The 251551-nt window shown below is 36.7% G+C and overlaps 8 protein-coding genes and 10 long non-coding RNA genes across 28 annotated transcripts; 11 read left to right on the top strand and 7 right to left on the bottom strand.

The window, feature by feature from the left end:
• Positions 1-11996: 11996 nt before the first annotated feature.
• Positions 11997-31867, top strand: Ret (protein kinase receptor Ret oncogene). Of its 4 annotated transcripts, XM_089847288.1 has the most exons (24): positions 15490-15949; positions 24508-24646; positions 24748-24835; positions 25013-25339; positions 26119-26373; positions 26588-26820; positions 26930-27092; positions 27157-27263; positions 27336-27440; positions 27505-27727; positions 27796-27828; positions 27899-28114; positions 28177-28425; positions 28490-28740; positions 29424-29571; positions 29650-29757; positions 29829-30043; positions 30107-30229; positions 30334-30404; positions 30468-30508; positions 30575-30671; positions 30739-30838; positions 31129-31234; positions 31336-31867. In XM_089847288.1, the coding sequence occupies exons 3-24, from the start codon at positions 24823-24825 to the stop codon at positions 31404-31406; spliced, it is 3255 nt and encodes a 1084-aa protein (XP_089703414.1). In that variant the 5' UTR covers positions 15490-15949; positions 24508-24646; positions 24748-24822; the 3' UTR covers positions 31407-31867. The 4 variants fall into 4 exon arrangements, with proteins under 4 accessions (XP_089703413.1, XP_089703414.1, XP_089703412.1 ...); XM_089847289.1 differs by having other exon boundaries at positions 15932-15949; positions 24566-24835; XM_089847287.1 differs by lacking the exons at positions 15490-15949; positions 24508-24646; positions 24748-24835 and adding an exon at positions 11997-12199.
• Positions 31868-34308: 2441 nt separating this feature from the next.
• On the top strand, positions 34309-36280 carry LOC149650694 (uncharacterized). The gene is made up of 2 exons (XR_016370935.1): positions 34309-34763; positions 35854-36280. It is a non-coding gene; the product is annotated as an uncharacterized LOC149650694 (long non-coding RNA).
• A 181-nt stretch (positions 36281-36461) lies between these two features.
• On the bottom strand, positions 36462-40166 carry LOC149650693 (uncharacterized). Its single transcript, XR_016370936.1, has 4 exons — positions 39542-40166; positions 39320-39458; positions 36989-37855; positions 36462-36924 (listed from the first exon to the last, which is right to left on the bottom strand). It is a non-coding gene; the product is annotated as an uncharacterized LOC149650693 (long non-coding RNA).
• Positions 40167-40563: 397 nt separating this feature from the next.
• Positions 40564-46305, bottom strand: LOC149650692 (uncharacterized). The gene is made up of 18 exons (XM_089847284.1): positions 46153-46305; positions 45870-46080; positions 45736-45812; positions 45534-45675; positions 45287-45466; positions 45139-45222; positions 44709-45064; positions 44184-44267; positions 43723-43795; positions 42828-43400; positions 42486-42686; positions 42348-42409; positions 42161-42252; positions 42020-42084; positions 41479-41580; positions 41297-41398; positions 41148-41234; positions 40564-41049 (listed from the first exon to the last, which is right to left on the bottom strand). Exons 2-18 carry the CDS (start codon positions 45951-45953, stop codon positions 41026-41028), a joined length of 2388 nt encoding a protein of 795 aa, XP_089703410.1. The 5' UTR covers positions 45954-46080; positions 46153-46305; the 3' UTR covers positions 40564-41025.
• A 9492-nt stretch (positions 46306-55797) lies between these two features.
• Positions 55798-219268, bottom strand: LOC149650684 (uncharacterized). Of its 3 annotated transcripts, none has more exons than XM_089847281.1 (10): positions 219149-219268; positions 170533-171144; positions 87828-87875; positions 65721-65891; positions 65382-65633; positions 63146-63169; positions 60634-60770; positions 60182-60419; positions 59045-59170; positions 55798-58979 (listed from the first exon to the last, which is right to left on the bottom strand). In XM_089847281.1, exons 2-10 carry the CDS (start codon positions 170561-170563, stop codon positions 58144-58146), a joined length of 1863 nt encoding a protein of 620 aa, XP_089703407.1. In that variant the 5' UTR covers positions 170564-171144; positions 219149-219268; the 3' UTR covers positions 55798-58143. The 3 variants fall into 3 exon arrangements, with proteins under 3 accessions (XP_089703407.1, XP_089703408.1, XP_089703409.1); XM_089847282.1 differs by lacking the exon at positions 219149-219268 and adding an exon at positions 172082-172235; XM_089847283.1 differs by lacking the exons at positions 170533-171144; positions 219149-219268 and adding an exon at positions 99915-99994.
• Positions 69556-70640, bottom strand: LOC149650691 (uncharacterized). Its single transcript, XR_016370853.1, has 4 exons — positions 70408-70640; positions 70235-70304; positions 70118-70179; positions 69556-70047 (listed from the first exon to the last, which is right to left on the bottom strand). It is a non-coding gene; the product is annotated as an uncharacterized LOC149650691 (long non-coding RNA).
• LOC149650690 (uncharacterized) lies at positions 71255-75129 on the top strand. 2 transcript variants are annotated; one of them, XR_016370852.1, is made up of 3 exons: positions 71255-72597; positions 72661-72748; positions 72816-75129. It is a non-coding gene; the product is annotated as an uncharacterized LOC149650690 (long non-coding RNA). The 2 variants fall into 2 exon arrangements; XR_016370851.1 differs by having other exon boundaries at positions 71255-72732; positions 72816-72890; positions 72971-75129.
• LOC149650689 (uncharacterized) lies at positions 109241-113213 on the top strand. 4 transcript variants are annotated; one of them, XR_016370850.1, is made up of 4 exons: positions 109241-109562; positions 109859-109995; positions 110067-113031; positions 113106-113213. It is a non-coding gene; the product is annotated as an uncharacterized LOC149650689 (long non-coding RNA). The 4 variants fall into 4 exon arrangements; XR_016370849.1 differs by having other exon boundaries at positions 110067-110384; positions 110470-113169; XR_016370848.1 differs by having other exon boundaries at positions 110067-110668; positions 110776-113169.
• On the top strand, positions 153320-157402 carry LOC149650688 (uncharacterized). Its single transcript, XR_016370846.1, has 2 exons — positions 153320-154370; positions 156849-157402. It is a non-coding gene; the product is annotated as an uncharacterized LOC149650688 (long non-coding RNA).
• On the top strand, positions 161956-187158 carry LOC149650687 (uncharacterized). Of its 2 annotated transcripts, XR_016370934.1 has the most exons (4): positions 161956-162354; positions 162441-162579; positions 162681-163172; positions 187128-187158. It is a non-coding gene; the product is annotated as an uncharacterized LOC149650687 (long non-coding RNA). The 2 variants fall into 2 exon arrangements; XR_016370933.1 differs by lacking the exon at positions 187128-187158 and having other exon boundaries at positions 162681-163590.
• On the top strand, positions 193415-194291 carry LOC149650686 (uncharacterized). Its single transcript, XR_016370845.1, has 3 exons — positions 193415-193691; positions 193759-194024; positions 194094-194291. It is a non-coding gene; the product is annotated as an uncharacterized LOC149650686 (long non-coding RNA).
• On the top strand, positions 208308-215213 carry LOC149650685 (uncharacterized). The gene is made up of 3 exons (XR_016370844.1): positions 208308-208494; positions 213251-213454; positions 213529-215213. It is a non-coding gene; the product is annotated as an uncharacterized LOC149650685 (long non-coding RNA).
• Positions 219269-220706: 1438 nt separating the features above from the next.
• Positions 220707-222393, bottom strand: Cyt-c1 (Cytochrome c1). Its single transcript, XM_089847277.1, has 5 exons — positions 222244-222393; positions 221908-221952; positions 221695-221846; positions 221090-221636; positions 220707-221021 (listed from the first exon to the last, which is right to left on the bottom strand). Exons 1-5 carry the CDS (start codon positions 222313-222315, stop codon positions 220914-220916), a joined length of 924 nt encoding a protein of 307 aa, XP_089703403.1. The 5' UTR covers positions 222316-222393; the 3' UTR covers positions 220707-220913.
• A 183-nt stretch (positions 222394-222576) lies between these two features.
• On the top strand, positions 222577-224703 carry LOC149650682 (gamma-soluble NSF attachment protein-like). The gene is made up of 8 exons (XM_089847276.1): positions 222577-222692; positions 222953-223020; positions 223091-223175; positions 223252-223410; positions 223470-223536; positions 223601-223830; positions 223897-224017; positions 224078-224703. Exons 1-8 carry the CDS (start codon positions 222634-222636, stop codon positions 224201-224203), a joined length of 915 nt encoding a protein of 304 aa, XP_089703402.1. The 5' UTR covers positions 222577-222633; the 3' UTR covers positions 224204-224703.
• l(1)G0320 (signal sequence receptor subunit 1 l(1)G0320) lies at positions 224452-227558 on the bottom strand. Its single transcript, XM_089847278.1, has 7 exons — positions 227351-227558; positions 226724-226924; positions 226475-226602; positions 226287-226418; positions 226066-226233; positions 225881-225983; positions 224452-225810 (listed from the first exon to the last, which is right to left on the bottom strand). Exons 1-7 carry the CDS (start codon positions 227412-227414, stop codon positions 225731-225733), a joined length of 876 nt encoding a protein of 291 aa, XP_089703404.1. The 5' UTR covers positions 227415-227558; the 3' UTR covers positions 224452-225730.
• Positions 227559-228367: 809 nt separating this feature from the next.
• On the bottom strand, positions 228368-230357 carry LOC149650680 (uncharacterized). The gene is made up of 7 exons (XM_089847280.1): positions 230218-230357; positions 229310-229431; positions 228932-229240; positions 228818-228862; positions 228704-228748; positions 228590-228634; positions 228368-228518 (listed from the first exon to the last, which is right to left on the bottom strand). Exons 1-7 carry the CDS (start codon positions 230229-230231, stop codon positions 228427-228429), a joined length of 672 nt encoding a protein of 223 aa, XP_089703406.1. The 5' UTR covers positions 230232-230357; the 3' UTR covers positions 228368-228426.
• A 199-nt stretch (positions 230358-230556) lies between these two features.
• LOC149650679 (uncharacterized) lies at positions 230557-231142 on the top strand. Its single transcript, XR_016370932.1, has 2 exons — positions 230557-230696; positions 230805-231142. It is a non-coding gene; the product is annotated as an uncharacterized LOC149650679 (long non-coding RNA).
• An 11010-nt stretch (positions 231143-242152) lies between these two features.
• Positions 242153-244087, top strand: LOC149650678 (uncharacterized). Its single transcript, XM_089847170.1, has 3 exons — positions 242153-243378; positions 243653-244023; positions 244068-244087. Exons 1-3 carry the CDS (start codon positions 243065-243067, stop codon positions 244085-244087), a joined length of 705 nt encoding a protein of 234 aa, XP_089703296.1. The 5' UTR covers positions 242153-243064.
• The last annotated feature ends 7464 nt before the right edge of the window (positions 244088-251551 follow it).

Here is a 251551-nt window from a genome sequence, read left to right as displayed (position 1 = left end):
TAGTAAACTTGTAAAACAAAGTCTTTTTGTTTCGTCTCCAGGTAAAACCTTGGGGATCTGTTCTCTTTGTAGGTTTTAGATCATTCAAGCTTTCCTATTTCCATCATCTTTAATCCCTAAAAAGATAACACTAGGGAATGCTTCAAGAATATTAGCATAATCTTACTCGTATCTAAAATTTATATCGTCATGCATGCACTCTTTTATAATTCACCCATTTTCAGAGTATTTTTTTTGTAACCTTTATTTGACTATGGTTTATGGTAATGAGAATCTTTCGAGGGGCTAATCACTCTCAGATTATCCGTACGTCTTACTAAGGGTTAAGTTTACTTATAATGATTAGTCTAGCTCTTAACATAAATCCGTCTAGAAAATACTTTGCGTGTACATCGATTACTTTTAGTGAGTAGCCCCTCGAGGCCTCGATAGCAACACTGGCGCGCTTGCAACGTTTCCATTTATTAATTAAAAATGATATCGCGTAGAAAATTCTATTATTTGCTAGAATCCTGACATAAGTAAATAACTCGTAAGTCTGCGTAACATAACAAACAAATTCCTCCTTGTCGCAAACTCTTTCCGCTTACGCCCGCAAACAGATTCAATTGCCAGCGGCAAATGGCAAAAATGGTGGCTCACAACTAAATCACTATTAGAAAAACGTTGATGACCCGATTAAAAGTGTTTTCCTTCCAAGTCCCGTCATTACCGGTCTATAAATGGCAATATACTTTTGATTTTAGGCAGACGGCAATTTTAGGGGTGTTTTTGGATGAAAAACTGGCAAGAGGAAGTTAAAACAAACGCGTAACTGATATATATGGGTTTAAGCCATAAAAAGTGCTTCTGCATGGCCTATACGCGTTTCCTTTGAAACTTTTCGCGATAACCCCATCGATTGGCCAAAAAAAAAAAAAAATACATACACAGAAAAATGAAAGTGGACTCGAAGGGGAGAAGAACGAAAGAAAAAAAAAATATCACGGAAATGGTTTATGGAATGCGCTAAACTTTTTCCCAAGTTTATACGGAAGGAAATAAGAATATATATACACATACTGCAGTCATCATCTCTTTTGATGTTGTATCTTTACTTTTTAATAGACAAAAATAGACCATATGGACTCTTCGTTCAATGATTTCAATCCACCTTATTCTCGATGCGCGTGCCAAGGCTTAACGCGTGATGATTAACTGAGAAATCTCGAGCAAAATGATGCTTCACAGTAGAAACATTTCAAACTTTCAATAATTTCGACTCAAAAGCAGACTACGCATATTTTTGACCCAGATTTTTCAGTTAAAAATGGCCCACTATGCCTTGGCACACAACGTAAAATGTTGGTCCTTGTGAGACGATTTAGGTATAATTCGTGTACGAGCTAAGCCTTATTTGAAAATGAAGAATTGAAAAGCACGTGCGATGTTTTTCGCGCCATTCACATTTGCATGTTAAAGCTGATGTCTAGAGCGCGAGACATTTTCGCGCAATTCCTGAGTTTTCCCCTTTTCAGTTGTAGATATTGTGTCCGTATGAAATGTTCTTTGTCTAAGTCTTCCGAGTGAGAGTTGGCCAACGGTGAGCGTATCCTTTATAAGCAATAAAGAATCGCCGTATGGGGTTAATGACAAAATAACTTATTGTGCTTTACACGAGCGGAAAAGTTCTAGCGGAAGTAGTTAAATTTTTTATCGTTTGATTCGTATATTGTTTGGAGTTTACCACTACTACTACGATCTTGTTCAATACAACTATATAGTCGTGGGAATGGTAGATTTTATGAAATAGAAATCTTTAATAACTTTTAATTTTATATCGACTACTGCATCGATGTGAAACTCGCAATTAGGGGAAAGGTTCTAATGTTATTTTCCATAGCGCCTGTAGAAATGTTTTTCTTGCAATGAATGAATGAATGAATCTTTATTTGCCATCTATATAGATCCCTTTTGAAGCAGGGAGGAGCCACTATTGGCTCGCAAGCAATTGGTACATACCTTTTTTTTTAGCATTAGAAAGGTAAGATTTACAAGATTAAATAAAATTAAATATACAATATGAATATATACAATGAAACAATACATTTTGTATTTTGTTTTACTTCCAACGGAGTGAGAGGGGGCGCAGCACACTAGCAGAATGGGGGAGGAAACTGTTATTGTTTTTAGGTAATGTTTTTGAACGGCGTTGATTCCAGAGGGTAAGAATCCTTTTGGTAATACAGTAATGTCCAGGGTGAAGCGAACATTTGAATATTTTTACAAGATAGTTTGCCTATATCAATTAAATACAAAATCTTTATTCGAAAGCCAATAATATTAATTTATTTAAAATTTAAAAATGTTTAAAATAATCAGAAATTCCTAGATTTAATTGAAATAATTGAAGATTAATCGATTCAGAAATTCAGTAAATTTAATTTGTTTTTTAAAGATCGGTATGATTATAATTATAATTCACGGGATATTATTCGAATTTAAATGTATTTAAATTATAATCTACCTAAGTTTGTTTAAATTAAGTGGTTTTATATAGCAATAAAAAAGGCTCCAGCTTTTAGAAAGTTGCTTAGTTATAGCTATCTGAGAGTATACATGAAACTATAGAAAAATATTGACCTGTTTCACCATTCATAAACTACTCTTTGAACGTCACCTACCAATTATCAAAATCAATCTTAAGTCACAAGTAGTTTAATTAAACTTTCTACAATTAAATTGCTATTAAATTAAACGAAAAATTTAAAATAAATATAACTATAATTATAAATTTATTTTGGAATATTCTACAACAAATACTAGAGGGCTCGACTTAACCTCGCTAACAAAATCATTAAGTATCGATCCTAACCTAACCTTATATACCGAAAAATGTGCTGTATGAACCCTATCTAGTCCTCCAAGAAGCGGAAATGAAAACATCTTTGTTATTATCTCCTGTAACGAACTTCGTCCCCGTACCATAGTTTCCAAAGATAGAGTTTCACTCGTTATGATGATACTTTGCCAACAAGTAGCCTATTACATTTAAATTTTAAATCTTAGACCAGCAAGATATAAAAATGCTCTAGACCTAAGGAGACCTAGTTATCGCAAGTCTATATGCACTTGAGGTTTTCATGGGAGATTGTACAGAATTCTCGATAATTTAAGAGATGTTTTCCAAAAAAATATTATTTATTTAATTCGTCTATTCATCGCCTGATAAAAAGGTTTCACTTTATAGGGTTATTGCATTAATTAACTTTCTCAAAAAGGACAGTTTTTTATGTTTTTTAATTAGCTCCTGTTTATTTAACTCCAAAATCTTAAGTGAAAACCATCAAGAAAAATTTTCTTTCAAATGTAATTACAAAATTAATTAAAATTCTTTCTGTTTTTAACCTTAATTGACGAATAAATATAACACACTTAATTTGAAATTAAAATCGCAATAGTCATTAACAGGAATGCATACAGCCAATAAGAATAAAAAAATTATTCTTTGGAGTCGATCCATGGGTCGCAAAAAATTGTGTGAGTAGCGTTCCATTCTCTCGACCCTGAAATGTAGCTATAGTTGAATTGGACTCATTTCTAAGGGAGCCATCTAATTAAGGAACGCTCTGGCGAACACAATTCCATAGAAAGATTTATGGAGGCTGACCTAGAATACAGATTAATCCACTTGATAGAAACTGAACTAGGGTGGTGCTCTGAGCCCTGTATCGAGACTACACTTTCGGTACAAAATCAATAAGAAACTAAGCCAATAGTGTCTGGTTAAGACCAGGGCTTATTGTTTTGTCCAATATTTTAAATAACAACGTCAAAGGATTACTCTGTAACTGACACTTCATAGTGGTATGTGGAGAATTAACACTATCGTTTGAGATTTGCTTGCTAAATGTTTTAGCCTTAGTTTTTGGTACGTATCATTGGCAAGATAAAGAATATAGCTATCCCAAAGACAAAGAATTTCCTTGAAAACCCTTGATTTCGTAGGAATTTTGGCTTCCTGATATTTTATAATCCTGTCTTGGAGACTAAACTGCATGAGTAGAATGAGTAAAATTGATTATCCAATTAAGATCTTCAAAAGTAATTGGTGGCTTTATTAGGCAATGGGTGTCTACCATATTGGGGTTCGAATTTCTAATTATAAGAAGGCGCTTCTGTATAAAGAGTCTACGTTTAATTGGCTTAGTTTTGAATTACAAAATACGTCAGATTAATATCGTTAAGCGTGGGCTCATATTGTAAAATTTTCTTTTAGCAGTAAATTTGAATTGAATGGAATAAACAACGTGAGAAGATTAGTTTTTAATTTCTTAGAAAACACGTTTTAATTACAAGATTTTGAGCTTGTGTTGAGGGAGGAATCACTTGGCTTGGCGAATACTGTTGATCCGTACAAATGTAAGCCTAATTTCTCGTTTAAAAACATCTTTGGGAATCAAAAATATCCCGTGCCAGTTTGTCTGTCGTTCGAAAACCACTCAGAAATCCCTACGGGAGGTACTCTCTTAAACAAAACTTCAAACCACTCACTAGTAAGAAAAGACTGTCCATCAACTGATCATAAAATCGATTCAAAAAGGGTTTAGTGAATAAAATATCCATAAAAATGAAACTTCCTACTCGTAAATATAACCTACACTGTTCGACAATAATTTATTTGAGCTTTCCATGACAATTGCGTTTGCGTTGGCCCTTTAAGCGCAGTAGGAAGATAAGTCAATGGGTAGAATTTTTTCTTTCTTTTGTTTAATTCTAGTGGAATAATAAAATAAATTCATATCTTATAATTTAATAACGTGAACAATTCTTCGAACCTTCAAAAACAAATTGCATTGGTCTGAAACTGAAAGGATTACTTAAGTCGTTGCTGGGGTTTTGTAGTAGCAATGTATTTATTAGACATCGGGAAACTTTAAGAGAAGATCTGATAGATGTTTTGATATTTTTTTTTGTATGGGTTAAGGGTTGAAAGTTCCTGACCACTCGGGGAAAGAAACCCTCTGATAGACTTATTATGGAAATGGATGTCGTTGACGTTATTAATGTTAATAAAACTTGAGTTGAAGGGCTTCTATGAATGAAATTGAATAGACTTTCACTTACCGTTAGTATATATACACAATTTGACCCCGCTTAATAACTTTACAAATTTCATTGCTTCCGACTAACTGTCGGCCAAAAATGTTGACTTTCATTCAGTCTCGTCTAAAGCATGGATATTACATACACTAAACGGGATTAGAAAACTTGGCACACAATCATTTTCTCCTGAAGAGTGTTTTTAACCGTATTTGGTAAATGATGTTCGCAAAACATTACTTCTTTACTGGTCCTGTTTACATTTACAGTCCTTGATGCCTACAGGCCGGTATTTCCTCTCGTTTAGCCAATGTTATGAAGCCCAATTTTCGTAAGAGGCAACAAGCTTTTCAAATAAACTTCGCGCAGATAAGGTTCATCAACAGTTTTCGAGGAGGTTTCATTTAATCGATTTGGGAGTCAAATAGGCCATACACTTTAATAAATCCTGGCGTCATATGGCGCCCGTATTGTCATACGCAATCTTCCAAAATTGCCCATTACCCAAGTTAAGCTCGTGGAATCAAAATTGCCTGCAATTGCTCAAACCCATTCTCCGCCTCACACCTCTAGCCCTAGGTGATTGCATACCTATTTCGGCCAGGCTTTTAGATGCAAATTCTATATAAATATTATGGCTAAAAACCCTAAGGATGATACTTTTCCAAATTTTCATTTGGATTTTGTCCAGAAAACGAAATTGCAACCAAAATTTCATTTAAAGGGAGGGTGAAGTGGAAAATCATGTGTTTTTCTTATCAATTCTACTAATTAAAGACCAATCTGCATATCTTTCCGAATGATTTTAAAATTCAAATTAGGTCGAGATTTCATACATAATTTGAAATTTGTTACACAGAAGACAGGTCGTTATTGTGATTTCAAATTATTATAAAATCTTAAAACTAATTTGATATTTAAAATAGTATTTCGTCTATGTTTTACAATAGAGATAGGTCTTATAATTAATAGAAGAATCGATAAAAAATCAGTTTGTTTTCGTTTTCACACTCCCTTTAAAGGGAGGGCAAAGATAATTTGTTTTACAAAATTCTTTTTTCTGTGGAAAAAATCTTCATCTATTTAAAAAAGGGTTTCGGGTGAAAATCGCAATTTAAGTGAAGCCGTTAGACCAATCAATTTGAGAGCTTATGTGGCAAAATTCTTCTAACTTTTCAACCCTCCTCCCCCACCCTTCCAGGAAATAAAAAACGTTTCTTATACGCGTGATTAAACTAATGATTAACCATCAGGTAGGATGGGAATATTTTTGGATCTTAAATTAGGTTCAAATTACCTCGAAAACGTTATTTTTTTGTATTTTTTCAAATAATATTTTTGAGAGTCTAAAGGGCACATTCTAGTGAACTTACGTTACCCGTAAAATTAACGCTCTATGAAACCCTTACAATCAAAGCCCATAAATTCCACAGAGATTTGAAGTACTACACGACTTGCGCAAAGGTATTTGCGTACATTTACAAATCCCGAACTCATTCAGCCTCGAAATTCCTTGATATCCAATGCTTGCATTGTCTTCTAAAATTTTCATATTGATTTTTCCAACTTTATATCTAGGGTGGTTCTGATAAGTCTGCCATAAATTAAACGGTGCGTTCTTGGGGTCAAACTGCGTGGAAAGGGTCAAAGAACATGGGGGGGGGTGTACAACATTTAGTTGCGGGGACATGGGCTCCCAAACAATGATTGACCCCTGATACAAGAAATTTTTAGTAAGATATATCTCAATTTATGGCAGACTTATCATAAACATCCTGTATTTGCATTTTGAATGCAATTGCCAAATCATTGTTGAACAGAATCGCGGCTTATTTGCATACTAAGCCCATAATTTAAGTTAAAGGGCTAAGTCGATCCCCAAAAGGTAACTCCTTATACCACGAAATAGGTTTCAATAAGGGTTAGGAATAAACTGACGATATAACCTGAGCCAATAACTTATTATTCTAGCGAGCGCCACCTTTAATGGTTTCTGCTTCAAAGAGATATGAAAGAATATCGATATACTAAAAATGGAAGTAAATTTTTATTTTGAAATGTAAATCAAATCGAACTTCCAGAACTGAACTGTTTTTCCTGTTCGTTCTATTGAAAGGGCTTAGTTGTTATGCTAGTCATAGGTTTTTGATCCTTTGTGTTATTCTGTATGTATTTCTTTGAAGTCAAAATTTAATCTGTGTATGACATCCATTACTTGATGTAACTATTTGAACTACGAATGACCTTCGACCTTTTAGCTGGGCAAAGGCTTAGGAAACTGGACTGCAAAACCGAATGTAGTTAATTCTCGTGTCGAAATAGCTCTCAATAAGTCTCTACGTTACACTTATGGAACGTATCTTATAAACTTATGCTAAGACCTTTAAATAAAGATTTGTTTGTTGGGGTATATTTTGTTTAGAGATTTTGTTGATATCCTTGGCTTATGTTTGTCTGTATTTTTCCATTCATCAAGTTTGTTAGTGTAATATACTATTTCTGATCAAAATGAGAGTTCAATGTACTGAGAACTGAACTGATTCATATATTCTATAGAACATAATTTTAAGTTCATCTCTTATCGAGTAGGATTATTCTTTAGCAAATTATTTATTTGCGATTTGCGTTTAGTTTAAATAAGTAAAGAAATACTATAATTATTTCCTTTAATCCCAGAACAATATATACTAATACCATACGTTTAGGACAAAGGCTTAAGTTTTACCAGCTCAGTTTAATGAGAGTATAGATGTAAATTTATATTAGTATGCAACTATGGGATTTAACCGTCTTGATATTCCCATAGGAAAAGTGTAAGGAGTTTTAAGATCTAGACTAAAGGCAAATATTTGAGTAGTAAGACAACCCATCGTTACGAACTGTTCCGTGCGAACTTAATTTCCGAGTGGGGGTTTTATTGAATACTGGAGAATTTATAGTAAGTTCGGAAGGATTCTTCAAGCTCAGTCATTACGGAAACCTAAAACTCTTAGTTATAATAAAAAAAAGTAGGCATATCTCGTTAGTATTAAATATGTAAAATAGTCTACTTGCATGAATTCAAAATTGATAATTTTAGAAACCAGAAACTTTTCTAATAATGTTGAAATTCCACTTTCGTGACAGCTCAGGTATCGAGAATTTACTTTGGGTTAAGTATATTGCTCTTGTTTATGAAGTGGGATGACATTTTGCATATTTTATAAAGGAGAGAAACTAACTCGGTGTTTGGTTGTCTTTGAACATCAAAAGGTCAAAGATACATTCAATATTACGTGGGAAACTAAAATAATTAAAGATTAAAGCGAGTATCGCAGCTGAGATTTTAAGTAATATTTAATAAATAAATAAATAAATAAACATAAAGTGAAGGTTTTAGAATGGGGTTTTAGGCAATACATTGATCGGTATTCATGACCCTAATATTCAATGACGTCACAGTACTGAAATATAGTCAATCCATCGTCACACATCGACACTATCGTTGGGACTGGGACCTTCATTGAATAAAGATACTTGATATTGACTGATGATTTTTGTCACGGATTTATCGATCCCTAAGGATGTTTTGTAGTTTAGCTTAACCAGATGAACTGAAGAAAAGATGGGGACTAAGGCTAAAAATATTTTGTGTTACCAAAATTATAGTTTGAGCTTCTACTCCTCTTACAATCTTCTCTCTGCTTCTTATTGGTAGTAATATAAAAAATCAATAAAACAATTCTTTCTCCAAGGTATAATTCCCCTTCAGTTAGTTTATCTACATGGTTTAACCCCAATTTCTTTAAAAAAATCTTAAGTTAGTTCTTATTTTTTTAGTGCTGGACGAATACTGTAATGGAGAAAAACTAAGTTTTTCCTCTGTGAACTTGAAGATATTTACTAATATATCCCGATAAATTGGACTGAAGAAGCTACTTAAGTATGTAGACCTGAAATGGGATATGTAAATTGATCTTTCAGTTTCAAATGACAGCGTGTAGGACCTTACGGCGAGGGGATACATTATAATTTGTCTCATAGATAAAAAGTAGTCTTGGTAATCTTGATATAACGTAAACAGACCTCGAAGTGCTTTTTCCAGAGACGAGATTCCCTTTTAAAATTTAAGAGCCAAATGGGTTTTCGATTGCGTGATGGAATTTTACTAATTTACTATGGGTAAATAGATTTATAGCGACAGAGAGCCAGAACTAACTGAATTAAATATGGAGTAATGTTATGAATGAAAAAGGGATTTCTCTAAGCCTTTGAGATATTTTTACAGTACAGGAAATTCGCATTAGGCTTAACACTTAGTCTTAGAAAATTTATATTAGGCATAACAGGTGGTCTTAGAAAATTCAAAATAGGCTTAACACGTACAAGTATTTGAAAATTTTAATCTTAGAGATTATAATAAATAAATAAATAATGATTAGATAGGACAATGTTGGTAATTAAATTTAAGCTTAATGCAAAGTTTAGTGCCCTCCTAATTGAATATATATTTTTTCTAGGTGGTCGTTTAACAAGAAAATCTTGTACCTCAATTAAACCTTAGTACAAGACACAAGTTCCCGGAAATTTGACGTTAAAGGGTGTGGGTAATATAAACTTAATAGAAATAAATTTCCGACGCATGACCGTTAATTTAAGCATTACGCATCTAGACAGTACGTCCTAATTAAAGGTTTAATAATAAATTTTAGTAGCTATTAATTAGAGTACGCTCTTCTCTTTATTCCTTGCCACCAACAAATGACTGTTTTAATGGAGTTCTGGTTTATATTCGGTCGGATTATGAGTGAATTTAATTTTATCTTGGAATCTCACTTTTCAATGTTAATTATATACTATTACTAGCCGTTACCCGCGGCGTCGCTCGCGTGTAATAAGAACTTCCATCTAAAATGATATAAAGAATGTGTAGATTTTACTGATGACTAATATTTTTGTGGCACCCTAGAAGCGAAGGCACTCGGCACAGTCCGTCAGCCCGTCGGGATATTTTTTATTACTTTTCAGGCGGACATTAAGGGTTTTTAAGTTTTTGGCCGCCATTTAAAAAGATGGCAACAAATCGAACCCAAAATACCATCCAGCCCGTCTATAGGTTAAAGGAAACCATTGTACTAAATATTTGTGAAATCGGTTGGAACGCGCGGACTTTATTGCATAGAGAATATTTTTTACATTTCTGGGCGCCATTTTAAAAGATGGCGAAAAATCGAACCCGAAAGACCATTCAGCCCGTCTTAAGGTTAAAGCAAACCAGTGTACTAAATATTTGTGAAATCGGTTGAAACGCGCGTACTTAATTGCATAGAGAAGATTTTTTACATTTCTGGGCGCCATTTTTTAAGATGGCGGCGGATTGGAAAAATCTTTCTTAGTACGCGCCTACTACTTATGAGTAACGTTCCTGCAAATTTTCAGCCTTCTAGGGCAAGCGGTTTGGGCTGGGCGTTGATTATCTGTCAGTCTGTCAGTCAGTCAGTCAGTCAGTCAGTCAGTCAGGACTTTGATTTATATAGATATAGATAACGTAAATATATTCATTGTAAAATGAAGTAAATTCATTGGTTTGTATGCTACCTTAATAACTATATTGATTTTTCGATGTTGACCGCGAATTTTGTGTATTTTTGGCCAGAAGTTTCGTTATTTTAAATGGGAAAACTTCATTAGTGTTAGAGTTGAACGTGAGAGGTCGACTCGAGCAAATGACAGAACATATACGAGTCTCCATTCCCTAATGGCACTGTTGAGGATTATAGAGCGGAGTGATACGCAGTGTTTAAATTCGTAGATAACTGAAAACTAACCCATTATAATACACTCATACACTCCTTGTCAACAGTATGCAGGCCATACTATTAATTACAAGCGGGAGGCTAGCCAGCTCGCACTGCCTCTAGCGGTGCTTCTTTTCGCTAAGGAAATAACCTAAGAAGGCGGTAAAGAGTGCTGTATATTGAACTCATTTCAAGTTAAATCATGCCCTTAGTTTTATATTTCCCGAAAATAAGTCTGTTTCAGCGTTTTATCTATATCATAATATATTCTATATTCTAAACAGGCGGTCTATAAGCTATTACAGATCTAGCTGTTTTCCAACTAAATTCATTGATTAATACATAAATAGGGATTAATAATAAGCCTATTTTCCAAGGACTGATTTACTATTCGAGATTTCCTATAACTTCGGAGTAGTCTTAGCGTTGATTATTATTTTCTTGGAATAGGCCTACATTTGTTTACTTTAGAAATTACTTGGTAATTGCGATGATAATCTTAACATTAAAGTAGCCTAAAACTATTGCTAACTTATACACATCATTGGATGGAGATCCACTGAACGCAAAATTGCTTCTTGAATATTTTATAACTGTAACCTAAAAGGTCAAAATTCAAATCCCACTTTCTCAGAGCATCTTCGGCCTACTAGTTTTTATTTCTTTTCTTGTTTCAATGGGGGCAATAAAAAGCTGACTTGTCGTACGTTTTTCGAATGGTCGTTTCTTGACCAGGAACTCTTCTTTCTAACTGTAAGTGTCGGGTCTTTCCTTCGAAATGACCCGAAAGGTTGGGCATTTGCCAAATTATAAGCGTTCGTTACATCAAACCGAAATTATTCCCACATCGTTATTTGCGTGTGCCTTCTTCTAATTACGATAACCAAGAAGTATCTATTAGTGGGGAGAGAGAGAGAGAGGCAACTCAACTTTAGGTTATTTCTCTCGCGCCAAGAAACAACACCAGACGGAGCGGAGGGCTAGTCGACGTGTACTGCATCTAGCGGTCCTTCTTGGCGAATAACACAAGAAGGTGGTAACGCGAGAAGTTTCCAATCCCTCGGTTTCATCGCTGCGGGGAGACGAAGCTATCGAGTTTGGCGCTAAGAGAGTTTCTTCACCCATCACTTCCAAGAGTCGCGATAATTCTTTGAAAACACTGAAGTTCTCCGGGCATTTCTTCACTTATGACTTAGCAAATTTATCCGGAATGACACGGCGCAACCGCTTTCCGTAAATATATAAAAGACATCGCGACTCTCAAAGGTATAGTCTCGACTTTAATTATCGCCTTGTCACCGAGTCACCCTGTGTTATGCAAATAAGGAGCGGAATTAAAGGCAAGTTATTAATATTAAAATTCTCTTCATTAATTTTCTATTTACAACCTTGTTAATGAAAAGCATTTATGAGTACCGAAGAAAAGAGAAATTACGTGACAGTATTAGATTCCGGTGAATCAATTTAAGTTAACCCAAAATTCAAGTGGAATTGATCTTAAATTTCGCCAGTATTTGACTGAGGGTGTTTACGGAAACCTTATTCATATTTTTCACTAAAGATATTTATGATGTTCATCCAGTGTTACCCTAGAGTAAAGAGGTGAGATGGAGTAGTATAAATCAGTTCTAAACTAACTTGGTTAACTCACAGAGGACCTGTCAACTTCATTAAAGTTAAAGCTGATAGTAGAGGAATTTTATATATTATTTCCATCGCCATTTCAAATTTGTTTATGTTAATTTTATTTACTCTAAACCTTAATGGAATTTACGAAATCGGTTGAAATCTAACTAATTGATTTAAACAATTGTATATTTTAACTAATCAAATTAATCAGTATATCCAATGCACAGGTCTTTCCTAAACACCTTACTTACTATTCTAATCTGTATTAATACTGTCCGTTTCTCTTGGATATTTGTAGTGAATCTTATCCCCGAGGACCGGTGCTATCTGTCAACTGTTGGTCTTTGCCTGCATAATGTCTCATATCCTATGAAACCATTATTCCAAAGTCCTCTTAGCGGCGCATTGAAGCAACACTATTTTCTTAGACAGGACACTGATATACGGTCGACAACGCATGCCCCTATCATATAAATTACGCCTAAATTCATCTAGAAAAAAAAGATGGTACAAAGACGTCATACAATCTTTTCTCTAGACATTCTTACTTGATTTATAGTTTTATATCTCATGACACAAAGGAGTAAATATTTTTTTTGTTGACGAGATTTTTGGCTCCTCGAGCTAGAGCGATCTAGTAACAATTGCGCAAGGAGCTTAACCCCTTAAAGCGCGTTATTAAAAAGCCGTTAATGTGATTTACAGCGCCTCCATCTTTCTGAATAAAGTTAGGGAAAAAATTGTGTTAAGAAAAACAATTTGACACACAACATTGAGTTTGTGTGAATAGCGGCCATTTAACACCTCGTTTAACCCATGCATATTTGTTTTGGAAGCAGGCCTAAAATATTAACAGGAACACAACAAATCGGAGGGCAGTGAATTATTTGTATTATTATAATTTAACGCCCCGAATGCCTTCAAAAGTTCAAAGCAGAATTCCCTATTTTCGTATTAAATATAAAACGTGGTACCAATTAATATATTCATTATTTTATACACTGTATCTATTGAAAAGGAGAAAAGTCTAGCCCGGAGTAACCCGTTAACTGATTGGTTGACTAAATTTAGAGACTCCGCCTCGTAAATATCATTCCGGACACTGCCTCTCCAATTCCTGCACACTCTCTGTTCATTCTATTTGTCTGTGATCATGATAGTAGACATACACACGTCTTCTGTAATATTTTGTTCCAGTTTTAGTCTTTATATGTAGGAGAGAGAGAGCGTGATATTCATTCAACACAAACTTTTGTACATTGCGAACGTGTTCAGGCATATGCAATTTTAGCAAGTCCGCTCTCGATTTATGGGTTTTGTCGGGTTATACTGCATGGTCCATCCCCAAAATGATTTTTGTACTTTTATTTTTATCTTTGTTTCTCTTTTTCTCCTTTGCTAAGTTTTATCCCGTTAGCTAACCATTTCTCTGTAGGGGGTGACGAAATATTGAACCCTTTAGGAACAGCTCGTGCAATCCCTTGAATGACCCTTTTAGTTTGCTAGATTGAAACGCTGATGCCTTTGTAGAGCTGGTGGTGGTTCGGTAATGATAATTTCGACACTTTACCGATAATAACGATTTATTTTTGGGCGACTCTTATAAACCTATATTAAGAATTTATTTAATTCCTTGATGAATAGAAGTTACATTTACGACTCAAAATTGATTTTTCCATAGAATCCACTCTGCACATCGGTCGCATAATTACCATTACAGCTTACAAATTCTTTAAGACTCTCTCGCGAAACATTACTGATGGTAAGGTTGTTTCTTTAATTCTTAATGCATTAGGATTGCTGTCATAAACATGTAAGTTTTTTTCTTTCATTTTCTGCTGCAAAAAAGGAGTCTGTATCTAAGATCAAGAGTATGCCTATATATTCTTTCTCAAATTGCATTTGTTTTTATTTTATATCTTTCGTAGAGATGAGGGAATTGGAGATGATACCACGCTTTCAGTATTTGTAATAAGAATTCGTAAGATTGTATGCTATTCTTTTCCAAATGAAAAGAAAAGAAAATTATCACCACTAAGAGGCTTGAAGAAACAGGTTTAGTGTGAATATACCTTCGTTAAGCTTACTTTATTATTATTATTATTTATAAGGTTTTAATATAAAGAAATGATATATTTGTTTGATAAAAAATATATGCGAAACTAGTCCTTGAAAACATTTTTATTTTCTTTTCTCTCTGTCATCTCGGGAAAATATTTCGAAAGAGTAAATTCGCAACATTCTTGACAGCGTTTAAGATTAAATTAAATGTAAGATTAAATCATAACTCAAAGAACTTCTAGAATGGCTCGAAAAAGGGCTTTGGGAATTCGTGGGTATTTTGACCTTCCATGAAGTACATTTTAGAAGTATGTTGACCAGTGGCGACGCCAGGGGTAGGCCTACGTCACTACGCGCAAAACGTCAGTCTTTTAGGGATGATAAAATATTAAATTATTTTCGTAAGTTTAATTGAGTTTGGTTAGTGAAAGAGTAGGCTAACGTTGGTAAAACCTCTTTCTAAAAAATAGACTTTCTATGATTTCCCAAGTGTTGTTAGGCCTAATAGCATTCGTTTTACTTTCACTTTGTTACTGTGACTTTTAAAATATCGCTTTCCCACGCTTCCGTCTTGGAATTTGGTGCTTGTTACTAAGGGGGTCATCTATAAAAATCACCTTGGTGGTTTTTATTCCATTTATTTTAAATTTTATTAATATTTTTAAGAACTATAGTAGATAGACGCTCTTCATGTACGTGTTAATACAAAGGTCAATAGTTTGTAAACACGCCATGCCATCAAAAACAACAGAAAATAATTAAAAACTGTATTTTCCCCGTAGCCACATGCGCTTATAAATTAAAACTCTCGTTCAAAACAATGGATTGTTTTTTATATTGGGTAGGTATTGCGTCTTCCGAAACACAAAGCTCTTATTAAATCTGGTTGCGCTGTTATAACATTTACATTTAGGCTTAGTACAACTTTATCAAGTCGTATTTTGCAGCTGCAGTGTGTTCTGTTGTAGGCGGCCGAAAAGTGTATGTGTTTTTCCACTCTCTAGCTGTTTGGATGTTCCCCTAGAGCTAGCTGGAAAAAAGGTGACGTACTTTAGTTCGCTACGAGTCGCGACTCTCGGTGCTGCTCTGCCAGTCCTCTCTTAACAAAATTCACCAAACGAAGAGTCGCTCTTCGCGAGCCAAGATGCTGCGGGGAAGTTCGCGAATATTGTCAAAGGAGTAAAGCGTGTTTTGGCCTTTAACGTGTGATAATATCGCCAAGTCCCCGGCATTATTATCAAATGATCTACAAAGTGGAAACTTCTACCCATGAGTTCGGCGTGGCTGTTTAATTTTTTAGGCTATCATGAAATCGGTGGACGGAACTACCGATCCGTTTATTATCACCGTATTCGTTTTCCTCTCGCTCCTAATTCAATTCAACATCCCGACTACGACAGGTTAGTTTATCATTTTATATAGCAACGAACTATAACTATACACCTGATTAACCTAACGAATATAACGTGGCGTGTGCCGCTACAACTACATTGGTTCGGACTAAATTCATGTCGAACTACTTTATAGTCTTTACGCGGCTTAGTTTGCCGTATTCATTAATTTATTAAATTAGTTTAATAAATTAAATACTATACTACGTTTTTCATCGTTTCTACTTGTAAGTTGTTAAAAATGGGATATTAGATAAAAACCGATAAGTTTGATTTGGGTTCACGAAATCTCGAAATGGTATATTGTGAATTTAAAATGGCCGTCTGTGAAAGACTTTTCCATGATTTTATTTAAATCAGTAATAACGCGATAATATTTAATATTTCCCATATAGTGGTGACATTTCCATTCATGTATTTTAGGATGCAGGGTTTTTAAAGGTGTATTTTATGTAATTGACCTCAAACTGACCCTTTTCAACGTCAGGGCACGACAACAACAAGGTTACTGTGTGGCATCAGATTGCGGAAAGACTGTAGCAACGGTGCTTTGTTAAAGTATACTTAGGCTTACGGAAACGCGAAACAAAGGGTGTTAGTTCGGTTAACGTTGGCCTAATGGCTTCATTGTACTTTTGTGGAAATCGGTTCAGGTTACTCTGATAAACATGCTTAGCCTTCCCGGAATATCGTTGACAAGTTAGAATAGGGTAAACAATAACAAAACTAGTCAATGGTCAGCCATAGACGCCATAAATGGTCAACTATATGTGCCAAACCTGGCCAAATCTACACACTAATACTGGCCAAGCCTATTCACCAAACCTGGCCAAGACTAGTATTCCTTTGTCCTCGGGCAACGTGGCAGGACGGTTGACAAAATTTCCTGCGACGTTACTGGGCTGTCAGTGCGAGCGAAATTTGAAAGTTTTTGGTGAATTATGGGATCCTTTTATCTGCTTCAAGGAATGATACTTCTTTAAAAGAATTTTTCTATCGATTGAGTCTAATATTTTTTAGGACATTAAATTATAGCTTTTCAGAAAACCATTTACTATTTCTTGACACCTCGTTCTTTCTATTTAAACAAATTGAGATGAATTGAGTTCAGCTAGCTAGAACTGTATGATTATATCATCGTTTTCGGGTTGTGAACTTGTGATTGTGTCTTAAGACCCTAATGACTTATTAAACTAATTAGCCTTATTAGTCTCCGAACAACAACAATGGAAAGGTTCCCCATTGAGTTACGAGTATCAACTTCAAGATCTCTAAATTTTCCTGTCTATGAATACTCTGAATTGTTAAGAATGTGATGTAAAAAAACTTTCAGGGCTGGTACTGAATGCAACCGTAAGGTCAGGGAAATTAGTAGCAGGTCAAAAAGTTACGAAAGTGTGATTTAAAAGATGTAACAACTTTGATTTCTCAAAACAGGAAAAGCTTACGATTTTAGGAGAGAACCCATTTGCTAGAAGAAACTTTGACTTAATTGAAAAGTTAAAAGATGAAAGATTAAGAGCGGTTACCGATTTGATAAATCAACCCACAGCTGCTATGTCTCGCGGCTTTTTACCAGTTCTTCCCCAACACAAAATCAATAATTTTATCCCAGTTAGAAGTCTCAACACCTTAAATTATCAAATTTTTAACCACAATTTTTGAAAATAAGGTTTGTAAACTAATAATTCAAATGTCATAAGTTCTTTGGCGAATTTCGAGTCGAAAATGTTTTATGATATCTTGGCTTGAAAACAGTGTCCATTGGTCAACATTTTGTACTCAAAATCGCCCAAAGAACATCCCACTTAATTTATGGCAGACTTATCAGTAACACCTATACCTTTGTAGTGTTAGAACGATCTTTACCGAGTCAAGAATTAACGTTTTGAGCCCTTTCTCTTTGAAACCTCTCCGCCGAACTGTGAAAATTCAACCAAGGTCTAATACAGAATAAACAAAAATTAAAGTTTAAACTAGTGATGGGTATAAACCGATATGGTACTTAACCGATTAAAAGGTTCGAGGTAAATTAAGCGATTTTTCGGTTAGTATTCGGTAAAGAAACCGGTTGGTTTCGGTATCGGTTCCAGTAAAACTTGGATATATCGGCCATCACTAGAACTTAAAACCGTTCTTTTTCTCAAATAAATGACTCACTTAACGCCAAAGTACCGAAAATAGCCCGAAGTCAATCAGATATCCAATTAGTCTAAGCTCCTTACAGACTTAAAGAGTGTCTTCGAAACTTTTAATTGGTACCAAAAATCTTTCCCGAAAACATTTCAGTTCAAAGTAATAGCGGTTTCCTCGTTTAATCCTATAATTATAGACCATTTTCTCATTCTTATGGACCTCTTATATATAAGATAATAACAGCTATATCCGCTTTCACCGTCACTCAAAACCACTATCAAAGGCTTGGAAAATATCTCGCTTCGGTCTACGTATAAGTCTCAAGTGACGTTGAATGTATACTATCAGAAGTATATAATACTTCTTAGGTTACTAAACCGAATCACATACGCGATAAATAGTTCCCTCATCATTAGTCTATTAGCGCTTAACTATTTTCCAAGGCGCGTGCGCTTGTGAGTTTTTGCCCCACGTCAAGACAATCAATGTTTGTAGGTTGATTGCTGAGGATTTAGTACCAAACAGTTATAGAATTCACCCTATCACGGTGCGAAGCCCATCTGAGGTTTGATGAGCAGGAAAATAAACAAATAGGGTTAACCTGAGAAAAATTCAATCATGTTACAAGGCTAAAGAATATTAAGAGGATTCAGAGTGTCATCCTTCTTCTATTATCCCCTTCTGATACTATTTAGTTTCTTTATTGTTTGGACTACTACTATTTGGACCTATATTACGTCAACAATTTTTCGCCAACGTATAAATTGACATAGTTATAATTAATATGTCAGCAGCTGAATTTAGGTGCGTAGTGTATTCGTGTGTGGTATATTTCCGCTTCAATGGCCGTTTGCTTCAATATGGTAGAAACTCAACGTGGAATATTTAAAAAATTTAACAAAGAACTAATTTCAATATAATTATAATTAAATTTAGAGTGTCATTTGGGTACAACCCTTTCTGTTTTTTTTGACAAAATTCAGAACCACATGAAACCATTCATCTCGCGAACGTAACTTATCACGGTACCTAGCTGCAGAACCTATTAACGGATTCCATTTCGCTTCCATATAAAATCCATTAGTTTACCTTTACTTGACGAACTGATTTTTGTTGTAGCTATTGGTATTTAGGTCTACGTCTTACCCAGTAAATCTTCATTCGCAGTTCATCAACTCTAAGTAGTCGCTCTTCGCGGTCAATATTGTGTTATCATAAGTTTATGAGATATGTTCCATAAGTTTGTCACTGGTTACTAAGAGCGTGTCATGAAACGTCATAGATTCTCGTGAGGGGCTGTCAAAGGCTTAGTGCGGAATTAGTAGGAAGATGCATTGCAAAACCACATGTAGTCAATTCTCGAACTAGCTCGAGCTGTAAGTTTCTAGCACTACGAAATATAGGCATTGTCATACTTATGGAACATATCTTATAAACTTATGGTGTTACTTAGAGTCTAGATTCTATCACTTTTTGTTCGCTGAATTCAGGGTTCATATAAACCTGGAAATTTCAGGGTTGGTAACTGATAATTCTGAAGAGTTTCCAGTCTATGTTGACACAAAACACTAAATAGTATGCCTATATGGTTTCATTAGAAAGCATTTTTGTACAACAATTTTTCTACAGAGTGGATCGACCCTCGAACTATAGTTAATAAACATAAGATCAACTTAGCCCAATCTTGATGTCATGATAGGTGAACGAACCAGGCCGAAGCTTTCTACCTCTATGGGCTGGCAGGTGTCCCTTTAGATAGAGGGCCCTTACTCGAAAACTCAATTATTGCGGTGGACCCATTATAATATCGTTTTGCCACTTGAAAGTCATTCATGCGTTGAAAACATAGACGGAAAGCCCTAGACCTATAAAAGCCGGCAAAGGAACACTTGTACAAAGTGCTAAAGCGTATCCCCGTGATAAATTCGAGGGGCCAGTCACTCACCCTAATCATTAACGCCCTTGCTACCCTTGAAAATTATTACTCGTAACCTCTGACAGTGAGTAACCCCTTGGATATAGTACTTCCACGCATTTTTTATCATACAAACGTGGATTGAACCACTAGGCCTAATTAATTTAAAAAGTTCAATATACTAACAACGACGAGTTATTCTTGGTAGTATTGTATTTACTCATCGAATTACACTGCGTTCCGAACACATCCGATAGTTTTGGTGATATGAAGTAATTGCGAGAGACGGTACTCGCAAAGGCGTAAAATTGAAGGCTACTTTGAGTTGAAATGAAAGAGAACTTTTCGAGAGTTACCGAAATTTCGAAAAATACCACGGACTTCAATAAAAATAAGATCAAACTCAAAGAAGTTTGTCTTCGTTTTATCTTTCTCGGATGTGGTAGCACTAAATTCCTCAGTGTATTGTGTCCGCTAGCTAACTTAAATTCAAACGTTTTTCAAATTTGCTTTTTATTTCGTAATTCTCAAAAGGGAATTATTTTCTGTTACATTACTAGGTACTCGTTAAAAATCAATTGCACAAATGCTCCGTGAACCATAAAACGATTCCATTTTGTTTTCTTTCATTTATACTATATATACTAGGCCCTATAATGCTATAGAAAGTACCGTTTCTTATAACATTTCAATTTAAGTTCTAATTATCCGCCAGTGAAGTCGCGGTTAACAGTATCATATAAATGAAATGTATTAGTTACTATATTAAATACCAGTGTTCTCGATTAAAAATAAATTTGATATAACTATATTACATCCTTTTAGAAATATTATATAGATTCCATACATAGATAATTGAATCCATCAAAATCCGATACATAAAGCCTCTAAAAATCCTTCGGGATGTAGCAAGCGCTTGCACGTTTTCGCTAAATTTATTGATTGATTTTGGGCTATTTGGAAAAGAACCGTCTACCAATGACGCGTCAAATATCGGTGATAAATATGAGTATGGCTTATTTAAACAAAGGAACGTTCAACCCTTTGGATATTTATGACCGCTTTACACAATAAAGTATCTTTGTTACACGTTCCCTTAGGCTATTTGTATAAGAGTAGGTCAACTGCGATATGTTTGCTTCAATAAACCTTACATTCACATTGGCTCTATACGCTGTGTAAACATCAATTAAGTTTACACGTGAATTGCACTTTTTTCTAACATTATTGGTTCTAAAGTGGTATACAAAAGCTCGGTTTTTTCATACGGGATGCAGTCTATAGTATCCCTACGCTGTAGCTTTCCGCTTACTGATATTTCAAAATGATGTTTATTTACTGTAACAGAATATTTTGAATGAAAATGTTTCCAGATTTAGAAACGTGTTTTTTTTGCGTCTGTCGAAGTGACCTTATTTTGAATATTTCAAGCGTGTTTTTATGTAGGGTTTCTCTTAACAAAAAGCAGAGAAAATAAGAAATAGTTTGAATGGTTTTTAATTAAAGAAATTAATGTCATATTTTCCATCCGACAGTAAAACCTTAAAAGGTTTAATATGAAAAATATCTCTTGTATAGCCTATATAATGTAAGATATCGGAGGTCTTGTGTGGAGGTCACAGTTCATTCTGTTATCTTCTTACTTAAATCCGATTAGGCTTAACTCCTAAGACCCATTTCCTCGAAACATATTTTATTTTCGTTGTTTCTTTTAATAGAAGATTATTTATGGTTTAAAGAACCAGAAATACATAGCGCTATAATAAGAATCATTATGCTACATCCATTTTCAAACGTCTCTACTCGGATTTTGTGGGAAGTACCATAGACTAATCATTATGTATGATGAATTTTACCTGGCTGCGTGTTGAACCTAGCGCGAGCACCTGACCTGGCCTTGCAACCAATCACTGAAATCGCAGTCAGAATTATGCCCTACCCACTAAACCCGCATAGAAATTAACATGGGATACATGGAGGCGCAATGATTCCTATTGGATGTATGTATTCCTGTAAAGATATAAAAGAGAGAGAGATTATAATATGGATTCGGACAATTAACAATAGCGGCTTAATTAATAAAATAAAATGGGTCAATTGCATTTTATTTTATTTTAAATTGCACATATTTTCTCAAAACCTAGACTACTATATACTAACCTTTGGAAAATTGAAAATAACCCGACACATTTCGAAATGTGTGGGATTATCAATAAAAGCGATCCGATTTCTCGAGATTTTAAAAGGGTCTTTACTCAAGTTGGAAATAGTTTTAATAAAGACAACTGTTATTCCTAAATTTTTATTTTCAATTTTTATATAAAGAACGGACACTAGTTTAAAAGCGTGCCTTTATTGATAACAAACCTCTTACGGGTTGAGTGTTTCTTTAAATTTAAGCTGGTTGAAAGAATAAACCTTTCCTTTACATACTTCCTACTTTTTTCATTTGTTCATTTAGTCTCGGCTAATTGAGCTGAAGTCGTCGTTAAATTTTTAAATCTCCGGTAAACAACTTAGCTATTTGTGTATTTTATTTATTTTTCGTAAAAAGAGCCCTTTAATTAGGCCCAATTATCTTGCAACAGAAGTATTAAATTTTTCTTCCATCGAAGTTATGATACAAAACCTTTTCATGATACCTTAAGGTGATTATATATGATTTTCTAATAGGGTAAAGTTTAATCTATTTCTCCGAAAGTCGTAATATTTGTCATAACGTACACTTTGACGTCACTAAGTGTGCACCTATCTTAACTTCTCGAGTGCCATCTGTTATTAAGTAAAACCAGGCATTATTTATGTACCTTATGCAAAAATAAAATAACCATTCTCGCCTCACCAAAATTTTAGTTCTTGATAAAAGTCGTCCAGGTGAACTTTCAGATAAGAGCGGCAGAAATTTCACCACCACGTTATTTTAATAATTGCACTTCAAAACAAAGGTCCTTCTGAAAGATAAGTTTATATTTAGTGAACACTTACTTTAATTTAGGCTAAATATACAGGATGTTTCAGAACGCTATGACCAAACAGAGACTATGGGTCTTTAGCCAAACTGCAACTATGCATTCTTTGTTTGATTTTCTTAGAGGAGTTGGTGTTATCATGTCCTTTGACATTAATGAAATTCAAGGTCATGATGACACAAACCAATCATTGCACATGGCGTACAGTACTCGCAGTTTGCAGTAAAAATAAAATTAGATTATTCGCGGAAGTAGTTCTCATTAAAATTCAGGTGGTTCTAGGGTACTCCTTTATGCAATATATTTTACGCAAGTCTTGAGAAACATGGCACTCCTGCGTCTTTAATTATGCATAATATGTTTGCGACCTTTTTGAGATGCATTTCCATAATTAAACCTGTTAGGAACGTGGGTTGTTTAAGCGCGTATTCTACTTCATTGTTTTTTTTATGAACTTTAACAAGTTTTTTGAAACTCAGGAAAGCTCCGGTGACCTTTTCGTGAACTTAATCCCTAATTACGCTATTCAAATCTCCTGAATATGAGTAGTTATAGGCAAGTTAGGCGATAATATCTACTTTGATTATCTGACTTTGGATTTCCCCTACGTGACTTGGAATACGGAAAAACATCGTATAAATTTGGCATTGAAAATGTGTGATCGTCAATTTCATCTATACTGATAGAGATAAGAAACATCTGTTTCATTGTTTCACTACTTTTAACTATTACAATATATACACCTGGAAGTATACCGGATATCCTTGGAAACCTGGAAATACCAATATTGATTTTTGTATATCTTGTAAAAGTTCGTCTCTTAATCATAAGTTTATAAGATACGTTCCATAAGTGTAACACTTCCTATACTTTTTAATGCTAGAGTAGTCCATCTTCCTATTTAGTCTGTAATTTGACAGACTCTATGACTTTTCACCTACGTCACTTTATGACAAGCTCTCAGTAACCAGTGAAGAACTTATGGTACATATCTTATGAACTTATGCTATAATCAAGTTGAAGTTCGTGCAGGACAAATTCTTAAAAACAATATGAACATCTGGTCCAAACTTTCCTGGTTTCAATTTCAAATAATGTCTACACACCGAAAATAATTTGATCGAAACAATACCGTATCTTTAAATGGTGCACTTTTTCTGAAGTGTTTTCTTAACAAACTTTTCCTTGAGAAAAGGATAAGATGTACCTTTTAGACGTTTTAGGTATAAGAATCTTGGTTTGTTTAGGATTTGGCTTCGTTTATATCTAACCGTAAGGATAGTTACATTCTACCCTTACATTTATGGAACCCAATATTGTTAAGTTTTAACATAACCAAAGTGTATTTATTTTGGCAAACAAATCTCTGTTTTCTCATATGAAAAAAGCAGTCAGGAACTAAATTCATAAACGCGGCATATACGCCTCTCATGAACCGTACATGTCTTTACCTTTACTCGTACAGAACAACACATACATTCTGTATTTTAGGCTTAGCTATAGATGTTTCCCCAAATATACTGAAACTGTTAATTCAACTTCACCAGTCTTGTTTTTTAAATTGCGCCTACGCAAAGACTATTGGAAGAATCAATTTCTCTCCAGGCTGCCATTGTTCCCCGAGGCACTGAGCCAAGTACTTATATTGTTGGGAAAAGGAGCTTGAAAGAAAAAAAGGAATATTAGGTACCATTGTTATCTTCATGCTATGAAGAAAAAATTGATACAGAAGTCCAGACTGCTAAGTAACGCAATAATGAAAACCTCAACCCTTTTTTTCTGTTTAGCGGAGAAAGTAACTAGTCAATGAGAACGTATTATGGCAATATAAGCTAACAACATAAGCCTAACAAGCACTTACTATGAATTTACTCAGTTAGTCTATGAATTGTAACTAACAACGGTTGTAGAAAAGTCAAAAATAATCGGGTTGACATAAAACACTTGTTAAGTATTGACCAGTTCGATGTTAAACGACAAGTCCTCGAGTAGTTTAATTTGTCTATTTTTTCTTTATTTATTAACGATATTCTTTATCTCTCTTTATTCCAGCCGTTACTATTTTCATTCCTAAATGCCATTCGGAGATTCGTATACCACTGGGGTTTCCTCCATTCTCGCCCGTTTTTCAACTGGACACGGTCAATTTAACGGAGCACCTTGGCGGTAGCAATGTCTATTATGGCGGTGATATTCGACTCGGAAGCCCGAGGGTCAAGAAACGGATCTTTGATGATTCATCGAATGGTCAAAGTAGGCCTAACACTAACTGGACAGCTCTTTCCACCAACGCCGCCAGAAGAATTCGGGATCTCTTTACCTTTAACGAGTCAAATGGGACTTTACTGATTAAGGGAATTCCCGTCAGAATGCTTGACCGTAAGTACCTTGTTCTCCCCCCCCGGGCCCGGTTATACCCCCAAAATCCATTAAGGTACACCCGGTATACCGCGCGACTATCAAAGGCAAATAGACGTAGCAGATAATGAGAATGTAGGAGAGCGTAGGCGACGCGTGATTTAAGTTGCTTCTACTATGAGAAAAATCGTACCGAATACTATAGTGCGAGTACACTGGCAAACAGAATTACATTTACCACCAGGCTTGCACTACGAAATTTACGATAACTTCGCGTCGAAAACATCATAATGGACACTACGAAAGACTTCCATCCACCCATGTACATAAATCGCTTTCTGTTATTTCTAAGTGATTTCTATTGAGTAGTAATATGTTCCTACATGAATATGTTCTATGCATTAGGTTTAAAACTTAGTTAAAAATACCTATGTTCATGCACAGTTAAGCTATCTATATGTACAAAGTGTGATATCTAATTTTTTGCTAAACTTCACACTTTGATGGCTGTTTCACAAGACTTTCTGTACCAATGCAAAGCAAAAAAAATAAGTAGTCTAGTTAATAATATAAACAAAACTATGGTATTAAAAAATCGGTATTACGTCGTTGTATATCGATTACACTCAAAATTAATGAGATAGGTTTGAGTACTTCTTACATCTACCAGGTAATTAATTAATTGGGATTAGTATTACTTGGAGAAGCTCTCTTATTATCTTCTTCAAACGTTGGACAAAAAGGACAGAAGATAAGACTAAAGTTTCATCGAGTACTCTTTTTATTTTTCGTCAACGCAGATCTTAGCACAAAGGATTTTTCTTTTCCGCTTCAAATGAAAAATGCTGAAGGATGCGAAATCCAAGTTCGATTCGAAAAGAATATTGACGAGTATTGTGACGTGAAAAATCATCCTTGCTTTTCCGGATCTAATATCACCTACTATATTCCCGAATCTGTACCTCCCGGAACCACATTCGATTACCTATTTCCCGTTGTCGCTCAAACCTTGTGCCAAAATCGAACAAATTATCTCAGCTATTCGGTTACAGTTGGTAAGTACTTGTCCTGGTTAAAGGGTTCTACAAATCGCTTGCCATTGTGTTGACTTGTGGAGTTTAAATACAAAAACCACTTAAGTTAAGTTCTGAAATCTGAATGTGAAGGATAATAAACGTTTTACAATGAGATAGTGACACAATTGTGGTTTTTGAGGTGGTAAATATTAGCCAAATTTAAATGATTTTTCGTAATTGTTATTATATAAAGGAAACGACTTTGTTTCGGTTGACAAAACTTCCGGTGCCTTAACCCTCGTGTCTTCCTTGGATGCGGAGAAAAATTATTCTCACAATTTCGTCGTTACTTGTCGCGTTTCCAACTCAAAAAATGAAACCCGACAAATGTTTATGAATGGCACTATCGTGATAGTCGACGTAAATGACAACGCTCCCCAGTTGCAACTCGGCGACGCTTCCAACGTTATCTACAATGTCACGAATGTACGTATATACATATAAATATATAAATAGCGTAGCCTCTTAATTTGTTGTATACTGTACCTCTAACAAAAAAGCTGTTTTGTTATATCCCCTGGTAAAAACGGTATAGACGAGCGAATTCGAAATCAGATTAAGCGTGGTAGATTTGGACTCGAAATCCGCGAACAACATTGCCTTTTATAAAAGGGGGGACTATCTTGATCTGATAAAAATTGAACATGTTCCGGAAGAAGATGTTTTTCAACATATGAAAGCCACTGTCTTTTTCGTTCGTAAGTAATTTTCAATTTCTTATATAAATTTTTCTTTTATAATGTTTTCAGTTTTCTCGTACAGTTTTAAAACCAAAGAGTTCAAAGTTACCGGAGTTTCCCGGTCCAATTTACAGCTTTGAGGTTGTATTTGAAGATCGAGGGCTAATATCGAATGAAACTCATAGTCAAGTAATTATTTTATTATATAAATTATAAAGAAACACTGAAACGCGTATGTATTTGCTTATTTATTTATATTAGGTTGTGTTTAAAATACAACTCCATAACGTCACGGCGGAAGTTAAGGAACTTAACGTAACTCAAGATGAGTTTGAAGTTCTTAAGTTCGCTGGACGATACTACACGGTAATTAAGTTAAATTACTTTAAGAGAAACGTGTATTATTTTACTAATTGTTTTATATTAATAGGTGGCTCAACCATTCTCAGTAATTAAGGAGTCGGGATTTCAATTTTCTATTTCGTATTCTGATGTTATCGGTGCTTTTAACATTACACCCTTTACTGGTATCATTTATGTCGACAACCAACACAGTCTACAACATTCCAAAATTTCACAAGTCCTTCTTAACGTTACGTGGTTATTTCGTAATGAATATTCCTTTCACGTTTTTAGGATTAATATAAAATCAGGTAATTATCTTTAAATATGACTTATGAAGAAATATTATAAGTTTCATTTTATTAAACTTAAATTTCAGAAACTTCAATTTCTTCGTCGCCTTGCAATACAAGTAATGTTATTTGGTGAAATATTTATTTATTTAAGGTAATGCGGTTATAAGTAATCGAGATTTAATTTAGATAGTATGTGTGCCAAAGAAAGATCAGAATCGGATTGCGCTTCAAATTGCGGTTTTGGTTCGGCTTATGGTTTTTGTCAATGGCGAAGTTTCGACTTTAGCAGCAAACCGACTTCGAAATACGCTACTTGTTCGCCTAATTTCAAAACGTGTCCGGATATGATTTGCGACGAATTAGAAGAAATGTTTCCGTCAGTCTGTCCGCAAGATTGCGCCAGTAAGTATTTAAACTGCCTCCGTACCAAAAGGACATTAATGTTATGTCGTTATATCGTTCAGAAACTGTTGTGGGAGAGATGGTTGAAGCGACGAATAACAGAGGTATTGGAATGGCTATGGGGACTTGTTTCTGCTACTCCCGCAACTCCTGCACTTGTTACTCTTCCGACCAATTCGGGAATCGCACTTCCCGTTACGGGAGCAGAATGTCCAGTTATTCAAGTTCCAAGACAGATTTGCAAATTGCGAGTTCAACAGCCAGTCAAGATTTAGAGTCTTACAATAACTCCTTACAAAACAGTCCGGCGGGTAATTAAAACACGATCACCGTCGTATTTTATCGAAACTTATAATAAAGTCGTTCTACGCGCAGAAATTTCAACTCAGCCGCTTTGCGGTCAGAGCTGCGTCATTATCGTAGTTTTCGTTCCTTGCGGCGTTCTAATCGCTTGTTCCATCATGTTCCTGTACTTTAAAAACCAACGACAGAAGAAACAAATTAAAAACAGTAAACACGTCGACGTGACTCTGTCCGAAGCGCCAACGGGATACGTTGATGACCGTTCCTTGTCCCTCGTTGACACGCAGACTCTAAGCGAGACGTATTGCTCCACGAAATACGATGTAAGTCAGTCATCCAAATATATTTATACATCCCTTAAAGGCTCGGAAGTACTTATCGAATGTACGATCTAGTTATCGAAAATCATTCAAATATAAAAATATTAACGTTTTTAAGGGAATTTTTAATTTCCCAAAGGGTTTTTGCGCTTTCGCCTGAACTTTTAAATCCGATAACTCTGTTCCTGATTTTCTTCCAAGAAAATTCGGAAAAGGGCATAAGTTAACCGGCATAGTCTGAGTTTAGTCCTATATAATCTCTCCAAAAAATTCAAAGGCAATATTCTAAAAGCGGACAAAGGAAAGAGACTAAGCTGAAATTTTTGGGTCGTGTATCCGCAGCTTATAACAGGATATTTGAAAACAGAATTTTGTGTCAGGGAATTATATATTTTTTTGGCATAAACCTTATCTCTCACAAAATTATGCCGGACCTTGATGTTCGTGCACTGTAGTCGAGTTTATCGAATTTCTTCGCGCCAAAATCAATATTCCGCTTCGGGGTTTAAAAATGTAACGCGGAAGAAAAAGATAAATTTTGAAGATGAAAGAAACCTATAGGACTTTAAATTTTCATAGCATTTTCGTAAATCAGAATAAAAAAAAATTCGTAACGACATTTTTCATAAAGGGTTATCGTAACTAAGTATTTTTATATTAACCCTTTTCTTTTATTATATTTTTAGTATGAAACCAAATGGGAGATTCAAAGAGAGACTATAATATTTGAACAAACCTTAGGCGAAGGTGAATTCGGCAAAGTTGTAAAGGCTCAAGCCTGGGGGATAAACGGACTTCAAAGTTACACAACTGTCGCTGTTAAAATGCTGAAAAGTAAGTTTCTATTTTCATTCGGTTAATTAAGTCTGGTGACACTAAGCTAATTCAATCGATTTTGTCGGGTACACCCAGGCAACGGATCCTCGTCTGAGCTAATGGATCTCTTGTCCGAATTTAACTTGCTTAAAGAAGTCCAACATCCGAATGTCATTCGTCTTCTTGGCGCTTGCACTCAAAAGGGTATAATTCCTTCACAAGCAATGATCGTTTGTTGTCCCTTTCCACAAATTGATTCTTCTTTTCTTTTCTAGATGGTCCCTTATACGTCATTGTGGAATACGCGGAACTCGGTTCATTAAAGAACTACTTAAGGTTGTGTCGACACGCGGATTTTGACATGACCTCGCAACTGCGGACGATTGACAATCCGTCGTATCTTATGAACAGTGCCGTATTAACGCAACAAGATTTGTTATCTTTCGCTTGGCAAATTGCCAGGGGTATGGCATATCTTAGTGATATGAAGGTGAGATAAGTTTTCTAAAACGCGAGTGTAAATTGTAAATAATCTTTGATATTTAATTAACAGTTGGTTCATCGGGATTTGGCTGCGAGAAATGTTCTAATTGCAGCTGGAAAAATAGTGAAAATATCTGATTTTGGACTCAGTAGGGACGTTTACGAAGGAGATACTTATTTCAAAAGAAGTAAAGTAAGTTAGGTTTCATCCTTTGACACCCGTTACTGAAAGCTTGTCCTTGATAGGTGAGAAACTTAAGAAACTTTTTTATTTTTCACTTTCATTTTTAAACTTAGGGTCGAGTGCCAGTCAAATGGATGGCCCTTGAATCTCTCAAGGACCATATTTACACTTCAAAAAGTGACGTGTGAGTTTTAGAATAAAATTCCCAAAATTAGATGATTTTGTCTAAATAATTTATGGCTTTCAGATGGTCTTTTGGCATCGTACTCTGGGAGATTGTGACTTTAGGTATAATTACTTTTAAAGTTAAACTAATGGTAATCGTAAATAATATTTTGTTGGTTAATAATATAGGAGCTTCACCATACCCTGGAATATGTCCCGAGCGACTGTACCAGCTGCTTAACGGCGGATATCGCATGGAAAAGCCGGAAAATTGCGGCGACGCTCTGTTAGTTTTGCGTTTTTAAACGTATTTTTCGAATAATCATTATAGTATTAATTATTTTATATTTTAGTTATCGTATAATGAGACAGTGTTGGAGCGCCAATTCGTTCGAACGACCATCTTTTAAAGATTTAACTCAAAGGTTCGACGCCATGCTACAGGACACTACGGTAAGTAAAATTACTTTGTTTTTTAATATTTTCAGTGCCTTCGCAGTAAAATTGGAAAAAAATAACTAAGCTTTTAAATTCTCTTTGAGAAAGATATTGATTTTCCTTAACTAACGATTAAAACCATAAAAAGAACCCAATAGTTTTTTTAATAAGGATATGATTAATGAGTATCGAATGACTTATATTTCAATTAAACTGTAATTAGCGTTAATTTTTACGAATGTTACGCGTTAATCCTGACAATTTTACCAAGATTCTTATTTTGGAAAAAAAAAATAATTATTTAGGTTTATTTGGATTTGGGTACTGTTCCTGGAAGAACACGTGGGGAATGCGATTTGTCCTCAAGTTCCTCTGACACGGACGAACCCACAACTCCACTTAGAAATAGTTGTAAGTAAATCTCACGGAATACTAGATGAATTTAGAAATTACTCGCATTTTTTTTTAAAGTTAAAATTTAACTTGGGTATAATTTTTTGTTTAAAATTTAGTTAATACGGAAGAACCGGTTAATTACGGAGAAATTAGTTTCGCATCATCTAATTCTTCAATAAATTCTTAAAGCATGTAAGAAAACTTTTTTTTTTACTTATTCTGTCTCCACGAACACTTAATTCAAAGTGTATGAGAAACGCGGTGTAAAATGCTTTGGCAAATTTTAAAACATTTTTAAAATAAAAATTTAAACTTTAATATTAACATCGGTAAAAACAGATTAAATTAAACTGATATGAAAAATAATAATAAAAACAAACAAACAAACAAACCAACCAACCAGAGCCGTACAACTTCTGTAAATAAGACTTATTCTTACAATGCCAAATAATATCTTAATTAATTCAAATATATACTGTCTTTATATAATGTTATAAAGTGAAAAAAATCTGAAAATACATTCTAGTCTAAGCCGTCCAAGTAAGACTGTTTACGCTTTTTTTTTCTAGTCTTTGTAAATATCTGTCGGATTTGTACAGTATTATTTTAAGTACCGGTTTGTCAATTAAACTATTATAATTTGAAAAACGATGTCATTATTTGAAATTTAATAATAAACGTTCCATTAAAATCAAACTGCTGTTTGATGTATATATTTTTCTTGATATTTAGGAATCGAAATTCATCATGCCTTGAAGCCTGAAGTGCCGAAGAAAAATAATATTAAAAAGTTTATTTCGAAATTAAATATAAATGTCTTCTCTCGAAAAAAAGAGTTATGGAAGTCTGATCCAAGACACGTCAAAGAGAAAACAACCAAGACCCTTCTGATTGATATCTTTCATTGCGATAACCGAAAAAAGCCCACCAATTTTGGTGGATATCAGGTAAATGATATTTGAACTGTCTGATCTAAGATCTCAAGTTTCGGTGTCCTTTCTTCCTTGACAAAAAATTGCAGCAACTCCGCTTTTGAATGATTAGTGATTTTAAAAGGGAATTTGTTTAAGGGTTACTTAGGGGTAGCGTGTAATGATTTTAGAAACGTTGAATGTAGCGCGTCGAGGGGCTACTCACTGAAAACTCAGTACCGATTTTGAAAGGGATTGGGAATAAGGGTTGTTTAGTGGTTCCAGGTAATCATTTTAGCACTGTTAAAAGCAGCGCGTCGAGGGGCAATTCACTAATGATTATTTTCTTTCATTGGTGACTTTTATTGATGCTTTTAAAGTAACAGGCGGCTCCATTATCACCCCTAGCATGCTGGCTAATCTTCTGGACACGAATTTTACCTTGCCAAAGGCAGGAACCAATCAGACCTAATGCACTAGGTCCCATTGGTTCCTGCCTTTGGTTTACCTAGCCTTTGTCAAGCTTAGCCAACGTTTAGCAGAAAAGACATCTTTCAGGGGCATCAACGGAGCCGCCCTTTGCTTTGAAAGTGATAGGGATCTCTAATTTGGCCGGGACCATCTTGTTACTTTTGTTATTTTTGTATTCAAGGTTGGGCGGGTTTTATTATTATTGTTCACTTGCGCTAATATATTTTTCTTCTATATGCTTAATCTATATATGGTTAATAATATTTATATAATTTTAATTTTAACAATTAACTTATTTCGTAAAAACGCGTAAATTACTTTCCTAACTTCTCAACACTCGGCGACTTGACGCGCTTTCTATCTGGACGCAAAAGCATAATGCTACCATGAATCTGTATAACTATGAATATACAGCTAGTTATATAGATTCATGATGCTACGTTTTGCCCCCCAAATACGCTGGTTTTTCATCCTAACAACCTCGTTTTCAATCGTAATGCTCAGTAGGATATTAGCGTGGAAACAGAGTGGAAATTCTAAGCCGATTAAAAGTTGTTGATAATAAAAATTTTCTTATTATTTTCAGTACCTGGACTCAACACTCGGAAGTTACACGTTAATAAAAATTTTCTTATTATTTTCAGTACCTGGACTCAACACTCGGAAGTTACACGTTAATAAAAATTTTCTTATTATTTTCAGTACCTGGACTCAACACTCGGAAGTTACACGTTAATAAAAATATTTCTATTATTTTCATTGTTAATCTGTTTAATAAAATCTAATGTATCAATAGAATGTATTTCAAAATAAAAACGTGCATTAATACTTTTATAGTTATGACTATGTTATAGAAACTTGATTGGTACCCTCTGAATATAAGCACAAGTATATGTACTTTTTTTTCGAGAAAAGTGTACCACAAAGCGGGGTCATTGTTACATGATTCGAATAATAAACAGAATAAATGACTTTAAACAAAGTTATAATGAATGATTACACATTTTTGAAAATTGTTTTAATTATTAATTTTTATTAAATCTGATTGTATCAATTGGAACATATTTCGAAATAAAATATTGCATTAGTATTTATAAGTCTGCCTGATAAATTTATTTTTACTTGTAAGCTTACTAATTATAGTTAGTGATTAAGGTATAGAAATTTGATTCGTACCCTCTGAATTAGAGTATGATTAAAGTGCTTGCTCAACATGGTAGAGCCGTGAGTCGAATATGATGACGTGAGACCAATGACACACTCTTAATGAACAGTCAGAATAAATGGCTTTATTCAATGAATATTTTGAATACAGTATCAAAGTTATAATGAATGATTTTATGACGTCAGATCACGTGACTATGACGTCAGATCACGGGACATATCACGTTAGATCACGTGACTATGACGTCAGATCACGGGACATATCACGTTAGATCACGTGACTATGACGTCAGATCACGGGACATATCACGTTAGATCACGTGACTATGACGTCAGATCCCGTGACCATGACGTACGATCACGCGACATATCACGTTAGATCACGTGACTATGACGTCAGATCACGCGACTATGACGTCATATCACGTGACCTATGTCGTCAGATCACGTGACCTATGACGTCAGATCACGTGACCTATGACGTCAGATCACGTGACCTATGACGTCAGATCACGTGACCTATGACGTCGCCGAGGTAATTGACTTGTGACGTCACGACAGATGTTAATGGTTAATAGGTAATGACTGTCCATTCAGTTAGGCCTAGCGTTCATTCATTTAGGCCTAGCTTTCATTCATATAGGCCTAGCAGTGTTCAGCTATTTGGATTTCGCGCCTGGGATACAGCGCACCCGAGTCCGCGAATAGGCGCTTTTAGCGCCCCCCGACGTTGGAAATGTATTCGGTTGCAGGCAAAGGTCAGACGGCTCATTCGTTCCTGGAAGCCGCCGAGGTCAGACGGCTCATTCGTTGCCTGGAAAACGTCGAGGAGGGTCGCTTGGAAAAACCTTTCTCACTCAGCTGATCGTGATCCCGGCCTTTGAGGTCGATTCCTGATAGCTCCGCCATTTCACTGATCGTTTTTGCCGAGGACGCAAGCTGAATTGGAAGTTCTTCAACGGCGGCCATTGCTTCGCCTCGTGGTGCTTTAACAGTCCGTAAGCCTAACTTTACAATAATCCAAACTCATCTAGCTCCCCTTAAATTATTTATTTTATTTCAAGTATTTAAATTAATTAGCTAGTGTTAAATGTTAGTGAATTTTATTTATTTATTAAAAATCAAGTACCACAAATAAAATTTTACAACGAGATCTTGGACAAAAGAGAATCCCTTAATAAATGGTTTAGGTGCTATTATTTAAAGATATTAAACGGGTACGTTATTAATTTAGAGTGATCGCGACAGATTTTCGGAAATCAAGTCCCGCCGAACACGAGGACCGTTACCCTAAGCCTAATTAAGCCTTGTCACATTTAAACTCTAGTTATTTACGGATACTGTCTGTGGGAATAGTTTTAAAATAGATAAATAGCGGGTTTAACTAAAATTAGTTTAAGGGCTATCATTAATAAATTTAGAGACAGATTTTCGGAAATGAAGTCCCGCCGAACACGAGGACGGTTGACCTTAGCCTAATTAAGCCTTGTCCCATTTAAACTCTAGTTATTTTACGGATACTGTCTGTGGGAATAGTTTAAAAATAAATAAATGGAAGCTTTTCCTAAAGGTAGTTTATGGGCTATTATTAATTAATTTAGAGATAAAGCGACAGATTTTCGAAAATCAAGTCCCGCAGACATAATTTTAAGACACGTGGACGTTTGCCCTAAGCCCAAGTTCAGCCTTGTCCAATTTCAACTCAAGTTTTTTGGGTTCTCCCTGTGGGAAGTTTAAAACAAATGGCAGATTTTCTAAAATTAGTTTAGGGAATGTTTTCAATTATTTTCATTATTACATAATTTAATTTTAAACAAAGGGTCGATTTTCTTAAAACTATTTTCTATAGAATTTTGGGAAATAATTAGCTAGCGAGAGTATTTATTTAATTCGGGGTGGAAATCATGGTAGTCAAGTCTTCCTTTGATTTAGGGTGGCAAGTAGTAGGTGTAGTTCGTCTCGGTTTATAAATTTGGTAGCCGGTTTTTTAATTAAGGACACCGTCTTCTTAAATTATTTAAATCTACGAGGCTAGTTTGTTAGTAGGCAATAGTTTAATATGTGTTATTAATATGTTTTCATTTATAGATGCTGCAGATATTCTTGGATTTTTCTGTCGCTGGTCATTCCGAGACGTATCCTTCCAGATGACATCCTTTGCTCCGATTGACGCAAGACGAAGCTGTTCTGGACTTGCTATGTATCATTCCTGATGACACGCTTCGTTGGATTCACGTTACATGATGTCTTCTGGACTTGCTCTTTCTCTCAGCGCTGACTTAAAGATTTGGAGGAAATCATCGAACGCTAGAAGACACATCTTTTTTACTTGAAAATTTTTCATGTAACCACTTAACTTAATTTTTTTCGTGGAAATTTTATATGTAACTACTTATTATTTTTTTTCGCGTTCAAACTTTAACTTACAAACCTCTTTAATCTTTTTTTTGTTCGAAATTTTTGTAAACACTTTGGTTTTTTTGTTTTTTATTGAATAAATTTTGCCTTAAACCTCGTTCTTTCTTTTCTTGAATTTTTAAAATACTAGACTTGGTTTCAATTTTCTAGGGTCTGGACTTAGGGGGATATTTTTAGGTTCCTTTTTAAGCTTTTTACTTGATAAAAAAGAAAATATTAACATAAAAACAATTTATTTTTATAAAAAAAAAATTTTTTATGAAATATTTATTAAAAAACAATAAAAAAGCATAAAAAAAGGTCAAAAAAACTACCCTAAGTGTTTTTCTTATGTTTTTGTACCTTCCATAGTAACGAAACTTTAATTTTAAACTTAAGCTACCACCCCCAAAGTAAGCCTTGCGAGCCCAATTTAAATTTAACAAGCCCCTGTTCAACTCGGGAATCATTAAATTTAAACTAAGGCCCGCTGTGAAGCCCCCAAAACCAGGAAACTTCGTCCTTAGCATGGGATTTCCAATGAAAGTCCACTCGATGATAGAAGTTCTCCACTCGATGTTAGATGTCCTCCACTCGATGTTAGATGTCCTCCACTCGATGTTAGATGTCCTCCACTCGATGTTAGATGTCCTCCACTCGATGTTAGATGTCCTCCACTCGATGTTAGATGTCCTCCACTCGATGTTAGATGTTAGATGTCCTCCACTCGATGTTAGATGTCCTCCACTCGAGAGAATGTTCCTGCACAAGAAAAATTCAAATTATTACTTGGAAAAAGGCACATAAATAACTTCAAATTAATTACCTTAATATGAAAATCCACTCGAGTATTTTCGCTAGATGTTCAGGAGTAAAACAAATTACTACCATTTGACAAAAGACACACTCGTAACATTAAACTAAATACCTTAGTATGGGGAAGTAAAATAAAACCATAAAAAGCTAAGCCTTGCCTTAAACCCGCTTAAAATCGTGTTTACTTTTAAAGGACAAAGCGTATAAGCAACCTTCTACCTTAAACATAAATCAGAATTTTATTTAGATCCTACAAAACTCCCTCAAAGAGTTGCCAAACGCTTTTCCCCTAAAAATATTTATAATTAAAACCAGATACCTTAATACCGCAAAGGGAATCTCACCCTTAAAATCCTGATTACGTTCATTATTCTTAAAAGGGAGGGCTAGGACCAGAGAGCACCTATTCCATAATCAAGTATTTTATTTATGTCCTGGCGAAAAGAAAAATCCCTAAAAAGAACAGGACACGTAGCGCTTTCCTTCTAAGAATAAATAGAATAATAAATAATAAACTAAATAGCCTAATAATTGCCTACAATGTTTGACAGGCTGTCGAAATAGTCTTTTTGCTAATGAGATTCCCTTTAAACGGATAAAATCAAAGTGTAGACCTGAATTGAGAATGGAATTGTCCCGTTAATATCGCTTAAATTACTATTAATAAGATTTAATTACTTCACTGAGAGCCTAAAATGTCTAAATTGTTTTCCTAGTGAGATTCAGTTTCAACGGATAAAATCAAAGTGTAGACCTGAATTGAGAATGCAATTTTAAAGGGTTCATTGACCTGATTAATATAGGGTGCAATTTGTCAAATGATAAATAATTCATTCTAGAATCCAACATAAATTTCTCCTTTGGAAACAGATGATAGCTAAAAAATACAATCTGTTCAATTCAAACAATCTAATACGAAATTAAAATTAGTATCAGCTTAATTGGCACAAGCATTTTGAATAACATTAATTGCACTTTCAAATAAATCATTTAAAATAACGAGAAAGATAATTATTAATACGGTTTAGGGTCAATCTTGAAATATTTGTCAAATAAACAATCACTTTGAATTACTTTTAAACCGAGTAAAAGATTGAATAGTAAAACCAGGAATGAATGCAACGCGCAATTAATTAGAAGAATTTAATAAGATTAATTTCAAAAAATTTGAATAAGTACGACATAAATGTGTATCATGAATACTGTGTGCCAAAATAAACTTCTAAATTCTTTCCAAGAAACCATTTCGATACGACTAACTTGTAACTACACAAATGTTACGGTGTAAACAAATGGGCTTGACACCCACAGGACCGGAAATAAGAAAACTTTCATATAGAACATGTGTCCCCTCCTTTGACTAGAAAACTTATAAGACCTTGTCCACTAGTGTGTGCAAAAATCCGCGTATCTCTAGTAGAACCAGAGTTATGAACCTCCAAAGATGGGTGTAATTATGGTGGGATGGGGGGGGGGAAATAGGACTATAACATAGTCAAAGGACACCCCCATATCTCTAGTAGAACCAGAGTTATGAGCCTTCAAAGTTGAGTGTAATTATGGTGGGATTGGGGGGGGGGCAAATAGGACTATAACATAGTCAAAGGACACCCCCGTATCTCTAGTAGAACCAGAGTTATGAGCCTTCAAAGTTGGGTGTAATTAGGGTGGGATTTGGGGGGGGGGCAGAAAGGACTATAACATAGTCAAAGGACACCCCCATATCTCTAGTAGAACCAGAGTTAGGTGTAATGCTATTCCTACGGAGGGGGGTATGTATGCTAACTCTTTTGACTAGAAAATTTATAGGAAATGGTCCACTAGAGTGTGAAAAATAGTATCGCTTGTTCATGGTTAAGCTATCAAAACTTTGGGAAAATTTATTGGTCAAACTGGACAGTGACCCGCTTAGTTTTTAAAAATATTATGGGACATTTTAAAATGTTATGGGACAATGTGTCCTGTGCTTATTTCCGGCCGTGGACACCCATATTAACACCAATAGATTTGTTAATTGAAAATGTTTTAGAGAACTACAGTTCTGCCGTTAATGGTTTTCTACTCGCTTCAGTTAAGGGCAATATACAGCCAATAACCAAAGCAACTAAAGTGCATTAGTTATTTAGAACTATGGAGTTCCAAATAACTACCATTATGTTTGGTAACCAATATATAAAATCAACTAAGGCTATGTTTTCTTCAAACAGACAATGGTCCTAATTAACAAACCTATTTTGCACGTTCGACGATACATTTTTCACCTGTAACGCTTCATTTCCATTCGGTTGCGATAAAATTTTGGAATTTAATCTAAATTAACCCTTATAAATAAAATATTTACCTGGAAAGATCTCTGTATCCACTGAAAGAGGCTATGGCTTCCACAAACGCAGCACCGCCCCAAAGACAAAGGCTTAAGCCTTGGTCGTAATTAACAAACGTATTTGGCACGGTAAACCATAAATTTTCCACTTGCAACGCTTAATTTCCGATTGGTAGCGATAAAACTTTGGTATTTAATCCAAATTAACCCTTAAAATGTACATAAAATCAAAATATTTACCAGCAAAAATCGGACAGAAAATCGCAGCGGCTAGTTCTCACGGAAATCGACCCCAAAATTGACCTTGACTGAAAAGGATTATGGGCTGCAAACACGGACCGCTAGATGGCGCTGCTGAAGTTAGGCTGCGGCAGACTTCAAAATATGGCGGGAGCGTGCGTTTCAATTTTATTGTTTCAGTTTTCTAATATAATTAATAATTTAGTTAATTATAATTTAGTAATGTCTTCTAAACATTCTAAAACACTTTTCTCTACTTTAAAAAGGGGGAACCGGAGTTTATGGGATTCCTACAGCTGGAAAAACAACCATGTTTGTCTAATAAGTTGAAACCTGAAATCATAATAATGAACTAACTCCTATGAAACTTAATTAATTTTACAGGGGACCCAGTTTTACGTGGAGTACATTAGACCCAAGGTGATTTTTATTTTTATTTATTAATGTTAAGGAGATGATGAAGATGAGAAGCCTATTTCGTGGCAAGTTAGAGCCTGGCCAGCTCGAATTATACAGCGTGAAATAGACTATTTAAACGGCCAATAGGGAGCTAACAACTGGGTAGGGGGAAGAGATAGTCTGACGTCACGCAGCCCCCTCTCTGGTTGGAATTTTAGCGCGTAGAATACTGTTTCCAACCATAGGGGGGAATGACGTTTCAGAGTCAGAACTGTTAGCTCCCTATATTACACGGCTTCGTGCATGAATCCTAAATCGTTAGTCTATGAATATTGGTACTCTGAAAAGGTCCGGTCCCACAGATGGTTTTTCCCGTTTTTTTAGAATAAAAACTGTAAAGTATAAGCTTTAATGTAATGAAAAAAGTTTCTTTGAGAAGGACAAGCGAGAATTGCAGACTACACTCGGTTTTGCAGTCCATCTAGCTCCTATTTAGTCTGTGCTAAGCCTTTGACAGGGCCTCACTAGGCGTATGTCGCTTTACCTACCTCATTGACTTCGTGGCAAGTACCAGTGACAAACTTATGGAACATATCTTATGAACTTTTAAAAGAAATAAACTATTCTATTCACCATTTAACCTTTATTTTAAAAAAACGGATCAAATGTTCCGATGATCCAAACAATGAGGGTGAATATACAATTATTAAAAGGAGATATATATTTTTATATATATATATAGCGATGAAGTTTGTTTGTTTTTTAACAGTGTGAAAATGCAAATGAATTGTCGTTTGATACATGATTTTTTTTGTTTGTTGTTGACTTTAAATCTAAAAGATGTATGAATGGCCGTAACAAGTTTTTTTTTCACAAGAACGTGGCGAAAATGTTTGTTTTTGTAAACTACCAAGTGTTTTTTTATATTTAAAAGTCACGCTACTAATAATAATAACTAAATGGGTACTACGGGCGGCGAAGATTACTTCTATTATATGAAACAATATTTACAAAGAAAAAAATGAATTCAATATTTTAATTTCATTTCATTTCTTTTTCATTCTTTTGCGTCAATCGTTACAATGTCACACGGAGTTTCCTACGTTATTCTAGAGAAAAAGTTACCAAATAATAAGTTATTGCCATCTAAATTTTTATTTCAGATTATAGATGGCGCTGGTAACTTAAAATATATATATATACTTACGCTGCTGGATTCACTTTTCGTCTTTTTTTCTATAGAATTTTCAGAGCCATTCATCGCTGTTTTAACTTTTTCCTCCTTTTTCTTCTCCTAAAAATAGATAAAATCATGTTAGATAGGCTTAAAAATTAAATAAAATGGTACCGTTTTACCACAGTGGCGCCATCTTCACCGGATAAAAACATCGCTTTAAATTTGTTATATAAATAATCGGATTTCTGTCGAACTTGATCGCTTCCATTAAATTTCCGACACTAAAAATTTATTTAAATAAAATTATATTATATTATATTATATATTTATCCTAAAAAGCATTTAGGTTTAATTAACTTACCCGTTTTAATGTGACAATGATTGTAGAGTCTGATTTGAGAAGAGGTTGGGTTACGGGAAATTTGTCAAGTTTTTCTAGAGCTTCTAGTCCCTTGTTTATATCCTGTTATTAAAAACGTGTTCGTTTCAAAAAAAAAAAAAATAAATAAATAAATAAAATTAAAAAAAAATAAATAAAATAAAAAAAAAAATAAATAAAGTAAAAAAAATAAATAAAAAAAAATAAATAAAATAAAAAAAAATAAACAAATAAAATAAAAAAAAATAAATAAATAAAATAAAAAAAATAAATAAAATAAAAAAAAATAAATAAAATAAAATAAATAAGTAAAAAAAAAATAAGTAAAAAAAAAATAAATAAAAAAAATAAATAAAATAAAAAAAATAAATTAAATAAAAAAAAATAAAAAAAAATAAATAAAATAAAAAAAAAATAAATAAAATAAAAAAAATAAATAAAAAAAAATAAATAAAATAAAAAAAAAATAAATAAAATAAAAAAAAAATACATAACTAAAAAAAAAAGATCTAAAAGATCTTACCCTTTTAGTCACACTAAGGCTAGTTTGAATTTCCTCATTAATATCTGCTAATTGCGCAATGGCAGCTAAGAAAAAAATAATTCTTTTAACGTTATTAAATTATCTTAACCTAAATGATTAAATATAAATAATTCAGCTTACATTTTTGTTCTTTATTCTGTTCCAAACGTTCCTTTTTCTTCTTCTCAAACTTTTCTTTCTTCATTCTTTCTTTAAGCTCTTCTTTATCTGATCTAAATACCGAGTTTAAGTTCATTAAAGCGCGAAATTAAAACAAATATAATAATAATAATAATAATAATAATAGGTTATAGGCCTATTTCCTTACATTTTCTTTTGCAATTTTTCGAGACCATCTTTGTCAGCACTCTTCCTTGAATCTTTCGTTTCCTTTAAAGAATTAAAACAAAAAAAAAAAACACGATCAACTTATAAAAGTTAATTAATTAATTTAAATAATTATTACTTCTTCGGAGGAACTATCAGAATGTTTGGATGGTTTATCTTTGTGGCTTTTTTTCTTGGACTTTGGTCTATCCTTAGAAGGTGACTTGTCTCGCCTTGAACTCTTTTTGTTTGACCGGCTTGTCCTTTCACTTTCCTTGCTAGATCGAGTACTCGATTTTTCACTTTCCTTACTACTCTTTTTTGATTTTGAGCTTGAAGACTAAAAAAAATAAAAATAAAAAATCCAAAATTAAAAGTTCAAAACAAGACCTCAAAGTTAAGCTTAGGAAAAGTTCAGGTAACATAATGTTACCTTACCTGGACTTTAATTACAAGTAAGAAAAAAAAATGAAGCACTTACTTTATGAGAGCTTTTCTTATCCTTATGTTTGGCTTGTTCATCTTCGGAGCTTGAAGCGACGGATTCATCCTTCTTCTTATTTAATTTATGGTCCTCATCATCATCTTCCGAATCGGAAATGGCTTTAATCCTCCTCTTTGAACCACCACCACCACCACCACCACCTTCTTTCTTCTTTTCAATTTCCTTTTCTTTCGATTTTGATTCTTCTTTATCTTTATCTCTTTTAGATTTAACATTCTTCTTATCTTTATCTTTAGTTTTAGTGACGTCATTTGGTGATAATTCTTTATCCAATTCCGCCTGAATTTTCTCTGCTTTATTTGTAAGATCTTCGGAAGTAGTTAGTAGTTCCGTTTTTGCCTCAATTGATTTAGCAGCGTTGTTAGTTTTAACATTTTCCTTAACGGATTCGGATGTTTCTTTCATTTCTTCACTGTTTTTTTTTGTACTTTCCTTCTCAACTTTTGTCGTCGGTGGTTCCTTAAAGTTAATTTCCTTTCTCGAGCTTTCATTGGCTGATTTGCCCGAGTCCTTTGATCTTAACTCTTTTTCCTCTAGTTTCTCAATTTCCTGTCAGGTAAAAACGATTTTTACGCGCTAGTTATTAATTTAATTTAATTAGCCTTATTCCTGATCAGCGCCACCTACCCATAGCGGCGACTTTGAGAACTACTGTAAGCGGCAAGCCAATCAGATGTCGCTAAAATCTGGTGACGTCAGTGACGGCACTCTCGGGGTCTTACCAAAAATGACGTCACCAGATTTTAGCGACATCTGATTGGCTTGCCGCTTACAGTAGTTCTCAAAGTCACCGCTATGGGTAGGTGGCGCTGATCAGGAATAAGGCTAATTAATAATTAATTAAATAAATTAAATCTATTAAGATATTTACAACTGAAAGTTTAGCTCGGGTTTTTTTCGCGGGCGGAGGTTGAACAAGTTCTTCCGATTCTTTATTTGATTTTCTATAATTATAAGTGAGAGGTTTCAATAAAAAATGTACGGGTATTTGATGTTAGACTAGAGTGACGCTAAAATAAACAGTAAACACTCGTGTATAAAACTATAAACAATACACGATGGTAATAAGTTAATAACAAGATATAAATTGGAATAATATTTTCATTATCCTTGAAAATACAAAATAAACAAAAGAGGTGGTGAGATGATTGATGCGACTAACAAGACAAGAGTTACTGACCGGTAAAATTAAAAATATTACGCACAGTTTTGATAGTAAAAATAATAAGGATCGATATTATTAACAAGTAAACTATGATTTAAAGGAGATGTTCAAATGATGGATGGTAAATGAAGCGTCACACACTCTAATACAATACGCAAAATGAATACTTTATATCATCTTTCTTTTCCTTCTGCCTGCTTGTCTTTTCCTCAACATCGCCACTACTTTTTCCCTCAGACTCTTCTTCCTCTCTAAGGAAAATATGTTTTTTTAACGTTAACCATGCACCCCCAAATTTCCACTATAGCAATCATTTGTAAAAGAAAACAGGGAAAAAAATAGCTGCCATTTGTTATATGCAGAGTGGGAAATAAGGAACTGGACATTGGGCCAGCGACCCCCCCCCCCCCTGGTCTGGAATAAATAAACTGGTCCATGACCATTGACCAGGGCGCGTCGTCTCCTAACTATAGAAGTGGATAATTATAAAATAGCTGAGATAATGTCTGGATTGGATTCTGGCTACCCTTGAATTTTATTAGTGGTCAAGTGGGCTGGGCCACTGACCCCCCTCCCCCCCCCGCTCCGATTTAATTTTTAAACTGGTCCAGGCAATTTTAAAACTGGTCATTTGCCCTGTGCCACCATCTTATTTCCCACGCTGGTTATAAGAATAAAACAAATAAAATTACTCTTTTTGAGACTTTGTTTCATCTTCGGAAATATTATCCGTTCCCTTCTCATCAGAATCATTCTGATCCCCATCCGCATCCGGTTCCGAAACTTCCTTAATTGGTGATACATCAATAATCCCTCGTTTTAAAGCTCGACTGGCTCTTTCACTTTTCTTTCTATCTTTCTTGTCATCTTCACTTTCGTTTGCGGTTTCTGGCTCAACTTGATTTTCATCTTCCGCTGATTCTTCCTCGGAGCTAAATTTCTTTCTCTTAATCATTCTGCCACTTCGACTTCTTTGAGGGGATGGTTCCGTTGGCGCGGCTTTCTTTACCGCCGCCTCTTTTTCTTTCTTTTTAGTAGAAGCTTTCGCCTACAAATGTAGATAGATTTAAAATGTTGTCGTAAAAATAAAATAAATTCCATTGTTGAATATATCGGTGGTACCTTCTTTGGAACGTAAGTATCGTCTCCTTCGGTACTATTTTCCCTGGATCTATCCTTAATAAGTCCTCTTTTTCTTGATGACCTCTAAGATTTACGGAACGCATTACGTAATGCGAAACAACTTGACAAAAAATAATATACTGGCTACCTTTTCATCTTTCTTGTTAGGTTTTTCATCAATCACTAATCTCGATTCCTCCTCTTCAGCATCTTCCTCAGCATCAGAAACGGGTTTATCTTCTTCTTCTTCTTCAGTTCCCTTTTCCTCTTCGTCTTCCTCATCTTCTTGTTCAGCATCCTTGTCATCAGTCTCTGATTCCGTTGATTCCTAAAACAATTTTTAAGCGTTAAATATGTAATGTACATTTATGGAATACAATAATGATTAATTTTACCAGTTTACTGCTGGGAGGAATAACTTTAGGGTTATTTTCAATTTCCCACAGACCATCGTTAAAAAACTTCCTCTTTTGAGGTTTGCCCAGTTTCTTTTTGTTACTATGGTACGCGTATAGATCCTTGTAGTTTAAAACGGCTCTGAAATGCAAATTAACGATTGTTTCAGCGCCTCTAAAACTAGTAACATTGTTTCTTTACGTTTCGTAGGTTCCAAAGAACAAGACGGGGTATTTATTTGCGGGAACTTTGCCACCATTAGGCCGAGCTTCTTCAATCTACAATGGTGACCCTTGATTAACATTTTTCATTAGGTTTTAAGGGTCAAATCATACCCTGGCAGGCCATGGTGGGTATCCTCTAACTTTAGCAAATACCAGATCTCCTGGTTTATACACGGGGATTTTCCTAGCACTCATTTATTTATAGAACTGAATATTGATAAATTATTGTAAACAGAAATGGTAAACTATCTGAAATGTGCCAAGGCTTAGCGGGTATCAGATTGAATATTTCAGTCAGTAATCAAAGTTTTTAACCGACTATCTGTTAAATTTTATACAAATTATTAAGATATAATAGAGTATAAATAAATAAACCAAAAAATGCGTTACTCACTAGTAACATCCGTAGATTCTTACAATTAAAATTATTTAGATTAGCATTTAAATCATTTAACAACATTAGCAACAACACCACAAACGAACGAAAACACTACGTATATAAGCTCATAGCCCACTCGATCACGCACTCGACAACGCAACGCAAGCTGCTAGCTCTATAGAAGCCCATTCAATCGGCCAAAAAGTGCGACTTTTGGTTTATCGGCGGGAAGTTCAAAGAAACCCAAAATTAACATTAAGTTCTACGGGAGGAGGTAGCTTTTTTTTGGACAGATCCTTTGTCCTATTCATCCAAAAGACCTGAAATTTTAATGAGACGTGTGTTTTGACGTGTTCTATTATTCAAAAAAGTTTCAAGCTTTTAGAGTATAGATTTTTTAATAAAAATTAATTTACGTTGTCAAAAATGTAAATTCAGTACTTCCAAGATAAAAAACCCCACCCCATCCTCCTCGTCCAAAACATTCCTTTTAGAAAGTATTAGATTATACAAGATTGTACCAGATTGTCTAGACCATCCTTTACGTACTCTCCCTATCCCTACTACAATAAATATACTTCTAGCAGAAGGGGATAATAGAAGAAGGATGACACTCTGTATCCTCTTAATACTTCAGTTATGTAACGTCATTCTTCCCTGGCTCACCCTTTTTGTTTGCTTTCCCGCTCATCAAACTTCAGATGGGCATCGCACCGTAAGATGAATTCTGTAATTGTTTGGCACTAAATCCCCAGCAATCAACCCACAAACCTCGTCTTGGGGTGGGTCAAAAATCCGCAAACGCGTTTTGCCAAATAGATAAGCGCTAATAGAGAAATGATGAGGGAACTATTTATCGGGTATGTGATTCGGTTTAGTAACCTTGCTCCAAATGTTCCGATGTTGGGAAGAATGACGTTACACTTACACCTCTTTGTGGTACACTTCTCTCGAAGAGAAGTATTATATACTTCTGGTATTATTGACTGGAGGGAAGAATCGCATGTCTTGCGATTGAACCATTTTAGGTGGAATATTTCTGAGGTGTATTGCAACAGGACACCCTATTTATGGGGCGGCTAAACCTATAGCATCTTCTTTCTTCATTAAAATTTTTCTTTTACTAATTATTTAATTATGAACAGGAATAATTAGGCGAAAAACAAACAAAGATTTTGGAATATCTTACACTTTCCATTTCAGAACTTTTATTTGATCTAGATCAACTGTTCCATAAGTGTGTCACTCGTTAATGAGAGCTTGTCATGAAGTGACGTAGGTGAAACGTCATAGATTCTCGTAAAGCGACGCCTGGTGAGGCGCTGTCAAAGGCTTAGTACAGACTAAATAGGAGGATGGACTGCAAAACAGAGTGTAGTCAATTCTCGCGTCGTTCTTGAACTAGCTCTCATTAAGCCTCTAGCATTACGAAGTATAGGTAGTGACATACTTATGGAACATATCTTATAAACTTATCTTATAAACTTATGGTTTCATAGGAGTTAGTTCATTATTATGATTTCAGGTTTCAACCTATTAGACAAACATGTTCATAGGGGTTTTTTTCCTGTTGTAGGAATCCTTAAACTCCGGTACTACTTTTTAAAAGTAGAGAAAAGTGTTTTAAAATGTTTAGAAGACATTACTAAATTATAATTAACCAAATTATTAATTATATTAGAAAACTGAAACAATAAAATTGAAACGCACGCTCCCGCCATATTTTGAATTGTGCCGCAGCCTAACTTCAGCAGCGCCATCTAGCGGTCCGTGTTTGCAGCCCATAATCCTTTTCATTAAAGGTCAATTTTGGGGTCGATTTCCGTGAGAACTAGCCGCTGCGATTTTCTGTCCGATCTTTGCTGGTAAATATTTTGATTTTATGTACATTTTAAGGGTTAATTTGGATTAAATACCAAAGTTTTATCGCTACCAATCGGAAATTAAGCGTTGCAAGTGGAAAATTTATGGTTTACCGTGCCAAATACGTTTGTTAATTACGACCAAGGCTTAAGCCTTTGTCTTTGGGGGTGTTGCCGCGTTTGCCGGAAACCATAGCCTCTTTCAGTGTTGCTAAAGTGATCTTTCCAGGTAAATATTTTATTTATAAGGGTTAATTTAGATTAAATACCAAAGTTTTATTGCAATCAAATGGAAATTAAGCGTTGCAAGTGGAAAATTTATCCTTAACGGTGCAAAATAGGTTTGTTAATTGAAGAAAACATAGCCTTAGCCCTTAGTTGATTTGATGTATTGGTTACCAAACTATGGTAGTTACTTGGAATTCCATTCACCTCATTTCAGTGAGCGCGAAATGAGCGAGGCTCTTCAAAATAATTGATAAGCTCCCGAGCCGAGCCTGGAAATTTATTTCAACATCTACACTGCTTGGAAGAAATATTCCCCGTTAATATGAGACCAAGCTCGAGCTTGAGCTGACTAAACTGAATGAGCTCGAGGTGAGCCTTAAATTCTATCGATTTTGAGCCCGTGGTGAGCCGGCAAAAGATATTAGAGAGAGAGCTTGAGTTCTAGCTTAGCCCATCAAAATTACGCGAATGAACCCGAGCCCGAGGTGAGCTCATTTATAAAAACTAACTGAGCTTGAGCTCACATTGAGCTCTAAGGAAACATTGTTTCTATTTTGAGCTTGAGGTGAGCTCGTTGTGAATTTCTATAAAGTAACGTGAGCTGAGCTGAGCCCAAGCGATGGTGGACAGCTATGCGTAGTTCTAAATAACTAATGCACTTGTGTTGCCTAACTTAATGGCAACTGAAGCGAGTAAAAAACCTTTAACGGCAGCTGTATAATTATTAACGCAGAAATGGGGTTTTTAAGTAGCTGTAGTTCTCTAAAATGTTTTCAATTAACAAACCTATTATTGGTGGCCCATTTGTTTTCACCGTAACGGAACTATTTGTGTAGTTACTAGTTAGCTGAATGGAAATGGCTTCTTAGAAAGAATTTAGAAGTTTATTTTGGCACACAGTATTCATGATACACATTTATGTCGTACTTATTCAAAATATTTGAAATTAATCTTATTAAATTCTTCTAATTAATTGCGCGTTGCATTTATTCCTGGTTTTACTATTCAATCTTTTACTCGCTTTAAAAGTAATTCAAAGTGATTGTTTATTTGACAAATATTTCAAGATTGACCCTAAACCGTATTAATAATTATCTTTCTAGTTATGTTAAATGATTTATTTGAAAGTGGAATTAATGTTATTCAAAATGCTTGTGCCAATTAAGCTGATAATTTTAATTATGTATGAGATTGTTTGAATTGAACAGATTGTATTTTTTAGCTATCATCTGTTTCCAAAGGAGAAATTTATGTTGGATTCTAGAATGAATTATTTATCATTTGACAAATTGCACACTATATTAATCAGGTCAATGAACCCATTACAATTCCATTCTCAATTCAGGTCTACACTTTGATTTTATCCGTTGAAACTGAATCTCACTAGGAAAACAATTTAGACATTTTAGGCTCTCAGTGAAGTAATTAAATCTTATTAATAGTAACGTTAGCGATATTAACGGGACAATTCCATTCTCAATTCAGGTCTACACACTGATTTTATCCGTTTAAAGGGAATCTCATTAGCAAAAAAGACTATTTCGACAGCCTGTCAAACATTGTAGGCAATTATTGGGCTATTTAGTTTATTATTTATTATTCTATTTATTCTTAGAAGGAAAGCGCTACGTGTCCGGTTGTTTTTAGGGATTTTTCTTTTCGCCAGGACATAAATAAAATACTTGATTATGGAATAGGTGAACACTGGCTCTAGCCCTCCCTTTTAAGAATAATGAACGTAATCAGGATTTTAAGGGTGAGATTCCCTTTGCGGTATTAAGGTATCTGGTTTTAATTATAAATATTTTTAGGGGAAAAGCGTTTGGCAACTCTTTGAGGGAGTTTTGTAGGATCGAAATAAAATTCTGATTTATGTTTAAGGTAGAAGGTTGCTTATACGCTTTGTCCTTTAAAAGTAAACACGATTTTAAGCGGGTTTCCTATAAACAAAACCTTTATTATTATTATTATTATTATTATTATTATTATTATTATTATTATTATTATTATTATTAAATCAAGGCTTAGGTTTTTATGGTATTATTTTACTTCCCCATTCTAAGGTATTTAGTTGAATGTTACGCGTGTGCAATTTGTCAAATCATAATAATTTGTCTTCTGCCCGAACATTTTACGTTACATCATGCAAGAATATTCAAGTGGATTTTCATATTAAGGTAATTAATAAGTTATGCATGTGCTATTTTCTTTGAATAATAATAAGAATTTCTCTTGCGCAGGAACATTCTCTCGAGTGGAGGACATCTAATCGAGTGGAGGACATCTAACATCGAGTGGAGGACATCTAACATCGAGTGGAGGACATCTAACATCGAGTGGAGGACATCTAACATCGAGTGGAGGACATTTAACATCGAGTGGAGGACATCTAACATCGAGTGGAGGACATCTAACATCGAGTGGAGGACATCTAACATCGAGTGGAGGACATCTAACATCTAGTGGAGGACATCTAACATCTAGTGGAGGACTTCTATCATCGAGTGGAGGACTTCTATCATCTAGTGGAGGACTTCTATCATCTAGTGGAGGACTTCTAACATCGAGTGGAGGACTTCTAACATCGAGTGGAGGACTTCTAACATCGAGTGGAGGACTTCTAACATCGAGTGGAGGACTTCTAACATCGAGTGGAGGACTTCTAACATCGAGTGGACTTTCATTGGAAATCCCATGCTAAGGACGAAGTTTCCTGGTTTTTGGGGGCTCCACAGCGGGCCTTAGTTTAAATTTAATGATTCCCGAGTTGAACAGGGGCTTGTTAAATTTAAATTGGGCTCGCAAGGCTTACTTTGGGGGTGGTAGCTTAAGTTTAAATTTAAAGTTTCGTTACTATGGAAGGTACAAAAACATAAGAAAAACACTTAGGGTAGTTTTTTTGACCTTTTTTATGCTTTTTTTGTATTTTTATTAATTTTTTTTATAAAGTTTATATTTTATTTAAAAAAAAAAATATTTTTATATAAAAAATTTTTTTTTATAATGTTTTGCCTTTTTTATTTAGTAAAAAGCTTAAAAAGGGGCCTAAAAATATCCCCCTAAGTCCAGAGGCAAAAAAATCGAAACCAAGTCTAGTATATTAAAAATTCAAGAAAAGAAAGAACGAGGTTTAAGGCAAAATTTATTCAATAAAAAACAAAAAAACCAAAGTGTTTACAAAAATTTCGAACAAAAAAAAGATTAAAGAGGTTTGTAAGTTAAAGTTTGAACGCGAAAAAAAATAATAAGTAGTTACAAATAAAATTTCCACGAAAAAATTAAGTTAAGTGGTTACATGAAATATTTTCAAGTAAAAAAGATGTATTTCGTCTCTTCTAGCTTCGATGATTTCCTCCAAATCTTTAAGTCAGCGCTGAGAGAAAGAGCAAGTCCAGAAGACATCATGAAACGTGAATCCAACGAAGCGTGTCATCAGGAATGATACATAGCAAGTCCAGAACAGCTTCGTCTTGCGTCAATCGGAACAAAGGATGTCATCTGGAAGGATACGTCTCGGAATGACCAGCGACAGAAAAATCCAAGAATATCTGCAGCATCTATAAATGAAAACATATTAATAACACATATTAAACTATTGCCTACTAACAAAGTAATCTCGTAGATTTAAATCATTTAAGAAGAGGGTGTCCTTGATTAAAAAACTGGCTACCCGAGACGAACTACACCAACTAATTGCTACCCTAAATTAAAGAAAGACTTGACTACCGCGATTTCCACCCTGAATTAAATACTCTCGCTAGCTAATTATTTCCCAAAATTGTATAGAAAATAGTTTTAAGTGAACCAGCCCTTAATTTTAAGTTAAATTATATAACTTAATAATGAAAATAATTTAAAACATCCCTAAACTAATTTCAGAAAAATCTTCTATTTATTTATTTTAAATTACGCAGTTTAATAATGAAATTAATTTAAAATATCCCTTAAATTAATTTTAGGAACACCTGACATTTATTTAAACTAAATTGCTTGCCCCTTTTAATAGCATAATAATTTAAAATATCTTCTTAGCTAATTTTATTAAAACCTGATCTTTATTTAAAACTATTCCCACAGGTAGAACCCACAAATAAAATCTCTAGTCGAAATTGGACAAGGGTTAACTTAGGCTTAGGGCAAACGTCCACGTGTCTTAAAACTATCTCTGCGGGACTTGATTTTCGAAAAACTGTCGCTTTATCTCTAAATTAATAATAGCCCCTAAACTACTTTTAGGAAAACCTTCGATTTATCTTAAAACTATTCCCACAGACAGTATCCGTAAAATATCTAGAGTTTAATAAGACACAGTTTAATTTAGGCTTAGGGTCCTCGTGTTTTAAAATTCTCTCGGCGGGACCCGATTTCCGAAAAATCTGTCGCGTTATCTCAAAATTAATTACGTACCCCCTTTAATAGATTATAATAATAGCCCCTAAAAACTAATTTTAGGAAAACCTTCCATTTATTTATTTTAAAACTATTCCCACAGACAGTATCCGTAAATAACTAGAATTTAAATGTGACAAGGCTTAATTAGGCTTAGGGTAACGGTCCTCGTGTTCGGTGGGACTTGATTTCCGAAAATCTGTCGCGATCTCTCTAAATTAATAACGTACCCCGTTTAATATCTTTAAATAATAGCACCTAAACCATTTATTAAGGGATTCTCTCTTGTCCAAGATCTCGTTGTAAAATTTTATTTTTGGTACTTGATTTTTAATAAATAAATAAAATTCACTAACATTTAACACTGCCTAATTAATTTAAATACTTGAAATAAAATAAATAATTTAAGGGGAGCTAGATGAGTTTGGATTATTGTAAAGTTAGGCTTACGGACTGTTAAAGCACCACGAGGCTAAGCAATGGCCGCCGTTGAAGAACTTCCAATTCAGCTTGCGTCCTCAGCAAAAACGATCAGTGAAATGGCGGGGCTATCAAGAATCTTCCTCAAAAGCTGGGATCACGATCAGCTGAACTGGAAAGGTTTTTCCAAGCGACCCTCCTCGACGTTTTCCAGGCAACGAATGAGCCGTCTGACCTAGACGTTTACCAGGCAACGAATGAGCGGTCTGACCTCGGCGGCTTCCAGGAACGAATGAGCCGTCTGAACTTTGCCTGTAACCAAATACATTTCCAACGTCGGGGGGCGCTAAAAGCACCTATGCGCGGACTCGGGTGCGCCATACCCCGGGCACGAAATCCAAATAGCTGAACACTGCTAGGCCTATATGAATGAACGCTAGGCCTAAATGAATGAACGCTAGGCCTAACTGAATGGACAATCATTACCTATTACCATTAACATCTGTCGTGACGTCACAAGTCAATTACCTCGGTGACGTCATAGGTCACGTGATCTGACGTCATAGGTCACGTGATCTGACGTCATAGGCCACCTGATCCGACGTCATAGGTCACGTGATCTGACGTCATAGGCCACGTGATCTGACTTCATAGGCCACGTGATCTGACGTCATAGGTCACGTGATCTGACGTCATAGGCCACCTGATCCGACGTCATAGGTCACGTGATCTGACGTCATAGGCCACGTGATCTGACATCATAGGCCACGTGATCTGACGTCATAGGTCACGTGATCTGACGTCATAGGTCACGTGATTTGACGTCATAGGCTACCTGATCCGACGTCAGAGGCCACGTGATCTGACGTCATAGGCCACGTGATCTGACGTCATAGGTCACGTGATCTGACGTCATAGGCCAAGTGATCTGACGTCATAGGTCACGTGATCTGCCATCATAGGCCACGTGATCTGACGTCATATGTCACGTGATCTGCCATCATAGGCCACGTGATCTGACGTCATAGGTCACGTGATCTGCCATCATAGGCCACGTGATCTGACGTCATAGGTCACGTGACCGGGTATGATTAATCCGTTCACTACCACACACATAAACAAACACACTGTTATGTAACCAGCACTAGTTAAAGCATTAGTTTGTGCCGTTTTGCGTGGCTGCTACGTCACGCTTCAGTCCAATGCACTTCGAATAAGATCATTCATTATAACTTTGATACTGTATTCAAAATATTCATTGGATAAAGCCAGTTATTCTGACTGTTCATTAAGAGTGTGTCATTGGTCTCACGTCATCATACTCGACTCACGGCTCTACCATGTTGAGCAAGCACTTTAATCATACTCTAATTCAGAGGGTATGAATCAAGTTTCTATACCTTAGCCACTAACTATAATTAGTAAGCTTACAAGTAAAAATAAATTTCGATCAGGCAGACTTATAAATATTAATGCAATATTTTATTTCGAAATATGTTCCATTTGATACAATCGGATTTAATAAAAATTAATAATTAAAATACTTTTCAAAAATGTGTAATCATTCATTATAACTTTGTTTTAAGTCATTTATTCTGTTTATTATTCGACTCGCCTCTTCTGTTATATTGGGAAAGCACTTTAAAATAGTTGAACTAGCTGCACACCCGGTGTTTCCGTCGGTGTTTGCTCTCCTACTCAATCGTACTTCAGATGGGCATGGCACCGTGGGGTGAACTCTATAACCCACATACCTCGTCTTGACGTTGGACAAAAATCCACAAGCGCTCCTTGGCAAATAGTTAATTGATAAAAGAGTAATGATGATGGAATTGCGTATGTGATTCGGTTTAGTAACCTTTTTCCAAATGTCCTGATGTTGGGAAGAATCATGTAACAGTGACCCCGCTTTGTGGTACACTTTTCTCGAAAAAAAGTATACATACTTGTGCTTATATTCAGAGGATACCAATCAAGATTCTATAACTATAATTAGTAAGCTTAAAAATTTTAATGATTTTATAAAATATTATTTTATAAATATTAATGCACGTTTGTATTTTGAAAAACATTCCATTGATACATTAGATTTAATTAAACGGATTAATAATGAATGTGTTTTAGGCTTTAGGGATTAAGATTTGGTTTAATTATAGGATATTTATTTTCAAATGTAAGGAATATGTTTAAATTTGGAAAGGGGGTGAAAGTACTAAATTTATGATTTTGACATAGCTAATTAATTTGAAAGTTTTTAATTATTTTTAGATATAATAGATTGTAGCACACCTCTCATTAGTTTCTTTACATTTGGACCATTAGATCTAAAGATATTGTGGATTGAATACTGAATTGACAGCACGCGCAAAGCTAGGTCTCTATATGTAACCTGGGTTTGCGCGTGCTGACAACAGTTGTTGTAACACTGGCGTACATACCGTCGTTCAAGATAGGGAGTTGCCTATCCTATAGCGTGAGAACAATCAAAGGGGGTAAAACTTTGCCTCCCATCTCGCTTTTCGGCGCCTGCGCTCTGAGCGTTTTGTGTCCAGAGAGTGCGCAGAGACGGCTTTTTGTCAACCGTCTTGTATGTCCCGTCACTGAGGGTTGAGGCTAATTGAACCCACGACAGATAAATTACTTTCTTACCTGTAAAGCACCTTTCCGGCAACCTGAAAATAAAACAATTTTTAATTTCAATTTAGCAAATTTCTTATCCAACGCGAAAAAGCCCACAAAGCGCAAAAAACACAACAATTCGGCTTCTACAAAAATGAATTCTAGTTCATTTTGTTTTATTCCAAAAAAGTTTCCAGGCCTTTATGGAACATTAAAAACAATTTGTCATTTTTCAACTTGATTTTCTTTTTTTAGTTTTGCACTGAATCACCTTGAATGTATGTATATATATATATATAATTTGTTACGTCAGATTGACGCGTACTAACAATGTTCTTTTTGTTTTTATTACCCTAATTTTATTTATTTTTTTAATATAATAATAATAATGAACAAAATTAAACTGGTTTTAAAGAAATCTATATGACTGAAGCCGATTTTAGTCACTAATTAATAAATTATATAGAAGTGAACGTAAAATACTAATTAAAAAAGAAAGAAAGAGGAAAATAATTAAATTGTAACATGATGGTTCGGATGGTGAGCTCTAAAATGATCTCATCGTGTCCCGATGAGTATATTACATAAGGTTTTCGTTTTATCTTTTAAATGAGGAGTGAGGTTAGGGGTTCTTGTTTTAATTTTTCATATTTCGCGTTGGAGTTATGGGTAAAACTAGTTGGATGTTTAAAGATGTCGGGCCCAACTGTGATATGTTAAGGCCATATAAATTTAGCCCCGAATCCGTGCAACTAGACCTAATTTTTATTTGGTAAAGGCCACCGTTAAATAAAATATTTAAATGAAAATAAAAACACTCAAAAAAGGTTACCCCGCTTTGAAAGCTGTGGACCTGTTTTTTTTATTATTTTTTTGTTTGTTTTTTAAATATATATTTAACATTATTATTGTCCGTATTTTGTAAACATTTTTTTTTTAAGATTTTTCGTTAACGCTGAAGTGGCATTAATAATTTTGTATTAATTTATTTTTTTGGAAGTTCATTCGTAAGATGGTGTCAGCACCTTTTCATTTTTGGTTTATTTATCTATACGAATTTACTCATAGAATCGCGAACTTAAAATGATAATATTGATCAACTAGGTTCCATTCTAGTTCGATTTGATTTATTTTTATTTGTTATTTATTTATTTATTTATTTATTGGAGGGAAACTAGGTCTATCTCATGTTTTTCGTCTTAAGAAATATTAGAAAAGAAATTATACGTAAAAAAGAATATTTATATAGAACCAAAATCAAAATTAATTATTAAAAGCCGTATCGCGCTTATTTTTTTATTAATTTTTAATTTAATTTATAATTTTTTTACCCTATGTCTACGAAGAAACAAGTTTATTTATATATATATTTTCTTTTTAATTCTGAACCCTATTTTTTTTTTAAATATTTTTGGACTTTTTTTTCGTTTAAGAAAGAAAGTAACGTTTGTTTGTTTGTTTGTTAAACAGTTGGTGGCGCACCAGTGAATAAACACCATTCAAAATTTGTAGCATCGCTAGTGTATGTATGTTTTTGTCCCAACAATGAATTTATTTCTTATTCGATTTTCTTTTTAAAAATTCTTTGCCTTTTTTTTTAATTTTTTTATATTTTTTTTGAGCAAATATTTTTTTTTGACATGAAAAATAAACTAAAAAAATTTAATCGTTCGATTATATATTAAACTTAATGAACTCGAAAAGCTGCGCGGTGTAGAAATTTGATCGCCCGACTTATATTTAGGTAATGGTGAAGGTAAGAATGTAATTTTTATAGCGAAGGATTGTAGTTTTCGTGTTTTGACGCGGATAACTTGGAAGAATTATTTTATACGTGAAAAAGAGACAACTTGATTGTAAAATCTAAACGGTAGAAACAACCAGTCTTATTATTTATTTAAATCCGTTCAATGGCGGATTTAATTTGTTTCGGTTTATTTATTTATTGGTTCGCGTCGACCATCTCGTTAAAATAGTATCCGCGCCTTTTATTGATGTTGATGAAGAATAATTGAATAGAAAAGAAGAAAAAGTCGAGAAATGGCGCTGATGTACTACGATCGAAGAAGTAGCCAATGACGAGTGACGTCGTACCGACCGAGGGAGCGGAATTACGTATGGAATATCGCGGAAGGACTGACAAGGTCCGCTAAAGAATCTTGAATGATATGCCACGCGTACGGGTTTCGAGAGACATAAAAACGAGGAAACGAAAGTTAAATCGAAAGAAATGATAAAATTTTACATAAATAAAGAACCTGACGCTAGAATCTTCCGGGGCGCGAGAGCCTCGTCGGAAAGAAACCGGATATAACTTTTTCATTAACCGTGACATTTTTTATTTTGTTATATAGAAGACTTGATTTCAAATTCGAGTTTCTGTTTTGTTATATATATTTATTTATATATGTATATATATATAGAGATTCTTTGTTAAATTTATTTACGACGTTTATATTTGTTAACCGTTCTATAATATCGGATACTTTCAACGATGCACTATAACGTCGGGCGCGGAGCGCGTCGATTCGAAACTGCGAGCGCGAGAACCCGGATTACCGCTACCCTGAGAGGCTAGTCCCGTATTCGAAGGATTCATTTCGATGACCGCTTCGGCCCTAAACCTCTGAGGCAACGAAGGCACTGCGTCTTCTTCTTCCTCCTCTTCCTCTTCCGGTAAAGAGTCCGGCGGGTGAGGAATCAGGGGGTTACCGTGGGGACACAACGTTACCCCTTCCTCCTCCTTGGCCCGGTTCCTCAGGTGTTGCGGCGGAGGGGGCGGAGGCGGTGGGAGGGGTGGGGATTGGCTACCGCTATCCTGGCTATCCCTACGATCGTAGAAGTAATGATACGAGGGGGTCGTCGAAGACTTGGCGTCCGAAATAGTATTCACCATCGGCTGCATGCGGTTCATCGAAGGGGGCCCGCCGTTCGGGTGTTTGCGGAAGACGGCCATGTCCATGTCCGGAACGTAGCACCCGCCGTCTTCGTCATCCTCGTCGGATAAGAAGTGTCCGTGACGCGTCGACGACCCCGCGCTACCGGGTGGAGGAATTTTGCGACGGGCGCAGATTTCCGCCGCCTGGGCCGCTAACGCGGCTTCCAGACCGCGATCCAGACTGGTGACGCTGCGGTCGAGACCGATGTCGACCGACGCTTCTTTCGAACGACGGTTCTTCATCTCCCGTTCGCGGTCGCGCCGTTCCTTGATCTTCGAGTAACAGGATATGGTGATGGAGGCACACATTCCGAACACCAAGGCGAAGAAGACGATGAGAATGATAATCATGTGCTCCGACGTCAAAACGACGCCCGCTTTCGAAGCTGAAACCACCAAAAACATCGTCAAAACTCCGTATCATCAACCCGCGGCACCGCGCTTAACTTACTTGAGGTACATATGGCAGCGTCTTCGTCGTACCTGTACTTGCAGTTGAATTGCTCGTTGCACCTTAAACTCTTTTCGATACACGAACCGTCTTCGCAATTGAACTCGGTAGCGGGATTGCACTCGGCTGCGAAAGATAAATTCCACGTGAACCATCTCACCACCCGTGAACGATTTTTTAAAAGTTAATAGTAGGGGCGGACATTAACGCGGCTAGAGCTAAGCCATCATTACCTAAATTAGTACCTAGAGAGGAACAACGTGGAACGCGTCACACTATGTAATTAAAGGCTACGAAAGGTTAGAACAAGTTCCGGGTGAAGAGCGTTGCCAACTCAAAAAGCCTCCTCCTTCCTAATTAAGAAAAGTGTCGCTAGAATTACTCTTCTTCCGAGCCGCCTTCTCTTTCCATCTTTAGCAAATTAAATCCTTAACGCGTATACGGCAGGCTTAAGGCGCGCGAATTCGCGATATCCCTTCTGGCTTTCGGATATTTAAGGTGTCAAAACGTTCGCGTTGCGTTAATGTACAGTCCGCGAAACTCGCCTATTACCCTACACCGACGAAAAGGAAGTTATACGTCACGAGTGGAAGATGGAATTAGAGACTTATTATTATTATGACTCGAAATTTCTACTGTAAAATACAAGCGAGATCGTTTTCTAGAAAAGGAACTCTTCTTAGTAAATCCCCTTTTTAAACCAGAGAGAGAGCGAGAGAGAGTCAAGAAAGCCTCGGTGAAGTTGAAAACCGGGGATAGAATTAGTAACCTGTCATCTCTTCTTGGTGAACGCAATATGCGACGCCGGCCCGTTTTCCGAATTAGATACGCGGACAAGATTTTAATTAAACGCTCGCCCGGAAAAGGGAACGGGATGAAGACTTCAAGAAGTAAAAGCCGTTCCACGAAAAGAACAAAAAGAGTTACTGGACCATTAATAACTTCATCAGGACAGACGCTCAATGTGACTCGAGTCCGGGCCAAGAATTATACTATACGTAATTTTAAGGTTATATATAAAAAAGCTTTTATATTATTTATAAAACATTTTCTTGGGCCGTATTTTGGAGTTAATAAGGTATCTGGGCTGGCGTTATGTCCTTGCGGTACTCTTAATGGTCTTTGATAGTAACTTACGAGATTCTCTTAAGGCCGTGTACACGAGTTCGAAGCGACTTTTAAGCGGGTCTTCGTCGGGCATGACGAAGAAGTGAATGTGTAGAATGTTCCCCGTAGACTTTTGAGGCTCAGTCCCCGTACCGCAGAATTTGGCTAGTTGGTTTTCTAACATTAAAGCGCCTTCGTAGATGTCAATATAGTTGACTTCGCAGTTGTTCGGAACTCCTAGCTTGTATTCCGGAAAATGCAAGTATATCTGCGAGAGAGACAACAACAAAAATGTATCAACTCTAATTAGAAATCAAGCCGGTTCCCTTTTCATATTAAAACTCGTTTCCTTCAAAGCCTTTTCGCCAAGGCCGTCGGTGACATCTGGCATCTGACATAACAAACTCTCTGGGAACTTTTAGAAGGTTGAATAACGCGTAAATCATTAACTACACGCGACACGAAAGTCAAAATATCCTTACTTTATAACCCTCTTCAACTTGTACAACCCAAGTACAGTCGATGGCCGTTTTCCACTTTGTGGAGTAATTGGTCACTCTAGTATCAATATCGGTATTACTTATGACGCCCGCGTAACCACCGCGGTGAAATTTACATTCTACAAATGATTAAAAAAATAAAGAGAAAAATTTTAGGTTATTTTTTAGGCTTAATTCCGCGAAGGAGAGCTTTGTGACATAACTCGTCACTTTAGCAGTTGCGCCACAAAATACCCAATGGGAACCAGGCCGACTTTATTCGCTAATACCACTTTCCAGTCTTTATTCTAGGCCTAACTCCTCCGTCGCACCCCCCCACCCCCCATTTCTCTATAACCTTATCGTTTTCCTTGCCCCGAGGACGTAAGGAGTCAAGCCTAGCGTATTCTAATGCCAGGAAAAAAAGGTTATATAAGCTTTTTTTTTCTCTGAAAGAATGGGGCCAATTTTCGATTATGGCCGCCGTCTATAAAAATAAAAAGGAGAACCGATCTCATTCGGATCGAATTTCACACACCTGCTGAACCCCATTTCAATCCTGCACCACCCTTAACCACCCTCTCCCCCCTTCTAACAATTTAGTAAGGGCAAAAAGGAATCGTAACCATGGACCTCTCGTGACAACAGGGACTAGAAAAGAGAAGTTGTTCAAGTTAAAAATGAAAGTTTCACGAATGTGTCCTTAACATTATGACGATTCTAGTCCCTTAATATCCTACGTATTGGAATGGTTGGACTTAAACGCGTAGAGAGAACGCGCCAGGGTTAGGTTTAGCAGTCTTCCTCCTTACCATAGCGTAAAGGTTCTTTACGGACACAGGGAGGTGTGAGGAAACTCTGTTTTATGGCTATGGGTTTTCCTTAAAAGGGTAGGTCTACACGTTGGTTTTCAAAAATCAATTTCTATCGAGTTTGGTTCCCCCGCAATACTCTCTCTACTTTAGTTTTTCTTTATATTCTATAATCTTATTCCGAGTCGAAAGTCGAAGATCGAAGTAAGAAATTTTCGATATGGGTTGACTTCATTTTCAATTCTAGCGAAAGGATGGCGTTTTTCTCACTTGTTTTATTTGCGAGTCTTTTATAATGGACGTTGGACGTGCACGACATTCTTAAAGGGAGAGTCTAGACAAAAATTAATTAGTTTAATTTAAAGGGAATGCGCGGATCAGATTGATGGAGTCACAATTCGTTTTCAGTCGTAAATTTCCCATTATTTACTTTATAGGAAAGGAGCGTGTTAAATATCAAAGCACTTTGAACACTATGTTTTAGCTAAAACTATCTCCGTCAACATGAAACTTAACTTAGAAGTCTGCCTTATAGGTTAAACTGTTGAGAATTCAAATGCCTAAAACCCTGATCCTTAACTCTCATAGCCTATTGAAGGATTAAACTCTCCAAACTACTCTGACGTTTTCGAGTATCATTCAAATCTTCCTCTGTTGAAAGGGGAAATCGTCTGAGCTTCAAAAGCCCAAACGCTCCTAAATTCAAGATGTTGTAGAGTTAAGCTCTACGCTACTAGTTCTATGAAATAAGCAATTAATTCCATCAGTATTCATCCGAGACCCTTCATCCCATTAAAAGATTATGTAAAGACAGCTGACTTCGTGAATAATGAATAATAAATATAATTTTCTCAAAAAAACTATATAGGTAATAAACGGAAACCCACTTTTTCTGTACAATGGCGTTACCCAAAAGGGTTGAAACGTTTCTGGACGCCATTTTCCAAGATGGCGACTGATTATAAAAACGCTCTTACTGAGTAGAGAAATTTCCCAGATAAACTTATAGTTTCAGCTGAGTTTGTGTATACCGGTTTAGTCTCCGCTTTGACCATAGTCAGTCAGGACTTAAACTTTAGAAAAGTATCGAACAGTTTGTGAGCAATGTTTATTCCAGGAAAACAACACGCGCCTTTGAGTAAAGTAAGTCAAAGAAGAGCTTTAAGTAAACCAAGTGGACAACCCGCTGACAAAACACGGGGTCTCTTACGGTGGTGCAGCAAAATCGACGCGGTGATAAGTGTAGTAGAAAGGAAGGCAAGTACCAGGGTGTCTTTAACCCAGAAAACGATTGAGAAATAAATGATTATCGAACCGGGGCGCCTTGGAAACCCGAGGAAAATTTGTCCAGGGTGCGCGAATAGCGAGCGAAAAAGGGTGGCGATGGAAGTTTGGCGTCGAACGATTAGATTGTCGAAGAACGATGAACGCGGCAGCGGAGGTGACGGTGAGAAGGAAGAAAGATGGGACAAAACTGAAATCGGGGTAAGAGTTAATGGCGCATGACCGAGCTCTACTCTCAAAAACAAGTCCCAGAGTAAAAATTACAGCGTGGCTTATACGGATAGTGTCTCTGTGACGCTGTCTGAACACGCGAGGATTCAAATTTAACTTGAACGCGAATTTATCACAAATTTACTCTACGTGAAACCCCAAAGAATGAATTTGCATTTTAATAGCGCGGAAGAAATGTTTGAGCTTACCTTCGGATGGAGGTCGAGATGTATCTGAAAGATAAAAGAACATAAAAATTAAAATTTGGTAAATATTGAATTTGGTTTAAAAAATATAAGTATGAAAGAAATGGTTCAACTGTATATCAGATATAAATAAAAATGTCTAATTCTGTTGCCATTATCATCTCTGGTTAGTCATAATAATAGTCTAAACCGATTTATGTTTAAAAATCTGAAGCATATAGACAAAAATTTAATAAATGCCTCCTAAAATCACAATTTGGTTTGGTTAGAATATCAAGGCTACCCGAAACCGAATCGATAAATATTATCACGAGTTCATTACTCGAAGTAAAACCATTTTAACAGAGCTATGAATTCACAGCACCCAGAAATTACTCCGAGTGTTTTACTTCGACTAATGTACTTCTGATAACACTTCATACACTATAAGTATATACAAAAATTATCCCCAATAAAGGTCCGATCATTATTCCACAGTATCGCGGAAGAGATAGCTATAGCCAAAGAGCCGGCTCGTAAAAATGACTCTCATTTGAAAACCAAAAAGACGTATCTCTCCTTTATTGAGAACTATATAGCTACGTAGTTTTAGAAGTAAATTTAAAACTATTTCCCCGCGCCTATAGTCAATTATCAGGACACTGCGCCGGCCAAAGTGGGATGGAAAGTTTTGGAAAAATAAATTTTTAGTAACTCGTTAAAAGGGCCGGGAAAGAAGGATATGGCCAAGCTTAGTTAGTTCCCTTTGCCATTAAAGTCTCGTTCGTTTCGGACTTAATTAAAGGGGAGAAGTTTCAACTAATTTGTACTGCAAACATTCGATTCATCGATGGTGCGATGGTGAAATTAAGGGAACGCTTTCGCCAATCAACTTCGTTTTCAACTATAAGTTAATTCAAAGAAGAAATAAAACGATTGATTTGAAGCGGTACAAATTCCAATTTAATAAGCTTAATCTTATACTGTCGTTTGTTGTTATATATCCCACGGTTTGTCATTAAATAAGGATTAAAATATAATTGGGCATCTTTCGAGAGTGGATATTTACTATGTTAATGTCGAATGAAATTTAGCGCTGTATTTGATAAAAATTGAGCACGTGATAAAGAGTGTGTCACCGCGTAACGCGATTGGTCGGAGGTGGAAATATCAAACTATTTGAATTTTAAAATCAAGTTTTTTCCTGGATGTTTCACTATTCTTATAATCAGAAGTCCATTAAATTAGCCTAGGAAGTAACCAAAAGCGGGGTTTGGGACTCCCCTCTCTTGTGTAGCAATACTGAAGAAGGGCGACACATTCGCCACCTCGCGATAATGTTTCTCAGATCTCCGGTTTAGGTGCGACTCGTGCGCCAAAATTTGCCCTATCGAGAGAGAAAAAACTATTGGCCGAAAACGCCCCCTTCCACTGTAAAACGAGCCCGCTTAAAAATAGGAGAAGAGATGGGGGTGTGAATTTTGGAACAGTCAAGGTCATTCAGTTTTTTATGACTCTTCATAAACCTTTTGAAAAAAACTATTTAAAGGGAGGGTGAAGTAGAAAATCAAGTGTTTTTTTTTGATCGATTCCCCTACTATTTACAAGACCAGTCTGCATAGTCAAACATTCAGGAAATACTAGCTCCGAATGATTTTAAAATTCAAATTAGGTTCTGATTTACAAGATAATTTTAAATAACTACGTCCGACCAATCGCGTAACCCCCTGCCTTTTTATAATTAGTAGAAGAATCGATTAAAAAACCACTCGATTTTCTACTTCACCCTCCCTTTAACAACCGTGGCCGTTCCTTTATTTAATTTTTTATAAAGCAAACAATCTACCCTTTAGGGATGCAGCGTTCATAGGCTGAAGAAGTCACGCCCCGCTCACGTCAAGAAAGGCTTTCTAGAGAGGAGCTCGAGATTTCTAACTGTGATAGGAAAGGGGGGAAAATTTAACCCCCTATCCATGGAAGTAGAAGGAGTTTTTATCCCAGCAGAGACGTACGCTATACCAGCCCTTGTAATTGTTCACTTCCTAGGCTAATTTAATGGACTTCTGTTATAATTAGTAGAAAAATCGATCCTACACCCTCCCTTTGCAAGTGTTCCTGGTATTACAATAAGTTTAGAAGATATGTTTCATAAGTATGACGCTTCATATACTTCGAAATGTTAGAGACTTATTGAGAGCTAGTTCGAGAACGACGGAAGCGAGAATTGAACTGGAAGATACGAACTTATGGTAATACTTACCGAGTTTCAGGTACGAATAGACTCCCCTGAAGCCTGTATACTCAATACTGTCGTCTGAGGAGAATTTGAGCCAGAGGTGCCTGTCCGTTGAGGTAACCTCGTTCGGGAACTTATCCCCGCAAAATTTGAAAAGCAGCTCCGAGTAGCCGTGTTGACCGTTGCGAATCTCCAGCCTGTCGTATTCGCAAGTCGGCGAGTCTTCCAAGTGAAATTTGTCCAGAAAATCAACGCGAACCACGTGATTTGCTGGGGCTGCGAATGATCAAAATTTATATATTTAGTTTTTGAGAAACCAATAGTTTTGCCAGTGCATGTGCGAAATTGAAAACTTAAATTTACCAGTAATGGTCAGAATGCACTCTGTGTTATTGGGATAAATTCCCGGATAGTTTGGCGAATAAAATTCTTTCTTTGTAGGATTGCCGACGCTAAAATTGTGGCAGGTTCTGGTAATATCTACGTCCCCGTTGTCTCCATTAATTCCGTGGTTTTTCGTAACGGGATATCCAACTGAAAAGAAAGAAAATTTAAATTAATCGTAAACTTCTTCAGCAATAAATAGCTCAACTATCTAATATCCTAAGGGTTAGAAGAACTTATATATACTCTAGCGCGAATTCTTTCTCAATAAAACACGAACCGAGTAATCTAATTTATTTCTGGAGTATACGAAGCAACTTTTAGTTCTAGTACACTTTGTTTACCATAAATTCTTTGAATATTGAGAAAAGTTAAACGACACTTTATTCTATCCAATGTTGTTCGGGGGAATCTCTCGAATATTTTTCCCCGAGTACGTAACTAAAACAAGGCTTAAGGAGAAAGAGGTTTTGCCAGGGCCGAAACAGAAGGAGAACAAAAAAAATCTAATAAACCGTTGCGGAAGCCGGAATGAAGGTATATTAAAGCTATTCCCTTGTCGAGACTTTCGTGGCAGAAACGACTGGTAAAACAACGGTCCACGAAGAGAGAAACGTCGTTGGTTAGAGTAACATTCACCGCGGCTTATCTGAAATTTACATTTAGACGAACGTGCTCGGATTCTTCAGGCTTCCGCGACAATTTCGACAAACGAACGCTGTATATACCAGCAGTCTCTGATTTGTCGCCTAAATTGAACAGCTAGGAAAGAACGCCCGCAATGATTATAATGCACCGCCAAAGTTGATGTGGATTTATGCATAATGCTAAACATCATACGCGAGAAAGTATAGAGTTACGAATAGCGGAGATACCATTACCCTGTATGCTTGCTTCATAATACCCTTATAACCTTACTGAATGTGGTAAAAATATAGAGAGACAAGCAACGCCATAAAAAACAAGATTTTAACAGTCAAATTTTCAAATTTCAGAGTGGTCAATAAATTGGCTCTTCAGATTACGTATTTCCCCATAATTGGTTACACTACCTTTTATATTTTCATCAAAATATTCACCCATCAGAAAGTTATGTCTAATACATTTCTAATCAATTGCTAACTACGCTCCAGACAATTGAAGCTTTCAACTATTTCAACAACAGATCTGCCTCGGAGCAATCGCAATCTTGAAGTATCTCTAAGAAACACTTAGTTCGTCTGTTGACGCAGTTCCTTTGTGCATCCTTTCCGCCCGCCTCTAAACATAGAAACCACTTGATTTCGGTTCACGAAACCCAGCCATCTTCCGTACAGATCACGAGACAGTACCGGAAAACCGCGCTCGCCGGTCTCTGGTGTACACTTAAGAGAATAATACCTCTTGACAGTATCAACAACGTATAGCCCACCATGGGTACGAACTTGGAGAGTGTAGGAATTGGTCGTATTTCAATATCTGTTGATCTACAGGGTATATAGTAATGATTGCAATCGAGGTCCCCATATATTTGAATAAAGCATTGAGCCTTACTCAATTCTAGTTGCCACGACCACCCTTATTCCAGACGGAGTTTGGTAATTGCGAATCACTGAGGTTGGTGATGACCCTCCCGAATATAAATTGGGATTATAGCTTTCGATATATTTTTTCTCGCCCGCGGCAAGATACCTGTCTTAATTCCAATTTCAATAAGAAAAACAATGCGTGGGAAGGCTTTTAGAAAAGTTCAGAAAAATTATTTGGTTCGAGTTTAAGAGTCCCTAAAAAACTCGGTTCTTTCAGCGTTGAGACAATACTAAAGGTTCCAGACCAATGACAGTACCATGGTGGGGAAACTCAAGAATTGTACGTTTCTTTGGATGAATTCAGTGGTCCATTACTTTCCCCACTCCGTATAAACAATCAACCATATTCCGCTCAAAGGGACAAGGGTTAACGCGTGAAAGACATTTGACCATCAACAATTCTCACCCCCATGCCTCAACAGAAAGGGATAAAAATGGAGTACATATCCGGGCGCAGTCGGCCCTTTTTACTATTTCACCCCATTACAATTCTTTTCAGAGAAATTTCTAGCGCGTTTTTCGGTTTTGCCCCCAAAACTGAAATGCGTAGGCCTATACGAGACAGTCCGGAACAAGAGGTCCGTCATTTGCCCGGAATTGAGTACGAAATTTTGAAGTTGGTCGAATTGCCTTATGAGTAATCGGACCGCGTCGTAAAGTGGTGGACTGGTATGTACCACGCGCTCTCCGTTGTCTCGCGTTGCAATGATATGTAAGACGAATTGCAATGAGTATCAGACCCCTCTTATCAGTTCTGAATCGTGGAACATGGGTGAAGGGTGCCTGCCGCTGAGGATAAATGGCGGTATCGAGTGGCGGAGGTTGTAAGGCGCCATCTTTTGGTAGCCTGAGTGAAGGAGTAAAGTCGAATCAGTATTATGCAAAGGCGGTGGACCGTATTTTATTGTTATGTCCCTTGGGTTTTTTTGGGAGCTCCGAGAGCTACAGTAACAATACGCGATTTGGTTGTCGGGACGATCGAGAGTACTCACTTTAACTCTCGGATTCCCATTCCCCTCTCTCTCTCTTTCTACTCGCATTTTATTATTATTATTTTTCGTTCCTCATCCTTCCTTTTTTTAAAAAATTGGATTTTTCTTCCCCTTTTTCTCAGCCCCGCTTTCAGAGAAACCAGATTGCCCAAGTAGTTACGCATTATTTTCGCTCGGGTTCTCCTCTGGTTCAGCTCCGCACAATTCCCGAGTTCTCTATCACTAGATAGGGTGCAATATGTTTCTCAATATCACTCTACAAAGCCTTGTTTCCCCCATTATGGTAAAATAATAGGTTTTTGGTATTACGCATTGGTAGACGTTTTAAGGAAAAATACTGTCTAGTAATTTTGGCTTTGGGGAAATACCCTTTTATCGATTCGTTAAATGGTAATTTACGTTCACTCCATTTTCTATCTATTCTTGATATAATTGCGCCTCAATGTTCATTAATTAACACAATTGCGTTTGTAATTTCATAGTCTAGACAATATTTAAGTTTGAAAGCAATTTGATATCAAAAATTTCGGTAAAACGAAATTCAAGTCACACAATGTTACGTTACCTAACCTTATCCTTTAAATAAAAACTAAATTAAACTTCTTTAAGTAATGGACTTCTATCGATGTATGTACAAACGTATCTAGTCTCGATCAAGAGCAGTTTGCGATCTAAACAAAGCTAAGGAGGATTAATGTTTAACCTTATAGAAATAAATAAAGCCCTCGCAAAGAAAGTAAAGACAAAAATTTAGTCTCAGAATTTTTTAATTTAAATTTTTACTGAAGATAATGGTATGGATATTGTTTAATGATTTTGTATCGCATTAGCCTTTGCGTTCAGTAAGCTTTCACGGTAAAATTTTCCACGTAATTATAATGGGATAAGCCTGCGTATGACGCGTGATATAGCTCAATCAATTTTACAAGAGATTCGTTCGAAAATTTCCCGTAAGCTTACAATTACTTTAATGGGTCCGTCTAGTTGATGGGGCGACGTTAAAAAAGGTGTTGCGTGTATGATGTTAAAATAGCGGAAAAAGGATTAATAAATTTATTTTTAGCTAACGATTAATTATGGCAATTGATTAAAAATGTATTTTAAAATGTCTGCTAATTTATTTAAGCGAATATTGTTACACACTATTTTTACAACGGCAATTTAAGAGCCTTAATATTTAATGGAATATGTACGCAATACTCTATAGATGCTCAAAAACACCCTGAATTTGAAAGTGAATAGCCCCCTCCCGAATTGAATCTGCATTTAAGTTTTATTTACCTTATTTTGATTCTCACTTCACTTTTGAAGTTTAAAATTGATTCCGTGATTTACCATATCTCTTGTCGGCGCTAAACAACTAAACAATGGTACTCGATAAATATTGTAAAATGTAAACAGTTTGGAGATTGCTTGTAAATATAAAATGAAACCCTTTGATTTCCCGCCTAGTTTGGTTCAAAGGAATGAATACCAGGCATCTTACAACAAAAGACTCTGAGTTTCCATGGTAACGCGGATAATACCAAGTTTGGGATGCTCGTTGGCTTGGATACATCGCGTGGACAAATCAAACGCATTTATCCATCGAGAGGAAATCGCAAAAGGTTAGTAAAGGCAGAAGGGGATAAGAGAAGAAGGGTGACACTCTGTATCCTCTTAATACTTGAGTTATGTAACATGATTCTTCCCAAGCTCGTGCACCTTTTTGTTTGCTCTCCCGCTCATCAAACTTCCGATGGGTAACTATCGCACCGTAGGGTGAATTCTATAACCGTTTGGTATTTACTAAATCCTCAGCAATCAACCCACAAACCTTGATTGTCTTAACGTGGGACAAAAATCCATTTTTCTGTAGCACATTGAACGCGGTAGAGGCTTGAATATTTACAAAACATTAACTGTTGGTAATTTATAGTAAGTTTAAATATACCTCCTAAATCATAAAACAACTGAAAATAATTCCAAGACTTTCCGCAGCGTCTTTCACAATGGAACAAACTCTTCAAATAGGAGCAGTATCTAATTAATGATAGGCCTATTTCATCCTTCAAAACGGAGGCGAAATATTACGTTAGTTTGTGGAAAACTTTCGCTATTACTTACTAAAAGTTCTACTGTTATTCCGAATTCAGTGATAAATTTTTGGAACGAATCTTTTCTAGAAACACGTAATGTTCGTTGTAATAAAGCGAGCTTATTAGGGAGTGCTCTCCGAAAAGCTATCATAACTAGGACCGTATATCATACTTAAATAAATTAGAGAGACGCGACGGCAGAAGTTCTTGAAACAAACCTCGGAGAAGATATCGTTAACCTCTAAGATTCTTGCCTTGTCTTCGTTTATCCTTCGTAATGTTTGCTATGGTCAGAAAAAAACTACTTCCACGGAAAAGCTTTTGGAGAGAGATTAACGTCCACATTCCAAGGAAAAGAACTTAAAACCGAGCTAGATAAAAAAATTCTTCCCTTTCCCCAAATACGGGCAAAGTTATCTTTGCTACATAATTCGTGTCAAAAAAGCTCACTCCGTAGAAGTACGAAGAAGGATTGTTAAAGCGAGGGAGTAGTTACTCTTCTAGTAAAGTTATAGATACTATAATTCATAATTCGTAGATAAAATTTCAAGTATCTAACCTCTCGAGGGATAAGATACGGAACTGGAAGCAAAATTCCTTAATTAGTCTTCGTCTTGAAGAGTGGAATTTATTCCGAGGGAAAAAGCTCCGTCTCTAAAAAAAAGAGTGTTCCTGTTGGAACAACGAAGGATTTTCTCGCTTCACTTATCCTTCCACGTGCGTATCTACACGCGCCTTTTTCTATACTCGACATTAAATGGTGAGGCGCGTGATAGTTCGTTAAGCCTTTGAACGCGGTGTCGAGAGAATGTTGAAGATACATTCTTTTGAAGAGCTATTTTTCACTCGGAACGCGTTAAGAAAGGTTTCCTCCCCTTCGAGAAGAGAAGGGATAAAACGACGCCAGCGACACTGAGTGTTGATTAATGGTCCTATTCATTTGTTTTTTGGTACATCACCACCGAGACTGCAGCGATCTTTCCCACTTTTTTCTCTTATTTTTCTATACAGTATAAACCCTTCATCTCAGTTTCGTAGCTGAGTCGACGTTCTTCGCAATTATAACCCGGAATCCTTTTTAGAAGTTAGGGAAAATGATTAGATTATTCTCGCAATTTGGCTATTTCGGGGGGTGGGTTGGGGGGAGGAGACTCTTAACTTATCTCTTAATTTGCCTAAGTGATGGCGATGAATTATTTCATCGAAAAGCCCTAAAGCCAAATTTCTTTTACCATTATTTCCAATTTAATTAAACATAAGTCCGCGTGCCGCCGTAAATAAAACTTTTTCGACGCTTAAAGGACTTTGTTCGTCGCCTGTGGCTCTTCGTGCCAACGTGTCGTAAGTTGAAATTTCGCCAGAATTAACTTTGTTTACAGTTAAGCCTAATTTGAAAATGACAATTGTAAAACGCCTACGAACGATTTTCTCGAGCCTAAAATTGACAGATCATAGATCTAGAGCGAGAGGTTTTTCGTACATGTTTTTTGGTCAGTAGTAGGACGTTGATATAAATTAATCCTAACCTAAAACAACAAGAAGAGTTTTATACTATTTGATAAGACGAACACTGTTGGCTATGAGGAAACCGAAATGGAGTAAGTAAGTACACTTAGCCGACATATATAACCAGAATGACTATACAAGAAGCTTGGTAACGCGGATGGGGGCTTAGCGGGAAAGGATCCACGGGCTTTCTGGATTAAAACCAATAGCTCTTTTCCTCTCTGGTTGGCGGTTCCGTGAAAGTCGGGTTGACAAAGTAATAAGGCTTCTTGGCTCTTGTTTGCCGACACGGTGAGAGAGAGAAAATATCTCATCAGCCTCTGGCAACCCGCTAAATTTCGATTAGAGTTAAGGCAAAACCTAGGCTTAACGAGAGGAAGGGGCTCCGAGCCATAACTGCTGCACGGTGGAGAGAAACGGAGGTCGAATTTGGAGTGCCCTCTCCCCCGCGTTAAGTCCCTCTTCTCGAACACGCCGATTTGACGAGCCGCACTCATTAGAAGACATCTATTGGTAACAAATTCAAAGGAAAAGGGAAAACCAACGGACCCAGGGATATTTAACTTAGACAAAAGGATTCCCAAACTAATATTAAAGGCTTATCGCCCAGAAATTAGCCGCCAGCTTCTTAAATATTAAAATATCCCTCTTTTTCTGACAATTTTCTCCTAAACTCGCTGAATTCTTATCCGTATAAAGTTTAATATCAAAGGTTAGTAACTTTGTTTAAACCACTTAGAATCTAAAGTTTATTAAATTAAAGATGGTTCACCAGAGAGTGCAATGAGTTAATAAGATATGTTCCAAAAGTTTGTCACTGGTTACTGAGAGGTTCTCATGAAATGACGTAGGTATAGATTATCGTAAGTTACGAATCATTGCAAGTATGACCATACTTATTTAACTTATCTTATAAACTTATGGTTATAGTGTTAACAAAAATTCGAGGAATTGAATTGCATTGCGAAACAAATATTTTCTTTTCAAGAAATTCAATTCGAATATGTATGTAGAATTATCTTGATATTCCATAAAGAAAATTAGCAATTTAAATTTACATAAATTTCCATGCGCAACTAACACAGAAAAAAATGAATTAATAAAAAATGGTTCATTAAATCTGGAAATTCCATATAAGAAAGTCAAATAATGCGCTGAGAAAATAGTACACATTTTTTAACGCCTGTAATTGTAAAAAAGATCCCATCTTTCCATGAAAAAATAATACACATTTTTTTAACGCCTGTAATTGTAAAAAAGATCCCATCTTTCCATGAAAAAATAATACACATTTTCTAACGCCTGTAATTGTAAAAAAGATCCCATCTTTCCATGAAAAAATAATACACATTTTCTAACGCCTGTAATTGTAAAAAAGATCCCATCTTTCCATGAAAAAATAATACACATTTTCTAACGCCTGTAATTGTAAAAAAGATCCCATCTTTCCATGAAAAAATAAATTTTTAATTTATCATTCATAATATATGAAAATATTATAGATATGGTTAGATTAAACAACCAAGAATCATCCCAGGACGCGCGTGCTAGTGTTCTACTCTATCTAGTCTCTAGAAATTTCTCTGGGTAGATATTCAAAATCGTTTCGAAATACTCTAAGAGTACTCTCCAGAGAATCTTCGCCGTTGAAAATCAATATAACGGAGGTAAACTACCAAAGTTACCGCAAGAACTCGATTCCACGGCTACCTACCCACTAAAAAAACACCAAAAAAAAACCTTTTTTTACGCTTTATCATGAAGAAAAGAAAAAAGGGAAAAGGGAAAACTAGCGGGATAATTTTTTTATTTTAGAATTACACAAGGGGAAAAGAGAATGGTAAAGACAAAGAATAGAAGTAGGGAAAACCATTGCGTGGGGGCGTATGGGAATAACTCACGCTGATAGCTTCGATCCCACTACCGAAAGAAAAAAAAAAGAATTTTCCAACCAGAAGAGGAACGCTTCTCTGCTAAAATAAAGGCTCTTTCACATAAAAGTAAATTTTTCATTAGAAACTTCACTCATAAAATGCTAGTGTCCGATCACTGTAGCTTATAGGTACGGAATAAACTTTTGAAACTAAGCTTAAACACACTGAATGATTAACTTCTTGAGGCGAATGTCAAATGTCAAGTGTGCCCTTATCGTAAGATGTTCGTTTTTGAAATGTCATCTCGTGCATAATTTAATCGGGCATTAATGAACAATGCATTGACAATTTTGACTGCTATATAAAGCTAGACTCATATACTTCTAAAGATAAAGTAACTAACTTCTAATTTAACTCCCGTATCATGGTTTTTCAACTGTCAAAGTCTCAACCAATGAATGTGATATTTACTTTGAATTAAGTAACATTTAATATCGCGTTTTTATTAAATTAAACTTAATTTTATAATAAATGATCTATGAAGTACATTCTTCAGTTTTGATATTAGTAGCGAATTAGGCCGAGTTACGAATTGTGAAGAGGCCTTATAGTAAGAAACAAAGAAAAAGAAAGGAGTTTGGAACGTAGAAAAATCTTCCGGTGAAAGAAAATCATTGAGACTAGCCAGTCAGTGATGCACCGAGCTAGCTCTATCTAGCCAATACAGGAAGCCCTGCCTGTTACAGGCTTAACTTGACTAAGAATCGGTCAGTTGGCATCGCGTGCCCCCGTCCCTCCCCCCAAAAAAAGCTCGCTATAACGAAAAAGAAAGTTCGATATAATTCTTTTCTTCTTTATAGGCTAAAGTGAAATCTGAAAAGGGCTTCTTGACGAATACGACGGACAAGGGGAAATAAATATTTCGGACGCCTTGCACTCCCCCCTTTCCGCCTAACCGGACCCCGCATGGGTCGGAATTTGATTGAGATGTTTCCAAATTGTACAAGTTGGACGTATATATTATTCTACTTTTTATTTCGGTTAAAAGATAGCGTAAACGCTTAAGAAATGTTTAAATATTTGAAATTAAAAATAATATGATAAAAAATGTAGAGTTAAACCAACCTTCGTTATCGAATTTTAAAATTTTCAATATACACCGGTGTGCTGCAGGTAAAGAGTTTTACAGGGGCTCGTAGGAAATACATTAGATTTGTAACCCCTATATGTCGGCTTCCTATAAATTTCATATTTATTTTAAATATTGTGGCTCAAAACCCTAAAGATGATACTTTTCCAAATTTTATTTGGTTTTTGGAAAGAAAACGAAATTTCTACCGAAAATTTACTTAAAGGGAGGGTGAAATGGAAAATCAATTGACTTTTTTATCTATTCTTCTACTAAGACTAATCTGAATAGTGAAACATAAAAGAAATGCCTCCGAATGATTTGAAAATTCAAATTAGTTGAAATTTTATAGATAATTTGAAATTAGCACCGATCAATCTTGTATCACCATACCTTCTTCAAATTATCTATGAAATCTGAAACTAATTTGAATTTTAAAAATCATTCCGTGGTTTTTCCTGGATGTTTCACTATGTAGATTGGTCTTATAATTTGATGAAGAATCGATAAAAAATAATTTGATTTTCCTTTTCATCTTCCCTTTAAGAAAAAAACATGCAATATCCTAGACGTTTTGAATTTTAATAAAGTTTAAATTTCACTTTAAGTTATTTGAAGATGCAAATTTAAAAGCACATGTGAGTTTTCTCTCGCAATACTGAAACATATATACCTCTAGACATTTTTGTACAGATTTTACGCTCAATGTCTTAAACTCTGTAGGTTAATATCAATTTTAAAATTAAGATAGTACACCTAAACTCGTATTTAAAAATCTAAAATATCATTTTAAGGAAAGATAAGGAGAGTTTCGAGTACCAGAGTAGTTCACCCACTATTACCACAACCTCCAAAAGAAGTAGAGTAGTCGTTCCTCAACGCCCGTTTTTCGGTTTGGGGGGGGGGGGAAGGACGGTGGTACAATTGGAGAAAAAAAAAGAGAAATATAAGAAAAAGACGTTGCTCATGGTTTTATCTCTCATCCCCTTATGTAATATCGTTTGCTCTTAAAAAGAACGAGCCTCTTCGGGGTATAGAGAAGGCTCTTTGATATTAGCAGAAGTGGTATGATACTAGAAGTATTGAGCTAACCAAATTCTTCACTCGGCATTAGTGAAAAGACTTGATAAAACACAAACGGTTGGCCCTCTAGTGGCGGTTTCAGAATTTTTCCCTCCAAAACGTGAGACGCTCGCGGTGGTAGACGGCCGAACTAGATTCAAGGAGCCGGGTCCGTTGTTCTGCGGCTTTAGGTTGAGGGGAAGGGGGTAGGAAATGTTTTTGGAACTCGACCAATTTTTCTCTCTCTAGTTTTAGCGCGTGGGAAGCGGCATAAAATCCTCAAATTTGTTCACTAGTGCCAGGATCTATTACCAATGCTAGAGCCCTTCACTTCTAGTCTCATACCACTTCTGATATTAGCGAAGATGGGGTTACCAAGGAAACAGCCAAAACGCCAAAGGCCTCCTCCGAAACCCCTACGCTACGCGGCATACTGAAGAAATACCGCTCGGCCACACTGTATAGCCATAGCCATAGACAAATAATATTTCATAGGATCACACCTTTGACCAATGGAATCCAAGATTATGTTAGAGGATGACTTTGAACACCATACTTCACCAGCGAAATCTGAGACTAATATTTAGCAAATTCCATTGGACTGCTTGGGGCGCTCTCGGAGTTGTCTGAAAAGATTTTTTTGTGTTCCATTGTTAAATTAAAATCACCTCTCCATCCAGACGGATTCTCGTCTTCCATTGGTCAAGCGCTCGGCCAGAGTTCCGCTCGGAACCGATCTGTATTGCTAATTAAATCAGCTCGTAGATATTTTGGAGGAAAAAAACTAAAGTTAAAACCTCTCCAGGAGGAAATAGAGGAAATCGCGAACAATTTCAGAGCAGTCCAATGGAATTCACTGTTAATTGTTCTCTCCCCAACTTCAAAACTTAATACGACTGTTACTCCGTTGAGTTATGAAAAAATAGACTAGAGATGTCCCTATGAAATGGTATTTCTTCTTAAATATAGGCGTGTCCAAAACAACGCGAAGAAAACACGGACTACTATCCTCGCTTAGTTACACGATGGTCTGAGCAATTCAAGCGATCTATAGGCTACCATATACCAAAAGTTTCGGGAAAGAGGATCGTTGCTCGGCGTTAAGAGGTATATAAGTTCGAAAAGACGCTCTAGGAAGAAAAGTAGAGCCATTATATCTTATAGCTGTAGGCTTTTGTTTCTCAGATAGATACCAGAAAGCAACTAGGGCGGGTACCCTAGCTGGAATATTAATAGGCGTAAAACAGCCCTTAACTTTATAGACTTCGTTTATACGAATGGAGATTGAACGGCTCCTTAGTAGAAAAATGAGGGAATTCTAGTGGAAAACATTATACGTAGTTCCTCCGATGGACCATCCATAAGTGTTTCCAGATAGGTTATTATTGTTCGAGATAATAGAAGCGAACGTGCATGGTCAATCTGCTTTCCTTCTTCTTTCCTTGGCATTTAACCAAAATATATTCGCAAAAGGAAACTTCGAACTAACTTCTACGAAAGTTTCAGTGTAAACATTGTGAACTGTAATTTGTGTAGTACACTCTATTGTATTGTTTGCTTTTGTTGTTGTAGTGAAGCTCATTATCATGAATTAATGAACTAGGAGTAAAGCATTGCAAAAGGTCGCACCACTTCCAGAATCATCTTAGTTCTGTTTTCAATTTTTGAAATTTTTCAAGTCATTTTCTCTTCAGGTTATATCGAAGATAAAGTAGTTTTCAGCCTGATAGATTAACATGGGATTCTAAGGAAGTTGTAGTTTATGAGAGACACAACATTTCTCGAGTCCCACGTCAACCTAACCAGGCATTGTCATTGAAGACAATAGAAGAGTGATTACCGGTTCAAAGTTGAGAGTTCACCAGTAAAAAGAGAAAATGGTGTCGACTTTCAGGAATGGATTATTAATTTTGAAACACGATGCTTAGAGTAAGATAAGACTGTTTCTAGTAAACCCGAAAGGTTTTCCCGCCCATCCCATCAACACCTTAACGGAGAAGCGATGTTTGCGGATCACAAAATCAATAGAAAGTTTAATGAATTAAACATGAGATCATTTCAAAGAGGATCGTAGCGCTATATTATAGTCCCGCTCCATAATCTCAACTTTCAACTCGTAAAAGTGGAAAATCTACACTAGAACGAAAAATAGAGATTAATTTTTCTGATTCCTTCAAGATAACTCGAGATGCGTCGTAAAAAGATTTTGGTGTCAATCGGTGCAATTTTGGATGTAAAAAACTTTAAATTGAAGAGCGCAAGATCCTTCAAGTTTGGATGGTGCGAGAAAAATGATCACGAGCTCTTTTATAATTAGGCTTAGCTGAGATTTCATTTCAATTAGGCTTAATTAGGCCTACAAGCTTTTTTGATTGTGAAATTTAAACGTAACGAAATTGAAGTGCAAAACATCTGGGTTGCACGCGACTTAACCGCTTTCTAAATAGGTTTAATTGCAATTTTCCACGTTATTTGATTGGACACGCAATTAAAACGTTAATTTAAAAATTTGCGTATAAAGTAAATTTAAAACTAAGCGATAATTAACTGAAAAAAAATACCTGAAAACAAATTATCTTAGGACTAAAATTGCCAAGTACATCTCTACATATCTGACGGCCGGTGGTATAGAAACATGGCTGTAGCTAAGTTTATAATAAGAGTCAGTGGGAGTTCATTTTACGGACGGCTTAACTAATTTAAATTGGCTCCCAAGAATACCCATTTTTTGCGTCGTTTAAATCTTTCCATCCTTTAATAGTCTTCTAAATTAACAGCGGACGCGGAGTGGAGAACCGTTGCCGCCGCCTCTCGAGTATCCCGGTATTAATATTACTAGGACACTAATTATTGTATAGTCTGCTTAATATCGTCGCGTCGAAAATTAGGCTCGATTCGCCGTTAAACTAATCTAATTAGATCACTTACTGGTCGGCTAGTTAAACAGGCAGCTAGCCGCCTTGCCTTCTGCGCGAGACAATATCCAATTTTCGTAGAATTTCATTTTGGACTATACAGTAGATATGCAAATTTTGATGGAAGTCGTACGCGTGATTTTCCATCGACATTTGAAGCGCTACTTAATTACAAATCTAGACAGAAAAACGGGGAAATTATTATTTTTAGATGCGCTTTTGAATATCGCATTTAGAAATCTTCAGAAGGTCACTAATTAATGTGAAATAGTTAGGGGATTTCAGTATATTCTGCACGGTTGTTAAAAGCATATTGGTTCAGTAAGCTGCAGGTATCGCTTTAGAAGAATTTGTGAATTTTTAACTAGTCCTTGGGTCCAACCCCTAGCTAGTGTTCAAAATTATAAACTGGTCCTTGAACTTGATTCACCGTTAGTTTAAATATAGATTTACCATTAATAAACTGGTCCCCGCTTCTTGAATTTAAAAGCTGGTCCAAGCATTTAATAAACTGGTTTTGGACCAGAGGACGTTTACCAGACTGTTTGTGACATATATATCTACGTTATTTACTGTGTAACGATGACGGATTACTTGTAATCATTTTATCATTCAATGTCAAGGACATTTTAAGGATTTCATTTATTTACAATACAAAATTCGCCCGGTCAACATCACTTAACTTCTAACGAATCACAGGCTCGCCTTAAAGTGCAAAATAAGGGGAAAACGAAATCGGTCGCGAGAGAACTTCTCAAGGATAACGATGAAGCCTCGGCCTCAATTATTTGTTTCATTTATTGAACAAGTATATATATATATATATATATATATATATATATATATATATATATATATATATATATATATATATAATTATTAATCTTTGCAATAGGACCTTGGACGTACGATATATTTACAAGGATATATGGAACGCTGTTTCCTAAAGATATAAGCCTACTTCTGGCTTTGGGAATATTATTATTACAATCAGTGTTAAAGAGATTACAAATGAAACGAACGAAACCCTAATTTCCACCGAAGAGATGTATGTATGTACAAGTCCGCGCAACTTCCCTCCCACCAATATAATGATTGCGGATGCGGAAACTTTATGAAAAGGGACGAACTGGTGGTTGTGACTTTATGAAATCAAGTATCATTAACAAAATCTGCTGTTCACTAGACTATGTACAATTAGGGATCCCTTCAAAGTGATACGGAAAATTAGTGTTATTCCTACAAGGAATGACACAAACATATTCATCTGAATGTTTGATGGAAAAACTCCCAAAGTTTCGATAATTCCTGGGTTATTTGATCTACTCACGTGACATACTCTAGAAATTGTTAGAGCGCGCGCAATTTCAAAATGAAGACAAGGCTTAACAACTTATTATTATAAATTGAATTCACGTGATTTTTAGCGCGCTTAAACTGAAAGACTACCTTTCCACGTGCTGACGTTTGAACTTGGCATTCTAATGTTTACGGTTTAGTACGATCTCTGAAGGATTCTTTCGCCCATTTGAACCAAATCGATTCCTCAAAGAAAAGAAAAAAAAATATATTTTCAAACCGATTTACGATACGTACTGGTAATAATCTAGGAAAGGTTTTAAGGTTTTTCTCGCCACCTTAAGCGTATATATCCAAATCGTTCTAAACTTCCTGTACATAAGAGCTCCTCTCTCTCAGATGAAGAAGTCCTTTAAGATAAAAAAGAGAGTGGGAAAATACCAAAGCGAACAAACTACCGAAGCGTTCTTTATTATTATTATTTCTTCGGTGGAAATGTCCCCGACGAAAATCGAGTTTCAAATGGCGCTAGTAGTCACGATCAGGGGGAAAATCGACAGGAAGAAAACAAATATCTTTGGTCCACTTTTAAATAAACTCTTAATATTATTATTATATTTTTTGGTGTTTCTAGGTCATAGGGGTCTGCTAACCTGTAGTGTTAAGACTGAGGCCAATCCCTATCGCAATTGAGTCTCTTAAGAACGTTCTATTCTCGCCCTATAACCCTTTAGATTTATAAATAACCCCTAATTAACCATTGGCTTATTAAAATTGAAAAATGTTAAAAAAATTGGTTTCTAAAAAACGAGTGGGTCCAAGAACTATCTAGTGCTGAGTGTCTACATAGACAGGAACCAATAAGCAACGCCGAATATGGCTTACCAATATATATTTAAAGTTTCAAAAGTTGAATGAAATTTTGAAACGGAAGGTCAATATAAGTCCGTAAAAGTACGCTGTATAGAAAGAGAATAGGAAGGTGGTGGTATACTACTTTCATTTTAAATTCAAGTGGTGCACTCTAAGATGGTGAAACCACTTTGAAAAGCTAACAAAACACGGCACGATTCTCGGCTTCTCCCGAGTGTCGAGTTTTTTTTCTTTCTTCTATTTTATGTTCTGCGGTCTTTTTCTCGAAACGAAATCGTTCATGGGCCCCCATCCCAGTTTTTTTTAAAGTTACGGAAAGAGAATAATATCGATGGGAAGAAGACACTGCCTCTATAGAAGAAACCCTCTTTTTCGCTCCTCTCCCCCCGATGGATTTTCGTTTTTCAAGAAAAGAAAGAAATACCAAAAAAAGTTCACCCTCTCCTTTGAAAATATTTTCAGTTATTCTTGATACGTGTCCTTTTTTTCTAGAAAAGCCGTATGAATTTAAAACAACGGTTTTTCATAGGAGAATATCGAAAAGCGTGCAACGAAAACGACCTGCATACACATACTGAAGGTACATGGCATGGCAGAGTGTTGCAAATACATTTATCACACCCCGTTCCTAGGTTTGTTTTAAAAAAGGGACACCTTCTAATAAATATAAAAAGTCCATTATATTTCACCATCGACCTACATCTACATTACTCGCTAATCACGTGGTATATACTCAAAAACTTGTTAAAAAGTGCAATATTCTAATTTAAAATTAGAAACCAAGGCTTAGCGAATATTAATTCAATTATAAAGCACGTGATTTTACGAATTGTAAAAGCGTGTGCGAAATTTAAATTTTTTTAAAAAACAGAGCCTGAATGACTTCAATGATTTTTTGCTCTATAATTCATTGTTTTAACCTCGAGTGAACTCAATCGGTTAGACGAAGGTTAAATAAAAAGAAAACTACAGGTTATATTAGGCTCAAAAAAGAAAAACTGCAGTATTAGATTGGATAATACGATTGTGAAAGCTTAAGGGAGAATGGAAACGCCTCGGGGAATGTTACCTGACCTGCCTTAATTGCTACTTTAGCTCTCCAACGTCGCTGCAAAAGCTACTGGGAGTTACGTATATAAAGTCCTATTGGAACAGACCGTCTCGGTCCTAATTGACTTAACTCCAGCCAACACTGGCAAGACTGACTGTCTAATCCAACTGTATCTAACATTGAGCCTTCCGTCTCAACGGTTGTCCAAGGCTCTTCCGATTTCTATTAACATTGCTAAAACAAACCTTAATCTCACGCGAACTATACTACAATATCAAGATATCAAAGTAGGAATACGGTAGAATATTCTCCATAGAATAAAATCAACTCGAACAATTTCAAAACAATAACTAAATAACTAAGAATAAACTTCGTAAGTTCTTCAAACTTTTATTTCTTTTCAAGAACAAGAAGGAATAAATTTTTATTTTTACCTGATAATTTTCGTCGTTATAAAAGTAAGATTTATCAATTAAGCCTTGGCACCACGCGAAAACAATATAATGGAGTAAAAGAAGTAAGGGGGTCATTAAATAATAAGGAAAGGACTCTTATTCAATTGTCTTAATAAAGATTCAAGATAATTCAGGGCCTTGGTCGAGCATCACCCATTCAGAAGCCAGCATATACAGCTTCTTTGGAAGTCCCGCAGCGAAAGAGACAATCAATTAAGCTAGTCATCGCCATTCCGCTCCCGATCTATGACCATCTACAACCAAAAGGATTCGCAACATAATCGAAATTTTTTTCGGCATCATGAGCCCAGTAAGATAGACCTTGAGTTGCTCACTTTACTCAGTTGACTAGACTTCCAGATTCCACAAACCGACTTGTCAGGTCAGCCTTGAGTCAGTTCAAGCGTACACAACAACCTGACTTGTTAGATTGACTGTATCAGCTGACTAAAGTTGGATAGTGTAGACGCTCCAAAAGTTTGCGAAATTTTGGTGAGTCCCTTTTGGGTGTAAATGGTCTATGGCTAGACCAAAGTTCCTCTTCCCGCTAATGGTGTAAAGGCCAATTGGTTCTTCCACGCCATGCAGAGACGGAAGCCTTACAAAACAGTAGTACTAGAAAAGACCCACGCTTCAGAAAAGAGACTCTCTAAAAGTCGCTATTTGCAAACACCAATCGAATCTCATGAATATTCAACGAACTAACTTTTAAAAAGGGTTTGGAGAAGGAGGGTTGGAGGTTTTTATCGGGTCTCGCTCCTAAACTAGCCGCGAATAGATTTCTAAAGACCGGAGAGACACTGCCTTCACGGTAAATGTCTATACAAAAAGGGTTTTCCAAGCTCCGACTCGAAATAAACTTTGCTTCGTATATGTACGTATATATATCTCTAACGGAATTAAATTTGAATACTGCCAGTAAATACGAAGGTTAAATTGAAACCAAATGAGCCGAGGGATATAAAGAGATCTCCTTTTTCTGAATACCTCTATTCAAAAGACGCGTTAATTTTCAACGCAACTCCAGAGTCCCAGGTATAATAAAGAGAGTTGTTTAAGAATTCCACGAAATTATCTCGAGAGTTTTTTAAGTTTGATGGATAAAGTATGCTAATAACGTTTTTGGTAAATTAGCGCTATTGTATCTTAGTAAGTTAAGATTACCTTATACAGGGTGTTTCTAAAAAGTCTGTAAGTGTTTTACTTCAGATTGAAAGGATATAACGGACTTCTGACAAAGCTGTAGGATTAAATAAATAATCCTGTTCCTAGAAAGAACATTTTTTTTTCACATGATCTCCGCGTAGCGATAACAGAATTATTTCCTTTCCATATCTTCTACCAAATATTTTATATTCGGGAAACTAAGCATACATATCAGGCTAGGGATCAGAGCCAGGGCTTTATTTTTTATAGTACTTTGAGAAAGCTAGAGCTGGCTCCGTCCGTAGCCTAACGGGGTCCATATATCTTTAGCGCGATATAGAATTTCATCGTGATTTAAACCGCTTGGCGAATCCGGAACATTTTATGGCGAATGCGCTTAACGTTTCTTTCGTAGCTAGGTCGGGCCGGGTATTTTGAAAGGCTTTAGCTATTCAAAATGTTTAAAAACTTTGATACCCGTGTCGATGCGGAGCTAGCGCGTGCGATGGAAGAAAAAAATCCCCACAAAGTGAAAGGATGAATTTTTTCCAGCATCCCATCATCCCTCTCTCTCTCTCTCTCTCTCTCTCTCTCTTCTTCACTCTCTAGCATCCCTTTTGGAGAGCGTCTCTTGGGCTCTCTTCGGGTCTCGGCTTTTATTCATCAACTGAATGGCCGGGGACAATCGAAATGCGCCTCTCTCACTCCCTAGTGGTGGTCGCGAGGCAAAAACGTCGAAGAAGCTCGAGAGCGAGAGACCAGGGATGCTGGTAGAGATGGAGCTGAGGATGAAGGAGGAAAAGAACGAAACGCTGTAAACGATAAGCAAGAATAGCGATGGAGAGAGAGAGTCGTTCACAAAGCGGCGGGATTCTTCGCGCCTTTTTGAACTTCGAAATACATCCCAAATAGCTAAGGCTATACGGGAATCGTTCGCACTCATCTACAAAGAGAGTACGATCGACGTACACTTCGTAAAGTTATAAGACAATCTTTCCTGAGGAGTCAGTCTAAGTACCATCTTTCAGTAAATTCTCAATATCACCGATTTTGGGACAACATTTGAATATATTTTTAATGGAAAAGAGAAGATAAAGTAGAAGGTATTACTGTTTTCACACCAAATTATTCCCATAACTGCTCTAAAATACAATATTCTATAGCAAGAACTATTTTTTCGATGAATTCAATGTACATTTCACCTGACACCATAGCAAAATGTCAAACTACAGCGTACCTGTAAAACGTATATCTAAGACGTTGGTTCGGATCTATCTAGGCGGGTCTCTTTTTAAATTTCCGGAATGAAATCAAAAACCCCAGGTCTGTACCTAACCGAATACGAAAAACCCTTCTGCCGAAATTCAGATTACTTCGTAGAAAGGAGGCCCACGATAGGAAAGAACAGGCCCCTGACAACTGGTAAATGTGAAACGTAACATCTTTGACACGTTGCCTAGCCTAGATGCCTATTTTGGGGATTTTCTTTTACTGACGTTGCCTTTTTTACTTTACGAACCCCAAGGCTGCATGGTACAAGAAACGATTGTCAAAATCTTTTCCATGGAGTCTACAACGTCTACAACATAAGGTGACGTTCTCCCCACCGTCTTATTTACCTCCCAAAAACCAATATCAATAGCTTCAGTTTCGAATTCAAGGTTCTTGGATTTAAAAAAAAATCTAAAACTTCGGAATAAATTCAATATAATTTTCAAATTAAAAATAATAATAATAATCATCAGGAACTAATGATTTTTGATAAGGAATAGATAAAAATTTAGTGCCCAGTGGTCTTAATATAAGTAGACAACCAACCAATGAAATCGCAGTTATAAAGACGTCAGAATTATGACGCGTGACGGAGGGCACTCGAGCCACGCCTACAAAACCCGCATAGAAATAAACTATTAATGATTATGGAATCCCGTTTCTATTTATATACTCTTTTTATGTTTGACTAGATGTAAACTGAGTTAAACCCTTTCCTTATTCTTAATAATGTCCAATATAAAGTCTTTATATAACGAAGTCTTTCTTCTCAAATAACCCCACAAAAGCGAGCGAGGAAGTCTCAACAAAGAAAGCATTACACTGGTAGTACATCGGGAGCAACAAAAAAAAACCCCTACTAAATCGACCGTAAACTTTTAAAAAACTAAAGAGTAACTAATAACAGCAAAGTCGAAATTGAAAAGGTCTTAAACTTTGAAGCGAAAAAAAAAGAAAATTCAAGAGAAAAGTAATTTTCTAATACGAATAAGCCTTCCGCTATGGCCCCGTACCCTTAAGGGAGAAAAAAACCCTCTCATGCACTAAAGGGACTGACTATATTCAGTCCGAAGTAGATACGCATGATATTTATCCATTCATATCGTAATCTTCTTTATATGAATTATACAGGGTGATAGAACCGAAGTACAGTGGGCTCTATGGGTGATTTAGCGTCGAAAATGTAACTTAACTATAGTCCGCCATTTTCAAATTATAATTACAGTGTTTTAGGGATGACATTTTTCGACTCCTTCTACCCAAAATGCTGTTAGGCCTAGTTATTATTTAATTTCGTAAATACTTTAAGAAATGTACTTCTATTTTCAAGACCAGAGAATGTGAAAGAAGGGTTGCAGCTAGGGTTGAAGCAAGAAAAAAAATTTTGGGATAAGTCAAAGTAAAAAATGGGAGCTTAGCAGAGTGCCAGCCAGCGCATGCAAGAAAAGAAAGAAAATCTTTTTGGATGCACTGGAGAGTTGACCTGGTGGAAATTTATGAATACAAAGATGAGTCCAATCTTTTCATGTTCCTTCATCAATTCTAAACCCCCCAAAAAATAACCTCTCCCCTCTCTATTCTATACCCCCCTCCCAAACCCCAACCCCCATTGGTTCCTAGCGAAAAGAAATAGTCTTATTTTTGGGGCCCTAAGATTTTATTTTTAGAAAAAAAAGGAAAAATAAAATTTGAGGGAAATTTTTTTTTTCGTTATGTAGCGAACACTTTTTGTTCCATTTTCAAAATTCATTTCTTTTAAGGGAAAAAATATGGGCGGGTATTGCGGCTTCGGCTCTAATTATTTTTGACCATAGAGCAATAGTGTAATAAGTTTGGAGAGGTGTTTTTTATACAGAATGTTCCAAAAATGGTGGTGAAGTTTGTTCTATAAGCGATTTGAAGTCGTATATGACAAGGCCAGGGTCAAGTTGGTTTTAAGTAAAATTCCCCTTTAAGTAGGCTGACCAAAAAGTCAACGTGCATGGCGGAACTGATAAATATTGGTTAATTAAAATTATGTATTGATTAATTATTAGTGACCATAATTAAAAACGGTGGTAACGTTTTTAATTAAAGACGACTTGACCACCTCTAAAATATAAATAATTTAAATCCTGAATTAAACTTGAAATTAAATAATTCAATTATAGTATAAAAAAATTAATTATTTTTCTTAATAATTTGAATAATTTTTTCTTTAACTTACAACGTTCTCGCTGTATGTCTGGAAAAGGGGTATAACTAGTAGCCTGTGCAAAGATGGGAGGAAATACTTCTTTCATTCAAAATTAATAGCTTTTCTAAACACATGGAGTAGATACGGGTAATGGATTTTGGGGGAGATTTTTTTAAGGAATTTTTTTTGTTCATAACCTTCTTTCTCGTTTTCTCCTTTTTCTTATTACCCAAAGAGGTTTCACGCTTAATTGCATTTTGGTAAAATAACCGATTTTAACATAATATCTTGTATCATACGGGTTCGATTTTCAATTTTCATAATAACAGTAAAAGCGTATAAAAGATTAGAGTTATCTTTTGAAATTGTTAGACCATCCATGAAGCATTACAGATAAATTTCTTTACTAAGTGTATCTTTGCATATCCCTAAACTGAGGCTAGACATGTTCTGTCTGAGTTCTACAAATGTAGATATGACCATGGATCTTACAAACAATATTGGATAAGGAATAGTATATCTAATTCATTCTCATTTCACTGTTTAAATCTCGGTGAGGTCAGGCAAAACATAATTTCTTAATTTGCTAGTACTTTTTAGGATTACAAAGTAAACTTTAATAACGGTTTCTTAATTTCTCATCAAATTAGATTTTAATGGATAAAAAATAGGTAAATAAACGTAGCTTACCTTTAGCCATCAGACAAATCCGTAGTACAAGTATTGCTAGGGTCAACGCTAGAAAGAAAGAAAAATAAACATTTGTTAGATTTTGTAAAATATAACCATTTAAAACGAAAATTTCAAGTTAAATTCAATTAATATTAGCAGCTTTTTTAACAGTTTGTAATAGTCCGTGCATGAATTCCCCCATCCCTAGGTTTCTTTTGGAAGAGGTTTGACCTTTGACCAATAACTGTGAAAGATTCTCGGCACCTTAGAATTACTTTCGGAAACTGTTATGAATTTCAACTTGACTTTGACTTTGAAGCTTTTGATCAAATTAAAATTGGACCGCGAGCAATTTTAAATTATTAGTGAATGTGTTTTTACAAATGCGTAAATATTTATCTTCAGTTACATTCGATTATGACCTATGAACTGCTTCGCTGTCAAAACTTCTGCAGTGAGCAGACGTTTTCAATCAATTTCAATGTCGTGTTTCTCTATTTTGTAAAACAAACACGTAGCGTGGAATCGCTTAAGAAACTTTAAAGCAAATATCGCTATTTACCCAGGAGCGATTCCTTCGCTTTAGCTTCCGCTTTGAGTAACATTAAAAGGTCCGGAAATAAAAGTAGATTAATACGGAAGTTATCAAATTAACCACCCATTTTAAGATAAATTGGGAACTGCTTTTTTGTAATTGTTGGAGTGTTTACGTAAGGGCAGAAGGAGATAATAAAAGAAGGATGACACTCTGTATCCTCTTAATATTTTTCGTTATGTAACAATTACCCTGCCTTGTGGAAGAGAAGTATTATATACTTCTGATAGAGTTAATATGGTATATAAATTATTTTTGAGTGTTTTTGTTCAATATACTTCGCGACTTAATGGGGTATCTTCCGCGAGGAAACCCCAGGGAATCAGACGTACCAAGTTCAGTGGTCCATGACATTTTCCACCAAATAAATTAAAAATTCAAATAATATTTACGTCGCAATATTTCTAACAAATTAGTACAAGTATTATTGCATATTTTATGCAATAATATACGCATTAATTTTATGTATATGCAGTTTAGTACATTAAGAAACAGAACCTATAATAGTCGCATGAATTTTGGGGCTCAGAATAATTTTCACCATAAGTTTATAAGACATGTTCCAAAAGCATAACACTTCGTAATGCTAGAGACTTAGTGGAGCTCTCAGTAACCAGTGACAAACTTATGAAACATACGTTATCACTAATACTAAACATCTAGCTAAAATTATATTAGTTATCTGGAGCGTAAGTTGCGATTTTTATTATACTTCTTTCATTGTTTCTTGAAAACGGTATAAATATATTTTTTATCTCAAAAAAGAAGAAAAATAAAAAAATAACATTATCTTTGGAGCAGGCCCCCATTTGAATGCGATGAAAGGAAGTAGGGTACATTTTCTCCGCTCACTTAGTGCTCAAAGAGTGTATGACGTAAAAGCGCTAGCCCCGCCTACTTCCTTTTCCCCGGCTTCCGGACCCTCCTATTTGATCCCGGAAACGCGCTCTGGTGCCAAAGCGGAAGTGGGATGGGACTATTTCCGGAAAACTTTCATTCCGTCTTAATGGAATAGGCACGTATTATTGATAAATGCCGAAGGGAAAAAAATAATATTATCTTTCCTCCCCCCCCCCACCACCGAAAAAAGGAGAAGATCCCCCGAAAAGAAACTTGGAAAAATGTCTTTCTGAATAAATCGAGATATAATTTTGGGGGCTCCTTAGTAAAAGGACCCTCATTCATCTTTTCACTAATAAGCTCCCAACTCTATAAGATCTTCTTTACAAATAGACAAATATAACGTATTAATAATAGATGTAAATATAAATAATAAGGTTATATGGAAATTGGATTTATTATATTATGATCTGATATAAAGCTAAGCCTATTCTTCCATATATTCTTCAATCACATGACATTACTCTCGCGATACAAAATGACTACGGAGCAACTTTCAACCATCAGCTTATGATTAAGGGCATGCGTGTTTTGATTTGATTAAAAATGTTGTCCAACGATGAAATAAAATATTTTGGACTAGAATCCCATGGGTATGACACTATTTTCGAGCCGTCTAAAACCTAACGCGACTTACAAGAAGATGGTAATTTGAAAAACGAAACTGTCTTTCAAGCGCACACACGACGAGACTTTTGACATTACGTCCAGTAAACTAGAAACAGAAGCTATAAAAAAGACTTCTCCAGTTACATAAGTACAAAAAAATGTTTCTTTTCCCTTGAGAATAATCTTCAAGAATATTCTTGAATAATTCCAGCCAAGAAGACAGTACAGACTACGCTATGGTGGAAAGACAGTCTGGTATATTTTAAATAAATTATTGTAAATAAAACTCCTTGAGAAATAAGGTGTCATATATTCCCCATAGATTACAAAAACTAGACACCTCTCATTAATTTTTACTAAAAAAAAAATCATAGTCATACCAGGGGTAAATAACGAAAGGAGTTAGAGACGCTAGCTTCCGTAGTGTAGAATACAGTGGTACTTTCAAACGTAGACACAGAAAAGAGAAAACGCCTCGGTCGCGCCGTCTATAATTCAAAATAAGTATGATATTTTCCAACCAATAGCGTGGCAGCAATTTTCGAAAGTCATGCTGGGATATCGATTTTCTCCTGTCTGCTAATTTTTGTCTGCTAGTTTTCGTCTGCTAGTGTTCGTCTGCTTACGACTCAGTGACAATTAGGCTTAGAGTAAAGTTTATTCATTAAGGTGCACTTGAATTAGAAACATGCAATCTTAAAGTTGGTAAATTCCTTTTTCGATAATGAAATGGAATTAAATGTCCTTTTTGCATCCTTCAATACAGTTTTAGTTATTTTAATTTCTTTAGTCACAGATACAGTCGATGATCCTGATCCCACAGTTCCACTGGCACTGACTCGGAAAAATCACTAAGCCTTGGCTCACTGGGCCGACTCTGTAACCGCGCACTTACGGCAAAACAAGTTTGAACACATTTTGAGGATTTCCCGGCTTCAAATTGCAAATTGTTGACTTATCTTTCTTCTTTAAATCGCTGTTTACTCGCGATTGAATATAATAATTATATTGGGTTGATTTATGAGATGACTTCTCAACATCGACACCCGCCATTTTACTTTACCCAGAATACCTTGCGGCGCGAGATTTTAAGGCAAAACTTTTAAGGTTCTGGTCTTATTTACAATACAGTTCCAAAGATGGCACTACGTTAGTTACAAATTCCATGACGTTTCAAGGTCCCACTGTATTCTACACTACGGAAGCTAGCGTCTCTAACTCCTTTCGTTATTTACCCCTGGTCATACTCGTGAATACCTGAACTACTTTATATCCGCGACGCTTTACATTACGTATACCTTCGCGGAATCATTATCTCTAGTGCATTTTACTCCTGGAATTGAATACATAAAGGCTCTTAGGCCGAAGATAATCAATTTAAAAAATGTGCTAGATTGGAGAAGAGGTAACTAATAGATAATTAGAAATTTAATACCGAATTTATAATTAGTTCCCCTTTGATCTAAATTGCATCTTCAGGGTTTTAAAAGTACGTCCGGGTCATTCATTATATATAATGTATAAATAAATGGGCGATAGAATTTCGGAAATTTTCCTTAAATTTAATTTGAGCGGTTTAGTTTTCAACCGAAATTAAATTACCTTAGAAGCTTTTACATAATTAAACGGAGATCATTTTCAAAACGACAGACTTGAATGAGCTAAGCTTATCTTGATTTTTTTATTATACTCAAAGGACTTCCTTGTATCTCTTTTAGAATGCGTGTTATAACAAAGCAAATTAAGTATAGGCGCATAAGGGACTCTAATGAATTAACGCGATATTTAGCTAATTTGTTTAATTACTCTTCTCGATAATGAGAAGCATTAGGTATCATTGGAAAGAGGTGAAATGTGACTAGAACATACTCAAAGGATTTCCTTGTATATCTTATAGAACCAGAGTTATAACACTGCAAAGTGTAGAAGATTCTGGGATGAGACACCCATCTATGATAATATTGGAACGTATTTGTTTTTTGAAGTCCCAGACTTTATTAACTCTTATCTTCGCAAACTTACTTGCAAAATTTTTGAGCTTTCGCTTAATTTCTTAAACGGAAAAAAAAGGAAAATAAAACTTTCTTAAAATAAAAAAGAACGTTGTTTCGAAGGAAAAAACCCGCGGCAGATCCTAAATTGCCGTTGAGCGGAATTTTTAATCGCGGAGAGCATTAACAGCGAGTTGTTTTTATTTAAAAGACTACGATGGAAAAAGGTAAGTTTCTAACGCGCGCAAAGCGTTGAATTTTCCTCCAAAAACCCCTCGAGGGGTTAAAGAGACGCTGAAATGTACTAAATATAATTCATACGGATGTTTTGATAAAAATATAATGACTTTAGACTGAGAAGTTAAACTGGATACTTTAAGCGTCCCTTTAAATGGCGAGAAAAAATGTCGGTGATGAAAAAAAGAGAGAGAAGATGGGAAAAGCTTAAAATTCATTATAAAACTTTTCTTGGCACGCTCTTAGAGAACTCTTTGTTTAACAACGTAATCAAGAACGTCAGGGCGCGCAAAAACTAACCAATGACAATTTAAGAACCGACGAAAGTTCTTGAAATTCTTAAACAGAGCGAACCCTAGCGCCAGCAAATGTCCTCGTTTTACGATTACGAGCGCTGAAATTAAAACGCAAGACGAAAGAAAGTATACGGTCGATGGCGAAATCACGATACCAAAAAATAAATTGATGAACAAAACTGTACATCATAGACTAAGATAAGTTGAATAGACGATTTAAGAAATTCCGCGTAACTGTGGTAGTATCAGGCTTTGTTATAAAGTTTCAACATTAATTGGCTCATGTTCTAATTGATTTTCAGATAAGATAATTCTTTAAATTCCACGCATCTTTTCACAATGAAATTATTTTACCATCACAAAAAATATTTTTAGATTCTGTTTATAGGTGATATCAGAAGGAGATAATAGAAGAAGGATGACACTCTGTATCCTTTTAATACTGTAGTTACGTAACATGATTCTTCCCAAGCTCTCCTTAAGAATAATGTTATAATTACCTGGCTTTGTGGTACACTTCTCTCGAAAAGAAGTATTACATTCTTCTGGTGATATCGATTCTCCCAATGAAATTAACTGATTTCACTGTTTATTATATTAGAAACTATAAATCTATTTGGTATTATTTTTCTTTCGTAAATGTTACACTAAGTTCCTGCATCAAACAATACGTTGGTGAACTTTCATTGTTACTATATCTTGTCATCGGGATAAAAGGGAAACACGAATGATATCAGCTTAGTAAAGCATTGCATCAATAATCTGATAGACAGCTCTAAACTATATCATCAGCTTTATCTGAGAATCCTCAAGGAAAAAAAGGGGTAAATTTCAGACGAGAGACTATGGCATGCAGGGCGAACGGAGCTATTCAGAAAAAAGAGGGAAAGGTTGTGATGAGGTTTTTTTTATTACTCTTGATGGTGATGGGGGTTTGGTAATGATACTCAGAGTTAATTCTAAACCATGGTGGCTTATACACCGCCTAGTGCATCACTCTTCACTCCTCTACCCTACAAACAGGGACCTTTTTCTCATCACAAGGACTGGGTATCCCGAGAAACTTCCAAGCAGATTTCTTCTTTAAAACTCGTAAGCACCATATACGAAACTTAATTTCATGTATCTTCTTCAATATTGCAGATGGAACCATGGTTCCAACTGATACATTCGATTATTATACTCCGGAGTATCTCTTTAAAAGAATCCCTTCATATGCTCTACCTCGGTCTCCAATTCATTACTAACCTATTGAACCGCACAATTCCAATCCCACTGTATGGAAAGTCCATGAACTCTCTTTTTTTAATTCAACTTATTTTTTTCCTCTCTACTTTCAAGTTCCTTGGCGCGATACTTAGAGGATGCTATCTGGCATCGCATCGCCATCGTTAGAGCAAGTGAAGGGATGCGGAGAGACACACAGAGAGAAGCTTTGGTAAAAGAGAGAGAGTAAAAAGTCCTAAATACTATAGAAGGCCAACGCAACAATGTTGATCGACCCGTTGTTTTTCTTTTGTTTGAGGTGGGCGGAATGGAACCCCCTGACTCTTTTTAGGGAATGAAATTTTTTCAACCGAAAAAAATGAACTGGAAAAAAACATCCCTTTTCCAAAGGATGCTTTTAAATCTTTTTCCCTATTTTAGCTATTTAATTTTTTTTTTGAATTTTTTGGTAGAAGATCCGGAAATTAGTATATATGAAGATAAAAATGCCTGAAATATTTGACGTTAGATAATTTTTTTCGGGAAAGAATCGAAAGAGATAATTTACGGATAGATAATACGGAAATATTTCATATCTGCTTCATTATTTGTTTTAGATTTGTACGGATTTGTTTTTACGATGTTTCTTACCTAATTACTGTATTTATTAGGGACCAATAAACGTGTACGCCAACACTTAACTTCGGAATCTGTTGTATAAATTCGCTTTTAAAAATATCCAATAAAAGAATCACTTATATATTAAATCCCCATTTTTAACAATGGAATTTGCAAAATTCTTTTCAATTAAATTCCCCTTTCTCTAACTCAAAAGGGGAACAAAATAAAGAAAAAAATGCAAAGCTTTCTCATTAAAAACCCTAAAGCTCCGATTACCATTATAGCAACTGACCCATTTCGCTAACAGTATATTGAAAAACCAATTCCAAAAAAATTTCATTAAGTTAAAAACACGTGGAAAATTTGCAATATGTTAAACTCGCGTACGTACATTTACTTGAAGCATAAATCAGGACTGATACGTCCTTCACTTTTATTTAAAAAAAAAAACATTTTCTAAACTCCTATTCAAGCGCAGTTTACAAAGAATACTAAACATTGTCAGAAGTCGATTTCTTGACGTTTTTTACACTTCTTGCGCAGTGATTGAACCAGGTATTTTACGGATGACCCCTTAAATTTAATTATGAAACTGATTAAGACAATTATTTCTAATTTAAAAAAGGGGTCATCCCTAAAACACTAAAAACATAACTCGAAGTTACATTTTTGACTCGAAATCGCCCAAAGAACATACCGATTCATTTCTAATAGACCTTTCAGATACACCCTGTATAATAATTGTTTTACTTCAGGTATTGTACATTTAAAATTTTGTACAACCTTTATTAAACAAGCTCTTGTTGTATTATCCGCTATATATCTCCAGAAAAAAACGTTAGATTCTTTTGGGGCGATAACGGCTTGTGAATTATTAGGAAAAAACCAGGCCTAGCCTCTAAAACAAAAATTTTCCTAATCTTAAGCCTTGGCAAAAAAAAAGGATAAAAAAAATAATATGGGAAAAGGTACCGCCACCAAGAATTTTCGAAAGCGAGCTTTTCCAATATATGACGGAGGCTGCGGCGAGCATAGACTATTTCAATGAAAAATTTGAGCTATTTCACTCCTTACTATGGCTAGGTTAAAATTTATAACTCGGAGAAGAATAACGGAAGGCGTATGACGAAAAGGGTCTATACTTAAAGGGGGCCCCGTACCGTAGGCCTAGTCTTATCTGGCAAACATTCCAGACCAGGTCATATTCAACCTCGTGGATTGAGTTTTGCCGCATGGCCCAACTCCAGGAATTTTCGAATTAAATTTTCTGACTTTACTAAAACTCTTGTTTCGCCGATATTACGCCGAGCATAGATATTTCGCCTAAAAGAGGGGAATGCCACTTGCCCCGGAAAAGTTAAATTCTAACCTATACATTCCCAATATTCCCAATTTCACAAAACTGTATCATAACTCAAATATTAATTTTTGTTTTTGTTTATCCAAATTTAATTTCGAAATATTTCTAATAAATATCCTGCACCTCACCACTAACTCTCGTATGAAATTCGTTGACGCCGCTTAGCAAGTTATATGGTTCAGACTAAAAAAGAAAACAGAAGCAAAAGGGAAAAGGCTTAAGTCTGTTTTAGAATTTTCCCCGGTCCTACCCAATTTAAACGATGTTTGTCCGTAAGGCAGCCGTTGACCTCTCGTTTCCTATTATTCGTTTTAATCTCGAACTGACCCTTTAGATACTAAAGTTTACGCCCGCTAGAGATTAATTGAGAGCGCTACACTCTTCCCCGAGAGAATTTTTGAAATTTATACTTGAAAAGATCCTTTTTTTCTTTCATTACACTACACCCGAGTAGTACTTTGCTAATTTTCTCTTGTTAGAAAATGGGAATTTATTAACTTGTATTATGGCACGTACTGTTATTATAAACAAGTTTTAATTATACATATATTTAATTTATAAAAGCAAATTGCACGTATGGGATTAAAAGGACCAATTACACGACATTAAGTATATTCAAACCAAACTCGAAGCCACCAGGAATTAAACACACGAGCCACATACACGTGACCATGTGTTTCTTTTCAAAAGGGTTTACGCATGAGAACCAGACAGAAAGTTTGTATAACCTCAAAGAGATCACGAAAGGATTGTACAGGTGGCACCGGAAATTCATAACAATATTGGATAATAGAGAAATTTCGTGGTTATTTTTCTATAATACAATAATTGCCACGGTTTTGTCAGACTTTAATTTATGGCAGACTTATCAGAAACACCCTGCAAAATCTAAATTCCTATTTAATATTAATAACTTTCAATCAAAATTATGGCCCTATCATAAATCGGCCGTTTACCTTCGAAGTGCTTTGTTTTTTTGGGGTTTTTTGGGTTTTTTTTTTTTTTTGAAAGCCATAACACTTTGGGTATATTAAAAAGCATAAACAAGATTCGAAAGTCAGTGAACTCGAGAAGAACATCAGGTTGGCCTATAAAAAGGAAAATGGAGAGATGGAGAAGCGAATCATTTTTTGTTTTCTATAGAGAATAAATTTTAGTGGCGCATTGCAGTCTTCGAGATGTAAACTCAGTGATGGGAGCTAGAGAAGCCAGGGCCGCTTTAGTACGATGGAAGACGAGCGTAGAGGATTCGAGGAACGATAGAGAAACTCTATAAACTTTAGGCCACCAGTAAACTGCCCAACGGAATATAAAGAAAGACTTTTCCAACCGTAAAATATTACCGTTTATAGATCGCCTAGCTAAAACACACTCGCGGCGGCTGTCGTACCATACACTAAACCATCCCTCGGTGGTAACAAGGGACCCCATACTCAATTACAGGCAAGATAAACTACCATCCTAAAGGGAGTATATGTAAATGCGTTAAGAATTAGTGTGACGTCCTTTTTTCATAAGATGAAACGTAGTACATAAAACAAATTTGGTAAAGGAAAAATTACGAATTTAAGCAACAACTAAATTCGGGTCGGTTTTTTGAGATACCTACGTGTATTTAACAATACCTTAGGCGCTCTATTTTTTACCGAGTGTCTGTCCTCTCGCAGGCAAATATCTCGAAGTTACGCAGTCGAAACGGGTCAAATATTTTCGAAAGAACGCATTCCAACGTCAGAAAGGCTAAAATCCCGAGCCTGTCTGCTCCGTTGTTCTAGCTAACGTTTCTCTGTCGAGTATGACTTCCAATAGTTATCTCTAGCTAGCTCGGTTGGCGATGAAAAGCAAACCAGGCTAAAAGTTTGAAACTTTTGACTTTGAGTCGAGGCGCGCGGTCTTACAAAATGCTTTTGAAAATATTTCTTCCTAAATTCCATAGAGTTTGGAATTCATTTTGACCAAATAAACGTGTTCTATCAACCGCAAATACAATTGCAAGTAAAACAAAGAGCATACTTGCAACTGAACACATTTCGATGTATACCCATCTTTCAAATGCTTCTTATATTTGATCTCCAATATTTAAACAGATATCAATCACTTGAAATAAGTTACGATAGTTTCTGCACTGACATCGGCGCATCGAGTGAAAACAGTAAACATGAAGTCCTCGGCTTCCTTCCCAAAATGCAGCGCGTTTTTCTCAACGTCTCATGCATGGCCTGACGCAGGATCTATTTAGCTGACTCAAGAGGGTGAGGCCTCTATGCCGAAGCAGCGTAGCAAACAGTTTAAGCCTTATTTATATAAACTTATGTATAGTGAGAAAAATCTAAAATATTCACAAAAGAAAATATAACGTAAACCGTACGAAATTGAAATTTTCCCTTCAATGTATGGGAGTATACACAAAACGTAGCAAGTTTTTTTTAACAGGACGAAATGAGAGGAGACAATTTTTTGGCAAAGTAATACCCCGAAATCTTTCCTCTCTTGCCCTGTACAAGTATTATTTTTTTTCGTTAGGGTTGGTTCCCTTTGAAGGTTTGCAGAAGGCAAACTAAGAATGGTACGACGAAGAAACTTACGAGATAGTATAGTATATATTTTCGGGCAAAAAAGAAAAGGCAAAGAAAACGGGGGTGGAAAACGTATCCATTTCGTGTGGCGTGGATGAAAAAAAACCCAGAAAAACACACACAGTGTAGAAAAAGCAAAAAAATACATGGGTCGGATCAATTTTATCGGTTTCCAAGGCGACCAGTTTGGATATAACAACGTTTTTGCTTTTATTTATCACTATATATGGGGTGCGAACGTGTCAAATCATATTAGATGAAAAAAAGGTCTAGGTAGCAATACATACAGTCCAGTTTATTATAAAGACGCGTTCGCATTCGAACGCACGTCCCATAAAATAATAATAGCTTTATGTGCATGGTCAGCTTATTTTCTTTTATTCTCCCAGATTTGTAACTTATTGGGTCTCGAGATTATTTATGAATAAAGACTTATATAATCGAAACCCGTTCTTCCAATACCTGTACGATTCGAATCCGAAATAACTTCGATAGAAGAAGTACGTTAGAATGAAGTTATTAATTATGTCATTCTCTATACGATAAGTCTGCATTCATAAATTAAGGGGCATGTTCTTTGGGTGCACGATTTTGAGTCGAAAATGTAACTTCTATCTCCATTTTGTTTGAACTAAGAGACACCGTTTTCGAGTTATGATTTGACCCTTTAACTAAATTAGCACCGTCTTTCAGTTTCTTAACTAAATTTAAGGGGTCGTCCGTAAAACACTGGAATCTTTGGCCCGGACTGCAACCCTAGACAGAACAATAAAATACAACGAAAAACGACTCTTAAATGGTTTCGAACAACATAACAATCGTCTCTCACTAAATTCAGTCGTCTGTCTATATTGGGAATTAACCTTATGTTTAAGCTTTGTACTTATAGCTGCCATTAACATTTAAAAATACACTCGGATAGTATATTTTTCTTTGGTTTTATTTCTGGAAGAGGGTAAACTAAGGAAGGAATGGCACAATGTTAAGGGAGCTACATCACGTGAATGAAAGGGCGGGTACGCAGAAAAAAGGAGATTCTATTTTGGTAGCTGGCATGGCGGCAATACACGTGATTTTTTTCTATAAGCTGTAGAAAAAGACAGCCAAGACTTTTCAACAACTTGCCTTGAAGGATAGCTGTGGGTAGGTTTACGGGATTAAGCAACTGTTGTTATTAAAAACCTCAAGAATTTCTTCTTGGAAAAAAAGGAATAATCCATTCACTTAAACGATTCTATCGCAAACAGGAAGTCGCAGAATTGCGTAAAACGTTTACAAAAAAATTAAATTTACCTGTGTATTTTTTTAATCTTAAGAGTTGCACACCCTTGGGTGTTCAAAGTGAAAACAGTATTATAGAAATTAAACTCTGTCAAAAAATGTCCATTAGCTAATCGGATTTAAAATGTTTGGGTTTAAAAATATTTCTTTCTTCAACTGATTCTTGTAATCCATACCAGTCTTACCAATAACTGAAAGCTATTTGAAGTTTCTAACGTAAGAGGATCGAGCTATATGCATTAAAGATTTGTTTAACCTCATGCACTCACTATATCGTTAAAGCCAATTTCTTTAAAATCAAATACTCTGACATTGAATTTAAAGAATTCGGTTCCAAGATGGTTTAGCAATCAAATGCAATTCAATTCAGCATCTTCTATAATTTAGTATTAAACTTCAAACCCAGTTCTCTTATTCCATTGAAGCAACTTACCTCAAATAACTAACCCATACTGTATTGTTTTCATTCTATCAATGTTTATACGAACTCAATATGGGTTCATCCCCAGCGTCTTCACCGCACTTTACCGTAAAAAGCTTTTCTTTTTAAATGGCAGATTAAACATTGGTAAAATCAATACACATTAAAAACTGTTCCAGAATCTATGAAGTGGGGATAAAAAAATATATCTTTTTCCAAAAGCAAACAAACGTAGAGGGTGTATAGGCCAAAACTAAAGATGGGGAAGAGAGTGAGAGAGAGAGGGAAAAGAACGAGGCTTAAAATGACCAAAAAGGATTTGAAACAGCCCGCAAAGACGACAACTCGACGAAATGGAGATAAAAAATATAAAAAAATTCCCCTTTAAGGCACCCTATACATCCCATTTCCTCTTATAGTCCAGAATCCGCCTTTTTTCTCCCCAAACAGGAATGTCCCTCAACCACCCACACGAGATTTCCAAGTCACCCAAAACCCATCCGACCCTACTTGCGCCGAGTCCCGCGTTTCCCGCGCGACGAAGACAAGTTTAACATTGGAACGTGCATGGCTCTCTCCAATATGTGGAAAAAGATTCTAGACCCCAAATATCCATGGTTCTTACTGACGATGGTTTATGACATCATACAGGACGAACATGATCTATCTCCCGCTGAACATACAGTCGTCGCTACTTCTGATTTCTCTCGATAGCGGCGCTATTAATTACCCAAATTTATAAAGTATATACGTTTTCCTTAGCGATTGGAAACAAGTTTAATAACCATGATTTGAACTCGGGTTTTTTTATCAAACAAAGTACGTCGGTATTGGGGAGACGTTGGTTTTTCTCGGAGAGTTCGTTGTTTTCCGAAGGATCAAACCGTGTGACAAGAAATGTTCGAAGTGGGAAGACGTCACTACTTAAGACCGAACTTCTGTTTTGGGATACGGGTACTATAAGGACGAGCTATTCTCGTCCTCGCTTCGATTTAAACTTGAAACGCGATGTATTCGCCACAGTATCTTCTCGTATATATAGAGAGAGGGCAGGGCCGTCAACTTTTGGGGTCGTCTTCTATTTCCTTAACAGCGCGTCTTTCTCTCGCAGTTGCCGAAGACTTGGCGATGGATGGCGTAAGAGGACGCGTCTCTAGCACGCCAAGAGGGGTGGAGAACAAAATACATTTTACTCTCTTTATATATATATACATATCGATGATTCACCACATGGGTCTCTGTGTGTATGTATTGAGGGTTAGCGTAAACCTAAGCTGCCAATTTTTCGACTTCACCCTTTGCAGCTTGGGTTCCCCTCTATTTTTTTTATGGTGAAACAGATATATCAACGATTCTTCAAGACAATTTCGCTAAGGATTAAAGGGAACTTATTCTGAATCATCATTTTCAAATTTAATTGGATCTAAATCGAGTTCACTTTTTCGAGTAATTAGTTTTAAGTTGCAGACTGGTTGAAAACTTTGGCTACATGAGGCACATATATGGACCATTTCAATGTAACTAAGAGGGAAAGACACGAGAGTAAAACTCCGCCTTCAATCTCGCAATTTATTAACTATAAAAGAAAACTAGTCTATTAAACTTCCATATAACATATGAACATAAGACTCCGTGGAAATGCAAAAGCTATCGCGATGGAAGAATGCATTTTTGATAAGTTATTTTTGTACGATAATTGTATGCAAATTAATACGCGAGCAAATATTAAAATTGAAAGTATGAAATAGCAATCAATATTAATCTTGATTTATATATTCAAAGCAACAAATAAAATTTTAATTGACATATCCATTAGTTGAAATGTTGATAAATATATTGGGTTTCTCTATAAGACGTTTAAACAAACGTCGGCTCTCGCATGCCCATCTATCAAGGCAATTATAAACTTGGCCGCAATATACCTTAGCTAAAATTTCGCAACCGCAATTCTTAAATACGAAGGAAAACTTTAATCCTAAAGTCTCGAAAAATCCCATCAAATATATTTGGGGCGGAAAAAGGTTCTTGGCAAAATTGTTCCTCCGTTGACTCTCTAGCGGAATCGTATTTCCGATTTTCAAGCTGACGACAGCGTCTTCTACTTTTAATCCTATCCGGGGGAGAAAGTTCTCTTTCCAATCATATTGCAACCGTGCCCTGCTTGGCCCAAGCTCCCACCCCCGCCCCCACAGAAAGCGCCCTTTACGAAGGCTTATTAACCCAAGGCCCAACTCTCAAATGGGGATGTTGAAAATCTCTCTACGTTCTAATACGCGAACGATTTAAAATCCTTTCTAGATGACATCATCTGGATGCTGGGGAAAGAAGGAATATCCCAAACGAAACTAATTAATCAAAAGAAATCAATGGAAACTACAACTCGTCATCCACCTAAGCGTTGACCTTCGACTGTACACGATCTTTCATATCAAATACGAATTTGGGACTCTGATAACTTCAAATTTATCTCTAGAGCTACCGGTAACGCCGTTAGGATAGAGTGATTCCTAGCGCAAAGGCTTAGTGGATGAAATTTGAAGTCCATCTACCAAGATGCAATGAATGAATCTTTGGGGGCAAGAGTAGATACTGGTCTTAACATCTTAGGGACACCACTCGCGCTCTTAGGCCTCGGCTTGTGTTCCAGGACTGAAGGTGAATTACTTAAGTCACGGACAGCGCATCGTCCATCTTGAAAATATTAATAAAGAAGGGGAGAATTCAAAAGAGGGTGGAAGAATGAGAGCGAAGGTCTTAAAATGAATGATACTCGCCCCAAAGGCTTAATGAGCGACGAAAGAGTTTCAGGGGAGAAAATGGGACTGCTTTCCCTCCCCCCCCCGCTCACTGATACAACGCTTTATATTTCAGGGCTCGTCATCTTTCGCGTAATAGTAAAAATTGCCTCTAATGGGCCAGGCCCCCAACTCTCTGATTAATTTGAAATCAAGAAGGCCCATGGTGGTGTTGAGTAACGCTTAGCTAAAGGGTGACGCGACCCCGTCTTTCGCGTATGTAAATAAGAGGGGATGAAACTGAAGGGATAGAGACATCACGCATTGTCGTTGAAGGACAAATGACGTTTACCTCAATTGCAAAATTAAAAATATTTTATTTCGCGTGTAAAATTATCGGAGTGGATTTTGTATTAATTTCTTTCGCTTGTTTTAAACGTTAGGTTCCGAAAATACGTGTCTCCAAACCTTTAAACGGATGACGAAGACCAAATTGGCGCCTACTTGCTTGGCCCCGAAAAGGAACCAACCTTATTAACTCTTGTTTGTTGTTTTGAGAATATAAAGTTCGTTGGTGCAATTTGGAAGACGAGATGATTTAATTGCTCGCAACCGAAGAAGACATACGCTTATATAAACGTGCCCCCTTCTTTAAAAGAGATGCGTGGTAAGTGTCCGTATATCAGGACCGTCCCTATTCCTTGTAAGATTATTATGTTATTGCAGCTCTATGAGTATTTGCAGTTGTGATTAGAGAGTACTTGTTTAGATATGTGAACGAATTCTGTCCATAGACGGATGAAAAGGTTAAAGGCTGGAGAGTGTTTCAGTCAGCTACAAAGTCAATATTTACTTGGAAATGTCTCAATGGTAATGCCATTACGGATCCATGGGTTGTAGACTATAGAAGTCTATTTGATGACCACTCTTACTCGCGAAAGAAACACTAAGTTCTCCTTTTATGTACAGATGCTACTTTTAATGTATTAGAACACAGACTTAAGTAAATACAAGATATTAAAAAAAAATTCTAGATAAGTGAAAATTTATGTCGTACCAATAAAAATTTCCCATGCATTCTTTGGTTAGGGATGCTAAATCATCCACTTTAAGTACTTAAGTTTGAATCGAAGTTTCTCTATAGAAAATGGCACTTTCAGCAATAGACAAGTCTGGAAAGACTATTTAAGTAAATCTTTCTTCTTACTAAAACTTGGGAAGGTTTACCGATGTAGTTTAAGCAACGTTTAAAAGAAGAAAAATTTTAATATATTACTAGTATGTAAAGTGGTCTGAGGGAATATAAAAAATATATTAAATTCAAATCAATCAATTTGCCGTTGCTCGGCCCTTTAACGAGTCTAGTCGACTTCCTCGACAGTTTAAGTGATTTTTCTTGTTTGTTTCCAGCGTGCCAAACAAAACCGCCCGAGAAAGAGAACTGGCGGCCACTGACTGGCCTAAGGGAGTAGAGCGACGTTAGCAAGCCAAATATTTAACTTGAAGATATAGGTCCTTATATTGAGAGAGAGCTCGAATAAGCTAGCAACTTCAAAGATAGCAATTTTATACACCAAAGTAAAGCGCCGCGAAAAAATCTATATATGGAGTTTTCTAATATCCTTACTTCGACCAGGTGAAGTTTACATTTTGTCGCTGCCACTTACTTACTTTGAAGGCAAGCGAGATTTCAAAATATACTAGCTCTTATAGGCCTACCTATGTCGTGGTTTTCTTTTTTTTTTTTTTAGTGTAACCCAAAAACATATTGGGTATTTCGATATATATATATCGTGGTTTTGGATCTGTAAACCAGGATTGAATTTATACGGTGCACTAGTTCAATGACAAGTGTCAGAGTCAGAGATAAACGATTTAGATCAGTTCACTTTTATATAGAAATTGAACTACACGATCCAATGAAAGTCTGAACACTTCAAAACAAAGATTTTTGTTAAAACATCAGTGTAGCTCAATATTTTCTAATAAGTTCCATATTCTATTGAAAATTAATTAAAAGTGTCGCCATTGAATAGCTTTTATTCATCTTGGGTAACGTACCATTATCGAACCTTGGAAGTAGTATAGCTTAAAAATGGTTTGCAACATCCTCAACCCAATTTTCTTACGCAAACAAATTCTTCTCCTTTCACTGGAGCTCATTTAATTTAGCACCGCATAATAGTAGGTTTACTTCACCGCGTCCCAATTATAGCGACGACGACCCAGACTTAGCCAAACATTCTAATGCAGTAACCAAACAAAACCAGAGTTGCTCAAAAGCCTCGACTTTTTTCCCCTCCCCCCATCTTCCTCTGTCTCAAGCTCCGTTCTGTTAATTAACAATTTTCTCCCCCTCTAATTCATTCTTCACTTTCTGCACTCTAAACTAAAGCACAGCCATTGACATTTTCTCTAGAACTAATATCCCCAGTTGGCTCAGGTATATGTCAAAATTGAAAACTGTTTTGGGGTATGCGTAGATGGGGATGCTTCTAGGACTATTAAGACATGGTTGGATGGAGTAAAAGCAGTAAGAAGTATTTTTAGGGCACCGAAATGAACACTGATTAAAGTTTCCATCCTGTAGTGCAGAGTTCATTGTTAGTTCATATTTCTATCAATATTGGAGCTTTAAAAGCTTCAAGTTCTGGCTCACCAGTTCAAATTGCTTACTTTACAAAATGGCAAGTATTTTCTCGATTGCAGGAACAGGGTTTCAGAGGTGCAAAATCGCAATCCAGTCCCAGATTTGATAATCCTAGGACTGGCAAAAGAGGCTTGGCTACGATCGATAAATGCGGTGGTTCGAGAACCGCTCGCCTAATCCGAGCTACCCGCGTTCAACGTTTAATTGCAGGCAATATGTCACCTATATATTCCCTTTCCCTAGAAGACGTTTGCTTATATCTAGCTCCTACCAAATCACCAACAAGAATTTTATCCCGACTTTCTTCGACGTACACTCCCTTTGGCTTTCAGGAATTTTCCTCGAGATATCTTGCATGTGCAGTGATATTAATATTCGAACCTAAGGTATTGAACAAGTGGACAAAACACGGGAAAGTCCAAAGTCGTTGAAAAAAAAATACTAAATATAAATAACCAGAGCTAATCGAATACAAGTTAAAATTACCAATTCTTCTTTGACAAATTTGGATTTGTCTCCAAGTTTAACCCTATCGTATCTTTATTCTAAACCATACGTTAGAACATGGGGAACTATAACAAACATAAGGCGTGATAGTCATCTAATGAATTTCCTGACAAATAGTCTAACCGTTCTACTTTCTTATTTCCTTTTTGGGTTACCTCCAATCTGGTACAAGAGTAAAAAAAAGGAGTAAGAAATGGCCTGGAACTATTAGGCCGTCGATATTGGACTCGTCACTTAGAAACTGTTCGTAATTGTGCTAGGGACGTTTGGATTTGATCCCATTAACTAATAAAAAAACGGATAGAAGTCGGTTCGGGATTGTGACCGAGCGAAGGCTGGTTAGATTCGCTTTGTCCCAGTTAACTAAACAATCGCCAGTGACGATCGGAAGTCTTCGGGACCTTTCCGCTCATTATCGCCTGATTGCCCGCTCGTTATGTAGAGAGAGCGCGCGTGTTAGGCTTAACGTATATCGCCCTATGTACCTACCATTTCTTCTCGTTAGTCTCGACAAGGACACTGCGCGGACTTTTTTTAGCTACACATTTCTTTCTTGACCTACTGGGTTTTAACCCGGTGTTCAGAAACTTGGTGGCAGTCAGCGATGATTGCGACAGAGCTTAGATTGAAAAAACCCTGTAACAGTTTTACAGCTGGAAATGAAATTTACGACCTTGTTAATCTCTTCCGTAGACATTGTACGCGTACGCGTACGCAATAAATTATATTGATTTGTTTGTCTAGAGTGTAAATGTATGCTTAAAAATCTAGCGAAATTTATCCAAGTCAGAGGATAGTTCAGATAGGATATAGGTTCGTTACTGACGCAACAATAGGAGGACATTGGATGGATATTTACGAGTTGGCTCTCAAACTAGATAGATCTCCGGTACCATTTGGGCTTTGTGGAAATTGTACGCGGCGTTTGAGCTCTTATACCCCAATTCCCCCAACAAGTCGACAGCGTTTCCCGCTTTCGGTGGTGCTTGGCTCATCATCCTCACCATCTCCCAACAGAAGACGGTGGCTGATTTATGTATATTAGCCCTTTCAGAGCTGGTCTAGAATTAATTTGGTACTTTGTGTTTGCTCGTACTTGCCCAAGCTAAATCGTCCGTGGCCTTCGGTACACGCCCTACAAATTCAACCGTTCCTAACACGATTGAGCTTGCCGCCCAACGCCACATTCAAATTCGCTTCTACCCGCGAGCTAAAAAAATACTACGTAATCACGCGCTTTAACAATTCTTCCGTGAATATTAAATTGTAACGCGGAGAAAAGGAAATCTTCGATTTAAGAAAAATGTTTCTGATAAGTCTGACATAAATTAAAGGATGTGTTTTTTTGGGTCAAACTGAGTGGAAATTATCAAAAAACATGGGGTCTACAGCAGTTAATTAAGGAAATATGGGTTCCAAAACAATAAAATAGTCACATGTGTGGATCTGCCTTCAATTCATTATTGAATCTTTATCTAAATGGGTAGAAGTTTGCTTACGTCGATAAAAAAGATAAATACTACACTTGTTTTAGGGGTCAACTAATGTTTGGGAGCCCATATTTTCGTAACTGAATATTGTAGACCCAATTGAGCCAAATAACACATTATTTAACTTATGGCAGACTTATCAGAAACATCCTGCTACCAGCGCTATCAAAGCCCTATTCATTATTAAAGAAAGAATTGAAAAAATTCATAACATAACTGTACTTAAGGGATATCCCCGCCTTTGTTTCTCAAAAATTTAAATTTTCAATAGATTTCGTTTCAGGTCAGGTTTGATTTTTCTTGGTTTTAATTTTAGGATATTGAGTTTTCCGCTTGAAGCGACGATGACAGGTCAGATAATTCGTTTCCATCGAGCTTCGCTTGCCTCGAATCGATTTTAGATTCTTTGTTATTTTTTTCTTTAACTAAATCCCCCAGCCCGTTTTTCTTTCCATCAACGTTCCATTTTGAATTAATTTAATTCTTCTTTATTTTTATTTGAGGATGGGATCTAGTTTTCTTTTGCCCTGGTTAATAAATCAGTTTTCTCTATTTTCAAATTTTGGAAAAAAAATATGGTTTTGTGGCATGATTAAAAAGGAGGAGAGATTTAAGCGGTTCTCCTTTTTTAAAATCTCTAGTGGAATTAAACGATGATTAATTTTTGGGGTTTTGAAATGTGCTGGAATAAATATTCATGATGCTACTTGATAAAACCTTCTTACTAAACCAAATTAATCAGGGGAAAATGTGACCAATTGCCTTCTATTATAAATTTTCTACTGGAGACATTTTTCTCCGCAACATTTCATCTACATGTTTTATCTCCGTTCTGTTGTACATTTGATAATAAGTACAGTATTGAAGACTTCAAAATGTAAACATCCAAAATATCCTTTCAAACTGTCTAGAGTTCAAACTTCGGAAGCAAATGTTGTTGAGGTTACCGCGGACAAATCGAATGTGATAAACATCAGGCCATCGAACTTGTAAATACCACCCACGATATATCTGAACCGTATCCCCAGATACACCAACGTCAAACAAAAGGAAATCCTTTACCCAAACATCGTCACTAAGCAAACTGCGCAAGTATACAAAGCTGACGCGTCTACAATTACTAGACATAGGTGGTTACGTCCAAGAACGTCAGGACATGGTTATTATTATGGCTCACGTCTCACGGTTTTACGCTTAAAAACGCTTGACAGGGTACAGACTGGTCTAGTTGGTTGGCTGGTGTTAGTGGTCGGAGTTTCCTACAGACAGACGCTATTAACTTCTACCCACCCAAGCCGAGGCTTAGCTTTTATGGTTTACTAGATCGATTTTATAAAAGAGTACAGTAACTGGGACGGACGATAGCGTCTGGAATCGTGAGATTTTCGAATCACGGGGTTTCGGCCCCTTTCTTTAAGGGGTCGAAATCACGAGAGGAAGGTTAGAAAGAGAAAGCGAGATCAAAGATTTAAAGAGTTTTTATACTCGCAGTTATTGGCTTGATTTAAGATGAAGACCGCAGTATAGGGTAAGAGGAGAAACTGAGTTTTGAAGAGTGGAGAGGACTTGTCAGACGAATTCTCTCTCTCGAAGTCTATCTTTATCCATCAAGAGGAGTTGAATGGGAAGAAAAGGATGTGGGATTCTGTTATTAAAGGCAAAGCCTCATGGATTACGGTAATCTTAAAATACCTTTAACAACGTATATCCATTAAACTGATAATTAGAAAGAAAATTACGGTTTGTGTCAATGATAATTTAATTTAACACACTTCAATTAGGTCTCTAACCTTAATGTCTGTCTTCGTTAAAAAAATGTCGTTTAACTGTCAAGGATAATTATTCATTCGCATTTTTAATTATTCATAGTTGTATGCTCTAACCATTACTGATTAGTTGCTAGTAGGAAAATCATAATGATGAAACTTTAACTTTAATTGACGCACGACCGGATATTCCACCTTCACCCGTCTCCTTTGAATTCACATTCTCATAGTGAACAAACTGTAGCGCTAGTCAGTGTTTTATTTTTGTCATTGATGGATAACCTCATACCTTCTCCTCTTCCCTCAGCGGCATCTGGTCCTGTCCAAAAAATTGGCCAAGGAGGGTCTCTCCATACAGGATATAAAAAAGGAAGGCGCGCTTAAAGGACTTTAAACGTTACAGTCACGTCGGCTTCAACTTTCCTTACATCGTCAAAGATGAAGAACTTGGGGATGGTATGGGTTTTTGGCGAAGCGACGAACCAACGAGGTTATTGGATGCTGGCTGGCTGGTATAGTGCACCGTGGTATCATATTTTGCCTCTCGCGTTATCGAACCACAATATTTGATGGTAGTGGACTGGGTGGTATAAGTTGCTAGAAGACTATAGCGGAGCGGGGAACGTGGTTATGTTATTGAAATATTGGAAATTTTATATGTTACCGACAGTAAAACGTTTGTTTGGCGTGGATTTATGTGCCGACGTGCTATATCCTCAATCGAACGTTGTCGTTCCATTTTGCTTAACCTTTTCTTTGTAGTAAGTAAAATTGGAATTAATTCAAATTTGTATCTTAAATATTATAGCTAGAAACACTTGCTTGCAAGCGAATGTCAAGCCTACTTTTGAAGCCTAATGTTGAACAGTGTAGGACGGAACTTAAAAGAATGGAAAAATTAGGAACAAAGTGTCCTTTTGGAATATTATTTGTCTTCGAATTAGAGTAAAGTTCATAGGCCACTATAGTTTCAAGTCAGAAAGAAGCTTCGTTCACCCTTCAGAAAATTTATGCAGGATTTCAAATTTGTATGATCAAAGAAACCTTATCTACAAATTAAGTTTCCGAGACCCTAGACAAAGAACCCTTGAACCAGATACATAAATTATCTTTTCTTTCCACACACGTCCTTTACCAAATTCACCAAAAAAAATCAAGTTGGTTCAAAATAAATTCGTACAACGACATTTCTGATTGTAAGAAATTTTGAGAGCAAAACTAAGAAAGTAAAAATAAATAAATAAATAAATGTAAAATGTGAATTTTGGAATATTGAGGTAAAACAGAGTATTTACGCTTATATCAGGTGCACTAGCGGAAGAAAATTAACCGAAGTAAGTGCCATACATTCGTGAAAACTAGGATTAGCTTAGGGTATGTGTTTCGTTCTAAAATAATATTAGTTACTTCAAATTACAGACTTCTACATTGAGAAAATGCATTAGTAATTTTTCTGGAAAGTTTCCTCTGTCTCTCTTGAGAGAGAAAAGTGTGGATTTTAGTGGAAATAAGACTTTTGCGCTTAGAGAGCTCACCAAAAAACAAAAGGGCTAAATGTTTTTCATTCATTCTTCTTGGTGCCTGGCACAAATACAAAGGTGTTCTTGCGCTTTACTTGGTACCAAACCAATATTATTTCTTAGATCTCACTAGTTCTTATTTCGGAAGATGTTTGGACCCTAGAGTGTTTTTGTTGGTTTTCATTTTTTTTTTCTTCACTCAAAGCTCGCGTTTCCTGAGTCTCCGCGAAAATTGAGAGGATATTCGTATTCCGAACCGAAAATAAAAACTAAAGATAATGGAATTTGGAAAGCTTTATCCAACGTTAGTCTGCAAAAGTTTAAGAAACACAAAAGGGGTAAAAAAAAGCTCACGGTAAGCTTTCCGTGTTTTTATTATTATATGAATTGTTTTTAACTTCACCTGAATATTGGCCAGATTAAGATTTGAAATGGAGGTTTTTCTTTATCAATTTCAAAAATAAGGGTTCAATATTCAAGGTAATTTATTAAACAATTCATGATTTCATCTAACATCCGAAGAATTATTGTGTGTTGAATATATTATTCAATAACATTAGATTTTCCACGCAAAACAATTGTTCAATTTCCAAAGAAGGTAAATATATGTATCTTGTTTGTATTAATCATTTATACGGATTAAGTTTGAAATAGTTTTAGATGAAATATCCCTCCAGGTTTTTCCCCAGATTCAATATCCTGATTTTAAGTGCTCTGAGATTTTGTTTGAGTATAAAATACATATATATTGAATGAACATTTAAAGGTAAGTATCTTCCCAAAACAAACACAAGTGTCCCAAGTTTCAAATATTGGAATTGGTATATTTTGAAAAGAAACCTTTTAACCTAGCTCTTATACCAAGGAAATTCTTTGTATATCCCTAGAAATATTTAGAAAGCACCCGAAAGTGAAGTACAGGAACCTAAAAATATATTCGGTATACAAGTTTTGAAATCGGCATAGGTTTGAAAGATATATTTAATATCATAGGTTTATAATCATAAGTGTTTTAAGTCGTTTTTCCTCCCAGAATGAATTCGGTTTTTTTAAAGGTAGTGAGAGACTTTGTTGCAATTTTTTTCTCACAATGTTTAAAAATAAGGTCGCTAAATTAGCGCGTGTTCATTAAAAACAAGGATTAAGATCGATACGTGCTTTTTGGCGCCAAATTTTAATTATATAGTGTATGTTACGTCTTTTCCCACTATATAACACGTGACCCTCGGTTCTATAGCAGCTTAGAACATACTGTTCCAAAATTTACTCTGTTTCAAAACTTTATTATTAACTTATGTTAAAGCGAAATGTAAAAACAAACTTCTCTGTGAAGGAAGAAGGAAAAAAGGAAACCTGAAGAAAAAAACAAGCGGAGAATTTATAAGAAAATGATAGACTTGCAAATAGCTAGTTTCGCCCTTTTCAAAAAGTTGCGAAGAAAAAAAATAAGTTGTCGGAATTTTCTTCAAAAGAAATAGCTCTCTTCGTATCTGGCAGGGGTCTCTGTTTGCCTAATTTACAGAACTAACGGATCCAACCGGCATCTTTTAGAGTCCATCAAGTCTAGAGAAATTGGTCCGAAAAGACTCGTTTTTAAGAAGTTTGTCAACAAGAAACGGTAGAAACCCAGATCTTCTAGAAAACTCCAAAACCTTTTTTTTTTCTTTATATCGCGATTTCGACGGTTCCGTTTTCGTATTGCTAGTAGACATTTCTTTTTTTTTTCAGGTTTGAAAAATAGCCCCTGAGTACGACAGTTTTTGAATCCACAGAGTATTTTTTTGTATCAAGGTGAAAGGAAGGTCGTGGAATAAATAAATACACTTCTGTTGCTAAGGAAGCTTTGAAGAAATATAAAATTTTTCAAAATACTCGCACGTATTAACCGTGTTATGAATACTAAAATTTTAAGAGCACGTGGGTAGATGCTGGTGTTTCTCGCGCCATTCTTAAAAAATATTACCTAATAGAAAATTCCATAAATTCCAAAAGAGAAACAAACACCACAGGGGTCACCTTCATGGATTATTTCCCTCTTGCCAAGAAGCATGCACCGCTAGAGGCAGCGCGAGTTGGCTAGCCTAGCTCCCGCGTGTTGTGAACTCGGGCTCCGTCTGGTGTCGCTTCTTGACGCCAAGGAAATAACCAAAGATGGCAGCCCACCTACTGTGTGTTGGTTTCTCTACAAGCACTTGATGGAAGGGTATACACATCTACATATTTAACGCGAGATTTTAGTAAATTTCTTTAATTTCTCTCTGAAAAATTGATTGATTTCATCAATTAAAAATATACTATGTTTTCCATCACAAAGTTCTATTTTAGACCATGAACTCGATAATTCTACGCCAATAAAATGGAAATTTTACAACCACCACCACTACCACCCACTGTTTCAAAATCAATAAAACGTCGTCAAGAAAGAGAAGAAAGAAGAATTCATTACTCATTCATTAACATCGTAAGTTTACGATACGATAATGACCTCTTTTTGGTTATATGGGAAATCATGTCTTGGACATTCTTCCATTTAAGATGCGGAGAAAAAAAAGAGAGAAAACGCGTTGTTACTAGAAAGAGACCGAGAGAGAGAGGGAGACAGAGAGAGAGAGAGAGAGAGAGAGAGAGAGAGAGAGAGAGAGAGAGAGAGAGAGAGAGAGAGAGAGAGAAGAGAGAGAGAGAAGGAATACGAATGAAAAAGAAAGAATGAAAAAAAAACACACATTCGACGCAGACTTCGATTTTTATATTAGGGTGATAAGTTTCAGTTTTCGACTAGTGCAAAGAGTAAATTGGGAAAGGAGTCCAAAGGGATGCCCATTTATAGTTTCAAGAATTTTAATAAGAAGCAGCAATCTAAATCTGTCAGCGTTATATGATCTTTTACTTTAATATTTTAGTAAATTTTTATTTGAATTAATTTACCATTTAAAATAATACACGTTCAAGTCATTAAGTGTATAATAAAGGTTGATTAATTATACGGTGTCATTAAATCGTAAAACAAATTAAAAAAAGAAAAATTCGAAATTTAAATTTATGTATACATTGGTGTAATGCGGTCGAACATTTTTACAGGGGCTCATAGGAAATACATTATATTGATTGCCCCTGAATGTTGTTTTTCCCCAAGAAAATTTTTAATATTTAAACTTGCATATTTCTTAGTTGTTACTCCTTTCCGAGTAACTCTTTGGCAAGCTAGGGGGAAGGGGGGCATCGAGAACAATCCGAAAGGAGTCCTAGACGAAAATGCATCAAAAAAAAAGAAGAAAAACCTAGAGCTCTCTAATTCTCCCTTTTCTCGGGCTCCGTTTATTTTATGCATTCAAATTTTTGTCCAACTTTTTTAAATTTAGAAGGGGGGGAATTCGAATAGAAAGGAAAACTTTCGCGAGTTCTTTTGTGATGTCATTTACATGATGACCGGGTGTCGGTCGAATTCGGCGTTGGTTGAAAACAATGTTAAGTCTATACTCTAGAAGGATATATATTTTTTTGTAGGCGTCGAGACTAACACCAGGGAAGAAACGAATAAGCTAGCCTGATACTTCTGCATTCTATATACAGTTCTGGGAATACAGCTCGTTTCTCTAAGTGTAGTGTAGTTTCGTGTTTTATAAGCTTAGTTATAGCGAATAGGTGTAAAAGTTACAACTTGGGAACATAAAAAATAGTGTACTTCATTGGTATGTGGTATAGCGAGTTCCATGGGGAAGGTATCCAATTGTTTCGCCATAATTTTGTACCTTAGTGTTGTATTTTTCTCGAGGGAACTAACAAAAATTTGTACAGATCATGTAAGAAATGCTATACTAATCTTTCCATTGTTGAACATACGGTTGAAAATATAGGCTTAGTATATGTTTTGAACATACCAAAGTTTTATTTTATAATATCAAAATTGAACAGTTTTAATTAGTATTCTTTCACTTTATACTTCTAAAATTGATAAATCTAGTCCATTGATTAAGTCAATTTATTTTCTAAATTTGAAACTTTGCTCATTTAACTTTAAATGAAATATGGAATATTCATTTAAATATTTTGATTGAATAACTATTACTAGAAAGGCTCCTAGCCTTAAGGAGAAATGTATGTTGTTGTTGACAAATACATATCCCTCCTTCCTTAATTAATTAAAATAGAGAATAAGTCCGTGAAATCTAATTTCGAACTCGGAAGGTTTGAACCCATGTCATTCTTTGTCAAATCTTAAGTAGTCCAACTCTGTTTCCGAGTCCGGGTCGAGTCCAAGTGCCATCAAAATGACGCGGAGTTCAACTTATATATACCTTTTATATTTCAAAAATTAATAAATAGTCGTAATTTCTCATAGTCCGCCCCCCCTTCCTTTTCAACTTGGTAGTATTCAAAGGGGAGGTTGGTGGTTTTAGATCTCGAAGTCCAGATTCAACTTCTATCTAATAACTTCAGACTCTTCATGCAGAACTTCAGGGTAAAAATTCAATTTCACGGATTGAGAAGTTGTATAATAATGGGCGCTAACCTGACCTCATTATCCATTAACCTTTTTATGATAATTCCTTTTCGGTGCTGCGCGAGCTATTATTCGAAACAGGTTCTCCGTATACTAATGCGGAACTTCAAAGCGAATAATGAGCTTCTCCGAGGTTTTTGACGAATGATTCGTGGAGGAACAATAAATTTGTAATGGACATTCGTGTCAAACGAGGATTTTAGATCGCGGCCCCGCGCTTCCAATTTTCGTCTCAAGACGGTGGCACGCGATGGTTCAAATAGAACTCCTTATATAATTTTAGGCGCAATTACATATAAGCAGTCTATCGCCAAGGCTTAAGGCAGTCTTATTAAAATCGGAATTTCCGTTTTCGCTAAGCCTAATTACTACATTTCCTTATTGAAGATAATATATTTTTTTACTTTGGGATTAAATTGCGAACGTTTCAAGCGTTATCTCTAAAGAATCTTTAATTTCCCTCGGAGCGATTTTGAATATTAGATCGATAACTGAAGCGATACGAATCACGTCAGTCGTGTTGCTATGAATTTTCAAAGAGCAGCTGGGACGGGCTGCTTGAGACGAGCTTCAATAGCGTCCTAAATTGCTAATAAATTAAGTGCAGGGGTTAAACATGTCTAGAAAAGTGTTGGAAAAATATATATTTTAGTGTAGTTTAAGTCTGACGTAACCTATTCCTAACCTAACCTATGACCTATCTTTTAAAGGGTATCGTTACAGCGTTACCTTAGACCACAAGCAAAGGCTGTAAACTCATTGTATCTCTGTTATAGTGCTATGAAATTACATTATTTCATTGTATAAATTTCAAAAACCTTCACGCTCTATACAAAGTTCTCTCGCAAACAAACATAAGTAAATAAAAATTTTAAATTTAAATTTACTATTTATTGGGTCAACTTGGCATTGAAGCATTCAGTTTTCAACATTTTAAACAAGCACGCATTCCCGTAAGCTGCGTGGGCCTAATCGTTATGAATGAAATATTACGCGATTTTATATTAAAACCATGACGCAGTGGAAAAATCCCCTGAGTCCAAAATTCTTCAACTTTGAAACATTTTTCCACTATCTTTATATAAAGTATATCAAAAGCCATTAATGAATATTTTTCCAAGAAAGGCATAGGCTTCCAAAGAAAATAGATCTTACTATATTCCCTGAACAACAATTTTGAATGGAGCCCAAAAATTGTTGAAGCATATGGGGCCTAGATATAATACAACGCCAACAAAAAAAAAGGATCAACTTTTGGGGATGCTATAGTTTTCGCAAACCCGAAGGGAAAATGGGCATGCACCGAGAAAAGATGGTATGGTTTTTATTTTCTATGATATACCTACTACATATTGGAACAAAATTCTTCGGTACATATACGAATCGAAAAAATGTCATTTTCTTGGAAATCCATATCTTGCAAAAAAAACAAAGAGAGCTCGAATAAGCAAACCATAGATTATTAAGTATTCCACCAAGACGCGAAGATCGTTTTATGGCTTAATTTATTTCTGGGAATACTTATGGGCAAACCAATAATGGAGTTTGGGAAGCAAACGAGAAAGTGGTATATTATTCATGAAGATGCCGTGGAAACTCAAGATTCTTGGAAGAGAACTCATTCCATTAACTTCTCTTTAAAATTTGTTTTTTTCTACGTTTATCAATAGTTTCAAGATTAAACTAATGATTTTTCTTCATTTTAAGATCAAATCCATGTGATTTTTCTTCATTTTAAGATCAAATCCATGTGATTTTCCTTCATTTTAAGATCAAATCCATGTGATTTTTCTTCATCTTAAGATCAAATCCATGTGATTTTTCTTCATTTTAAGATCAAATCCATGTGATTTTTCTTCATCTTAAGATCAAATCCATGTGATTTTTCCATATTTTAAGATCATAACCATGTGATTTTTCCATATTTTAAGATCAAAACCATGTGATTTTCCTAACATATACATCAAAACTATGTTAATCATTGCCTCAATTGGATTTACGTCCACATAGATTTAACTGAGGCACGAGTCTCGAATAATTAGCCCCTCAATGATAGATATTTTGTTATCCACCTTAAACAATCTAACAAATACCAAAGTGTATAGTTTTCACACCGATAATTAACGCCAGAACCCTTTAATTATGTTTCCAATCAATATAATTTGTGACAATCATAATCGTGTATGTAACATCATGGTGAAATTTTAACTACTCTTTAAGTATTAAAAAATGAAGCGAAGGAAAATAAAAGCCTTTGTAGAATTGAGAAGGAATTAAGCGATTTAAGACCCTCTAGTGCTTTACTCGAGGCTTCAAAGTTCTTCTTTTTTTTTCTTTACCTATAAGAAATATATATCGACGTACCTGTGTATATCAAGCGGGTAAAGTATTTCTCGAGCGTAAAATCGACCTGTCAACGACAGATTCGGGGCTTTTATAGCAAACCCGCGCGGTACAAGATCATATTTCTTAAATTAAGAGATGCACAAAATGCCTCGCGATAAAAGGAGTTCCATTTGCTGTCGCGCGGTGCAGGTAGTATTAAAAAGAAAATTAAATGCAGATTTTAATTAAATATAAACGTGCCTGACTCTATTTAACTATAGAAAATTTAATTATAGAAAATTTAATAGTATTTGCAAGGACTTAATTAATAAGGTGGTAATATCTTTTCCTCTTCAAAGGCGTTTAATTATTTTGAAAGTAATTAAATGTTTTATATTTTTATAACTTTAATATTCCAGCCCACAAAACGAGCATAGAAATGATTCAAATGAACATAGTAGACATTCCTAATAGCTGTATGTATTCCTGAATTATTTATAATTAAACCCAAACACTGCTATAAATAGTTGAGTCTAGAATTACAAATCGCTTCCTACGCATTTCATTGTAATTTACTACTCCTCATTGTGTGAATAGAGGCGTGGATTAGATTTCATATTTGGAAAGGGATAAAGATATTTAACTTAATGAAACTAATTTTCTATAGAAATCGCCTGCCAAATTAGGAATAATTAACTATAGGCCTAGGTGGCAGTATTTAACTGGGAATGAATATAACCCGGAATGAATCATTTTTAATATAACCGAATCAAAATAAAACACGCTTTTTACATTTTCTGACGTGATCAAGTGACTCGAAAAAGGCTTAGAGACTTTTCTTGAATTAACTCTTATAGTGAAGTACACGCGAAATTTTGTGAAACATAATTTAATAAAAGCGGGTCGTTTTTAAATGAAGCCATTTCAAGTTTCTAAGAAATAGAGTTTCCTTTAAGACATCACGTTCGCGGAATCTTTCATTCGGGAGCGTACGCGCGAAGTTTACTCAGGCGGGTCTCGTCGTTGGCTTTTGCTACGAGGCTCAGCCTCTAACCCTAACTGTAACATCTACTATAGTAGGATACAGAGAAGAAGAAAAAAACCAAGAATAGACGGAATATATTTATTATAGGGATAATAGCGTACATCAACTCGAAAGCTAGAAGCCAGAAAGGACGGCCTGAGAAAGAGAAACTGGTAAAGAGAAAAAAACGCTCCACAGTAAATCTTTCCGATGTTCCGATGCCGAGGAGAAGAAAGCGTAGGAAGACATCGCAAGTACAAGGAAGACAGAGCTACAGAATGAAAGAAACGCTCACCAAGGGTTAGCAAGCTCCGCGTATTCATTTATACAGGGTGGAAAACCAGTATAATTTTGTGATTCAAGCTTGTGTATCGTTTCAGAAGGTTTGGCGCAATAAATTTTCAAATTTCGGTGCTGGTTGGTGCAGTTATTGATGTATTTTTTAAATGATAACCAAATCTGTTTTGGAGGTTATGGAACCAAGTAGCGGGTTTTGAACCATTGAGTGTTATTGATCTATTAACAGTTTCATTGTATCGAAATGGAATGCTACATACACCCTGTACAAATGAATTTGTACACTAAAGGGACTATAGTAAGATAGAGCAAGGCCTTAGCCTATACCGAAACCGGCAACGCACATTGTGTATAACTGCTATCGACTCTGGCCAGCTCCGCCGAAGGAGAGATAAACAAACTTGAAATATTAAGGCTAGGGTCTTATCGTTATACAACGGGGCGCGCGTTGTTGCAAAACGAGTAGTAAGCTAGTCCACGGAATCGGTTACAGCGCGGCCATTTTCGATTCGGAATCCTAGCTCGCCCGTCCGTCCGTCCGAATGTTTCCAACAGAGAGATTTCCTTGTTTATTATTTCGCCTAAGGGGTGAGAGTGTTACGCTCTCTATAAAAGATTCGTTTAACCGTATTCGGACACAAAACACACACCTTAGATTCCTCGTTTCGCTAAACTGATTCTCTATAGCAGCTAATTGGGGACAACGCGGCGCCCGCCCTCCGACTTTCCATTATTCCTTATCAGTTTCTATTGAAGACAACACGTAGTGAGAGAGAGAGAGAGAGAGAGAGAGAGAGAGAGAGAGAGAGAGAGAGAGAGAGAATGTACAATTTTTGGTTCTACGAGGCCCGAGAAGAATTCTTAAAGACTTTGTTATAGATTGTTAAATGTTGATACTGACGTAATTATTTCCCTACTAATTTTCAATGATTCTTTATTATTAATTGATATTGATATTCAATAGTTTGGTCTATTATTTGTAGGTCAAATAACAATTAACCTCATTAATTTAGCACCGCGATTTCGTCTATTTATTTTCTGAAAAATTGAATTTACGCAGCATATTTGTTCTATACCTATATACAGGGTGTTTTTGAAAGGTCTTTGAGCAATTATGGTCAGTGTTCTTTGCACAATTTCAAGTCGAAAATGTTCTATGACATTTTCCACTTAGGGACACAAGTTATGGCACGAATGTTTTACGGATGATCCCTGAAATTAAATTAAGAAAATGAAACGCAATGCTAATTTACTTAAAGGGATCGTCCGTAAAACACTCCAAACATAACATGAAAGCAGTGGCAAAGTTACATTTTCGACTCTAAATCGTCCTATATATGTACAAATGGAATACTTTATGAAATGTGCTGTATCGATCGTCAATGTTCAGATTTGCTTAAGCGAGAAACAATGAGTTTGGAAACGAGGTCAAATGACATAAAAAGAAAGAAAGAAAAACCGAATTCGGCTTAAGAATTAGAATGAGGACCGACGAGACGCTTTGTCTTATTTAATTAGTTTTTGGGAGTTTAATTTCAACTACGGAATTTACATTAAAAAAATATAGACTAAAATTTTCCTAGCTAGAAAATGTAACCGGAGCTGAAAATATTTTTACTGAAGCTTCGTAGAATAATATTACAATTAAAATCTTGAAAAATATAAAGTATAAAGTATTTTTTGGAAGAATTTGAAACTTACGGTAAAGTTTTAGTTATTAATTTTATTTTTCTTTTCGACTCGAGGAACGTTATTTTTAAATTAAACTAATTTAAATTTGAAAATCTGAAAGTCAAGTATGATTTTATCCCCATTTTCTGGTAGTAGGAAAGGAAGTTTTTGGATTGAAAAAAAACCCCTGAAAACCGCCCGAAGAAACTTGACGCCATTAAAAAGTCATTGTAAAGTACGTTAAGGGCGCTACGCTCGGCAAAGCGTGCAACTACGGTGGCTTAAAAGATAATATTTTTCTTATTGTCACAACCTTTTTTCTTCTCTCTTTCTCTCTCTTCCTTTCCTTCTATTTCTTTAAGCTCTCTCAAAGATTCATGGTTCCTTCGCTAGACATCAAACTGACTCCCATTTCAACAACACTGCAAAGTTAGTTTGGTTCGCTGGAGGATTTACAAAGCCTTACAAAGTGCAGCCCAACTTCGCAGTTAAACCTATAGCGAGCCAGTAATAATGATACATTTTATTGAAGGATACTAAATTCGACAAAAGTATATTTTTAAAATTTGTTATTCGAGAATCTCCTGCAGGAATTATCACTGAATCGAAGAGAACTACATAGTTCTCACTCACAAGTGACTGGCAACACTTGTCCGCGCACTACGTTAAAGCCATCAACTTTCTCAAAAATGTAACGGTACCACCTGAATACGCCCGAAAAATATTGGGCTAGAGTAAAATAACGATTCGAAGTGAAAAAAGAAAAGAATTGGTTTTTCTAGATAATACCAGGCGATGCTGAAAACCAAAAAATCAAGGAATAGTTGGAGAAAATTGGCCAGCAAGGATACTTTATGTGTGGGTGGCTTTCTTGATATATCTAACGAGATTCTGATTGAATATAGGCCTAGCGAATTTTTTTGAACACGTCGAATTGTGTCGACGAAATGATTCGACAGCGAAGCAAACCTCGAAAAATCGGTACACGACATCTTTTTGTTTCGCTATAGATTCGAGATTTAGGAAGTAAAAAAAACAAGAGATTTCGTAAGGGGTTATAAGGTCATTGACCTATAATACGAAAAACCCAAGCAAATCTGCAGCTGACTCCGGAGCTCGTTTTTAAACCGTTTCAAAAGGCAAGCAGCCGGCTCGTAAATTTAAAGATCGTCTATCTTTTCTAGCAACCATTAGACCCTCTAAGAGAAGATGGATGTTAAGCAAAGACTAAATTTGTTAAGAAGCGCGCGTGTATTCACATTAAAGGAACTTGTGGAAGATAGAGTGGATTTTTATTTAGTTCAGTTTCCTTGTGTTAAAAAACGGTAGTTACCTGCCCTACAGGAAGATCAAAGGAATTAAAAGTACAATAAACTAGCAGAAAAGGCAACTTCTTGCCCATTATCAACCCAGCACGAGTAACTATTAACAATTACCAAGGACTCATCTCACTTAAGAACCCCCATAATACAACGGAATAAATAATAATAGTAATATCTACTCCGAAAAACGGCTCGGGTAAAATTCCTGCCGGTACTCGCGCACGAATTCTCCCCCCGTGTTTGATTACAAAATATTTCTAGATAAATTTCTCCATCTAGCAAGCCGACCAGGTTAATATTAGTCCCATCACCAAAATCCGTACGATACTTATAAAGCCCTTAGAGTTTTGTAAGCGACGTCGGAATAAAAGGCCTTCCGATGAAACGATTTGAAAAGCGAGCGAGCGAGTCTCGAAAAGACATATTTTCGATACACTGAATATGCATCGTCCATTCATCCATTTAGGTTATTGAGGCCTGATTTATTCCGCGATGAATGATAATGCGACCTGAGAGAAGAGAAAGAGTACAGCCTGCTTTCGGGTAAGCGAGACAGAAGAGCGGCTCAAGAGAACTAGAAAGCAAGGACCAAGCAGCGGACTTTATATCCGAAAAGGGACTTGAATTCACTAAAAGCCGTTTAAAAAAAATCACTAATTTTCTATCAGCGTCTGTAGTGTTCAGGGTGATGCTAAACGTCACCGATGACGCCTCTGGTACATTTTCTCTAGAAACAACTACCGATACATCCTGTTAAAGGATATGTTTTCCCTTTACAATTGGGTTTTGCTGTAGAAAAATGGCCTAATATCTCCAAAGCTTCAATCATCTTTCAGTCCCAGTAGATGGAAACGTGCGGTCCATGAAGTAAGTTCGATGGACCCCTTCTAGAAAGGAATGAGGCTGGCGTAGCCCGCGTAAAGAGCCAGTCTATGATTCACAGCGATAGCTCGAGGCGAAAAAAGAAAAATTGTGTTCGAGGTGAACCCTACTTTTCCTTGCTTGTATAGCCACAACGACCTAGCTCCGTCGAATTATTTTTCTAATGAATTTTTGATCGGCCCTTTCATTTTCTTATATTCATTAGCAGCGCCTATACCCCGATGGGGACACTAATTGGTTTCGTTACCCGACGTACCCCTTTTCATCAATTAGAAATAACTTTGACTTTAGCTCGATTTTCAAGCGACCCGCGCCGAGTACCATTTTAGTCCCCATTTTGCCCCAACCGTTAATCAGAAATTGATTGGAAATTAGTTAGCGGATGGGTGTTTCGAGGCACTCAGCCAATACTGAAATTTGCCTAGACGGATTTCTCGCGTAGACCTAACTTCGGAAAACTGTCCATAGTTGCGAGGACAGCACGTGTCCATCTTGAATAATATTTAAAAGCGATATTCAGGTATTTGAATAAACAAAACAATATTATTCAATTTAGCATGCACTAGTTTTCAGAATAATATGGTGTTTAACTTTATTTGTGCCTTTCATTAAAGTTTGTCAGTCCTCTCAAGCAGTTACTGATGTTGGCATATAGTCCTCAGATGCTCCAACGTGCATCTCTCATTGGTATGGTCGAAACATACCCGAATTAAGCCTGGGCTTTCGCACACAGCAATCACGATGGTAGCCGCTATCCGGATTTAGAAAATAAACCCTTCTATAGTCCCCGAGTCTTTACATAATCTTGCGGACAGGGAAAATCTAACGAGAAGCGACACGAACCGATATCGAATTCTTCGGAAGAGGGTTTACCAAGCAACCACGTTTCTCTATAGTATAGTCTATCCTGAACAGACCGGAAAAGACCTAGGCCGACTAACTCGGCTACCGATTGAGAAAATGGGGAGATACTGCACGAGGATACTCGTCAAAAGCGTTTATAGGTTTCTCGTGTCGCCCATCAAAAAAAGGCAATCCATTTCATCCGCTAAACCGTCACACAGAATAGTCAAAGGCTTGGCTCAGTTTTTTTCTGGCTGCTTGTAGTCCTTAGCCCTCTCCAAGGTAGCTAGTACCAGTGGCCCTTATCATCGATGACACTCCGCTTGTTTGTTCAGCATCATCGCTTTTCGCTACCCTATCGGCTCACCTTCTGTAAGCAACCCTTCCTCTCTCCTATCTAGGAATATTTAAACTGCCCTTTGTAAGTAGAATTGACAGAAAATCATCAAATGTCTAAGCCTTGCCAGACGAAAAATTTAAATAATATAAACCCAAGTCTATTGAAACAATGGAGAAACTTTGAAGCGCACTCAGTAGTTTCAACCCAAGGTTCAATCCCTAGCTGTAATAGTCCTAGATCTCTCCAAGCACACTCAGACTACTCTAGTCGTGGATAGAACCGAATTAGGGCTGTAGAATCTTAAGATTTACAGGCGGAAAAGGGAGTAGGTGCAAATATCCCTCCGCTATAGTCTCTCGGATAAATTGGATTTAAGCTAACGCATTTAGTGGGATTTTCCAAAATTACGACGGTTCTAACAAACAACGTATGTGTTAATGGCTGAGAATATTTCCTAGTTTTAAAGAGGTCAGCGGGTTAACTTAATGCGGGTATTAGGTTTCTTTAATCTTACGCGTTATTTTGGGTTAGAAACAGGCTTAGTCCCGTTGAGTTCATTTCTTGCCAAAAGTTTTCACCTCAACGCTACGAACAAGTGTCTAATTCTACGTTGCAGCTATAATCTCTTGTTTAAGAATTTACCCCAAAAAATGTACTCGAGTGACTAGAGAATTGCTCCCCAAAGTTCAAAAGAAATGACTAGAATATTAAACATCATTGTCTATATTGTATCTAAGGCCATTACGAAAACCCAAGATATAGCAATATCCCCTTTTTCCGGGTCACGGCTCTTCCTGTGTATGAAAGAATATAGTTTCATCGTGTATTAGTTTTTTGTTTCTCTTCTTTCCCCTCCCAGTTTTCTCCAAGTTTTTTACGAGGTAAAAATGCTCTCACAGGCGGTATTAAGAAGATGATTCATGAGCCCGTCAAAGTTTTACAGCCCATAGGTTTTTCTCTCTCTCTCTCTCTCCAACTACGATAGTTTTTTTTTGTTCTTCAAACTCATGTGGCCCTCAGTGGTGCAAAAGAAAGAAAGAGAAGAAAATGCCATATATTACAGAAGCAGCTTTTGTCTATGAATGCCTTCCTCGAGAAATAAACTCCTTTTTTGGACCCAAAAATAAAGGGTTAGCAGATTATCCTTAAAAGCTGCATCCCCGGTCCAAAGAACCGTAGACGGAAAAGCGGTGGTATTACGAAAATAAGTCCTTAAAGATCATTGGTTTAGTCTTTTTTTTTCTTTCTTTGAATTTCATAAAGTGTACGTGCCTGTGGTTCAGATATTTTGCACAATTCTTTGCAATAGTTATTACAAAGTTCAAGGTAGCCTCAATTACAAACTTACGAGCAATAGCAATTATGTATGGTTTTAATTTAAATTACTTATAAGTGTCTTGGTAAATAAAGACACAGCTAATAAATACATCATTCAATTAAGAATAAAAACATTTTTCCAAGGTTTCTGTTATAAAACAATCGCCCAAAGAACATCCCCCTTAATTTATGGAAGAGTAATCAGAAACATCCTGTATTTACACGAAGTAATATTGTACACTTGTTTACTTTTAACCTAAAAAAATTATAAATTGTTTACTGTATATATGAGATATATATTTTAAAACGATACCCGCGACACACTTTGCTATATTACAAAAACATGTATCAAGTTATGTATAAATTTGAAAGTAGATACTCGTGATATAGAAAGTTCATTTCCCGAAATATTTTACAGGGATTTAGTAAAACAATTTTTGCTCCTATATCTTTTTTTAGGCTATAGAATCTCTCTTAAATTATTTCAAAGAAGTGACGTTACTATTTTTTCTCTTTTTTTAGTTCTCCGTAAGAAAAATGCCTCCTGGATAATAGAAGGCGGCTGTAAAGCGAAGCATTATGCAAAGACGATCAGCCTTCCCTGAGACTTTATGAATAAATAAGGTTAAAAATCGATATCAGCCTGGACCAACGAAAATTCAACAGTTCCCATAGAAAGATTTTCTTACAACAGAGTTCGCTTAAGCCTTTGCGAGATCGAAGCGAAGGAAGGTTGGAAAATAATATTATACGTACATACATACGTTGTACCATTTTCTAAAAGGGCATGCTACGGGCTTTGGTGTTAAACCATTATAGAGTTTCTCTTAAGCTTTATTAAGGGATTAAATAATTTTTTTTTTCACTTACTGAGAACACGATGTAAAGATCCGCTGAAAATCGGGTTTGACAGATAATTTGTATGCCTATAGACCATCCATTTTGAGGGCACTAACACTGTACACTTTTTTTAGGCTACAATGTATACCCTTATTGCGCCAATTACCATTTTTTACAGATGAAGTATCCCAAAGTCTTGACAAGAGTTTTAAACTTGTATTGTGATGGTAAAAAACGTATACTGCAGGTTACATGAGATTGTCCTAAGCTTTGTCTAAAAATACGATTGGAATTTAATTATCCGCCAATATCATTAATTTCGATTAGAGGTTCTGTGAAACAAACTCCGCGGAGATTACACAGGGTGATTTCGAGTCCAAAATGTTACTTCTATGACATTTTGCTCTAAGGACCACCGTTTTCAGGTTAAGATTACTCAGAGTATTAAGAAACTGAAAGACAATGCTAATTTAATTAAGGGGGCAACTCTAAAATACTATAAACTTAAGTTGAAAACAGCGGTCCAGACGGTAAAATCGTATAGAACATTTTCGACTCAAAATACGCTTAAAGAACATCCCCTTATCTGCTGACAGACCTTTCAGAAACACCCTGTATAGCTTGTATTTTCAGATATTTTAGTATATACCCTAATTAGAGAGAAACTGATTTGTTTGGTTTAAATGTCAGAAACTGAGCATTACCAAGGAACAAATCCGCCTATTATTTAATAACAACCTCATTTAAATAATTCCCCAATTAAAATTATAATATACTCATAGTTAAACCTCAACAGTATTACAATCGATAATTTCGGTTGATTTAATGAAGTGTATTCACCTTATCCAGGCGTTAATTTTGAGTTTCATCTTTTATTAAAAACGGGTGAAGGAAAAAAAGGTTTGTAGGAAAACGATGAGGGAATAAAAACGGGGGAAAACTTTTTGAAATGAGCCGGATTAGTTTGGAAGCAACAAACCAAACCAAGCAAGCGTGGAATCCAATACTCACCCTTCAATTTATCGTTAAGCTTCTTCGGCTAATTCCCCATTGCTTTATTTTAAGCTCCCTCTACCCATTCTAGGGGTTGCCAATTCGTTGCCTGGAACCGTTGACTTAATCCGGGACAATTGCACGGGACTCGGTTCCGGGGCCCAAGGGTTTAAAAGCTAATCAGACTGTATAGCAAATAGACTATGAACAAGACGTACTTACGTTTCGAAGCTTCTCTTCACCCAAACTTCCAATCCTAGTCATTTTTAACTCGATAATAAAAGTTTAATTGTGTCCAAGAAGTTGGAAGTCGTAATTCTTAATAAGTAAGCAAGCACCTTAAAGGCATGGTTTGGTAACTCGTGAAGGCGTAGAAAATTTGTTGCGCAAGTCCACCATCATTTAAAGGCATCTTACGTAATAATTACGTTTAGCAGACGATAAATGAAAAAATATAATTGTACTTATAGATTTATTCAATTCATTTAAAGTTGTCTATGAAAATTATTTCCTTGAAACGACTTAATATTTAACCGGGAGCCAAAAAACCATAGAAAATCACAGCAAGTTGCATTAAGTACGCGGCTATACTAAAATTCAACCATATAATCAGTAACTTTTTCTGTGTGGTAGAGCTATTTTTTTCGCTAATACCTACCACTTCTAAGGTTGAAACTTAAGCTTCTTTTTGTATATAGTCGAAAGCAAAAATTTGAAAAGCAAATTTTCATAAGTCTAGACTACAAATGGGGTAAAGATATTTATATATTTTATTATTTCTCTTATTTTTTTGCAGCTTCCGTTGTGGCACCTTATTTCCTAAAACAAGGCATAGAAGGTGCAAGGAGGTTTTGAACCAGGAAAAAAGTATATAGTTTTGTCGACCTCGCTCCCTATATATATAGCTTTGTTCTTAAAGTTTTATTTAAAGTGGAGGATATTGCGACGATGCTCTTATACGTTTCCACATTTTATTTTTTATTTTTACATAGTTCATTACCCAGAAATATTAAATTTGGAGTTTTCTACCGAAAGAGAACGTTAGGGATATAAAAATGCGCAATATACATTTTATAAAGGGAAAGGTTGAGACCCACTCGAGCTAGGCGACAAGAATACTGTACAAGATCTTTTCAATTTAAAGGTGCATAAATTTTAATTCTTTTACATTCTAAATCTAATATTTAAACCAGTCTTGAAGATGTAATATATTCAATATTAAAATATTGTATTAAAAGCGTTCTCTAAGAGTGCGACGACTAACACGTCACAATAAGAATGAATATTGTGTTATATTGTTTGTGTTGTGTTTTGCAAAATTTCAAAGCAATATTTAATTTTTCATCAATTGACTAATTTAAAGATATATTCTGAAACGTGTAGACCTATTAGTAAACAAACTTAAATAGACCAAGTTTTAAAACTATATAAGGATTTTTAACCTAATTAATAGGAACTGAACGTAGGGTTGATTCGGGGTTAGGCGTCGTTCGATTCCTTTAACTACAATATAGCCAGCCACACATACCCAGGCCAATTTTTCCCAACACCCAATTTCCTATTTTGGGGAAAAATCCTCCTCACGTTCGAAGATTCGTATAACCAAGCGTATACTTAAAACCAGAGTTTCCACAGTAATACCCTGGCCTCTATTTCTCATCCACCGCTCTATATTTTACTCCATCTATCGCCGAGGCCCACCTCCTCCCACGAGCTTCCTACCCAAAAACCTGTAAACTGTAGTAGGAGGAGTATTAGGCCTATGTTTTGTAATAAATTGGAGGCGATGGTAGCCCAGGCGTTTCGTACAACGCGAAGAGATCCGCAGAGGAATGGATGCTGGAAGAGGCTGGAAGAGGATGGGGAGGAAGATTGGGAGAAAGAGAGCCGCGACTCTTCCCTATCTAAAAGTCGGATCGATCGAAGGCGCGGCGAGCCAGACTTCGTTAGAAGTTATGACCTATTTTGAAGTCGGGATGAACCGAAATTCGGAGGCTAGCAGCTTAAGCCTTGACCTACGGTTGCTGGAACAACCGAGATGCAGCTAGAGAGAGAGCGAGAGAGAATATCTGAGGGGAAAACACATGGCAAACCATCGAGAGATGTTAAATTTTGGAAAAGTGCTTCTGTATGCAAATTGTTATAAATCAAAGTAAATTCAAACCACGAACGAATTTAGAGAGAATAAATAGAGAATCAAAAACGGCTGGCAACGTAAATTTTGTAGGCCTAAATGTCTATCCGCATTATCTACATTTTCAGTTTCAACAAAAGCTTTGAAATGAATATCTTCATATCAATAAATGAGAGAAATTTAATTCTTTAATAAAGTATTATTTCTAACGTTCCTGAAGGAAGACTGAACTGCCACCTTGTCAAAGTTTTACATTAACACATTGGCGTTTCAAATTTTCGCCTTATACATGTACGGTCGGGCAGAGTTAAGCCTCGGTTGATGGTGATGCAAGCATCACGACCCAGATAATTTCCCCGCAGTAGATTCGGAAAGGTCTGACCTATTTTTAGTATTTAAGAGAACGGCGGCTACGGAAACGCGTGGAGAATAGATGGGAAAGAATATAGCCTTACATAAAAGAGTGTTATGAAGCCGTTTATTTTAGCATAATTTAAAAGCGCCAAAGGGGTAATTGTTTGAAGAAGGAGACTCAACAAGAAAACATAGCAAGCACCAGACCTCTCTCTCTCTTTCAGTGTCTCTCTCTTGTATATTCAATATAAACGGAAGTGAATAAACCCAAAGTTATCCAACATCTATGACAAAATATAGCGAAGCTTTTGTAAACATAACAGAAGGAAATCTTTTAGAGCATATAATAGCCCTATTTCTTCTCTATCCAACTATACCTAATACTAGGGATTACAACAATCAGGACTGTAAAAAAATTAATCTTTTCATTTAATTATACTAGCTCGCACTTCTTCGGCATCAAAAAAAGCACCTTTTTCTCCTTCATCTTTATCGATTATTCAGTTTCTGTACGACAAGCTTATTAAACGGCTTACCTAATTAAGGTCATTACTATTTTTACACGCGGGAAGGTGGTTGCATCAAATCGAATTTTTTTTTTCAATTCAAAATATTAATTACTTAATAAGTTCTCCCTCCTTCCAAAAAATATCCTTAACCCTTTCTCTAGCTAAAAAATACTAAGGTCTTGCAATAGGTCAAAAAGATCCATCTTAACTGTTTATTGAATATATTAAATATTTTTCTATTTCGCCAAAATATAATAACCCGGAATTTTTCTTCGATGCTATCTCAAAAAGAGGGTCCGCTATAAATATTCAAAGTTTATGACGACTATTAATAACAAGTAAGATTCTGGTGGTCATTTTCGATCGCAGGAACCTTTTGAAAGCCGAACACAAAACACAACACAGAGAGAGCCCTTTCTCATCGCCACACCAAAATATGAATAAATGATTAATGGGACCTCGGAAACGCGCGCACCACATCATTTCGAATATTAACGTTTGCATTCCACGCAAAATGCGCGCGCAAAACATGATCAATTAGATAAAATGTCACGAGGAATAAGAGGGAAAATTCCTCATGCCTCAAATTCGTGTAAATGCAAACGGAGTAAGTGAAAAAATAATGGTTTTTGATCGACGCAAGATACACCATCTCAAACATATTCATCAAAGGATTAAAATTGCAAATTATTATAAGTTTCCCCTAAACTTAAGGTTGATATCGAATATTCCGGTCAAGAAGTTTAGTTTCAAACTAAATGTTGTAGACCCCGTGATCTTTGACACTTCCCACTCGGTTTGATATGAAGTACACATATCCCCTTTATTTAAGGCAGAATTATCAGAAACACCCTGCATAATTTTTGGTACGAGATAAGCAGCAGTGTTATAATAGGAAATGTTCAGTTTTTCATGCCTATCAGACAGTAACGCTTTGAAAACATGATTTGTAAATTCCTTGAAATATTCTAAGAAGTTATTCTAAAGTAGCGGTAGCTCCCTTAGATAAGACTTCATACTGCCTTTAATGTATCATTATTTCAATGACTTCAAATAATATTGTAGGTAAGACAGTTGGCCAGATTCATTTTTATGACCTATTTCCACGGAATATTTTGATTTCCAAGAAACGTTGTCCTATTCTTCCCACACAGGCTTAAGTACTTAGGCAAGCAAAAGCAGATCTAAAATCCATTCTGCTAATTAGTTACAAAAAGAGGTTTTATCTTAAAACTGCAAGGCATAAAAAAATCAAAACATTAAAAAGGAAAAACATTCGGTAAAAACAGTCGCAGTCGCTTACAAATGCAATTAGCCTGTATCTCATTAGATTAACGTGGCAAAAGAAATATATACACAGTAAAACAAAGCACTGTATTCAGATTTAAAAGAAAACAGCCATGCAGTTTTAAAGCCTTAGGAACGGAAATGAAAACAAGAACACCGGAACGAACGGTTTCCGGAATTATACAATTGAATTAAAAATAAAAGATACTTTGAATAAACAAACGTTTCTTTTAAAAAGTAGACTACTCAACCAAAGAAAGTATAACTGAATAAAGAAGGGAAGCAAAAAAAGGTTCAGTGTCGTTCCGGCCAAGGCCTAATACAGTACCGGTGAAAGGGAGTGGTCTTGACGACCCCGTAATGGAACGTCAAGACCATCGGTGGGAAAATCTATTCGACCGTGCGACCTTATTAGAAAAAAAAAACCCCAGGAATGTATATAAGTTACGAAAAGACCCTTCTTTATTTTCACCTTGATTATAACCTAAGAATAAGAATACTAGAAAGTAGTTCTAGTAAAATTCAGGCAAAATTCGTCTGCTAATATTTGTTCAACCCAGGATATTGAAGAGGCTCCTTAAAAGTAACCACCACACCTTTATTTTAGTTTTACACCGCGGAAAAAAGTGCTAGATCCCAGACAGAGTCCCAAGTTAAATTTTGTAGGTTTTCAGACTCGGGTAATAAAATGAAATAACATTGGGAATATCGTTATCTGCATGCTGGTACGCTCAATTTTTACAGGTAAGAAGGTTCGATGGTTGGTAGGTATATATGTAAGGAAACGAGTTTTGTATAAGAGTGTAAGAGGGTTGGGGGTGTACTAATAAATTCTGATAACGCGAACAAATAAGCGTTACGCATTACGGTACGTCGGTATAGAGGATGTAATTTCTCCCGAACTAGGTCAAACTACATACGTAACGGACGAAAAGAGATAAAATACTAACAGTACCTTCCCCCCTCCCTTTTACCCCTTTGTCGCGCTTCGTTGAACGTTTCGAATGCACCGCAGAGAAAACTCAAAGCTATAAGGTGAAGGCGTCCATGAAGTTAGGACCAATAACGTTTCATAAGGACTTAGTCCCGCTTCTCCCCAGTCCGACCCAATATCTCTTCAATATTTACTTAATTTGCGCAATTAACTTTATCTTAAATTTATAAGGTACCTTCCATAAGTTTGTCACTGGTTACTGAGAGCCTATCATGAAGTGAATGAGGTAGGTCATAGATTCGAGGTAAAGCGACGCCTGGTGAGGCGCTATCAAAGGCTTAGTATGTACAGACTAAATCGGAGAAGATGGACTGCAAAACTAACCGAGTGTATAGTCAATTCTCGCTTGTCGTTCTCGAACTAGCTCGAGCTGTAAGTCTCTAGCGTAATTCTCATACTTATGGAACATATCTTATAAACATATTTTATGTTATGTTCTCTAGTAGGATTGCAACTCCCTATGGGAATAGACATTATAATATCGTACCTGAACCAAAGATACTTCACGATACTGTATATACTTCACACCATTTCTCCTTTGATCTTCTCACACATACCTATGAGCTAATTTTGTCGCGACTTGAAAAGTGTCATAACCCAAATTTAAATAAACCCTTTGATAAAGTAAACGAAATAAAAAGAAACGTATTTCGAATTTAACCCAGTTTTGTTATGATATACTTTTCCGCAAAACCATCGCTCGTAAAATATAATTTTGACGTGCAAAATTCGTTGCCTCTTCAGATGGCTGCTTATTTATCTTTACAACACCATAAGCGTGCGCGCCAGCAAAAGGAAAAAAAAGAAATAAAAACTGAAAATTTATGTTATTTTGTACGCGCTTGCAATATTGGATATCATGGTTGAATATATGTTGCACCTTAAACCTTGGGTAATGTACCAAAGCGCGTAGTTAGAAAGTTTACACGTTATTACGAGGGCTTAAATTATGCCAGAAACAAGGTAGGGGGCCATCTGCAACTATAAATATGAACGTGTAAATGTTCCATGAATATTTAACTTTTAAATTTGTTATATTCATTTAATTGGTTACAATTCGCTATAGTACTTGGAACAAATTAAGAGTAATTACAGATATATAAACTCCTAAATACTCCATGAGTATTGAACGTGTAAATTTGTTATATTCATTTAATTATTTATAATTAGCTAGTAATTGGAACAAATAAAGGGGAATTACAGATTTTACCAATTAAAAAATGAATCGACGCAAATTTCGGTTTCGTATGAACCGTGTTTATTCAACTTCCCACGTTTTCGGTTACTTAATAAAATCAGAGTGTAAATTTGATATATTAATTTAAATGGCTATAATTAGCTACTGATTATAACAAATTAAGAGTAATTACAGACATTATTAATTAAAATATCAATCGTCGCAAATATTTCTTTTGTTTGAATAGTGTTTATTCAAATTTGCGCATTTCGGGTTAGTTAATAAAATTTCATCCACGCATTCTTTCCGTCCAATAACATACAGCCTTAGCCTTCCCTTTTAAAAGTGACGTTATGGCCAATGAATATCAAAGCACCCTTTGAACCTTGTGTTGTAATTTATTTTATGAGTAAAACTATTGTTATTTACTAACATCGTTAAAACAGGAGAGATTGGGAGAGGGGGGAGAGAGAGGGAGGGATGAAAGTACACAATTCCCAGGTCATTTCACGCGCCTCTCTATCGGTTGGGGTATATTGTGTTAAACTATGTACTTTCATTGATAGTTTGATACCATGCATAGTTGATCGCTCTCCGGTATGCGCCGAGAACAACGCGTCGATCCCCGGGAGAGTTCAAAATGGGAAACCACTCTGGGCTAATTACACCTTCACACTTTTGGGGGTTCTATCTACGACCCCCGAGTTTGTCCAACCTCAGGGCTAGCCGACTCTCTTTTCCTAACGGAAAAATCGACCTCCTATCGAATATAAACCCTGGCAAACGCCTTTGCTTTATTTAAGGTCTCCCTTCCAATTTTTTTTCTCTTTTGCTTCGGCTTTTTGCTACGGGTTAAGGCATCGAGCGATCGAGTCGCCATCTAGATAGATGACCGCGTGACTTCTTTAATAACCTACCAACCGCTAATGACTAGATTATCGACTGACGCGCCTCGCAACGGCGAGATAAAACCCGAGCGTCCGCCACGAGCTACTACGTTTAGAGACATTCGGGCTATAGGCTAGCCTAGAGACTCCAGAAACCTTGAGCCTTAGCTTAGCCTACAAGGCCTATATACCCTTCCTCTCAATGAGGTACAGCGAGCGAAAGGGTGTTTGCATCGAGTAAATAACTAAAGGAGAATGAAGATGAACTCCAGTTAACTGAAGAGAAGGAATTACACTACATAGAAGTGGCAGAATGTTTTTAGCTTTAAAACAGTTTAACAAGCAAAGGTCTTCGCTAATTTCAGAAATTATCAAATCAATCTTATGTGAAAGCGAAGATAATCATGCGGGGAAAAAGCTATTAAGAGTTGTTCCGATTCCGTTTTGAGTAGATTCTGGCACCCTAAAGATACGAGCGCGGGGATTGGGAAGATCTATCTATAGAAACTCCTTATTTTAGTTACCCCCAAGGATTAAGAGCGAGCCAGTTTCAGTGTAGCTAAAGGATTAAGCGATGGCACGAGGATAGCTACGCTTTTTTTCTTCTTCTCTTCTTCTCATCCGTGCTTTGGATCGCGATGTTCTTAAACATCCCCCAGCAACATTTGCGAAAGAAAGTTCAAGGATCGAGTGGGGTTCGAGACTAAAGCGTGGGCATTAGTAGACGCTTTAAGTGAGTAATTGGGGTAATATGGGAGATTTTTTATCCATGATTTACTGCATAGTTTTGACGGAAATTGATTTTTGGTGCTACCTAAACCTAATCGCCCTATAGGTACGCGTCTATCTTATTTAAGAGTGTTTTCGGACCTACTGTAATTACTAATCACGTGGCATTACTCCATCAATTGTTAAAGCGCACGCAACAAAGGCTTAATGAATATTTAGAAAATTAAGAAAGCGCGCGAAATTAAAAAATTCAAAAAACGGCTTAAAGAAATGCGAATAAAAAAATATTATTTAAAGATTTACTGTTTTAGGGACAAAATAACTGCATAATTTGGCAGAAAGAGCGCTCGCTCTCAGAGGACCAAAATTAGCCCTTCAACTTACTTTCCGCACATTCATTAGAGTGTGAAATGAAGGACTCTTTAGCGGTAGAAAAACTAAACTTTTTACTTTTGCAAAAAACTAGCCTAATCCAGGCGTCAAAAAATAGACCAGTATATCTACGTTGCGGGAGAGTTTCACCCGCTTAACAGCAAAGTAAACATAGAAGCGGCGCTTTAAGGAGGTCTCGAGTGTCTGTGTTATACGGGAACAAACAGTTAAGACTAGAACCTTACGCGTGCAGGCGTGGAACCCTTCTGTTTTGATGTATCTCCCTTCGACCGAACCTTAAAATATTTACCTTCAAACGCCAGCAATATATTAAAAATAGAAAAATATTCCGACCAGTAAAGATTACAAGGCAGAAGTATATAAAGTTGAAGTTATTTTTATTTTTAAATAAATATATTATCGATATTAAAAATTTTAAAAATATGTATATACACCAATGTTATGCGGTCGAACATTTCTACAGGGGCTCGTAGGAAATACATTATATCGTTTACCCCTGGAAGCTGGCTTCTCTCAAAATATTGCCAAAATACTATTTAAAAATGAATAATAAAATAATAACGACGAACTTTCAATAAAATATTAGTATATTTAGAGACGTTCATTAAAATTGGTAGTTTTGAATTATTCGAAACTAGGAAAGGCCTTTGCAAAGCTGTATAACTATACCCTCTGGGAATAAAGTTGTTGAGTAGTAGTAGTGAATTATTGTCACGTCTTTTATAACTGGAGAAATTCTGTTGCTAGATCTGCATGTAAATAGGATACGAGTAAAAATTTTTGGAGAATTTTCTGTATTTCGCTATTTTCGAAAACAGGACCCAACTTTTAAATTCAATAAGCTTTTGAAAAGGCGTTCGAGAGAAAACTTTCAGTTACCTATATATAACCTAATGCAATTTCAAAACTTTCTGGGATTCGCGAAAATTTCAGTACAAGTTTCTAGCCGATTCTAATTGTGGCTTTGATTGGATATAACTAAGAAATATTTTTCCAATCCACATACAGGTTAGAAAATGTTAAGAAATCTTGTAGTGCTAGATTAAATCGACAAGTACTTTTCAATCACTACAAAACCGTAAGTAGTCAATTCTCGCTTGTCGTTCTCGAACTTGCTCTCAGTAAGTCTCTAGCATTACGAAATATAGATAGGGTCATCTTATGGAGCATATCTTATAAACTTATGACATTTAAAAAATTATATCAGTTAAAAAAATCCCATCTAGGCCTAACCAAGTCAATTTAAAGTATTTTTTTGGAATAAACTGAACCGTTTTATACTTAAGTAAAGGAATTTTTTATATACGAGGTGTATTAGCATAAGCCAGAAAAAAAGTGAAAACCTCCAACTTCAAATTTACCTTCTCGAATGGAAATTCTCTAGGCTGCGCGTTTGGAGATAGAAAAAAAAGTTATATACCGTACGGTATTCACAAAATAAAAAGATTTCGCAAAACGTCAGGTAAGTTAGAAGACGCGTGGGAGTTTTAAGAAGAACCCTTCTCCAAGGTTGCCCATATAATTTTTTATTACGAAATTCAGTAGGGTACCAGTATAACAAGGTTAATAGAATTAAAATGTCCGGGTTACCGAACCTCTATATCTTCGTATAAGGCGCTGTTGGTTAGCTATTGCCTACCATCCCACTATGCATTGGAATCGTGACCCATGGTGGTTATGAAAATGCAGTCATTATTCAATTCCATACACATTTCTGGCCAAACAGGCTATGTATAGTGAATTTCACTAGTCTAAGAAAAGTCTGATTCCCAATGGAACAGGCCGAGTTAAGCCTAGCCCGCCATCTTGCGGGGAAATTCTACAGAGAATAGGTCGGCAACCTCCCGTTTTTCGTTACAATACCGAGCAACATCGCTTTGCATAAACATATAGAAGACACGTTATTGATATTTTACAATGGCTTATGTTGGATACTTGAGTTCCCCACCAGAGAAGTATAGCGTCGGCATCGAAGATGGGCCGTAAAATATACATGAGAATAGTAAACTATAGCCATCTGTTGTCCGCGTTTACTTTTATGGGTCGACAGTCTGATTTTTTATCGGAAGATCTCCTACACCTTCAAAAGAAGCGACTACCAGAGAGCTGCGTGAAAAGATAATTGATTGCTTAAACTTTGAAAGCGGTTTCATACTACAACTAAGCCTTGTTATATTTAGTTAGAAACAAATTAAAAAATTACAGTACGTTGATGAGAGTTGTGGGGATTTTAACAACAATGTACTCGACCAAACCAGGAAGGAACAACAACTACTTGGTGATATGTCAATACTCAAGTTCGTGAAGAGAGAAAACAATATTCAATTGCTCTCATACAATGTATGTATCATTTTATTTACAGCTACGTCATTCTGGTTCCTCCCAGTTAGTCCCTCCACATAAAGAAAAGAGCTTCAATAACATAGTCTTTAAATGCTAGAGGCTGTTTTTGAAAACTTCAAAATTGGGTGCCCATTTTCAAATTATTTCTTCGCAAAATGTATCAAAATTTCTTTCGCATCTGTTAGAAAAATTTCGTTCCGGGTCAATATGAAACATTGTAACAAGCATTCATTCTACGCTATCTCGAACAATGCGATTCTAATTCGGCTCTATTCTTTGCAACCCCCATTGGGATTCGCGCCTTTTACGTGTAGTTTTGGCCAAATATTAACAGACCATACGCGAATAGAAAAGAAAAATGTACTAGGGTATATACCACGAAAATTGTGTACGAGGAACTGAAAAGAGCTATGTAGGAAAATAGGACTCTAGTCTGAGAGTTGGAAACACCGGCTAGCAACTGCGTGAAAATCATTTTTGCATAAAGAGAATGATTCGTCGTTTTCCATACGAGTGAACATACATCCACCAAAACCCAAGAGATGGGGGGGAGGCTGAAGGAAAGGGGTGAAGAAGTTTTCTTCGAGAAAAGAGTTACGAGCGTCGATAATTCCGAGTAACAGATGTGACCGTGTTTTGAAGAATTCCTATTTAGCTTGGCTAACCGAAAAGGAACCGTATTCGAGCCCCACCCGCCAAAACAAAGACCCTAAATCAATTTTCACGCCTTTACGCGCAAACGCCTCGAACGAAACGAAACTAAACGCATCACCTTCTTTAAACAAGCTTCTTCATCACCCTCTCGCTCATCAAAAGATTGAATTTCATATACTAGAAAATGTTTCAGACACAAGCGTATAAGTAGGGGTTCTTTCATCCATGCCTGGTATAACCCGTCATTTTTTCTCGTATGTCTCAACCCATTTTAGAAATTGACTTTGATACGTCGCTTATTTCAATGTCAAATTAAGCAACGATTGAAGCGAGAATGTACATACATCGCTAAATTTTTAATCTTTGAAAAAAGTGATTTTGAGTTAAATAAATATTTGGAAATTTGATGCTTTTCTTTCGGATATAATTAGAATATTATTCTGATCTTTTCAATATTAAAAGCATTAAGATATTGCTTTTTAATGCCATGTTTATCAACTATACAAAACCAGATAAAAACATTTTAATTAAATTCTTTTCTTCCCCAAAATTTATTATATTGAAACATCCAGGAAAAAATGGGTTCAATAAAAAAAACCCAACCCAAAGGAAAAAATCATTAGCGATATTAAATTAAAATGATTTAGAATACCCAGGCTTTTCTTTCGATAAAACCAACAGTATAGTATAGGATGAAAGAAATCTCTAATTCTAGAGAAAGGAAATCTACAAAATCATAGGCAACGTACCCTCCTCCAATAAAAGATAAAAAAGTAAAACAAACTAAAGTTAAATCAATACAGAAAATCATGGCCATGGAGTGCTCCAACGGAGAGACGAAAACCAGCCTTAAGAGAGACAAGAGTCTACAGAAGAAAAGCGGGTAAGGGAGAAAAAAAATCTAATTTCATTTCTAAATTTCCAATTTCATTTACGAAAGGGTGGTAGAATGGCGTGGGAGTTGATTTAGCATAATCAAAAAACCCCACCCTCATTTACTTTTTCGCCTTCTTTTCCTCTAACCGAATTTTGGATCGAAAACTGGGGAATAATTTCCAGACGAAAGAAAAGAGATTTTTTTTCTCCGCTTCTTCTTTTTCTTTTTGCTCTCCTAGGAGGCTGCATGTCGAAACACGATACACAGGGGCTTGGAATTCCCGATGGAAACGTACCGTCGAGCGAAGCTTGGGAAAGGATTTAGGCTTACTTTTTGGGGAAAAGAGAAAAGAGATCCGATGTAGCCTAGCGAGCTACGGAAAAAAGAAACGGATGGATGGAAAAACAAGATGCGACGTTAAAAGTAATGAGGTTATTTTCAAAGGGTTTTAAGGGTTTTCGAAAGGATATTTTCGAGTAATGCCGGCTGGTCGGTTGCGGGGTTCATACAAGCTTTATATTTACACCACACCCACGTGGATAGACAATAACCATGACCAAACAATGCGAGAGACTTTCGTGCAGAAGTAAGTAATGATTGCTTTTCATACCTGACTTTGAAAGCACCTTCATAGAAAAGAAGATTGTTAAGTCTCACATTTTAATGCGGAAAAGCGTTACTGTATGTGAAAAGGCTGCAATCGCAATCACACCAATATGTGAAGAACTAAGATAATTGCTCTTAACTGAGATATTTGTTAATTAGGAATAATATTTTACAGGAAATAAACCGATAACAAACATCTCAATTGCCTTCAAACAAAGTGTTACGTTTGAATTGCCACATGGGTAGGTGAAAATTGTTTAAACAAGTCAATGTGTTAAAAGGGAATTTATGTTCCTGATATACGATAATTTCCAAATACAATAAAGCTCCTTAACCCTAAAACAGAAGTATAACCAAAAAACTGTCTTCGCATTCAGAGCACGTAAAACAAATGAAGATAGAGCTAGGGAAAAAAGGCGATTATGTTTCTATGGAAACACCGATAGAGCTTTACCCATGTCTCGTTACATTTTCAACCTAGCTCCCTTTTTTTCGCAACCGTTACGGTAGAGGATGCCGAGAGCGAAAGGTAGCCTATAAGAAGGATGCTAGAACGCGAGGCCCGGTGAGTGCCATCTCCCGCTGTTAAGGCCTGGCACCCAACTAGGACAAAGTCGGGCATGGGTCTCTTTTTCCCAGGCCTTAAGCCTAAAGTCACGTTATTCGTTCACCCAGAAATAAATGAATCAAAAGATATCAAATTAGATACCTTCCAATATTTCATGATATTACGAAAATTTCACAAATCATTCTTTGATAAAAAAAAAGGTTTTAAGTTGGAAGAGACACTTCAGTCCCGATTGAAGTCACGTGAAGGATTAAATTTAATCCTCGAGATTCCTCATGCAAGATATTGTCTGATTGGTCAAAATAGCCTTAGGTTCATTTACTTCTGGTTAAGTCCCCTATAGCCGCCCTAGCGCAACCCCGACTGGCGCTGAATGAGAGGTCTTAGAAAAAGGTTCCGACACAGTGTTAAGGTAAAATAAGATCAGGGAAGTTCTAGGCTTTAAATTCTTTCCCCAAACTCAATCAAGAGTTTCTTCTTGGCCCGTAACTATATGACGAGAGTCGTAGCTAGAACTAGCACGGGCTTCTATACGAGAACGTGACTTGAATTCAAGCCTGCAGTTGGAACTATTTTACATTTGAAGAGATTCAATTTCTCGGACAATAACTGATATAATGTTGTAAAGGCATTAGTCTTAATTCTTTCCCGATTTTTTTTTAATTTCACTTCAGTCGAGAGTTCCAAACTTTTTCACATCTCTTCTGATTTTAGTAACTATTTTTGACAGTACTAAAGTAAAAAAAAATCATTACACGTAATGAAGTATAGCAGTTGTATTTGTGAGATGGATTTATTAATTAAAAATTAACTGAACAAATTTTATAAATATGAAGAGATAATAATTTCTTGTTGTTACGTCAATAAAGAGGACTTTTTTCACAAAAAACATTTCAACTGCCAGCCGAACTCTTTACAGACACTTTAATACAACTATTCTAGAGTTCTTATACGCAAAATTTTATCCGATTCGGCAAATATTAGTTGTAATTATCGCATCAGGGAATAAATAAACAAATCGAAAAACAACAAAAACAACTTGGCGTATAAAACAAACAAACCAAACTTGGGATATAAGTCTCTAAAGACAATGATCAATGGATTTAATTAAACCTAGTCTAGCTCCAACCATGGTAACAAGTTTAAAAATAGATTCGATACGGACAAAATTATTTTCGCATGCCCTTGAGAGTATTGTTTAGACGTTCGCTACCCGTAGAGTGGCAAAAGAGTAATCAATCCCCTTTTAGGCTCGTAAAAACAATAAACTTAAAATTAAGGCGAATCGATTGAAGGAGAGGAGAGAGAGAATTACGGCGCTAAGGCAATCTTCCTTAGGTTTTCCTAGTCTCGGCGGGGAACCCTTTTCATTTTGGACGATTATAATAGGGAGATGAGGAACTTTACCAAGTATAGACGGGAGGAAGTCAATTAGAGCCTGGTCGCATTGAGAAGGCGTTTCAACTTGTTTAAATCTGCGCCTGTCCGGGAAGCCGACTTCAAAAAAAATCCGACGGCGGGCGACTCTCCAGTACCCAATCTTTTATGCAAAATCATCGCTCCAGGTGGTCCTCGGCTGTATTTGAAACGCTATAGCTAAGTAGATGATGTGTCCCGAACGGGGTAAATCAGATTCGGAAGTAGCTATTAGGTTATATCGCGTAAAACATTCATTAACTAGTGTAGAACACGCGATTGTCTAATCATCTTCCATTTGTAAGGTACTTCTTCCAAATTATTGTCCACAAAATTAACTACAAGTTGCGTCCTTCTAAAGATTGGATTTAAAGCGCAGCTGGTTGATTGGAATATAATTTCCGTGTGTGAGAACTGGGCTTCGTTTATAGTTTGAGAATTATCAGAAATCGTGGTAGGATTTTCAAATTAATGTACAAATTCGATTTCTGCTTTAGTTTCGAGAACTCAAATAATTAGGGAAACTGTTCCGCAGGTTGATATAATTTAGATAAATTCTAAAACTTGATCAAATACTATATAGCTATATACACTTAGCAATATTCCACTAAACAGTTTATCAAATCGCGCGCGCGTAATTTTCACGTAAAATTATTCAATCTCGAGAGTTTAAAACCAATTTCACGTTCCTTCTAATCATCAGACTTGAAAGACGGGAATTTTGTTAATAAGAAGGTAGGGCGTTACGGATTGGTCGGAGGTGCAAGTTTCAAATTATCTATTAAATCTAGAATTAATTTCAATTTTAAAATAATTCGGAGATATTTCCCTATGCAGATAAGTCTTAGGTCTTATAATTAGTAGAAGACTCGATAAAAAATTGCTTGATTTTTCATTTTGCCCTCCCTTTAAAGGGATACTTCAAATACATAAATATAAAATTATTTTCCTCATTCATCGAATAATTTTATCTTAATACCCCTGGGGTCTGGTAATGATACATTTCTATATAATTAAATGAGAGAACTTGTTTTATTAAAATTTCATCTTGCCTCTGATAACTACATAACTCTAATGAACTAGGAAATAATTAATTTACCTTTTCTAGGGTTTTTAATTATTAATTATCTTCAAATAATGTAGGTACATCAACGCGTACAGGTATTTCAATGAGGTATCGACGCGAAAGTGTTCTTTCCTTAGTTTTGAACTCTGACCCTTTTAACCCTGACTTCTATCGTTACACTGATGGTGGTAATACACCAAAGGTATGAGGGGTTAATAAAGTTTTATATTTAGGCTAGCAAATATAATTTAGATTTAGAGGTAAAACGAGGGTTACTCTATACGTAGAGTTTGATATTTAACGAAGCTGCCAGGGAAAGCCTATCTCTAAATGGATTAAAGTAAGCAAATGACCAATTTCTACTCGCCTATATGCTCTATTAGCTCCCTCTCTACGGCGACTTCCCAGAATAAATAAAGATCCCCAGCTACTTACTCGCCGTTTCACTCTTAACTCTAACGTAAATGTATTAACTAGAAGTTACTGAAGTTACTTTTTGTATTTAAGTGCAACTAAAAATAAAACGAATTGGGGAAATTTCCTAGCAAACAAACTGATAAAAATCCATTTTCATAATTTTGCCAGGGATTTTGAGGGTTTTTTGTGATTTACACGCGATTTCGGATTTAGTTGGAAGATATTTCACGATTTACATTGTGATTTTGGATTTAGTTTGAAGATATTTCACGATTTACATTGTGATTTTGGATTTAGTTTGAAGATATTGCACTATTTACAGCAAAAAGGATTGATTTGATAACTTTTCTTTAATCTTCATCTTTTCTAGGTACTGCTTGAGGAGCTACATGGAAAAGGGTACATTTCCAAGCTCGTGCTTTTTACTCGCGCTATCCGTTTCATGCTGAATATACATTAATCTTCAGCCTTAGGTATACGTATACTTTTCGAAGCAGAAGCCCATTTACCTTTCGCAGAATACTGTACCTGAAACGGACAGTTGCTAGCGATAAAATAGCTATAAGGCGATAGTCCAATAAAATCTTTACGATTTTAGCCGTTAAAACAATACACGAAAAGCTAAAAGCAAAGCTGTATATCTGGGAAAATTTTGGGCTTGTTGCTTTGATTCTTACGGTGTGTACCTTCTTTCGGTATTGGTAAACGGTATCCAGATACCGGTAGTTTCAAATTTATGATCAAACTATGGCTGTTTTGACGCGTTACCTTTTTTGAGTTCAGAAACCTAGCTCTCTTTTAATGAAGTTTCGAAAGGTGTAGTAACGATATTTTTTATTGAAAAATATTAAAAAGTAAATTGTGTTAAGTGTTAACAGCTCCACGTTGTTCCTTTTCTAATATTTTCTAGTTGATAACGCGCTAAGTTCAAATTCCAAAATAACTAAGCCTAATTTGAAAAACACGATCCATTTTTCTTTCGCAACTTGAAAAAAATTAATAGATATCACCATTGGCAACCGACTATAAACGAATTGAAATTTAAAACATATTTGAAACATGGTTTTACTTTAGAAATTATTCTTACAAAACATATAGATCAAACGTGTAAATAGTATCCATCCTATTCTATGAAAGAATTTCAATTTCGAAAAACGTAGCTCCTAGAAATCTCTTTGGCATTTTCGAATATCTTTGGGTATTCAATAGCATACACAAAACTTTAATGGGAATGTCGCGAAGAAATCGAAGGAAATACATCACCAAAGTCATATTGAAAAATTCCGTATTCATACGAGTAAATAGCGAGCGAGCGAGAAGAGACACGAGGACGAGAGATGAATATGTAGCCCTTTTATTTTGACTGCGAAAGAAGATCTCCTAAATATTTCAGAATCTTGCTACGGTCCACACTGGTGGTGGCGGCTATGGTTCAAAATAGAAACACTAAGCTACTACGAGAGATTTTTCTGAAAATTCTCGAGCCAGCCAGGGTTGAATGTCAACAAGACCTATAGGCTACCAGGGCTTATGGGCTTTCTGAATATTTTAGCCTGGAACATAACATATCACCAAAATTTTATAGATAAAAGCAAAAAGTGTATGCTTCGTTCGTTCGCAGTTCCCAGACTTTGGCATAAAAAACGCCTCTCAACTCGTACACGAATCAACCAATCAGAGAAGAGCTTTTTTTATGTTAAAGTTAATGAAAGTAGTACTCTATGATGGCGCTTCAAACGTTAATTCTTGGTACTAGAGCTAACATCGGCTACTATATTGAGCCCATCACGCATGTTTCTTGAGCTAAAGTCGTGAAGGTAATCATACGTAGAGGGGGTCGACACTATTCAGCGAGGTAAAAGGGGTTTCTCGTATTACACGGCATGAGCAAGCTTAAACCAAGAATACCTTTTGTATCTATCTATAAACTTTTGATAGCACCTTCAATATTGAAATGATTCACCATAAATATGAAGAATTTGCGGTATTGGATTAAATGAGATACAGACCATGCATGGTACTATTTTTTTTTCATAATTAAATATAAAATGAAGTACTAAGGCCTACAGTTATGCAAAATGTTTTCAGTACGCTCAAAGCAACTTTGGTTTTTACTAGTTCCTAACTTTTGGACGTACTGAAAAACCAAATCTCAAACACGTATACTTTCAAATATATCTGCAAAACAAATTTGAAAAAAAAAGATCTGTATGGTTCGATACCGAAACTACGGTATATGATAACGTATAACTTTGAATTCCTAATATAAAAAAGATCCGAAAATAAAAGTTGAAGAAGAAATATTCCAAAACGGAAAAAGTTTTTCTGCCAATTTTTCCTTTAAAAGGAAAAAAAAGAGAAGGCCAAGTTCCCAAAAGACAGAAATATGTATAGAAGTTATCCCTCGAATAAATCACCAAGCAGGTAGGTAAGAAAGTCGATAGAGGTAAACAAGAAATAGGTCCAGTTTCCTTCCGGGGAAGAAAAAAAATATCAGTCAAATCTGTCTTTAAAATCCCGAAATTCTGGGGTTTCCTTTTTTCTTTAACTTTGGTATATGACGCGGCAACGAAAACAAACAAGAAGTTCACGACACATCACGTAACTTTTCCACCATTTTCTTTAACTTATATTATCCAAGGCATTGTAAATCATCAAACTTAATACGAAATCACAGTGTAAATCATGAAATATCTTCAAAATAAATACGAAATCAGTGTAATTCATGAAAAATCTTCAAATTAACGCATAAATCTCTGTGTAAATCATAAAAAAATCCCAAAATTATGAAAATCGAATTTTATCAGTGTGTTTGTAAGTGAACTACCCATTTCAGTTTATTTTCAGTTCACCTTATATACAGCTATAGTAACTTCTAATTAGAGTTAAGAGGAAACTATTAAGCCTAAAATTAAGATAATTTGACCAAAAATTATGGAACTGTCACCGCAAGATGCGTGAAAACACTATAAGATACAGCCTGCCAGCCGGAGGTTCAGACATCAATATATATATTTTTATGGCAAAATAGAAAATGTAAAAAGAAATAAGTTTCTGTCAACGGATCTAGTTTTCCCAGGAATCTTAGAGCGTGGAAAAGGAAAGGAAAGGATTCGGAGCTTCGAATTCTATTGATCATGCAAATAGGAAGCAACGGGCTGCCTTTGTATATAGAGAAACATCTCGCATGGTCGCTCACCCAGCCGCTCCGCAACCAAATGAAGCGAGAGTGTGTAACAGACATCTGCCCTGCCTACTGCTCATCCTGTTGTCGATATACATGTTTTTCAACTTTAGATTCCACCATATGGGGCGCCAAACAGGACAAAATTCGTCCAAATAACTGGTATATATTAGTCGAAATCTGATATATATTAGTCGAAATCTGATATATATTAGTCGAAATCTGATATATATTAGTCGAAATCTGATATATATTAGTCGAAATCTGATATATATTAGTCGAAATCTGATATATATTAGTCGAAATCTGATATATATTAGTCGAAATCTTATATATATTAGTCGAAATATTATATATATTAGTCGAAATCCGATATATATTAGTCGAAATCCGATATATATTAGTCGAAATCTGATATATATTAGTCGAAATCAGATATATATTAGTCGAAATCTGATATATATTAGTCGAAATCTAATATATATTATAGTCTCTAGAATTAGCAAAAATCATGCACTTTGTGAAGAAAGCATGAAACATTGCACAGTGATAAATAAAGGCATTTCAAGATTAGAGCCAACCTCTAGCTCACCTGTCACATTTGTGACAAGCTTTCAAAAGTCCCCTAACGACATATATATTTGAATTCTGAAATTTATGAAGCTCCCTAAACTTCGTTGCAATGGGAAATACGGCAGCCATGGGGTGGAAAAGATCGCCGCGAGCGTGGTACTATGCGATTACCTAGAAGAGAGAAGGGGAAGAAAGGGGGGAGGAACGCTTGTCTGAAAACCTCTCGCTCTTGGATTCAGACTAGTTCAGTTCAGCCAAATAGTTCATTTTACCCTCCAAACTGGATTTTGTGGTCAGACATTTTTAAAAGTCCTAGCACCACTGGCTGCTCTAAACCCGTGCATTGTTGAAAACATGGATCACAATTCACAAACATAGTGGTTTTTGTTTATGTTTTCTGGCGTAAGACCCTTATTATTTACAATTTTCAACAATCTCTCGCACTTTCGATCGCATTTTTTTAAGGAAAAGGAATAAAAAACACGCCTTTTATTTTCCTATTTTTCCTTTCACAGTTTTTGCAACTCTTATATTTTCCCGTTTTGATAACTTGCTTATTTTACTTTACTATTTTCAAAAAAAGAAGGAGACTTAAACTCAAATTTCATTAACTATTAGGTCAATATTGTTTGAAAATATTTTATAAAACCGTACCTTTAAAAATTAAACAATATTCAAGCACCGAGGCCCGAGGGAAGATTTTTAGATCAAAACGAAAACGCTAGCGCCAGACGCCAGTTCTATTTGATTCTATAAAATTTGGGTTTCCTAAATTGTGGATCTGAACTAAACTTGAGATTTCAGACTTCCTGTTTCGTCAAATGTCTACCTCCCCCAGATTAAGGTTTCTTCCCCCTCTCAAGTAGGGAAGCGCATAGTCACACGAGCGCCCGTTAAAAATATCCTAGACTTCCATTCTAGGGTACGATAGTTCTATATTTTCTTTGGTCCAGCCGGGACTCGCTAAGGGCATTTCCATGGGGGCCGTCTGTAAAGCGAAAACATACGCAATTTATGCAGTCTTAAAGGATATAATATTTTTTTAAAGCAATGGAATTATTTAAATATAGAGAACGCACACAATTTTAGTTTTAACACTTAAAAGAGACAAAGTTCAATGCAATTTAAGTAGCGCTATTTGAATATATTTCTTTTTAATTTATTGTGTTCTTCAAATTATTTTTCACACCCGGCACATTTTCGAAGTGCGGTGCAAGGTAAATTTGCTTTGACACATTGCATTTGCCATGTAAACCTTTAAGACACCCACTTTTAACCATTTCGCGACAAGTTTCTGCCGCTTGCGGCATTGTCAGCCATATTGGGTGCCATTCTATGGTACTATCAGGTTGTACCAGTTTGGTCATTCCGAAGTTAGACGCGTCCGATAAATACGGCTGTTTTACCAATTTCCGCCCCCAAATGTCACTCTAAGCGTGTGTTGTAACTACGCGGTGCCAGTCATCCTCTCTCTCATACCACCTCACATTTTAACGCAAAAGGAGAGAAAACCGCATGGTCAACTTGCAAAGCATTCGATGCTTTACAAACCAAATTTAGAAGTCCTTCTAAAACAGTCGTTAAAGAATTTCTACCAACTATAGAGAGATTTGAAATTATGTATGATCTTTGTAGTTCTGACGATGTAGTCAACCAAGAAAAAAATCTTTATTCACGCAAAGCATTGTGACATTGAAAACATACCACCTACTGAAGACGCGTTGTTACAACACATGTTTCGAGGGTGACACATTTGGGGGCGAACATTGGTAAAGCAGCCGGACCAAACTGGCACAACCTCATAGTACGGTAGAATGGCAACCAAAATGGTTGACAATGCCACCAGCGACAGAAGCTTGTCGGGAAATAGTTAAATGTGGGTGCCTAAAAGGTTGACATGGTAAATTCAAATGTGTCAAAGCAAATTTACCTTGCAACGCACTTTGAAAACTTGACGGGTGTGTAAAATAATTTTAAGAACACAATAAATTAAAAAGAAAAATATTCAAATAGCGCTTCTTAAATTGCATTTATCGTTGTCTCTTTTAAGTGTTAAAACCAAAATTGTGTACGTTCTTTATATTTTAAACAGTTCCATTGTTTTAAAAACATATAATATCCTTTAAGACTGCATAAATTGCGTATGTTTTCGTTAGCGAGTCCCGGCTGGAGCTGGACGCCTTTCGCTCTGCAACGAAGTTTAGGGAACTTCATAAATTTCAGAATTCAAATATATATGTCGTTAGGGGACTTTTAAAAGCTTGTCACAAATGTCACAGATGAGTTAGAGGTGAGCTCTAATCAAAATTAAGTAGAAATACCCTTATTTATCACTATGCAAAGTTTCATGCTTTCTTCACAACTATAATATATATCAGATTTCGACTAATATATATATCAGATATCGACTAATATATATCAGATTTCGACTAATATATATCAGATTTCGACTAATATATATCAGATTTCGACTAATATATATCAGATTTCGACTAATATATATCAGATTTCAACTAATATATATCAGATTTCAACTAATATATAAAAGATTTCGACTAATATATATAAGATTTCGACTAATATATATAAGATTTCGACTAATATATATAAGATTTCGACTAATATATATCAGATTTCGACTAATATATATCAGATTTCGACTAATATATATCAGATTTCGACTAATATATATCAGATTTCGACTAATATATATCGGATTTCGACTAATATATCAGATTTCGACTAATATATATCAGATTTCGACTAATATATATATCGGATTTCGACTAATTTAGATCAGATTTCGACTAATATATATCAGATTTCGACTAATATATAACAGATTTCGACTAATATATATCACTTTTCGACTAATATATATATCACTTTTCGACTAATCACTTTTCGACTAATATATATCACTTTTCGACTAATATATATCACTTTTCGACTAATATATATCACTTTTCGAATAATATATATCACTTTTCGACTAATATATATCAGAGTTCGACTGATATATATCAGTAAAGTGTACGAATTTTGTCCGGTTTGGCGCCCCATACCACCACTATCATAGGTGTACCTACTACCCAGTTCCATTTAAATTTAAACGTAAAAGAACGTTAGGTAGTTTACGTTCCAGTATCAACTCAGGTTGATAAAAAAAAACATACGGCGTGCATGCACCAGACAAGGTTTATTTTTTTCTTATTTATATTCTTGTATTGCAGATGTTGTGTTTCTTCCGCTTTTAAAATGCGAGTCTCTTATCGACCAGTAGTTGCCCTTTTTTTCGTCTTTAGACTACAGTAACATCCTCTTCTTTAGCTACCATGTTTTTATTTTTATTTTAAGGATAACAAGATAGTTTTTTAATACTAAGATTTAAAAATGATCGATTTAGGCACTATTTACATGTGCCTAAGTTAAAAAAAAATCGAGAGAAGTAGTCAAAATTATTTCCTTGAACTTTAATAATGTTGTCCTCGAAATATAATCCTTGTCAAAAGTGTCGCGTCATAAGCAATCTTTCCAGGATTATTCATAAAGGTTTCCTTTCGTAAATTCCTTTCACATAAAATTCTAGAGAGTCGTAAGCTCGTAACACAACATGAAACAATTCAGCTGACTAATCTTAATTTCCTTAATTCTTAATCAAAGAATACTTAGACATAGCTACTTTTGCGTACGTCTAAGAGCTTAAAAGACTAGCGATGAATTGCCTAAGTAAAGTTAGCTTTAAGAAAGAAAGAAAGAACCAAAAAAAAAATAAAGATTACGCGAGGGAGTGTGGGAAGAAAAGAACCAAAAAAGAACCTGCACTGCGATAAACAATGGAAGAGTTTTTAATTAAGAAAGCGGGAAGTCTTTCGCTATTCTCTCATGTATTTCGTAATCGATATACATTTAAGCAGAAGTACATTGCACGAAGTATCTTACTGAATGTCTCGGTTTGAAAAGTACAAGGACTTTTTTGTGTGTTCCCACTACTTAAGACTTATGTCCTTGCAAAGTTTCATCCTCATAGGTAACGTTGTTTGGACTGGGCTTTGTTTATCAGTCAGTAAGTCAAGACAACACTTTCCGTAACATACTTCTAACAAAGAACGCCGCGCAAAGTTGAATAGTCCAAGTTCGTCCACGGAGGATTTTAAATTATTATCATGGAATTGAAAATTAAATTAAAAAAAATTAAACTGGAGGTAATATAAGGTATACAATACGAAGGAAGTTCTGTTAGGTAGACACATAGTATTAAGCGCCAATGAAATTAGATTCCGGGAACCGACAGTGAAAGAGCGACAGAGAATTTTGAAAATTTAATTAAACTCGGAGAGAGATTAAAACTGCCTATGATTTATGATGAATATTATAACAGTCGGGAAACCGTAATTAAACATTGCGGCTCCAGAAGCTTAACTTTACAAAAGCTTCAATGAATAAGCCGACCATTTGACGTATTTTTTTGTGTTGAAAACTAATTCTTTTTCTCGAATAGGATTCCAAAATATTTCTCTAGAATTTAATTTTGGGAGAATTTATTTTTTATTAAAAGGATTAACTTAACTTAAACACTTCGAGTGTAAATTAAAATTCAATTTCACTTAAACTAAAACAAAGAAGAAATAGTTCCTTCTCTCATGGTGCAATGAATTTTTGAACAAACATTTACAAGGCCTAATATTATACGTTTCAAATTTCACAAGAATTAAGAAATACATAGAGAATGTTCGAAGTACAGTGGGCCATTTTGAGTAAAATTGTTCTATCACATTTGTTCTTATTAATTAAGAAATTAAAAAACAATACAATGACAATTGAATTTAAGGGATAATCCGTAAAACTCTTCAATCATAACTTGTAAACATCCCAATGCACTTGTTCTATAATTACCCTTTGTGGAACACCCTTCAAATAAAAATTTAAAAATCCCCAGTTACCTATTTAATTTTACAGGTATAATTATGCTAATTATTAGGAGATAATTAATTACGCAATTAACAACAAGGGTAAACGTCCTTAGAAGTCAATTTAAAACATTCGATTCTCATATGAAAACAATGCCAATTAGGTCGGAGAAGAGAAAAAAAGGGGAATCCGTTTTACTCAGATTAGATGATACAAGTGGAGTGGAATGGCAATTGGGTAGAGGGCGAACCGATTAGTCGGTTTCGACAATCAAGCGGACAAAGCATCGTTGAAACAACAGCGCCGCGCGATATCACCACAAAAGAAGAAAAGAGAACAGAGGGGGTTACGGGGTACTACTATACGGGAAAGGAAAAAAAAAAACAAGAAAATCACCTCAAAAGAGGACAAAAATCCAATCGTTGTCATGTTCACGGAAAACAGCGCCAGATTTCAAACCTAAAAGGAAGTGGGACGGTAAGTCTCGGCCTCTTTCCGACAAAGTCCTTAGTTTGGCGAGACACGAACTAGGTAAACCCGTCGTGCACAAAGTAAAGTCGCGGATAGTGTTCGAGACAAGGCTTAGCTAGCAAAGAAATGGTGGCGTTTGCCTCCGACTGAGCGAGTTGGTAGCGCCTAATTAGTAAAAGGTGAAACAGGGAGGATCGAGGCTAAACAAGGAATCGCTTTTAGGAGAATGTTCGTGCCAGAAGAAAATCTGGAGAATCCCAAAAGAAAACCAAACCATATATAGGAGAAGAAGAGGCGCTGTATAGCTCTTCTACTTGGCCTATTACGCTTCTCTTGATGAGTTTACACAAGGACCGTGTAAAGTTTAGCTGTCCCAAGATCTTCCACTCCACTTTTTTTACACTGGGGGTCTTCGAGATTGGAATAACCAACCCGAGAGTTACCACGGACAAAGAAGACAATCAATATCATACTTATCCGTGGAGTACTAGAGTTTTGAAGTTCTATTTAACTTTGGTAACCCGTCGATGATGATAAAATAAACAATACATCTCCAGTTATGTTTACATAACTATACACTACTCATGAAACAACACTTTGTGATAAAATGAAGCGATACTGTACGTGTCACGACAATTCTTTTTCACCCGCCTACTTGTCTCCCCAATTGCTGATGAAGAGTTTAAACAGTCCGCGATTGATTTCTCCAAATTCCAAGTGTCGAGCAGAAAAAAAGAAAAAAGGAGTATAGTTTTCTTTCGATATAAGAACGGGGTTTTTAGGATGTAGCAAGAAGGAAAGCGAAAAAAAAAAACGTATAAAACGGTGGTTTGAGTTAAAAAAGAAGAGGAAACCCTAAAAAGCCTTTACGGTGGTAGTTTTCTACACTAGTTTTTTATCTCTTTTTCTCCTTTTTTGCACATATAGTAGAATACTTTTCGGAAGAAAGTTCGTTCGCGTAATGTATATTCGGATACGTATAAAGTGCAAAGTGTACCGTCCAGGGAAGAGAAGAAAAAAAGGTGTTTTTTCGAAACGACGGCGAGAAGGTAGAGTAGAAATACTGTGAAATGGGGCGTGAATTTTAACCACGTGAATATAACATCTTAAGCAAACTGTTCGTGCAGTTGCCACGAGCTTACTTGTAGCTCGTGGAGAGTGATAAAACGATATTCGACAATCACTGTCGATACCTTAAGGAAACGTGCAAAAGACCCTTCGTGATACTATGACGTTTTAAACCAAGAACAATTACACAGAGCAAAAAAGAATTGCAAAACAAATAGAGACCATCAACCCCTTCAGTCTCGAGTCTAGACTGGCAAAATGCCTAACGAAGACAGTAGCTAATATCGAACATAGTGTCTCGAGCTCGAAGCTGAAGGAGCTTACGGGACGGCGGAGAAACTTTTAATAACAGTCCTAAAAAGAACCATTTCTTTTTTCTGGCTTTTGTTTCTTACTTTACGTTACGTAATCTGGAAGAAGAAGAAGAAGAAGAAGGCAGGGCAAGAAGCTCATAGCGGAGACACAAAAAAGAAAAATCGTCAGCCATAATAAAGCGCAAAATAGAAAAGGGAAAGGCTCATTTCTTAAAGGCAGGGGGTGATAGGTGACTAAGATCTTAGGACCAAGAAGACTGGAGGCGAGTCGACGAAGACGTCCCGTCTTGAGATAGTACGTTGCACTGGAAACGCTACGGTAAGATGGGCCAAGAATCTTCTCTTTTTTTATATATTTCCAGGACGTTTCGCTGCTAGTTTTAATGTAACTAACCAAGGAGGTACCAAGAGACGTCACTGTGTAATTATTGAGCGCCTATTTTAAACCAAAATCCAGTTTATATTCGAAGATACCGATTTGGAAATTTCTCTACCCGCAAATTCTACTATTCGGTCAGTAATTTGAGTTTCACTTTCTAAAACAGTCTTCCCAAATCCTTTAGTTAGTTAGTCCATACTCTTAGCTGACAGAGAACTGCCAAACATATGCGGCGGAATAACTCTAAGGAAGATTTTTTCTCTCTCTCTCTCTCTCTCCGGCCGTCTTATTTCTCGATTTTAGTTTGACACGGCGATTCAAAAGGGATCTGCCTACAACGAGCCTTAAGGCCGAAGGGTACTTTGCATTATTAAACTAGAGTTCGTCTTTTTTATGTCAAAACTATTCCAGGAAAATGAGGGCGACGAGAAAGAATTTCTTCCCTTTTATAAGAAGATTTTCGGGCTCGTGCACGTGTATTTTCCTTTTTTTCTTCTTGAAATGGAATGCTCCTATTAATTTAGCAGCAATTTCCTTTTAGTACATTTCACAAATTCTTTTTATACATCGTGGGGGAAATTGCGATCATAGTACGCTATGCAATTTTAAGACACGCTACTCCCAAGACGGATCAAGGTTTTTGGATGTTTAAGAACGCTAACAATATTGCTTATTTCCTTTTTTTTTTTCATGAAAGTTTTTGATGGGGAAAGGGATCAGGAATATGGTTATTTATTATACTATGCGCCAAAAATATTTGTGATCCAGAAGACGGGTCTTTTTAAAAAGAAGAAGTATTAAGATTTTTTGGTATAAAACTAAATACGGCTAAAGTTCTTTAGAAACTGTCACGTGACAAGCGCCACTTCATAACGCATTGTACATGCCTTTAAAAGGTATGTATTGTAAACTTGCAGAGAGAACGTGGCAATATTTGTGTCAAAATTAAGATCTATATAAAAATTAGCCACTATAGCAGAAACTTTGAACTATGTTACCTTAAGTTACGAATTTCTGATAGTATATATGTTATTAGCTATAATGTAGCAAGGCGGGGAATGCTACAACACAACGGGATAACAAACAAAAGATAGGAGGGAGTAGTACGGTGAAGCTTTGGAAAATGCTTCTGCCTCATTTCTGGCTTTATCCATATGCCCCCAAAGGAGATAGAGCAACTCTTAGCGTACAATCCAGCGTATAGGATCTTCCTATCCAGTCAGTATATGGTATAAAACCCGAGAAACGTAATATATTTAGCTAAAACCCCTTTAGACCCATTTGGAAAACTTTACACCAAACTTTTACCCGCTCTCCTCTCCTCCCCGCTCCGTTTCTCTCGGTTGAATTTCTATTTTTGTTCCCTTTTTGATGAAGAAGTTTTATTTCGCTGAAAAGTCTTCCAGCACAACTTCCGTGCGCCAGCGCCCCTCCTCCCACCCTTATATATCGACTTAAATCTACGGGATCATCTTTTTTTCCTTTCCCTACAGTCCAACTCGAGGTCATTTCTTGGAAAATACCAGAACACTAGATCTCTTTTTCTTCTTCGTGTTAGGCCTCGGGTTTATGTTGGAAATGACAGCGTTAAGTCGATTACTTTTTTTTTTAAACAAAGACTCTAAAGGCTTGACAGTAAGACAAAACGACTTTGCCTCCAGCTACTTGGGTCTGCTTGGTTCAGGGACTTAAGATGCCGGACTGCAGTAGTGGTCGATACGAAAATCCAAGATCAAAATTGCCAAATTAAATCATGGAAAAATACAGTTCATTTTGTCTATCAGTAACAACTTTTAAACAAGTATCTCGTAATTGATTATTGAAAGCTAATGTTCTAAAACTTTTAAGAAAAGATGAAGTTTCCTAATGTTAAGCCTTTGCATATTGATTCTGATGTTTCGGGTAACTCTGGTGGTGTTCGACGAGCATAGGTCGGGCCGCTTGGCGCAAGATACGTCAATGTCACGTGATTTCTAAGTTCAAATGAATTACGCGTGACTTCATGGATAACGGTTTCTATACGTAATCCCCTTTAATTCAAACAAAAAGGTTAGGAAACTGGTCTATGAAATATTGCAAGTAGAATAAAAATATGTATTCCTGGTAAACGAGATTAATACGCCCCACCCCACACAGTAGCCAATCAGTACCTTTTGATTAACTCACAAGACATTCGCGTGTATGTAACGTATCCTTTTATACCATTAATGATGATAATTCATTTATAAAAAAAAAATCAGGCTTCGCTACAATCTTTCTCATTTCGAATAGGTTTCGAAATGAGAAATGTATTTCAAGAAGAGACCCTGAGCTCTAACTCTTCAGGACTGTTTCTTTTTTCCTCCCATTTCATCCTCTTTGGCTGTAAGGTACATTTAACTTCCAACCGACAATAGTTCTCTCATACATCGACCATCCCTTTTAGACTCCGAGAGACTTAATGGTTAGGACCTTTATTTTTTTCTCCTTTTTCTTTTATGGTCGTATCGAAGTCGATGTCGTCGAAACATAAAAAATAAAGAGACTAGACTGCAGCTACGATTGTGGGGTTCTGCAGAAATATATATATATATTTCTTTTTTCCCATTGGATAAAAATCCCGTCTCCTGCAGAAACAACATTCCCAGATCTAAAACTAAAAACTAAGAAGGAAGAGCTACGAGCTTACGCCATACTGTGACTGTGGAAATCTCCTCTCTCTCGCTCGCTTCATCCCAACTCTTTCTCTCATCCAATACCGCGATGACTTTGGAATGGAAGAGAAAGAAAGCTAAACAAGACGTATCTTGAATAATGTCTCAGTTGTGACCCTGTCTAGAACCCCTACTGTTATTCGATGAAAAAGTACAATTCTCAATAGCGTTGGAATGCGATGAAAATTTGTTAGAAAACACGACCTCTCGTAATGAGGACTGACTCGATTGTTGAAGACGTTACCGAAGAATTCATTTATAGAGAGACTAAGATTCTAAAGCCATCCCTAGTCGGTAATATTGATTCATTGTTGTTATTTATTAATATTGTTTTTATATGGGTGCGATTTGCATACACCACTGTCTTGGTTCTGAGGTAATGAGTGTGTTGATTTCCTAGAGAATGTACTAAAAGCTGATAGTAAAAGCAAATGGCAAATGGGCTTAACACATTGCCAATATTAAGTAAACCGGACGTAAGATGGATAAATCTATATTGTCGATTAGATACAGCTGTTGCTTATTTCCTATGATGATAGAGTAATAGTGTCTGAACGCTCAACATGTTCGATATTTACGCACTTGTAAGACTATCACCAGGGTAAAGTCTCTTTAGGAAGCGATAGAAAACCTGGAATTAAGTCGGACCTTATGGACTGGTGTATAAATAAATTTTCCAACCAACATATTAGTTTAAAAGGCGCGTACATTACAGTCAAATTATTAGCTATTTCAATGCCAAGAGCGTTAACAAGCTCTTTAGTTAATTAATAACAAAATGGGCCAACCCACAGGGTTGGAGATACTCAAAGTAACTGACTGCAACAGTCTGCTTAGGTTTAGGAACAACTTACAACCAGACTACCATGATCAGGGTTGACTTAATTGAATGTTTCTTTTTGCTACCAGATTACTTATCCATGGAATAACGATTCTTTATTCGCGTTGCTTTGCGACCACTGTTTAAAGAAGCTCGGATCGTCTTCGGACACGATATGGTAGTCTTATTTTGGTTTTGGACGTACCATAAGAGCGTTATTCGTAAGCCGAACGTTGTCAGCGTCGCGAGGACTAGGATTCCGAATGCCATAGGGAAGAAGTTGGGTGGATGGGGGGATTAAGCGTTCACGCACGACGGGCCAGTCTCAAACTGGGCATAAAAAAGGCGATGCAGAAGTGGAGATGGAGAATAAAAGGGAGACAGGATACCCATTCTAGAGACCAAGGGGTGAAGGACGGAGAAGTAGAGGGATCTAGACGATTGGAAGCTCCAGAGAATGGTGATGGAATCGCCGCTCCGGGGCCATTGGGGCGCGGGCCCCGCGACGCCAAAAGTCGAGGCCATTCAAAAAAGCTAAAGAGGAAATCCAAAATAGAACAAAAGTTCGTATACGCCAGCTCTGACTATTAAAAGAAAGGACCAAAACCGTATATGCCCCAAAACTCTTTTTCGCGCTGCCCATTCTCAAACACAGCGAGTATGTGCGGACGGTTGAGATGACTGCGCGTGGAAAGAATTAGGTTTACCAGCTTTAAAATCGTTTTGGTTTTGCTTGGTCGAACTAGATAAGGGATCGTTTCCAATGGATATGATGTTGTTCGTCGATTTTGAAAATATTGTATACCAATTGCACATATTTGTTGATCGATGGTAATTATAATTACAAACGACAAAGGGGTAGACTACAATCACCGTAACTAAAACTAGGATCACTATGATCATTACCCTTTACATAAAATTCTTTGAAAATATAAAGAATCCCTATACTAAGAGAAAAAAATGAAACACTAAGAGATAAAATCCCCCAAGAAAGTAAAAACATAACTGAAATTCCCCAAACACGAAGTAAGCTTAGATATACAAGAGAATTCATAAGGCGCACTGCAGAGAGCATTCGGAGAGAGCGAAAGAAGCATATCCTCGCTAGGTTTTAGGAGAATTGGTTAAAATATGTTCCGAGAACTCTCACCTTCTCTTCGGGCAAAGTTTAATGTCTTGTCTAGGCCTTTACGACCATCTAAGAGAGCTATTCGTCACAAAAAAAGAAGCGACCCAAAACCTACCTCGTCTTATATTTTCAGCTCCTTTCCTACCAAACCGTTTTCCTCTATCTTTAGTTCGTTCGTACCGAGAAGATGAATTGAAATAGAGAGAGGAAAGAGAGATATCCGGTAGGAATTCATACATTAGGAAGACATCCTGTCTCGCCTTCCACGCTATTCCGGCTCAAACATTGGATTAAACATTTCTCTCTTTATATATATATACGAAAGTACAAAACGGCTAAAATACTCTCGGGAACCCTGGAGAACGCTAGACGCGCAGCCCGCGTTTCAACCGTTCATGGTTTTAATGGGACACTTAAGTAAGACAAAATGTATACCCAAAAAAATTTACCCAACTTGAGATATATCTCCATAAGTAATCAGAGAAAAAGTCTCATTTATTTATCAAGCTTAGAATGACCATCACGTGATGATATTTTAGCATCACGAGATTTATTTAAAACCACATGAAATATTAAAAATTTTCTTCGATTGGTCATGGAGTTCAGTTGTTTATATTACAGTTTAAAAAAATAATTTATTAATTTTAATGACTGTAATAATACTTCGAGCGTTTACGCGTCCCTTTAAGGGTGAAAAGTACGTTGGAATCGATGGAGATAGGAGAGCCAAGGCTTAAGGATGGAAAACAGCGCCATTAAAAGGTAGGATCCTTGAAGGAGGAAGAAAAAGAAGAAGAAGGAGCATCTTCTCTCTCTCTCGCGGCACCCATGCATTTTTAATGGTTCTTGAATAGCAAGCTTCGGTTATAGCCTCATTCCTGCTGGGGGTGATACTGCATGAGCTAACCTAGCTAACACTACCCCATCCTTCTCTCCCCCTCCCCTCCGGTACTAACCCTCACATAGTCACACTCTACATCCTATTTCCTATTTCAGAGTGGGGTAATCTTGGGCTTTTTTACGGTGTCTTATTTTGCGCCCCGGAATTACTTCCATGGCGTGCGTGTGACTTTGTAATATTCAAACAAAGTGGCTAGGTCAAAGGTTAAAACTTAAAGCGTTTGATGGAGGTAAAGTTACTTTTCGTTCAAAATAGCTCTGACGTCAGGTTTAGGTATTTGGTTTAATAATAGTGTATCACTAAGCCTTTGTTTCAACAGAATTTCGTTGCATTTTATCATTACCACATGGTCTTTACGCGGGGGAGTGTAGTGTAGTGTAGTTTGAAAGGAATCTGGTTTGCACGTGAAGAGAGGAGGAAGAAAAAGGTGTTTAAATTTACGCGGATGAGGAACTTCGTTTTCTAGGAAAATGCTAAGTAAGAATTCGTCGAAACTACCAAACCAACTCGTGTATACGCTTAGATTTGGTTGTATAAACGAGATGCCTATATACTGCCTGACTCAAAGCTTTTTAGCTATTTGTAGTTTCGTGGATTCCTAGATCGGAGATAAACTTCTAGGGCTCTCCAAATTATCCACTCTGATAATTTCAAGAAGTATTTTAAAGTACATACCGTACTTACTTCATTAAGAAAAGAGTCAGGGGTTTATACCTCGAGATAATTTAGAGAATCATGCCCTTAATTTAAACAACGTTTTCCTATATAGATTGTATTATCTTATTCTAATTATTTTTATATTAATTAAACTTTCACGTATGGCATCAGTGTTATAAATATGTCTTTAAATTTGAGAGATTCAAAGGCTTCAGGGCGTTCACAGGCCAACTATAGCAATCCCAATCATAACAGGTAAATATTTTCCTTTTCTCGGAAAAATGGAGTAAAGTTTCCTCAACCGTTTTAAATCATGCAATTTAGTAAATAAATCCGGGAGAAAATATGGAAAAGAGAGGATGGGAATGGGTTGGGAAGAGGTTGGAAACGGTCTACACTGCACAGCAGCATCGAGGATACGATGTGAAAGAATCCCTTAAGGGGAAACCACTTGAGTTTTCTGAGAAGAACTTTTAAGGGGGTGGTGGCAACGACTTTGTCGACGTGGCGCAATTCGCTTCCCTATTTTCCCTGGCGCGAACGGCCGGTTCTTTTTGAAAAGAAAACTTTCTTTTTTCTTCTTCATCTCCTTTTGCTTTCCAGCGTCGAATTTTCGAATTTCGACCTTTCTTTGAAGCGAAGCGAGTCGGAAAAAGAAGAGCTTTCCTTTGTCTACGCTAAAACGCTCTTCAACAACTTTAGACCCTAAAAAGGACGATATCCATTCGCTGCCCCTTTTATATAACCCCTTCTCTCTTTGCGATAGATTGGATAAAAAATTGAGTTTGTGGCGACTCATTCAAACTGATTTATACCAAAGAAAACTGGTACAAATATAAAAAAAAGACTTATTTCTGTGATGATTTTAATTCAAACAAAAACATTGATTATTTCGTCGCAAGGAACTATGGGTGCGCAACATAGATTCATTTCAAATCTTTCCGCAGATGAAAGGTCGGACTGTTCTCCCAAAATTAGCTCTAATATATATCAAAGTTTGATGTTTAATCCATTTCAAAATGCCTCGCACGCTTGAAATTCTAATTAGACTTAATTATTAACCCCAATTAATTAAGGCTACATTAAAGTAAATTTGTGGCGCAACATAGATTCATTTCAAATCTTTCCGCAGATGAAAGGTCGGACTGTTCTGCCAAAATTAGCTCTAATATATCAAAGTTTGATGTTTAATCCATTTCAAAATGCCTCGCACGCTTGAAATTCTAATTAGACTTAATTATTAACCCCAGTTAATTAAGGCTACATTAAAGTAAATTTGTGGAACCATCTATCGTACTTCCAAAAATTGGAAATTTAAATCCTACCAGGAAAACTTTCTGAAAAAGAATTTTTTTTTCTTCTTTTTCCTCAAAATACCGTTTTTCTAATTTTTCGGTAAAAAATATCTTGAAACGGAGCTTGTGATATTACATAGAGGGATTTGATTCAAACGTGCCTTCGAGCCTTTTTTAGCAAGGGATTAAATACTTTTTCATCTTTTTCAAGACCTATTTCTACAGAAGTTTGAATTCCACGTGGATTAAGATAAAAATTCCATAAAGAATAAGAAGAAATGTAGATACATAAAATCAACGTTCCTTGGAAAAGCTAATTTGTATTTAAGACTTATTTTCTTAGAAACAACTACAAAGTTACGATTCTCGAAAAACCTAAACTATTTGTTCGTTTCTCAACTTCATTCCTGATAAGGATGGAGAACACGCGAAAGAAATAAAAGGAAAACCAAAATAATAATAGGTCTTAAGTCCAAACCACAAAGAAGGGGGCGCAAAATGCCACCAAATGAAAGAGAAAAAAGAAAACAAAAGAGACCACCATATTAATGGTTACGTTCCTTGTTGAGTCACAGGCGCTCCGGTCATTCCATTGCCGTCCATTCCTTTGAAATAAACTAAACGTAAGTTATCACTAGAATAAATGTATCCACCTTGACTCCTTGAGTGACGAAAAGCACAGAATTCAAATTTTTGGGATGTTTCCTAGGGCAATCCAGAGAGTTTGGTGGTCCACACAAAGTCAGCATTACGACTCTTGCACAATACTTGCTTAGATATATGGCGTCAGGGCGAATGACCAAGTCGTTACTGACCCCAAAATACGAGTGTACCATGCTTTAGCTCTTGTACTTATTTTGACTTTAACTTGATAACTTCACGTTAGTTTTCCTCTTGGTTTAAGCAATGACCGTCAGCAACCAAGGTTTTCTTTTAATCCTTTTTCTAGTGCGTTCACGACGAAAGCTCGCTGGGTGACAAGTGTACCGATAGCCGTTTGGAGCTCGTAGCATCTCTGGTCGACAGCCGCAACCACCAAATACTCGGGTCCCGCTCTTCCTCGCTACCCTTTATACCACTTTTTTATCATTCCTTGACGGCTGGGACCGGACCAAGAACGTAGAAGAAGAAGAAAAAAAGGGAGAAGCGAGCGAAAGAACGAGCGCTTCTCATCATTAAGCAAGCCGGGAGGAATCTTTGCCGACGATTGAGGCCGTTGACGTCTTAGGCCTTTGTCCTAATTAGGGCTATCCGCGGTTTTTCGGGTCAACCTATGCCGGTAATAAAGAATAAAGTATCGGAACCGTCTAGGACACCGACCCAAACTCAAGGACAATGCCTGACTATTTATACAGAATATAACATTTCTAAGAGGTGATACTTTATATATCCCCTGCTGCTGTGATCTCTTTGGGAATTATTGCGAAATACGTGGTGCTTTGTAAGTAATCATTAAGTTATTATTTAGGTTTGTAATTTGTATCTAGTAATTGAGAGAATTAATGAATTTAAAAAGAAATTAAAATAATGTTAGTCTTAGCCCCTTTAAATTGGGCTGACCGAAAAGTCCAAATGATTCGAGGGATAAATGATATCAAGGAGATTTAATAATGTTCAAATTCTTCATATGATTGGATGACGTCAGTTCAATACTTGGAAACGTATCCTAATCATTTTGAAACCCTCACTGGTCATGAATTTAAAAACAATTTTCCGATATTCATGAACGTATCTGCTTAAATTCAGCAAGCCAATCAAATAAATGAAATAGTTGAATTAAAATTTAATTTTAATGAAATGTGAGCAGAGTAATTTAAGTTGGTCGAAATACCACGAGGTAATCCAGGTTTATTATATAAAAAAATTAACGATACCCAAGATAGGAATCCTTTTTCAATAAATAAACATTTGGAAAGTAGTTGCGCGTACATTTGCACTTATTGCTTTTCTAACCAGCTAGGTCAACGAAGTTTACACTCGGCGTGGACAAGCTGCTCTTCTACGTTAGCTTTCTAGGAGTTCGTTCTTTTTTTTTAAGGCGAATGATCGGGGAAGACGTTTCTCGCCCGGTGTTTTCGACACGGTAGGGCGTAAAGAGGAGTAGGTTGGGCGGATCCCCACCGGGTTAATTGGGTTTTCTCGAGGCGGACCCTCTCTGATTAGCGCGGGGCCTTTGCTCTAGTTCGGATAGTATCCCTCTCTATTTCCCGCGAGTCCTTGCGCGAGGGGCTCATCACTCTCTTAAATAAATAATTAAAAACATTCGAACCTTAATTCACGAGCCCTTTTCGGACAGAGTTACTTTCAACTAGATGCGGGTGTATGTTTTCCGATCATCGCCAACTATACTGGTGATGCAATTTATACAACTTGTATTCAAGCGACTTAACTAGTTTATTCAACTTGAGTTGAGTAGTCAAATTGAATTATAAACTTGCCCAGATGCATCGTGTGAAAGGCCTTTATAAAGTTTTGAAATTATTACTAGCGCCTAAGTCTTACTTGTAATATTTTTAGAGGTAGAGAATGGCTACTTAGAATTAATCCGGTTAAGTTTTAAAATATCTAAAATGGCCGAGATCAAAGATATTTTGAGGTTTAACTTTGAGCAAATTGTCACCGACATCAAACTTGAAGCAACTCTAAATTTTACACGAATTCGCGTCGCATTTGAAACATTGCGGTGTTCGTCAGAGTGTCGAACATCTCGAGTAGTCGACTCGTGTTATTATTAAAACCCTGGCGGAACTTTCCTTTTTTTATGATGAAGAGATTCAGTGACTCTGGAACTGAAAATGAGAGAGAGGACTCCCTCGGTGTGGAACGGCAGTAATTACAAATGGAGTAATTAGATCAATTACAGAAAGTAAAGAAATTAATTTTTTTGAAGGGAGCTCGATCCCTTCTCCACCACCAGTTATCCTCGCATCCTTCCTCTTTAACGCGTACATTATCTTTATTTTTATGTCATAAATTGACTGCCTGGCTTCGTATATACGATTCCTTGTGGCAAAAACAAGGGACATTATGGACTTTGAGATATAATTGCGGCGTAAAAACAGAAGGGCTTTATTTAGCAGTATATATTATGGAGATAAAGGTCAAATATAATATTAACCAAACAAGATTATTGTAATCTAAGGCAATCTGTCTAATTTAAGCCGTTGATAAACTGATTCGTTACTCATTAACTTTCGTATACAGGGTGTTTCTGAATGATAAGTCTGTCATAAATTTAAGGGTCCACTCTTTTGAGTCAAACTCTAACCACGTCCAAAAATTATATTAAAACAATTTACCAAAAGTAAAATAACAATTTTCATCAGCAAACTTCAAGATGTTACGCGCCACTTGAAAAAGAAAATATTAAAACTAGCTAGCCCTACCTAATATCTTGAGTTAACTCAATAAGAGTTGACTATAAAAGTCATATGGTATAAAGCTTACTCCGTCTCGAAGACTCGAGTCGTTTTAAGCGCTTTAATTTCACCTTGCCACAGCCGCGCCAGTTTCGAGTTTAGAAATTGCATTACGTGATGTTAGTTTACACTCATAAATTGGAATTTTTCGAGTATGAAAAGGAGCACGCCTTAAAGAAATTTAATATTAAAAAGGTTTAAGGTTTAAGGCTGAAGGAAATAAGATTTTCAACAAGTTCTACGCTATCATCAAATATAAATCAGTGGGGTATAGAGAAAACGGCCTTTCTAGTAGAAAATAATACTAAGAAATTTATAAAACTATATTGAAAAAGGTAAAGAAAAAACTGCCCAACGTTAAAACTGCTACGTGTCGTTGGGCACGAGATCGTAAAGTACAATTAAGAATGAGGGAAAAAATAACCGTTAAGAACTTGGTTTCCTTTTTTTTTCGTCTTGAATTAAATATGAAACTTTTTCAAAAGGTATACTTAACGTTTCACACTTCAAACACGTACTACTTCATTCTGAATTTCTATATTTAATTCTGGTTTTAAATTTATGAATAAAGTTAATTTCTACGTGTACAACACTAATTGGTGAAAATATGAATGCACTAAACGGATTCTCAGAATACAACATAAATATTAATTTTGTAACAATGCCATATTATAGTACACCTTTACGAAATTTTGGTTAGAATTTTAAAACAAGAAATAAATAAACTAAAATTTAAAAAGGAAGTTTTTAATATAGAGAACCCGAGTTTCCTTTTTTCCGGACGTATTTCTCCAAGAGAAAGTATGGCTAGATAAGGGTTCGCAGTTACTTTCAATCCTGTGGGGAGGAAACTATAGGAGTTTTTTTTTGCAGAGAAATGGGTATTCTACCTTGCCCCCTTCCATGGCCGGCTACCGCGGCTCACAGCCCGTAAGCTACCTAACGCAAAAAGCTCATAATTCTTCCCGCTTATTGGTTCCCATCACAAAGAACTCCCACGCTTAGCTCCCCTTTTCTTTACGTAGCTACGCTCCCATCATGCACCGGTCCGGTGTATACCTGAGACGGGTGAGTGGCTCAAAGGGAGATTTAACTACTGCCATAGACCCTTAAAGAAAATCGTTCAAATTTCCCAACCGTCTTTTGAGGATTGACAGAGCATTCTGGGTAATCAGTATATTAATCTGATTGGTTTAGACGGCTATGGGCTGATTTTGCGCAGTAGTGGCAAGGAAGTGTACTTTAAAAATTTAATGGCGGAACTTGGGAACTGGAGTTTCAGGTGAAAGTGATTTAGGAACTGTTTTAGAGCAGATTTCGCTTTACCACAAGTTCACAACGTAATTATTAATAATTATTATTAATTAATAATTTGTTTAATTTTTTTATGTTACTTCCAACTTTAACATACTCAGAGTTCACTAAGCCTTGAACTTTTTTGAAATCGAAAGAGCAGACGAACAAATTTATTCAACGAAACCTTTCGCCACTAGATGGCGTTGGTACTCTATTCGAAAAAATCCCGACTCGGCGATATAAGGTGTCCAGCTTGTTTATTTTCTTTAAGGGTCTATTCTAAAAGCTCTGCTTGTTTACCGCTACGCCATAGATGGCTTCTAAAGTTCAGGGTTCAAAAACAGCGCTAGGGAAAACGTTAACCTACTTTTATGATATATTTTTTAACAAATATTGAGCCTAGAGAGTGGAATATAGCTTAAAATACTTTCAAAATCGCTCTGGTGGAAGAAAGGTAGAACAGTATTAAACTGACCGTACAAAAACTTGAAATTAAAAGTAATGCTTTTTTTTGGCGGGGAAATTCTACATTATGGATGGCACGAGAAAAATCACACACGTGACTTTCAAGTTTTTAAATTAGGCTTAAGTCGTTTCACATGCTCATACATACGATATTTTAAACTTCGCAAAATTAAACCTAGTTTTTAGTGCGCAAGTACTTTAAAACCCTTTTTTCGTAACCCAATAAAATGTGGAACAGGTTACCATTTTAACACCTTCGTAACATTCAATAGAATTTGGTCGATACACAGGGTGTTTTTGATAAGTGTGGGTTAAAATATCAGCTACAAATATTCAAATAACCAATAATGAGAAACTAAAAGAGACTTAATAAATAATATCAAAATATGAAAATATCTCATAGTTCATACGCGCCTATTGTTCTATGTTCCAAAAATAAACCACAAAGCCTCTTACTACCCTAGAAAGTAAATTTATCTTTTCAATCATCTATGAGGATTATTATATCGATAAAAATTTCCTTCCAAAAATACGTAGCAACAATTAAACAGAATGAGGCAATTTGAGCGTCTCAAAATTGTTCATTTACGCCAAAGCCTCTTATAGTGGAGGTCAAAAAGTTTATGAAAAGAGTAAATAAATTGGAAGGGTACACCCTTTGTCCCCTTGAAGTGGTTTGCCCATTACGGGGTTAATAATGGGTAAACTGAATCTATGACTTGGAAAAATTGAGCCGATAAAACAAAGAATGCGGAGCTATAAGAGATCAAAGCGTCCTTATGCGAAAAATAAACAAAACAGTATTCTGTTTAAGTTCCATTTTCCTCTACTGAATAAGTAAATACATCAATAAAATTAAACAAACTTAAATTTGCAAACTGATTTTAAAATGGTTTGCATTGTTTATATAGTCATAACCAGTCTGGAAAAAGATAATATTTTTTAAACTAGCCCTTAGGACCAGTGACCCCAACCCTATCGTCCAAAATAATAAACTGGTCCAAGTAATGAACCGATCCAGAGAACCAGTAACATAAATTTCTTGAATTTAGAAACTGGTCCAAGCAATTAATAAACTGGTTGATAAAAACGAAATCAAATTCATTTTCGTTACGTCATAATAACGTTGAAACTTGAGTACGATTTCGGAGTAATTAAAAATTTGCGTACATTGAGTTAAGATTGTCAAGATCCTTTACTGTACTATCAGTGCCTTAATGAACATGGATTCTTAGACATTGGCCCTTATTGAGCGCATACATCTATTGGTGAACTATACAAAGGGGTCCCCAGTCTCTTCAATAGCGCTAAGCTTATCCGAGTCGTAATTGTAAATTCCCTTTTGATAGCTGTAAGAGTACAATTGATGCGGGCTTTGCGCGTGCTATCTTCTCCGTCCACCGGCAAAATGGGATAATTTTATCGACGGTATTTATCAATCGAAATTAGATATCGCCAAATTCTAATCTATACCTAGGTCTTCGGATAAGGAATGGTAAAATCCGATATTACTAATCGCGAATGAACATCTCCTACGCATAGTTATACATCTCTCAAACTAGCACCCGTATCCAATAACAACGTAACGTTGGAGTATATCTTAATTCATCCTTGCAGTATAATATATTAAAAGGTTTTAACTGCCGCAATGATGCTCAAAACATTACGAATCAAAACAGAAAACGCCATACGTGTTAAAAGCACAGTGTGGATGAATTATGTACATCTTTTGTAATAATTTAGAACAACTCGGTAAATAAGCCTTGCCAACGCGCGATTCTCTTCTCAAGATGATTTCCAGCGTCGAATCCCTCGAATTTAAGTCCTCCTGGACAACTAATGATTACGTCTACTAAGATTAGGCCTAGAACTATATACAGAATGGGTGGGTGATTAGGTTATCGAAATGGCTGGAGAAGCCTTACGTGTGTCAATAGAGAGTCCAGCTTTCCGCGCCGTGCCAAAACCTAGGCCTAGAACACTAATCCCTTCCAGGTTAATTTTAAAGCGTCCTCGGGCTAAGCCGATATTATCGAAAGCGGTAGGCTCTTTAAGAGACGCAATAGGAGCAAACACTATGGGCGAGAGCCTGCGAAATTGCTTCGGGAGATGATGGTTAGCGGGAGTTCAAGGGTTTCAGATGCTAAAGTATACTGCGGGAGCGGAAACTATCTGACTGCCATGGTAATAGTCGACGATCAAGAGGGGTTACCTTAAAACCGCTCATTACGGATGGTCGATGTCGCAACATTGCTGACATAATATAGACCCAAAATCGTCGTAGCGAAACGCCAATCTTAATACCTTTCCATCGTACATTAGACATTCCTGAAGTGGCTTGCTCAACTATAACGCATCGTTTTACAACAATACATGACCAACATTAATGGTTTCGAACAGTTTCGAGTGATATCGTAAAATACATAGTATTGGGTTGAAACTACTAAGTGAGTCCGAGTGAAACCCATTTACAAATACATGGAACTGTGTACGCCGTACAACAGGACGCATTGAAAGACACCGCAAGCCCAATCACGTTTAAAGAAACGTTTACGATGTGATATGTTTCCTGGTACGTCTTAGACTATTTTAAGAATGGCAAGGCTTAGAAAACACTAGCCCTGCCTTCTGTATTGTGTGCTACCGCGAAGCTGGGGGGGGAGGAAACTGTGACGTCAATATTGGGCCCCAAATTTGTATTGCCCAAGCTGACGACGTCTCGCGACTGCCAATATGGTCGCCTGAAAATAAGGTAAGAGATAAGAGCATGTGACGTCACTACAAAGTTCGTGGTAACACACTAATGGTTGACGTTGGTAATTATGCCACGCTACAAATCAATACCATGTGTACGTGACAATCCGATTGAGAGTTCGCAGTGCGTTACCCATAAATCTTAGACAGATTTACCATTACGTGAAATCCCAAATTTCACTAATTAGTTCTAGTTTTGTATTAAGTTCATTCGTGGATTTAGCTTAGAACTTACGCCAATGCTGATACGAATACGATTTCCGGACCCTAACCCGTTCCAATTTGACGGACAGCAGCTCGGGTCTCGTAGCTTTCGCTAGGAAACGACACTAATCTATAAACCCAAAACTAGGCCTCGCGTGTGAAATGACATAATTGTAGAAGCCAGAATCCTAGGCCTTGGCTGGTTCTATGGCTTTGTAGTATGTTCGCCCATTGCATCTCAAACAATGGGGACATCGAGGTGTCTCGGTATTATAAAATATTAATGGGAACGTTTCGGCTCCTTCACTTGAAATAGGCCTTAGCCCCAAAGTAGGGAAAAGAGTTCAAAAATTGGTATAAAAATGGCGACCATACAAAAACAGGTTCAGGGCGCCAACGATCCTACGCGCCTGGGCGGAAATATACCGCAAGACGCCAGTCGTTGTTTGTTTTCAAAATAGGCCCACGGAAGCCAAAACACATAATTTAGACCTCCCCGTATTATGTCGTCATCGCCAAACGTTCCCATTATGGTAAAGCATACAAAAAAAATTGTAAAGTTGAAGTTTTAACTACAAACTACTTAAATAACTCGAATTTAACCAAAATTGTAACCAACAAACCAAGGATATCGTAAATATAATAGTTTAAATAGTATCTTACCTTGCACTAGGAAATCCTTCAGCAGCACCATTTAGGACTGGACCACACAGGACGTCACGTCCTCAAACATATATGACGACGAAGCGCGCAATTAAGACCCGCACAGAAAAACCACACAATGACGACTGAGTTGGCGATCAAGCGAGAAAAAAAACCGCGCTTTTGCTCTGTTCCTCAGCGTGTTGGGTTGCAAATTTTCAAAAGATGATATAAAATTCAAGTTCAAAGTCGTCTCATGTCTAAGGTTGATTGGTACGCGGCTCCGCGGGCACGGTCCTCCTGTTCTCCCAAAAAATGTATAATGTACAGTTTATCTAACCGGAAGTGATTGGCGTACTTGTGACGTACGCGACTTGGTAACTGTTCTTGTAAGGGTTTTCTTCGACGAAGTCGAGTTGACTATTCTTTTCGAAAAGCCTGCACCGCTAGTTTTTCACCCTACACGCTTGAGAATGATGGTTGTTTTTTTGGCAGCTTCAACTTATTCTGGCACAGTTTTTCTCGTAGTGAGGAACGCGAGTATGAAAGACATTCGCGCTGACGTAACCTGCTCCGGATATCTCCTACGGAGTTTTTGACATATTTTACGACTACAGAGCTGGCAAGAGCTTTCTGAAATTAAATAAAATAAAAAAAGGTTAATTATTATCAACCAGGATAGCCTATTTTTGATCTACCGCTTTAAACGTTTAAATAGGGACTATAGAAATCCTTAAAGTTCCTATTTTGATATCTTACACGGTCCCTAAACCAATTTCACCTCTCTTCTGACCTTTGACCCCCGATGTTATCTCTTTCCCCTGGGCGAAATATTAGCCGTTAGTCTCGACTATAAACAGTGAAAGCTAGACGCGACGCCGCAGAATGGAATATTTTATTAACTACTACGAAAGAGGGAAACATCCAACTTTAAAGGGAGGGTGAAGATGAAAATGAAATAATTTTTAATCAATTCTTTTGCTAATTTTAAACCTATCTGCATTGGCATATTGAAAATTTCAAAATAATATATCGAAATGAAATTTGAAATCAAAAAGATTGAAAAGATACATCTTTGCTAACCACTCTCCCTTTAAAAGTAGCCATGTTGATTCATAGCAATATATACAGGGTGTTTCTGATAATAAAGGGGGATATTCTTTGAACAATTTTGAGTCAAAAATGTAACCTCTATCTCCATTTTGTCGTCCGGGTCACTGTTTTCAAGTTATGATTTTAGAATTTTAAGGATGACCCCTTAAGTTTAATTAGGAAACTGATTAAGACAATGATTTCTAATTTAATTCAGGGGTCATACCTAAAACACTCAAATCATAACTAGAAAACAGTAGCCCAGACTGCAAAATGGAGATAGGGGTTACATTTTCGACTCAAAATCACCCAAAAAAACATCCCCTTCTGAAAAACACCCTGTATACAATTATCTAAATAACCATTAATTACTAATGATGAACTCATATTCAAAATTTTTAATACCCTATCGTTCTTTAAGCTTCAAAAACCAAACAATTAATTACGTACAAACAAATATGACTAATATTATATTTACGTATTTCATTATCGCATTCCCAATAGCTCGGATTTCGAGCATATCGAAATTAAATCCGGCTTATTAAATATTTAAATCAAATTCGCAGACGCTTTATAATTAAACCGCATTAAAATTACAATGGAATATATTCGCGAGTCTAAACGATCAACGTGGTTTCTTTCAAAATTCGTTTCTTTAAACCGAATAAAAAACATGACTCACTGCCTTCTTCCATAGATCGTTTCTTTAAAATGAATGAATAATATGACTCATTGCCTTCAAGAACGTGTAAAATGCGCATGCGTTAACAATTTTTTTACGTGATTTTAGAGAAATAATGGACGAGTTTAATAAAACAATTACGAGGGGTGTCGAGAAAGCGTTTCTAAATGCGTTAATATAAAATAGTTTTTATCTCACAACTAATCCAAAATATTTCATATATTTTTAAATAAATGTCTTAATAGTTTTTATCCAATAGCTAATTTATATTATTATAAATATATTTCTTAATGAAATTATTATGGAGAAATGAGAATTTTAAAATAATAATAATAATTGGGTTTCCATGGAGAATTTTTCAGGATTTCAAATACCTAATTAATTAAATTTTGTTATTATATAAAATTTATTTATGTAATTGTCTAGCATCTTATGGAAAATTCCATGGGATTATCGATAATATAAATATGGAATATAATTTAAATTTTCGTTATTAAATTTCATAATGTTATTAATTCAAACAAACATTTGAATCGATCGGGGGGGGGGGGGAATATGAGGTTTCTAATGAGCAGCTGAGCTCGTTTTAATTTCGTAAATATTAATTAAATTTAACCGTAACGATTTTTATTAAATGCGCGTTTTCAAATAAACGGCTCGCCCGATAAGCAAACAAAAGGAATACAAAAATGAATATAAAATTTGTCAACGAACAAAAGAGAGATGCCGGAAGATATGAAAACGTTTCTTATTGTAACTTAATATATATATGAGGTATGAAAAAAGTGCGGGCAATATTGGATGAAAAAATATATGGGTTTTTTGTCCGGGATGCGAGGAGCGGGATAGAGAGATGGTAAATAAATAATAAGAGTGGGAAGAATAATAATAATAAGAAGAAGATGAAAAGGACGAAATTACCCGTTGAATTGCGAAGCAGGATGAGCGTAGAAGAGATAGCACGGTGGTGCGGGCGAAGATTGGGCCCGGCGTGCCTGGGCGATCGCCCTGTTCGGCATTCGATCGTAGCGAACGCGGGTGCAATAGTAGAGCGGCGGATCTCTATTACCGTGGGCGCGGGGTTGATGGGGGAGATGGGGAAAAACGAGGGAGGAAGAAGTTTTCTCTCTCTCCTCTTCCGCAGCCTCCGACGATCCGTTCGCCCGGCGCTCCCGCGCGAAGCCTCCCGGATAACTCGAAACGATCGCTCCTCTCTCGGGTCGCGAGCCGCGTTCCTCGGACACGAAAAACCCCGACGAACTACGGGAAGAAGTCGCGCCGACTCCGTCGTCTGCCGGAAGCCCCGGCCCGGACCATCGTTTCGCCAGGCAACCGCCGCGAGGCGCTTCGTTCGCTGACGAAGGGATGATGAGCGGAACGTCCTCTACGTCACTTCTCTCCTCTCTTTCTCCATCCTCGGAGTTAGCTGCCGCCGCCGCATCCCATCTCTCTCCTCTCACCCCACCCCTCCTCCCTTTCGCCTCATCCGGATCCAGAGTGGAATTCCGGGCGACGGCGCGCCCGGCACGGATATACCGCAGCTACGGGGACTGCGACAAAAGGAGCGAAGACGGGAACTGCGCCCCCGTTAATGATTATTATTCCCGTTAGTCGCCCGCACCCCCGAATAGCGTCACCAACATCATCCTTTGATACCAAAGATATTCCGCCACCATCGCCACACCACGACTAAAAGGCGCTTTTCCTTAGTACCCCGTCGAAGTATTTAAAACGCGACAAAACTGAGCCACATTACCTATTGGGCCATTCTTCCGACTCGATTATCATGTCCCGATTAATAACGCTTTTCCTCTCAGCTTCTCTTCGTCAAAGACACGCGTCAACGTGTCTTTAGATTAAGAACCAAGCATTTTTCCAATGTGTCTGTTTCGAGATGGAAGGTCAAACCTGGATATCACCTCTCTTACGCTTGTCAAGAATGTTTAAGACCATACTGATGGCTGAACCTTTCGCGTATAACCTATTCAAACATCTAAAGCTCCTTAAATAGCGTAATTTATATTCAAATTACTGCAGGAATGGGCGTAGAAGAAGCTTAAATTTCTGGTGGGACTGATTATACGCGGGTATAGTTTAGAAGGCCAGAGATAAGTTCGTGGTGCGCTGAATACATCTATTATCGCTTAAGCTTAGAAGAGACCGAATCAACGCGACATTACCGAATAAAGGCTAATGCGCCGCGTTGTCCAATACAACAAATGGGAAAAAATTGGGCCAATTTTGAATTCCCTCAGTCATGAAAACCACACACCGCGTAACAATAACCCCTTCAGGGCCCCAAATTACGTTCAACTACCGAAAAGAAAAGCGCGTAAGAAAAAATAAAGAACGTAGAAAAACACACGAATCGCGCTATAGCAACTCCATCCTTCGTTGAGCCTCAACTACTTTACCGGACGTAAAAATATTAACATGTCACGCGAGGCCCATACCATCCCACCCTCTTCTCGCCTCCCACGGCCCAAACCTCTTAGAGAGTCCTTGGGGTTCTGATAATACGAATTCTTGGTAGAACGTGTTTGGCCAACAAGATGAACCTTAAAGGGAGTGTAGGGGAATGACGCTGTAAAGCGAGGGGGTAAAAGACATCAGAGAACGAAAGCTTCCGAAGCACGTACCACCAAAAAGGAACGAAGGGGGTATGGGGTTATCAAGAGTTTGAAATAAGAGGTGGAATGAGGCAACTTAGACAAAAAATGTTCCAATAGGAAGCCCTCAACATCTTCGAAGAGTTCCATTAGAAAATGTTGTTGTTAACCTACGTCCTTCATCAGTGCCACAATCCAAGATCGAACCTTTGGCGCGACTAGCTGCACTTCATTTCAAAAGAAAGTCTTTGAAATTGATGAGGTAATAAAGATGGCCCCGGAGACACCAGTTCTTGAGGGCATCGAGTTATATCTTGAAGTTGCTCAATAAATAGATGTCTTTGGTCGTCTCTATGAAATCTTATTTGTCTAAGGACCTCACGGAGGATGGCTTGAAAAAAAATATTGTGGTATATGGCGCTTACGCCACGGCTTTCTTATTAGAGACCCATTAGGTCGAGAAAAAGAAGGGGGTATTTTCGGGAGGACCGGGCCGGGAGTTATACCATACCATACGTCGTCAATATTAAGCGTGATTTCCAGCCAACGAAGCCTTGGCTCGTCAAGACATCCCTTAGGCGCTGCTAATACGTTTCTCGCGACTTTTTCTGGAGCTTTGACAGGTCTGTTTTATTGCTCTCGGAAAAACAGACCTCTCTCAGCCGCCATCGACTACCACTCCAGGGTTTAATGCAAGTTCATAGCCAGGATAGGGAAAGATCTTTTTTTTTCTAATGTTCAATTAAAGTGAACCCTGCTCTAGAGAAGATATTTGAGGATCCTTACAACCCTAGAGAGATTCGTATAGGTTTTGGGTTGGGGTGATTTTAAACTCCGGTGTCGGTATCATCCCCTTAAGAGATGACATCGGCAGGATTTTGAGAATTAGATTTCAGCACCTTGGTTCCAACCGAGAGTCCCAATGAAAAGTCAGGGCGTATTTTACAACACATCAACCCACTAAAAGGTATCCTCTATTTCTTTTAAGTTTGTCCCTTGGGTTAAATGGCAAGCTTTTTAAGTATATATAGTTAAAGAAAAGACATTGGATGATCTGAAAATTACCAAAACTACACCAGTACCAACCACAAAGCGTTGTACGGTCACACCAACATTGATCTGGTGGCCAACAAACCCATTTAAGTTTCCGTCTTTCTTTAAAGTAACAATATTACATCAAAACCAGCCGAGACTAGATTAAAGGCCTCTGGATTTTCATCCTCTTAGGTTCCTTAATTTCAAATTCATTTAGTTTCACGCGTAACATGGTGAAGAGAAAAATGCCATATGAAATTTTCGTCAAAACATACAAAGAAAAAAAGATTAAATCCATAACTTTGGATAAAGCTAAGAATGGGGTTGTAGTAAGTAACCGGCAAAAGGAAATACGCTGCTAGACAAGTCACGGTATTCCAAAGTGCGAAAGCAGATTACACCCGACATTAAAATCAATGTTCATTGTCCCGGGAGGCGTTTAATACGAGATGGGAGAGCGTTTAGGTACTGAACTGGATGGGGATCGGCGAGAAACGTTGGCTAACAGTCGGATCGAATTTTTCACACTCGCCTAATTCGCAAAGATGGCGACAAAGCCATAGGATATTACATCCCCGTCCTGGATCTATCTACCCCGCATCATTTTTACTCGTCACAAAGTGTCCTACCACCGTTTAATTCGCACCGGTGGTTTTTCTCTAAATCTCTCTCGCCCCGAGTCCCTGCATGCCACTCCCCAATCACCCTGAAGATATGTTAAACCCAGTGTCTAGATTGTTGAACCAATGAAAGAAAAGCTTGAATATACGTTTCAGCTTCCCAAATCCCATTAAAAAAACGTGTATTATAACGTATCGGGATAATAAATATTAAATATTTAGTTATTATCTAAGAAAGGATCAATTTTCCATTGAGAAAACCAGGAATTTAATGGGAATTTAAGTAATATTCAAACTTATACCGAGTATAGAGCATCCGATCTTCCTTATACTTTGGCTTCACTACATGTAACTCACTAACCAATAGTCTCTCGAGACGATTGACGTGGGGAGAAGGAAACCCCTGGGGTGTATTAAAATATCAGGCTTGATAGTTTGAGAGAGAGCGTCTCCCTGGTTCCCCTGAAGGTCCTAAATTTTCATCCCAAATAATAAAATTGGCTGGGGTGGCTACCGTGATTGTCGATCCGACCTCCTTTGAAAGATATAAATGAGTTTGAGTAGAAAGTACCTGAGCCAGCCACCCTCCTCCATTCAGGGCACCGTAATCCGAGCGTAGGATCGCATTTTATTGCGGGAGTGACGCCAGTGATGGGGATACTTTCGAGTCAAAGAGAGAAATAGGAAAAGCCAGGGACAGTGCAAATGACTAATTTTTGGTTACAATTGATCCGAAAAGACGCGTAAAAGGTACCGACTAGCCGCTATAGGATAGGAGCGGACGGTGCTTATTAGAGCGTTACATTTGGCGCAATTCTGGGAAGACAGTTAATCGAATTCAAGATAACAAAGCGTCGGACAAACTTCATACACTGTTAACTTCCGAGAAAGTAAGAGAGGATTTTTGAACTAAATTAAGAATATTAACTAAGAATTAATCGATTTATATTGATAAAATAATGTCTGGGTTTTAACTTACTGAAAAACCATTAAAACTGAACCTCTAACCAATCAAAAACACACAGTGCTCCAGTAATTGTCTATTTTCTTCTTTGACAATTTAATAAAAGGTTCTACCTATTTATTGCAGACGATACATATGTAAAGTTCGATCGGTTTAGTACGGTCCAAAGAATTTCAAAGCCTGGGCGAAAAAGCGCTGATGAAGAAAAGATGAAAAAGAAATCTCGGGGCTAGGTTTCAATATCCTCCCACAAAAACGAAATAAAAAATTAGCAAAAGCTATCGACTGGAATAATAAAAGAGCCCGGGCGCCTTTTTGAAGCTCAAACAATCATTTTCCCCGTCATTTACGACGAAATTATCCACCAGAGAAACAAATTGGCGAAAAAAAAGAGAGGAAGGAACCACCACGCTGCTAGAATAAGAAAGAAAGAAGAGAAAGCGACCTCCGTGGCCGCTCCGACGGTTCCGCCGAATCCTTGTAAAGGAATTCCTCCCTCTTCCCAACCATCCCACCGATTCTTTTTAATCTTTTCGATTTTTGAAGATCTTTCATCTTTTTCTTTCTTTGTTATGTAAATTTAGAAGCACCCTTTTGTTTGCCTTTTGTACAACAACCGACTATAGTAAATAGAGTAGATGAACGGACGGTTTACTAGTCTTAACTAAAGGTCCGTCTTATTCCGTGTCATCTTGTAGTTTTAGCTAGAAAGTTACACATCAAAGTAATTTAATTAAAATGATGTAACTTTGAAGAATTGGTCATCCTTCGCTTCAATTTCAATTCAGTTGAAATCTTATACTCTACTGAATGTTTCAAATCGATAGGTCTTGGAGTCAACTCTCCGAAATCATTTGACCACGTGACGTTTCAATTTTCCAAAAGAAAAACCGTTCGGCAAAAACAGAGATTGTCAAAAACAACTTTACAGTTGGGTTCATTTTGAAATGAAAAATTAATACGAAACCATGGAAACCCTAAACACCGTACCTCGATGTTTCCCGCACAATTACGTTAAAACAAATGTTATTAACTTATTGAATCTAAATTTAAAATGAAAATTTTAACGCGTTAATTAATTATACGGAACATAATAAGGGAATAAATTGTTTAACTAATTTGTTTTGACGAGTTGTAAACTGATAAATTCAGTTATAAATCTTTAGAGAGCTTTATTTAATACCTTATTCATCAAAGTGAACATCAGAAGTAAATTACTCCCCTAAGTTATATCATAAGTTAATATGATATGTTCCATAAGTTTGTCACTGGTAACTGAGATCTTGTCGTAGATTCTCGTAGTGACGAAAGTGTAGGTAATTTTGTTGGTACGATTTTAGGGCTGTGCAATTTACATCTGGTAATGGACTACATTACAATGAAGCATTGAGTCTGAATTCGTAGTTCAGACTAAGGCTTGTTTCTCCGTTTGCGGAAAGAGAAGACGGAGATGAAAAGATTTACAAGAGGGCTGAAAGCCACGAGGGGACGCCGCTAGCTTTTTAAATGGAAATTCCGGACTGCTTCGGCGACGACCGTGTTAAGTCGAGTTTATCGGTAAGAGTCGCGAAAAAATCTCGACTACAAGAAATCTAAAAATACGTGCGAACGTTGGGAGAAAGAGAATTAGGTTGCCATCTCTAAAAAAACCCGGAGAAGAAATAGAAAGAAAAGAAGAAAAAAAAATAAGAGATTTTCGGACACGCTTCCCAAATCTTTTAGCGCTCTTCCCAAGGCTCTCCCCTATCCGTTTGCCTTGTTGTAGGATTTTATTCACAGCCAAACGAAATATTTCAAAGTGGGCGAATGGGATACGATGGCGGATTGGAAAAAGGATCTCTATACTTTCCTACGAATCACTCGGAACTTCAAAATTTTCAAACCAAATCGAGCTCTCCTGCAGGAACCCTTCAGAAGCGTAGAGGACTAAAAATGATACCCATGTAATGTCACAGCCGTTTTACTCTTTCAAATTTAAGGCCACTGAGATGACTCCGGACTAACATAAATTATTGGTCTCCAAATTGTTCAATTGAAAGGCCTTCTTTAGTGAAGTCTACTAAATATTATAAAATATTTTATGCTTAATTTTAATAGATAGTGAATTTTAGATGAATTTTGGAATTCCAACTTCAAAATCTCTAATATACTGAAACGTATCTTCGCGGGTTCCTTTGAAACTGAAAGTAATAGGTTGGGTGAAGAAGGTTTGACGACGAGACTATATTCTAATCTCTATTTCCGAAAACGTAATATTGCGTCTTCCATCACGGCTTCTCAAACAGTTTGAGGCGATTTAAGGGTCAATAGGAATCAAGGGAAGAGACTCAAGGCAGGGCCGAATAAAATTGGCCTTCTTAAGATCAGTCGAGGAACCGGAACGAAGGCAAAGAGAAAGCGGCTCTCTGATGACACGAGGAGCGCAAATTTCTACAAATTAAATTGCGTCTTGTCAAAGACGTTGGCACTAGCTGCGCGCGCGCTCATGCCCGAAATGTCATCTTAACCGGTTCCTTTGTCTTTCATTTTGCTCATCTTTCAATCCCCTCGTGAACTCCCCTCCCCCCTCGATCTACCCCTCTTAAATGGACAACCATCTCATTCCTTAACTTTCGTCATAGCTCAGCATCTCCCGGTTCCGTGAACCTTAAAATAGAAGGGAAGAGGAGTGTCTTCCTTTAACCACTCGGCAAAGCCGAATAACGCCGAAAGGACGCGGTTATTAAAGGACCAGTCCTAAGGCATTTTTAGGTTCTAAGCAGAAATGACATCAATAACTTAATTTAGACAATATTCTCGTTAGATTTACCCTTTAAGCTTTAGCGTATATCCGGTTGAATCGGTTTATTCGGCTTTGAGAGGTTGTTTCTCGAGACGAACTTGGGTTAGGGATTGTGAAGAGTCGGAAACTACGCGTTCATCTCTTATATGCTTAGTTATGGAGTTAGAGAGGGATGAAGTCTACTGGGACTCTGGAAGGGAAACAGGGACTGTCCCAAAATTTCCCCCAAGACTCGACCTCGAATAGCGGAGGAAAGGCGACGGGGTCAATTGTCGGACCATCTTTCGTCTACATCCGGTGGCCATGGCCGCTCTTTATATCAAAAATTATACGTCTACTCAGAGTTACGAACGTTCTATCCCCGGAGTTATAATATCTTATCCATTGAATGAGGAGGTTTTTCATCGCGAAATGGAAAAATAATTTTTAAGAAGGGGCTTTTTGAAAAGATAAGACTAGAAATCTCGGGGGAAATATACTTCCGTCTTATACTCAACTTATATTCTTTTTATTTAAAAAGATTCGTAAAATTACTTTAGATTTATTCGTAAGTTTATGACCAAAAGTCTCCAAAAAGAAGGACTAGAGCGTCTTATAATTCTGGAGCTACTTAAAACTACAACCATCTGCAACTGCAATTTTCTACGAATTTTAACAATTAAATTCGGGACTAATTTGTTTGAAAGCCAGTTAGAGCTTTAAGTTTCTAAGAAATGGAAACGATAAACAAGATTAAGCCTTACACTGTTGCTAGCTTTTAAAACTTTTGGGTTTGGGTTGGGGGAGGGGCGGAGTTTCTCGCAAGCTGTTACTCGATGGCTTGGGAGTTCATTAATTTGGCGGTGACCTAATTGTTAAGGCAAACCTTCTAATGAACTAGTAATTGCGAAAAGAATTCGTGAATCTGATATATCGTATAAGCTCGGCGCAATGTTTTAACCCTACTGGAGTTACATGACAATATTTGTCGGCTATTTCATCAATCTTCAAAGCCGAGGGACGTTATTAATTATGTTCAAAACCCCTTATTAAAGAAAAAAGTCACCCTGCCACGTAATTTTTCGTTTTATGTACTTTGAGAGGAGGGTTCATTTCTAGCCTGTGATTTTGACCCTTCTAAATAAACGTGTACAGTTTAGTACAGTTGACTTTAGTGTGATGTGTTTATCTATGAACTGTAACAAAACAAAACAGAGCATGCCTCTGGCGCGGGTCAAAATTTGAAAAGCCAGTTGACCTTTGTTTATAAAATTTTCAAAAAGTGACGGTCGGATAAATTTTAACCCAATAACCTAAGACATATTTTATAATAAAATAATTTGCTTCCATTTAAACATAATCCAACATGAGTTTTACAACTCCTTGCTTTCAAACAGAATAAAGTCTGCGTGACAAGATCTCATTTAGTCGGTGCGGGTCTACATTCTTCGCCGCATAACGAAGTTAAGTTGGGAAAACTTTCCCCCAAAATTTGCATTCTAAAATTCTCTCTTCAGACAGTATATACAATGACCTTTTTCCTTCTGTTGCGAAGTTCAAACTCTCACGTCCCTTGACTCCCTTTTTCGCAGAAATTTATGCATCCGACGTCTATAGACATCAATCCCAACTTACGCTCTGTCGCGTTGGAAAAAGATTGCCAAAAAAAAAGAAATTCGTTTTTCTCAAGAACATCAATATTTTGAGAGGTCCCCCATACAAATAAATAATAACAAAAATTTCCGCTTTTTATGGAGAATAGGGAAGAGGGTATGTTTCGCATCTACTTAACATAATTATCCAAGTTTTCTCTAAAGATAATAGTAGCTATGACATCACGATGGTTTCAAATCACGCAATGGCTGAACAATTAAGCAAGAAATTAATGCGCAAAAACGAGAAATTGTTGTGACGTCGAGAAATTTTTAATTAACACTTCAATCAGGATAGATTCTACTTGGAATCTTTACTTACATTTGATTGAAGGTGAAAAATATTATATACAATTTTTAGTATAGCGACGGTTCCCTTGTGTTTTTTTTATTTAAATATGAAAGAGTTGAAAAAGGGAAATGGTGGTACGTGGGTGTGTGCGATGTAAAGAAAAGTGGTAATAGTAGTTAGAATTTTCTTTTCAGTTCAAAATGCGTGCCACCAGAGGCGTTTTATACCTAATACTCGTCTTTTTCTACGAGTTTTCCACTAGAATGTATCTCATCTCTGATGTAGGAACGCTATACTAGTCTGGTATAACTCTCTTGAACCTAATAATTCGCAAAGGTTAAACCTAGCCTAGTTTCGAATGGAGAACGCTCTAGTTTGAAACGCATTCGAGAATCTAAGGAGATTACAACGTAAGACGGTAGTGTTAACTAAAGGCGGAAGGCGATGAGAATGGCAGTCTCTAGTAATCACGGGTGGGATGGTAGGTGGTAGAAGGGGATCCTCGGCCGCTGCTTGTGTCAGGCCATAAATATCGGTGTTGCATACGGCATAAACAACGAGGTTCGGACGAGCCCATTTAAGCCTAGTCGCGGGACAGTACCACTGCTCTCGAGATCTCGCTAGTCTAGACTGTAAAATGATAGAATCTAAGGTAGAAGTATAGACATTTTGGTTATAAGTAGCTTTATTTTTTAAAGCGGTTAATATGAGAGTCGACGATTTCTCCGTCTTTAAGCTAACCACAACTTATTGACGCGATATTTCTAATTATTTTAAAATTTGAAACACTTGACGACTCAATAACAGACCAAACCATTTCTACTCTTATTTTGAACTCTCCAAATAATTTTTTGGTATCTATGATGGGTGATGGCGAAAAAAAGGAAACCGGGGCTGACCCGCCGTGTTTCGAAGTTCTTTATTTCACCATACCCCCTCCTCTATAAAAAGAACAATTTATATAGCCATGGAAGAAAGCATTTGGTGGGAGTGGAGCAGCAAGGAAAGGAAACGGGAGCTATAGCTTCCATACTCTCGTCGATCTTTTCACCTCCTCCCAATGCAGTCCCACACAAGCGGATCTTTTTTTTCCCTTTTTCAAACCCTCTTTTTCCAAGTTATACGCCGATAGATTCAGTAGCCGAAAAGGCGATGAAGAATTGGCCCTATTCTTTCCTTTCACCTTTTCCCAAACGCCGCGCCGCTCTTTTCTTGGCCGTTAGGACCATTTTCTTTGCCCATTTTTTCCCTAACTCGGTGGCAAAAGCTCCCCATCATCCTGGGGTGTCGGAGACTTTTAAAAAATGCGCGCGAAATGCTTTTACTTCACGTGCACTAGCTGCTAAGCCTAATCTGAAAATTAAAACTTAAAAGCACGTGTGTTGTTATATTTTTTTTCGCGCCAAAAGTTGAAAGATTTTGCATCTTGAGATACAATGTACGTTTTGAGTTCATGGCTATTATGTAAAATTCAGTGCGAAAAATTTAAATGCACCTTGGACAATGTCCATTCCCTTTCATCTCCCATTTCTCTCCATTTTCTGGCAGGATTGGAGTTAGATATCGAGAGGTGGTATACGTATTTGTAAGTTTTCCAGACTTTTATATACTTTCTGTCATATATAAACGACCATAATATCAAATCGGATAATTTAGACTGAATGGGAGGTGATGGAGCGTTTACTGCCTTTTGTTCTAATACGGTAATACTATGGTTTCGAAATGGGAGAACATTCCGAGAGGCATATATTTTCAGTTTCAACCATTTCAGACCAGTCATCCGTGAATATGAGCAGAAGCCAAACTGCCGGAAGAAGCTGGCAATCGTTTCTCAAATAACCGCTACAAGAGCCAAGGTGCGGACCCAAGCGCTGTTGATTTTTTTGATAAATCCAAAAATCTTCAAATGACTATAGAACTAAATAATAAAAGCCATCGGTTGTTATTGGAGTGAGCCGAACTATAGGGGTTTTAAAACTAATGTATTCTCTATTAGCGCCTGTAGAAATGTTTACCACGCAATATACCAATGTTCGAGGCGAAGCTATCGTACAGGGGCTTACATTTCAATCGAATTTTTTGTACACTGGTTTATATTATATTAAATAGCAAAGATACGCGTATTTGAATTTTATCGGTAGACATATTGTAACATGGCCATTCGATTAAACAGTTGGCTCAAATAATTACTAGCAAAGTAATGAACGTAAAAAACTAGTCTTCTTAGAATGGAAACATCTCTACATCCTAATTTCAAATGCACAGGTCTTCTTTTGTTGCTTAATACTTGAGAAAAACGATCTATTCCAGTAGAACAAGGAAAGGTTTCTCATTTCACTTTGACTAAAGTGCTCCGTTGCACTCGGTCTCGAGTCTCTACGCTACAAGACCCTTATCTGTCTTTAACTTCCGGAAGTGGCGCGACATCAGTTCCAAGCGAAAAGGAAATTGGGAAAACCCGCTCTCCTCTAGTCCGAAATTAAAACTTTTCATATATACGGTATTTGGAGATACGAGACTCGCGAACCAGGGCAGCCTTCTGTTTTGTTTCTCGGAAAAATATGACACGAAAATAAGTATATTTACCATATACCAACGTGTTCTATAGAGTCGCGGAGGAATTTAATTAAAATTTAAGACAGAAGAAAATGTAACCAAAGTCTTTCAAAAATTTAAAAAAGAAAATTGAAAGCAGTTTCCCGGTGTGCAGTTTACATACACCTTGTTGTAATTTAATAAACAGGTACGTTGTTTTGAAATTTTAATTAAAATTGATAACTTTATGCACGTATTGTATTATCGGACTGAAAGTGTATTTTGAATTTTAACTAAGCAGATTTGTATCAATATTTGGATGTAGTTTAACTAAAGTACATCTTTCTTACGACATCCGGAAAAACTAGTTCGAGGAACCATCTAAAATGAAAAACTTTCAAATTCGTATGAAACTAACATCCTTCTTTTATATGAATCCATAAAAAAACTATCTGGGGAATTTCATTTTTAATCTCGATATATAAGAAATAAAAATTGTAAAAAAAAAAATCAAGCTATAGTCGATGGAGAATATATAGGAAAAAAACCTCAGAAAAAAGAGCTTATTCTCACGTTAAATAAAATCAAATAAAAATAGTATAGTAAGAAAAAAATTGTTCAAAGTCGGACAGGCAAAGGGAAAAAAGATGGAGAGAGAGAGGGAGAGAGTGCTGGAAGAAACGGGCCATATCGAAACGTATTAGATTGTCATGTTTGCGTTTCGGATCTCTAGCGAGTAACAGGTTTCTCTTTCCTTGTTTGTCTTGGATGGGATATTTCTTATCCTATGGAAACAGATCGAGCTATGAGTGACGTATCGGCTTCACGGCTGCTCACCCAAGCCTCGGGGGCACCCGTGCTGGCGAGAACGACCAGAGGCCGAACGACCGACCGAGGGGAGATGCCCCCCACGCTAACGGAACAACAAAAGCACAGGAGAATCCAATTCGAGAGGTTCAATACCCTTATATGGAATTGATTTCGAACCGCAATTTACACCGACCAAAGAATGATAACGAAAGATATTGTGATCCTGTAAGTTCGAAGTACAGTGCTGGGATGGATCTATGGGAAATCAATTTTGAGTCGTGGCATGCACTGTTTTAAAGTTTTTATTGGAGTGTTTTACGGACGGCCCCTTAAATTTTGTTAAGAAACTGATTAAGACAATGATTTCTAATTTAATTAAGGGGTCATCCCTAAAATACTCTTATCATAACTCGAAAACAGTGTCCCTTAGGGCAAAATGGAGATAGATGTTACATTTTCGACTCACCAACCTTTTCGAACACCCAGTATATTTAACAATAAATCTGACGTTCTATTATACTAATAATTAGTGTTGAACCTCTCGAAGGAAGTATATGAGAGAGGTAGTTGGAAGGAAGAAGGGTAAGTATTGGAAGTTCTTTCGTCGCGGGCGTCTTTCGTCCATTACTCGGAAGACAATCAACACTTGTTGGGGGGAAGAAAATGGCTGGGGTTAAAGCGTATTGTTATTTAGCCACCTCTTCGATAGATTTCTCTTCAAATCCTCTTTCGTCGGCTTTATTTCAATCGTTAACTGGCCGGGTCAACGAGATACCAAGGTCTTATCGACAAAGGCAGACGTCTAAATTTCACAGAGACTATTTACGATTTCAACACTGCAGACAGTACAGAGCACGGTGCTTGGAAATTTGGGATTATATAACTGCTTGAATATGTCTGGATAGAACTTATAATCTAAAATTTAATTGCCTTTTGAGACTGCGAATGTTGTTAAGAATTCATATATTTTGAAATAGAAATAGAAATAAAAAATAGTAGACAAGATGGTTTCTTATCCTGTAAAGGATTATAATATAACGTCCCGACATCCCTGAAAGGGTCAAAGAGTAAGCCTAAACTGATTAAGTGTCAAATTTATCTATATTTAAAATGGTATATTGCAGAATGACAGTTTTAAGTAATAAACATATTTCATAATTTCGAATAGAAATATTTGAACAGTTAAAATGCCTTAAAGTTAACTATTGAGAGACTATTATAATTATGTAAAATTATCCCTTCTTTAAGTATACACCTTAAGACAAGCATTAAAATTTTAATAACTTGCCTGGAAGACTTTAAATAAAATAAATATAAATTTTAAAATTAAACAATGGCGAAAAGCAAAGACGGTTACGTAACGCATATATAGACGAACTAAAAAGGAAATGCATTGTATTAGACTTCTATTCATTGAAATATAATTTACCGCCTAAATTAGGAAGGACGAGCGGCGTTCATGGATATCAGAATCATATAGAAACATGATTCATTATTTCATACACTCTCTTCATTAAAAAAGAAAAACTAGTACCCCTTTATTTGTTTCAAACAAATTTTCTAGGACGCATCAAAACTTCCAAATACTATGATGCAAATCTAAAAAGTTCTGGTAAAGTAACCCTTTTATTTTCAAATGATTTAGTTTTAATTAAAACTAAATGAGCAATTAATTTACTTACAATAAATTCAAATATCTATGAAAAAGAGTCTGAAATGCTTTGAGAGAGCATATTTTCCCGTCAACAACTAGAAACAACCATTAATTTTAAATTCCGTGGCTGACAGAAAATTTCAAAATTCGCAAATATATTTTCCCGATATAAAAGTTTAAAGAAAACAACTATAGAAGCGAGATGGAAGGAAAAGACCTTATAATTAGAGAGTCTCCAATATCAATTGTAATATGCATATTGTATAACCACCGCTCGTTCAATCGACTATAAGGCAAACTGTGTTCCTCACTTAAATCAAGGTAATAGTTATTTTAATTAAAAGATGGAGAGAATACGCAACCTGTTCCGTATGTACGATCATTTTTCATATAAACTGCAACCCGCGCTGCTCGGAGGAGCGACGACTATAATTATTCATAAGTTTATGTTTACTCTGAATTAATGCACCCGTAAAAGTTTCTCTAAATGTTCTAAAGTTGTTGTTGTGTAAATATAATATTTGTTATTTTAATACGTTTTACATTTACTTTAAATAAAAATTGTTTAAACCCTTCGATTAAACTTAAAAACAAGAAGAAAAAACTTAATTTAAAGAAGCGTATTTAATTTTTTAATCCCGCCATGTAACACGTGAAATTATTTTTTTTTTTTTAAAATGTAGAATAAAATTTTGAAACGTTGCCTTGTTAGGGGATTAATGGATTAATGGATTAGAAAGAGAAGAGGTCGCAGTTTCAAAAATTATGAGTATAGCGGAATACAAAGTGCCTCAATTAGAGCTCTTTCTTTAAAGACACTTGGAGACGGGAGAACATGGGGGGAGGGGAGTGATGCCAAGGATTGTGCGCAGAAAGATGAAGGATTAGTAAAGGGCTTAAATTCAAGGGAGATAGCTCGTGCCAAGGTTACCAGATATCCTAGGCCTTGCGCAAAACTGAGGGAATGAATCATCTTTTGGCCTTATTAATGCCTTGTTCTTTCCTTGCATTTTTTGTAGCATGACCCCGTAGTTCTGATATTTCTTAGACAGCATCATAAGTACAATGACTGTTCCCATAGAACCATGCCCCTGTATTTCTGATCTACCACCCTTTTAGGTACACCCTATTTTCGGAACTTAATCAATAGTCAAAGAGTTAAATACTTAATTGGTCTACTGCGTAAATCAACAAAGTATTTGGGGCAGTTTTAATTAGTAACTTATCGTGCCGCCATTTTATAAGATGGTAACTGATTTATGTCAACTTGACCACAAAAATACAATTTAATCATCGTAGGTCAGGTGGTTCTAGCTAATGCACTTTAAATATAATAGGTTTAATTCCCCCGGGTCAATTAAGACCAACAAAGATTCGGAATCGATAAGTGAATATCGTAATCAGCTCAAAATTCGCAGTTTTATCAACTGGCAAACTGACTCTTTGAAGTTTTTAAAATAGAACTTAACATTTGTGTTTCCAAATTTCGTTGTACGATTTTAATTAAAATGGGAAAACGTTTTTCCAGGAAGTTCAGGAGAAGAAAACCGAGGGAAAAACTTAATCCGTGCGGTTTTGGGTGCGGGGCGAGGCGGAGTAGCCTCGGTTATGAAAGATGAAGTCTCTTTTTCCAATCTAAAACTTTTAATGATGTTTTCGTGGGTTTCCTGACTGAGTCTCTCTTTCAGACTCGATCTAGAGAACGTGGCTCGCTTAGCTGATCAAAAGATGTACTTTACAATCAAGATACACCTTACAAACGAGAAAAAGGAACTAAATAGAGTCCTATTCCATTAATTTTAGAAAATAATGAAGGGCTGCTCAGACTTTTACTAAAGTAGGTCTGCTAATATATTATTGCAATAATTCCAACAGAGAAACAAACATCATAGTAGGGAGGGCGTCTTCTTGGGTTATCCCCTCGCGCCAAGAAGCGCCGCTAGAGGCGGTATTTGACTCACAGAGAGCCTGACAATACTGTACTGAAGTTTAAGCTAAGGAATTTTCTGTAGCCCCTTTAGTGAAACCTATCTATATCAAAATATTAATCAGTTTTTGTGCAAAGAAAATTCTCTCAGCGTTACTAACAGACAGACAAGGCAGAACCTTTCTTATTATAATCCTTAAAGAAGCTAAACATAAAAATCAGGGAATTTAGGTGAAAAAGGAGCAATGCATGAGCGTACGTTCGTCGTATGCCCTATCGAAAAAAAATTTTGATCCCCTTTACTTTATATTTTGTTGCTTGGTTCTGTTTGAGTAAAGTCTTACAAAGTCCAACACGCCGTGATCGAGAAATAAAATACCACCACCACCACCTTCTTCTTCTTCTTCTACTACTACGCGTCTCCGCATATCCTTCCTCCCCACACATTTTTTCATCCGCTTCTCCCAAAAACTTGAAAAATATTTCCAAAGTACGCAAGAAAGAAACTTTATTGGAATTCCTCGTATAAAAAACGAATAAAAATTTCGAAACTCACGGAGTTTTCAAAGCACCAGGTCGGACATTTGTCCTCTTGATTCAGGGTACTCAGACCCTGTTTAAAAAATACGTAGGAGTGCTTGAATTAGAACTTTAGAAATCTAAAACGCGAACAAAGGTGATCATGTATTTTAAGAATTGATATTTTGCTTTCGAAATTAATTTAGAATGAAGGACAAGTTTCCGACATCTTATTTAGAGAAAGTAGGGGGGAAATTGGGTGTTCGTCGTCTCTTTTTCGTTACTATACAGTCTCAGCGTCACGTGCTTTGCGATACAACTTTGTCCATAACCAAGGGGGCTATTGCTTGCCCACTATATACGGTCAATATTTAGACGTTCACTCTTTCACTTTCTCGATAAAATGAAAAAGTACAAGCCGAATGTTACCCTAGTTTCCCGGTCGTGATAATCTTAAATTGACACCAACGTAGGCACGAGGTCATTGCGTCTAAGTAACTGTGAACTGACGGTTGTTTCGGAGACATCCTCTAACTACGGTTCGTTGTTAAGCCTAACGTTAGGCTTAACTTCAAAAGCGGATTTTTTTTCTTCTTCAATATATAGCGAAGTAAATCAGAAAGTCTGTACTTGGGAGGAGGTTTTTACGGTTTTAGCACGGAATACACGTAGGCGATTTACGAGGAAAGTGATTGGTCTATTTTTTTACATTAATTTCTAGAACGGAAATAATAAAATACCGAATTTCGTTCGAGAATCATTTTTGAACAACTATTATAAGTAATTGTGTCATAGTTTTCAGAGCACTGCCCTTGAATAACGAAAGGAATTTGCGTGGACTTGGAACGTGACTTTTCAAACTGAGAAAGCTGGCTTAATGAACAGAATGTATTCACAACAAAAGCACGTGAATTTGAAAATTCAAAAACAAAGGCTTGATGAACAGAATGCATTCACATTTCACAAAACCACGTGATATTACAAATTATGAAAGCGCCCGAAGTTTCTAAACTCAAAAAATTTGGTTTAACGAATATTGAAACTTTTATGATTCAGACGCAAAGAGATTTTCCACAAACAATGATGTAGTGGTTTAACACATTCTGGTTATAAGCCTTCACGGTGTGTAAGAGAAAATCGTGGATCTATAGAGCCAAATAATAATAAAAATCTAATTTGACCAAATGTCTATTCGGCGAAAAGAAATCTCGCTTGGGGAGCGATTGTTTTTCAAACGCGTAAAGGCAATGTTTCCTAAATTTACTTTGAGTTGCTCACGAGTCATTTACTCGATACTTTTTAAGAAAAATTTCTTTTCTCAGGTCGAGACGAGTGGTGAACACACAAAAAAAGAGATTTCGGTACCGGGTGTTGCTATTCTTTCCCTCTAAAATACGCCGATGTTACTTTTTACAAGGGTTGTTATTAAATTTTGTGTAAAACGTAATACCGAATGACAGCGGTGCGGTTTATAACAGAATGGTTGACGGCAAAGAGCAACACCCGTTATACGTTTCTTTACTGTTCGGAAGATGAGCGAGAGCTTTTTATCAAGAGGTATATAAAAATGAAGAACCCCTGCTCAACAATATTTCCAGGGTTCTAAGTCATCAAAAATGGTTTGATAAAGTAGGTCAAACAAGTTGCCATGAACTTCTTCAACACTTACTAAAAGAATATAAAATGTTTTTCACGAGAAAATAGTGTTAAAGTGATGATTATCTGAAGTGTAATTGCTGTAAATAAATTGCTACTTATCTCCACTTGATTTATATTGGATAACAGGTAATTTAATTGTTCATTAGGTTTTCCTCGAGATAATGCCAACTAAATATTGAATATTCTAGATTCTATACTAAATCCATCCCAAATTCTCAATTCCAATACTAGCCCAGATTGAAACCCACCAAGTATTTAGTTAAAGATTTAAAGAATTTCATATACTGGTTAGATACATTAAATCCCAGGCCTTGGCATTTCAAAATTCCCCCTTTGAACGTGATATGTGGACCTATATCATATTGAAACCAAGATGGGTAAACATAGTTGACACCCGCAATAAGACACTTCGCGATAATACATTTCTGATGGGAAAGGGTTCGAGGTTGTAGCAGCTCGGTCAAATCGGAAGTTACCTGATACTGACGTGGAAATGCGGGGGTCGAAAACCGGAAAGAAAGTAGGATAAAAACTCGAGGTCCTACAAGAGTATCGGGTGACCCCTAGCCCCAACTTTTACCCCCACCAAAAGAGAAGAAAATAAAAAGGAAAGGAAAACGTAACATCTTACTGAAGCAAAAAATACTGAAAGAAAAAAAATATTCTTCCAGGAAAGGTCCAGCAGCTATAGAGGAATACTGGTGATGTGAGAACCAGGCGACCTCTTGTAATTTAACTACAGTTAAACAGAGTTTCTTCGAAGATGATAGAAGTTAGCAAAGAGAATTTTAAACTGGAGGAGCATACCATCTATTCAATATTTGTGATCTATGGACAGAGTTCACCTCATCCACTATAGGGTTTAGCATAAGTTTATAAGTGATATGTTCCATTAGAATGACACTGGCTATACTTCGTAATGCTATGCTCGAGCTAGCACGAGAACGACGGAAGCGAGAATTAAAGTCCTACACTCGGTTAGTTTTAGAGTCCATCTACCTATTTAGTCTATACTAAGCCTTTGACAACGCCCCAGTCACCAGGCGTCGCATTACCTCGAATCTATGACGCTACGTCACTTCATGACAAGCTCCAGTTTGTAACCATTGAAAAACTTATGGAACATATCTTATGAACTTTCTTAGATCTCGCTTGAATCATGGAGGCATCTTTTACGAAAAAGAACTCTTTCGTATCCTTTTGTAAGTACTCTTTGGATGTTAGGTTTCTCTCGTATCATTTGATGCAGAGCCACGAGGATAGTTGGGACGCGTGGAAGAGAAGGCGGGCGGAGAGATGGAGCAAGCAAGAATGCTGTCGAAAGAGGGGAGAGGGGAGTGAAACGAGGGTTGCACGGACCATTACTTCGAGGTTTTTTCCATTCCTCTTTTCATCCCTTACCAGTTTCAAAACTCCTACAGAGCTCTCTTCCCTCTCTTTCTATAAGCTAAAAATTCTCGCCAACCTTTTTGCCGCAAAACGAAAAAAAAAGAAAGAAATTAGTTTCCAAAAAAATGGAAAACAGGAAAAACATTTGAAAAAGTAAAAAGAAACATTTTTCCAGTAGAAACCGATCTTCTCTCTCCAAAGATTGAGAATTTTCAGGGGAAAGACTTTAAAATATTCGTGAAGGGAGTTTTATTTTTTTTTTCATCATTTTGAAATTGATTCTTTAACATTGTATATTATTGATTATCTAAAGTTATTTTATGGTTTTAGGTAAGGATACGAAAACTCGCAACGTAGCTCCGCGTTTCTCGCAATGAATAAGATATCTTCCATAAGTTTGTCATTGGTTACTTGGAGCTAGTGACGTAGGTGAACTAGCTCTAAGTAAGTCTCTAGCATTACGAATTAAGTATAGGTATTGTTAACTTATGGAACACATCTTATAAACTTATGATCTCATTTATTATTTATCACTTTGAAAATACGTTTTTCCACTTACATACCTGATAAAAAAAAGTAGAACAAATTGAAATACTTATGAGTTAGGCTAGTGTATACGTTGTTACGTCTCAACTTAGAGCAACGCCAAAATATGACCCAAAAAATTGGGATATCGGTTTACGTGAAAGAAAGAAGCAAAAGAACGCAGGAGAAGCTCGTCGTCAGATCGTCAATATTCGTTCGTATCTGGATTTCCATGCGGAGTAAAGAAGGAAAGAAAAAACACAGAAGACAAAGTAGAATAAGAAGGAATGACGGAAGAACGCTATTTCTTATAAACGATGTCAGAAACCGAAGCCACCATCGCCTCTCACTTACTCTCCTCTACAAACCGATGACATTCCGCGAGCCAAAATCTGCCATCACCACCATAATCGAGTGAATGCGAGCACACGCCAAAAACAAACCATACCTAGGTCGTAAGTACAATTCGTTTTGCCTGGGCCTAATCAAAAGAGAAAATAATAACACAAAGAATAACTGCAGACTGTTAGAGATGCTTGGATGGATAAGGAAGACGTCTCAAATGCGGAAAAATTGGATTGTTATCATGGTTACGATTAGGGCTACGATAACTTTAATTATTTGTTACCGAACCGATAATGGGTAACTAAATTGTACACGCTTGTGGCTGCCGTCTGTATATTCATTTACCAGAAGTGGAAAACATTTTGTCTACTGGTCGTAGATGTTAAGACAGATTATTCCTAGAAGACCTTGTAGAGTACTCGGTGGAGACAATTCGATTTAGGGTAAGCTAAAGATTAACTGAACAGTACAATGTATACTCATCGTTTCAAAATCGAGGTCCCGTTCCTTAGCTAGCTGGCTGTCAGGTTTAACAAATGAATTAGCCCCGTACGGTTGGAAATAAGGTTATATCGCGGAAGACCAAACCAAATGAATCTACAAAGACGGATAGAACGGAAGTGGATCGTTAACACCAAAATCTATTCTCTTTACTGAAGGATTTCGTATTCATCTATTTGACATTGGCCACGTACAGTGTACCGAGCATTATAAAAGAGAACGGGGCTTTTTCTTCTTCTTCCTTTCTTCTTCGCAGTGCGGTACATCCTATATTGTAAGGACGTAGATAGTGACTTTATTAGATTCTATCTAAGACCTTAGGCTCGAGAAAGTGTTAAAGCGCTTGGGTACAAAAGAAGACCCAAGGAGCCAATAATAGCTAAGAACCGGGAGGGTACAAGTTACGTCATTGATATTTGACCATAATGGTTTGGGAAATAAACTCTATAAATATGGCGATACTGTGGATAAATTTCAACATGGTATCGTTACGTTTGGTTAGGTTACTGTCTCCAGTGCTTAAGGCAACATAGCGATTTAGTTGGTCTCGTGAAATCTCCAAGAAGGATTCGGCGAATTTTTGGAAATACAAGGGCTTCTATAGGTTTTTATTTTTAATAGGAGTTGCTTAACCATTAGTTGGTGAAGTCCTGGCTAAAGGAAGGGAAAATTCGTGTATTGTCCGACCATCAACAGTCTTCCATCTATGGCGGGACACATTTTCTATTTTTTGGAAGCCTGTCTTTTCTTCTAACCATCAAAAAAGCCCCAGGGAAATTCCGCTCAGCCTAAAGCCGGACTAAGAAGACTATATACTCGCAGCTAGAGGATATGTTAGCGAACGATTCCGGCTATTAAGGGTACTGGAAAAAAAATCGAAAGGCCTATTTTGGCTTAGTGCTTGCTATTGGTTGCTCCAGCCTGAAAGGGATCTATTGTTGCAAAAAATACAGAATAAAGTCTCCAGAAATTTACCGGAGAATATATTCTACCCGTGTTTCTAAAGGTATCCGCGCGCTTTAAAGAATTGTAATTGGTGCGGAATAGTTTGTTTCCAGTTATGCAAATTGCAACGTTCTAAAATGATTCTTCTTGATCTCCTTACCTTAATATGTCAGATATTACAACAAGACAAAACCGATTTATAGCCAAAGAAAACCTTTCGCGTTTAGAGGCGAGTTTTAAAAAATTTGAGAAGAAAAAAGGAGCTACGTTGGTGTAACTGACGTCATAGAAATTTATCTCTTTTAGCCATTCCCCGCGTATTCTTTTGGCGCCTTTTTCCTCAATGCTTTATGGTTGCCAAAAAAATGTCCCCACGCGCAAAGACGTCGAGTCTAGGGTGCCTTATTCCCCACCCAACCCTGTAACACGTTAAAGAATTTATACAGTTCTTACAAGAATACTGAACTATGCGAAAATGTAACCATCTAACGCCAGTTTGATTGTTACGCAAACATTACGTCAAGATACGTACATAGAGGTTTGCCACAAAACCAACATGAAGATGAAAGAGACTGAGTCGAAACGGAAAACCCTTGTGCTTCAAAGGATGTTATTACCTGAAGATAATTATTTAAGATTGGAATAATTAAATATATTCATAGAAAAGATGGAGATGGAAGTGGAAGTGGAAAATTCAAGAAATATATTTATAAGCGCCATAAAGCTAGATATATAGGAAGACAAAATGACAAACGAACTCGAAGACAGATCCACGTTTAAAAGAAATAAAAATATAGTTTTCAAAAACAATTCCAAATGTACGGAGACTAAAATAACCTAATTCGCAAAACGGGCACGATTCGCATTTGGCTAAGAGTTTTTTGTTCATTTAAAGGGAGGGTGAAAAGGAAATTCGAGAGATTTTTATCGATTCTTCTACTAGACCTATCTGCATAGCAGGAAATACCTCCGAATGATTTTAAATTCGAATTAGTTTGAGATTTCATGGATAATTTTCAATTAGCACCTCCGACCAATCGCGTAACGCCTAGCCCACGTGGCGTGTTTTGTATCTCGCGCCATTATTGTCACATCAAGCTCAAACTTTATTAAATCTCGCGCTAAATTTCATTCGGCATGGAGTGTGTAATGGGATTTTTTTAACAAGAAGGCAGGGCGTTACGCTATTGGTTGGAGGTGCAAATTTAAAATTATCCATGAAATATCAACCAAATTTGAATTTTGAGATATTTCCTGGATGTTGGGCTTATAATTAGTAGAGGAATCGATTTAAAAATCACTCGACTTTCCTCTTCACCCTCCCTTTAATAATAATGAAAAAGAATGCCCTGGTTGTAGATTCTGCAACATCAAAAATCGAAGAATGCGAAAGATGGGGGGGGAGGAGGGGGAGGGAAAACCGGAAATCGATTAGATCTGTAACGAAACCGAATACTCCAAACGGAAATAAAGCGCGGCTCCGTGATAAATAACATCAGCTAGCTTTGGTTAAATCGATAGAAAATAAGTTATAATGGGAAGAGTGTACGCGTTTGGTCTACTATACGCTTCCAGAACCCAGACATTGCCCATTAAAAGCAACAAACAAAAATAGATCTCAAACCAAGAATATGGTCTACGTCAGAATCAAACCGTAAGTTTCGAAAACTAATAATAAACGACCTTCCACTAAATGATTAATTGATCCATAACCAAGTTTTCAAAGAGAGAAAAAAACCATTGCTTGACCACTGCTTGACCAATTTTGTTATGTTTATAAACGAGTCTTGGTTAAGTATTTATTATATAGATCAGGTTGATTTTTACCTGTAATATTATATTTTTCCTATTGGATGAGATTTGGCGCCTAAATTTGAGCACGTGCATTTGAAGATACTTTCTACAATAAGTATGGAAGGGATATTAGCTTTGTACGTTTAACCTGATACGTAACACTTTCGAGGGAACTTCAAAAAGATTAATAATGTGGCGTAGAAAAATCCCTATTTCATTTCTAGTCTGGCAGATACTAGTCTAATTTATAAAGGAGAACGTCGGTAGAGTCACCCCGAAGAATTCTTTATGATAGTTTTGGCTCGATTTCCTAAAATAAGAGGTTGTAAAAAAGAGGAAATAGAGCGAAGCGCTATTATTATCTCGGGTGATAGCGCGTTTAAAACGTTTTTTAAAGAAATGGTGCGGTGGCTGCAGCACCGGTTTAAAGGCGGCGGGAAAAGATTAGGGTTGAAGTTGAGACTGGTTGGGCGTAGGAACTGGGCGGTTGTTCATCTCCGGCGTGTTTCCGTTACGTGTCAAGCCAAAAAGTTTGGCGTCAAAAAGTGTCCGGCATTAAAACAAAGAGGAACCTTTGTTTATTCTCCTTTCCTAAAGGGAAATTATATCTCGCCAAGCTCCCTTCCCCGCCATTCTTCAAAAAGAAGCCACGTTTAAGTTTTTTTAAGTTCGCGAGCTCATCTCTCTCAACTTCCTCTATACGTCAGAAACTTTCTGTTGGTATAAACGGAAGTAAATTTACTCGAAGATTCACTTCCTCATAACCCTACTACGCCTAAGTCCGTATAGTCAGTTTCAGGTAGTTGATAACTTCGCGTTATTCTATAATAGCCCTGTTGAAACCAATTTTTTTTTCAACCTAGCAACGCAGGCGACTTTAGTAACATAAAGAAATATGACAAAGTTTTGGGTGTGAAAACCTTCGCCGCAATCCAGACCTGACCAAGTTTTTATATTTTGAACGTTGCGATGGAAATATAATATGATTTCTAATGGGGGGGGGGGGTCGAACCACTGTTTTATTTATGGGCAGCTTATGATTAATATATAATCGCATAAATGTCAAATCAGTGAAGAAAAACCAATAACACATGTATTTGTTTTCAACAAAAATGAATCAATTAAGGTCGATAACAGCGAGAATTAGTTATTGGAAGTCAGAAACAGACAAACCCAACACAACCGCAAAGCAAATACGCCATTATTCAAAAAAGTGGGGTCAGGGGGAGGGAGACTCTGCGAGCAGTTTAAGAAACTCTTTGAGAAAAAGAAAAAAAATAGTTGCCAAATGAAAGCTAAACGATCCTAAGTAGCCCCTCGTACACTCCTTCGATCGAGTCTTCAATAAATTATAAAGACTTATAAGATGTACCAGCAACAAGGCTTAGCAGAACTCAACACCATTTTGAATTAACAAGGAGTAATAACTATAGGAGACGTAGTAGAAATTGACTTAACTAAAGTTGCGCGTGTTTGAACTCAAAAATACTCCTCAATAAACCTCCTTGATTAATTTCTCCTTGTTACTAGCAAGTACAAAAGAGGAATGGTGACGCTACCAGCAGAAACCGCCCCCTATATCGGGTAATTGATTTGACACTTCGCATTTAGGTAGCCTTGGTTGGTTCCCTCGCTTAAGCTCTTCCCGATTGTCGCATCTCCCAGGCACCGGACTCACTCTGTCCTCTTTTCGCGTATACCGTCAAACGTCGAGTTAAAATAATACCACTATCAAGAACCTTTAGTACTATTGTCCCCGCCAACGCAGTTAGATTGTCTCAAAACTACAAAGTAAGCCTCTATTTCAATTCAACTCGGTAGCTAAGACCAAACTGGGCTTAATGATGGCACCAAGGTTTAGATTTAAAAATGCCCATCTAGATATTGGGTCAACTCTCGGACGTACGTAGCCTTACTAAAAACGATAAATCATACGATATTCCAAGCTTTTGCAGCTAATTTGGCCGAGGGGACCTCTATCTGGGGTGGAGCGTAGACAAACAACGTATTGCGGGAATGTGCATGGTCTTCCAGGCTAAGCCGGAAATACGTCATAAACCAAACGGAGGAAGCATTGACAGTAAAATTGAACCCATTCTCTACTGTTGATTCTCTCTGTGGGAGTGATAGAGTTATCACACTCCCCTTGAGGAACTGCAAGAAAACATCCAGGGTCTTTTACTGGAACCGCTATGACGCATTGTCCTTTGGGTTTATTTGTCTATGAATGGTTAGGAAGTCATAGAACCAATATATAACTTAAAAGTGGGACCCCCTCAATCGGTTTCAATGGAAACGGTGCGTACTGGAACAGATCCGAACGTTCTTTTTCGTATCCGGAATTGGTAGGAGTCACCCGGCCGCTTTCATAATTTGTTTTACAAATCTAAGCGACGCATAAATTATTCCTATATAAATAACGTTTGCTAAAAATCTCCAGACTATACCGAGAAAAATTGGTTTTAATTCAATAGTTTATGGCATTGGTTAACGAATTTGGGGAGAGCGGGTATTCAGATATCTTAATAAATAAACTATACAAACCTATACTTCGTAATGCTAGGGACTTACGGAGATCTAGTTCGAACTTCGAGAACGACACGAGAAATAAATTAACTACACTCTGTTTTGCAGTTCATATTGTCCAATTTAGTCTATACTAAGACTTTGACAGCGCCTAACCAGCCGTCGCTTTGCTATTAAGAATCTATGATCGACGTCACTTCATGACAAGCTCCAGTTTCTAAGTTACCAGTGAGAAACTTATGGTGAACATATCTTATGAACTTATGCTCAAACTAATCCTCGTTTCTTTTTCCTTAATTTGAAAATTAAAGTCGTTCAAAATAGAGAACGGAATGCTGATGTTTTACAGTATGTACAGTACAATCCCTTTTCGGTTTTGGGGTGGAAACTATATGATACGTGAGTGCGGGCATAGTTGTCTACCTCCAGGGAATGTCTGATAATCACAGCGAGTGTATTCGCTATATGAATGACAATAATAAGGCTAATAAGATTCGTGCTTCGAGAGACGTTCAAAATTAAGGCCGTCCCGCAATTAAGCTCTAGAATGATGAGAAAGCAATTTAGGTACGATGTAGTTTGGCTCTCGAGCTACGAATGAAAAACAAAAAGAAGAACCTAAGAAAAATGAGAATTAGATCCTTTCCCAACATAGGCTCTTTTTGAATCAAGTTTCGGCACGCTTTAAGCCTATCGAATATACACGTTTTAAGCTTATCAAAGTCAGGAACGAAACTACATTCTTTCTCTCATTGAAAGGGTCCTTACAATAGGAGATGCGGCTCGTTAGACTAAGGAATTAAACAGCAATCTTCTTGGTGTTTGGTAAGCGGCGCGCACTCTGAACTTCCCATGCAGTTCCAGAAAATAAAGATTCAAGAGATGAAGAAAGAAAACAACAAAGTATACGGTATAACCCTTTTCCCTTTTCCCTTTTGGGAATAGCCAAAAACGATTACCCAAGACCAACGTAATATAGGCCAACTATACGTATACACATATACTAAGCCGATAAGCTTAATCCTAAGAGAAAACACGAAACGTAAAAGTAACGGTACGAACCAACTCCATTTTTGCCATTCCGCGTCATCTTGACTTAAAGCTTCTAATTTCGAGTTGCACCAAGAAAGAAAATTAGTATTAACGTGGCTAAAGATATTACATAAATTTCTATAAACACTAATTACGTTGCCATAAACGTTATAGTTAATAATATAAGGCGACAGCTTCAAGGATCTATCGTTCAAGTTGTTTACATTCCTTAAAAGCCTAAATAAACTCCTCCCACTTAGTTCCACCAGATAAAGCTAATGCAAGAAAATTACTAATCGTATGTTTCCAATACAATACTATTATTACGAATTATTGATATAAGAAAATGTGTAAAATATGTTTCTTAATTTATATAGCTAGGATTAAAACTAAGTATAAAACTTGCCAGATAAATTTTTTGAGAAAGAAAACATTACTACAATTTTTCTTTCATTATAGACTTAGATAAAGGAGAACCGCCACCAACACAGGGCCGTTTAGAAGACCCGAATAATCAAAAGCGACTTGTACAAGACACTATTTTCATTCCAGGCCAAAAACTAAATTTACACCGAAAATTACTCTTTTAAAATTACTCTTAACCCGAGCTTATTTTCAAAATGTCAGGTTTAACTGACATATCTAATTCGAAATTTAGAGATAGTATCTTATTAAGTTTGTAGTAAGCTTAGCAAAGGGGAGCTTCGCGCGGTTTTTTGCGCTATTATATCTCACCTAATGGAAAACTTTGAAAACGAAAAATAAAAAGAAAAAAAATTAAATATAAAAAAAAACTTTCATTCTCCTGAAAGTTAAAATTAGTAAATCTTTCCTGGGGTTTTTATTTTTAAATTACCTCGAAAAGAAACGTGGAACCGTTGAGGGAAGCTTGGAGAAATAAAATAGGGAGATGTAGTAATAAAAGAACTCACACGTGAACCGTTAGCCGCTAACTTTAATAGCAAGAGAAAGGATCACGAGCCAACTGATTTCCCGACCACCCAAAAATAAATGTATCCCCATAGTTTCTCCTCTCTGAAGATGTCAACTTACCTAAGAAAGTACACGTGATAATTGTTCTTTTTTAATATAGCGTGTAAAAGGGTTAAGCAAGTCTATTTTGAACGCCAGGTTATTGTGTTTTATGATCCAAGCTAGAACTACCTACTCTCAATCTATTTTAGGATTTAAGAACTATTTTAAATATGAAATAAAGTTTGTCAGTATACATAGAAAAATCTCACCGATTTGAACCAAAAAAAACTCTCTAGAATTTGAAGATAATCTCAACGATTTGAAAAATCATGTTGATGAGGTCACAGAACAGATAATTACTGAAGTAAACTAGGCCTAGTTAGAGGAACACCATGGACATGATTAAAACTATCTAACTTTAACGTTACCTTGATTTAACCTCATTGATAAGGGAATAACGCTTTTAGAGGAAAAGTTTTAACAAGTTATGACGGTGTTTCGGGCGTAGAACGTTATCTTTAGCAAATTCCATCCATGTATAAGCCCGGTGTTTGGTGGTTGGTTTTGTGTTTATGCCTAGCTCACAAAGTGCTCCGAGAGAAAAGGAGTTAATCCTTCACTGTCATCTCTGATTGCGTCCGCAGAAATCTCCGCACCACGATAACGCCTACCTACAACACACTAGGCCTACCTTTTCGGAAAAAAAAAGAACCAACTTAAAGAATGTAGGCCTAATATAAATTGTGTATAAGGCGCTATACACGAAACTAAAATATTCCTTTTCGAATTATGGATATCTACAGGGTGTTTGTGATAAGTCTGCATAAATTAAGGGGGATTGGAACCATTCGCACTTCTTAACACACACGCACTTATGACATTATTTCTAGTGGGTTACAGCTTACATAGTGTCTATATCTCTCGAGAGAAAAAAACCTCGGCATAGTCAAGTAACCCCTCTAAAGGTTGAAACGAACACGATATTATTTATAAAACTTGTTCAAAACGTTTCGTCTAACGAGTTTTTTGGTGCTAAGCCAAACACAATTCCTGAAGAACACACTAACGGTGTGTTTCGCCTTTCTAAACAGTATATCTTTCCCTCTTTTATTTTTTCTTTGAAAATGTGATTATGTTTTACATGAAGATGGAAAGAGATACCCTTGCGGTATTAACGCGGGTTGGTAAAATGGTGCCACAACAGTTTTAAACCTCATAGATTATGAAATAAACAGAAATTTAATTCTTTAAAGCTCACCCTACACGTTCAAAAAACGTGGGGTTTAGTTAAAAAGTTCCAAGTACTATATTAAAATAATCACATCTAATTGTAAACCAACTTCAACTTACACAATTATGTTCTTAAGTTGCTAATCCAAACGGTTTTCCACACACACACACACCTCTAAACAGATTAAACTGTTAATAATTAATTTAATCAACTTTAAACACGCTGTAATTATATCCAAATTGAATTTAAAGCCGACGGCTAATAAGAACAAAACGAAGGTGAAAGATTCGTTTGAAAAAAAGGGAGAAGTTAAAAAACACAAGAATAGATAGATCCGAGAACAGTTCCGAAAACTGGCAATTAGCTTTTTCTCGTGATCTTTTCTCGTTATCGAAACCTAGCTGGAGGCGCAAAATAACTAAGTATAAGACGGTGGAGAAAAAAAAATACTGTAGGGAACTTTCTTTAGACGAACGTCGAATCAAAAGGGCTTAAAAAATAATTAGTCCCGCGAAGCTGACTCCCTCTATAGAGAAGAAAATTCCACTCCTAAACCCTCCCTCCATCTTGGATCCATTAAAACGGGAGAACACTTTCTCAAAAAAAGTAAGTTTTAGTGGGGATATTTTTTTTATTATTTTATTTTTAAACAAAGCGAGCTTCATCTACACACTTCAACTCATGAATTCCTCGTTCAATTTCTTAGAAATATGGTTCTCAAACAAGCCGGTTCAAAACTTAATTAACCGCCTTTCACGTAAGCTCTCCGAGTAATCGTACAGTCAAACAAAACTAAATGCAATCACCTCCTCTTTTTAATTCTTCCAAGGTCCCTAGCTTAATTCCCCGATCTTTAAGGAGAAAATAATTAAGATGAGCTAGGTCTATCATCTAATTCGACTATGATAGGAAAAATATAGAGGGGATAGCGAATAAAAAGCCTAGAAAGTGCGCTTCATTTTTAATGAAGATATATGAAGGTGAAGACGCTTAGAAAAATATTGACGTTGGGACTCCCAGCCACCGTCCCTGGATGGCTCATAATCTAAAATGATATTGATTATTCCAGCTCCGCGTAATTTCGTACCTTCCTAGAAAAACACGGTAATTTCTACTGAAAATTCCGCGAATTTGTAAATGGAACATTTATACTCTCTTCGCCATTACATAATTCCTTTCAAATGTTACCGTGCGCTAAAGATGCTAGAAAATATCAATACCTAGCTGTTATGTTTAAACATGAACTTCATTATTGATAGTAATTTTTTTAAATAGTTCAGCGTTTGAGAGACCTATTCTACCGAATGTTCTTATACAATATTACGAAATATTTTTCAGAACACTAAAATTCTTCTTTTCTCTAGGGTTTCAAACGGAAACCATTGAATTTGAGAGTGGCTATCACGAGGATACATACTCCCGGATGAGGTCCCTACGCGTAATAGAAAAGCCGCGTAGAATATACACATCCAAAGCCCATGCAGCATCCGGGACTTCCCAAGGGGGCGATTCAAAAATCTTAACTTTCTTCGCGAAAGAGTTCAGTCGGGTATAACTTTACCTAAGCTAAACACACGAAATTCCCTCGGGATATTCGCCATTCGAGAGAGACTGCACTACGCCCAAAGAGTGACAAAACCTAAAGAGAAGGATTTCAACGTAGGAAAAGCTGAAAAAATAAGAGGAGCAAGACGTATAATACTTTCGGGATCAAGCCTCGAATTGAACCTTGATACATAGTGTATGATATCGTTATAACACGGGAAATAGGTTAGGTTACGTTTCAGTTACAGGAGGAGCTTCGATCTGTGGTGGTTTGAAGGCGCGGGGATAGTTTGGATGTCGAAAAAGCTGGAAGACTTACTACTAATCCAACTGAAAGTTCTCTATTATGATGTTTGCTTTTGGTGAGTTAATGTTTAGTACTAGGCCTTAAAAACACTTTTAAGACCAACCGGCCAAAGGTATCAATATAATAAGATAAGAAAATCTATAACCAACGCGAAAGTAAGGAAGTAAAAGAACAAAATCAAAAAAAGGAAAATTGCTTTTTATACCCCCGACGTTTCAAATGGTTTCGCTAACATAAAGAAGGGAGACGATTGCCAACGAAAGAATGGCGGGAGAGAGACCCCTTTACGCCCACCTTCGCCAAATCGAACATTCGCTATCGAAATCCGATCGCTTCTCCCTCATCCCCCCCCCTCTCTCTCTCTCTCTCTCTCTCTGACTCGCAAGCAGTTTATGTTTAGCGTGTGTGTGAGCTAAGATTCCGAAGGCTCTCTTTTCAAACACGAGTATTTCTTGGTACTTAACGATTTACAAAGAGCTTCCCAAAATCACTTTGTACATACATACATAAAAGTCTATATCAGGATTCTAGCTCCAATTACACTCGTATATTGGGGAGTTTCGCGAGAACGGAGAGAATCCTCGAATTGTAATTTTGTACCTCCCCAAAAATCACTCTACCAGTCTATCATTTTGTCATTTAACGCGAGATTTACATCGAAATGGAAGACTAATTGAGTCACGATTCGTACAAAAGCGAACACTTCTATTAACTGTGAATTAACGTACAGTATCCCATTCTCTTACCAATCATCTTATAAATACTTGTTCAAAATTTGAAACGGTTTTCGACAATCTCTTTCTTAGTTAATTAAACTTATTTTAAAATAAAAATAAATATAATCTTAATGAAAAGAGTAACACAAATTTACGTCGAAACAATATTTCACGCAAAATTCTACATAAATTATAATATAAAGAGCATAAATTCTGGTCAGACTTAAAAATCCCCGGCAGAACATTTAAAAAAAGCCTTTTTTTAACTCAGTAAAATTTATGAAAAAGTTCAAGCAGCAAAAAAAAAAATATTTCTTTAAATTATTAGAATAGTTTTCTCGTTGGCCCCTTGGAAAGCTTTTTGACCAAAAAAGTAAAAAGGTGGGCAAAATTTCATTTCTGAATTAAGCAGGATTATAAATTAGTTTTGCTTTTCTCTTTGCCCGCTATTAAAGAATGAGTTGTGAGAATTTATAGTATGTGGTAGGATAAAGATGGTTGGTAAGAGGGGGTGAGAGCATTTAGCTATATTTCCCAGAATCCCTCGCCTAAAACTTCCCAACAATAAGAAAGAAAGGAAGGAAAAAAACCCCAGTCCGACCTCCCCCTTCACCCTATTTGGAAGAGGAGGGAGAGCGCATTACGCAGTCCCAATAGTAATCCGTTATGGCTTGATACCGGGAACAATTCCCGAATTCGCAAGGCTTAACCAAGTCAAGCTAAGAAGGGAGTAGGCGTTCAAATACGAATATAACGTCACGGTATATTTGAAAAAAAGAAAAAAAAGTGCCCGAACTGGTATCAGGCTTGGTGCAGGCGAAACCATAAGGATCAGCCGCCAGTTATGACAATTTTCGTGGAAGGGAGTCAAGACTTGGATTTGGGGACCAGTAAACATGTAGTACTACGTCATGCAACGTCACGTTTGTCAAAAAATATACCAAGAAGGGGTCGGAAAAGGGGGTAAATTAGCTGAACTACACTGCGAAAATGACTACCAGAATGACGGAAGAGGGTGGAGCTAGTGTTCTACTTCGGTTTCTATGATAATGACTAGTTCCAAATTCTCTCAATAGCGGCGTTGTTGTTGCTTGCCGAAAATTTTAAACCTCTGCTCTTCTGAGGTAGATAACTTCGTTTACGTCATCAAAATGCGCCATTTTCACTGGCTTGCCACGAGGTGGTTTGAGGGGTTGCAAAAATGGAGGATGATGATTCTTGGGTCACCTACCCCTTCTTTCCTCTCGCAAACCCCTTTCCCATTCCTTTTTTTCCTCAGTTAGTGATTTATGGTAGATGCTTATTACCTCGTTCTTCCTTATTATTGGTTCCCCGCGCGACCGTTGCGCCATCTCTGTAGGCCTATCAAAACTATACAGATAAAAAACCCAAGAGTCGAACTTTGGGGACTTTTTATTCTTTTCCAAGCTATGCTCCGTCGGTTCGAGTATACTTATTTGCGAATGGCTAATGCGGTCGCTATTTCCGAGTGAGATTCTAACTTAAGAATAGCGGCAAAGAAACTCGGGGAGATGTGGTGGGAGGTTATTAAAAATAAAATGAATTGAGAAAAGCACTATACTTGCCTATAATAGAAACCAATGGGTGTATTACCACGTAACTGATTAAGACTCGTAATATTATACACGTAGAATGTTATAAATTTTCCTCTAAGGACTTATATTAGACCTAATATCACAATATATAATTTATTTCAAAATAATTATCTTTAAATATTTTGAATTGCCCCTTGTGGGATGCTTCTCCCTGAACAGGGGTTTGTTGCGGGTAAAACATTTCTACAGGCGCTCGTAGGAAATACATGGGAAGTTTTGCCCCTGAACAGTGCTTTCTTACAAAGCATATTTTTAACTTTAAAAAAAATACGCGGAACTTCAAATCTTCTCGGTATTAAATGAACTTATGATAGGCAAGTACTTATATAACCACAGATATTTTTGGGTGCTCCTACACTAAACTAAATAACAGTGCAAAAACCAATTCGCATTAGAGATAGAGCGAGAGAGGGCTATCAAATATAGTCCTATGTCGATTAAAGTTTTTTTAAAATCACCAGTTGGAAGGCAAGCAGACCCCATAATTTCGTTTTACGCTCTTACATGTACACTACTACTACCACCAAAACTGCAACGTACTTAAGTTTCTACTGATAAAACCCAATGCCCTTTAAAAAATAAAAATAAAAATAAGAGCCTGCAGTTCCAAACATCTGAAATTTCAGATTCTTAAAAGCAACACCGAACCAAAAAATGATAGACTACGCTCCTCTTTATAGGAAGAAGGCGAACCTTTGGCAGCAGTAGGAAGTGGAAGGAAAAAACACAAGTAGAAATGAAAGTAGGACAAGACATTAGTCCTATTACAGGCTAGCTAAAAGTACCAAAAAGCTTCGTCTATCGGGGAAAAAAAATACTAAGAAAAAATGTGAAGATCATGGACATCTTCATCTGACCAGTCTATAGTAGCAATAGAATTTCTGTAGTTATGAATTGATAAAATTATTACGTGAATACTGATAGTATCGTAGGTTTTCTGGTACTAATGAATCATAGTTTTCAACCCAGTGTTGTCAGGCCATTCCCATATTCACTGGGAGATTAAATAAATTCTCTGAAAACGCGCTCCTATCTCCCAATTCGACGTCTTTTAAGTCTTTTATCGTTGAACGGTTTCAATTCAAGTCCAAACCAAGGCATAAGATCAATTTAGGTTCGATATCAGTATCAGGTTTATATGAAACAAAAGCTTTAATTTTGGTAAGATTTTCACCTGATCTTACGAGTGGGGACAATACTGGATGTGATCTTCCAAGACTTCCAGGATTAGTTTTTAAAATTTTTGACAATTCTTAGAAGATGGGAGAGTGTAGGGTGTAGTCTATTGTCATCTCGTGTTTAAAGTCCAAGTGCAACTATAATTGTTATTGAAACCCAATACATCTTCAGTCAAGGTTTAAAAACGGTTGTTATTGTTTCACATGAAAAATATTCGACATTTTGGCGCGAACATTTTTACCTCGCACGTGTCCTTTAGACCCCTCCCATTTCTACAAGTTATTTTCTTTCTTTTTTTATTATTTTGGCGACACGAAATTTTAGAGTGCTGAAAATGTTTCTTTTATTGCGTGCTATAGGCGTCTGGAAAAACAGTTCAATATGATATTTCAACCCTAGGCGTTTTCCGACGCTATTTTCCAACAACTATCCTCCTCCCACTTTTTACAGCCACGCAGTCAGATGGCAACCGAACCCGCTCTTCAACTACATAGGGTTAATGACAAAAAAAAAATGTCGAAACATCGTTTCCCGTCGATAGAAGCTGTAAGTCCCTGGGTTTCGATGCCTTTTTCCGTTTCAAATATATTAAACATGATTACGATATTTCGGAAATTTGAAGGAAGGTCCATTTGTCATTTTTCAGTACAATAGCCGGAAAATATCGGGGAAATGATCTTGGTACATCATATTGATTATTTTTTTTTCTTTTAGCCAACGATACTCTTATTTTTAAGGTCAAAGTGTAAAATGAAATTTTAACGGTTATTTTCGCCAACCATGTCTATATTTAAAAGTGGGTTGTGGCGCTAGAATAAAAGCCTAAATTAATAAATCCGTTAAACCTTGTTCGAATTTTAAAAATTTGGCACGATGTACCTCGAGAGCTTAATGTCACTTTATTTCGTGAATTCATTAATTTTCGTTAAGCCTTTGCTTGTGATTTAATAGAATCCCGCGCGCTTTAACTATTGACAATGTCACGTGATTATACTGAAGAAAAGGGACATTCTTGATAATAGATGAATTTAGGTTTAAGAGGATTGAGTTAAGATCTTGTATAACGAGATTGGTAAAGTAGGTTCAAGGTCTATTATTTATCTTTTTCCTGAATTTTAATCTCCCTTATTCCCGATGGGTGAGACAAGGCTTAACACGCTACCTTTGAAGCAGACTACGCATTATTTGTCAGTTAGAAATCGAGCGTTAAGCCTTGCCACACGCATCGGGAATAAGGTGGATTGAATACGCGACGATAAAATTCAAGATAAGTACCCAGAAATATCCGTTAAGTTTTGCATTTATAATTAACTTTAATGTTGAAAAGTTTGAAGTATTACGGGTCACGGAGGTCTCGCGGAAGAACTGGAGATCAAAGAAATTTTTAGTCTAAAATTAAATTACCTATTTCAACTTTTTTTTCTCTCTATTATTATGCATTATCAGAAGCTCATTTAATTTTCGTCAATAATGTCAAAAATCAAATTTTGGAAGATTTTCCTAGAAAATGCATTATGATCTCTGCATGGTCCTCTTTAAAAAAGGCGCGAAATAAGTAGAGGCGGGAATGTTTCAAATTGCATTATCCTTAAAGAGCTGGAAAAAGTTGGAAGAGTGAAGAAGCCACCCAAAATAAAGAAATAAGAGGAAATTCGGAGCTCTAAGATTGAAACTCGAGGAATAAAAAAAAAGATCTTTGGGGTTTACAATAATTTTCCAGGAAAAAGGGTTTATTCTTCAATGCCTTTTAAAGCTCAATCCCCTTCTCCAATGGAATCGCGCGCTTCAATCGACAAAGACGCAATTCATCACGTCATTGCTTTGCCCCCGCGCAACCAAAAAGAGCAAGGGTGCAATATAGAAAAGAAGTTGCCCCCTATAGACAATGACCTCCATAGCACCACTTGTACCATAAAGTGAATATTCTGTTCAGTTTGCCGTCTTAACCCCGACATTAAATACTCGAACTTATTTACCTTCAATAACAACAATTTTAATGATGATTTGATGCTAATGTTACCTCATTAAAGCTCCCTTGAATTTAACCTGAAATTGGAGAGACGAGTAACATAGTTCCGAATTTGATACGGCAGGGCTTAAAACTTTGGTATCAATACACAATGAAGACAGACATCGAGTACATATTTGAACCCGAGCTTAAAAATCGGATACAAAAATCACTTTTCGAGGTTTGTGTTAGGAGGACAGGGATGGTGTATGGTGTCTTCTTGGCCGAGCTAAACTTTATCGTAGCGCGCGCGCCACGATGCGGCCGGCTACTAGTGGTAATTACTTCCCGTAAATCAAGCGCAAAAAGAGGAAGCGGGCCGGGTGGGTGGTAGCCAGGGCCCTAAAATGATATTGTTTTATACGGTCAATCTTTGCCGCCATATATGGATCGCGATTAATATCGTATAACGTTGGATAAACTGTCAACGACGCTACGAACCCGAGTTGACACGAACTATTGATAAATCGCAATATAGATCAAAATGACCCGATACTGAGATGAGAAAGGGGGGTAACCCGGCTACCCTTAATGGTCTTTCGATTAACGATGCCCTGCGTGGTACAAGAGAGAACTGGATGGATCTTATATAGAAACGTGACGACGAGATAGTAGCGAAGCGGGTTTCCGCCTGGCTTGTTTTAATATCGTTGTACAAACGATTTTCAACACCATGGATGAACTTGTTTATGAGTTACCACCCCCTGTATCGGAAGGTACTTGGAATTATTGTACATATACCATGTACTATATCGTTAAATAATAGCTACGAAATTTAGGTAATTAACAAAATGCGCTGGAGGGGAATTTAGTTAAGTTAAAATTTCTTTTTAAGGGTATTAAAAAAACTCTTTATGGTGTAATTAAATTCATTGCATCATAATAACTAGTATTTAAGTTAATTACGTGAGAAATGTCGTTTAGGAAAACATCTTTCGAACTTAATTGTATTAATTTTTACCTCTCCTATAGTTAAGTATGGACCATATACCTATATTCAAGAGCAGTTAACAAACTAAGGCTGATAAAAGTAATCGATGATCTTGGCATCACTTAAAAAAATGAGGATTATTGTAGACTGCTGCATTCCATTTTATTTTCACCAAGGTCGTGTATTTCTACTGTAATTTTTTTTTCTTTTTTTTTTTCAATATATTTTAAGTAAGAAATTTGCATATTGGAAATAAAAAATATCTACAATAGTAGAAGAAAAATGGGGGTAACCCAAAAATGATAACTCTAAGATAAATTCTCGAATTCTCTTTGAATACAAAAGCCAATAAATCATGATACAAAAAGTGAAGAAATAAAAGAGCGTGGATGAATCTTTCATAAACGAAAAATATTTTGTTTTTCTTGTTCACGAAAGAGAAAATAAATATTTCTCAAAACTTGAAATTATATCCCAAAGGCTTACGAAAGATTTTAGAAAATTTTTCTAATAAAGATGAGGTAGGCCTACTATATTTTATTTAGTAAATAAGGGGCAACGAAATTATATATATATATATATTAAAATCCTGTAGCAAAAATCAAGAATGATTAAATGTGGAGATCTGAAGATATAGTATTGATTTCCCTTAGAACTTCTATGACTCCGTTTACAAGTTATGATTGGAGTATTTTGCGCATGATCCCCTTAAGCTTGAGTATGACTCTAAAATGCAATACTAACGTATTTCGGTCTTAAGACCCTATGTAAAAATAATTATAGACCATACGACTGGCTAATTTTCTAGTTTGTTTATATTAAAATTCAATTGAAAAAATGCGGGCACATCATCAAAATATCAAAATTGGTTTTTGGCTTTTTTGTATCCTCGAGGGCAAAGAAAGAGAAGAAAAAAATCCCGAACTTCAATCGAGATTTTTTAAAACTAACTATATATACCGGTTGTTTTCTCATGGGATAAGATTCAAATTGGAAACGTATTCATTCGTATGGATTTACGGAGAAACGTTGCGGCAAAATACTTTCCAAGAAAAAAAGAGAGCTTATTTCCATGTAAAACCAGCCCGGGATTTACGATACACAGTATGTACCTTCGAAGAGACAGTTTTCTTTGTATTTTTGTGTTATTATCCATTTTTCAGAGATGCATAGCCAAACTTTAAGGATTATTATTTTTTTTTATTTATAAAATATCTTGCGGGATTAAGTCGAATTTATTTCCTTTCTCAAGTTTAAATCATACCAAGAATTCCTTTGAAGAGCTGAGAATCGTACACTGCGACTTTGATGTGTCAGAAATACTGGTTTGAAAAAGCGACACTGTTTTTTTTATTCTTGAAAGAAGCTAAATCGCGGGCCGGTAAATTGCTTCTTCCGAACAATAGCAATTAATAAACCCTTTCAGTCTACTTCGCATTACTCAGAGAGCCTAAGCCTTGACAGACCGACCGACCCTCCAATAAAGATAAATAGAAAATTCACCGAAATATTTACAACTGCGGGCTTGAAATTAAGGTTAGGCCTTGGAGATTGCCAGTAGATACCTGGGTGGAAGAGTAACACCCGTTTCCGGAAAGTCTAATAGCTAAAACAAAGTAAATGGAGTAATTTTGGTGTAGCCCTTACTCTCTCTCTCATCTGATACACTATTGATTAGGATGGGAGCTGGGCTGTTTCGCCAAGTTTCGGGGATTTAATTACCGGATTGAGGGTTTGGAGGATGGGAAACGGAATTCCTTGGAAACAGCGACTAAAATTAATTAAGTAGAATAGTCAAGCCGTGTTTCGAAGGATTTCGCTTTAGGCTTAGCAAGCTCAAATACATGTGGCGGTTATTTAAAATGATCAATTCCGAAAACGATTATTCACGTATCGCATAAATTAAAAGCTAAAGGGTCTATGGAATTTTTCCAATATCGTTACTTACATCGAGTTCATAAGATACGCTCCATAAGTTAGTTTGTCACTAGTGAGAGCTTGTGACGTACCTGAAACGTCATAGATTCTCGTAAAGCGATGCCTGATGAGGCGCTCTTATTTCTTATAGCACAGACTAAATAGGAAGATGGACTGCAAAACTAACCGAGTGTAGTCAATTCTCGCTTACGTCGTTCTCGAACTAGCTCGAGCTGTAAGTCTCTAGCATTACGAAGTATAAGTGGTGCCATACTTATGGAACATATCTTATAAACTTACGCTTATACCATGCTAAAATTTATATCTCGATAAAGGACCGGCAAAGAATTAATTTTGTCCAGTGAGCTTAAAGGAATCCCCTATTGGGTTTATATGGTTCCGGGTTGACTTAATATTAATTGGATCCTTTTTAATTTAAATGGTAGCCCTGTACTGACCACAACCTCCCTCCAAGTACCATGGCCCCCCGAATAACTGCAATTTCGTTCATCCCATCGAAGGAAAAAAAAATACCTCGAAAGTTTGTATAAAAAGTGATACCCTTGCAGTTTCAATCAAGGATTTTGTGGCAAATCGAAACTCATATAGGAGGTTACGAAGAACCAAAAGAAATAAAACATCCTTTAAAAGTAAATGGTGGGAATTAAATTGGGGCAGTAAGGCGTGAAAATAATCAAGGCTACTTTCTTTCTTTGTCTTTCAGTTAGCAGTTTATATATCGGTCTGCAAAAAAAGAGAAGAAACGGGAATCTATCGGGACAATTTTTGCTCGGTGGTCAGTCAGAATGGCACGCCAAGGAAAAAGAAACAAGCAATCCACCTAATGAGGCGAATAGTTCCGAAGGAAACAGTCAAAACCAGATGATAGGCCATTTTTCCTTTTATTGTCTTCCTTATAAAGACAAGAAACGCCCCGACCAGCCACCAAGATTGCTTGCTTAAAGACGAATCAAGAATCAACCCTGCCGCCCAGGGGCTTACCGTCTCAGCTTTATCCAGCGTAATACAATTTCAGCGGCATCAGCAAATTACCAAAATCTAGGCCTAATCCAGTTCCCAAGCTTAAATCGTTTGATTAGTTACATTAAACAAACTGTAATTGTAAATCATTCTCAATGACAGCTAGTCTAGCAGCTACCATAACCACGGAACAGTACTAACAACAAGAATCTACAAAATACTACAAATCATGTTGGAGTTTTCTCTGGTATTTTCATAGTACTTCTCCATATCAAAACTATACCGCGTGTTCATTCGTTAGTGTCTTTTCAACCCTTCTGTTGGAATTAAGATATATGGTAGAGTCAGCTTGAAAAACTGAAGCAGCGAGCTAGCGTAATAAAATTATTCTTTGACCGTTCAAACACTGCCAATTTTCAGAGAGTTAGATTCCCGGATGTATTGGAAGAGGGGAGGGAACCGCCAAAACATCCCCGAAAAGAGAAGACAAACAGAAGTAACAAACAAACAACGGCATTTGGTCGGTCAGTCCAGTGCAGTGCGGAAGGACCTGCGGGAACTGACCACCAGGCTTACGCCACTTTTCTTACTTATTGAAAATGACAGCCCATTCTCCCTTGCCATTTCAGCGAACGTTAACTAGTATATGCCAAAGAACCGAATGCGGCTGGGTCGAGTCAAATCGTTAATTCCAGATGCGTGGAGAGCTTACGAGAATCGCTATTGATGTTTGGTCGAAATATTTTGAATTCTAATATTTATCATTACCTTTTTTTGTCGAGTGATTCAAGTCGAAGCGGACAAAAAACAAATAAAATAGAAGTGTATCCGGCTTTATTGACTTGCCATTTCAAAGAAGAAGGATTACGTGCCTTTCGCCTTCAAATTTGTCAGTTTAGTTAACTTCATTATTTTGCTGCGAAACAATATTTGACAGAGAAAAGCCGTTTAGTTCCCAACACACGATCGTCGTTCAGTCGTTGTTTTTACAGAAAGAAAATAACCGTCGGTTGTCCGTCCGTTAGTCCAGATAAAGTTGTTATTTAAGTCTACCGTAAATTAGATAAAACTACTCGATGGCTCGCTTGGTTCACCCCTTTAGCGATAGCTTCTGTTCTTCCTTTAGGGTACGAGGCGCACACATCGTTCCGTTTCTTTTTGGTGATCGAGCTTTTGCCCTACTTGTATGACAGTCACTTTGGGCTCGAGCGAGCTCTTAATGAATTGCCAAGATAAAAAGATCATCTTTTAGCCCCTAGCCCATTATGTACCTTTCTTTGATTTTTTTCTTTCGCTCTTTCCTTTGACCTTTCGTGAGACTGATGGTTGATCAAATTCATTTTTGTAGCAGGGTTGGCTTATATAACATTTCAACAAGAAGGGTGTTTGTTAAAACGCGTGGAATGAACATACACCCATAATTTGATATCCAGAGCAGTACATGGGGGCGCAATTATACAATACATTGAGTCTCTTAAAGCGACGACTAGTTTTAGAGCACACAAAGGCTTAGGAAAGATAGGAGTTGTACTAGAACCCAAGGTTTATTTAAATAAATTCACAGCGACTGTTCTCGAACCAAACCCAAATTCTCATTTAAACCAAAATTTTCATTTAAACCCCGTTTTTCTATGGTTAATTTGCATTTGGTCTCTCATGCAAAGACTGTTGAATTGAAGATATAAGATTCGGTGGTAACTGATTCCAAATTCAAACCTCGATCCCGGAAATATCGTGACCAGTTTGACCTTTGATTTTAGGTACCTCAAAATTATGCGCGTAACCTTCTACACATTATCGCGTAACCTAGCTCTAGATAGACTGGAGTATGAAGGGATAAAAAGAGGGCATCGGGGGTCTATGGGGACCTTCACACGCAGTCCTCTCGGGTGACAGCTAGTCCAAAAGAAAAAAGGTCCTAGCACGCGAGGAAAGAGAATATGGGGTGGGCTAGGGATTAGAGTTACCTATCAGTAAGCAAATAGCCGACGGGTGACAAGATTAATAAGGCAGTTGTTTGGAGCGATGCGATGCGACGTTAAGCCTAATTTATTACTGCCGACCTTTTCTAGCTGTTGCGATTTTTCGGTGGTCCAGTCCACTTTCGAAAATACTCGAGTTGATTATTATAAAGTATTCATTGATCTTCAAGGTACGGGTCTCGTACGGTTCCTTAAGCAATCAATAACGAGTTCTCGGATGGTAAAGGTATAAGGATCGAGGGGCCCCATTTCGCTGACTGAAATGAGTCAAAATGACCCAATTGGTTTCCTATAACAACTTCGCGTTGATGTACTTCTAAGGTTGGAGAAAGACCAGCATACTAGGCGGGAGCTTCTTTCCGAGACCTTTAGTTAATTTAATTTGCTTTTATGCCCCGGTCTCTTTTTCGCAGCCATTTTAGACGCGTATATCTAGCAAACTACCCCGAGCCTTTGGCCGCGCGTTCGCCTAGAGTTCATTATTTGGAAAACCTCCGAAAGGGTTTCGCAAAGTTTTAGAGCTCCCATATTTTTATTCCCGGGCGCTAATTTGATCGCCTATCTCCGCGGGCCTTCTCTCCTCTCGTTCTGGCTTGGGTAACTCGCGTTTCCCCCCTTGCCTGTTGGAAAATGAATTGCTACGGAATTTAAGTGCAAAGTGAAAGAAATTGCTGATAAATTAAATTGAAAATTCTACCTCGAAACTCTTTGGAAACTAAGATAAAATCTATCCAATTTTTGGAAAAACTATTATAAATTTACTATTATGTATGTACATAATATCTGTACACTAATCTATGGATGAATCTTGCCAAGAATGGTTAAATACAAGAATATTATCATTTAACCCCAACAACAACATTATTAGTATTTGCGCAATCACTCTAATAAAGTTTACCGATGAAAAAACATTATTTAGAAAATACAAGAAATTCTGGCCGACCTGAATATTCATTTTCTTGCGGGCATAATACCGCAGTATCATACGCAACGGAGCAAAAATTGACCCAGGGAGGGTTAGATCTATAAAGGGCCTTTTTCATAGCTGTAAGGGATTCTGGAGCATCTCTGACTACTGTATGTAGTAGCGGGTAGCGCGGATGAGAAACCATTAGCCTTATTCGCTTTGGCTAACAAGTACCGGAGTAAAGAAGAATATATTCAAAGATTAGGTTCTAATGCTCGGAGTGTGCAAAACGGGGGAAAAAGAAAAACTGTGAAGGAACAACTGGCGTTTTGCCAAACTAACTTATCGGCGGCCAGCGGCCGACCCCTTTCTAGACAAGATGGCCCAAGGGCTGGGCCTTAATAGTAATTTTACACGGCTCACGTGACCCCCCGTATAGTTGACAACTAAAAACATTTCTGAAACACAATCGTGTATCCCTTTAATTTCTAATAACGTCACATTTCAAATAATATTAATGAAACTAAATTGTGCACCCCACTAAAGTATAATTTTTAAAAACCATACGAATCAAATAATGTATTTAAACAAAATCCTGGATCCCCTAAACCAGAAATCACTATGACCGTAAAGCGTCCCCTCTATTTTACGAAACCTAACCTAACCATCCAGCATAATCTCTGATGTATCACGCGCACAAAGTGCAGTAGTGCACGAAAATTATCATCTTGTTTCCCTTCACTCAAAAAAGCCCGCGAGATGTAAACTACCTTTCTTTCCTCTCTCTCCGAGCGGGATGCCCCCTCTCCCTCTTCCCCCTCTCACTAATACACGGCTCACGTGACCCCCCGTATAGTTGATTTCCAATAAATCGTACAACTAAAAACATTTCTGAAACACAATCGTGTATCCCTTTAATTTCTAATAACGTCACATTTCAAATAATATTAATGAAACTAAATTGTGCACCCCACTAAAGTATAATTTTTAAAAACCATACGAATCAAATAATGTATTTAAACAAAATCCTGGATCCCCTAAACCAGAAATCACTATGACCGTAAAGCGTCCCCTCTATTTTACGAAACCTAACCTAACCATCCAGCATAATCTCTGATGTATCACGCGCACAAAGTGCAGTAGTGCACGAAAATTATCATCTTGTTTCCCTTCACTCAAAAAAGCCCGCGAGATTTAAACTACCTTTCTTTCCTCTCTCTCCGAGCGGGATGCCCCCTCTCCCTCTTCCCCCTCTCACTAATATACCAGGCAGGCAGTTCTCTCTCTACGCGGAGCTTCGTATCGCCACCGCGTACGCTACCGATCTCTCTCTCTCTCATCGTAAGCGTACGTCCGGCACAGGGACAGGGACAGGGACAGGGACAGGGGTTTTGGTGCCGTTTCTTAAATTTTAAACGGAAAAATTCCGTGTAAAATTAAAAAACGGGCTATAAATACTTAGCAGAAATACATCACCGAAAGCAGACCTAAAGTCAAGAAGTATATATTAGAAATTTTTGGAAGAGAAGTAGGCCTAGAAAGTCGACTGGAACACGTGTTCATCGCACGAGGTCCGATGTCGTCGTATCATATTAAAAGGTCATAAGGCAAGGTCATTTAGAAAATTATTCTTTATGAAACAACATCGAGCATTATATCTGATGAGTTAAAGTCCATCTGTACATTTTGCAAGCGCGCATCTGTCCAAGTAAGTTCAAGCGGAAGTAAATGGTTGAAGGCATAAAGATTAAGCCGTGAACCTTACTTCGAGAGACAAACTTTGGACTACAGTATAAGCAAAAAATATCCAAACGGAATTTTTTGGGGGAAAGAACTATTATTTCCTTTAAATAAGCCGATTACGATGGTGAGAGGTAAACTGTTATTTTACGTTATTTAGGAAAACTATTTCGGAAGCTTATACCAGAAGAGGGTGTTCCCAAAAAACCCCATAATACCAAGTTACAGTCAACTAGAGCTTCTTCTCTTTTATGAAGCCCTTTAGGTCAGTTCCAAAACTCAAGCTTATCAATATCATCACAGCGCAGCGCACTAGGTCTACCTCTAGGTCAAATGCCATCAGGACCTTCAAGGTTACAAGTATCGCGAGGGTGAAAAACCACGTGACGTGAAGGAATTATTTGGTTCTATATTGTATTTTAATTCCCAGCTGACGACTTCCAATATGGTCGCCAAAACCGAGGTAAGAGATAAGAGGGTGTGACGTCACCACAATATAGTTCCCACTAAATGGGCAACAGAAAATTCTAACCCCCCCCCCCTTCCCTAAGCTTAAAATTCATTACAGTCTTGTCGGGCCCTCTGTGAGTCAAGTTCGTAAAGTACTGATTTAAACTGAACGGCTAACCTTTATCTCTGCAATATCTTGACTCATAAATGGCCTGGCAACACTAAGGCTCCGTACCATGAAGCCGTGACCCTGATGCATGATTAATGAAAAATTAAAAACTTACCATAATTTCGCAGCGAAGAGAGACCAGATAGATTTAATAACTGTTCATTTAATAACCACAAATCGTCTTTAAAAGATGACCACAAATGAATGATGATTAAAAATAAAAATTAACTTTCGCGTAGAGCGTTTAAACAACAAGCCGCTTCTAACCAGAAGAAAGGACTTAATAAAGTATTTTTGTACCACGTGGATTATGAGTGTGGGAGAATAGAGTAATGTCAGGTTACGTATGCAAACGTTATAGAGTGCTGTCAGAAGCGCCGGTGTGACGTCACCCATGCTGTTTTCCCATAAAGAAAAAACGGTAACTGTCATGGCCGCCCATTGCTAAAGGCAGACTCGTGACGTTTAACCTTGCATCTGACGTCACAACTGACAGCACTCTATACCCTTCTATCTCTTAGCTCAGTGTCATCCCCCCTACCAGGCGCGTACAGTGTCCTCTCTTACAAAAGCGCGCCTAGAGGGAGGGATACACCGTCTACTCCCCTCTCTACCGACACTACTCTTATAGTGAACTTTAGACAGGCGTTGACCTTGAGTTTATATATGCCACTTCGATGTTAAAAAGGGGCTAAGCAAACCCCCTCAGTATCGAGACATACATGGTGGTTAATCCATTGTCTTTTAAAGCCACGTTCACACTTACACGGGAAACCTGTCCGAAGCGATTCAAAACGTTTCCAAAGTTCATTGCGGTCAAAACTGATACTCGAGAAGCTAATTACAAACGCGGTTTCTTGAAGTTGCTTCGGTTTTGGGAGCTAGTTTCTAGTTTTCAGGGGTATTTCACATGGGATGAGACTCGCATTAAGTGTACAATACCATAGCCCATTCGATCACGCGCATCACGACGCAAGCTGCTCGCGCTTTGACAATACACATCCGTGGTGTGAACCGATACTGTTGAAATATCTAAACTAGTTGGGCAAATAAGTTGTCAACTGATTCCCTTGCAAGTGTGAACAATGCCGACTCAATTTAAAAATTGAGTCGGTATTGGTGTGTGAACGTACCTTAAGTCTCATACCCCAACATGCCTACAGCGCCGGCGCCAAAATGTGAGACAGAAGGCGAAGTTTTACCCCCCCCCCCCCACCAGCATCGCGCCCCCTAGCGTCAAACAGAGCTGCGAAATTGCAATTGACCTTAATAATTATCGTTGTAGGCGAGTTTTTGCAAAATTCAAGGGATGAATTTAATTTTGAATTAAAGAAATAGGAAAATAAACAAGTAGTCGCGCGTGTTGCAGAAGATAACCCCACCTTAAATTTTATTTCAGTAAAATTAAAATATTGTTTTGAAAACCCTGAATCATTTTTATTAATCAATCAATCAATCAAAACTGATTCCAACAACGAGCTAATATAGCTTTTCAGATAAGATTTGTTTTTTTTTTAGACTACATAAAGAATTTTCATTAAAATAATTTAAATTGTTTTTATAACAACCACCAAAATACACTGATCAATTTAGATGAAAATCATTAGAACTACGCGTGACTTTAAACAAATTCTTGAATATCTTGAATACTACTAATGATTAAAAATTGTGGGTGGGTTCAAAGCAAAAGCTTAACTTTATTGATTTGTTTCACTTTTAACTTCAAAGACGAATAGACGATCGACAGAAAAATGATTTTTAATTTAAATTTCTTTAATATTTCAGCCAGGTTGGTTTTTATTCAGTGCTTTACCGGAATTGATATTATCTACATGTACATAATTCATCTTTCTTAAATTACCTATGTTTTTTTTTTCAATTTACTTTGAAGGAGGTTTAAATTCAATCTTTCTGCTCTTCAACGCATTCCATCGATGACGTTTATAGTAATAAGCCACGCTTATCAAGACAGACATGATCATAAGAACCTAAATGAAGGGAAATATCAATTAAAATTGTTAGAAATATCAGTGGAAAAGAGTTTTTACTAGATTACCTTAATGGCCATCCTATGACGATCATCCCATTCTGGTTCAGAGCACCATTTCAAGAAAGTGGCAACATCCTTAGCCATTTGACTGGCGGTAGCCGGTGTTCCGTCACTGTACTCCATGGCCTCATTGTAAAGAGCTTGAGCCATACCGATAGCTCCTCCTTGGAAATAAGGATTGAAATAGAGGCCTTCCCTGATTTGCACTCCTTCCGGTGGATCGCAATAACCGGTTAACAAGGAAAAGATGTAATCCTCTCCGCCATGCCTGGCCAAACTAATGTAACTTAGATCCGGAGGTAAAGCTCCGTTGTTAGCGGCCCTGGCAGCTTCGTCATTAGGATAAGGATTAGGGAAATAATCGGAAAGCTTTCCAGGACGTAAGAACATTTGTCCTTCTTCATCAGGACCATCCAAAACTTGAATTTCAGCGGCTTCGTTCTTCGCTTCTTCCTCAGTATGCGAAACGTTGATCAAGTTACGGTAGGCAATGAATTTCATGCTGTGGCAAGCTGCACAGACGTTTTTATATACTTCATAGCCACGGCGAATACTAATTAAAATATACTTGATTAATTAGTGTTTTTATAATAAACCGAGATTTAATTTACCTAGCATGATCCAATGAGCTAAAGATTGAAGAGTTATGGCTCCATTTTTGAACGGGAGGGTGTAACTCTAAATCAGAAGCTTCCACAGCATTGTTCAGAGCATAAACTAAGCTAGCTGCGCCTGCAGTTGCAATCCCAGCTGTCGTTATGAGCTAATTTTCAAAAGAGTCTTAGAAACTATAGATTTACCGTTATGGTTTTAGAATTACTCACAATTTTCTTTGACTTTGGCAATGACTTAAATGTAGATAAAGATGCCTAAAATAGATATTTTCAAGTTAAAAATGTTTATACAGAAAAGCTCAGCTTCATTTCTATAATTTTATAAACTTTCGGGCGTCTAATTCTAAATAACAAATGTTACGTAAGGGGTCAAAATAATAAAACCACTATATGCACCATATTTCTATGATATGCACTAATTGCAGACTGCGTGTGACCAAGGCTTAGTTTTTAAAGGTTATATGGCGATCTAAGGTCATTTTGTCTTACGGTATTATAACTATTATAATAATAAATATATGGAAAAAGGATTAAAATTTATTTTACCTTTCTCGTTGAGATCCCATTCTGTAATTTTAGAAGGGAAGAAGCTTGAAATTTCGTTACAACCGATGCCATATCCTCGTTTTTCGGAAAACGGATCCCGTCGGCGAAAAGTCCTTGGGAAGGGGCAAAAATTCGTTACCGCCCCACTTTCTGCGGATAATGTACAGAAACGGAAATAAGCTTTAATTTTTTTATTATAAAATATGGGTTTTTAGCCTCTTACTGCTTAGTTTTATAAATTTAGAGACATCTACTATATTCTTGTTATTATAATCATAATTTTAACATTAAAATTAAATATATGGAACATACTTCAAGTTCTCGAACTTGCAGCTGCAGCTCTTCGTCCCTTCATACAATCCAGTGGCAATTTTTTGGCAAACCAACAAAATGGCCGCGGAGAGGAAGATAGCGGAAGCGGAGGAGTGCATAAGACAAGCGGAAAAATGGTAAAGTGAATAAAATTATTTAAATAATAGATCAAGTATTATATCGTTCCTAACGAGAACCATTTCGTCTAAAGTAATAATAAGTTTTGAGTCAGAGATACCACCGCCCGTACTTATAAGTTCCAAGCCCTTGGTTGCGTGGCTGTCACTTGTCAATTTGTCACTTGTGTTTTTGGTGTGAAAAGTGTGAATGTCCTATTATTGTTTGATAATTAAATCACCCCAATATGCATAATTAAATTATTTACCCTCAAATTTAGCTTAAAAACGGGGTTTATGAAATGGAGACCAGACTATGATAATGCTGCTACCGAGTTTTCAAAAGCTGGTGAATGACTTGCCAATTGCGTGTAATAATAGAATAGTTTAATGTTTACGTTAAACGTACGTTTTTATAGCTACGGCGTTTAAGGGTGCCAAATCCCTGCAGCAAGCGCGAACAGCCCTACTCAGAGCTGCAGATTCTTATGGCAAAAATCAATCGTATCTTTTGTAAAATCCTTAGAAAATTTCTAACCCAAAAACTTATTAAGAACATTATTCTTGACAAGTACCTCAGTTACTTTTCAGCTGGCAAGAGTTTAGAGCAAGCTGCATTTGTTAGTAAAGACCTGGAAGAATATGATAAGGTTGTGGAATACGTTAGTCGGGCCTGTCAATTATTTCAAGAACATGGCTCCCCCGATACTGCCGCTATGGTCTTAGAAAAAGGAGCAAAGTAATATTTAAAGTTGTTTTACGATGCATTGCGAATTAATAACTGCAAATTTATATTAGAATGATTGAAAGCAAGATGCCAGATGAAGCCATTAGACTTTACACTCGAGCTGCAGAAATTGTTTCTGTACGTGAAGAATTATATTGTTAACGAAATAACTCGGGTTCAAGGGTAATATTTAATGTTGCAGCTTGAAGAACGCTCGAAACAAGCTGCAGATTACGCTGGTAAGGCATCGAGGCTCTTAATTAAACTGAAGAGATACGATGAAGGCGTTAAAATGATCAAGAAGGAGCTTCAAAGTCATTTAGAAGCTGAAGACGCTCCAGCTGCAGGACGTCTAGTCATAGCCTTATGCTTACTTCACTTAACATTGGAGGATTTTGTTGCAGCTGATAAAGTTTTCAAAGAATACGGAAGGTTTTAATTTTAAATTAACTTTTAGCAGTTCTAGAGGTTGCAGTTTCTATATTACTTCCGTTACAGTTATGTTGGAAGGGATGAACGATTTTCACTCGTAGAAGTACTTGAAGGGTATGATCAAGGAGATCCGGAACAAGTGTACAATGCGCTTAATAATCCTTTCTTCAAACACATGGATATTGAAGTAAATGTTTACCCGATTGATTGATGTTTTAAGTAATTTAACTGTTATTATTAATTTCAGTATGCCAAATTAGCACGTACTCTACAACAACACTTTGCGGGTCTCCGAGCAGCGAAAAAGGGGAATTTAGACGCCCCTAGTAGCTCTAATGATACGGAAAAAGAAGATTACTCCGCTTTACTATAAAAAAGACTTAATTAATTAATTATTAAAAACTGTACATTAAAAAGAAATTATAATTATTTACATCTCTTTTACGTCACGTCACGTGTGTGTGTGCTGAAAGAAGTTTACTTACCGTTACGTTTTTCTAATTAAAGAACTTTTAAGATTAATTAATTAAAATCATTCCAATATATATATATATGTATATATTAATAATAGGGTTGGTTAGTTGGCCAGTCATGTTGCAAACTTAAATGTCAAATCAAATCTGTACGAAAAAGTTCTTTCTTTTTATTGGCTTAGATTATGATACGTTACGTTACGTATTCTAGGCAAAGTGGATTCAAGATTCTTTAGGTGTTAACTTAAATCCAAAATGCATTGCATACAATATTAAATTAATTATTTTGTGTATAGAGAGATTAAGTTCTTTAAATGTTGATAAAGATTAAATTAAGCTCAAGAAGATAACAATTAAGCATTCTGATCTATTTAGTAAATAAACTTAATTAATTAATTAACTTTCCCCGTCTAACTGTAACAATTATTTATTTACAATTTATTTTATTTCTTTTGCACAGATGATATTATTTTTATCACAGATACCGTGATCATTTAGTTAAATTTTAACTAAGGGAATGGCAATGGCGTAAATGGGTACTACCAGAAGGGAATAAGAGAGAAGGGAGACATTAGAGCCTGCTTTGGTAACGAGAGTCCGACCAACCTCAAGAAAACCGCGAAAACTTTGCGCAAGTACGCAGCTTTTAACCAATTTACTGCAAAAATAGTTCTTTAAGTTCTCCGCGGTATCGGCTCATTTGTCTGCTAGATTTTCATTCTCCAAAGGCTTAGGGCTGTCCATGTTTCGTTCTCATGTAATTATAACCTCAAGTATGTATTTTATTGAAACTAATTTGTATTTTTAATATTAATTCAGAATAATTAGTTTTCATCAATTTATTATCTTCAAATTATATGATTTTGGTACCCGTGTATCTAAATTAATTGCACAGCTTGATTTCGTTTATCAACATGAAATTCGGCCATTTTTTATCTCCTTCAATGTAAAGTTGTAAACAAAACTACTTTTTATTCGTCAACCGAGACGTCACCTTCTTATGTGACGTCACAGCTAAGGCAGAAGTTAGATAGCCAATGAGTGAAGGGTAGTTGATTAGAGGTTGGTAAGACTGTTGTTACGAGTGTAAAGCATTATGGAGCTATAAAGTGTGTCCCTTCTCTCTTATTCCCTTGTGGTACTACTATTAATTTAATTAGGAATTTAAAAACCAAAAATAACTCATCAGAGAAGTAAATTAAATTAAATTAATTAATAAACCGGGACCCTTTCCCCCCAATGCTACAATCAGTAACCCTTATCCAATAAAACTTAATTAATTTTTTTAAGTTTCCAAATATATTTTTTAATGTATGTATGTATATAAAAAAAAATATGAACCACCACACACCATGATCGTAAACACGTCATAATCCAAGCACTTTCTCTCTCATTTGCACAATTATTTTTATTTATGCATTAAACAACTATTCATCCGCTGACCCCGTACTTCTCTTTGCCCTCCTCAATCTTGTCGACTGCCTCGGAGATCGTTTTGGCGATTTGTCTAATAAAAATAGTTAAATTAAAATTAAAATTACGCTTTTAATTTCAATTATCTATAAGCCTACGCTTACTAAATTCATTAAGATGACCCTGAGGTAACCAGTCAAAGTCTACATCATTAGGATTTTGAGTTCCGGTTTCAATCTTGGCTTTAGAAGCTGGACGAGACTTTTTCTGAAAATATATCAGCGTTAAATTAATTTCTTTCTAGTTCAGTTTAGTTTAGTTTAGAGTTTGGGTGGAGTTCATATCTTACAGCTCTTACTCCGAAGGACACCAAGAATTGCTGTCCAGCAACGAGTATTAAAACTGCGCAGGCAGCTAGGAAAACGTACAAAAAGAAGGTTTCTCCGTCTAATCCTTCATCAATTTCAATGATATTGACAGTATCGTTAAAAACAGCGTCAAGATAATCGAGTCCCTCCTAAAATGAACGTATTTAGCTTCGCGATAAAGGGTTAATTAATATAAACTTACAATATCCTTGTATTTCAAGTTTACAGTCAAGCCAAATGGTCTAGAACTGAAAGTTTCGCTAACGTAAAAAGTGTAGTACAGAGAGATTTGTTGTTTCGGTTTCACAACACGGTTGAATCCAATTGTTGTAAACTGAAATATACTAATATGAGCGCGCAAAAATATCAATGGAATAAATTAAGATGTACATTTTGAATGTAGAAGGAGAAATCCATGGGGTAACGAAATGAGGCATCCATAGTTTCAACCGTAAAATCTTTAGAACCCTTATTGGTAAAACCAACGAGGAACTGAACATCCTTACCAGCTGGGAGCTCTGAACATTAGTAATTTAATAGAAATTTCTATTAAAAATGTGTTACTTGAGCATACGATGTAACGGGGAGCCCGTTACAAGAGTTCGATTACAACGCTGCGTTTACGCGTCATAAACATACCTAGAGAGGATCCAGTGGGTTTAGTAAAGAGAAAGTAAGTGTCAGCGTCGGGTGAAGGTTTCAGCGGTTTTTCGTCATCATCATCTTCTTCTTGGTCCACGACTGCAGTCTCGGGACCTTCACTGGTTGGTGCATCTTCCATATCAACCTGAACATCATCTTCTTCCTCCTCCGTGGGGTCTGCTCTTGCTAGGCCTACAGCTGTTTAGGGTATTTATATTTTGAGATAACTCTCATTTGGTCACGTTAATTAGTTTCTAATTAGTGTAGAAAGTATATGACTGATATAGAAATAAAGTTCTTTCCAGAAAAACTACGAGAAAACGAACTCAGATGTTATGGGGGTCAGCTGTCAACATACTGTAATAGTTTAACAACTAAACTACACCACTATTTATAACTATTTAGTTAAATCGCTGTTAATAAATTCTTGACGCCCTTCTTTTATACCGAAACTACACGAACATTTTGCAGAATAAGCGATTTTAACGAAAAGAACCGGGTTATCTATGCCACGTAGCCTTATCAAAACACACACGTTACATACATGGGCTTTAAATACGCTCGCTAAACCTTGGCCTTTGATAGATGCATTGGAGGTCAATACAAAATATTTTCTGAACTTACTATTTCCGTGGATTAAAAATAAAGGTAATACGAGCATCAACAGGAACATAAATTTGCGTAACATTTTTCTAATTTTAAATTAATTACTATAGTTTAGCACATTAAAGGATGGAAATCGATATTTGAATCAGCCGACAAATCACGCTCGGCACCGACAGACGCTAACCTGAGACCGTACGTACACCGACCACTCACAAAAGCATGCTAGAGCGGCTGGGAGAAATAGAAGCCAATAAATTACATTGTAGATAGACGGCGCTGGAGAAGTAACCGGCTGCCTAAGTAGGTGAATGGTGACAGACTTAGAAATAAGGATAATTTTTAAACTAGTCCTTGGGACCAGTGATCCCCCTAGTGTCCTAAATAATAAACTGGTCTCCGGAGTGGTCCCAGCCTTTGTTCTCCTATAGATTTGCAATTAATAAACTGGTCCCGAGGACCAGTAACCCCCACTTTTTGAATTAAAAAACTAGTCCAAGCAATTAATAAACTGGTTTTGGACCAGAGGATGTGTGCTAATTCCCAGCCTGGTGAACGGTGAACCACGAAGCTTCCAAGTTATTCTACAATATCTTGACTAATGGAGAGAATATTGAAAATGCCACTAAAATCATTAACAAATCACTATATGATGCAGGAAAAATTCAAACAACTTAAATTTTTATCGAACACTTGAAATATTATTTCGCAGTTCGTTGCTTATTTCTGCTCTTGTTACAAAACCAGTAAATCTATCTCATTGGTCAATTTGGGCGCGCGTTAGGCACGAAAACGCGGGATAATGGGATTGGCGGTGTGTTAATGAAACTAATTTCTATTTTTTTTTTAAATAATCCATGGTCACAGCATAGTTTAAGTAAGCCAATAAGATCATTTAAAGTTTTCGTTACATATTGAAGGGATGTGCTATGAGTCGAACTGAAGTAAAGGCTAACGGTTCTCTATTCCTGCTTCTAAAATTAGGTGGATCCCTGAAAGAATCTAAAACTATTTATAAAAAAAATCACAAATATACAGTTTGAGTGAAAAACGCTATTCATATTTAATTGTCGTAAATTAACATGTTTTTAATTATTTTAATTTTCAATTTTAATTTTTTTTAAACACATTTGACACGTACGAGGTAGTGAAAGTGCATTAAAATTGATATTGTCCTCTCTGGGCGGAGCTGCATTAAATTATGAAACATGTATAATTAACACGTAAACAATATGAAATAAAAACAAATTTGACACGTACGAGGTAGTGGAATTGCATTCAAATTTATGTCCTCACTGGGCGGAGCTGCATTAAATTATGAAACATGTATAATTAACACGTAAACAATAAAATAAAAACAAATTTGACACGTACGAGGGAGCGACATTGGATTAAATTTGATGTCTTCACTGGGCGGAGCTGCATTAAATTATGAAACTTGTATAATTAACACGTAAACAATAAAATAAAAACAAATTTGACACGTACGAGGTAGCAACATTGGATTAAATTTGATGTCCTCACTGGGCGGAGCTGCATTAAATTATGAAACATGTATAATTAACACGTAAACAATAAAATAAAAACAAATTTGACACGTACGAGGTAGCGGCATTGCGTTAAAATTCATGTACTCTCTGGGCGGAGCTGTATTAAAATTCATGTACTCTCTGGGCGGAGCTGTATTAAAATTCACGTACTCTCTGGGCGGAGCTGTATTAAAATTCACGTACTCTCTGGGCGGAGCTGCATTAAAATTCATGTACTCTCTGGGCGGAGCTGCATTAAAATTCATGTACTCTCTGGGCGGAGCTGCATTAAAATTCATGTACTCTCTGGGCGGAGCTGCATTAAAATTCATGTACTCTCTGGGCGGAGCTGCATTAAAATTCATGTACTCTCTGGGCGGAGCTGTATTAAATTATGAAACATGTATAATTAACACGTAAACAATAAAATAAAAACAAATTTGACACGTACGAGGGGGCGGCATTGAAATTAATTGTATTATTGTTTCTCGAATTTTTCGGGCCCTCTTTTTTGCCGATCCGGGCCTTTTCCTTTTCGTCGCTCCTTCCCTTTTCCTTTTCCTTTTCGTTTCTCTAAAAATTAAAGCCGTGTGTTATTGATTTTAATTTGCGTAAATCTTAACTAAAAGCGCTTCAAAAAATATAAGAAAAATTCTGAGAAATACTAGAAAAACATGTAACATATATAAGTGTAACTCTTAAAGGGAGGGTGAAGTGGAAAATCAAGTGATTTTGTTATCGATTCTTCTACTAAAAAAACTCGCCGATATTTATCCTGAAAATCCTCATCTTCTTCGTCTCTTGTCTACCTAGCATTGCGCGTGCTGACAACCGAAGCTGGAACAGAGCATATATTCTGCCGTCGGAGATAGGGAGTTGCCTATCCTATAGCGTGAAAACCAATATAGTCACGCGCATTCTTCATCCGTGTTCGGATTTTATGGATAATTTGAAATTAGCCCTTCCGACCAATCGCGAAACGCCCCGCTTTCATGCCGAATAAAATTTAACCCGAGATTTGACAAAAGTTGCTCGCGATGTGACAATCGTGGTGCGAGATGTAGAGCGTGCAACGGAAATTTTTTTAACAGGAAGGCAGGCTGTTAAGCGACTAGTCGGGTGGGCTTAGTTTAAATTATCCATAAAATCTGAACCTAATTTGAATTTTAAAATCATTCGGAGATGTTTCACTATGCAGAATGGTCTTATAATTAGTACAAGAATCGAAAAAAGTTTTTGGTTTTTATTTTCACCCTCCCATTAAGAAATATATTAAAAAAAACCTCTAAGAAATATGTTTTCTTTTAAATTACCATGTCTTCTATCCATATTTTAAATTGTTAATAATATTAAACTTACCCCATTTTTCCCATAAATATTTAATAAGTATTTCAGAGTGGCTGAGAGGATTAAAGCGCTTCCTTCCTCTTGGAGATTCAAAATTGTTGTAACGGACTAACTGCTCCTGTAAACCTAGCACACGTGTCACTCACCCCCCTTCCCCTTAATATTCTTTCATGTGCCCGCGCTTTTCGGCAATTCTTATCCCTTCCATAACGGCCCCCTCACCCTCTTTCACTCCTGTTGCATGGCCAACTTAGATACTCGACAAGCTCGCCAATGAGGCCAGCCAAGTTTGATCCCCCTCTATGTTAACGAGCGTATGAGAAAAAACCTGAAAAAAATATGAAGCCGGGACAAAAAGAGACGAGCTAAAATTTTTTTATAATGTTAATCCTATGGGGCATGGTCCCGAGAGTGCATTCTATCAGCAATTAAGAGCCATTTTTAAAATGTTTCCAATTTTTGTCAACTCTGGGTATTTTATGAGGCGTGAAGTAAGTTTTGAGATTCATTTTGAGCCTAATTTCATAATTTTACATAAATTATTTCGCTTTCAATAAATTATTGTTCCTAAGCCTTGGCCATGTTTTTGTTTAAGCAAGCCGGGACAACTCGGGACGAGCTAAAATGAATTTCTAATGCTATTCCTATGGAAAATGGTTTCGGAACTGGATTCTACCTTTAATTAGGAGTCGTTTTCAAAATGTTTCCGATTTTTATCAACTCTGGGGATTTTAGAAGGCGTGAATCATATTTTGAGCTTCATTTTGAACCTAATTTAATAATTTTATATCCATTGTTTCACTCCCAATAATTTTCTGAACTTGAACTTCAATTTGAAGGCTTTGAGCCCGAGTAATTATGAAGCCCTGCTTCATTTCCCGCGAAATTTGAATTTGTAAATATTGCGATGTCAAAACTCAATAAATTTGAAAAATAATTTTTTTGTCGTTTTATTTTATCACAAAAAGTCATCTTATGTGTAATTTAATAATATAAATACTTGTCTAGCTTCTAAAGGAAATCTTCGGTACCCAAGCAGAACTTTTGTATCGAACCTTCAAAATTATGTTGAAGCTACAATACCAGACTTGTCAAAATAAGAATCCTACAAAAAGTAAAGTCTCTGTTACTTCTCAAGCTTGAAGACTGCGGCAATCAGCAACACATCCAGAAAATGGCATAATATTTCCCAAAAAATTAAAATGTTAAAGACCTCACGAATAAACCCATTAGTCGTAAAGTTTTGAAATTGTAGCTACGAGTCATATGACAAACATTCAGTTTAAACATTGTTTATTTAAAATGCAATGCACTATTTAACATTCCACAATACACACATTTAGTATAATATTAAATCTTATTTCATAAAACAAACAGTTCCATAGTGTAATATTTTAAAATAACACAGAGACGAGCCAAGGTCCAAGTTCAGAAAATTATTGGGAGTGAAACAATGGATATAAAATTATTAAATTAGGTTCAAAATGAAGCTCAAAATATGATTCACGCCTTCTAAAATCCCCAGAGTTGATAAAAATCGGAAACATTTTGAAAACGACTCCTAATTAAAGGTAGAATCCAGTTCCGAAACCATTTTCCATAGGAATAGCATTAGAAATTCATTTTAGCTCGTCCCGAGTTGTCCCGGCTTGCTTAAACAAAAACATGGCCAAGGCTTAGGAACAATAATTTATTGAAAGCGAAATAATTTATGTAAAATTATGAAATTAGGCTCAAAATGAATCTCAAAACTTACTTCACGCCTCATAAAATACCCAGAGTTGACAAAAATTGGAAACATTTTAAAAATGGCTCTTAATTGCTGATAGAATGCACTCTCGGGACCATGCCCCATAGGATTAACATTATAAAAAAATTTTAGCTCGTCTCTTTTTGTCCCGGCTTCATATTTTTTTCAGGTTTTTTCTCATACGCTCGTTAACATAGAGGGGGATCAAACTTGGCTGGCCTCATTGGCGAGCTTGTCGAGTATCTAAGTTGGCCATGCCTGTTGTCATCTCTAACATGTATTCGCTGCCTTCACCAATATTGGGCGCCAAACTAGACAAAATATAGCTTTCAATTCTGCGTGTTGCTGGGCCTAGGTTGTTTTGCGCAAAACATTGCAGAGAGAAACACTAGCATTACAGTTTCATTCTCTCATAGAGGGCCCAGACAACACTGCACTGAAGGTAAAGCTTAAAGAAAGGGGGTACGCCCTAGACTAAGTTTTAATTTTCGAATTATAACAAATGTTTGAAGGCAATTAAAAGCAAATTTCTCATAATTTCAAATTGCAATACATATGTATAATCATTTCTGCGTGAGTTTGCAAAAGTGTCGTTGTTTCGTCAAGGATTGTGTATAAATGCATTGTTTTGGTATATAAACGTTATTTAGGAAATAAAGTAGTTCTGGAATTATCAAATTAAAGGTGGAATTCATAAACTTCCGCCTTTTGCGCACGACGCCCTGCCTTTGCCTGTACTAAATTGCGTTGCGTCCGACGTTTATGAATTCCACCTTAAATCGTCTCCTTTTTTATGAATAACTAGCTGATACCCGCGGCGTGGCTCGCGTGTAATAAGAACTTCCATCAAAATGATATAAAGAATGGGTGATTTTACTGATTCGACTAATAATTTTGTAGCACCCTAGGAGCGAGGGTACTCGGCGTTGCCCGTCAGCCCGTCGGGACATTTTTTATTACTTTTCACGCGGACCCATAGAGAAGGGTTTTTAAGCTTTTCGCCGCCATTTAAAAAGAAAGCAAACAAATGGAACCCAAAAGACCATTCAGCCCGTCTATAGGTTAGAGGAAACCAGTGTACTAAATATTTGCGAAATCGGTTGAAAAGCGCGGACTTTGTTGCGTAGAGGAGATTTTTTACATTTCTGGGCGCCATTTTTTAAGATGGCGGCGGATTGGAAAAATCTTTCTTAGTACGCGCCTACTACTTATGAGTAACGTTCCTGCAAATTTTCAGTCTTCTAGGGCAAGCTGTTTGGGCAGGGCGTTGAATATCAGTCAGTCTGTCACTCAGTCAGGACTTTTATTTATATAAATATAGATGAAATGGTATATCACTATATCGTGTCGAATCTAATATTCGAAACCCCGCTTTAATTACGCAAAACGTGCTCCTTACTTCACATTATAAACTTCTACCGTACAATTCTAAATTTACAAGTGTTATTCTCAAAGATTTCTATACAACCCTTTCCCTTTTGTGTAAATTGAAATACCTCTATCTCCGTAAATAGCCATCGCTTATAATCCCTTTCAACCTCTGACCTTTTACAAGCACACGTGCAAAACCAAGTTCAAACACCTTAACTTGTACACCTCTGACCTCACCTGTAAAAGTATAAAAACTCGCCTCTCCCACTATTTCGACAGCAGAACTCTTTGGTCACTCGCTAAGAAAAGATAAAGGGACTCTGAATGGGCTTTAAAAAGTTTAAAGGGAGGGTGAAGTAGAAAATCAAGTGATATTTTATCAATTGTTCTACTAATTACAAGACCAGTTTGCATAGTGAAACATTCGGGAAATACTTCCGAATGATTTTAAAATTCAAATTAGGTTCAGATTTTAAGGATAGTTTGAAAGAAGGACCTCCGACCAATCACGTAACGCCCTGCCTTTTTATTAACAAAATTCTCGTGGCACGTTCCGTGTCGAATTAAATTTATCACGAGATTTGATAAAATTGCCTTGCGACGTGACAATCGTGGCGCGAGAAATGGAGCGTGCCACGAGAATTTTGTTAATAAAAAGGCAAGGGGAAGTGTTTCCTGAATGTTTGACTATGCAGACTGGTCTTATAATTAGTAGAATAATCGATAAAAAATAACTTGATTTTCTACTTCACCCTCTCTTTAAGATAATATTTTATAACGACTCAAAAAGTTATGGTTTCATATAAAATTTATGGATATGTTTAATTGTGGAGTTTCATTTTTATACGCTTGTTCTTTAAAATACAGGTTAAAAAGGTCGAATTAATTTCGGATCAGTTAGGCCTAATATCGGCAACTTTGGAAATAAATTAGGAAAACGGAAAAGTTTTACTGAGTTTTATCGTAAGTTCATGAGAGCTGGAGTTAGTACAGACTAAATAGGAAGATGGACTGCTAAACTAACCGAGTGTAGTCAATTCTCGCTTCCATCATTCTGGAATTAGCTCGAGCTCTAAGTCTCTAGCATTACGAAGCGTAGGTAGTGTCATACTTATGGAACATATCTTATAGACTTATGGTTTTATTAATATTTTCTGGCATCATTTGTCATTCAAAATAAATTAACTTCTTTGAAATGAAAACTAATTAATAATATAATAAATAATATTTTATTTCGTTAATCTACATTTTGTCCGAAAGCAAATACTTTATCCGAGTTCTCACGCGGAGGTGGACAGCATGGCAACGTCTTGAAAATGATAGAGACGCCGCTTGAGTCGCTAGGAATTCCGGGAAAAATCTAGACTCCCTCACTCTAAAGTCAACAGAGAGATTGTAGCAAGCGAGTTGGAGCTGTCGGTTTCTACTTCCGCGGTTGGTCATAAATGTTTTAATCAGGCGTGATAAATGACTGAGGACATGCGCGTAAATAAAACCTAGGAGCGTCATGGATCACCGTGGATAGTACCCTAGAGATGACTCTCTACTTAAACAATTGAGTACCTCCCCGTTCGCGGGTTTATTTTATTTTATTATTTTTAATTATTATTTCTTACCATTATTTGTTTAAAGTACCGGATCCTTAAGATTCAGATAACCACCTGTGTATATTTTTAGACACGTACGTACGTTAGTTTTATTTTGAGTATGCTAATCATTAGAATTAAACTTTTATCATGTTATTTGGCAACCCTAAACCTTCTTAGTTATTTCTCTCACTATATCTATTAATTAAACAAAAATCATCCCCTAGACAACGTATTCATTTATATCTACTCCGCAAGTCCCAATAGTGAAAACTTAGCGGTTACCCGGGCTTTTATAAAAACCTTTGTAGGGAGACTATCAACCACCACGTGGGTTAATTCTAAACCATCATGAATATAATTCAACCCCAATATATATTATTTTATTATTAATTATTCAAATCTCCTTACATAGCGAAGCTCTGGTTATTTGTTACTTACGGTGTCTTTTTCACCTTAATTATAATATGTAATATTATTAAGTTCAAAAATATTAATATAATTGCAAATTGTTCGATAAATTAGTTCATAAATATTTATCTAACTGGTAATTATAATTTAATAAGTTTCCAGGTAATTAGCACAGCTAAAGTGCCAGTTTTTCCACGTTATTACAGTTTATCCACGTTATTACAGTTTTTCCACGTTATTACAGTTTATCCACGTTATTACAGTTTTTCCACGTTATTAGTTTATCCACGTTATTACAGTTTATCCACGTTATTACAGTTTATCCACGTTATTAAAGTTTATCCACGTTATTACAGTTTTTCCACGTTATTACAGTTTATCCACGTTATTAAAGTTTATCCACGTTATTACAGTTTATCCACGTTATTACAGTTTATCCACGTTATTACAGTTTATCCACGTTATTAAAGTTTATCCACGTTATTAAAGTTTATCCACGTTATTACAGTTTTTCCACGTTATTACAGTTTATCCACGTTATTAAAGTTTATCCACGTTATTACAGTTTATCCACGTTATTACAGTTTATCCACGTTATTAAAGTTTATCCACGTTATTACAGTTTTTCCACGTTATTACAGTTTATCCACGTTATTACAGTTTATCCACGTTATTACAGTTTATCCACGTTATTACAGTTTTTCGACGTTATTACGGTTTATCCATGTTATTACAGTTTTTCCACGTTATTACAGTTTTTCCAGCTTAATACAGTTTTTCCAGCTTAATACAGTTTTTCCAGCTTAATACAGTTTTTCCAGCTTAATACAGTTTTTCCAGCTTAATACAGTTTTTCCAGCTTAATACAGTTTTTCCAGCTTAATACAGTTTTTCCAGGTTAATACAGTTTTTCCAGGTTAATACAGTTTTTCCAGCTTAATACAGTTTTTCCAGCTTAATACAGTTTTTCCAGGTTAATACAGTTTTTCCAGGTTAATACAGTTTTTCCAGCTTAATACAGTTTTTCCAGCTTAATACAGTTTTTCCAGCTTAATACAGTTTTTCCAGCTTAATACAGTTTATCCACGTTATTACAGTTTTTCCACGTTATTACAGTTTATCCACGTTATTACAGTTTATCCACGTTATTAAAGTTTATCCACGTTATTACAGTTTTTCCACGTTATTACAGTTTATCCACGTTATTACAGTTTATACAAAATCGTCCATAGTACATTCCCCTTAATTTTTGATACACATTTAAATAACACCCTGTATGTTTGAAAAACGGAAAATAAATTATCGTCAGACGTTTTGGGCGTTTAGTTGCGTAATTAAGTAACAGTTAGTCGTGGAGATCTGTAATTAACACCATTGGAATCAGGAGGCTCGGAACTTTCCGGAAATAACCGAAAAACTAAAAAGTTGTCTTTGATTTCAGCTTCCAACCTAGTGTTACACCCCTTAATACTTCATACGTTTGCCAGTTTAAGTTTCGATGGAATTATTTTTACGTTTTTCGTTAATTACAAGTCGTAATTAAGGAAGAAAATTCCTGAGTAATTTTAGAGTCAGGAATTTGATAAAACAGATTTCAAAGCCTACAATGATATTCCTTGGCTAAAACTACCGCAAAATCAATATCGGGTTAATTAATATGGGCCTAATTAAAGCCATTAAATGTGAGAAACCATATCAGGCGCTCTAACGGTCTAAAAATCACAAATACTGCATAACGCTTATCATGCTTTTAGCAAGGGCATCTGTGCGAGGAACCGCGTTTGTCACACTTATGGAGCATATTTTATAAGCTTATGGAGCATATTTTATAAGCTTATGGAGCATATTTTATAAGCTTATGGAGCATATTTTATAAGCTTATGGAGCATATTTTATAAGCTTATGGAGTATATTTTATAAGCTTATGGAGCATATTTTATAAGCTTATGGAGCATATTTTATAAGCTTATGGAGCATATTTTATAAGCTTATGGAGTATATTTTATAAACTTATGGAATGCGTTATAGAAGAGAGTAGAGACCAAACATATGTAAGGGGAAAGAAACAACAGGGTTAAAGGAAAATTTAAAATGTGACCCCCTTTCAATATTTCATGGCACGCGTCTACCCTATCCATAGGGAAGATTCTTACAGGTGCTGCGCAACGCGGCAGTAATAAAGGGTTAGTCTCACGAGCCATAACATCACTATTGTGTGGTAGTTTTATTTAGTTGTATATTGGAACTAAATTTATTTAATCAAGGCTTGGAAGGAGTATAGTTTTACATATTATAAACCCACGCATTAGAGGCTTACAGTTCCAAAGGCTAAAAAGACGCGTGTAAGAAAACACAAGTGATAGAAATATAGCTTTAAGTATAGTTTTAACATAATATTTTAGTTTAGTTTCAAAATGTATATCACAAAATACATCTAAAACCCAATGCCGTACCAACAATCAGCGCGCCACGCCAAATACCTTACGCGCTTCAAGAACCAGTCGTTCAAGAACTACAGAGACTACAAGACCTTGGAATAATTAAGCCGGTCACAGGGCCCACAGACTGGGTGCACCCGATGGTGGGCGTAAGGCAAGACCACAAACCGATACCCGTCCGAATTTGTCTCGACCCGAGGAACCTCAACTCAGCAATTCGCTTCGAGCCCTACCCGACTCCGACAGCGCAGGAAATCTTTTCGAATTTGCACGGCGCAGAAATTTTTACCGTACTGGACGCGCAAAGCGCCTTCTGGCAAGTCGAGCTTGACGATGAAAGTTCGCACTTGTGCACCTTCGCAACACCCTTTGGAAGATACCGCTTTGTCCGTCTCGCCCTAGGAATATGCACGTCCTCCTCAATATTCCAACGGATCATGCACAGCATATTTCCGCCAGCGAAATTCCCCACAACACATATCTCAACAGACGATTTCCTTTTGGCCACCACGAAGCACCTCCACAACAGGACTCTAGTTACAATACTAGACCTAGCACGCCACAATGGACTTACATTCAGCTCAACAAAAATGCAACTCGCGGTCTGCCGTCTGCAAGATCACATATCTAGGCTTGACAATCACACCAAACGGATTGGAAATAGCCCCAACGAAAATCCAAGCAATCCAAGCAATCCCACCACCTCAAGATCGACAGGCCCTCCAGCGTTTCTTGGGCATGGTGAATTTTCTGGCTAAGTTCGTCCCGCAGCACTCGACAGAAACCAGTCCACTGCGTGCCTTGCTTAAAAAGACGGCATCATTCACTTGGGACGCAAACTCACAAGACACGTTCAACAGCCTCAAACGTCTTATTACAACAGCACCGGTCCTAGCCTTCTTTAACCCTAAGACACCATCCACGATCTCAGTAGATAGTAGCAAGATTGGCGTAGGTGCTGTACTAATGCAAGAAAACAAGCCGGTCGAATACGCCTCGACCTCATTCACGAATACACAACAAAACTACGCTCCAATAGAGAGAGAACTCCTCGGAATTTTATATGCGTGTGAAATATTCCATTACTACGTGGTCGGGACGAAATTTACCGTGGAAACCGACCATCGCCCTCTGGTAGCCGTGGTACAGAAACCTCTCCACTTATTGTCGCCAAGACTTCAGCGTCTCGTATTGAAGCTCACAAGATATAGCCTACAAGTCAAATACGTCCCCGGATCGTTGCTGTATGTCGCAGATACGCTATCACGAGCCCCACGTCGAGAGAAGGACATTAACACAACGTACTTAGAAGGGCCTTCCGTAATGGTACACGCGATAGAAACAGTACTTCCTGAGGACAAAGCGAAGGCAATCCGAAACGCAATTTCCACGGATACAATCTCGCAAACCTTACTGCTATATATCCGTCAAGGTTGGCCAGCAAAAATTGACAAGTTGCATCCGCCGCTCCGACCGTTTTGGGGAATTCAAGAAGAGCTACATGAGAGCGATGGCCTGATATTTCGGGGTGAACGACTATATATCCCAACATGCCAGCGCACCAATACTCTTCGTGAGATCCACAAAGCTCATCAAGGCATAACAGCATGTCTGGCGAAGGCTCGAATACATGTTTTTTGGCCAGGGATGTCCCAGGATATAACCACTTCCATCAAGCAATGCGACACGTGTCAAAGAAGAGAGCGAGCCAACATTCCGATGCCATTAAACGCACACCCAATACCACAACGGCCATGGGAGGTGGTGGCGACCGATATCTTCCAAGTAGGCGATAAAAAGATGATCGTACTCGTGGACTACTTCTCGAAGTTCGTCGAAGCCCAAGAAATGAAGTTAACCAACGCGGAAGCGGTCATCAAATTCTTAAACCCACACTTCGCCCGACACGGTGCCCCACAAACACTCGTCTCGGACAACGGCCCCCCCTATAACAGCAACTACTTTGGACACTTCTTGCAGCAGTGGGGTGTGAAGCACGTGACCTCCAGTCCCCACTACCCCCAATCGAATGGCATGGCTGAGCGGACGATCCAGACGTTAAAAAACATGCTACTAAAAGCGCAAGACGATGGCAAAGATACACAGCAGATACTGATGGAATACCGGTCAACCCCCATAGGGGACTTACCATCACCAGCAGAAATGCTTATGGGTCGCCGGATAAGAACACCGTTAACAACTACTACAGAAGCTCTACGTCCCCAGTTTCCTACCAAGCATATTCAAACCACACTACAAACCCGCCAAAGAAGAATGACCGACGCTCAGCGAATCGCACGAGAACCACAGGCGGTAACCCTAGATCCCGGCACAACGGTATACCATTACATCGGACCGCGGTAGGGTTCTAAATCGGTAAATTACCATGGTAATTTACACGGTAATTTACCAGGGTAACTGTAATTTACGATTTTCTCGGGTAAATTACGAAAACGGTAATTACCCTGGTAATTACCGTGGTAATTTACGCTGGTAAATTACCACGATGCTAATTTACCACCGAATTTTCAGTTCCTTCACTTAGAAAATGGTCTAAAAGCTCCATATTTTGCTCTACCCGTGCATATGCACTTATTTCTTCCCATGAGACATGAGTAAGTCATAAAAGGTCGAACGGCAAGCGTGGGAAAAATTTTATTAAGGAAATGAAAGTTGATTTTCTCGTCTATTTTTGTTGTCGAGTTCGTTTGCTTCAGCTGGAAAGCTGTAGTTGTTAGAAATTTCTAGAGATGGGCCCATACCGATACCAATAGGGGCACCGAAATTTGACTAAACCGATATATCGGTATCGGTTTGAACTGGTATCGGCCCTTCTCTAGAATTTTGTTCTAAAAACGTGAAATAGCAATAATTCGCAAAATTGGTAAGAAGAAGAAAGTGGATGTTGTTGTTCAAAAGTATTTTGAGCTGCAAACATCAAAACTCGGTGTTTAAATAATGTAAGATACTATGCTATAAAAAGAATAGCTGTGTTCAAGTGATATTTTTCATTATTTAGCTTAAAAACGATCAATATAATTTAATTTTTGAATTTTCGTAAATTACCATCAACGGTAATTTACGCGGTAAATTACGGCGTAATTTACCATTTTCCAAAATTACCGTAATTTTCGAACCCTAGACCGCGGCAATGGGGAAAAGCAACAGTAATATCAAGAGCCCCAGAACCGCACTCATACATTATCCGGACAGAGAACAATCAAACCCTACGTCGCACGCGCCATCATCTACGCCCAGCAGTTTTCCCGGAATCAACGACACAGCAAACATCGCGGGATAGATCATCGATCAGACCACAACCGGATGTCGCAAGAAGACCCAGTCAGAGAACACAAGACGAAAGAACCCAGCAAGCCACAACAACATATCATCGGAAAGCTCATCCAAAGCCCGCAACACAACAAGACGAGCAGCCAACAAGCAGTAGCGAACGACAGCAACAAGATCAACCGATGCCTAAGACACTACCAGAGGCCACAATAGACGAACAACGAATCTCTCAACAAATACCTCCATCACCATTTCCGAGCAACATCCCGCCGTTCCCAAGCTCGTCAAACCAGCAACAGAACACAAGGCCTAAACGAACTACTCAACCGCCAAGATACTATCAAGCGGGGTTCAATTAAAGTTAATTTTTAGTATTGGTTAAAGTTAATTTTTAGCATTGTAAATAGTAAATTTTTTTTTAATCTTAAACCTTAAAAAAAAAAAAATTTTTTTACGAAAAGAAAGATGTTATAATAGACTTATAATAGACTTCATAAAAAAGCAACTAGACGAGATAAGAACACGATAGAACAAAGGTCATGTTAAAGAAGTATATAAACAGACGTAGGTGTAATCTCACCGGTTAGTATCAGTATGTATTTAGGCTTAACGAGTTGAAATCAAGACTCTGAAAATTAATTGTAAATCAACGAGGAAGTTTTGGTGAGTATTTGTGGAAGTCATAAAAAATTTACTCAACGCTAGCTATACACTAAATAGCATTGCGTAAACCGTTATGAATTCCTCTATTCCTCATACAATTTTGTTAAACTGGTCGTCTGCTGTTCGCACTTCCAGGTGTCCCGATTTTGATTGGCTACCGCGATGACGTATTGACTATTACGCGTATGTAATAGAAAGATCCCTCCCATCCCTGAATAACATGATAGAAAGGCTAATGATACACATATATATTCATGTTAATAAATAAATTCATGCTATTACCCAAATGCTTTTACGCTTATTTCAATAGCCTTAACGTGGAATTCATAAAATATACGCAACGCAATTTATTACAGGCAGAGGCGGGGCGTTGTGAGCAAGTTTTTACAATCGAACGCGTATTAAAGTTAAAAAATTTTGCATTCGAAGATAATGCTTTCTACCAATAATCAACGAAAAATAACTCGTTGTCTTTCTTAACTATCCCTTTAAATCGCGTTTCGCGGCCTCAGCGTCGCTTTTCCGTTGGGGAGGGGAGGTGGGTGATCTATCTATAAGCGAGTGGAGAATTTTCATTGGTTGAAAAGCAGTTGTTAGCCGCTATAGTCTCTTTTAATATAGCCGCCTTTTGAAGTATACGCGGCATCGCCGGGAAAGCCAATGGAATACGATGGGTGTAAGTTCTTTTTCTTCGCTTCACCAGAGAGGAGAGAAAGAGGGAGAGAGAATCAGTATAGGCAGCCGTGATCCATGCGTGATGAAAACGGGGGTAAATCTAGGGTACCCCGCGGTGCCTATGCGCTGCTTTCTCGCGCACAGTCGAGGTAGGGGATGACAGAGATATGGCGAGGAGGTCAATGCCCCACGCGTAAAGGACTAAAACTAAACGACGAAACGACGTACCGAAAATTGTTTTTACTTCCCCCTATTTTCCCATTTTCGGCGGACTTTATAAAGCTCGTTTCTATCTCCCTCTTTCTCTCCTCTCTGGCTTCACACTCTCGTACGGGAGAAAAGTCAGGAGGGAAAAGCTCGCGGGGGGAGGAAAAAAAATCTGAAGGGGTGCGAGAAGAAGAACAAATCGTACTTATCCAGCACCATAGAGACTAAACCCCAAGGAGTGGCAGGAGTGCCTCAACTTGTTGCCCCTTAAACCGGTTTTTCCTGGTACAAGGCGACTTCCGCTAAGCAAAATTAAACGGGCCGGAAGCTCACGTGTACCAATTTAAGAGCAACATCATTATTTGCGCTTGTAGAGCGGGGGACCTGCCACTCCTTGGGGTTTATAGTCTCTATGCCAGCACGTTCATTCTGCAATTTTTACTTAAAGAGAGCAGGTCTGATTTACCATGGAGACTATTGAAGGAAAGCGATCCGGGTCCGTCGTCTATGTTTACGAGGACTATGGATATGTCAAAAACAGGGGTTCGAGGGGAGGTAATCTGCATTTAAGATGTTGGAGGAAAAGAGATGCAGATGACGGTCAAGCTTGCGGCGCAACGGCAACAGTGAATGACGGGATTTTGGTCGTGAGGAAAAACCACAATCACGAGCCAGACTTAGTGGAGCTGGAAAACGCGAAGCTAAAATCACAACTGAAAAGAAGGCGGTTGGAAGAGCCGGAAATGCTTCCAAGCGCTCTATTTGCTGAAGAAATTGCCAGGTAAACTATTACAATATAGATTTAGTTAAGGTGTTGGCTTCTTTTAAATTATTGGCACATCTCTTTGGGTTGCTCCCACAGCAAGAAAAAGTACATTGCGGGGTTACTATTTTAATAACAAAAATTACAAAATGAACGTTCAATGTACATTAAGAAAATGTCGAGAAAGATTTCTGTCTAAGAATCTAAAAAGTTTTAAACGCCATAATTGAAAGCGCCACCTTAATTCGGCTTGAACGATGTATTTTACCTAAAACCATTTATTATTACCAAGGTACCCGAACGCTTCACTCGTGTACGAGGACTTGAAAGAGTCCTTGTACAATTACAAGAGAAAGACCGGACGTGGCGTTCCAGTAGGTGAAGCGGCTGAAGGTCAAGGAGGGGATGTTGGTGCCGAAGCACAAGGTCAACCGGAAGGTCAAGGGGGGGTTGGTGATGGGGCGGGGGGGCAAGGGGGGGTTGGTGATGGGGCGGGGGGACAAGGCGGGGTTGGTGATGGGGCGGGGGGACAAGGCGGGGTTGGTGATGGGGCGGGGGGACAAGGCGGGGTTGGTGATGGGGCGGGGGGACAAGGCGGGGTTGGTGATGGGGCGGGGGGACAAGGCGGGGTTGGTGATGGGGCGGGGGGACAAGGCGGGGTTGGTGATGGGGCGGGGGGACAAGGCGGGGTTGGTGATGGGGCGGAGGGACAAGGGGGAGTTGGTGATGAATCGGAAGAAGAAATAGAGGGGGAAAATGCACCCCCAATTAATAGGAAATGCGTAATTTGTAGAATGGAAAATATAGAGATGATTGCACTTCCGTGCAATCATGCCTATTTTTGCCAAACCTGTACTAAGCAGGTCTTGATTAGAAATATCGAACGTAACTTACTTAACCATACTAATAATGAACCAAGGTGTCCCTATTGTAGACATCCTAATATAGAGTTTAGGCGAATGTTTTTTCCGTAGTTAAATAGGGAAGGGAAAAAGCAAAAAAAAAAACCAAAAAAATTAAAAAAAAAACCAAAAAAATAAAAAAAAACCAAAAAAATAAAAAAAAAACAAAAAAAATTTAAAAAACCCAAAAAAAAAAACAATAAAAATTTACTTTTGTGTCAGTAAGTAACTGCATTTCATTTCTTCCAGATTTAGTTAATTTTTACAGGGTATTATTTACTTCGAGGCCATAATTATTTCATTATAGACCTAAAGCCACCAGCATTCAAAATTGTACGTTGTCTATTGTCAATGTTTATTAAGATAATTTATAGAACTTTAATACAATTCTTATTTTTATTTTTCAGGCGGATTTATTTTAAGTTACCAAATTTAAGGGAAGATCACTATATAATGGCTGGGGGCTAATACTATTCAATGGTTGTATTATTTTTAACAAGCGTACAATCATTGAATATTTTTTGTCCTTAGTCATTTATCACGCCTGATTAAAACATTTATGACCAACCGCGGAAGTAGAAACCGACAGCTCCAACTCGCTTGCTACAATCTCTCTGTTGACTTTAGAGTGAGGGAGTCTAGATTTTTCCCGGAATTCCTAGCGACTCAAGCGGCGTCTCTATCATTTTCAAGACGTTGCCATGCTGTCCACCTCCGCGTGAGAACTCGGATAAAGTATTTGCTTTCGGACAAAATGTAGATTAACGAAATAAAATATTATTTATTATATTATTAATTAGTTTTCATTTCAAAGAAGTTAATTTATTTTGAATGACAAATGATGCCAGAAAATATTAATAAAACCATAAGTCTATAAGATATGTTCCATAAGTATGACACTACCTACGCTTCGTAATGCTAGAGACTTAGAGCTCGAGCTAATTCCAGAATGATGGAAGCGAGAATTGACTACACTCGGTTAGTTTAGCAGTCCATCTTCCTATTTAGTCTGTACTAACTCCAGCTCTCATGAACTTACGATAAAACTCAGTAAAACTTTTCCGTTTTCCTAATTTATTTCCAAAGTTGCCGATATTAGGCCTAACTGATCCGAAATTAATTCGACCTTTTTAACCTGTATTTTAAAGGACAATCGTATAAAAATTAAACTCCACAATTAAACATATCCATAAATTTTATATGAAACCATAACTTTTTGAGTCGTTATAAAATATTATTGATCTTAAAGCTCATTCAGTTTTGTTAATCTGGAAAAAAATTAACTTTTCAAAAAAAAAGCACTATGATATTTTGCCGTCCGGCCATCGTTTTCAATTTACTGTTGGGAGTATTTTAAGGATGACCCCTTACATTTAATTAAGAAACTCAAAGACAATGTCAATTTACTGTTAAGGGGTCATGCGTAAAACACTCAAATCACAACTCGAAAACAGTTATTTCCATCGATAATGGATTCGCGGGAGGAAGTTCGTTTTCACCTCCAGCCCGAGTACATATTAAAAACTGTAAGTATATGCCAGCTTTTTCACCTTAAATCATTTTTATTAAAACTTTATTATTTCAATGACGACAGTTTCTTTAAAAGTATTAAACTTCTTTAACATTATTATTAGGGATCCCCAATCGTAACTTACATTGGAATGGTCGGAAATTTTAAAGCACTGTTTAAAAGCACACAAAGGTACACTCCCATATCTCTAGTAGAACCACAGTTATTAGCCTTCAAAGTTGGGTGTAATTATGGTTGGATGGGGGGGGGGCAAATAGGACTATAACATAGTCAAGGGACACCCAAATATCTCTAGTAGAACCAGAGTTATGAGCCTTCAAGTTCAAAGTTGGGTGTAATTATGGTGGGATGGGGGGGGGGCAAATAGGACTATAACATAGTCAAAGGACACCCAAATATCTCTAGTAGAACCACAGTTATTAGCCTTCAAAGTTGGGTGTAATTATGGTTGGAGGGGGGGGGGCAAATAGGACTATAACATAGTCAAAGGACACCCATATATCTCTAGTAGAACCAGTTCCAATATACAACTAAATAAAACTACCACACAATAGTGATGTTATGGCTCGTGAGACTAACCCTTTATTACTGCCGCGTTGCGCAGCACCTGTAATAGAGGACTGCAAAGGCTTTGGGAAAACTCCAACTCCATAGAAAGCCAAGGGACTCCCTCATTTTTGGCCGGAGTTGGAGTTGGGTAAAATAAATAATTTGGCTTTGGGTGGCTTTGGGAATATTATCTCTGAAATGGAACGGAGTCGGAAGGGAGTGGAAATATTTCGAAAACTTATACGGGAGTCGGTCGGGACTGGATTATTGTTGGATTCAGGTGGCTTTGGCTGGCGTTGGCATTTATAGTATCCAAATGGAGTTGGTGGCATTGAGAGCCAGCCTTATTTTATTCAACCGGAGTTGGGTGGCATTAGTGATATTAGTAAATTTTTCCTCTTTGAATTTCCCACGCGGATGTTTTGGTGCAAGCGGGATGCATGAAGTTCAACCCCACACAGACGGCACATGACGGTCGCGGCTGGTACAGCCGTCCCTCCCCAAAAGAAATCAAATTCATTGCTGTGCGAGGGAAAACGAAACTAAAACTATTTGTTCTTTTTAAGTTAGAGAGTCATAAATTTTTCCGTCGCCTTAGATTAAACGTAAACAGGGAAACTACAATTATAAACAATGTTCGAGTTTATAATAAAAATTAATTGAAAAAATGCAGTGGGATAACGTTGGAAAACCTTCCTAATATCAAAAATAAATAGGATAAAAGTGAGGGACTCTAGGGAGAGAAAGCCTTCCGCAGCGTGTGTTATGATATTTACGAAGCAAATTCTCGTTTTCTCTCTGGCGCTTTTGGCCGACCAATCAGCGCTCTCCTTTATGACGTTATCTTTCTGCAAAATAGTTCAGCGTTCGAGGATCTCTGGGATGCTCTCCATGGTCGGCAGGCAAGGTATGAAGATACGAAAACGACTCGTTATCTTCTAATTCAGTAATCCATTGGTAAAAAGAGTACTGGAAGCCCGAATAGTTTCCTGAATCTTCGCGTTTAGAGTCTTGAAATTGATCCTTCAAAACGTGAAATTGTTCCCACATAGCCTTTAAAATAGGATCCAGTTTTTCATTTTTAACTATATATTGAATTATATCATTCCTTTTTCCAGATCTGTCTGTTGTGAAGAAAGTGTCGTTTTCATACTTGTCAATAATTGACGAAACGCTTAACCCTTGGCCTTGTATGGACATTTTATTGTTTTTCTAAACTACCCTAACCAAAACTTAAAAAACCGTCTCCCGACTCCCGTCCCGGGCTTAAGAGGCTAGCGGGCGGCTAGCTGGTATGTTATCGATTGGGCGTGTTATCAAAACAGCATTGTCCAAAACGGCTTTTTCATAAACGCGTTTGCCATTATAGCCATTTCTCGTTTTAGCGCATTTTGATTACAGCGTTTATATCTTGAGCGTACGAAAGTACGCCTTTTCCAAAATATTGTTGTTTATCTTCATTAACTTCCCAAAATAATATGCCTTTTCCAAAAAATTATATTTTATATTTACTTCCGATATAACATTACTCCTTTTTGCATAATATTGTTCTTTGTCCTATAATAGATATTTCCCTCCCTATCAATCACAGTTTGGGCGGAAACAGCAACCGCTGTTTTGGGAAATAGCGCTGTATTGAGAAACGCGGAAACAGCAACCGCGGTTTTGCTTGTACGCGGTTTTGCAAACCGCTGTTTTAGAAACCGCTTTATTCCAAAACGCGCTTTTGAAAACCGCTCAACTACCCGTGAACCGGCTAGCTTACGACTTTACGCCGCGTGAACTATATTTACACTGCGCATTCGTATCCGTTACATGCAATTTGGTCGGGGCTTGTCGCTCGGTGCCAGTATTCATACGCGAGTCCCCCAGAATACCGCGGGGGGCAGGAAATATATTTCTCCGTGGCTCAGAGGCAACGAGAATAACACGTCGCCTACGTTTTCTATAGTCCTTCACTTTCTATCCTATTTATTTTTGCTAATATATAAGTTCATAATATACCACACGGCCGGCTGGGAAACGTTGGGGTAAATATAAATGAAAATTGGTTAGGTTAAATGCTTTTGTGTTTGGAGTTAGAAAGTTTGTTGGAGCTCTCATTGGCTTTGGCAGAGATGGGAAAACTTGTCGGATATCTCATTAGTTTGGTCAAGGATTAGAAAACTTGTCGCATATCTCATTGGCTTTGGCAGGGATTATTAGAAAACTTGTCGGATTTCTCATTGGCTTTGGCAGGGATTGGAAAAATTTTCAAATTTCACATTGGCTTCGGTAGGGATTGGAAATATTATTGAATTTATCAATTGGCTTTGGTAGGGATTGGAAAGATTTTTAAATCTGTCAATCGGCTTTGGCAGGGATTGGAATTCGTCTGAAACTTCACAATTGGCTTTGGCAGGGATTGGAATTCGTCTGAAACTTCACAATTGGCTTTGGCAGGGATTGGAATTCGTCTGAAACTTCACAATTGGCTTTGGCGGGGATTCAAAAATGAAATGAACTTAAGTGTGGCGTTAGGGAGGAGTTGAAAATATAACAATGGCGTTAGGGTGGCAGTGGCGTTTGTGAAAATTTTACCATTGGAGTTGGCAGGCTTTGGGAATGACTTTTTTCAGTTTGCAGCCCTCTAACCTGTAAGAATCTTCCCTATGGATAGGGTAGACGCGTGCCATGAAATATTGAAAGGGGGTCACATTTTAAATTTTCCTTTAACCCTGTTGTTTCTTTCCCCTTACATATGTTTGGTCTCTACTCTCTTCTATAACGCATTCCATAAGCTTATAAAATATACTCCATAAGCTTATAAAATATGCTCCATAAGCTTATAAAATATGCTCCATAAGCTTATAAAATATGCTCCATAAGTGTGACAAACGCGGTTCCTCGCACAGATGCCCTTGCTAAAAGCATGATAAGCGTTATGCAGTATTTGTGATTTTTAGACCGTTAGAGCGCCTGATATGGTTTCTCACATTTAATGGCTTTAATTAGGCCCATATTAATTAACCCGATATTGATTTTGCGGTAGTTTTAGCCAAGGAATATCATTGTAGGCTTTGAAATCTGTTTTATCAAATTCCTGACTCTAAAATTACTCAGGAATTTTCTTCCTTAATTACGAGCTGTAATTAACGAAAAACATAAAAATAATTCCATCGAAACTTAAACTTGCAAACGTATGAAGTATTAAAGGGTGTAACACTAGGTTGGAAGCTGAAATCAAAGACAACTTTTTAGTTTTTCGGTTATTTTCGTTCAGTTTCTGATTGTAATTAGCTAAATTATTTAAGAAAACACATGAACTCTGAAATTTCCGAGCCTCCTGATTCCAATGGTGTTAATTACAGATCTCCACGACTAACTGTAGAGGGCTGCAAACTGAAAAAAGTCATTCCCAAAGCCTGCCAACTCCAATGGTAAAATTTTCACAAACGCCACTGCCACCCTAACGCCATTGTTATATTTTCAACTCCTCCCTAACGCCACACTTAAGTTCATTTCATTTTTGAATCCCCGCCAAAGCCAATTGTGAAGTTTCAGACGAATTCCAATCCCTGCCAAAGCCAATTGTGAAGTTTCAGACGAATTCCAATCCCTGCCAAAGCCGATTGACAGATTTAAAAATCTTTCCAATCCCTACCAAAGCCAATTGATAAATTCAATAATATTTCCAATCCCTACCGAAGCCAATGTGAAATTTGAAAATTTTTCCAATCCCTGCCAAAGCCAATGAGAAATCCGACAAGTTTTCTAATAATCCCTGCCAAAGCCAATGAGATATGCGACAAGTTTTCTAATCCTTGACCAAACTAATGAGATATCCGACAAGTTTTCCCATCTCTGCCAAAGCCAATGAGAGCTCCAACAAACTTTCTAACTCCAAACACAAAAGCATTTAACCTAACCAATTTTCATTTATATTTACCCCAACGTTTCCCAGCCGGCCGTGTGGTATATTATGAACTTATATATTAGGAAGGTTTTCCAACGTTATCCCACTGCATTTTTTTCAATTAATTTTTATTATAAACTCGAACATTGTTTATAATTGTAGTTTCCCTGTTTACGTTTAATCTAAGGCGACGGAAAAATTTATGACTCTCTAACTTAAAAAGAACAAATAGTTTTAGTTTCGTTTTCCCTCGCACAGCAATGAATTTGATTTCTTTTGGGGAGGGACGGTTGTACCAGCCGCGACCGTCATGTGCCGTCTGTGTGGGGTTGAACTTCATGCATCCCGCTTGCACCAAAACATCCGCGTGGGAAATTCAAAGAGGAAAAATTTACTAATATCACTAATGCCACCCAACTCCGGTTGAATAAAATAAGGCTGGCTCTCAATGCCACCAACTCCATTTGGATTAATCAAAAATGTCTTGATTAGAATCAAGACCTAAAAAGTATCGATAAGACTGAGGTTATCACTTGTCTGAAGGATCAGATATTAATTTTTCTTTTTAATTGAAACTTAAATGCATGCTTAAGAAAAAACAACGTTCCATTACCGTTTTCCGTTGAAATAAATTATTTTACTGGTAATCAATTTCAAAAATTTACTTATCTCGGCTTTTCGACCACAATTCCATTCCCCGAAAACATTTTATCATTACATTAATTACTTTTGGGAGAGTACGTGTATGGTTTTCGGTTTTAAAAGGTTCCTAAAGACGTTACATCCCCATTCGTGACCGGCACGCTTCGCAGTGGGACATTTTAATTATTCTAAAACCAATGGCGCCAAATTCAATTGGGACAGTATGATTTTTACTCGCGGTTTTGCAAAATGATGTAATATCAAGTGTACTTTAGTCAACCGTCGTATTGTTCTTTCTCATAGTTCAGGGCATGATCAGTGTTACTGCCCAATTTCTCTCTCTATTTTCTAACAATGGTTAGAGACTATTTGATATGGCACGGCACAACGTTATATACATTTGTAATTTCTAAGTAGCACAAAAGGAAAAAGAATCCGTTTTTTTTATATTTTGGTTTGAAATAAATAAACTCATGATCGTAGTTATAACGAACAGAAAGTCAAGGGAATGGCACCGGTAATGAGCAGCAAAATGAGAGGAAAGTTTGCTTCAAGTTAGCAGAGGGACATGGTAGTGAAAATAGTTATGTAGAATTTTGTTCGTTCAAACCTTAATATATCATGAAAAATTCAAGTGAGGAGGCGGCACTACCTAGAAAAAATTGATTTTGG

This window comes from Phalangium opilio, unplaced genomic scaffold (assembly GCF_054372755.1).
Source record: "Phalangium opilio isolate 3A_F unplaced genomic scaffold, DU_Popi_V2 ptg000082l_1, whole genome shotgun sequence".
In the NCBI taxonomy this organism is placed as follows: domain Eukaryota; kingdom Metazoa; phylum Arthropoda; class Arachnida; order Opiliones; family Phalangiidae; genus Phalangium; species Phalangium opilio.
Note: the sequence above shows the minus strand (reverse complement) of the source record. Positions and strands in the feature narration are given on the sequence as shown.

Coding starts and splice junctions, on each gene's coding strand:
- LOC149650684 (XM_089847281.1), bottom strand. CDS start 170,563: ATGGTGCTGCTGAAGGATTTCCTAGTGCAAG. Junction 65,892..87,827: donor GATTTGTCTGATGGCTAAAG/GTAAGCTACGTT, acceptor CTTTCTTTTCAG/TTGGATATCCCGTTACGAAA. Junction 58,980..59,044: donor CGCTGCCATATGTACCTCAA/GTAAGTTAAGCG, acceptor TGGTGGTTTCAG/CTTCGAAAGCGGGCGTCGTT.
- LOC149650682 (XM_089847276.1), top strand. CDS start 222,634: ATGGCCGCGGAGAGGAAGATAGCGGAAGCGGAGGAGTGCATAAGACAA. Junction 223,176..223,251: donor TCTTATGGCAAAAATCAATC/GTATCTTTTGTA, acceptor CAAGTACCTCAG/TTACTTTTCAGCTGGCAAGA. Junction 223,537..223,600: donor GAGCTGCAGAAATTGTTTCT/GTACGTGAAGAA, acceptor TTAATGTTGCAG/CTTGAAGAACGCTCGAAACA.
- LOC149650678 (XM_089847170.1), top strand. CDS start 243,065: ATGGAGACTATTGAAGGAAAGCGATCCGGGTCCGTCGTCTATGTTTAC. Junction 243,379..243,652: donor TTTGCTGAAGAAATTGCCAG/GTAAACTATTAC, acceptor ATTATTACCAAG/GTACCCGAACGCTTCACTCG. Junction 244,024..244,067: donor GGGGGGACAAGGCGGGGTTG/GTGATGGGGCGG, acceptor GATGGGGCGGAG/GGACAAGGGGGAGTTGGTGA.
- Cyt-c1 (XM_089847277.1), bottom strand. CDS start 222,315: ATGGCATCGGTTGTAACGAAATTTCAAGCTTCTTCCCTTCTAAAATTA. Junction 221,847..221,907: donor TGCCAAAGTCAAAGAAAATT/GTGAGTAATTCT, acceptor TTTGAAAATTAG/CTCATAACGACAGCTGGGAT. Junction 221,637..221,694: donor AGCTCATTGGATCATGCTAG/GTAAATTAAATC, acceptor TATTTTAATTAG/TATTCGCCGTGGCTATGAAG.
- Ret (XM_089847286.1), top strand. CDS start 15,856: ATGAAATCGGTGGACGGAACTACCGATCCGTTTATTATCACCGTATTC. Junction 26,821..26,929: donor TTATCTACAATGTCACGAAT/GTACGTATATAC, acceptor AAAACGGTATAG/ACGAGCGAATTCGAAATCAG. Junction 28,426..28,489: donor CTTACAAAACAGTCCGGCGG/GTAATTAAAACA, acceptor TTCTACGCGCAG/AAATTTCAACTCAGCCGCTT.
- LOC149650680 (XM_089847280.1), bottom strand. Junction 228,863..228,931: donor TAACGCAATGCCGCTACCTC/GTACGTGTCAAA, acceptor AATTTAATGCAG/CTCCGCCCAGTGAGGACATC. Junction 228,519..228,589: donor GAATGCAATTCCACTACCTC/GTACGTGTCAAA, acceptor AATTTAATGCAG/CTCCGCCCAGAGAGGACAAT.
- LOC149650692 (XM_089847284.1), bottom strand. CDS start 45,953: ATGAGTGCTAGGAAAATCCCCGTGTATAAACCAGGAGATCTGGTATTT. Junction 45,813..45,869: donor ACCCACCATGGCCTGCCAGG/GTATGATTTGAC, acceptor TCACCATTGTAG/ATTGAAGAAGCTCGGCCTAA. Junction 42,085..42,160: donor ACAGAATAAAGAACAAAAAT/GTAAGCTGAATT, acceptor TTTTTTTCTTAG/CTGCCATTGCGCAATTAGCA.